Below are 288358 nucleotides of genomic sequence, written 5' to 3'. Positions count from 1 at the left end.
ACTATAAAAACATGCGTCTAAAGAAGAAGTGTGTTAATCACAGCTAATTACAGAATATTGTTGTAATTAATCGATTGACACCACTAGTGAGAAGCTATTGGATGTGATGTAAATAATATATCACTACTGCACAATCTGCAGGAACTGCCTCCATATTCAAGCTGTGTTTTTTTGCATTATTGCAAGAACAGCATTAGGAGCCTCTACAACTCCATACCAAATGTGTAGCTCAACAAATATTGTCATAAAGTCTAAATTTCTTATTTGCAGAACTATTTTTGCAACTATTATAACTGGTTGCTAATTAACACGTTTGATTGTGCGTCCCACTTTTAGTTTAATGGACTGAAAACATTACATTCTGCAGTCGTACCGCGTGTCCTCAGTGTGTAGCTGGTTATGCACACGCAAAGTGGAGTTATATAATGGCTTCAAACTGTTTCAGATGTTTTGACTCATTTCAGCTGTCAGCATGTTCTGCTGTGAGAATTTTTTTCCGCCTTTTAACAGCCAGACTGTTGTAATGTGAATAGAGGAGCCCAAAACCATGCTCAAATAATTATTACAGTTTGAGTAAACTTTAAAAATGTTTTAACCACATAAAAATAGTGGTTTGGCCATAAAAACGTAAGTTGTAATAAGCTGTAATATTTTAGACAGGAATCATTTATTTAGGTAAAAAATAATCAGTTTAGGCAACCAGTTGATGTTTATGTAATCTATGTAATGTAATGTATTAGTAATTAATAATTTATAATAAAAAAGTACTACTAAAGTAGTGAATTCACATTAGTCAAGGGTGAAAGAGTGGAATTTACTGTAGTACTCTATAGTTACTGTACTTATGTATGTTTTTGAGGATCAGGCATTGTCTTCTAATACAGATTTTCCTCCTCTTTGCTGACACATCTTCCTCGTCTTCACATTGCAAAATCAGGCAGATAAAGTAACGAGAGACAACGAATCTCAACATACTGTATCACTTCAAAAAGTCCATCATTAGCGAGCACCCTACTAACATCGGAGGTCAGGCATGCTGATTACATGCTTATTAAAGCCTCCCCAAGACCCAAGCCGTCTTCAAGACTGCCGTGACAAAAAAAGGCACAGCAAGAGAGAAACAAGCCTGAGGCAACACCAGGCCTCCCCTGATCACAGAAAAGAGTCAAGCTTCGCTGCAAGCCGGCGCTGGATGATGGAACAACTCTTAAAGCACCTAGGAAATATTCAGGAAAAATGCAAACTGTGGAACAAGTGCTACAGGCAGAGGAACAGGGCCATAACCTTCAGGGGAGCGAGATGGATTTTGACTTATCATCATCAACTCTGTCTAATAACCTGAACAAGGCTGATGAAATAGCTCCTTCCCTCCTGGTCCACTCAGAGGCCAGTTCTATTTTGGCTTAGCTCCCCAGAATATAGAACAGCCAGCCCTCTTAACACTACTTGCTGAGGATTTTCAGGCATTGCATCAAGGGCAACTCAATGCATCTAGGTTAAAATGCCAGCTAAAGCAGAAGCATCACATAATAAATAAAAAGGGGTTACCTATATTCTATCAGATCTCTTAGATTCAGTTTAATCAGGAACTCACTGTGGGAAAACGCTGAAGCAGCTACTGCTCAGATATTTTTATGCAACTGGCAAACTGGGATTTGGTGAATTTCCAGGTATGGATCACCTCATAAATACTGTGGCCAAACACTGACATGCCAACATATTGAGGGGGCAGCTTGGTAACACCCACACCTGTGAAACATGGTGGCGGTAGTATCAAGGTTTGGGCCTGTTTTTCTGCATCTAGGCCCGGGTGGCTTGCCTTCATTATTGGATCAATGAATTCTAAGTTATATCAGAGAATTCTAAGGGAAAATATCAGTGTAAGAGGTCGGCCTGTGCTTCCAGCTGCCAACAGTGGGCAACAACAAAAACAAAAAAAAATTGTCACCCAAGAGAACTCCAAATCCCAAAGTTCCAAGCAGTGATCAGCGCAAACCAGGCACACCTGTTGTCACAGCTTTGTAGAGGGGAGACCACTACCTGAGGGTAACAAGAGATGAGAAAGAAAATGAAACAGAAAAAAAGAAAGCAAAAGGCTCATAAAGAGCAAGTCTGTCCTAAATTTCTCTTTCTAGTTTGTGCTCTTTCATGTGGCATTTTTTGTTTGATTTTCCCGCCTTTTTTCCTCTTGCTTAAGAGGGTGTAATTCCAGCTGCTGCCTGTCCTTGACAGTGGTGCAGTGGTAGAGTGCTTGCCCGCCCCCCCCTGACAAAGTTGGGTGTTCAAGCCCAGCTCCACTTAATCCCTCTCACATGGTCAAAAGCACTACTACCTCATATCAGCAATAAAAATTAACTTGGGTCCAACAGTGACAGTCAGGACATCTGTCCATAAACTGCATCTCGAGAAAAGGTGGGTCATGCAGCAAGACCTTAAGCACATATGTTGTTCTACCAAAGAAGAATAAAGTTAATGCTTCGGAATGACCAAGTCCTGGCTTTAATCCAATTGAAATGTTGTGAAAGGACCTGAAGTGAGCAGCAGTTAATGTAAGGAAACCCAACAACCAACCTCCCAGAGCTGAGGAATGAGCTAAAATTCCTCTGAACCACTGTGCAGTACTGATCAACAGTTACTGGTTGCAGTTATTGCTGCAAGGGGTCACACGAAATACTAAAAGCAAAGGTTCACATACTTTTGCCACTCACAAACATGTAATAAATAAATGACCAAGTATAATATTTTTGTCTCATTTGTTCACCTGTTTTTTTTTTCTACTTTTAGGAAAATCTAATCATGTTTTAGGTCATATTTATTTATTAATTCTAAAGGTTTTACAAACTTTCAAGCACCTTTATAGAAGGCATTACAATCCACAAAGATTATAATATACAGATGCGTCTCAGTCTGGAAACTCTTGGCGCTCAGTTTGGATTTTAAGGTGTCTTTTGCATCACTCACAATACAACAAAAAACTACTTCATCTGATCCAGAGTGACGGCAGTGTGTGGCTCCAATACCGTCAAAGGCTAGTTACTGATGATGACCTCGTCCGAACATGCAAATCTAATCTGATTGCTTTCCAATAAGTGAGGACAGTAAAGATAGTTGGAGCAAATGTCCTCATGGTAGCACCTCCCTGGCTCGGATGTTCCTTTATGGAAGGACCCTCAATCTTAGCAAAAATGGTCTCTCTTTGTTAAGCCAACAGCACTCAACACTGTTCAATCACTTGACTTGAAAGCCATGAATAGTCTTTAGGTTAGTAGCCCAAGAACTGTCTCAGACTGTGACTCATACCTTCTAGAATGCTCCAACCCCTCCACACAAGCTCTATATTCATATAGGTGGGAGTACTTCACCTCTTGGTGTGAACAGCGGTGTGAATGACCACAGTCATGCTCACTGCCTTTCATTCCTGATTTGCTTACAAGAAGTGCTCCACCAAGGTAAAACTCTGCTAACCCTCGCACTCTTGAAATCGGTGGTGTGGGGTTCACTTGAAGCAGACCCTGCTGCAGTCCTCTGCAAGTATGGAAGCTATCTGCTTCTGTTGCCACTTGTGGGGTTACGTGATTGGTTCAGTTTGTAACATGAGTGCTTCGACTCAACATGTTACCTCCTTTTTTTATTAGAATACTTTAATAAAACCACTGTCACTGGACTGGAGAAAGGTTGCTGTAATAAGCTTAAGTTTGAGTACAGGCACTAACAGCCAAGCATCCCACAAGCGCTGTTCTTCAACACTTAAGTTTTAACTGCTATTTACATGTTTTTTTTTTTAACATTCAAGCAGATTGTTTAATGTTAAAAATACTTACCACCACATGCTTTTGCAGGTTTGATGTGGAAGTTTTGAAAGCTGACAGCTCTGTCCGGCGGGGCACATTTTGCATTGCATGAGGACGTTATTGCCTCGTTATTTCACGCACGAGCATCCGTGCGCTGGCGCATCCGCGCCAATTTATTTAATTTTTAATTCAGACAATTGTTTTTTTTTCCCAAGCATTACATTTTTTACTCAGTAATGGGGAGTTCCCCAGTGTAGTGAAGTAAATTACTTGTGTCAAAATGTTATTGAGTAAAAGTAAAATGACCTATTTTAAAAACTACTTCAAAAATGACAAACTACTCATAAAATCTACTCAATTACAGTAATGTGAGTAAATGTAATTCATTACTTTCCACCTCTGCTCACAGAATTCATATCTAACATTCTACAAACCTATTAATATGAAGTACAGAGAGACACAGCCCACGTAGCTGATGATGACTAAACTGCAGTATGGAGCGCGAAACCAACCGAATCAAAAATATACAATGTAACACACACATGAACATTTAGTCTGCTATCAGACAGTAGAGGGGAGGCCTGTAGGGCTCATCTGGTATCAGTTCAACCCTAGAAAATATTGTAGAGGCTGCAACCGAGAAGAGCGAGGAACTTCTGTTCCACCAAGGCAACTTGCCGTGGTCTTGGACGACGTAACTTAATCTTCCTTTAAACCAGTCATGCGTGCAATCTCTGTTCCTGAAACCTGATGGAATGAGAATGATCTAATATCGGGATCCAGTTTTAATGACAGAGCTTTTGTCTGGTTACAATGTGAATCAGGTCATTTACTTGCAATCAAAGACTGCATGTATGTCTCTTTGTATTTCAGAAGGAAAAACTAAAGTTTAAATGGCTTTGTCCGGTGTGGGCAGTACAGAAACAGGAAAGTTGAATGAAATGCACTACGGCAGATCATTTGTGTGTCACAGGCAGGATGTACAGTACTGTGCAAAAGTATTAGGCACCAAAGCAAATTACACTAATCCATTTATCTCAGCAATATGAGTATTTTTACCTGAAAAAAGCACCACATTTGATATACATACAGTGAAACGTAACAAGAAATTCTCATTTTTAACTAAGTATGTTGTATCCTGTGAGCCGAGATGAAGAACAAAGTGTAGAGATTCTAGATTTCTCCTGGATGCTCCTCAGCCAGCATGTGTATATTATGTTCAGTTCCGTCAGCAGCTCACCTGATTCACCACATTTACCAATTTACCAAATCAGGTGTTGATTAATATGATGAGAACTAGAAATAATTCTATTAAACTCAGATGAGGAGAGATTTTTATGGAAGGAAAACAGGGCTGTAAAAGCTCAGCTTTTTGTAAATTTGCTGTTTGCATTTATTGTATTTTTAGTGTTTTACTGAGCTAATAAACACTTACTTCACAGATAAGAAGCTTTTTCTTTACTGAAATTCCCACAGGTGCCTAAAACATTTGCACAATACTGTATGTGAAGAGGCTCTGGGTCACTCTGGGTGGTTGGTATTATAAGAGGGGCTGCTAGCTGCATCCTAAATCCTATTTTTCAGCTGCTATGCCACAGAAGGCTGTTCCAAAGTGAAGAACCCTTTATATAAACCCAAGAAATGCAGCCGACATTCAGAGTGATTTTGAGGACACGACTAATGTATCCTTCACTAGCCTTGGTTACCCACAATGTAAAAAGGAATAAGAAATACATGATGTTTGCCTGCGAGGTCACAATGCTACTAATAGGCTGGCTTTTGAGGAGGAGACTTTATAGGACATTCCTACCAAGGACTGAACATAACCTGGAATCGGATTCATCCGCTCTGAAAGGAGACCGCATCACACCCGCCCAGTTTAAAATGATTCTTCCGCATGCTCTGTGCAATCATCCATTCTCACCAGAGAGGGCCATTAATCCCCCAAATCCCAAAACTTACGAACATCAGCTTTAAGAATGCGATGTCATTCAAGTTCATATGGTGCAATGAATTAATACTTTCAGAAATATAGCGTACCATGTTTCACTTCCAAAAATGGCATGCAGCTGATATCAGTGGTGTTGTGCTTTTTATATAACTGTGTTGTAAGATATAATATTCTGTTATAATGTATGCAGCCTTTAGGCTGTCTAGCTCTCCTTTCTTGAATTATGCAGATTGTATTGTTACATATGTAACCCTGGGCTTTTGGGTAGGTAATTGTATATACTGTAGGGTCACACTGTGCAAGATTTAATGTGCATAAGTTTATAAAAATGTTTTTAAATGCATTAAGAAATAAATGTAATTTCAGGCACTTTGTAATGAACCAGAGTTTAATTAATATGGTGTGTCTCATTTACATTTAGCCCCAAAGCTGGCAGCTCTCCATAAGACAATAAGTGCCACATTTTTTTTGCTGCATGCATAATTATGGAAATCAAGGGAAATTAATGCAGGTTGTATATAAAACAGAGAATTTCATAACAAAAATGTTATTAAAGTTTAACTTAAACATGAACTCAGTTTGCTGTTCTTTGTGGGACAGGAATAAAACAATTTAATGGTACTTAATACATATACATTGGCTTGCAAAAGTATTCATATTTCACATTTTGTAATTTTATAATCACAAACGTAAACATATTTTATTGAGATTTTAATTGAAAGACAAACAAAAAGTAACGCATATTTAAGAAGTGAAATGAAAATAATTTGTTTTTTAATCAAATAAAAATCTGAAAAGTGTGATGTGCAAAAGTACTCTAAATCTCTTAAATAAAATTCATTGCAATCAACTGCATTTAGATGTCACTTAATTAGTTAATAGAGTCCAGCTGTGTGTAATTTAGTCTCAGTATAAATACAGCTGTTCTGTGAAGGCCTCAGTGGTTTATTAGAGAACACTAGTGAACAAACAGCATCATGAAGACCAAGAAACTCACCAGACAGGTCAGAGATAAAGGTGTGGAGAAGAAGTTAAAAGCAGGCTTAAGTTATAAAAACACATCCCAAGCTTTGAGCATCCCAAGAAGCACTGTACAATCCATCATGCAAAAATGAACTAAAAAATATTCTACAACTGCAAATCTACCAAGTCATGGCCATGATCCATCCAAACTGACACATCGAGCAAGGAGAGCACTGATCAGAGAAGCAGTCAAGAGGCCTATGGTCACTCTGGAGGAGCTGCAAAGTTGTGCACTTCACAGATCTGGCCTTTATTGAAGAGTGGCAAGAAGAAAACCATTGTTAAAAGAAAGACATAAGAAAAGTAATTTGCAGTTTGCCATAAGCCATGTAAGGAACACAGCAAACATGTGGAAGAAGGTGCTGTGTGGTCAGACGAGACCAAAGTTGAACTGAAAATGGGCCTAAATGCAAAACGATATGTGTGGCCGGTGTTGGGAGTAACGGCGTTAAAATTAACGCCGTAACTTTTTTTTCAGTAACGAGTAATCTAACTAATTACTCTGACTGTAACTATAACGCCGTTACCAATTCCGACACCCCGTTACTGCACGTTACTTTAGCAGCTCTATGAATTTTTTTTTTTTTTTTTACTTCACTTTGCCCTGGTTAACCCCTCCTCTTTCCGGTGAACTTGAGCTTCTGGCCGCTGTGCCTGTAGGTTTACGTGGTTTGGCGTGGTGAATTGAGGCACAATTGTGACGATTTGCGTGCTCTAATCAATTCAGTGATTGCCGTGGGCAGCCCAAGTTCCGAATTAAGGACATTAAGCTCTTTTTAGCTGCTCCGGTTTTTGTGGTGCTGCTGCTTTCTCTTTTGGTAAAGCTGTTTGATCCAGCTGTTAAACTGTTATATTAATACCACATTTATATATATATATATATATATATATATATATATATATATATATATATATATATATATATATATATATTAATATTACAAGTCTTAGTAATTTTCTTTGGTTGTGTGGAGAATTTCGTTTTGTTTTTTTAAATTCGTTAGATTATATTTTTGTCAACATTTTGGGTTCATTTTTGTTTGTTATTTTTCTAATAATAATAGTAAATACATAATTGATTTTCTTTTTTTTTTATGGGCGAATAACAAAAGTAACACGATAGTTACTTTTACTGGTAACTAGTTACTTTTATAGTGGAGTAACTCTGTTAGTAACTCCAGTTACTTTCTTGGAGAAGTAACGAGTAACTATAACTAATTACTTTTTCAACGTGCCCAAAACTGTGTGTGGCACAAATATAAGACTGCTTATCACCCTGAACACACCATTCCCACTGTGAAACATGGTGGCGGCAGCACCATGCTGTGGAGAAGTACTGTCAATACAATAGGACTCTCTGAAGCAAATACTGTAAAAATGAATATATTGGCACTATGCCTACACAATGCTAGGTGTGGACTAGAAGATAAACCAAGCCAAGCACATTAAGCTGTGGAGCAGGAGAACTGTGATCTCTGGAATGATGGTGCTCCATCCAACCCCATTTCAGAAAAGGCTATGTTAGGCATGAATGCAATCAAATCCTCACAACAAGGTTCATAAACTTAGTAGGAAGCCTTCTACCCTGTACAGTAAAGACAGTTACTCCAGCAAAAGCAGCATAAACTCTTTTAATTCAAGGATTCAAGGAGATTTTATTGTCATTCGCATCTTATGTGGTACATGAGGTGGAACGAAATTGTGATCTCACGATCCAGTTTACACCCAGGAGCTGTTATTAAATAGATATATAGATAAAAGTACAATAAAGGAATACAATAAAAATAGAATATACAAAATAGTTAAAGATAAATACCCCAAATGAAATAAATAGAAAGAGTAGACAGGTTGCAACAACAAGTCCAGAGTGCAAATGTGCTATAGCAGCATGAAATGAATTAGAGCAGTAGAAAATAAAGTGTCTCAGTGCGGGTAAAGTGACCGTGTTTGTGCAGTAATTGTCCTTGTGTGTCAGTGCAGTGTGTTGTTAAGTGGAGTTTAAGAGTCTTACAGCTTCCGGAATGAAGCTGTTTCTCAGTCTGGTTGTTTTGCACTTGATGCTCCGCAGCCTCCGTCCTGAGGGAAGCGGGACAAAAAGTGCATGTGCTGGGTGGGTGGGATCCTTCCTGATACAGGTGGCCCTCTTCCTGCATCTGGAGGTGTAGATGTCCATGGTGCTGGGGAAGCTGACTCCAACAATCCTCTGTGCAGCCTTCACCACCCTCTGCAGAGCTTTCCTGTCTGCAGCAGAGCAGCTTCCATGCCACACGTTGATGCTGGAGCACACAACGCTCTCCACCACACATCTGTAGAAGGAGGTGAGGACTGCGCTCCCTAGTCCAGCTCGTCTCAGCCTCCTGAGGAAGTAGAGCCGCTGATGTGCCTTCCTGACCAGAGTGGAGGTGTTGTTGCTCCAGGTGAGGTTGCTGCTCAGGTGCACCCCTAAGTACCTGTAGCTGTCAACCACTTCCACCGCAGATCCTCCAATGTGCAGGGGGAGGTGGGCATGCTGGCCTCTTCTGAAGTCCACAATCATCTCCTTCGTCTTCTTTACGTTGATGCAGAGGTTGTTCTCTCTGCACCAACCCTCCAGGTGTTCCACCTCCTGCCTGTAGCTGGACTCATCTCTGTTTGTGATGCATCCAACCACTGCTGTGTCGTCTGCAAACTTCACAATATGACAGCCTGGATGGAGAGGTGAGCAGTCATATGTGAGCAGTGTGAACAGGAGGGGGCTCAGCACACAGCCCTGAGGGGAGCCAGTGCTGAGGATTATAGTGGGGGAGGAGATGTTGTGAATTCTCACAGACTGCGGCCTGTTGGTCAGGAAGTCTAGGACCCAGTTGCACAGCGAAGAGCTCAGTCCTAGTGAGGAGAGTTTATTTATCAGGGTCTGTGGAATCATGGTGTTGAATAACTTTTTATTTCTGAAGAAACGTTGAACATGCAGATGTCCCAATTCTTTTGTCTATATAATGTTGCTTTTCTGCAGTAAAAAAACAAATTACAAATCACAAAAGCATGGTCGTGCCTGTAGACACTATGTTTCATGTTCCGCAGATTTTTCTGCAAAATAACAAAATATAACAGAGGCTTCTTCACTGAAAGATTTGACAGTGTTCTATTCAGTTTAGTGTATCTCACAAAAAGCCTCCACCTCAAGGACGCATAACCACTGAAGGGCTTAGGACACAAAACTGCAAGCAAAACACGCATTTTAAAACTGACAAAAACAACTGGGAACAGAACAGTCCCTTACGTGCTGTCAATGGTTTTTACTGTAGACAGTGCCCTTTAAAATTATTGGAACATTGAGGTCAATCCCATTATTTCTGCTGTAGACTGAAAACATTTGAATTTGATATTAAAATATTAATATGAGATAAAAGATCAACATTTTAGTTTTTATTTCCAGGTATTTACATCTGGATCAGATACACAGTTTACAAGATATCACCTTCTGTCTGAAACTACACATTTTTCTTGGGACCAAAAGTTAAGGATTTGGGACAAAATATTAAGTCTTATTCGCTTTAATTTACGTTTAAGTAAATCTTAATCTGTTCCAATACTTTTGCTCATAAGAAAATATATATATATATATATATATATATAGATTTGCATATCGATGGAGACTTTTGACCATATTCTACATTTAATCTGTCCATGTTTGTTTCCTAATACCATCCGCAGACATCCCATCCAGCAAAAACTCATTTCAGGGGGGTAGTATCAAAATAACAACAACAAAATCCTGAGTTGAACACTACTAAAGCCCTATCAGGATGAGATTAGTTTCTCAGAAGGGTCCTGGGGTAATTTTCTCTTTTATGGAGGTCCTCTGGGATTTTATTTTCGTCTGGAACGTCCATGTACGTGTTTTTTTCAGACGTTCTCTGAGAAAATTACAGCTGAATTATCTACTGTTTTTCACAGAACTCTGTGGTCCTCTGATAATTTTAGTCCTTTTCGGACACACATCTCTGAGTTTTGTCACCTCACCTTTCAGAAAATAGCTATCTGTCCACTGCCACACATTGCAATTACACTTTGGGAGCACGTTTCCCCAGAGATCCATGTTAACACAACAGCGAGTGGAAATGGAGGAGCTACTGAACTCCGTGTCATGTGACCAAGAAAGTAAAAAAAAAACTTCCTGGTCCTCCTGTTTTTTCAATTGCAGTCCGGATGCAGGAGTTTTATCCCTGAGTAGAAGTCAAGTCAAGTCAAGTCATTATCAACCGCTTCATCCATTAAGGGTCGCGGGGGGGTGCTGGAGCCTATCCCAGCCGGCATCGGGCGGAAGGCAGGATACACCCTGGACAGGCCGCCAATCCTGAGTAGAAGTGTGAAATATTTTTTACAAACGTCCCCCTGAAAAACTACAGCAATTCTTTCCGGATAGGGAAAGTTCACTAAAGTCTGTATTTTCTATCATCTCCTCTCCCAGAGGTTCTAAACAGAAAGGTTACTCCTCCTCGAGCCCCTTACAGCCCCTGAGCACTAGAGGTCAGTAGTGAGAACCTCTGTCTCGATTTGGATCGAGTTCTTTCCCCCTCAGAGATCAAAAACTTCAATCCGGTTTTGTGCTTGGCCTGTTTAACTGAAGCTGCTTTAAGCCTGTTTCTGTCCGAGGCTTCGCAGCCATGGCCGCCTGTTCTCCTGGCGCGTTTGAAGTGGCGAGCTGTTTAGATAGTAGCAAGCCTCTGAAGAAAGAGATAACTTGGACAGTAATCCTTATAGCCGTGCCAGAGATGGCAGCTGGAAAGTCAGGTGCCAGCGCAATCCCTGCTATTCCTCTGTAGCCTTTGTGAGTTGTGGTCAGCACACTCGATAGCTAAGGCGGGCGTTTTTCCTTCTTCTTTTTTTGAAAGAATTCCTTTTCCGAGTAGCGTAAAAAAAGAGTCGCATACGATAAAATGAAAGGGCCAGGTGCTCTCTATTATTAGAAGTCCTTATCCCAGTCGCACTTTGTAGCAGTTTAATTTTTTTGGACTGCTTGCTGACTCCACGAACGCTCCTGTTGTACAGCCCAATGTGCACCACTTCAAGAGAACTGCAGAGAAAACGCAGCGTCGCTGCAGGATTCAGCATTTCGGCGGCTCGGCGAGCTCCGCATGATTGAGGAGGCCTTTATATCCGCACATAGAGTACTTTCCTCCAACAGAGATAAAAATTAACAGACCTTTTATCTAAACACGCGTAGATACGTTTATTGTGGACAGCACACAGAGGAGTCCTGCTGACTACCGTTGCAAAATGGCCCAAACACTTGCAGGCACTGATTAGCTTCTCAGCCTGAGGTAACTGTCGCTCGCAGCCTCTGTGGAAAAATAAAAACTGTACAGCTTTCTGATGTTTATTAATATTAGAAAGGTTCATTCGTAGACTGTTCTAACATGTGGCAGAACAATATTACAGAATTCAGCTCAGGTCTTTAGTCTCTGAATTGAAAAAGTGTATGTACTGAATGTATTTGAGCTTAATGTAGCAGAGCTTTTAATGAATGGAAAGAAAAAAAATATCCACAGGCTGTACAGAGCATACAGAGCAACACAGGGAGTAAAAATGTTGGTGTTGAGGGTTTAAAGGGTTGAGAAGCTTTTCAGGGAGCTCCCAGAATGCTCAGCGGCCCCCTTCTTTTTGTTGTTGGCATTGCGTTTGGGGGGGGGTGGGGGTGGGGGTTATGTGTATGTGTTTATTTGTGTTTCTTTTGTTCAATTGTGGTGGTTCCACTGGTGTAGCATTTTTCAGTCTGCTGGTGTTAGTGTGGAGGGTGAATAAGGATCTCCATCAGTGGGCTTTTTTTTTACCTTTACGAAAGATCCACTGCTCATTAGGTGTTTTTTCCTGTTTTTCTTATCTTTTAAAGAAAGCTGCCTAATGGGAGGATGGCCTGGCCTTGTTACTCTGCCTCTGATAAAGCTACGATAGGTATGGACAGGTAAAGATTGACTGTTGTCAGGGTTTAAATCAGTCAGTGGTGCACCTGCCGCCAAAACAGAAACACGCCAGAAATTTACCTGAGCACACCTCTCTTCCAGACCCCCACTCCCTAAATTCTTACAGTATTTTAACGGCACAGGCTCAAGGTGGGAAAATAGACTGTTGATGGGGTGTATGGTAGCAATGAGCATCGCAACGCTCCTTGTGCATGGTGTATGATATGGCCCTTATGGATTGATAGGGTCCTCATAGATCCCTAGATAAAAGACACAAAAAGAGCTCCACGGATATAAATTTCAAATCCATTAAAATGAAGGCACTCTTAGTGTATGTGTCACCATTAGCTAAAAAGAGATGAACCGTCATCTTGATAGACAATTATATAATGATATATAACACTATACTATATTTAGAGAGAGTATCCAGTGCGCCACCAAATACCAGATTAGTTTGTCAGATTTCTTGAATCTTTTGAACCTTCTCATTTAATGTTTTTTTTTCTTCAATTTTTTCCTAAACTTTAAATGAATACTGAAGTCATCCAGATTATGAAGGACCACACAAGGAATCATGTAGTATTTAGGTGGGCTTTTACCTTGTTAAACTTGGTTTCTGAGGCTGGTGAACTCTGATGAACTTATCCTGTACAAAAGAGGAAACTCTTGGTCTTCCTCTCCTGGGGCGCTCCTGATGAGAGCCAGTTTCATCACAATGTTTTTAATGGTCTTTTCAACTGCACTTGAGAATAATTTATTACTTAGCTGAATAGTTCTTGCCATAATAGGGATTAGAACATTATTCAACTAGTAAATCAAATCAAATCAAATCAAATTTATTTGTATAGCGCTTTTTACAACAGGTGTTGGCACAAAGCAGCTTTACAGAAACATGATTACAGGACAAAGAATCAGGCAAAACATTACACATAGAAAATACAGAATACAGAACCCCCAGTGAGCGCGGAGGCAAGGAAAAACTCCCTCAGAGCTGCAGGAGGAGGAAGAAACCTTGGGAGGACCAAGACTCACATTAAAGGGGGGACCATCCTACCACTGGTCAAACGGCTTTTAAATTAAAATTTAAAAAGTCTTTTATACATCCATATAGGTTTTATGTACTCAGGAGTGTAATAGCGCCACTAATGGCTTGGATGTAATCTGTAGTGGAGAGTAAGATGGTCGATGAGCAGCTGATCTGTGGTGGTGGTGGAGAAGAGCTGACTTCAGAAACTTCCATCAGTCTGGCCGGACAGGAGACACGAGAGCCTGAGGGTCCAACATCGGTATCGGGTCAGACAGGTGGGCAGTCAGTAACTCGGAGGAAGGCAGAGAGATGGAATTAGTTTTGACTGGATTTATGCAAAACTGAGAATATTAAAACATTATCAGAGTGTGGCAAATGACTCCGGCAGAACTGAATAAAACAGCCTAACTAAAGGCAGAGAGCCAGAAGGTAACATAGACATGGAGGCACCCTGAAACACCAGCATCCACCCACTCCACCGTCCACAAACCTGAGTGACCGTGTGCAGTGGGAGAACAACAGCACCAGCATCTCAGTTTACCACAATTTCCTCTGTCCATGAACCCCTGAATCTGCAGCCTTATCTAAAGGGAAAAACATTAATTACCAAAAGCTAAACTAAACAAGTAAGTTTTCAGTCTAGACTTAAAGATTGAGACTGTGTCTGAGTCCCGAACATATTCGGGGAGATTATTCCAGAGTTGAGGCGCTTTATAAGAGAAAGCTCTTCCTCCTGCAGAGCTCCTCTGAATTTTTTAAACTCTTGATGAGTTCAGCACAGCTGTTAACTGAAAACCATTCTAGGTGACTCTACCTCATAAAACTGGCTTGTTTATCATATGTTTTTCTTCATAGTTTGGATGCAGTTTTAGTTTTAGTATTAATCTACAATGCAGAAACTTTGGACTGGTACTGTATATCAGCTGAATTTACTGTATTTTGTTTTCTCTTGCCAAGATAGATTTGTCTGCATTGTAAATACAGTTTTTCTATGGTTGAAAGTGATAACTTGGTGGAAAATCTTATTTACTGAATGTTCCTCTGGTTCACATGCAACCAATCAGGTAACACATGTTTGGCGTCTGAGGTTCTTCAATAGTTTAGCACTGGAGCTATGAGCCTGTAGAAGTTCAAACAGCCAAACTGTCAGTAGAAGTCTTATGGTTGGGACATGCATATCGGTTTGGACAGCTGTCTTACACCATACCTCACTATAACTGTCCTTCCTGCTCATCACTGTTCTCTCAGCCTTCTTGCTCTGCATAAGACACTTCATATGTTCCTGCACTCTTCTTCCTCTGACACTCACACAGACACTGCAGACTGATGAGCTTCATTGAGATGGGCATGCTGTCAGAAAAAAAACAGCGCTGTGGTGGGTCTGTGTAAGCAAGTCATGGTGTCTGCTGTTTCGAGGACGAGATTTTTGACATTCGTATGCAGACTTGCTCTGAGTGACTGACAGTATCATTAAAGTTGACGAGCTGCCAAAAACAAGACAACAACCAGGAACCTGTGGAAGAACTTGGTTGTTAGACTGTTAGGTCTCATGCTGGTTGCAGGGGGGTGCTAGGAGTATGGTATGCAGATGGTGCTCCTCTGGAGGCTTGGCTAGGCTTGGTGGTGCTGGAGGATTTGCTGAATCAGAGGTGTGAAAAGGGAAAAAGTGCTACATCCTGTACAGCACACAGTTGGATTTACAATGAAACTCATTATTATATTAGCATTTTATGGTGAAAGCCCACACACAGTAGCATTTTACCTTATTTTATGTGTAGTGCAGGTTTGTATACACAGCTCTGGAATAAAATAAGAGACCACTTAAAAACGATGTGTTTCTTTGATTTTACCAAATTGAAAACCTCTGGAATATAATCAAGTGGAAGATGGATGATCACAAGCCATCAAACCAAGCTGAACTGCTTGAATGTTTGCACCAGGAGTTATCCAAAAAGTTATCCAAAAGCAGTGTGTAAGACTGGTGGAGGAGAACATGCCAACATGCATTAAACTGTGATTAAAAACCAGGGTTATTCCACCAAAAAAAAAAAAAAACGATAAAAGTTTAGAACACATTGACCTTTGGCTTTGAAGAGTTAAGACAACCCTCCTGCGATACATGTGAAGATAGCCACCATAACTTTTTTTTCAATTTACGTTTTTAAACTACCAGCACATTCGGACACTTCGATTCGATACATCAACTAGCAGATGCCTGTGGTGACCAACATTATATTAAGAGTGATAAGGAAGAGAGAGCACTATCTACCCACCCAGAGAGAGCAAGACCAATTGTGCTCTCTCTCGGACTCCGGCTGCTGATGGCAAGCAGAGATTCAAACCAGTGACCTCAAGACTATAGTAAAAGCACCTTAATTTGCTGGACAGCCCAGAGCCTTGAGAAACATATTATTTTCATTTTTCTTCTCTAGGAAAAGTGGAGGATGTTTTTAAACTTGCAAGAAAATTTAATCAACACTCTTTTTATATTATGTATTAACTTTTAAGATTTAAACAAGTTTTTCAATCTCAGGCATTTGCAAAATTTAAAACAACTGCTCTGAAGAGCAGTGAGCTATTCCACTCTACATTGTGTAAAGAACCCACGTCAGCACCTTTTTTAAGAGCGTATACTGTGACTTTTCACAAAATCCTTTAAGCTCCAGTAAATTCTCAGCCATCTGTGCTTCATTAGTACTCAGCTGAACTAGAGGCCGACTCCTATATATTGCACTGCAGTGACTCTGAAGAACGGGCCTGAACCCATTCCCAACTAGTCATTTATTCTTAATAATTCTGTCAGAAACCATCTCTCAGGGTCAGGATGAATGTTGAAGGATACTGCCTTCATGATAAGCCATTTGTTTCAGTCAGGAGGTCTGCTGCCACCGCTATGAAGATTAATGGAGTTCATTGTCTGTTTATGAATCTTAATGAAGGTGCGGAGCCCCTCACTCTGCTCCTGTTCCGCACTGGACCTGTTGGTCACTTCAGGAGAATTGCCGTAGATTCAGGTGAAAGAGCGCTGCTGGCACTGATAACCCCTGTGGGCATGCTGAGGGAATGTGACACTCCTGGAGCTTCACAGTCTCCCAGCCACATGAGCCCAGAGTAATAAAGAGCCAACTGATGCATCGTGCCTACACAAGAACAGACCTTCCAGAACCTTCCATATAAGAGGGGCATTAATCTAAAGCTACAATCAATCAATCATCAATAGTTATTTAAAGTAAAAAAAACTGTTTAAATTGAACTCTAAGCACACAGTATGGACAAAAGTATTGGGAGGAGTATTTGCAAAAAGGCTGCTGCTACTTTTAGATAGTGTTCCTCTTGGTGAGAGATCACTGACTGATTCTGATCATAGTCATAGTTTTGTCTCTACAGCACACTCAAACACATCTTTCCCAGTTGACAGCAATGTTGCAATGAGCTCAGTGTTGACATGCTAACACTGCAGTAGTGATGTTAGATGATGCTGGTGGAAATAATATTAGTTCCGCAGTGGTAATGTAGGACAAGGCAAGCATCTAATGTGCTAATGTTGGTCGGTGCAATGTTAGACAAGGTCAGTAAAAAGGTGTGAAAACTTGATCCATATTTTTTTCACATAAAATAAAAAAGATCCATAAACTTCCAAATAAAAAATAATCAGTTCCATGAATTCAAATCTATTGGATTTAAAACTCAATACAAAATTAGGCCAAAGGATTTATGCATCTGTGTCAGTCCTGACGTTGTCAGTCTGCCTTCTCTGAACTTTGATTCACACATTGATGACTCCAACTCCCAGCATGCACTCACACAGGCCCATCCGGACTCTGCTGATCATGTAAAGGCACAACGTTCACGCTCGCAGAGCTTCTGATTGCCCACACCTGTCTGTGTTTGTATAAATACCCCTTTGTTTTAGTTGCTCATTGACCAGTATTGAATCTAGCTCTTTACTAGATCTTCTAATAACCATTTCTTTTATTTGTATTCCTTTGTTACCAACCTGTTTTTGTGTTTACTGACTACTCTTTTTCCTTCCCCTTTGTATCGATCTATGCATTTGACACACTGGTATGTTGTGTATTATCGCTGTCATTTTGATACTGACCCTGCCTGTCCATAACTACTCCTGTAAATATTTTTTTAAAATTCACAGGAATAAACTAAACAACTTAAGTTTAATACAGTATAATACAATACAGAGTAAGTAGAATAAACTGAATTAAAAATGCATATTCAAATACTAATATTAGATTTTAAGCTCTGTATTTTGTGGTATGGTCAGAGCAGAGCCAGCTGCTGGATGAGAGTAGGGGTTGGGTTGGGTTCACTCTGGGTGATGGTGATAGGGAACAGAATGCAGGGCCTCATCCTCCGGCCTGATGTGCTTTGGAGGAATTTAAGTCCAAAAAAAGGACGGCGGATTAAAACACATGGACGCAGCAGGTGCGCGCACTGAGGAGAGGCAAAGCAGATATGTCAGCACTCAGCACTCTTTCTCTCCCTCTCTTTTTCTCTCTTTCTTTCTCTCTCTTTCTCTCTCTCTCTGTCTCTCTCTCCCGTTTTCTCTCTCTACTGTGTGTGTGTGTGTTTAGATGACAGTCATCTTTAAAGGCATTCTTCGCGCTCCCTCTTACTGGAAGGACTTTGCTGTACACACACACCACCGCCGTTTCAGCACTGATCCAGTATTTGCAGAACACACACAGCTCACCGCAGCGCCGCACGTTTTCATTGGCGCACCCACACACACTCATCCGATGATCCGATGGCCGCCCTTCTTCTCCTTTCCTTAAACCCACCCACGGACACGCACCTCTGACACAACAGCAGTACCGGCAGGGATGCAAATAATCTCATATTATTGACACCGGCATTTTCTGCTTAATCCACAGTGGGCGAATGTAGCAAAACAGGCAGCGCTTCGGTGGCAGGAAGGATATTATATATTATATATATATTTTTTTTTTTTCTTTCGAATATTTGCAAAATGCATCACTTTTTCTGAAGTCTCTACTGCTGTTCTATCTTAGTGTATATTAGGACTGTATCTAGCCCATTCATCAAGCTGCTGCAGCTACATTTAAACCATCTGTGCCTCATTAGAATACTATAATTGTTCTGAAAACATCCAACCGCTTCCGTCTTAAGGCACAAGAGTTTCCCAAACTTTCAATAGAGCATATACTGATTTACTAGTTTAACATTTATAGTATTTATACCCCTTGAATTTTTCACATTTAGTCACCTTACAGCCACAAATGTAAATGTATTTTATTGAGATTTTAAGCCACCCTCCAGCATATTGTGAGGACAGCTGAGAGGATCATCGGCGTCTCTCTCCCCTCCATCACGGACATTTACACCACCCGCAGCATCCGCAAAGCAACCAGCATTGTGAATGACCCCACTCATCCCTCACACGAACTGTTCTCCCTCCTGCCTTCGGGAAGAAGGTACCGCAGCATCCGGTCCAGCACGACCAGATTCTGCAACAGCTTCTACCCCCAAGCCATCAGACTCCTCAACTGCAGAGACTGAACTGATGTTTTTTCTGTACCCCACTTACCCCAGAAAATGGAAAGCACTAAAAAACCCTACTACCTCACTGGACTCTATTGCACACTGCGTAATAGAGGTAATTACTACCTCACTGGTCTTTTTTGCACACTGCATAATTTGCACACATTTATTATTCTTTGTCTGTATTGTGTTGTATTGCCTGTCTGCACTTTTGTACTGTTGTGTTTATGTGCACCATGGTCCCTGGAGGAACGTTGTTTCGTTTCAATGTGTACTCTGTATATAGCTGAAATGACAATAAAAACCACTTTGACTTTGACCTTTTTCTGCCAGTGTTAATTTTCTTATTGAAAACTATGATGAACAATCTTCGTTGAAAACCTATTTTTCATGACAAAAACAAGACGAGAATGAAATAAAAATAAATACTTGAAAACGAAAACTATAAAAAAAAATGAAAATGTCAAAGACTGACGAATGGGGAAATAATTTGTAATAAATAATTTTATTAAGCATTGATCGGAACACAGCCTCTCCACACAGCATCATTGGTCCTTCTTCCTCGAGCTGCGAGACACAATTCAAACAGCCTTCACTGCCTTTTACATTCTATTAAACTAATGCGTTGTGCACAATAGCCGTGTTAATCTACTTTACGTGTAAATTAACGTAAGTTAGGAGAAACAGCACTTTCCGTCGTTTTTCTAACCATCTCTGTTTCTGTAAATCTGTACTGCAGCAGAAGTGCATCATTTCAGAAACTTGGCTGTATTTGTCCCACCACCTTTACACTTGCTTTAAAACATTTTAATGGTAACAAAACGTAAAGGCTATTATTTGAATAAACATTAGCAGTAAATAATCTCAAAATAACAACACAAATCTAAAATAGTAAAACAATAAAAATACGAAACACATATTTTTTGTTCAACTAAAATTCATTAGACTAAAACTAGACAAAAACTAATAACCAAAAGACTAAAATATGACGAAAACTATTATACATTTTAGTCAAAAGTCTGAGATAAAAAACAACTAAATCAAAATTACCTGTCAAAATTAACATTGGTTGCTGCAAGTCTTTTGTGGTTTGTCTCTACCAGTTTTGAGCATCTAGAGACTGAGATTTTTTAATATTCTTCTTTGCAAAACAACTCAAGCTCAGCCAGGTTGGATAGAGAGAGTCTGTGAACAGCAATTTTTCATGGATTGCCACAGAAGCTCAATGAGATTTAGGCCAGTTTTTGACAAATGTTCAGCCAACATATAATTACACTCAGCAACACAAAACACAGCAAACTTGCTCTTGTAGCCTACAACACTGAGACCAGCCAGTTAACTATTATATTACACATACAGTATATGAATCCCAAGAGCAGCAGCAGCCTGTGGAGAATCTCTACACACTGATGGTGAGTGAGAGGCGGGAGGACACGCCCAATATGCAAATTGCTTAACCAACATCAGGTGAGAACCCCTGTAGAATTGCTCTGTAGACCCCGTTTAACTAAAAAGTCAAACAGAGCATGTGCAGTAGTGCAGAGTAGTTGGGCTTGGCCTCAACTAGGGTTCAACTACAAATAGTCAGACCAACTTTTAACAAGAAACTTAATAAAGTTAGTGAAGTCAATAAGTTTGCGATAGAAGTTTTCAATATTTTTTGTTCAGATGACTTAAAATCACATTAAGGAGAAGAATTTTAAGTTTTGTTCAGTGTGATGATGATAACAGGATGTAGTACAGTCCTTCTTGTTACACTGTAACAAAGACACAAACCTTAGTGCGGACTCTAGTCCGGATTTTCAGGTGTGAAAACGCCCTAACATTAGAGGGTTTCACACCTACCTTGTTTGGAATCAGATTGTCAGACATTACTGTGTGGTCCCAACCAAAATAGCAGGTGCAAGACGAGCCATGAACCACGTTCTGAACCAAAGGACCAACATTTTGTCTGACCAAGAGATGTGGTCTTGGTTTGGATCGGCTGAACCATGGTTTGGATCGTTTGGAGTGTTTGGAGCGTTTTCGGCTTGATTTAAGCTGTTCAGAAGAAAGATAAAGGTTACAAGGAACAATAAATGATAAACATGTCAAACTGATACAGACAATACTTTTTTAACTACACATACTGTACAGAAATAGTGTGTAGTAAAACATGGCACACATGTTGTTAACTCATGGAGCGTGTAGTTGTAGAGGTTCCTAATGGTGTCCTGCGTCAATCCACACCATACAGCTCGAATGTTCTCACACATTTCCTGCAGATTTTGTGCCAGTAGTGTTGGCACGTTAATAGCATTCAATCCAATGCATTCAATAGCATCCTACACATTTTCTTTGACCTAGGATCTGTGTCTTCAGGGCACGCTCTTGAGACAGCAGCAGTATGTGGATGAGTATTGTACTGTTGGAATACTGTAAGTGTGTGCGTTAAGAACAGATAGGGCCAATGGTTGCAGGACCTTATTAAAGAGACACTAAAGCCTAAATCATATTTTTTCTTACATTAATAGCTGAAATGTGTTCCTTTGAAGTAATGAAACATACCAAGCCTGATTCATTTTTTTATAAACTTTTCCAAACCTTAAAAAAGACACTTTTATTGTGTTCATTTTTGCCTATGCAGCGCCCTCTCAGGTTTAACTGTGCTATAGGTGAGGTACAAGTGTACTTTGGTACTTGGACACATCACAATATGCAAATCAGTCAATCAATAATACCCCCCCCCCCCCCGCTGATGTCCAACCATCTGCGTCTCAACGCTATTAGAAGCACACTGCTGCTACTGCAGCTCAGCCAATCAGCTCTCCCTCCTGCCCTATCTCTAAACCCATACATCACCCAATGCCCCTCCGAGGGTAGATTCAGCTAAAATCAAGGGGTTTTAGAGCCCCTTTATTGTAACATAATGGGTGGATGTATATATTGTGTGCATAAATATAGTGAGTCATGTTTGTTATATAAGAGTTTTGGTTTCACATAATGATAATTTGATAATACCAGAATTCTGTTTTATTGAGGAGACAGCAGTATTTGAGGTTCATAGTTTGTCGCATTCATGTACCAGACTCTCATTATTCAAGTACACAAGATAAACATAGTTATCTACTATTCTTTTCTTTTAAAATCTGCTAGAAAGCTTCTTGCAAGGTCGTGATGAATTAAGAAAACTGGCTTTATGAAAAGCCTTTTGTATCCAGGTACTATGCTTTTTTATGCAATGATAACTAAACACTGAATACACTCTTTTAAATGTATTCACTAATGTTTTATGTCGCAGTATATAAAAACAGATGTATTCAGACTGCATTTAGAATACATTTTGATATGAAATGTGGGGAAATATGCTTTTGTATTTGATTTGATTTTATTCACAGTTACTCAGACATCTGCTGTGAAGTTTCTGTTATACAATTCCTGTTTCATCGAAAAAGTCTAACAGTTCAATAAAGTTTTAAAAATCTCTCTCCATCTCCCAAATTTTACAAACATCAATGGAAATAAAGATATGTATTTACTTATACAGTACCAGTGAAAAGTTTGGAAACAACTTCTCATTCAACATTTTTTCACCATTATAAAGTAACTGAAACTGAAGTCATCAAGACTATAAAGGAACACACTATAAAGGAATTATGTAGTTACTTAAAAGTGTTAAACAAACCAAAATACTCTGTGACGCATTTAGGTGCTCTTATATGCGGTGCTGTTAACTCGCTTGACATGATTTCTGAGGCTGGTAACTCTGATGAATTTATCCTTTTCAACAGAGCGGTCCTGATGAGTGCCAGTTCCTTCATAACATTTTAAAGGTCTTTTTGACTGCACTTGAGGATACTTTCAAAGTTTTTAAAGTAATTAACCCTTGATAAGTTTAGCACAGCTGTTAACTAAAAGTCATTCCAGGTGACTCTACCTCATAAAGGTGATTGAGAAAATCCAGCCAAGATGTGCAAAGCTCTTTCTTTCCTAATGAGAACCAGTTTCATCATAGGATATACAGCTCTGGAAAAAACTAAAAGACCCTTTCAGTTTCTGAATGAGTTTTTCTGATTATGCTATTTATAGGTATATGTTTCAATGAAATTAACATTGTTGTTTTATTCTATAAACTATGGACCAATTTCTCCAAAATTCCAAATAAATATAGTCATTTAGAGCATTTTTTTTTAATAATCCTGGCTTTTAATCACAGTTTTTATGCATCTTTGCATGTACTCCTCCACCAGTCTTACACACTGCTTTTTGATAACTTGAAGTCACCCCTGGAGCAAAAATTCAAGCAGTTCCGCTTGGTTTGATGGCTTGTAATCATCCATCTTCCTCTTGATTATATTAAAGAGGTTTTCAATTTGATAAAATCAAAGAAACTCATCATTTTTAATTGGTCTTTTCTTATTTATTTTTTCCAGAGCTGTATATGCGCTGTTGACGGCTCGCCTATAGATCACTAAAATAGGGCTCAGTGTGTGACAGAGAAACAAAAAGTAGAGGACAGAGAACTTTTCTTCCTTCTTGTTCTAAAATCTCTCTCTCTCTAAAAAACAAAACACAAACCAAAAAAAAAAAAACTGACCATAAATGCTTAAATGTAAGCGACATTCGTCCGTCGGGAGCTCAGTACGCACCTCCTGTTTTTTTCGCATAACTTATTTCCTCTGAGAGATTGTGTCAGCGATGCTGTGGCAGTTTTGTGGGATTGTTTTGACTGCAAAAAATATAGACCCCCACAAAAAACACCTAAATCGTTTTTTTTTCTGCCTTGATGGGAGGGGAAAAGAAGCACATCTTTAATGTGTTATTGACTTTGACAAACAGCTTTAGCCATGGAAACATCCACGCATCCTCCGCTGTCTATTACATTAGGCTTCGCCAAGAGACAATCTCTAGCGGGAGATTGACAGAAATTTGATTTTTAAACCATTTCTCCCTAAAAGAATGGCACATTTTCATCTGTGGTAATGTAGCAGTTTCTCGCTGTAAACCGTCAGCCTCTGCGCTTTCAGTCGAAAATGAAAGATAACAGCTGAGCCGTAAGGAAATGGAGCGTCTGACTAGCAGAGCAGACAGCTATTAGACCTGGACCTGGTGCAAGAGGTCGCAGTTGAATTGCACTATTGTCGCCTATTTTCGAGGCGTCTAGGATGATGAAATACAGGAAATGTTCTGCCAATGTCTGAGACGTTACATGGAAAGATGCTAAGAAAACCGGTGAGGTGCACTTCAATGGCATAGGTGAGTCCATATTTCAGTTACAGTACCTGAACATCAGTCCGTTCTTTAAGCAGTGAGATAAATGAATGGAAAGGCTTTGAAAAGACAGAACATTCGAGCAGCTTTAGCTTCAATTTCTGTTTCATACCTTTTTTTAGACCTTTGAACTTTACCTGAGCAGGATTAATGAAATCATTTCAGAGAACAAGGAGAAAAATAGAGGTCAACCATGTCCTTCTTGCAGGTTAAATACCTAACTGTAACTGTAGCCACAGTGAAGTAATGTTTCTATGATTTGTCAAGGATCTTTAAGTTGCTTTGATCTGTTCGTCTTATCAAGAAAATATTACTGTGCTAATTTAAATAAGGAGCAGCTAGAAAGGTTTGAATGAAAGCAGTATTTGCTTGGTAGGCTTTGTAAACATGTGGACAGAATCTAAATAGGTTTCTTAAATCTGTTCAGAGTTCAGATTTAAAGGTACAAGTTAACAACTCTGCCTTTTATTTGCTTATATTAACTTTTACAATTTTAACACCAACATGAAATAATGCATGGCCTACAAATAATGCCCCAGCTACAGTATCTCACAAAACTACACCGTCATTGGTAAACCCCTGTATGGTCTTGGCCCTCATGCTGCAGCTCAGTTTTAGGGTGTTGGCAATCTTCTTATAGTCTAGGTCATATTCATGTAGACCAACAAATCTTTTTTTTTCAGATCCTCAGAGAGTTATTTGCCATGAGGTGCCATGTAGAACTTCAAATGACCAGTATGAGAGTGTGAGAGCAATAACACCAAATTTAACACACCTGCTCCCCATTAACAGATTACTTGTTTTAGGGCTTTTTCAAACCTGAAAGTGTGGACCAAGCTTAATGTCTTTGTTACACTCTATACATTAAGTCTGTTAGTTCTGGTTTCACACTGAACATTCTGTTCGCATTTTGAGGAAGATGCATTTCTAGATGCTGTGCTATTTTTTAAATATAAATGTTCATTATTACTGTTTGTAAGTTATATATAGTAATATTTGTTTTTATCACATCCTTGGAAGTGACAGCAGAGCATAAATCTGAGTAGCCACTCCTATCTCAGGCATATATTTCTTATCCTGTGCAAATGGGTCACACATCACACATTTATGACTTACTGTAGTTTTTTATTTTATTATAAATTATTACTTATTTTTACTTTTTAGTAAGTTAGTGATTTAATTTATACAGTACCAGTCAAAATGTTGGACACCTTATTCAGTGTTTTCAAAATAATTAATAGATGCATGGAATACATGGAATTCTGCAGTAAAAAAAGGAAACGTGTTTCTCCTCCACAATCCCCTGACCTTAACCTGATCAACTGACATGGTGATTTAGTATGAGCTGGAGCTCCACAGCGTGAAGGAAACGCAGCAAGTATTGTTCAGCACCTCCAGGAACTCCTTCAAGATGCTGACAAAAACTATTCCAGGTGACATTCCCTTATGAAGACACTGAGATTAAAATACAGAGAGTGTGCAGATCTGTCCTCAAAGATAAATGTAGCTAATGAGGAGAGTTCAAAGTATAAAACATATAATAAAATAAAGCAATATTATGTATGCGGAATTAGAAGGAAAACATGGCAACACCCCTTTCTCTATGCCTTATGTATGAAAATAGATGTTTATTGATAGTGCACCTTTTATAGTGCAAAAAAGATGTATTAACTTACTCTTTGTAAGATATTGTCATTGTTTTCTTCAGTGAAAATCCAAATTCTGCTGTTTTTTGTGCTTTTGTTTGGACTTGTGTTTCTGCTTTGTTTTTCGTTGGCTATTTTAAATCAGTTTTTTTTTTTTTTTGCTTTTTCTCCATAACCTCTGTACTTGTTCCTTATATTCTGGTATTGCATAGACACATCACGGCATTTTTGTAAGAACTGTCATTTTGTTGTTTTATTATTTACTGAGAAATTGTTGTAAAATATAGTTAAGTATTAACTAAAAATAAAAAATATATATTAAAAAGTCAATGAAAAAAATATAATTTTTGAAAGATATGAAAGATTTTCCTGTTTTTTAGAAGCTATAAGGCAGCAATATGTGTTATAGTATTCAGAAAATAATATCAGCCCTCTATAATTTGGTCTAATACTCAAAATGCTCTGCAATTGGTGCAGGATGTAGTTATGGAAGTGCAGCCCTGAGTTATGATTGCTCTAAAGCAGATGTGAGTAAAGGAGGAGTGATCCGTACATCAGAGGCTCTGCAGTAGATTAAAGACAGGCTTTGTGATTGATTTAAAAAGCCACATATTTCTACTTCTTCTTGACTGAGCAGGAGGTAATGACTCACTCGCTTCACTGATGTTTTCAGACGTTTTTTGAATATTTTTCTCCTTTCTCTTCTTCTTCTTTTTATTCTTCTTCTTTTTTTTATACGTGAAGCCCAGAGGAAGTACTGCATCTCCTCATCCTCAGATGAGCTGCCACATATGATTTATGAAGAGTCCTGAGGAATAATAAACACTTGGCGCTGTAATAATGTAATAATTAATGTTGGGTAGCTGGGTTGGAACTGGGGGGCAATGCAGACATACAAATTATCCAGCTGTCGTTTAAGAGTCTCATTATTCGGTTTACCGCCGATCGCTTGGGGTCTCAGCAAGATGGTCCCAATTAAGTAACAATTGAAACTGAAAGTGATTTAAAGGACTAGACCTAGTAACGACAACGAGACGTGAAAATGTGGCTCAAATTAAAAGAGTGTACACACGGTTCATATTTATCACAGCGTAAACATATCCAACCCAACAAAAGCACAGAGGAAAACAACAACTCCCCATTGTTTACATATTTTAAAATAACCTAAAATAACAGAACAAAATCTGAACATCATAACTCGCTTTTGTTCCCTTGTGGGAACATTCTGTTGCATAGCAAAAGAATCCCCTTAAAAAGAACATGTGTCATGCGGGCCAAACCAAGGACAGACAATCGCAGATCGCAGATACTAATCAACCAATTTATTAACAAAGGTTAAGGCTTACTTGCATTATGGATCATAAGAACAGTAAATACTGTAGAAATGTGTTTTTGTTGACTGCACAAGAAAGATAATTTTTAACATCCCTATCACTTTTATTTTATATTTATATATTCCAAGTGTAATACCAATAATGTCCAGTGCAGGTGTATTACTCTGTAGTTGTTTTATTATTTAGTAATGTTGACTAAGAAGCACATATTGTAAGTTTTCATTCAGAATTTAATTTACAGTTTGTTTAGCTGTTATTTAAAATGTAAATATAATGAAAATAAAGTGTCAATACAACTGTAGCTGCATCCCAAACAAGAAAAGACGCAGAGCTTTCAGACCTCAAATAATACAAAGAAAACAAGATCATATTCAAAAAGATTTAAGAGTTCAGAAATCAGTATTGGGTGGAATAACCCTGGTTTTAATCACAGTTTTCATGCATCTTGGCATGGTCTTCTCCACCAGTCTTACACACTGCATTTGATAACTTTATGCCACTCCTGGTGCAAAATTCAAGCAGTTCAGCTTAGCTTGATGGTTTGCGATCATCCATGTTTCTCTTAATTATATTTAAGAGGTTTTCAATTTGGTAAAATCAAAGAAACTCATCATTTTTAAGTGGTTTCTTTTTTTCCAGAATATGTATATGTTTTTTAAACTGCTTTTAAAAAGATTTTAAAAAGTTGTTTTATCTTATCTTTTTAAGTGCAGTCATTTAATTTGGCCAGGGCCCACCAGTTAATACATGTGCAGTAAGAGATTCATGGATGCATTTGCCTATTTTGTTAATCAACTACTAAGTTAACACAAATAAAAAAATAACTCTATGTTTAATTAATATAAAAACGTTGTCACGCCCTCGCTCTGTTCCCCTGCGTTTTCCCCGTTTCCTAGTGTGTGTCTCTGCGGTGAGTTCAGCTCAAGTCTCTGTGCTTTCTTCAGCAGCCCTGATCTCCACGCAATCTACTACAACCCAAGTCTCCAAGTCCGCTCCTGTGTCTGTGCCAGCGGTACCCGCCGCTCCTGTACCTGTGCCAGCGGTGCCCGCCACCGCCAATGTTCCTGTGCCAGCGGTGCCTATCGCTCCAGCTCCGACGCTAGCTGCACCCGCCGCCGCGCCTGCCCAAGCTGCACCCGCTATCGCGCCTGCCCAAGCTGCACCCGCTATCGCGCCTGCCCAAGCTGCACCCGCCGCCGCGCCTGCCCAAGCTGCACCCGCCGCCGCGCCTGCCCAAGTCGTTGCGTCGCCAGCGAGGCCCGTCACCACACCCACGCCAATTCCTGCACCCAGGACTAAGTTTTGCCCTAAGCCCCGTCTACCCAGGTCTGCCCCAAGGCCCCTGGACCTCAGCCCTAGAACTGTGCCCAGGCTGGCCCCACAGACTACTCCACAGACTTTAGCCAGTCCTGGGCATCCCCAAGTTTATTTTGTACCCCTGTCGCTCCCTGTTCTGGTTCCTGTGTCTGTCTGTGTTCCTGTTCCTGTCCACTCAGGGTTCCTCAGCGTAGCTCTATCGGGCAGCATTAGCCGCTAATCGCTAGAAGTCAGTGGCTAATGCTAATGCTTTAGCCTTAGTGCTGATAGAAATTTGGGAATCTGAGTTTACTGTAAATAAAAGTAAGTGCTTTACTCACCCAAATAAACAGTTTTCAGGAGAGAAATCTGTGTAGACAAAGATCCAGCACTCGTATGACTTTGAAAGAAAGTGGTTTTTTTTTTTAAGAATTACCATTTTATTTACTTAGCTTAGCTTTACTCAACTTAGTTAAGCTACCCTCCCCCACCCAGTGGCGAGACCTGCTCAATTAGAAGGAAAACATGACACCCCTGTTCCTTACTAGTGTCTCATAATGGCCTTATTCTCCAGTGCACATTGTGTATGAAAATAGACGTTTATTTATAGTATCTCTTATAATTTGATTATTTTAAGATTTTTTTTTTTACATTATTGGCGGATTAATTCGCTTAATATAAGCAGCTCAGTTTTCATATATTTTATCTAGTTTTTGCCAATGGATTTTTGCACTGTATTACAACAACAAATATTTTAGTTAAATTTTCTAATCTACAAGAATCAATTCAGGATATAACTTTAATTTTAATATCTGTCAATAAAATGAAATACAGTACAAAAAAATTTAAGTTCCTATAAAATCCTAAACCTTTAAGAGGTTGTCCACCCTGTCATTGTCCACCTTTGTGTGCAGCTCACCATAACAGAGTGAACGCATTCATGACAGAAAATAAACAGTGTAAATAATCAGAGATTAAGATGGGGAAATATGATTTATGTGTAGTCTGAAGCCTTGTAAATAAGAATTTAAAATCTAATTTTTTGAAAGTTATAAGGACCCAAAGGCACAGTATTCTGATAATGACCCTATCCTGATAATGACTCCTTTTCACACTGGCTTTTGTTACATATTTAAGTTCATTGAGTTGCTTCCACAAAGGGAAATGATTTTCAAACTTAATGACATCCCTCGAGGCTTTTCTTCACAGGTTAAGAGGAAAACAAAAGCTTACGCTTCGACACAAAAGACAAAACACTGCCAGCTTTCTAAAGCATTTTTTTCATCCATCCATTTAAAATGAATGAACAATTGCTTTTTAGGCTTTTAGTAAGGTCCGGCAATGTTTTATTACACACACAATAGAGGCGTATGAAACGCTCGTTCTCATGGAGAGCATTTTTCCGACTGGAGAAGTGCCCTGATTTATTACAATGGCTGTGTGACTGCACGTTTTCCTCTACACGTTTTGTCTGCAGAGTGAAAACAATGTGGTTTATAAGATGGTAGGATGATAAGGTCTGGCCTGAACAATATGTTCCTCTCTCCTCCATCTGGAAGCTTTTCTTTTCTTTTACAGTAATTTTCACCACGACTGTAATACGGCTATGAGCTGCTGAGCGGCCATGCCGTTAATGTTATTTTCAACCATCACCTCAGACCCTACAAGATTAGCTGTGACCTCAACAGAGAACATTTTCACTGCATTTCAATTCACAGTGGCCAGAATGGAGAATTAGTGATTATAGCAGCATGCAACAGCCTCTAGAATAAAAAAGAAAAAAGTCAAATTATACCTCATAAACCTGTGGAGACTTTTTATGCCTTGGCCACAAATCTACTAGTCATTTTCAGGCTTGATCTGAATCATCTGTTCGTCTTTTACATAATACAAGAGCTGGCTATTGTGATCTGCATGAAAAGAAGCCAATAATGATTCATGCATGATTCAGCAAGATATGTATTATGGCTGAGCAACAAGATTCAATGCATATTTTTTTATGTGTTTTACCACCATGGTGTCATGTGACGTGTGCACATTGGTAAATATTAAAGAATATTTAATATTTATAGCATGAGCACATCTGATGTGTTTCTAAATAGTAGAGAGGATTGTCTAACCCGCCCACCCCTCCACAGACACATAGCTCACTTGGGTTGCCAGGCTAAGCACACTGAACCTATTCAAACAAGATGAGTTCTAAAAAATCTACCATAAAAAAACAACGTTAAAATCCAGCTCATGTGGGTTTTATATAACTTTGTCTATAGCTAGCCAGCTTTATGCACAGTTAGCTGCCTTAGACTTGAAGTAACTACTAATATACTGCTTAGTTTAGCAGATAAATTACAATTCTGCTGCGTGATTTACTTCTCAATTATGACATGCCCTCAGTGAAGACTGACTTCGCTAAAGAAATTAAACAGATTAATAGCTAATGCTAGCTAGTTGCTAGCAATGACCATAAGTAATGTTTACTATTACTCATTTTGGATATAAGAAATCGCTCAACACATAATCACATGTAACATATAACACGTAGCTAAATAAAGTAAACATAGAGTCTAACTTTTGGTTTCTGACGTATATTTACAGCATACTCGTCACTGCAAAGGTAGTAATCAGATACCACACAAATACGATAGGAATCTGATCCCCCACTGTGACTGATTGCAGTTCATGTTAGCATGAGTAGCATGATTGCGTTAGCCAGCATAAACACCCACCAACAATGCCTTGTTATCCCAGCTGCACACACAGCACTGATATAAATAAGAACATTTAATTTTTTTAATAATCAATATGTCTGTCCCTAGAAATCTAGCCTAGTGGTTCTGATAAATGACCTGGCTAAGGTAGCTTAACTGCCTGTTCAGGAGAAGAGTAGCAGCTCACCGTCTTGTTGTCTTTCTGAACTCTTAGTCTTCTCTGTAGAATTTACAGCCAGTATTTACTCTCCTTTTATTCCGTCTTTGTTCATTGACGTTTTAGGCCATGTTATAGCTAAGGTTGCTAGCTTCCATGTCTGTTGTGTTTTTAAACCTTGGGGGTGGCAGTAGTGTGGCAGTAGTGTTGGGGAACAAGCAGCAGGTGGAGACAGAGACCAACGTCCTCACAATTTTCCACAAGGTACTGCAGAGTTCTAGTTAGTAAATACTGGCTAAAGCTCTGCTAAGAAGATATGACAGTGTTTGAACTTTGCATATTTCCTTAATATCTGATAACACATCCTGATCATTTTATTCTTTAGTACTGAAAATATGACCATAATTGATCCTTTAGAGGCCAAGTCAATGAAGGTTGAATCGCTAGTCTTTTTTTTAAAGTCAAGTTGCAGGTCATTACATTTTTGTTTTGAGTTGGACTTGAGTCCATATGTATGCTATTCACTAGATTTTCTAAAATCCACCAAACATAAAAATGTGTTTTAATATGAACTCAAATCACTGGATGTTTAAAAGAAAGTTTTTATTCTACATGGAAACTATTGCATTGTCTCAGTAGCAATACAACTCACAGAGTTTCTACTTAAAGCAGAAGCTGGTCATCATGTCCCTCCATCGCCAGCAGGATGGAGCCTGGACCGGTCTGCTTATGGAGGGAATTTATTCTGGCAGGACCTGAAACAAATCTCCTGAATAGAGTTTGGGGCTGGCGGGAAGCCCTTTCATATGCTCTAATTTCTTCACCCAGGATTAGGATTGTATTTCAAGGGGAAGATTGTGGAGCTAATATCAGCTGCTGCTGACTGGGGATTGGGACCTGTCACCTTGATGACTCAGAGTCAGGATAAATGTTCAAGTAACAGCTGTTATTTTCAGCTTAGTGATAACTTCAGTCATGACATGTAATGGATGCTGCATGGGAAACCTTATTTTTACACAGCTGGTACTGTGCTGCACCAACTGCTGCGTACCCTGTGGAACTTCAGCAATAAATGGAGTTATGAGTTTGGGAAGGTGGACCGTGCCTGAGGCTACTCTTCTTTACAGTCCTAGAGCTTGACTTAATGTGTTTGGAGCCCAGTCCAGTAAAGCCCAGTAATGTTATTCGGCATTCAGCTTGAGAACTAGACACTTCCCAATAGTGCATGTATGATCTCACGGCCAAAATCAGATCAGGAGCCCAGATTTGTACATTATTATCTTATCTCAAGGAAATAAAACTTGTTTTTTTCTCTGATAATTATTTTTGTCTTACTAAGCATTAAATAATGAAATCATAAGTCTTACGTATGAATTGAACTAAAAATAAGGACAAAAAAGTCACCAGTGAGGTTATTCTTGATTCTTGTGTACAAATTTAAGCCTGAAAATAAAGGGATTCCTCTTTGTTTTAGGTCTTACTTCACTCATTTTGAGACTTTATAGTTGCTTATTTTAAGAAATCTTACAAATAAAAACATTCTCATCCAACTAGCAGATTTTCCTTTGCTTAATTTAAGCATTTACCTCTCAATTTACATATATTATATCTAGCTGCTAGGAAAATGTTGGATGTACAAATCCCACATCAGAAAATATTGGGACAGTATGGAAAATGAAATAAATGCTATGTTTCTATGTTTATTTACTTTGACTTTTATTTGATTGCAGACAGCTTTATTGTTATTATTATTTGGTTGTCTGGTTAATTTGTTGAGACCTGTACCACGTTGCAAAAACAAAATAAAGGGTAAAGCTCACAAACTTAAAACTGAGCTGATCCAGAGCTCATATATTCCAAAAAAAAAAACATTGTATTACAAATTAGAGATTCCCTGCCTATCTTTGCTCCTCAAACACAATCTTATTTTTGTGCCAAATCATGATTACATGATCACCTGTTTAAAATTGCATCAATACCTAGTTGATCCAAAGGTTCCAAAAGAACCCAGAACAACATTTTTACAACAAGAATTATTAATTAATCAATAAGAAGAAGAGAGACTGAGCAAAAATGGTCTCCATGGGAGAGTTCCAAGACAAAAACCACTGCTGACTAAAAAAAAAACTATAATGATGATCCCCTGGACTTTGGGTAAATATTCTGTGGACTGATCAGACAATCACAGGTGTGTGTCCTGTTTCATGTAACATAAAACAAACACATAATTACGAAAAAGAACATCATATTGAAAGTCAAACAAGGTGGTGCTCGTATGTTTTGGGGTCTGATCTAGGGCTGCTTTGTTGCTTCAGGACCTGGACAAATTGCTCTAAGTAATGGAACCATTAATTCTGCTCTCTACCAGAAAATCCTGTAGGAGAATGTCTGTCCATCATCAGTTTATGACTTTAAGCTAATGTGTACTTGGGTTCTGCAGCAGGACAATGACCCAAAGCACACCCGCAAGTCCACCTCAGAATGGCTTGGAGTGGTGTGGTAAAACAAAAAAAATGAGATGCAGTGACATCATCTTAAACAGATTATAACTCTGTTCCAAGTTGTCTGAATTAAAACAATTCCTCAGTGCCAGTTATTGTATGCGCTTTACTGCAGTTGTTGCCGCCAAGAGTAAATACTCAAAGGGGCAAATACTTTTTCACTTAGGTATGTATGGATAGATTTTTTCCTTACTAAATAAAATTAAATAAAAATGCTTTTTATATTTAGTCAGGTTATCTTGGTCTTATATTAAAATGTTTATTTATCTGGAAAATATAACCATGATAAAAAGCAAAAACAAAAGAAATCTGTAGGGACAAGTACTTTTTTCTGAGTCCTTCACATTTATGTGTCTGGCAGGATTCTTTGTAGACACTTAATTACCTCAGGGATTCTCCATGGTGCACAGCTTTTGTTCATCTGCACTACAGCCTGAATTAATTTCCAGCAAAATTTCTTTGTACTAATTGTTATTCATCAGTTTACAAGAAAAAGACTGTTGATCCGGAACTGCAGGCCTCATTTTTTGACCAATCTTTTAGGAGAATCATATGGACCTCCTGCACTGTTTTTTTTTTTTCAAAAGCTCAGATGCACTAATGCAAATACTAATGAAATTCTTTACATCCTTCCTGAAAGCTCCATAAAAACTACCAGTAAATATTACCAGTGCGTTTGATGGATGGATAAACAGCCTAGACCCCAGAAGGACTACAAGACAGATATGGAACTGGCTATTTTTGTCCTCAACAGGTAAGCACTGAAGTGAATTTTCAGTAATTTCAAAGTGCTATTATTCATCCTCAGTGGTCCATGGGTTATCAATGCAATGCAGACTAGTGCTGGATAACGCTGTAATGCTAAGGTAAAACTGCTATCTGTCACAACAGAAGTGCATATGGACCACGGCTGTTTACTACATTGAAAGCTACCAGCATGACAGACATACAGTATACAACTTGTGCCCAGTTTTTAAACTAGATTATCTCCTTGTTTATTTGGAATAAAATCACCCCTAAAGTATGAAGACAGGTGTTTAAAAGACCAAAATGATCTGGAGGATTGGCACTGGCATATCTTATCGCATACTATTGGGCAGTTAATATACGTAAACTAATAGCATCGTGTACTGGTTTCAGTCACACTTTGGACTAAGTAACTGGGTCCCAGCATGAGTCACAATTGACACACACTCCTTTAAACCAGCCTCACCTCTGACTCTTCTTTCTTCTCTGCCAGTCTCTCTCTTCCCTTTCTCATTACCCCTGTGTTAACTCTATAGTTAGACAATCCTTATGTATATGGTATCAGTTCTGATCCCACTTTGGATTAAGACCTTTTATTCTCTCTCCCATTAACTCTATATTAACTCAATTTAGCTATGAATGATATACATTGCAATTAAAAAAAGTTCTTGAACTCATCTTGTGCTTGTTCATGTACTGTAGGTTCAGTGTCCTCAACCTGACAACCCGAAGAGGGGCAATAAAGGCAGCACTTTGCAGTAGCCAATTTACACATTTGCTATCACACATGTATATATGTATATATGGACATATGTTTCCTTTAGGGCAGTTTCAGCCTTGTGGGTGGATTGGGACTGGAGCTAAGATCTGCCGCGGAATCTCCAGGAAGGCAGACAGAATCAGTAATCTTCTTAATCAGTAATATTCTGGCGACTGCTACATGTGTGAATGACGCAAACAAGAAGATTACTGATAGAAGTGCCGTTATATTGATATTGGTGTGTCACAAAGCAATACTGAAAGAGATAAAATAAAAAACATTCAATTATACCACATTGTACGTCATTTGTGTTTTTTTTCTCTTTCGCTTTTACAAAGTTCATTCAAAACAAGCTACATTGTGTCAGATTTTAGAGTTTGGCTTGGAGGAAAGCACAGAGGGATGTGGGGTAAGAGCGCCATCTACCCACCCAGAAAGAGTGAGGCCAATTGTGCTTTCTCAGGACTCCGGCAGCTGAGGGCAAGCTGCATGACTGAGGTTCGGACCAGCGATCTCCTGATCATAGTGGCAGTATCTGAGTCCGCTGAACCATTCAGGGTGCTTTTCCATCTCCACTCCAGAATGGTGGAGTGGTGCCATTCTGGCCCCACAATCTTGTCGGCCTGGAACTAGTGAACCTGTGTTCCGAGCCACCAAAGGCTGGGCATTCAAATGTCACTATTGCAAAGTTGTTAACAAACCTTACCGCCATTTTTTTTTTTGTTAAGAGCAGCAGTGGAAACACGGGTTCTTAAAAGACCAGTTCTTAAAAGGTTTGCAGGTCTGCAGGAACCGGCACTGTCTCCGGCACCAGCACTTTTTTCGTGAAAAAGAGGTATCTGAGCCCCAGCAACCCAGAATTTATGCAAAATATAAATATATACAAATTAACTGTCTAAAGCCTCCTGGCATCCTAAATATGAGTTTTTTTCTAATTTAGTAAATCTGGCTGCTCAGGCTGCGATGAATTGGCGCCTGATTGGCTCTGTCCCCCAGCAACCCAGAATGGATTAAATGGTTGATGGTGAGTGAGTGAATGAGTGGCTGCTCAGGGCCCCCCAATACAAAAGCCTAACATGGCTCCATCCTCTTGCTAAGGCAAAGCAACCTGGTGGTCTTGGTCTAGATCAGTTGAACCATAGTCAAGTTTATTTGCAGTGTGAAAGCAGTTTTCTAAGATGATTCACATTTTGGACTAATGATGGGGGGGTTAAAGAGGGAATGACAGTACCAGCATAAAAAGAAGCCATATAAACAATAGTGCAAATTTAGAGGTATAAAAACTTAAGGCTGGTAAGTGCTGCCACTCTGATTGGGAGATCGCTGGTTCGAATCCTGTTCATGTAGTTTGCTATCGACTACCAGAGTCCTGAGACAGCACAATTAGCCTTGCTCTCTTTGGGTGGGTAGATGGTGCTCTCTCCCCCAAAGGGTGATGTCAATCAGCACAAGGCATCTGTGAGCTGATGTATCAGAACCCAGTCGCTGTGCTTTCCTCTGAGCGATCAAAATTCTCGGCAATGCTGCATCAACAGCAGTTCGAAAAGAGGCAGTGGCTGACTTCACATGTATCGGAGGAAGCATGTGCTAGTCTTCCCCCTCCTGGTGGGTTGGGGCATCACTAGTGATAGGGGGAGTCCTAATGAGTGGGTTGGGTAATTGGCCATGCAAATTGGGAAGAAAAAAGTTAGTTATTTAGTTAGTTATTATTAAGTGAGTTATTTAAAGGTCACAGTTGTTGGGGGAGTTAAAGTGGGTATGACAGTGACGTTTATAAAAATTATTTGTATTTATAAACAGAAACAAAAGGAAAAGCTAAAGCTAATCTGTAGCTCTAATCCTGATTCTCTTCATGCTGTGATCCACATGCAGATAAATGGAGGAGATGAATTCTGGCAGGATGCAGAATTTGGCACAACACCTATGACACTTGTGTGTCATATAGGGAGACAGGGTCCACAGGGGTGATGACAATAGGACGTAGGACATTTCTTTAATGTGTTTAGTCACTAAACTGCAGTGTGAAATAAAAAAAACTAACTGGCCTCTGGTGCAGATTTTTTTTAGGTGTGATCATGCCCTAAAATAGCACTTAATACAGTTCCTTGGCATAAAATGTTGGGATATTGGTATATTTCGTTATGTATGAGTCCAAGCCACTCTCTTCCAAAAGTAGTTTGACCTAAAATCCACAGGAGTTTCAACACCATCTTCTATATTCTGGGCTGCTGCAGGTATTGCGTAACTCGGCCAAGCGATTCCAGTTCAGCTCCTGTTTTATGGGAATTTGCACACCCATTCACAGCAAATGGCAGGTCTGAGGCGGGCCGTGGCAAACCCTGCCGCGGTTATTTTCACAGTCTGGTTGTCATCTCTTCGACAAAGCTGGACCTTTTCAGGGATCGCAGCCGAAACAGGAGTGAAAAGTTCAAATATTGGACTTTCCTGTGGGGCTGAGGCTCTGTGACATCTTGCACCATGCCAACATCAACAGGCCTAGCCAGCGGAGGAGGGCATCTCTGTCTCGTCTGCGGTGAGCTACTGGGGTGGCGCTATGTTTGAGAGAGAGAGAGAGAGAGGGAAAGAGAGAGAGAGAGAGAGAGAGAGAGAGAGGGAAAGAGAGAAAGAGAGAGGGCCGCCAAGCCTGCCCATCCACCTTCAGACTGGCTACCTTTCCACCTGCATAATCTTCCATACACACTCACACCACACTTACACCATATACTTAATAACTTCATGCTTCACCTTCTTCCACCACACTCCATTCTGTCATGGCTGACAAAACCGGCATGCAGCCTCGGCTCTCAGGCATGTCTTGCTTTCCATTTTGGTTTATGAATAACCTCTTTTTTTTACGGGTGTTGCAATTCTTTTTTAAGCAAAATGTTACATTAACGAGCAAAAATACAGCCATGGGAATAGATATCTTAAGATCAGGCAGTTTAAAAACAAATATTAAGAGTCTGAAAGGGCCTAAAAAGTAGATCTTATGGTACAGTATATAAAATCTGAAGATTACCGAAAGATTTAGGTTGCAATGTAGTGTCCAGTATCAGAAAGCTAAGTTTGCGTCCTAGGTCATGGGTCTTCCAGCAGGACAAGGACCAAAAACATACTTTAAAAACTTCAAACTTTAGAGATGGATGGAAACAAAGTGCTGGAGAGTTCTGAATTGGCCTGCAATGAGTCTAGAGAGGTCTAGAGTCTAGAGAGCTAAAATTGCTGATGGAAGAAGGCACCCTTTAAATTTGAGAGACCTGGAGCAGTTCTCAGAAGAAGAGTGGTCCAAAATTGCAGTTGAGTGGTGTATTTACAAAATGTGTAATTGCAAAAAAAAAAAATCTGGGAGAAATACAAGGGTGCCAACATTTTCAACCATGACTGTACACAGTTCAAATGGCCAAATGTTTGTGAAAACCTGTCCTAATGAATGCAGTTAAGTTGAGTTAAGTTAAATTAAGTTGCATCCATTGTTGAGAGATTTTCAAATGTACACAGACATCTTATATAATCCCTGTAGAGAATACTGCCAATAGAATAGTAAACTCCAGAGCAGAAAAAAACATGAACCTCTTGGCACCTCATGGCCAAGGAGAATTTTAAGGCCCCAGAATTGAGATGTGGAGCAGTGGAACTGTGTTTTCTAAACCGTTTTTCTAACCGTGCTTCATCCAACATCCTGAACTTACTTGCATTCTTGTTGCTGAATTTAACCATATTCTCACAACAATGTCTCATAATCTAGTAAAACGTCTATTTACGGACAATAGAGATGAAGATAAAACTATTTTTTAGCTATCCTTCATTTCAGAAGACATTTTAAAAGGGGACAAAGTAGCTATTAACAATTTAAAGGTATTGCCAGTTCTCTGCTAGATATGTTTTTTAGCATTTTAGCATTTTAGCCCTATAACACAAAAGTGTAGATCGTTGAATTTGGGGTGGGTACAAAACAATAATCAGAGGAAATTGCAGTTTTATAATGTGCTAAATACTATGTAGTGCTACTGCCATAGCTGCATATGGAATTAAGGCTGCTATTAGCTAAAAAAAGCAACTCTGTCATATTGGAAAGGTCCAGTGGTGTCTGGATCAAGAAATAAAAAAAATTGTTGTCAGAAAAACTGTCAAAACATTTAAAATCATAATAAAAAACTTACTGTTAATTAATTCTACCAGCAAATAGATATTGAGATGTGGATCTCCCTTAACCCTCTAATATTTTTAATTTTGTCATGCTGATTTTATCCATTACTTTATTATTTTTTTATATATTTGGTATATAAAATCTAAAGATTACCAAATGATTTTATGTTGCAACGTAGGGCCCTGTATCAGAAAGCTGAGTTTGCATCCAAGGTCATGAGAACTGGCCAGCAATGGGTCTAGAGAGATCTTACAATTGTTGTTGGGAAAAGGCACCTTTTAAGAAGAAAGAAGAAAGATGAGATAAATGTTCATTGGACTGCATGTAAAAATGTTAAAAGTGTAATAAAATCTTAATGTTAATGCATGATTTTGCTTAGAGTAGAGGAGTAAACTTACTTGATCTGTCAGTTTGAGTGGTGGACCATGGCATATCTTGGTAGGTTTGCAGTTGTAGAATACTTTTTCAATTTTTGCATGACGGATTGAACAGTGAATTGAACTCCTTGGGATGCTTAAAGGGGATATATTGGGATATGTTTTTTTAACTAACCCTGCTTTAAACTTCTCCACAACTTTATCTCTGGCCTGTCCTGTGAGTTCATTGGCTGAATACTTTTGCATATTACACTTTATAGATTTTTTTTTTTCATTCCATTTTACAGTTATGTGCTACTTTGTGTTGGTCTATCACTTAAAATCTCATTAAAATACATTTAATTTTGTAATTGTAATGTGAGAAATTGTGATTTGGGCAACGCTAATTCAGAATAAACTTTTTATCTTGCCTTTTAATGGCCTTAAAAACTGTAAGACTAGCATTGGCATCAGCTTGTAGACTCTGACTCTATTGAAAATCTTAGGTGCAGCTGGAGTTTGTGGACCTTATTTGGCCTGAATCAAATTTGCTTGGATTGCCTAATGTAAATATCAATGCTGCTCATTGGAAATGATGCAATTTAATCCAGTTCTCCATCTGTGTGAAGCAGCCAGATGGCTGGGTGTCATTTTTTACTCAAGCGATTCTCCCACATTCATTGCGAGGGCCGAGGATTTAGCAGAAAGATAAGATCAAGCCTTTTAACTGAGGTGGAATCAGATTGGCTGATTGAGCCAGGCCCTAGCGGGGCTTTGGCACAGGCTCAGGCTCCAGGCTTACTGAGAAGAATCAGAGGCTTGAGCGAATCAGAGCCTTCTTTGCTTCTGATCTCCATGTCTTTGTTTCTCTTTCCTCTTTCTGCATGCCGGGCTATGTTAGCAATGCTTTAGCAGGTGCAGAGAGCTTATGTACGGAAAGCCTTGGCCCCCTACTGGCCAGCACGTGCCATGTTCATTCAGTCTTTCCACACACAGGGGAGGGATCTTACCGAAGTACCAATCGAGCCCTTCAGAGATCTCTCAGCCAAGCGGACTGGCAGACACATTGACATGGGCGGTGCTCTGCAGTGAACCTGCTAACTGCACACGACAGTTCTAAAATAAGAAGTATGGCTTAAAACCGAATCCCTTCACAAGACATCCTGCTTGCTTAAAGTTAAGCCCTGCTCTGCCTTTCAAAATAGAGTTCAGCTTAAAGAGAAACGACAAAACAGAAATGACAGAGCTGCTGTTTGTGTGGTGATGATGTATGAACCATACAAGAGAATAAAGCATCTGCATTAGAATTTCTGTGTGCCTCAAAAAGAGTTTGGCAAATTATGTAATTACGTACTTTTCTAAATATATTAGATACTTTATGAGTATTTAATTAAACATGACAGATTTAGACCCATTATACAACAAGCACTGTATAGTGTTTTTACTTAGCATAGCAGCAAAAAGTGTTTTTTTTGTAATCCTAATTCATTGTACCATATTTTTCGCACTATAAGGGGCACTTACAATCCTTTAATTTTCCCATAAATGTTCAGTGTGCCTTATAATCTAGTGTCTTATGTATGAATTTTACCAGTCAGGTTATAAGGAGCAGTAAACCCACTCCACTAAAGTACAATGTTATACAGGAGCATTAGCATTAGCTGCTAATCGTGCTAGCTATTTTTCTAGCTATTTTGTTGTTCACAGGTGAGTATTATCAGACTGTAGACTGCTGCTAACCCCAGATAGCACTATTGGAGCAGCGTTAGCGTTAGCCGCTAACCTCTTTTGCCATTCAGAGGTGAGTATATCAGTATGTAATCTGCGCATTTGCCGTGATGAAACAAGCTACGTGGGACGAACCGCTAGCTATTATTGCCCTGGCTTACCGGAACACTCAGGGTTCCTCAGTGTAGCGCTGTCCAGCAGCATTAGCCGCTTATCACTAGCAGTTATCACTGCTAATGCTCCAGCCTTAGTGCTAGAGAAATTGGAGAATCTAAGCTTACTGTAAATAAATGGAAGCACTTTACTTACCCAAATAAACAGGAGAAGAGGAGAGAAATCTGTGTTGATTATCATCCAGTGCTTGTTTGACTTATTTTTTTAATTTTATTTATTATTTTCTTTAACTTTAAAAGAAAGTCTTTTTTTAAGAATTTGTTTGCGTAGCTTAGTTTTACTTAACTTAATTAGTGCGCCTTATGTATGAAAAAATGCAAGAAAATAGATCTTCTAGATGTTACTGTTTGAAACCTACTAGGCTTTAGACAAACTTGCTAGATTTTCCATGTAACCCTGACATGAGCACAACTGACTAGTGTTTAACCTCCCTTCCAAAGCCATTCCTTGAGGTAATACTTCATGATTAATTTACATATTTCTATCCATCTCAGTATGTTCACCTCAGTTCATAAAAATGACCTTTTCAGATCATATAAATTAGTCAATAAAACCACCTGCCTTGGATTGTGTAAGTGCCCCATCTTCTGGTGGTTGTTGCCTCCAAAACAACACTGATTGATTAAGACATGGCCTCTAAAGACCTGGCACCAAGACAACAGCAAGTCCTTAAGTCTTATAAGATGTATTACCATTTATCACTATGTATCACCCTTTTATTTATCACTATTTTACCTTTATTGGGGCAGCCTTGTGTCTCTCAGAGCTCTCTCTCCCTATCTGGGTGGATTTTTCATCTGGCTTTCTACCAAAAAATCTAAAACATGGACATCGGGTTGGCAAGCCTTTTCATATCTGTGTCAGATGCATTTGTTAGAAGGGGTGTCCACAAACATTTGGACATGTTGTGCATCTCGATTCCGTATACTACAGTACATCTTAGTGACTTGCTGTTTATGGAGAAATTGCTGGAAAACTTTCCAGCAAACGACCAAAGCAATTATTGTCAGCTTCTCAAATTTAGACTTTCTTAATCTATAATTTGAACTGCTGCCATTCACGTTCACGAATGTTCACAAAAAAATGCTGTGTTCCTCGCCATGCTTAATGTATTCATCCACATGTGTCCAAACACGGGTAGCTTTGGTGGCTTGCTGCTATGTTCCTGGCTTCTATCATGGCTGCTTGGCCTGGAAAGTGGGCATTCCTCCTAGAAGTGGTTGTTTCAAAAGGTTAACTGTCTGGAAACCGCCTGTTTATATATATAAATGAGGATGCCTTTTTTAAGTGGACAGTATGAAGGATTTTGGGACAAAAGGCTGAGAATTGCCCTCATGCACTAACCGGGTCTCTGCAGAAATGGCACATGAAGCTGTCCGCAGGTTAAATCGATTTGTCTGTTAATTCAGTTCCTCAGTGAAGAGAGATCAATCGTCCAATTATGTGCTGTTTAAAGTGTTTATCGTTAGAATGAAAGTTGAATGAAATAAGCAGCTTAAATGGAATGGATGTGTCTTCACCTATACATAAAATAAAACAAAATGCAGGTTTTGCTTTTTAATTACAGATAGTATAAAGCAAATATTTTATTATGTTTGGACAAATTCATTTAATGTGTTAATATACAGTACACTACAAAAAATGTCTCCTTGTTTTTTTCCCCTTATTTTTGACATTTAGGCTCTTCAGGTCCAATGACTGGAAATGGTACAAAATCCAGTGTAAAAACATTTGCAGCAAACTCGCAGGGCCTTTAAGGAAAACAAATGAACTAAAAACTAAAAAAAAAAGTAATTTTAGTATTGCACAAAACAAACAATTAATTGGTTACAGCTGTTAAATTTCAGTGAAAATAAACTGCTCTAAAAATAGATTTTAAAGGTCTCATTCCTTTTTTTTATTCATTTTAAAATCTAAAATCTAGTTGTGGTCTTTAGTATGAATAAATGCCATGTGAGCTGGGTTTTGTGAAAAAAAGTGATCTGTTATAACCTATAACCTATATATATGCAAACATATCGCCTCTGATTGGCTAGCAGCAATGTGACACCAGCGAGACAGACAACAGTTAGAAACGTTTTGAAATAAAGATTTTTTTTTACACTAATAACAGTCTTGCTAAGTGCAGTTCAGCCACTGACCTACTCTTAGAGTCTCTGTAAAATGTGAAATCCACCGGAGGTCCTTTGTAAACCTATAGTTATACACAGAGGAGGGAAATGCAGGTGCAATTAACTAGTGTAAACAGAACTGTTTTAAACATACACCTACCTAGTTCAATTGTTCAATTCACTGTTGGTTTTCCATAGACAAATTCTAACCATTTGTTCATTAGCTCTGAATTACTAGACAAAGCATATAACACTGATGTGATATTTGCACAAATAACACAGGAACGAACTTCCATCCTGTTCCTAGAGCTGTTAGCTCCTGTCTAAAGAGACCAGATGTGAGGCCATGAACTCAAGAGTTGACATAGACACAGTGCTTTCCTGATCGTCTTATTTTTATTAATATTTTCTTTTTCTAGCTACTGCAGACAATGGAGGTTGAGGAGGAGTTGCATATGCAGCATCCATATACAACTCAGAGAGACCTATTGTATTTTACAAAAGAAAACAAGAAAAAGTGGATTTTAGTGAAAAATGTTTACTAATTTAGAACAGATGGTGTTACTGTACTCTCTACTGCTGCACTACACACTTACACACAGCACATTAACTTTCATCATAATAACTAGAAAAAAACAGAGAAATAAAAAGAACTCTGTAACTATTAAAAGTAGAAGTCTTTTCTTAAGAGAAATTACAGATGAAGCCAGAGAGCGGTGAGTACTGTTTCCTATACCTTCAAAAGACTCTTGTAAACTGCAGAAATCTGGTACAGAAAGAGTCAGATCTGTCTGGCTGACCCACATGGCATCAGCTTTAGCCTTTACCTCAGCTTAACATGACTAGACTCAATTTCAGTCTCGGTTTTAGCAGTGAAAAGACTTATTAGAGTTATAAGCAGTAATAAAGTCGTTGATGAGATGAAAAAATAAAAAAAACAGCTTGTTTGAGCCATACAGCACTACAACTGGACAACAGTTCAGGCTCATTATTGCATTTTTCGTTTTGTTTTGTTTACTGTTTTTGTAGTAAATCATAATTAGAATCAACTGTTGACATCAACTATTAAATTAAATTTTTACAGTTACTTAGTTTAGTTTTTTTTCTTTCATTACTAGCCATAAACTGCCCTTCCCAATGTTTTTAGAATGTGATAAAGGCTTGAAATTCTGAAATGGCTCTATTTTAACATTCAAGTCAATTCAATTCAATTTCATTTATATAGCGCTTTTTACAACAGAAGTTTTCACAAAGCAGCTTTACAGAGAAAAACAGGTCTCTTATGAGCAGCACCACAAAGATGTCATGTGTGAGGTACTGAAGTTAACTAGATAATTCCTGAACTACCTTGTGTTCAAACCATCTGCAATGAAAAAGAAATGCTGCTTATTTAATTGCATTTTCCATGTAGTACTCTCCCAACCTTTTCTGATTTGGGGGTTTTAGTTAACTGTCAGCTGTAATGGAGTTCTTTGCTTTGCGATGTTCTTCCATGTCCCCTCCCACACACATGCCATGCAAGAGCCAGAACATGACTGCGGAATGTGGAAATAGAGGAAACCCACCATCATCTTTCACACTCTGTACTTTCAGTAATGGCACTCGTGGCACAGAAACAGTCGTTTAAAAAAATTGACCTATATTTATTAAAATGTCAAGGGGTAAAATCGTGTAGTGGAATTCCATTTAAGTAGGTCATTTTCTCCTCCCATCCGTAGAATTGGCCTTCATGCTGTTTCCTTTGCTGGTCCAGAAACAGAATGAAAGACCAACAAAAAGTGCTCCGAGCTTGTTTTTGAACACCCATTGAGATCCTGTGTGGCTGGAAGGTGTAGTAAGCACTATTAACACATTAGTTGATGAGGGGTTCTGGTTTTGGTTGAGTTCCAAATGTGTCATGAAAGTGGTGTTCCTGCTGACTCTGCGAGGGCCGCTTAGTAAAATTCCACACATTACAGTCGCCAGAGTGGTTGCAATTAAAACCCTCTCTTTCTGCTGTTTGTTTAAAGGGGAATTTCATATTTCGATCTTCATATTTGATATGAAAACAGTCAATCAGATTGGTATGATGGTTTGAAATTTTAGAGAACGTTTCTCTGGAAACCACACCGACATGCCAAAAGTCATGGGATAGCAGTATGTAAATTGATCATGAAATGTTCTCAATTTGTTTTGTCTCAGTTTTTTTTTTCTAGTTTTTGTGTTTCTTAATTACTTGCATTTGCATCCGAAAGAAAAACAGAAGTAATTGTGGATGTAGCAGGTAATCCTTGGGCCAGATAGGGCCCTACATGCCCTGTAGGGTATGTTGTAGAGGCTAAAGGGATGTCCAACAGCCAAAGCCAGAGAAGACGTTGCATGCTCAGGCCCCCCTCATACAAACTGTACTTTGCCATAAAGAAACGTTATTTTAACCATGTGCAGAAGTGGCGTTATCTTCTCTGTTCTTGGAGGCATCAGGGATGGATCAAGAAAATTCAGTAAAGGATGTAATATCAACCCTATTTCAACTTTGTTTTAATTCAGCTTAAAAGTTAAGTTTATTAACAAAAGAAAAAGATACAACAGACAAAACAAACTAAATATTTTTGGATTTTTATTTTTGCAATTGTATAATTACACTTACTCTGTAGATACACAACATGTTAGAGACTCTTAAGCCCTGTTTTTTCTTGTGTTTTTTTTTTTATTTCACTGTCCTGCACTGACTTGTCTTTTCACCCCTATTCTTTGTCTGAAGTAATTCCATTTATGCCTACTCAACCTTGTGCAATGATCCCAGATTAAACCGCCAAATAAATTCCACAGTCTCCGGAAGGCGTTCAAGTAAGCCCTTTCTTTCATTATGTGAACATGATGTGTTAAATTATGTCAAACGGTTCCACTCTGCCCTCTTTCAGAATGCTCTCTCGTGCTCCCGACAGATTTTTATTGCTGTAGCTCTTTTCTCCTAGTGACGTCCACAGAGAAACCCATTCAGACGCTGGCAGGGTGGTCACACCACCGGCAAGATGCACATTGTGACTTTGGCATGCCTTTGGTTCCTATTGTAGTCCCCGTTTTTTGTCCCGAAACAAAGGTGGAGCCGTAGAAAGACATTCATTCCAGTGTTTCACATCCAGCGGCCTGCCCTCTATGATGTCAGCAAGGTCAGCCGCGATGCTAACTGCCTTTAAGTGTGGTCTAATCAGCTCTCTCACGTCCCATACATCCCCCCAAACCCAACGGACGAGCCTCTGGAATGCAAGAACTTCCAGTGTCATCCGGCATGAGCCTTAACTTATCTTACTTTGATGAGGAATGGAACTTTGGAACATTTGGGACTCTTTAGATGCAGAAGTTCCAAAAAAAGTAGGAAAAATGTGTAAATATAGAAATCAATGATTTGAAAATCTCATTGATTATTTTTTTATTTACAATAGAACATAGAACACATATCACTTCATGAAAAACATTAACTCAACCAAAAACTGGAAACATAATTAATTGAAAATTATTTCAAAATGAAATTAAAAACAGATACACAATTGTTCTCTGAATAGATTTTTTTTACTTATTAAGCATTGTAAGTAAGAATATTTAACTTATTTTAGGAATAATAAATAATAATTTTAATCAGTCTTAATTTGAACTCAAAATAAGAACAAAAAGTCACTGGTCAAGTTATTCTAATTATTGTGTCCAAATTAAGACAATTTGTTTTGCTTGATTTAAGTCTTACTTCACTAATTTTGAGACTTTGGGGGTTTTATTTTAAGAAATCTTACTAAGAAGAAATAGCTTATCCCTTTGGCATATATTTTGTCTAGGTTTTCCAATGATTTTATGCAGTTCAATAAGAGCAATCTCAAAACAGCATTTTAAAGAGATGGGGATAGGCAGAGATAGGAAGAAGTTCACAAATATAAAGTTCTCAATATAAATTTGTGAAGATTTTTGATATTTCAGTACTTACAGTACATAACATCATCAAAAAACTCAGAGAATCTGGAGAAAATCCTGTGTGTAAGAGACAAGGCAGATGGTCTGCACTAGATGCTAGTGATCTTTGGACCCTCAGGTGGCAAAGAGGCAGCATTCTGTACTGGAGATCACGACATGGGCTCAGAAACACTTCCTGAAATCACTGTCAATGAAAGAGTTTATTGTGCAAGCAACAAATGTTAAATCTGCATCATGTCTGTTTCGAAGAAAAAGCCTTATGTCAACAGGATCCAGAAACTCTGCCATCTTCTCTTATTTCTCTGCAAAAACTTAAAATTATGTTTTTTATCTGACCACAAAAATGAATGTTTTCTGAAATTGTTTTATAATTTTAAGATTCAGTTTTCACGTCTGATCATCTTTGCACCTGAGAGCCTCTCAACAATGTTTGTTTTATACCCAGTCGTGGGATGCGACTTGAGTATGCCCATACCTGTATAAGCTGTGAGGTGTTATCTTGTTAGTGAGGATGGACACTGGTCAGTGTGCTCATGGCAATACATTAATACAACATGAATAATCAGAGCTGGAGATTGAGGTTTAATAGTGGGAGCAGAATTGACAGTGTGTTTAGCAGTAATATGTAATAGAAGGCATTACCACCCACAGTGGACAGCACAGTGAGTTGTAATGATGGTGACCTGCAGTATCTGTCTAGAACTGTCCATGCAAACAAAAAAAAAAGTCTCTTACAAAAATCAGACCCACATTCAGTGTGGAGTGCCCTACACACACATCCCTCAATCACACAATGCAGTGTTCCTAAGCTTTCATGAGACATGGTGAGCCAAGAACTACTTAAAAACCTTTATTTTGAAAGTGTACAGGAATTCATGACGCAAATAAAAATTAAATACCGCATGAAACACATTCAACAGTAACAGCTGTGTGACCCCAAATCCACAGGATAATCACAACATGGTGCTTAAACTCAACAGAGTTATGAACATTGTTCACTTTTTCATTGTTCTGTTGATCATTTTATGCCCTTTAATTGTGTATATGTGTGTGTTTGTGTCTGGGAGGGAGCTGTTTTGAAGGGATCACAGACAGAAAAGAAAGGAGCTGCTGACATTCAGTTTTAACCCCCAATAAAAACCTTAAGGGTCATGCTGACCTGAGGGGAGACTGAGATTCTCAGGACCCCCCCAGCGCCCCTTTTTAATCAACGATAACAATACTGCTGGAATTTCATCCCCACGCCTCAGCAAAACACCAGTAACAGCTTGGAGGGCCGCCAGGTCCAGGAGTGAGAAAAAATCATTGACTTTTGTACCTATCCGTTTCTCCTGCCGAGAGCTCCACTGTATTTATAGAAGCTCTGCTGTGAGAGACCACACAACTCTATTTCTTCTACAGCAATAAAAATCATATATATATATAGCCCTTATATATATATATATATATATATATATATATATATATATATATATATATATATATATATATATATATATATATATATATATATATATATATACATACAAAGAGATGGCTTTGTTTTATGTTCTACAACTCCTCCTTCACTATAGTGAACATTGGGCCAGTTTAAATAAGGAGTCATACTAATACACTATTAATACTCTTTTTTGTTTTACACACAGCAATACAATAAAGGTATAAGATTAAAGATACAATAAAGATATAAGATTAAATCAGTCAAAGGTACAATTGCAAGAATATTTTTAATGATTGGGACAAACCTCTTTATAATTATTATTATTTTAAATGATTTGCTTGCCATGCACTGCAAAAAAACTAAACACTTAGCACGTGTAATTATCAAATTTGAAGACTATCAATTGTATATTTCTCTCTGATTAGAAGTTTTTGTCTTTCTCATCATTGCAAGTGTATGATTATTCTTTTTTATATAATAATAAATGTCATTTGAATTTGAAGTTATTTGACTCAAAATATTAAAAAAATTATTGTGTCCAAATTTAAGCAAATAAATCTGTGATTTAAGTCTTACTTTACTCATTTTGAGATTTTGCTATAGCTTATTTTGAGAAATCTTACTAAGAAAAATGTGCTCACCCAATATTTTCTGGCTTATATACATTTCAATTTACATGTATTATCAATTACAATTTTATGTTTATGTAATTTTATTTAAGCCACTATAATAGCCCAATAAAAAAATCATTATAATTGGAATCGCTCTGTATTACAGAAAAAGTGCAGTATATGGTGTTTCAGTCATGTTGTAGTTCTGTTTTAAATCTTAATATATTTCTACACATTACATTAATACATTTTACTTCCAATATAATTTACTATTAAACACCAAAATGCATCACAACATGTAGTGTACAGCTGATGTACGCTGGAATTTCTAGTGTATACCATAATGCAGTGTAGTGATGTTGTGTCAGACATCCTTAGAGCGGCACAAACTAAAAATAGTTTCTTCTTTGTTCATTTCCTTGTCAGTTCACTATATAGTATATGCTTTATAGTAAATAGCGAATGAGTAAATGAATAAACCATTACAAACACAGTTGCTAGGAGTTACAGTACTGAATAGCTTACCATACTGTAGTACTGAAAAACTACTGGAATTTCTATAAATTGCACAACACTGCAACATATCAAAAAACAAAGAGCTTGGTTACTTACAGTTCTGTGGGTTAGGCATTAAAGTCATGCCATTTGTATGACACGGCTTAAACACACACAACCAGAAGAAGTCAGTTGGGTCAGTCTCTTCATATCTGTCAAACAGCTGTGGTGTAAAAGGACTGGGATACATTCATATAATCATATATCAACATTTACAAACCCAACTTTGAAATATTTTGAAAGATTTTTTTTTCATAATATATATATATATATATATATATATATATATATATATATATATATATATATATATATATATATATATATATATATATATTCATTCAGTAAACAATTGTGCACAATTTACCATATGACCAAATCTTCTGCTTCCACTTTATCCCTCTATAATTCCAATTTAGGATTGAAAAATGGAACCTTGAATGAATAAATATTTCCAAACATGAAAAAGCCAAATAACAATGTCCATATCATATATATCAGATTTTTAGTCTAACACAAATTCACAACCATAGCCGCTTATGCTCTTTACCTGACAAAAAAAAACGCCTTCATCATTGGAAAACAAATAATTCACAGGATTTTTACACTTATTGCCATCGGGAAGATCATTAAACACTTAAACACAGCCTAAAACCCACAGTTGAGTTGGTGCTCTACTTGACAACAAGCTGCAGGTTAGCAGGCTATAATTGCTAAACTGACAGAAGTAGCGTGAAGCAGCAACATTTACAACAAGGCTCTTTGTAAACGTATAGGAGATTTTAACATGTGTTATATCATTAAAACACTGTTACATCTCTGATAAACTGCAAAGAAATGAAGTAATATTGTAATATTGAGAAATATTACAAAAATGCAGTGCTAACAGAAACTGAGGGGATGTTTACATGACAGGCTAACTTACCTCAGAGAAAGAGTGACAGAGAGCATGTAGCTTAGCTAAACACAAGCTAGCTTTCTGTCTAGTCTGTTTAGTTTTTTGTTTTTATCACATTTTCTCTGGTTTAATTTTATTGTTTTACTTTATTTTATACGTTAAATTTTAATTTTGGTATATTTTTATATCTATAGGCAAAGATGATGTGTCACTTAAAAAATGCAAATTATTTAATCAATAATTCCCCCGGTAATTTCTGCTTCTCACCGCTACCAGAGGCACACTGCTGCCCCTAAACCCACACATCACCCAGTGCCCCTCCCAAACTACCCCTCCTATTTACAGAAACATTTAACTGAGATTCCCAACATCTTTTTTTTTGTCAATTGAACCTAAATATACACAGGCAGTGTCTTCATATGAGGCCAAATGGTCAATGCTTTAAAAAAAATAAAGTATTATGGTGCAGAGAAGCAGAAATGTAATGTACCCATATGAGGACGCAAGGTCTTAGTAAGTTAGGGACTCTGCGTAAATCTGCCATTTGTTTTTTTTTATGCACAAATTTAATAATCAATGCACAAAGAGAAAAGTTCCCAAATTATTTTATAATGTTAATAAGTTTGTTCTGTCTAATGTGTAGTTGCATTTTTGAAAGATCTTTTCACGTAAAATCAATCAATTAATTAATCTCTCAATAAATCAGTCAATACACACGTTTTAAACACATCCATCCTGGTTCACAGAGGAAGACCCAGACACACAGGCAGAAGTTATCAGACCAAGACAAGACCTTCTCAGTTCACCTGGAGAAAAGTATTACCATGTGTTTTCTTGTCGTATTCCTCCTTCTCTTATCTTCTTTTCTTTTTTACACTGACTTATATTAAAAGTCAAGATGGTTTTCCCTTTTCATGTAAAGTAGAATTTTAACAAATCAATCAATCAATCAATCAACCAATCAATAAATCAATCAATACACAATTTCCAGACATATCCAGCATGGTGGACAGAGTAAGACACATGAAAACACAACTTCTAGACACACAGACAAAAGTGACCAGACCGAGATCGGACCTTCTTTCACCTGGAAAAAAGTATTATTTTTCTTTCTGTATACCTCCTTCTCTTCTCTTCTTTTCTTATCTTTATTTTTATTCTTCTTCTCTCTTCTTTTCTTTTCTCCTTTTCTTTTTCCTTTAATTTTCTCTTGTTCTCGTCAGTTTTTCTCTATTCCTCTGCTTTTTCTCTTATCTTCTGCTCTTTTTTCTCTCTCTCTCTTCTTTTTTTCTCCTGTCTTTTCTTTTCTTTAGTTTTTTTTTTTCGACCACGTGTTTCTCCAGGTCCAGGCAGGGCTGACGTCACGGCGGCCGGGGCTAGTCTGTAGTTTATTAAGCGGGAGTGAGGGAGCATTTGGGCAGCAAAGAGCTCTCTCACACACTCACACACACACACACCCTTACACACGCATACACACGCGCATACACGCGCATAACGCAGGCACGCGCACACGCGCAGACACACACGGGGCTCTGTGTCCTGAGTCATTAGTTAGAGAGTTGAGTCTGTTCGCTGTTAAACTTCAGTGTTTTAACAGAGTGAGAGAGAGTTCTGACCCGGGAGAGCTGCAGCTTTCAGTTACACACTTTCTCCCTCAGAGTGGAAGAGTGAGAGAGAGTGAGAGAGAGTGAGAGAGTTAGTTTGAGTGAGAGTTTAAGGAGTTTGTAGCAGCAGATCCTCTGAGGAGGTTGAGAAGCTCCAGGAGACAGATGTCCGGCTCTCCCTCAGAGACGCGCTGAGCTGAGCGGCTGTATCTGCTGTAGTTTGGCGCAGAGAGAAGCTCCAGGGCTGGACTATAAAAGTTTGAGGTCTTTACTCTGAATCTGAAGCTGAGAAGCGCCGGACGCCGTGATGTTCTCGCTGCTGTCACTCAGATCTCTGCTGCTGCTGCTGCTCGCTGTGGGACTTTCAGTAGGTTTGACTTCAGCCTCTCCGGTAAGTCACCGCACTGAGATCAACTGCACGAGCTCCCTCAGATTTAACTGTAGAGGAACCTCCTAATGTGCTTTAGAAGGTGAGGTGTTCCTCAGTTTGAAACTGTATAGGAACCCCTGAATGTGATTTGAGAAACCTTAGGTTAAAGATCCTTGAGGAACTTTTATGAGTTCCTCTATTTGAAACTGTAGATGAACCTCTGACTGTTATTCAGAACATTTGAGGTGTTCTTCAGTTTCAAACTGTAGATGAACCCCTTAAGGTACTTTGAGGAACTTTACATTTAAGAACCTTGAGGAACCTTGAGGGTTTTTTTTATTTAAAAAACTGTTTAAGGTCCATTTAGGAACTATGAGGACATTTTTTGTGAGTACCTCAGTTTAAAACTGTAGAGGAACCCCTTAAGGTGATTTGAGAAACCTTAGGTTAAAGAACCTTGAATAACTTTTATGAGTTCCTCTATTTGAAACTGTAGATGAACCTCTGACTGTTCTTCAGAACATTTTAGGGGTTCCTGAGTGTGATGAGCCCCTGAATGTCCTTCAGAACATATCAGGTGTTCCTCAGTTTAAAAACAGCAGAGCGACCCCTTCATGTCCGTAAAAACATTTTAGAGGTTCCTCAGTTTAAAAATTCAGAGAAACCTCTTAATGTTCTTTAGAACATTTAAGGGTTCCTCAGTTTAAAACTGGAGAGGAACCCCTTAAGGTGCTTTGAGGAAGCTTAGGTTGAAGAACCTTGAGGAACCTTTAAAGGTGCTTTGAGGAACATTAGATTGAAGAACCTTGAGGAACCTTTAAAAGTGCTTTGAGGAACCTTAGATTGAACAACCTTGAGGAACCTTTAAAAGTGCTTTGAGGAACCTTAGATTGAAGAACCTTGAGGAACCTTTAGGGGTTCTTCATTTTAAAACTGTTTAAGATCCTTTTGGGAACTGTAAGAAACTTTTTATTAGTACCTTAATTCGAATCTGTAGAGAAACCCCTTAATGTTCAGAACATTTTAAGGGTTCCTCAGTTTGAAACTGTAGAGGAACCCCTGACTGTTCTCCAGAACATTTGAGGTGTACCTCAGTTTGAAACTGTAGAGGAACCCCTTAAGGTAATTTGATGAACCTTAGGTTGAAAAATCTTGAGAAACTTTTAGAGGATTTTCATTTTGAGCATGTTTAAGGTGATTTTAGGAACCACGAGGAACTTTTATGAGTTCCTCAATTTAAAACTTTATTAGTAATTTAATTAACCACAATATTGTCTTATGGTAATCGTTCTAACTATCTCTTAAAAGAAGGAAACATAAGTTGAGAAACCTTGAGGAACATTTAGGGGTTCTTTAACTTGAAAGTGTAAAGAACCCCTTAAGGTTATTTGAGGAAACTTGGGCTGAGGAAACCTGAAGAACTTTTAGGGATACTTCAATTCAAAACTGGAACTTTTAGGGGTTCTTTACTGTGGAACTGTAAAGCGTGGTAATTAATAATTTAATTAATTGTAATATTGTATTATGTTCACCAGATTGACTATCACTTACATATGGAAAAAAAGGAACCCTTTAAGATGTTTTAAGGACACTAAAGAAACTTTTGTTGGTTTTTCAGTTTGAAACTGGTGGAACCCCTTAATATTGTATCAGGTTCACCAGTTTGACCATTTTTTAAATAAGCAACAGGAGGAACCCCTTAAGGTGCTTTGAGGATCCTAAAGTATTGGTTTCTTGAAGAAATCTTTACTTGTGGACAAACCTCTTAATGTGGTTTGACAAACTTGAGGATCTTTTGGTGGTTCTTCAATGTAAAACTGAAACTTCTTAAGGTGCTTTGTAGAACTCTAGGTTAAGGAACCTTGAGGTACTTTTAGTTTTTTTTAGTTAGAAACTGTGACAGAACCCCAAAGGAATGTTTAGGGGTTCTTCACTTTGAACTTGTGAAGTGTGGTAATTAATATTTTATTTAATTGTAATATTAATGTGTCTTATAATATTGATGTTTACCAGTTTAATTATCTCTTAGTTCTACAACAGGAGGGAAGGTATTGACCTTAATTATATGTTCCTTGAGAAACTTTTAAAAGTTCTTCAGTTTTAAACTGTGGAGGAACACCTGAAGGTGCTTTTAAGGAACATTAGCTTAAAAACCCTTAAGGGACATTTAGGGGTTCTTTATTTGGAACTATAAAGTGTGGTAATTAATAATTTAATTAATTGTAATATTGTCTTGTGCTCACCAATTTGAACATCTCTTAAATATGCAACAGGAGAAAAACCTTAAAGTGTTTTAAGGAAACTTTAAGAAATGTTTAGGAGTTCTTTTTTATTTTAAAATTGTGAAGGAACCCCTTAAGGTGTTTTGAGGAAACTTGAGGAACTTTTATGGGTTCTTTACTTTAAAACTGTGATGGAACCCCTTAAGGTGTTTTGAGGAAACTTGAGGAACTTTTAGGGGTTCTTTACTTTAAAACAGTGAAGGAACCCCTTAATGTGTTTTGATTAAAAATAAGGAACTTTTAGAGTCTCTTTAATTTGGAAATGTGAAGGAACCGCTTAAGGTGTTTTGAGAAAACTTAAAGTACTTTTAGGTGTTTTTTAATTTACAATTGTGGAAGAGCTGACTAAGGGGCTTTGAGGAAACTTGAGCAATGTTTATGGGTTTACCTTAAAGTTCCTCAGTAATTCTATTGTTTTCCTGTTGTCTTCCTGCATTTGCCACATTTATGCTTGGTTTTGCTGTTAAAAGACAATAAAGTTTTAGTGACTTAGTGTTTGTAGTCCTGAGCCTGTAGTCTTGGCTCAGCCTCTCCTCAGATGGCTTTTGGGTAGATTAGCCTCATTAACTTACGATAAAATCTGCCTTATGTAGCCACTATTGCTGGAGCCTCAGTTGAATGAACATGTCACTGTTGGGTTGCCTTCTTGCTAAAGACAGTTCAGTTTGTGTGTGTGTGTGTGTGTGTGTGTGTGTGTGGTTGGGTGGTCCTGAATCATAGCCAAGTGCTATCAGCCAGGCCCTCTGAGCCTTAATATTAATCCAGGCTTTTACTCAACTTTACTCATGTGAAGTTTTAAAGTTGAAAACCTGCCAGTAGGGGTGTGGCCAATCATATCCTACACAATAATGTTGTCATCATTTTTTAAACAATAAAAATGTATTTATTTATTAAACGTGTCTATTTTGTGTTTGTTTTGCTATTCACACTGAAGCTTTAATTTTATTTGTTTTGCATAATTGTTTGTTTTGCAGTTTGTAAAATTATTATTTCATACAAAAAGTATATTTTATTAATAATACATTCTTGAAATTAATCATTGAATATCTCAAAAATACCCTGAAATATTGTGATAATATTTAAAGGCTTTATTTCTCACCCCTACCTGCCAGTAGCGCAAATGTAAAGTTAAAAAGACCTAAGGAACTTTTTTGTGAAGGATCTTTTAAGAATGCATTAATGTACAAACTTTTAATTCTCCTCTGTTTCAGGCTGGTGACACAAATAAAGAAGGTAAGGCATCTTTTTTTAACTATTATTTTAATTGTTTACATGTCAAATTTAGTTGGCTTCCATTGATTTCTGTTACAGACATAGCTTTATCCAAATTAACTGCCAAGGTGTGTTAATCAGTAATTACACAAGGATTTTCTGAAGTTAGTTGCTTTTAGAATAAAACATACATTTATATGTTATTTCCATGTTTAATATGTTTCTCATTCATTATTATTTTCCCACTACACCACATAGACAATGCAAAGTTCTTACTACAGCCATTAGGAAACCCCAAAACCACCCACTGCTTGCATACCCACAGTTAATGTATTAAGATGTTGGATGTGCCCTGTCCCAATTGCATACTAGTTATCATTACTAACTAGTTTTACCAGTAATAAACAGTAAAAAAAAGTAATTTCTAAGATAAAAAAGCAACTTGTCAGGGTCATGCAGAATGGCTACTGGAAACTAAAATATAGGGGTGTTCTAAAACTTTTGTAGTGTAAGTACTATAAATAAATGTTAAAGTGTTAGAGTATACTCAAGGATGAAAGATACTGTACATACTCATGCTGCGTTCCATCCATGCGGTCCAATTAGGCAATTTTAAGTAGAACACCCTGCTTCTTATCTTTAATGCTAGCTATTTGCTTTTTTCTGCATAAGCTAACAAAAAAACTACACTGTAATAAAAAAAGTTTACAGTAAGACACAGTAAGATTAATCAGAGTGTTCCAGTGGGTTAAGCACTGCCATTATGATCGATAGATTGCTGGTTCGAATCCCGTTCATGCAGCTTGCCACCAGCTGCCGGAGCCCTGAAAGAGCACAACTGGCCTTGCTCTCTCTCTGGGTGGGTAGGTGGCGCTCTTTCCTCTCATCACTCCAAAGGGTGATGTTGCTCAGCACAAGGCGTCTGTGAGCTGATGTATTAAAACCGAGTCGCTGTGCTTTCCTCCGAGCACTAGTATAAGGGGGAGTCTTGGGAAGAAAATGGGATAAAAACTGTAAAATTAATTAAAATTAAAATAATTAAATTAAATTCATTAATTACAGAATATTACTGTATAATATGAACATTAATTTACTAACATAATACACATAAATTTGTTACATAATAAATTAAGTCTTACTTGAGTTAGAAATTAACTTGCATCTATAGACTACAACATTATAGCCAGGCAGCCATTACACATTATGTAATGTGCAGCTGCATACCCAAGCAAAGGTAGCCTCAGTTGGCAAGAGTCCACACTGATGGTGAGTTAGGGGTGTTACTGTTATATATACAGATAGCTGATGTATTCATAAGGCATCTCGATTTGCATTACTGTATGAATTTACTTAAAAAAAATAAAGCAATTGGTTACAGTGTAATTATTTCAAACATCCTTCTTCAAGTAACCATCCCAGAGTGGTAAAAATGTCAACATCATCTTAACTCATCTGAAGAGTTTTCTAGTCTTTTAATCAGATTAAAAGAAGCTAAACAGTCTCCTGCAGTTCTGCATGGCATGTTTACAGTAGTTACATGTACTGTAGCCACAGCGCCCCTTTAACTTACAGCAGCATGGAATGGAAACTTGCATCCGCTAGCAGCTCCTGGATGTTGAAGGGTTTAAAAAGTGTAGTGTGAACGGCTTTACTGAAGCAAACACTGTGCCACTGTTTAAAACTGGAAAAAAAGGTTGTGAACAGGCTGTATGATATAATTAGTATGTACACAAATATTTGAAATATAATATATATCTTTTTGGAAAAAGTAAGAGTTGGGTTTGTCCTTAAATTTAAACATGCTTTTAATTTCACCCAGGCTTCTCAGTACAGATAATTGTAAAGATTTTTTTTTTATTTTTGTAACAAGTCAAAAACTGTAAATAGACGTATTATAGGTATATTTCCTTCAAGCAATATAATGTTTTAATGGCTGTAAACAAAATGGCTTTATTTACATTACAGTAGGGATGTACCATATCATATCATATGCAATAATATCGGCAACATTTTTGAATATAGTGAATGATATTATACCCCGAAAAATCCCCAACCCCTAATTATCCCATCAGGGTAATACTTTTTTTTTTTTTACTGTTTTTAGCAACAACAACAACAAAAAAATGTTCTCCCATGATATATCTACTAGAGACAGATTATATCTGTCTAGTATCATTTATTTAACTTTAATCATGGATATATGGAGATGTTTGGAGTGCGTTAAAATTATTGTAAAAGAATATTTTTGTATTTCTCAGTTAAGGGTGTGCGATATTATATTGTATGCAATAATAAAATTGAATTTTTATTTTGTTGCAGTAGTATATTCTTTAAATATTTTTTTTATTCAGTGTTTTGTCATATTGCCAAGAGTATCATTATCCCAAAAATAACATGAAATATTGTGCTATCATTTTAGGGCCATATCACCCTACCCCTACTCTATAGACAGAAATGTGTGTCAGATGCCTTTTCTGGAGTAGACTAGATTATGCACCGAAATTAGATGTTTTGGCCAAAACTGAACAAAATGAAATATAAGGCTGAATACCGAATACCAAACACCAAACTATTTTTTTAAGCATTTTTAAAAATTTATTTAGCTTGTTTTTTAAGATTACATTAATTAAATAGTCTAACTATATTTTTGACTTGCCTTTTCAAAGGGAAATTTCCCATCACAAAAACCAACACATCAAACATACATTTACCTCAGCAGTGATATTATAATAACACATTCACTTTAGAACTGCTGTTCATAGATGTACAGTACCTCACTTACATGTGCCACTCAAATCACGTGTAAGCGACATTTACATAGAGAAAGGCAGTCCAGGATTTTAGTAAACAAACAAAGGCTAAAGCTACGTTAGCTAGCTAGCTAACTTTACCTCAGCTAATGTAATTATCCTAGCCCCTGTATAGCTCATATCTTTCAGCTCAAAAACAGACAGTTAGTAATAAAAATTGTAAGCTTTGTAAATAGTTAGTAGCGTATTGTTTGCACTATAAGATGCACAGGATTATAAGGCAAATTTTAAACTACACTAGTAAGAAACATCCACTAGCACTAGCGGTTAGCAGCTAATTGCTACACTGAGACCCTTAGTATTCCGGTAAGCCAGGGCGATTATAGCTAGTGGTTCTTCCCACATAGCTTGTTTTAACACTGTAAACACATGCTACAGTCCAGTATACTTATCTCTGAAAAAAAATCCTAATATTAAAAGAAACACTGCAATAAGACTTAAAATAAATGTGTCATTACCTTTTTAATAATTTAATTGCCAAATATTAAGTTATTCTATGTAATAGACCAGTTCTACCGAATTGACCAAGTAATCAGACATGAGAGTGATAAACTGGGATGTAGCATTTTTAGATACAGAGCATAGCTATAGAAATAGACACATATAATTGATTTATTGCAATTGCAACTATTAAATGAACAGGTATTGTCTGTCAGCCTGCAACAACTTTTAAGTGATGTTTAAAGCTTAAAAAAACATAAATCAGGGTGCTGGTAACTTGCAGATTCTGAGGCTGGTAACTCTGATGAACTCTCTGCAACAGAGGTTGCTCTTACTTTCCTGGGGTTGTACTGATTAGTGCCTGTTTCATTATTCAACGATTTTGATGTTTTTTGCGACTGCAAGTTCTTGAAATGTTTTATATATTTTTTTTCTTTACTTAGTTGAGTAGTTTGTGCCATAATATGGATTAGAACATACTCAAATGGGGATATTCATTGTATACATGTAACTCTACCTCTTCACAACTTTACAATTGATGCTCTCAAACATATTAAGAGGAAAGAAATTCAAGTAATTAACTCTTGATAAGTTCCAGGTGACTCTACATTATAAAGCTGACTGAGAAAAGTCAGGCAAGATGTGCAAAACTAAATTGTCATCTAAGCAAAAGTCGCTACTTTAAAGAATATACAACATACAACTATATAAAACATATTCTGGTTTGTTTAACACTTTTTTGTTAACTAAATCATTCCAGATGATTTCTTCATAGTTTTAATGACATCATTATTAATCTACAATGCAGAACATAAAAAAAAAAAAGTTTAGAAACTTTTGTCACTAACTGTGTGAATGTGTTTATTTGGTGGAGTATCCCTTTAACATGTGGGTGGTATGAAATATATTGCTCTTGACAGCAACTCTCTTGGCACTTGAGAACTTGCAGAGAATGTACTGCAGCAGCCTTGTAAGTGTTGTGTTGTGTAAGTCCTATAGAATACTGCGTGGGAAAATTCCCAGATATTCCCAGAGAACAGGATTCTGCTGTATGAGAGTTTTCGGGGTTGGCACGACCAGGTTTGGGCAGCCAATAAGTGGACATTTATTCTGCTGAGCCATGACTCATATTCATATTCCAGTAAATAGCCCACTGCAATCAGACACAATCATGGTGTTTGACAGGAATTAGGGTTTCCCTCTGGAAGACTTTCTTGCTGGGTTTTTGACGGCTGGCCTGAAGGCCTGAGACTAAGGAAGCTGCAGTAAATTCTTTTTTTTTCTTTGCTGCTGTGCTACTAAAACCAGACTGTGGTGGGAAGCAAAGCATGCAATTTTCGCCAAACTTACAACGTGTGTCAAACAATAACATCTGCTCTTATTTCGCACATTGCCAAAGGTTCCGCAGGCAAATTACAAGGCACACAGTCTTTGGAGTCTTTGGCTCCAGGAGCTTTTTTTTCCTTCTCTTTCAGATGCTTACCTGTACGCAAGCCATCATTCATGCATCCATGAGGCAGGCCACGTGTTAGAGGAAACCTGCTTTTAAAGAGAACTTGTAAAAGGGCCTTAAACAGTTTCAACACACTGGAGTAAAGGAATGAATATCTCAACTTATTATCATAATTCAACTGCAGTTCAATTGATTAAATGACATTAACAACTATAGAATTAGAAAACATAGACCTAATAGAAAAGTTCTATATGCACCATGGAGGAAGTGTGGGATTGTAATGCTATTCAGAATGAAGATAGAGTAAATGTTACGAGGAACACTACATTAATAAATATTTAGAGTGATTTGGGCTACAGAATTATGTGTACTAGCAATGTCCTGTTGAAATATTACACCAGAGTATCCAAACGCACTCTGGTTCATTTGCACCCATGGCGTGGTAGGTTTGGGCAGATATAAAAACAGTAATCACATATACTGCTTTTATTTGAGCTAAACTACTGCATGCTGTTCAGGTGCAGTTTAACTTCATTAATTACCCAGATAATTGTTGTACCATAATATCCAACAAATCTGTAAGACCAAACAGGTCTTATAAGACATATAAAATATAAGGATTTGTGTCTGAGATTTAAAGTGCAGTTAAATCAGATAGTATAGAAAAATGCACTGAATTAAAATACATTAAGTATACAGTTAGTTATATTTGAGCTAAACTCCTGTTCAAGTGTAGTTTAACCTGATAATAGGCTAAAAATAGGCAGAAAATAGGCTGAAATCCAATATAGAAGGAAAAGGCTGAGACATGGCTGAGAGAGATTAAGAGACCACTTTAGTTTCTAAACCAGTTTCTCTGATTTTGCTATTTTTTGGTATATGTTTGAGTAAAATCAACATTGTTGTTTTATTATCCAAACTAAATAAAAATATTGTAAAAAGAGATAACAAAAATATGCAGAGCTTTCAGACCTCAAATAATGCCAAGAAAACAACAAAGTTCATATTCATAAAGTTTTACAAGTTCAAAAATCAATATTTGGTGGAATAATCCCTGGGTTTTAATCACAGTTTTCATGCAACTTTGCCTGTTCTCCTCCACCAGTCCTACACACTGCTTTTGGATAACTTTATGCCTTTACTCCTGGTGCAAAACATTAAGCAGTTCAACTTGGTTTGATGGTTTGTGATCATCCATCTTCCTCTTGATTATATTTCAGAGGTTTTCAATTTGGTAAAATTAAAGAAACTCATCATTTTTAAGTGGTCTTTTATATTTTTCAGAGCTGTATACAATAAATACATAATTACAACAGCATAATACAAATGATGGTTATGCATTGACAAATAATATAGTAGCTGAAATAGAATGCACTACACCATAAATTAATGAAGTTAGGTGCAAAGTAACTAATGTCTCTCTCTTTCTCTCTCCTTTTCAGATTTTTTGAAGAGCCGTTTGAAGGAGTATGGCCTTGTCACGCCCATCAGCACCGACTCTGAGGGACACTTCCTGTCGCACCTTCTCTCGGCCAATCACAAGCAGCGTGTGAAGCGCGATGTGGCGCTTAGCTCAGATCCCACAGGAGAGAGGCTGTTCTTCAATATCACAGCTTTCGGCAAGGAGTTCCACCTGCGCCTGCGCCCCAACAACAGGCTGGTGGCTCCGGGGGCCATGGTGGAGTGGCACGACGAGGTGGAAGCTCCTGATAACAGCACAGAGAACGCTACACACGCCGAGAGGATCCTGAGGAGAGAGCTGCTGAAGACGGACTGCACTTTCATAGGCGACATCACTGACTTGCCGGGAGCCTCCGTCGCCATCAACAACTGTGACGGCCTGGTGAGTCCTGTTTTCTGTAGTTTTACTTCAGTGTTTTGAGGCCACAGACCTCGAGGTCATGCTGAGTTCTAGCTCCAGCCTCTTGCATAAAAACATAAATCTGAAGTGAGTGAGGAAATACTGACATGACAAAATTATCTTGCGTTTCATCACTTACAGCACTGGGCAGATATTTAAACTCAACTGGGTTAAATGTGTTTTCGAAAATGAAATTTAGTTGTTAATATCCTAAAGAGGAAAGAGGAAATCAATCAAATGAAAAAAAAAAAACTACCTGATTCAGTCACTGAGACATAAACAAGATGGTTTAAAGTAATTTGATATGAATTTGCTCACTGTGGAGAACTACCAACTCTTGATTTCTTTAGTAGCGACAAAAAGCACCATTGGTTGCAATGCTAACAATGTAAGAATGGGTAATTAGTTAAAAACACTTAATCTTGCTCATAAAAATTATTATTTAACATTATTATTTTTTGTCATCTGTCTTTTTGCATGGACAATCCAACCAGACACCAATTAAAGGAGACATATTATACATATTATACCTTTTCTTTTACACAAGTTAGAATAGGTCTATGGGCTATACAACAAAACATGTTCATGAAGGTCTTTGCACAAAATCACTCGGACATAAAAATATCTCACCAGCTCTATTCTTGATAGTTTCATTCCCTTTCACAATGAGCCATTTAAGGGCTCTGTCACTTTTATGTAAATAACTAGTTTCTGGCCATGCTACATGTTTACGCTGAGCGTTTACCACACATTAGTTTTAGCTTGTGCTAAATTGCAAATAATGAACAGGCCAGTTCATGCTTAACTGCAATAGAAGCACAAAACTCTAAATTATTTGAAAGTACTTACTTTAAGTCTCCCTCATTTGCTGACGTACCACAGATAATAGTTACAGATTTCTCCATCAGACGAAGCAGAGTGCTAGTAAAACCAGCAGACCGAAAGGCTGATTCCTTAACTGATCTAGTGGGTTGGGCTTTGGTGGGGATTGACAGGTAAGGGGTGATAACACAAGAACCCCTCACAACTTGCACTTGTAACTTTCAACTTCCCAACTGTGTGTTCATACTCTGGTGTTTCAAGCAGTGGTTCCACAGTGAGTGGAGCCACTTGACTAAAATCACCAGAAAAGAAAGTGATTTTTAGGTGTGTATTGTGTTGCTCACCCATTAATAGGTTAAAATTTCCATTCACATTCTTACAAAACCTTCCTAAACTACAGTAACAAACAGTGCAATGCATTTGTTACTGTTCTTTGTAAAAGCTTCAGTGAGAGAGCTTTTAGAGGCCTGTTCTTTTTATTATATCACCACTGCGGTGAACAGTTTAGACTCTACATCAATCAGTCCTTCATTAAAGTAAATCAGGTGAGCTGCTGCTAGAACATCATTTGTTTTGGCCTGCAAGGCATGGCTGCTTAAGATTTAACTGAATAAATAAACCTTGTGTTCCAGGGGTTAATGATAAGCATTGGGGTTACTCGGGCTAAATAAAAATGAGAAATGACTTGCTGAAAAGCTCCTATAACCATATAACCATAAACATAGTTATTGTTTTTTTTCAGTTATAGGGCCCTCTCTTACACCCTGCACAAGGCACTTTGCAATGCTGTATTAGCAGTGTATTTTCACACATAGCACCTGCATAGTTTAAATAGCTACATGCTTATGAATATATCTACTCTAAATGAGGTGCGTTTTGGTAAATTTCTGCCCTATTGCTTTAGGGGTGCAGGAAAAAATCGATTTCTAACAGTGAACAATTCAGAATCGATTCTCATTTTCAAAAAATCATTTTTTTTTGCGGGTGCAAATACTGTCGCGCGGAGCTTTTTAACTGTACCGCGGAGCTTTTTAACTGTCGTGCGGGGCTTTTTAACTGTACCGCAGAGCTCAGCTACTGTCTTGTGGAACTCTTTAGCTGTCCTGCGGAGCTCTTTAACTGTTAAAGAGCTCGTCAGGACAGTAGCTGAGCTCCGCAGGACAGTATATGAACTCCGCGAGACAGTTAAAAAGCTCCGCGTGACAGTAGCTGAGCTCCGTGATTCAGTTAAAATGCTCCGCGAGAAAATGCTCCGGCTACAGTAGCTGAGCTCCGTGGGACAGTAGCTGAGCTCCGCGAGACAGTAGGTGAGTGTCGCTAGACAGCAGCAACAGAACAGAGAACGTTTTTGCACTACACGCCTGTCAGTGAATCTATCTTGGCAAAGGAAAAAACATAGGTTCATGAATGAGTGAATACACCCTAGACGTTCATTGCTATCTTGGCAACAAAGGTGTGCCGTGCATGTCCAATACGCATACACCCCACTTGTTTTACATAATCAAAAACATAATACAAAATCAAATAACAATGGTTGGTCCCATAAATGACCTGCTCACACACCTTCCCAGTGTGAACGTGCAGGCTTGTTCACTCTGCTGAGAAGCGTTGGACATGGTTAGTTAGCTGCACTGTTAAAATAGCAATGCGCCGTTGAAAAAGTCAGAGCACACCTGGTTCTTAAATGGAGAGGCAGTTGACACTCAGAATGGTTTATTTCAGGGTACACCCAAAACACACCATTTTTTTTGTGCAGGGTAAAAGATCACTTTTGAAGTGGTTTCTTTGAGTAAGCGCTGTGCACTGCTGTGTAATACACTGTATAAAATGTACCTTGTAAAACAAAATAAAACTTGGCACCACAGGGATTAAGCCCAGCCTTGGACTGCATAGTATTTTAGAGAGAGAGTTGGAGATCTTCATTGAAAGGAAAATATAGTCTATGACTAGACATAGTCCCTGTTCGAGAAACTGACCCTTAAATATATTTTTTGCTGATTTAACTTAAAATGTACTTTTGTTATGGCTTTTTGCTCATCAGCTTGATAAAAACAGTAAGTAACGCTTTACAATTAGGGTATATTAATTAGTGGTGGGTGATATGGCCCTAAAATACTATCATGATATTTTTCATGATAACGATACTCTTAGCGACGTGACACTGAATTATTATTGCATACGATATGATAGCACACACCTAACTGAGATATTAAAAAAATACAAGACTTTTATCAGATTTGTAACAGAAGTCAATGATCCAGAATGTCATGATACTAATAGTGCACTCCATATATCTCCATATACACAGGACTAAATTCAGATATAATCTGTCTCTAGTAGATATATAATGGGAAATGAGAACAGTGTAAACTAGTCTTAGTTCATTATTATTTACAACATTCCTTAACATTACATGTATTAATTGTAGTAAATAGTTACTAAAAAATAGTAAATAATTAGTTTAGATATTAATTAACTACATTATTATATTATTTAAGTGTTAAGTGCTGATTTTTCAAACCTACATTGTGAAGTGCTACCAAAGAGCAGTGGCGTGCAGTTAATATAGTGGGTACCCCTTTTGCAATACCCCCCCAACACCCCCCTCCCCCCCCCCAACCGCCGACCTACACATAGATTTATATTATAACTACATATTCTCTGTCTCGACTAAGTTCTATGAGCTTAATCCACATTAACAGCCCAAAAACACAGCTACAAATGACAAAATTAATGCTTAATTTTCCTACAAGTACAGCCGGCCAACAAATATCACTCATTTGTATGCCTACAATGCGCCAGGGCAGCCAAAACATTAAGTACACACAAAAACTCACCAGTCAGACAGCCTATTATTATGAATTAATTTCACATTGAAGGACAGCCTTTAAAAAGGCTTTTTAATATGTTATGACACAATATCTGTCTTATTTACCGTTGCAATTCCATTATAGTTACCTAAATATTGAACTAATCCAGCATGAGCACCGTTTTACACTAAGCAACAGTGCTGAGAAGGGGTTAGACAGCCAAGGCCCCGCCCCCTGAGTGAAAATCATGAATCTGATTGGTTAGATTGTCCTGTGACATTGCTTATATACTCATTACTACACCCTTCAAAAAATCAGGAGAAGGGTCATGCAGACATGTGGCAGAAGCCACTTTAAAAAGCTTTGATTGGTTAAATCAGCTGTCAGCCAGATAAGAGTCCTGTAGCAACTGAAAAACGAAGAGTAATGCTTTGAATGAGTTGCTGTTTTTTATTTTAGTTAATTTATAAAATATATGCTTATAGTTTACAATAGCTATAATATATATATATATATATATATATATATATATATATATATATATATATATATATATATATATATATATATATATATATTTCCTGATTAAATATTATGTAATGATTTACATGCACCTATTGTCAGCCCTTCTCTGAAGGGTTAGAAGTGCCTCACTGCACACCACTGCCAAAGAGTCATTTTAACTTATAAGGTGGAATTTTTTTACAGTCTAAGCCACGTTTTTATAATGGTAGCAGGCTGTAAAATTTATTTCGATAAATGTGGTTTCTCGGTTCAGTGATAAAACTATGTTTGCCCTTCCACTCTTATGACTCAGATATGATGGATTTCCTTTATAATTCGGTTCTGTGTTGGCGGATTTGTCATCCCTTGTATGTTGCAAACTTACAAGAAACTTACAAGAAACCTCCTGCCCTGCCTGTCAGACTCTCTCTCCCACAAAATATGCAGACTGCAGACTTAACTTCCTCTTTACGCAACATATACCCAGCTCGTAAAGTTTTTTTTTCCCTGTGGGGTAGAAGGGTGTTCAGCTCATTCAGGCATGCTCCCAGCTTTAACAGCCTAAACATTACCACTTTACGGTGTGCTTAGCTATATAAGAAACAGACCTGGCAGTATAAAAGCAGGGCAAGAACATCTACACCTCGTTTTCTCTCTGATCATTGGCTTGAATTCTGATTAGAACTTCAGTGCCTGGACTTTTGAGAGTTTGAAGTTTCTCCAATGAAAAAGAAAGAAGTTCTAAACTTTTCTTCTCTGAACTTCTGCATCCCTTCACATATTGCAGCCAGTGGCTATAGCCTGCATAAATTTATTCTGCAAATCTCTAGCAGAGGCTGGTGGCATTTATACGTACATTATACACACGTGAGCGTGAAAGACATATTGAACACTATATAATGTTCTGGTACATTAATGCTAACAATTGCATCCAGGCTGATCTATAATATATGATCATCATCAAAAAATATGGTTTCAGCCAGAAGGAATCAACTGACAGGAATAAAACTTGGTGGGTAGTTTTGCCAGACTGTAATGGAGAGACTATCTTCAGTGAAGAGTCCTCTTTTTGTCTGTGTAGGCACTGTGGTCATACATTGATTTATGACACTTGATTATAAAGGATGCTATTTGATGTGCTATCGACACTGTTCACACCCTAACCACATAATATACAGGAAATTTATGTAGTTTGAGATTCATACATCAGAAAAAAAGAAAAAAATGTTTGAATAAATGTTTGTCTATTTCGGAAGAAGTAACCAAGACTCTTTTACACAAGATTTAGTATAAAATAATAAAAGTGTATCAAAGTAAAAAAGTAGCAAAAATAAAGTAATGTAACTACCAAAAAAAAAACATAAAAATGCAGCATATTTAGTGCATGCATATAAACTAAAAAGTAAAATGCACTAAATGTAAAAAAATATGAAATAGACTTTTTTGTTTTTGTTTTTTTGCAATATTATTGCGTATCATATGATATGGCACACACCAACTTGAAAATCGCATTGCAATCTGATACTTCCCTCTGGTTTCAAATATTATTCCTTTATGATGATACGAATGCTCTGAAGCCGCTAAATCACCTTCAGTCCTTGTAAGGGTGGTCGATATGGCACAAATTTTACACTTTAAAATATCAAAAAGAAAAAATAACACATTTACTAAATAAGTGTATAAAGTTCTTGTACTTAAAATGCTGAGAATAAGCTCCTCGCTACCTGAATAAAGAAGTAGACTGGGTTCATGTTAGTTTACTAAGTAAAAAAGAAGATTGTAAGCAGTGCTCTCTTCCAGGCCTTTGACTCCGTTACAACAAACCATGCACGCCCAGGGCAAGTGTCCAAATTGATAGCAGAGTTGAGTGAACCCCGGGTGGCTCCAGGATGCTGACAAATGAGCTGTAGCCCTCAATCCTCAGGGGCTCCGCTGACACTGGGGCGAAAGCTCTCTTTTCCTCAGCTAAAAAGCAGCCCGGGGTATGTTGCTGAAGTTTGAGGGGGAGTTAGCGAGAGGATAAACTGTGGATTGTCAGAGACTCTGAGAACTCACACAGTCAGGATGCATTAGATTAGAAAAGAAATTATGATTTAGGGGGTTCACTCTGCACTTTTTGGAAGGCAAAAGGAAAAATGTGAGGGAGGCCAGGCTGTGTCGCTTTGTTTTTAGGAGTTTAGGCCACTGTTCTGAGCTAAAGCTAGTTAGTTAGCTAAGCAGATATCGTTTTGGTAAATACTGAAAGAATGGTTAACCAAGATAAGCTAAAGTAAACTGAGCTTTATTGATTTGATTTACATCTGTGAAGCTCTGTAGCTAATAACTACCTTCAGTTCATGTAATGGGTGGTCAATATGGTACAAATTTTACACCACAAAATAACCCACTCTAGGATGTTTGGGCCAAAATTGGCAAAATGCATTAAGATGCATTTTTTCATTCATTTTAAACAGTCGTAATTGTGGTCTCTAGTATGAATGTCATGTGAGCCATTTTTTATTGTGCTCTGGTGTTTCTATTTAGCCCTGCTTTAGACCTCTGAATTATCACCTCTAATTGGCTAACAGTACTGCAGAAGAAAACACCTACCTGCCGTCCCCCCACAGTCAATTTAACAGCTCTAAAACTCAAAGGATAAAATGTTTTCAGAGATACAGCCTTAGTTGTAAAGATATAGCACTGAGTGCTAGGTAAAGTGGCCCCCCCACAGCTGGAAGAAATGTCATGAACGCCGCAAAGCGTTTCTTTTTAGCTAAAATAACGCTACTAAACTCTTACCTTAGACTTGGTGATGCGGTGCTTGACCAGTTTCACAATGTCGAAGCTCCAGAGTCCACTCTATATCATAAAATCTGAATCAAACGGTGCCTGCTTTGACCGGTTTTGTCGAGTTGCACTACCTTGTTAAACCGTGCTTCCCTAGTGTATATTTAAGGGTATCGGTAAAACACGGAATCAACCGGAGATCCGATTTAAACCTATAGTTACTTACACAAGATTAGCTAATGTTAACTTGCTGGTGTAAACAGAGCTGTAAGCTCCTCCTTAGTTAAGGATAGAATGTTGGCTCCGATGCAGCCTGCAGTTTCATGTGCAGCATGCATATCGTCATTGTCCAATGAAAAACACTTATCTCCAAAACAGCAACTTTACAGGAGAGAGAAAAAATTCTTGTAAACTTTCAGTGGAAGTCAATGTAAAAAGAGTTTATTTCAGGTCATTTTGAAGAGTTTCTATTGGTCCATTCATCAAGAAATTTTGGCCCAGTGTAGGGGACTGTTTGTCTGTTCAAAATATGTAGTAAACTTAAAATCACCAAAAATGGAGATAAGTGTTTTTCATAGAACAGCGATGAAATACAACCTATAGTATTTCACAAAGAACAAGAAAAAATGGATTTTAGTGAAAGGAGACCTTTAACGTTTATAAGAATAAGACCAATAAGAATGATTACTAAAAATATAAATACTACTTCTTGTACATATGATGGTGTGTTTATACTAAATGTTTATAAAAAAACACTACAAATATTCTAGTTTAAAGTATCACAATGCATAGTAATATATTGGAGTGTAATCCCTGTATCGTGATGTGTATTGTATTGCCATGGTTTTTGCAGATACACAGTCCTATTCTTTCACCAGACATCTAGGACATAATTCAGTGAAGTGATGTTCAGTATGAATAGCTTTAAATATGAAAAAGAAAGTCTTCAGTCTTCATGACACAGTTTTACTAATTATAGCCACTTTAGCCTTCACCTATAAGATTACATTATTACAGAAAGATTGAAAAAGGAAGCTGGAAAGGCTGTTTGATTGGAATAGCTGATCTTGGATCTGGCTATCCTCACCATAATTGAATTTTTAGATATATTTTGCAGTAGAGTGGTTGGCGGGAAAGGCTGTGGTTTGGGGTAAGTGGAGGTTGGGGTGGTTGTCACTAGTGTAGAATTCTCCTGACCCCAACTTGACTCTTGTAATTCCTGAACACAATGAACTGCATGTCTAATTAAATTAAGAAAAACAACACACTATCTCTCTCCCTCTCTCTCTCTTTTTCTGTCTGTCTCTCTCTCTCTCTCTCTATGCTTGTGATCCAGTAGAGTGTGCTGCCTGTCCAAGAAATACACCGTGATTGACGAAATGAGGGATCATGTGTAGCAGTGTTTCAATAGGACTAGTGGCCTAGAAAAAACAGCTCAGTGCTCGTGTCTGACAGCACAGTTTGCTTTGTCAGGAAGGCAGACAGATGATTGGTGGACCCTGTGGTGTTTGATGCTATTCCTGGATGCTGCTTATTTATTTTTATTTTTTGCAGTATCTTTAAAAAAAGCCCTTATGCCCTTACATGTTGTGTAAAATGTGATGTATTGACTCTTTTCTTTTTTTACTTTGTCACATAAGTGCATACCTGAACAGCAATAATGCAAAAACCTTTTAGTGATGAAAGGAAGCGTCAATGCCAGGCTTTTTGTGCTCCAGACTTCTAAACAGACCTTACAGAGCGTACAAGATATAAGCAGCTTTTTGCGTCAGTGTTATTGTGCGCTTTATTCAGTCAGTCCAGACTGAGGAGACCTTTTATAGAAGCTATTCAGAGACAAGATACCAAAGATCTTCAAAAATGAAAAGAAGAAAAGAAATCAGAAAAAATAACTGCAAGTATAACATCTAAGAACACTTTCATATCTTGCTATGGGCCTAACTTACTACTGGCTACTCAGTATACTTTACTACATGACTAGGGTACATACAATATAAGCAAATTAGCTGTTTTTAGACAACAATTTAGCCACTAGGTGCGGGAAACAGGTTCTTATGTCCATATATCTGCTCTGTCCTGTGGAATATTAGTGTGGGCTCTCCTGCACTGTTCTGTCCACTGTGGGTGGTAAAGCCTTTATGACATACTCCTGGTACACACGTAACACTGTAGATGAACTAATGTTAAATTCCTGGACAAAGTCCCATCTATTTATCACCCACTATCCTCAAATGGCCTCACTCCATCTTCTAATTCACCAATTCACATCGCCTTGTTATGAGCATGCTGGCCGCCAATGTTCAGCCTCACTCACAAGATACCCTCACTACTTATACTGGTGTTTCAATCCCCAAGAAATCCCTCTGAAAATAATGAGATAATGGGGACCTCCTACCGACAGTAGATGCAGATCCCTCCATCAGTCAAAGTCTGGCATTTCTTTGACTAATCTAGTGGGTGGGGCTCTGGTGTGGAGTTAATGGGTAAGGGGTGGTGCCAGGGTGGTTCTATGCACATTTCCTTATTGTGACATCACAATAACGTAGCCATCCCAACAGCTTTAAGGAGCATATATTTCCTGACATCACACTTTTTCTGCTGATTTACAGAAAACGGATGGATGTTTTTTTCATGCTTGGAGTGTTTATAGGGGCAGTCGAGACTCAAGTGGAAATATAAAATAATATGTCCTCTTTAGTGAGAAACTACCTTTATAAAATAAGACTCTTGACTTTACTGAATATATGAAACATAGCTGTATAATTATAAGCTCAAGTTTAACAGAAATAAATATACTAGCTCATGGATAGCTTGCTACTTTAACCCCAGTCCTGATAGATTTAGTAGCTTGTTGCCACTTTTTAATATTTTTTGATCATGGGACCAAATAATTAGGCCGACTGTTGGCTAACAAACACCATTAACCTACCTTATCACAATGATGGTGCTCCGTCCAGTACTTTGGGGATGAGTTTTGAAGTTGGTGGTACGACTGGACGGCAATCATCCAACTTTTTGATCTGACAAAGTTCTGGGGACAGAAACTTAATGGAATTGGGTTAAGGGCTGCTTAGTCACTCGGTTCACACTGAACTTGGTCACCAAAAGTTCCAGAACACAACAAAATATATGTTTTTCCACTAAGATTCAGAATTCATTTTACATTTGAATGTCTTATAATTATTTAAAGGAGATTTTGATCGATACAGAAAGCTAGAAACAGAAGCCGTACCCACAAGAAGCACTGACTAAGCAGAAATAATCGCTTACTAATCGACTAATCTGAAAAATAATCGTCAGATTAGTCAACCACCAATATAATCATAGTCTCAGCTCTAGTCTCAGCATACCATTCTCTGAAATTGTACCTTAACCTAAAAAACCTACCAGTGTCCATATGTGAGTGTTTCACACCCATGTTCAGATCAGACAGTGAGCTCCGAGGGTCTGCCTTTGATGTAAAGTGGCACTCTGTGTTCGAGCTAGGTGTGTGTTTCGCTGTTCTTAATTACAGCTACTGCAGGCCTGGAAGTCTTTACATGTAGCCTTGGAGCTCGGGCCTATGAAGTGGATACTTCCTCTGAGTGCAAGGAGGCCATGGGGGGATGTATAGATGATCGGAGCCCCTGTGGAGGAGGAGCCGAAGGAGGAGGAGGCTTGCTCATGTGAGACAACTTTGTTTGAAGGCCGTGAACATTCCTTTGAGAAAGCGGGGAAAAGGAAGTCTTCAGAATGATGTAACGCTTATGATCCTGATACGCAAGTCTGCAAAATCCCAGAATGCCAGCCAAAGCACTGACGATGCAGTGAATACAGGAAAAATAAGGACATGAAATATGATGCAACTACTTCTGATAGGCTCAGTGAGACTTACAAGTTAAGGCCATCCCCAGCAACAACAAGAGCTCAAATAAAGGTGTGTAAAATTGGTCAGATGTGTCCAATTTCACATTCCTGCCCTTATTTCACCCAGTAATTTGTAAAGAAGAGATTTCAAGACAGCTACAGGCCTTGTTCAATAACAAAAAGGCTTTGACTACCATAACTACCACATCACTTGCACTATGAATGCGTGTGTCATCCAGCATCATTACTACAGTGTTAGTACACTGACTACCAGCCTTGTTGGACACTGCATTTCACATACAACCAAATACGCAATTTTCCTATTTTTACCATTCCATACATTCAGATTCTTAAACTATATTATTATTAATCATACATAATGAATAAATACTATTTTCTTCAAGACTTTATGTGGTGATATTTGATAATCCTTTGATTTTTTGAGTCCAAATGCTGGTCTATATACACCCAAATAAGCATTTTTTTCTCCAAATTCCTGCAGTATTATAATTTAAAATTTAAAAGAGGCAGAAATGATCACAATAAAAGCATTTTTTAAAGGTTAGGAAATGTTTTTAAGCAAGACTTGTTCGGTTTCATTGCTTCTAAGGAACACATTCTAGCTATTAATGGAAAAAATATGGTTTAGGGTTTAGTGGCTCTTTAATAAGACCCCAGTAAGTTGTAAAACTTGAGTTGAAAACTTGTATCTGTTTTCAGTTTTTCAGTTTTTTTGTGAGAAGCGTGAGCAGCTTCTCCCCCAGCTCTGCTGTGCACGCAGCTACTGTAAAACGTGGTTTAGGCAGCACTGGGTACTGCTCTGTTTTATGTGTACGATATGAGCCCTTTCAAAAAGGTTGGGATTGAAATTGCTTCACTTTCTCAAATTCTCTAGTCAGTTATGAATATATTTATAAAGTTGAGCAGTAGACAGTTTCAGAAATTCAGTATAAAAAGTTCATTAAGTTTTTAAGAAATGTTACTAAATATTACATTTCTTTTTTGAAAATGTGTCCAAGAAGGAGTAAACATGCTTAATGATTTGTAGTGTAGCATGCTGCACACTGTGATCAATAATGGTGTCAGTGTATCCACTGATATCTACTCAGCTGTGTTCTCCAAAGTTCTCCATTAGGACACATCAGTAGCTGTAACAGAGTCAGAGAGAGTAAAACTGCTGTCATGTTCTCTCAGTTGTTTTGTGCTGCAGACCCCGTAGCGATGCTTCCACTCTCCGGGTTAATCTGGCTCTTGCTGTAGCCCGCGGCTCGGGCTCTTTCATGCGCTGCGCTGTGCTCCGGGGCCAGGGTGCTGAGGGATGCTGCTCTGTCTGAGCTGATGATCTGAGGCGCTTTGCTGGACTTCCTGGCAGGGCTTCACACAGGCAGCTGGCCCGGCTCCAGGGCCCACGGCCCCACACCACACCTTTTGTCCGCAGCTTAGCGCTGCTAATGACCGGCGGAGGTGCGGCGCTCCTCGGCGCGGACGGCCGGACCCCCGGAGCCATTTTACATGTCCGCGGCTGTCCGTGTCCCTCTGATCCACGTGCTGATGCAGAGCAGGCTTTGAACTCTGCCTTTTCCCGTGCCCAGTTCATGCCTAGCATTCCTCTAGAGGCACACAAAGAGTGTAGTGTTAGAATCCATGCCGTTTGTGGGATCTTCGGGAAAACTTTTGGCAGTGTCTGCAAATCCATTTTTCATAAAAGACAGCTTGCGTTTTTCTGATTATCGTTCAGCGCTTAGCGAACTGCCGTATATTTACATTTGAGCTCAGGTGGAACCTAAAACGGGGAACTCTGGAAGTCACCTTTAACTTCCAGATCACCTTTCACCTTTGACCCATTATGTCAGACTGGTTCCTTGTGCAAAGTTGTAACACAGATGTGGAACTACGCTCCATGTCAGACAAGGAAGCAGGAAGGGATGCATGTCACATCTACAACCCCAGTTTCTAAAAAGTTAGAACTCAGAAAAAGTTAGAACTCATTCTGTGAAAACAGAATGAAATGTTATAATTTCAAATTATATAGACTCATATTTTATAGACAGCAGAATATATAACATTTTATTTTTCCATTTCACGTCCACATCCCTGCAGACACATAACAGTATTAGATGTTATCTTGTGTAAAATCATCTGTCATCTGATGTCATGACCAACATTAAACTTGAAATAAACGTCTTGACGTTGGTGGCCAGCTGGGATTGAAGTCATTTACCGGTAGATCTTGATGGCAGCAACCGTTGGGTTCTTAAAAAACAGTTCTCAAAAAAGTTCGGAACGAGCCATGTCCGCCTTTCTTCATCATCCCCTCTTCTTTTAACAGCGGCCTATAAATGTGAGGGGACCAATCGCTGGAGTTCTGCATGAGAATTATTGTCCCATTCTTGTCTGATGAAGAATTCAAACTGTCTTGGCTCTTCTCTGTCAGATTTTTGGTTCCATCATGCGCTGAATGTTTTCAGTTAGTGGTTTGGTGACAGATCTGGACTGCAGACCGGCCAGTTCAGGCCAGTTCAGCAACAGTAACGAGTAGGTCATTTAGTTTATGCTTCTTGAGAACTTGTCAGAGCCATAAAGGCTGGGCTACTTCTCATGTTAATAAGAGAAGATTATAGGTAGAGCAAGACCAATTTATATTTAATGCAATAATAATAATAATGCACACAAAAAAACTCTTGGTCTTCCTTTCTTTCCCTGGGGCAGTCCTGATGAGAGCCAGTTTCATCATAAGGTTTTTTAATGGTCTTTGCACTTCATTTTGACAGACCTTAATTTCTTAAAGTATTTGTTTTTTAGTTGACCAAGTTGAGTAGTTCTGGTTTGTTTAACACTTTATTATTTACAAAATAATTTCACATTTTTTCTTCATAGTTTGGATGATTTAGTATTAATCTACAGTGCAATACATTTTTTAAATAATAAAAAAACACTAAATTTAAGAAGTGACCAAACTTTTAGACTGGTACTGTATATATTCCTTTCAGCATTAAAAGTTCATTTACACAGCGTCCCACCTTTTTTGCAGTATGGGGTTGTACTTTTAAAATGGTCTATACGTTCCCTTTTACTAACAGTACATTATACTTGTTTTCAAAGTTTTGTGATAGATTTCTAAAGCAAATAAGAGTTTGGCATTTCTTACATAATTTATGTTTCACATCAGATATTACACAAAACTTGGCTGTTTGATTGCTTTTGGGAAAAGTAATAGAAAAGAAATAAACTTTTTATCATGCTGAGCAAGCAAATAAATACATACTTTAGATTCAATAACTTCGTATTGTTATTTTGATTGAGCAAATAAATGTTCTTGACATCTAAAACAAGTTGTTCCTGATTAAAAGTCAGAGCTGAATATACAGTGTCAGAACACAAAGTATGTAAATGGACTCCTGATGGCAGAGTAATGTCCAATTACGCAACTTAAATGAGTTTAAATCTACATTACATTTCCTTTCCAGGGGAAATGTGCACATCTGTACATCTGAACTGTTTTAAATAGAAAAATGAAGAAAAAAAAAAAGCCTGGGGTTAAGACAGGGTGGATGGAGTCAGTGCAGGTTTAATAACTTGAATGTAATGCAGTGTTCGCTAAATAAAGCAGATGTGCCCTTAAGGGTTCCTCCCTGAACAAGCAATAGACTCTAAAAGGTACAGTTTAGTAGTGAACAGGTGAAGTGAAAGCATTGTTCATGTTCATCTACAGTTCTGTAATGACATCTGTTAAAGGGTGGTATGTACACTATTATACTTTATTAGCAATGATAAACAACTGTTATGGCTGATTGCTGTATTCCTACAAAACATCAACACAGATTGCATAATCACTGTTATCTATGAGAGAAAGGAGACTGCGCAAGTGAGTGATAGGGAGCAAGAGACAGTGTGAGAAAGGGAGAGACAACGCAGGGCAGTACAAGACAGCATGAATGAAAATGAGCAAGCGAGAATGTTTGTCCGTGCTTATTGCATTTGGCATGTTTTTTGTGCGTTTCATGTAAAGTATCGAAAATAGGCAACGCTATAGTAGTACCAAGACATTTCAATTGGTACCATTTTGGTATTAAGTTTATACCCATACCCAGTCCTAGTCTTACCCAATCCAAAGAGAAAAAAGGTCTGGACTGTTGCTCAGTGCAAAATCCAAAATTTCTGTTTTCAGATGTGCTGTTTGTCTGGAAATCAAGGGAGCAGAGTATGAAGGGATAGTTGAGAGACACACAGTCTAAGCTGCTTGAGGTCTAGTGTGAAGTTTCCACCAATCAGTGATGGTTTGGAGAGACATGTCATCTGCTGGTGTTGATCCACTGTGTTATATCAAGTCCAACGTCAGTGCAGCGTCTCCCAGGAGATTTTTTAGAGCACTTCATGCTTAATGGAGATAGAAATTGTATTTTTTAACAGTACATCACATTTGCCCATGCTACTGAAAGTACCAATACCTGGTTTAATAATGAATAATGATAAAATATTTCACCTTTTGAATTGAATTACCGTATTTTTCGGACTATAAGGCGCAACGTATTATAAGGCGCACGATGAGTGAACGGTCTATTTTTAGTGTTAGTCCATACACAAGGCGCACTGGATTATAAGGCGCACTAAATGAAACTTTATTTATATCAGTAACAATAACTCTGAGCAATAAATCCTTCACAATATCTGTGAAAAATAACAACATCTCTGAGCAAGAAATCAACAAGCACAGCAAGTACGTATTACTCCGCGACGCTCCGACAGACCATAATATTATGTTGAAGCACAGCAAGTACGTATTACTCCGCGAGGCTTCTGACTATAATAGCGTGTTGTGCCGAATTCGGTGAATAAAACGGTTTTAAAACAGAGATAAAGATTGGATAAGTTTCATTTCTGGATGAAGTGATTTCCAGCGCTGTTTGGATATAACTGTGGATTACAGGAGACTGGATTGATGGATTCTCTTTAGTCTGGACGCGTTTTGAAGGTAGGACCTGTGGCTGAGCGCGGGTGTGTGTTCGGGGGGTGGCGGCAGTGACCGGAGGTTACCCCAGGACAAAAGGAGAGCCTTTTATTACTGGAAACATGCGCTCTGACGCAGCTCTAATTCATGAAACATACATCCTACAGTAAAAGCACAGTTCTGGAATCCGGAGAGCCAGACGGTTCGAATGGTGTATGACATGACCGCATTCGATGAAATATGGACGAACGATAAACGCAAATATGAGAGTTATGAATTATTAAAATCATAACCAAGGCATATTTCGCCCTAAATGTTTATTTTCTGAAAGGATATTCCACTAAATAGGCTAAATAGCTCAAAAGCAAAGATTCTAAGCTTTAAAATGGTATATTGGATGTCTATATTGAACCTGTAACTGTTCATAACTATTCAGAAACACAGCCAGTTATGAAATATTAAATATTTCTGGCCCGCCGGTGGGCCAGCGCGTGTTAAGAGGTTAACTTTACTTAGAAGTGGGCGCTAAAAAGAAACAGTTTGTGCTATTACCCCAGAACGGGTGGAAAGGAAAGTTTACCGGCACCTTGTTCTGGCCACGGAGCTACAGTGGAAACTAGCTACCCTGAACCACAGCCGAGAGGCAGTACGGCAGTCAAAGGTAACCGCGCGCTAGCCCAAGAGGGGGATCTTTTTCTGGCGTGGGTGAGGAATTCTGCACAACAGAGCGCCGTGTACCACATAAAAATCGAGGTCAGTAAACACAAGCAAAATCCATACACAAGGCGCACTGCATTATAAGGCGCAATGACGATTTTTGGGAAAAAATAAGTATTTTAAGTGCGCCTTATAGCCCGAAAAATACGGTACTGAATAAATTAACTATGTTATCAATTATGTTCGATGATATTCAATATATTGATTGTTAACAACGTGCTGTATCCAAGCATATTAATGTAAAATTAAGTGAAAGGGAAAAGTCTGGTGGAAAAAGGTGCAAAAGCAACAGTCAACAGACAACTGCAGTTTAAAAGAAGTTTGAAAGGAACATGTCCACCATAGAAATGTATTTATAATATTTTTTTTAGATGCATCTATGTGAAGAAGGTCTGAACCAGCATGCTTTTCTTTGATAAACCTTTTTTTTACATTCTGTTTCAACACTATGAAGCACTCTATGCATCTAAATCACTGAAATATTCATAAAAAAATAAAATGACTTCGCCTTTTAATCTCCAGCTTGCTCTCCTCTGTATGTTTGTACGCATGCAGGGACTTTATATCAGCAGATAGATAAGAAACACCTTTGCCTTCTGAAGATTTTGAAGAGATTCTAGCAATATATGCAGGCAGGGATTTTACAATAAGCCTTTTTGTGCGACTTTTTGTGCTCTAAAAACAGCTCGCTTTGCTCACTTGTATAAGCAAAAGACGCTTCGTTTTTCAAACATGCAGGTGCTTCTTAAGACATGGAGCTGCTGTGAATTCACATTAGCGAAGAAAAACTGAGTGCTTATCGAAGGAGCTTAGCAAAGTTAGCAAGCTGCAGGTGCTTTATGTACTTATCACCTTAAGAGGTTGGAGAGGTAACAGTTAACAGTTAATATTAACCGCTGGGCTTCTTCCAGAAGATCTCGATTTAGGTCAATTATTCTTCTCTGCTGCAAGTGCCAGGACCGTCTCCCACCATCCACTCCTTACCTGATTCAGTTGTGGATGCTGAAAGGAGTCATTGAGCTGAGCCAATATTTGGTGAAAAATATGCACTCTCCCCAGATGGCTGGTTTTAGAGTTCACAGAACTCTCTGCGTTTACAGGAAAAAAATACTCAACAGAGTTCACGAGGTTTGCGCATTGGTAAGGGTTGCAGGCCAAGGCCAGATACAAGCTGGGAAATCACACTGTTGCATGTTTTTCTTCTTTCAGAAAAGGGCTGTCATTATACTGGAAAACAGTAGTAAACCTAGTATTGCAATTTTTTATTATACATTTTTTCTTCTGTGACATTGCACATTCTGAGATTTTTATTTGTGTTTGTAATATTTCTCCACAATGTATGAGGCAAATTATCCCAAACTCTGACACATATGAGCCAATCACCTCCTCTTTTTGAACGGCTGCTGATGCATCATTGCCGAGGAGCATCACAGCGTGCTTGGAGGACAGCGCAGCAACTCGGTTCTGATACATCAGCTCACAGACGCCTTGTGCTATTTGACATCACCCTTTTAGAGTGATGTGGGGAAAAAGCGCCATCTTATTAAACAAACTTAGCATTACAATTAATTAATTATAACTCTCTAGGCCCGATTATTAATAGCATTAGCTGTGAAAAAATAAATTATCATTGAGGACCACTTATTCTTTTCCACCATATATGGATTTGGAGAAGTAGGTTCTGATCCAAAATCTTCTCGGAGGCATTGTAAACAATGCCACATCATTGTGAAAATCATGTCATGACATTACTAACCATTTAATTAAGCAGAGGTTTTGAAATATTTGATAGAATTCTTCTTGAATACATTTAAGATCCAATAACAAATAAGGTTCTCTTAGATTTGGAACGAAGTGGAGCCAGTTCTTTTCCGCCCATGAAGTGCAACCAAGGCACAAAAGTTGTATTCACTAATAGTTATTGATGTGCTGTGTTGATTCAGCCGAGGAACTTGCCTTTTGCAGAGCTCTGACCCCTCGAGCTGTTTTGGTATACGGTTTTGAGGTCCAGCGAGGGGAGTTGCCCGCGGATATGCAGAGGCAAGCTGCTTCTTACAGTTTGCTTAAGCAGAAAACCAAAGTGCAGAAGGTCTGTCTGTGCCCACCGAGCACTTTTTATTGATATATTTATATGCTTATATTGTTATAATCACAAACTGGACAAGCTTTTGGCTCTCGTTGTTGCTCTGGGAGGCAGGTCAGTCAGGCAGCAAAAGTGCTTCATGCAGTTTTATTATTCAGTTGACCAGAGAAAAAGTTCACTAGCATTTATAGCACTGGCTGAATGGGTACTGGATTTAAAGCAGCAGTCCCTAAGATTTTTCTTTTCTTTTGCATTGTAAGCAGCGATATTCCTGAGGCAAGGAACAAAATATTCGAATTCAAATTAATTAATATTAATCAGTCTTGGTATGACTATCCCTGCAACATCTAATATACCGTTTTTTTCTTTGCACTATAAGACACACTTAAAATCCTTTTTTAAAAAAAAATCGACAGTGTGCTTTTTAACCCTGTGCACCTTATGTATGAATTCTACCAGTCAGGTTGTAAGAAGCAGTAAAGCCACTCTGATGAAGTACAGCATTATACAGGAGTTTTAGTTAAGTTTTTTCAGTGCAGAGGCTGTAGTAGCATTAGCATTACCCACTAACTGCAGTGCTAGCTCTTTCGCTGTTTAGAGGTGAGTATATTGGACTGTTGTCTGCATGTTTACCGTGTTAAAACAAGCTACGTGGGACGAACAGCTTGCTAATAGCGCCCTAGCTTACCAGAACACTCAGGGTTCCTCAGTGCTAACCACGACTAGCGCTGCTGCTATACGCAGTTATTACTGCTGTTAACCATGGCTAAAGCTACTGCTAACCACGACTAGCACTGCTGCTGTATGCAGCTAATACTGCTGCTAACCACAGCTAGCACTGCTGCTGTACGCAGTTAGCACTGCTGCTAACCATGGCTAGTGCTGCTGCTAACCACGACTAGCACTGCTGCAGTACGCAGCTAGCACTGCTGCTGTGTGCAGTTAGCACTGCTGCTAACCATGGCTAGAGCGTCTGCTAATCACGACTAGCACTGCTGCAGTACGGAGCTAGCACTGCTGCTCACCACAGCTAGCACTGCTGCTGTACGCAGCTAGCACTGCTAGCGCTGCTGCTAACTGCAAAATACGGTAATCATTCTAAAAACAGAGCCGAAGCCGAAGCGCAATATAGGCTTAGTAGCAACTTCATTAATGCAATTTTACCTGGTAGACTGTATTTTTTAAACCAGCCATTTTGCAATACTGTTCTCAGTATGTAACATTATTTGTATACATATTCTGTTTAATGAAAAGTTTTTGTAACATCTTTCTGTGTAAATATATTATGTTAAATAACATGGAAAGCTGTGACTTAAAGTCAGGTGTGGCCTCTATACATACAAATTCTTTTCTCTTAAAAAAAAATTGTGGGTGCAGCTTACATTCAGGTGCGCGCAATAGCCTGGAAATTACAATACAATAAATTACACTACTGCTTTCAACAACAAAAAAAAAACTCACAGACTGTTTCTTTAAAAGTCGTTTTTTGTTTCTTACAAGCTGAAAAGAAGTGAATGAGACAGGTTTTATCCTTGTGTTTCCTTTTCTTCTGGAAATTAGAGCGAGTCTCCACACTGTGACTGTTTTCTTTTTGCAATTTTGATTGGATTGTTTTGATTAAATATGTTTTCTGAGTAAAGATTTGCTCTGGTTATTGCTCCGTCTTGGAGGTGGGACCCGTTCCCTGTTTCCAAACAAATCAAGGCAGGAGGCACGTTTGAATTCCACGAATAAATCTGGTAGTAGTGCAAGAGAGGAGCGAGGACATCTTTAAATATGTTAATTGTTCATAAGAGGACCTGTGAAATATTTCATATTCTGTCTTGTTTATTATGACTTTTTTTAGAATACTCTCTCTTGGACTCTCTCTCTCTTGCGCTCTCTCTCTTGGATAGAGGAATTAGCTGGCATCGTTTTTGCCTAAAGTTCCTTTTAAAGGGGGGATGAAAATGGCAGGTAATGATGACGAAGGTTTGCACACATTTCTAAACCAAATACACCTTTAAAAAGTGGAGGGTGAAAGGTGGCAGTGTCTCAGGCTGAATCCACGCTTTTCTTTTTTTTTTCGATGGTGGCAGTCTTTTTTTTATATACAGCACGTTCATACCGGCTTCTTAAGAAGTTCAGACTGGAGGGCTGTCTTAGAAAACTGGACCCCTTCAGCTGAATCCCATATGTTTGTCTTGGCCTGGCGCGGGTGTCTGCTTGGCTAGCCCTGATGCTGGGGATATTAAACTGATGGAACACAGAACGCTTGATCCCTTTTTGAGGAAAGTTGCCGTTTAGGGTGGCTATTTAGGTAATGGCAAGTCTCCGACTGGGCACCTGCTTTTGTCTGCCGCATAAAGCGAGCACGTCATCACTGTGCAGAGCATGTGAGCTGTGAGCTGGCGATGTGGGCGACCACCCTGTGCTTTAAAAACTCCCTGATGAAGGTTTATGACCTATGACGAAAATGACTTTGCTACAAATCGCTAAAAAGATGTGCTAAAAATTTGATGTGGATTCCTGCTCTGCAGTAACACCTCCATGCTTACAGTGGGCCGTATTCTAGACATTTCTGTAGCATGTGTTCTCCTTGGCAGGTATATGGTATGCTAGGCATGTGTGCTGTCCAGACAGCTCTGCGCTCATCACTGTCTTAAAGTTTATGCAGGCTTTGAACGATTACGTATTGCACATTGTGCATTTTTGCGGGTGCTTTTATGCTACTGATGTTCTGGTGATGTGGATGAAACATGGACTACAGTATTTCTGCTGTGCACAGTGGAGCTCAATTTCAATAAACATTTTGCCATTTAGGACATCAGACACTTAAAAACATACAAACTTTACATTCTTACATTAATTTAGACTTTTATTTTATTGCAGATAGTATGAAACCAAGATATTTCCAAGATGTTTGGTTGATCAACTAACATTTTTTGGTCAGTAGAATGGTTTCTGTACATTACAGCTCTGGGTCAGAATGTTCATTCTGTCAAGTTTTCTGGATGTTCTTACAACAGTTTTAATTAATGTTTTACATGTTCTGGTAACACTGCTGCAATATCAGCAGTGTGTCAATGTGTCAATGGTTTAATTTTTTGTTTTGTATAATTTTAGTGTTCATCTAGCTGGAAAGATTATGTAAGAAATGTTTAATATCAATGTAAAGCAAGCCATTAATATGTCACACATTTTCAGAATGTTCCTGGAACATTATTTCTGTAACATTGCAGGCTAACCTTCCTGGAAAACGTTGCTACACTATCTTGAAATGTTCTCTGTTAGCTGGGTAATTGTAAGCTGGTGCATTGTTTAATACACATTGATTCCTGCATTTCAGGCAAATATGTTGAGACAGTAAAGTATTTACCATATTGTAATGTTGCCATTTCTTTTTACAACACTGGTTTGGCATTGTCTTGGTAGAAATGGAAACAGAGATGGAAAAGATGCCATTTTAAAGGCAGTATTAGTTGCTGTATGAACTCAGTTAGAGCTGTACAATATGGAAACAAAAAAAACATTTCTGGCCACTTCATATCCCTTTAATGATGTACTTCAGTTTCTGAATCAGTTTCTCTGATTTTGCTATTTATAGGTATATTTTTGAGTAAATGTAACATTGTTGTTTTATTCTATAAACTACAGACAACGTTTCTCCTACATTCCAAATAAAAATAATGTCATTTAGAGCATTTATTTGTAGAAAATGAGATGAGAATGAGCTTTCAGACCTTAAATAATGCAAAGAAAGCAAGTTCATATTCATAAAGTTTTAACACATCAGAAATCAATATTTGGTGGAATAACTCTGTTTTTTAATCACAGTTTTCTTGCATCTTTGCATGTTCTCCTCCACCAGTCCTACACACTGCTTTTGAATAACGTTATGCCACTCCTGGTGCAAAAATTCAAGCAGTTCATCTTGGTTTGATGGCTTGTGATCATCCATCTTCCTCTTGATTATATTCCAGAGGTTTCCAATTTGGTAAAATCAAAGAAACTCATCATTTTAAGTGCTCTCTTATTTTTTTCCAAAGCTGTATATCATGAAATGTTTCTGATCAAATTTTTGATGTTTCCACTGTGTGATGTTCCCAGAAGCCTTTAAGCCCAGTGAGGTTGACGCCACTTCTAAACATGGTAAACATTAAGTTTCGGTTTTGCACAGTACATTTCACAAAGTGATATTTGTGAAAGGTGAATTTAACTCTGGATTGTAGTGCTTGACACAAGCTTAAGAATTAGGCAGCAAGGTGACTCTTTTAAACTCTTGAGACCTTGTGTCCTCATAAGTGGACATTATGTGTCTGCTTCTCTGCACCATCATACTTATTTTTTTAAAATGTTGACCCTTTGGTCTCATATGACAACATTACACTAAACTAAATGAAAACAAGATGGCAGGAATCCCAGTCAGAAGTTTCTATAGCCAGTCCAGACAAAAACATGGACCAGAAAATTTTGTTTTTACCCAATTTTATGTTCGAAACTAGTTTATTTACTTACTGTAGAAGATTAAAAATTGTTTTTGGACTAATTGAGTCTTTCTGATCTCAAATGGATCTTAAAGTCCGGGTCTCAGGAGGTTAAACTCCAGTCCTGGGTGCAGGACGGTGGTAAAATGGGACCGCTGACCCATAGTGTGTGGGGTTGGAAGGTAAAACCCTTCTTACACAGTAATAATCAGAGCATAACTGTGCTGTTGTAGCCTAGCTCTATTAAACGCAGCTCCTCCAAGAGCACATGACACATTTTTCCGCAGCATGTGCATACAAAAACATGCCTTCTACCCAAGCCTGCTGCATTGGGCTCCAGCATGAGCGTAATCTTGATCTTTGCATATTAGCTTTCTATTTTTGAGCAAGGAGATAGGTAATTATGACAGGTCAGATCATTCCTTACACCTCGCCGAACTCTACCAGACTACCTGGTGAGGCCTTAAGAAAGATCCAGACAGATTAATTATACTGTGTGCTGAATCCACACCATCTAAACGGTGGCTGTGGACACCCTCGGCTCCACGTAGTGACATGAAAGCCCTTAAATTACTGTCTTAGATCCACTGCGGCTGGAGATATGCATCAATAAATAGAATGTTGCTGTCCAAGACAGGTGATTGCTGAGGAACACTGGTGAACAATAGATAAGCAAAAAAAAAAGCAAGCATTGCTCATCAATCACCTTGACTACGGTATTTCTGCACAAATAATAATACGTATCATCGCTGTCTAATGAAAACAAGTATCTTTTCTCTGTAAAGAAGTTTTATCTCTCTTCTGTAAAGTTGGAGATAGATACTTTTCATTGGACAGCGACGATATAGCAGATAGAACAGATGTATAAACTTCCCTATAAATTTGTTTTTTTCTAATACTGTATTTTTCGCATTTAAAATCCTTTAATTTTTCCAAAAATCGTCAGTACGCCTTTTAATCCGATGCACCTTATGTATGAATTCCACCAGTCAGGTTTTAAGGAGCAGTAAAGCCACTCCACTGAAGTGCAGCATTATAAAGGAGTTTTAGTTTAGTTCTGCTGCGCCAGAGCTGGAGTAGCATTAGCATTATCTGCTAACCACTATTTCCCTGTTCAAAGTTGAGTATAATCGGCCTGTAGACTGCTGCTAACCCCAGCCAGCACTGCTGGTGCAGCATTAGCATTACCCGCTAACCACGCTAAGTTCTAGCTCTTTAGCCGTTTAGAGGGAGTATTATCGGCCTATAGCCTGACTAGCACTGCTAGAGTAGCATTAGCATTAGCCGCTAACCACACTAGCTCTTTTGCCATTCAGAAGGGAGTATATCAGACTGTAGTCTGTGTTTTTACCTTGTTAAACAATCTTTGTGGTACCAACCACTAGCTACTATCGCCTTGGCTTACTGGAAAACTCAGAGTTCCGTAGTGTAGCTCTATCGAAGGCATTGGCTGCTAACTGCTAGCGGTTAGCCGCTAATGCTAATGGACCAACCTTATTCGGGAAAATTCTAAGAAAGTCGGCAATCGAAGCTTACTTTAGTAACCCAGACATACAGTTTTCAGAAGAGAAATCTGTATTGATTAACATCCAGTGCTCGTTTGACTTTAAAAGAAAGTCTTATTTTATCACAGTTTTGTCTACTTAGCTTAGCTTTAGTTAACTTAGCTACCTTATAATCCAGTGTGCCTTATGTATAAAAATAGACCAGAAAACATACCTTCATTGACAGTGTGTCTTAAAATCCAGTGCGCTTTATAGTGTAAAAAAATACACAAATTGCAAATAAACCACAGAATAGCATTACTTGTGGATTTTTGTTCTATGGAACAGTTTCTAATAAACACAAGATTCCCCTACACAATTCCAAACATCAGCTAGCTGAAAATTAGGCCCTCCTGCGCTTTAAAAGCTTTAGAATGAGCTGGAGTCCTGTTTGTTTTGATATAAAACATCATTAATGAAGACAGTTTTTTGGGCTTCATTAATGCTGCTGTGGCCGAATGCAATCAAATCAATTAGAGCAGCATTCCAAAATCTAGTGTAAGACCCTTTCCAAAGAGTTGTGACAACAGCAGAAAAAATACATCAAAAGAAGGAGCAGATGCCCACACACTTTTATGTACATATAATATTATATACACATAAAAGTTAACTCATTAGTTTAGTGTTTTATCTGCTGCATCTCAGTTGGGTCAACAGAGTTCAGCCTCGAAAACCTAATTAATGAGCTGCAGCTGAAACTGATTAAGTATTCTAGGTTAAAACTCCCCTTATAGCAAGATGTGACCAGAATGGGCTTGGCTTTTGACACTGGCATGTCAAAAGGCATGTACTAATTATCTTAAATAATCATAGGTGTGTTTTGCGCATTACATGAAATAAACCAATCAGTGTTTTACTTGCCATTCCCTTTAAGAGGCAGGTGCACTCTTATTTTGGCGTGTTTGTATCTTAACAGCACGGCACTTTGCACATCTCAGACGAAGATACTGACCTGCACTTTCACGCTGTGAAGCTGTGAAGGTGCGCCAGCAGGTATTTTACAGGAATTACTGTTGTCAGGGTTTAAATAGAAACAATAGACCACCATGGGCATCAGTGTAGATTTATTCCTACTTTTGACGCTTTTTTAACAGTGCTGTCGCAAGGCCTGAAAATAGACTGTTGACGGAGTGTAAGATAGCAATGAGCATTGCAACTCACCTTGTGCAGGATGTACACTAGGGCTCTTAATCTTCTTACTTAGCAGGCAGTTAGACTGATGTGCTACTCCAGAGCTTCACATAAAAACTCAGTTCTAGGTAAATCTAGCGTTTTGCTTTTTCTTTTTTCTTGGACGTTGTATGTTTTGAATGACGGACCAGACTATTTCAGAGAGTAATCCAAAGACAAGCCAGTGTAAAAAAAACAAAAACAAAAACAAAAAAAACAGCTGTAACCAAGCAAAGTCAGGAACTAAATCCAATGAACTACACAGAGATCAAACAAAGATAAGGCTAAACAGGAAAACCACAAAGTCTGCAAGGTACAAGGCTGGCAATACTTTGCAAAGTGTTTCCTCAGCAGTTTCATCAGGAGTTTTAACAGATTGAATATGTGACTAAACATTAAACAAATTGAGGGGTAGAGACAAAGACTAAACATTTTACAAATATTTAGTTGTAGCCTCATGCAAACTTTGGGGAACTTTGGGGAAGTTGAGTTAACCCAAAAACATCTCTCTTTCACCAAAAACAGTAGTTGTTTTAGACATTTCGGTGCTAAAGTAAGTCAAAATGTCATAAGCAACAATGAAATGTCATTTCCGACAGTATCTCAGGATCAGACATTCTCCGCTCCGTTGGACCACCAACACCGTCTTCAAGAGATAAGCTACACACTATGGAAGCCAGAGAAACACGCTTGAAACACACTCTCGTGTATATATATATATATACCTGTTGGTGCTTCAGCCAATCCATACAGAGCTGTACGGTGCTCGCCTGACACTCGAGGCCCATCGGCTGCTCACGGTTAGCGGAGCGAATCCGGAGCAGACGTGGGTGAAAAAGCCTCACAAAAGCTGAGGATGGAAGGGATTAATTTTCCCAGGAAGCCTTTGACCATATCAAGCTCTCCGCATCTGCACTGATATGTTGCTACAGTACAAAACGCAGTTTAGGTTGAATAGCTAATGCTCTCAGCGAGCGGTGTGAATGTGTTAAGGGGGACTTTTATCTCGTGTCTGCGATGTTATTGAAGGTGTATGAGCTGCGGTGTGGTGGTGTGTAAATGTTTATTTGGTTGAGAGCACCGTTGCGCTTCATAGTCACAGCATGAGTCCTTTTGGCCTAAGGTGGTTTGGTATCATCTCCCTCGCACTCTCTCTTTCTCTCTCTCTCTGTCTGTTTCACTCTGTCTCTCTCTCCCTTTTTCGCTTTTCGATGCGTCATACGTCCTTCTCAATTCTCATATGTTGCCCCTACCATCACAGACCCACGCACAATGCCTACACACATATACACACACACACACACTATGAGTCACCCACATAAGTGCCACCTGCTAAAGTAATGCCTGAATCTTCCTTCACTTGCCAGGCTTGTCTAAAACCACATTGTAATGTATTCTTAAAGAAAGCCTCTGCTTCCTGAGTGCTTCGTCAAGGCCACAGTATACAATGCTTGCTATTATACACCATGTAATTTATTGTCCCCAGTATCTACCTGATCAGCACTGCTCACACACTTTTCTGCATAATCTTAGTTAATCTGGAAGATTAAAATCTATGTCTATATATTAGTGGATGAGTCAGGACTGAAACATCTCCTAGCAAGACAATAGTGCCTTATCACTGCTTAAAGAGGCTATACTGATATTTATCAAGAAGCAAGAAAATTAGATTAGATTAGATTAGATTAGATAGAACTTTATTAATCCCAGAGGGAAAGTCAGTTATTACAGCAGCACAGTTACAATAAGAGCAAAGAACAATAATTAAAAAGTATCACAAGTAATGAATATATAAAATAGAATAGGTAAAATTAAAAAGAATTAAAGATATGAAATATAACACATTATAAAAGCTATAGATATATAATTTACATAATATGCGGAAGTTATTGACATAAATATTATGCAGTAATTGTGCAGTAATGGACTAGTGTAAATATGCACAGTGGCTGTGCTCTGTGATAACATTAATATTAACAGTATAAACATTAATGTACAAATATGTGCAAAATGTGCATAAATATAGTACAAAGCACTGTATAAAAAAGTAGGACAAAGTGACAGTGCAGAATATTAGAGATGTTATAATGTCCAGCTGGTGCAAATTGAGCAAGAACTAGTTAGTCCTTGTTATGTCGGTACAGTAAAGAGCTGTTGTACAGTGTAATGGCTGTCGGTATGAATGATCTCCTGTAGCGATCTTTGCTACAGCGGAGCTGAATAAGTCTATTGCTGAAGGTGCTCCGCTGTGTGACCAGTAGATCGTGAAGAGGATGTGCTGTGTTGTCCAGTATAGCAATAAGCTTTTTAAGTGACCTTCTTTCCACTACCACTTCAAATCCCTCCAGTGAGCAGCCCAGAACTGAGCTGGCCTTCCGGATCAGTTTGTTGAGCTTCCTGGTATTTCCTTGTCTGATACTGCTTCCCCAACAGACTGCCGCAAAGAAAATAGCACCAGCAACAACGGACTGGTAGAAAATCTCCAACATCTTGCTGCACACATTGAAGGATCTGAGCCTTCTCAGAAAGTAGAGTCTGCTCATCCCCTTCCTGTACACAGCCTCCGTGTTGGCCTTCCAGTCCATTTTGTTATCCAGTAGAACACCCAGGTATTTGTAGGAATCCACCTGCTCAACATTCTGACCCATGATGGTAACAGGACTGGCTGTGGACCTCTTCCTCCTGAAGTCCACCACCATCTCCTTGGTTTTGGCCACATTGAGGATCAAGCGGTTCCTTGTACACCACTCAACAAAGCTGTTCACCAGGTCTCTGTATTCTCCTTCCTGTTCATCCTTTATGCACCCAACCACCACGGAGTCATCAGAGAATTTCTGAAGGTGGCAAAGGTCAGACCTGTACTGAAAATCAGTGGTGTACAGGGTGAAGAGGAAGGGGGAAAGCACAGTTCCTTGTGGAGCGCCGATGCTGCTGACCAGACGATCAGACTTGCAGGTTCCAATCCGCACATACTGTGGTCTTGCAGACAGATAGTCTAAGACCCAGGAGATCATGGACTTGTCCACCATCATCTTGACCAGCTTTTCCTTCAACATGATGGGTTGGATTGTGTTGAAGGCGCTTGAGAAGTCAAAAAAGGTGATTCTCACGGATGTGTTGGTCTGATCAAGATGATAGTGAGCCTTCTGCAGTAAGTATATCACAGCATCATCTACTCCAACCTGCTGCTGATAAGCAAACTGCAGGGGGTCCAGGAAAGGGCTGACCTGGGGTCTAAGATGTGTCAGAACAAGCCTTTCCAGGACCTTCATGACGTGTGATGTGAGAGCCACTGGTCTGTAGTCATTAAGAGAGGATGTCTGTGACTTCTTTGGAACAGGAACCAGGCATGATGTTTTCCACAACACTGGAACTTGCTCCACTTTAAGGCTCAGGTTGAAGAGTTGCTGAAGAATCTCACACAGCTGAGGGGCACAGACCTTTAGGACTTTAGGGACAATTCCATCAGGACCAGCAGCTTTGCCTGGCTTCAGCTTTTCCAGCTGCCTCTTCACCTGGTATGCAGTCACTTCTAAAGGTGTAGATGTATGTGTGTCTGCCGACAGTGGCTGTGAGGTGGTGGGGTGTGAAAAGGAGTGTGAAAGCCGTTGAGGTGGAGGGGGTGTAAACAGGGTGCAACTGGTGATGGGTGGGGGTGTGCTAAATCTATTAAAGAAAACATTTAGCTCGTTGGCTGTGTCCAAACTCCCCCCAGCAGCTTGTTGTTGTCTGGAATTGAAGCCTGTGATCTTCTTCATGCCCGTCCAGACTTCCTTGGCATTGTGATGCTGAAGTTGGCCTTCCAGCTTCCTTCTGTATGCCTCCTTGTTCACCCTCAGTCTCACCTTCAATTGCTTTTGCACACTCCTTAGAAGTTCCTTGTCCTTCTGTTTGAAAGCCTGCTTCTTTTTGTTTAAAAGTTCCTTCAGGTCTTTGGTGATCCATGGTTTGTTGTTGGGAAAACAACGAACCCGCCTGACTGGAACAATGGTGTCAGTACAGAAGTTGATGTAGTCAGTGATGCAGCCTGTCACATTGTTAATGTCCTCTCCAGCTGATTCATACAAAACACCCCAGTCTGTGGTCTCAAAGCAGACCTGCAGAGCCTCCTCTGCCTCTGGAGTCCACCTTCTGATAGTCTTTACTGTCACAGGCTGTCTTAAGACCACCGGCCGGTATGTGGGGGTCAGCCGGACCAGGTTGTGATCAGATCTCCCAAGAGGAGGGAGTGCAGATGAGCTGTATGCATCTTTCACATTTGCATACAGAAGATCCAGCACCCGATTCTCCCTTGTTGCACACTTAACAAACTGGTTAAACTTTGGTAAGGTGGTGGAAAGTGTGACATGATTGAAGTCTCCTGAGATGACCATAAGAGCATTAGGATGCCGGGTCTGAAGTCTCGCGATAGACGAGTGAATGACGTCACACGCCACCTCCGCTTTTGCTGCTGGTGGAATGTAAACAATAACAAAGATGGCGGCGGTGAATTCCCTCGGCAGATAGTACGGACGTGAACTGACCGCTAAAAATTCAGCGTTCGGGCAGCAGTGACTCTCCTTCACAGTAAGATGTTGTGGATGGCACCATCTTTCGTTTACAAAGAGAGCTACTCCTCCACCTTTCCTCTTACCGCTCCGTTTAGAGTCTCTGTCCGCCCTCACGATCTGAAAGCCGGGTACCGACACGTTGGAGTCCGGACAGTCAGCACAGAGCCAGGTCTCAGAGAAACACAGTACACTGCACTCCCGGTACTCCCGCTGGGTCGCGATAAGTGCATTCAACTCGTCCACTTTATTTGCAAGAGACCTCACATTTCCCATGATGATGGAGGGGATGAAGGGCTTGTAACGTCTTCTCTTTGCCTTCGTTTTAACACCAGCTCTGCATCCTCTGAAAGGTCTTCTTACTTCATCAGAAATATGAATATCAGCAGAGCGTGGAGCAGATTTACGGAGCTCCAGCAGCTGCACTCGTGAGTAAGTAAAGCGAGCTGCTGTCTCTCTATTGTTCTCCATTCTGAGTTAGAAAACTACTGATATCTAAGAAACTATTTGGCCAGAAAGAAAAAAAAAAAGTAGTAAGAACCGAAAAATAAAGAGTGAAGACTAACCAGCGTAGTAAAAATACAAAAAATGAGTAAAAAAAACTAATATAGGTTAAGATAATGTCTCACAAGACGGAGCTGCTGCAATCGGCTGCCACTAGCACGGCGCCATGCTAGCAGAAGAAAGAGACAGAAGACGAGTTTGTTAAGTTCTGACATTCTGAGATTCTGATTAGCTCAGCATCTGACTTGGACCAGGTAAAAGAAAGGTTCAGATGGGCTCCAAATGGTCCAGCAGAATAAGTGACATATTTTAGCATTCTATAGGTCATGAACACACACTGTGCAGCATGATCTGAGATGTGTCAGGTGTGAGGGGGCAGAAGTAAACACGAGGTAACCGTATGGCCTCCATCCACATGGTTGTGTCGAAAGCTGTGCACCTCAGTCCAGCACAGTTTTGCAGTGCAGATATTTCCAGTTACAGCTGAATTTATGCTTTTAATCCCAGTAAAGGGCTCTTTTTTACCTTTCAAAAAGCCATTTAAATCCGTGATTAAAGGGCCGATTACTGTTGATTTGCTGTTTTCCTCGGGTTTTGAGTTGAGCTTGCCGCTGACTCACCTCTTGTTCGGTCCGGACTCGAGACAGCGTGCGGATGAGGGCGGGGCTGGTGATGTCATGGGCCCTGCATTGTTTAAAATTATGATCTATATCGTCAAAAACAGAGCATTTGCAATGTAAAATTTTTCCAATATCACGCAACCCTAGTCTTTGCTATCGTAACGACGGGAAAAGTACACCTTGCACGGCTAGAAATGCACAAAGAGCATGTTCTAATTCTCTTAATTGATCCTGAGTGTGTTTTAGGTGTAATGTGTAATGAACCTCACATTCCGTTTAAGAGCCAGGTGTGCTCTAACTTTGGCGGATTGCTATTTCAATGGCTCAGCTCCCTGAACGTGTCCAACACTTCTGAGCAGAGTAAACTGACATGAATGCTCATTCATTCTGTTTATTGTTGATTTAAAAGTTTACATAGCTGCTAAGAAGCACGCACTATGAGTTTGTGCACTGCTGCTTGTCCATGTGTGTGTAACAGTCAGTGGTGTACACATGTTGGGAATGCACCTGTTGACAATTCTTGCCAAGATAGCAATGAACATCTGACGGTTGACATCTCTCCTGTGTTTTCTACCCATTGGTGTAAATATATTGAAAAACACCTTCGCTATTTAAACTTGAAAATAGACTGTTGGTGGGTTGTAGCAATCAGCATCACGACATGTCTTGCACAGGGTGGAACAGTTGGTACAGCTCTCTCTGCGTGGAGATGGCACTCTCTGTCCCAACATCACAACATCCCAAGGTCTTATCTGCTAGATGATGCATCACAGCTGCATGGCTATATGTTCCTCAGAGCACACCCAGATCGAAAAGAGATGGTATCTGGCTTCCCATGTTTCTTTGGAGATTGTGTTTGTTTTCACCCTCCCAGTGTGAGTGGGGCATTGGTGTTAAAAGGAGGAGTCCTAGTGAGTGGGTGGGGTAATTGATGATGATGATCAGCCACCATTCCTTCCTGGCATGACCTCACTAAAACTTTTCAAATCTATACCATAGTGCTCCACAGTGTTGTAGAAATTATTTAATGGACAGTGGAAACAGCAGGTTTGAAAAGCTAGATTTCAGAAGACACATTGGATAAAAGGTATACCAGTACTTTTGTCTATATACAGCCAAGGGGTTAGACTGCTTTGCTTGGGGGGCTTTGCCCACCTCAGCCCCCCTAGAACCGGCCTTGCCTGTATAGTGTAAGTGCCTGATTGATGAATTAAAAACTTGGTGCCGTGACCCGGATTGACCACAGTTGCTGAAGTAGTTTGAGTGATCCTATTTGTGTCTGTTTTAAATGAGTGTTGAGTGTTTACACTTACATTTTAGGTGACAAGGCCTCATCGAGATTTGATTCTTATATTTAAGATGCGTAAAGTGTGTGTTTGGGGGTACAACATTCTTGACACAGAACTCTTGTATAGTATTAAATAAGAGTGTGCCATACAATGTCAGAAACAGCAAAACAAAACTAAAATCAACCTGAAAAAACAACTACATACAGCATTGGACATGCTTTACAGCTGTTTTTAACTGGTGTGCTATAAAACTTACAAACTTACAAATAGGGTTGCAACGGTATGAGATTTTCACGGTATGATAACCGTCTCAGAAAATACCGCGGTATCACGGTTATCACGGTATCACAGTTTGTTACATATATAATTAAACTGACCCTAAAGAAATTACAACAAAGGTTTTTTGTTCAATTAACTATTTATTGTAGAAACCTGGAACAACTATATAGATAATGTCTCCTTAAAAAAAATAAGCTGTACACCATTAGGTAAAGGAAACCAGGTTTTCCCACTACTCTTAAGGGCATTAAGGGTGTATATAAAAAAAAAAAAATATATATATATATATATATATATATAAAATAATATATATATACACATACACACACACACACACACACGTGTCACACATTACATGTGCTCTAAAAAGTAAAGATCCTGTATTTAAAATATTCAGTACAATTATTTAAGTTTAAATTATTATATCTGATAAACTGAGCCTGGGTCAGTGACTGATCAACAACTATTGTAAACGTCCATTTTACTGCCAAGTTGGTATATAACCAGATGCTGCAGAAAGAGGGGATTTATTTCTGACATGATCCTCACAATAGAGATTTGTATTTTAAGGCTTTCACAGCGAGTCTGGTTTTAACATATGAAAAACAGGCACGTCAGAATTTAAAAATGAACGCATGTAAATGAATGGCGTTGTCAGGAGCTGGAACAGGGAGAGGACGCAGAGGCGGACGCAAGTGCGAGTTACATTTATTAACATACATAAAAGAAAAACAAGAAACAGATCAGAGAAAACACGGGGATCACGAAACCTGACTGACAACAACGCACAATCACGGACGAAGGTAACCAGTAGAGGGGGACTATTTATACCAACGGACACAGACTAGAAACAGGAAACACCTGGGAAGAGAGGGCGGAGCTACAAAACAGGTAGGCCACAGGGGAGGAGACACAGGATAAACACAAGGAGAGTAAATAAACAGACGAAATACATGAAAACGTGACAGAAGCCACTCCTTAATGCGCAGCTCCCAAGGCGCATAAAACCAAACCCCGGGAGCCGGCAGAAGATAGAGGCCTGAAAAAAAAAAACGGACGGGACCGGGGACAGCGCAAGAGACTGGACTAATGACAGGACAAAAGACTTGACAGGAGATTTGACATGGGAACCGGGTCCAATACATTAACAGGAATAGATATAAACACGGTGACTGGAATGGGCACAATAACATGACTTGACAGGGGTACAGGAATACTAACAGTAACAGGAACTAACACTGGAATGCACATAGGAACAACAAACAACATGGAGGGAAGGCTAGGACTGGCAAAAGTTTTAGCAGTTTGTGGGGCCATCCTAGGCAATGTCCTGGGTAGTTCAAATGGTCTGTGAAATGGTCCATGAGCGCACGCAGCGCACGCACCCGCCGATGCGAAAAAAAACGAGCCGCCGGATTTCGCCGGGCCGAGAGCCGCTGAGCTGCCGTGATCGGCTGGGGCGAGAGCCGCTGAGCTGCCGGGGTCCGCCGGGGCGAGAGCCGCTGAGCTGCCGGGGCGAGAGCCGCTGAGCTGCCGGAGTCCGCCGGGGCGAGAGCCGCTGAGCTGCCGGGGTCCGCCGGGGCGAGAGCTGCTGAGCTGCCGGAGTCTGCCGGGGCGAGAGCCGCTGAGCTGCCGGGGTCCGCCGGGGCGAGAGCCGCTGAGCTGCCGTGGTCCGCCGGGGCGAGAACCGCTGAGCTGCCGCCGTCCGCCGGGGTGAGAGCCGCTGGTACAGGGCCGGCGGGTGCAGGTAGAGCCGGAACGTGCGGTCCTCTTCGCCTCCTCCGGCCACGGTTGGTAGAGGCTTCTAAAGAGGTGCACCCCACCTGCAAGCTGGAGGAGAGAGGGATCCGCCGGATCGCTAACCTGGAACCCAGGAAAGAGTTATTCGCTGCATCCATATTTTGGTCCGTGATTCTGTCAGGAGCTGGAACAGGGAGAGGACGCAGAGGCGGACGCAAGTGCGAGTTACATTTATTAACATACATAAAAGAAAAACAAGAAACAGATCAGAGAAAACACGGGGATCACGAAACCTGACTGACGTCAACAATGCACAATCACGGACGAAGGTAACCAGTAGAGGGGGACTATTTATACCAACGGACACAGACTAGAAACAGGAAACACCTGGGAAGAGAGGGCGGAGCTACAAAACAGGTAGGCCACAGGGGAGGAGACACAGGATAAACACAAGGAGAGTAAATAAACAGACGAAATACATGAAAACGTGACAGGCGTCTTTCACATCCAGTCCGGCCAGGACCTTTACACGGACACGTGAATCCATCGTAGCACGCACTTCACGCCTGTACCCACGTGCCCAAATTTCGGATAACTCAGCGCTTTTGCGGGCGCTTACCACATGGGTTGTGCACGACTACAAAGAGGTTTTATTTAGGTTCAGATTAAAATTTAAACTAAACACATACTTTGCGCTGCGCAGCGGGGTGGTGTTCTCGGAGATGGGAGAACAGGTTTGACATATGTCCACCTTTAGCTGTGACTTTACGGCCACATTGATTACAAATCGGATAACCATCCTCGGGTGCGTTCGGCGGGTATCTGAAATAGTCCCACACTGCTGATTTTAGTTTAGCCTTTCTTTAGGCGGACGGAGATTTGTTTAGTCTGATGCACTTTCTGCTGTTCTCACCGCTGTGTGCTGAGTAGCTGAAGCGGAGCAGAGTTGCGCATGCGCGGGTGAGTTTCTCCGCTGGCTTGCCTTTTACCGGTAATAAGCAAACACACACGGTATGATAACCGTGCATTTTAATACCATGGTATACCGTGTAACCGGTTACCGCTGCAACCCTACTTACAAAGCTACAAAAGCCTACACTAGCTAACTTCACACACCACCAAACTCTAGGCGACACATTGGGCCTGTTGAAATTGTCAATGAACTATAGCTTTTAAAACCTTTTATGCACTTTAATGACAAAAACATTAAGATAAAACATGATTCACTGTGCTGAATCCCCATTAATACACTGTTAAAAGTGCAAATAAAGGAACATTTCTTTTTAAATAAAAGCATATAGAAATAGGTCAGGGAAGAGGGTGCTTATTGGTGGGGTTGATTCGAAAGCAGCAGGCAGGAAGAGAGAGGAGCACATTAGATGGCACTGAGAAGGTTCAGGTTATGATGGAGAGAGAGAGAGAGGTAGAGAGGGAGGCATGGAGAGAGCAAGTCTTCTAACACATTCCAAAGCGCAGCACTGAGAGGCTGGTCTGTGTACATGAGGCCGGTTCTGGGGCCGGAGGCTCTGGCTAAAAGAGCCGTTTTGAGAGAGCAAGGAGGTCAGTACGTACACACCCTTCACGTATGCACACACACACACACACACACACACACACACACTGATGCATACATACCGACTCCCGGTTCACCCATACCGTTTTTATAGTTGCACTCAGTGACACAGTTCCAGAGCAGGGGCATGTGAAGATATACATTAAAAAAGGGGTGTAAAAAATGTCAGAATCGCTGTACACCTCTGAGCAGGCCGCTATTTAGTTAATGACCACTTAGTCAATCACTCTGTGCCTTTACTGTAACTGCCTGCTTCAGGGTCTGTTGACTTGTCAGTATTTTAATGATGATGGTAAGCAAATATAGACTTTCAAACACACATTTTTTTTAATGGTCAGAATATAGACTTTGCATTCCGTCTTTCCTTGCCAGATGTTTATGTGCAAATACAATAGTTTTAATATCTGTATGTATCAAGTAGTTTTGTTTACATCCATTCACGATCGAAATAACACTGTTATACATGCTAACTCACTTTTTTCTTCCTTTTAAATTTGTGAATTTTCTAAACATTATTTTAATAAATATCAAACAATTTTTTTCGGTACATGAGGTGGAACGAAATGGTCCAGTTTACACCCAAAGAGCATTGTTAAAATAGATAAATATGTGATATATATCAAATAAAATAGAATAAAAAATTTAATAAAATGGATATCAATTTTAGTGTTATTAGTCCACAGCACCTTCTTCCAAAATTAAGCATTAATCTTGTCCAAATGTGCTTTAGCATACCTCAAGCTACTCTGTTTGTGGCGTGTGTTCAGAAAAGCCTTCTTCTGCATTACTCTCCCATACAGCCTCTCCCTTGTGCAAAGTGTGCTGAATAGCTGAACGATGCACAGTGACTCCATCTGCAGCAAGATGATGTTGTAGGTTTTTGGAGCTGATCTGTGGGTTGACTATGGCTGTTCTCACCATGCTTCACCTTCTGATTATCTAAGATAAGTCTTAACTAGAACTGTGTCTGTGGTCTTCCATTTCCCTTACTATTTGTTTCACAGTGGAAACTGAAGTTTAAATTTCTCTGAGATCCCTGAGCTTTTTGTATCCTTCCCCTAAACCATGATGTTGAACAATCTTTGTTTTCAGGAGAGTTGTTTTGATGCTCCCATTTTGCCTCTGTTCAGAGAAGATCCAAAGACGAGAAAAACTTGCATTTGGCCACCTTAACCCTTTCTCATAATTGGATTCACCTGTGTATGTAGGTCAAGGGTCAGTTAGCTGTATTCCAATAATTTTGTGTTCCAATAATTAGTGCTAAAGGTATTCAAACCAACGACAAGGGTGCTACAGGGGTTGGACAAAGAAACTGAAACATCAGGTTTTAGACCACAATAATTCTGGTGGAAACAGGAGAGTTAAGGTGCACGTTGAATACTTCTGTGATTTGGGCAGCCGTGGTTTTATGTTTTTTGGACACAATCCGGGTTAGCACCTAAACATCCCTTTCAGACAGCTTCCTCTTACAGCGTCCACAGTTAATCCTGTTGGATGTGGTTCGTCCTCCTTGGTGGTGTGCTGACATTACCCTGGTAACCGTGGCTCTTGATACATCACAAAGACTTGCTGTCTTGGTCACAGATGCTCCAGCAAGACGTGCACCAACAATTTGTCCTCTTTTGAGCTCTGTTATGTCACCCATAATGTTGTGTGCATTGCAATATTTTGATCAGAACTGTGCTCTTACCCTGCTAACTGAACCTTCACACTCTGCTCTTACTGGTGCAATGTGTAATTAATGAAGACTGACCACCAGGCTGGTCTAATTTAGCCGTGAAACCTCCCACACTTAAATGGCAGGTGTTTCAGTTTCATTGTCCAACCCCTGTATATATAATTGCTGATCCAAACAATTAATGATTTATAAAGGAAAATCATGAAAATGATTAGGTGTGCTCAAACTTTTTCATAGCACTATATAGCAATATATCGCCATACTTACAGTATTGCAATATATAGAATTGTAACCCCTTTATTGTGATACTTATCATATTGCCAAGTTCTTGCTAATACACAGTTCTGAACAAATAACTTTGTTTTGCCTTCTATGCTGCAATACAGATCTGCAGAATGTTTTGAATGTAGTTTAAAACACTTCAAAGAGTTTGAAATGGAGTAAACAGAGAAAACATTTTCCTGATAGCTGGTAAAGAAAGTGAGAAATGTGCTTCTCCTCCTGGCTCGTATTATCGAGGTAAAGGAGAAGCAATATTTAAAGCAGCAGCGATGCTCCATCTTCCTCTGATATGAATCCTTGGCTTCCTCCAGTCTGTTAAATGTATTGTTCAGCACCCTGGCGTATTGAATTTAGAGGCTGGTATTGAACCATGCAGTCTGCCACTTGTTGAAGAATCGGACAAGCTTACTGACGCAAGTTCCTGCAAGCGGTTTAGGTAAAGCTGGAGCAGTGACATAGATGACGTGCAGATCACGTGCATCTCCTGTATACAGTTTTGGAAAGACTATGAATTAAGCTCTATGCTTTACACCTGTATAACTATAACAGCCTTTTAATTCAGTGTTGGCATTTAGCTGGATAAAGGTCAGGTGTGATATATATACAGATGCATACAAATTGATGTTTACCGAGGTCGAAAGAAAATACGGATGTGTACAGAGCGTGAATACATAACGTTTCAGTTCACGTGCCAACAAAGAGACACTTCCTATTGGAAGGAGACCTGCAGCATAAGGGAAACACACCTACACAGGTTTTGATAAAATGCAGCTATTACTGGCAGATCATTCAAGAACCTCTGCGCTTTGTACAATGAGGTTAAGCTTCTGATTTAACTCATAGCCATTCCCACACTCCACAGGGAGCTGTGGGTGAATGGCCACTTCAGCTTAGCTGATGAAAAGATGTTCATTACATTACTACACTTTCTCTCTAGCGCTTTTTACTCTCGCATGTACACATCCTTTTGAACATGAACGTGTCGGAATAATTGCCGCCAATAACAAGCCTTATTAATCAAGCTTAATCTCAGCCAGTTGACACTAATGAGTTTGTTCCACCGCACAGGAGAGTGTTGTTTACAAAGCCACCTGAAAGCAAGTGATTTGCAGTCGAACCGTGGCTGGCATTCAGTGGAATAAGGAAAATGATCAGAAAGAATAACAAACATGACAATAACCTGTGTACTCATTAAAGAGCTGAGAAAAACTTCAAAAGCTAGATGCTGTGTTGGGTATTTATATTTTATCTGTGGGTGGGGAAATGTTCACTTGCCTCACTCCAATTATTCAAGACTTCCTTTCAAATGAAGCCTCAGACGTCGCACTTATTATTGGTGATAACAAAAGGAATGTATAAATGAGAATTTTTAACATTTTAATTTCCGTTTTTCATTGAAAGAAGATCAGAGATTCAGCTTTGCAGATTGTTTTTATTGTTTTATAATAAAAAAATAATAAAAAATTGTAAATGTAAAATATGTTTTCATGTTGAACCCAGTGGCAAAAGAATTCCAATTAGGGAAGCAAGGGATATTTTGCAGCTAAAATTATTGGGCGAATGGTGATACCATATTCCACCAAATGTGTGCAATTTGCAATTTGCAGTTTCAGTCAGCTTTAATTATTTTTTACAAGGTTTTTAAGCCAAAGACAGTAGCTTTCAGCAGTATTTATTATGCTTACTATTTATTTAGTACCCTTTAGAAAATACAGAGCTAGCTAAGATAAGAACATTAGCTGAGATAACATTTCTCTGTGTAAATTTCATTCACCAATGACTTGAGTGGCACTGCTGAGGTAAATTCATGATAAGAATTGAGGTAAATGTATTGTGCTATATTGGTATGTTTGCTGGGATTTTAAAATACATTTTCTGTGTTAAAAAACAATTTTTAAACTGTAGTTTTGTAATTGCAATTTCTTAAAAAAGCAAGATTTCAGGCATTCACTCCATGACCTCTCCCCGCTCTCTCACAAAAGGTTTATTTTACCCTAATGCAAGAAAAGGAAGCAAATAAGATAAGCATTAGTTGAGTGATGTTTTTATCCCATTAGAACCGTGAATCATACTAGGTTTTTACGTTTTTTATGTATTGCTAGTGATTTTATTAGTTAGCTAATAACAACCTGCAAGTGTTTAAGTGTTAAGCAGTTTACAATACGAACTGATTGCATCAATGTATTAAATTTATTTATCAATTTAAATTAATTGAATTAATCTATTGACGCCCCCAACTGGGAAACTCAGAGATTATGTAAAAATATGAGTTTCACACTGGTAAATACGTGTTTGTGGTGGCGTTCATGTGCTCTCATCTCGTAAATGCGATATTTATGACACAACTTGAAGGCAGCAAAACTTTGTTTTTCATCTGGAATATTAAATTGTTAAGTGCTTTTTAAATATTTTAACATTGTAGATTTTTAATAACAATGTATTTGGCAAAATAATTATTTCTTTTAAATTTAATTTATTCAATGGTGAAAAATTCCCTGCAAAATTAATGAATTAATAAATGTTATGCATGCTGGAAACATTTATTCCAGAAGTGTTTTAAAAAAAAATAAACCAGAATTGAACAATATTGTTACACCAGACCTCATCCTCTGGTGGAAAGGTTAAAGGTTGCCTTACCAAATCTCTGCACACACACACACACACACACACACACACTCTAATGACTGGCTCTGTTTTGTTCTCTCAAGGCTGGCATGATCCGCACTGATGCGGATGAATACTTTATCGAGCCTCTGGAGCGCGGCACGCAGGAGCATGAGGAAAACGGGCGGGTGCATGTGGTGTACAGAAGATCTGCGCTCCTTCAGTCTCCTTCAGATGTCTCGGTGGACTACCAGCCCTTTGGTACGTGTTGCAGCCTTCTCTTCCGCTTTCTTTCTTTTTTTCCTTTTACATCCGTACAGCAATTGTTAACCCATGCCTGTGGAGGACGGGCCTATTCTGTATCCAGCTCACTGCTTCAGAAACTCGTTCCCTTGCTTGTTTAAGTTCTTATTGCTTCTCGACCTTGGCTTTAAATTGCTTGTCAACTTTGCTTCCCCTCACCCCTTCCCCTTAAACACACTGTTTGCTTTGTATATGTACGGAAGAGTTATATTCAATCCTCTGTACCTAGTTTGTTGCCCCCTCTAAAACCTCTCATTCCTGCTCCGATTTTACCTTTGTGGTGTCACAGTCAAGTGCAATCAAGATGTACAATACCCCCCAAGAATTCCAACTTCCGAGGTCAGATCAATCTGCCGGCCTTTGTTCCGCAGACCCTTTTGCCAAGCAATTTGTTCCTCAGGGACATTGTGCTATTGCTCTCGTTCAATCAGACTAACATTATGTATGCTGTAATCCAGCCTCTTCAGATCGTTTCCTCTCATTCATTTGCCTCTAAAGAGAGAGAGAGTGCTTGTCTGGTTGTTCCAGTTGCCATAGCAATCTGATGGTGTGCCATTGTTCCAGGTAGGAAGCATGCAGGAGTGAGAAATGATTACCCACTCTGTCCCGGTTGCTTGGAAATCACAGTCTGCTCGTGACAGTCTGGAGAAAAGGGTTTTCTCTCCGACCAGCCACTCGATTTAGATCTGCAGTTTTTGGTCAATTAGGCCTGGTGGTGCATATTCACCAACAATAGCCTGCCATACTGATCAGTTAGTCGTCGCCATTTACAGCAGTACAATACATTACATTACATAACTGCAGCTACATTGATTTTTGCACACAAACGTTCAATGTGAAGCATACACATGGACTTTCTTGGACAACTCTGCCGTTTTAGGCCTGCAGAATGTGTCCATTGAGCGAGTTGTCACACTCTGTCTTGGCCTTGGTTTCAGTAGCAGGTTAGTCAGTACAGTAAGTCAGCCACGCTACTGAAAGAGGCTCTCAGAGACACTGCTGGCTGGTGTACCGCCTGGCCCTTCAGTGCTCTTCCCGGCTCTGTTATTTGAACACTTTCCATGAAGGTCAGGCCAGGGCCTCTTCTTGCCCTCCGGTGTGAAAGACGTGCTCTAGTTCCTTAAAGGAAACACGTCATCTGAAACATGCTAACATGGCTAACAATAAATAAAACGGTGGGGCTTAGGAAATGGGACATACAGAGGTGTCAAGTAACTTAGTACAAATTCTTTGTTACCTTACTTAAGTAGAAATGTTGGTTATCTATTCTTTTTCTGGAGTAATTATTTTTACAATTATCTGTACTTTCTACTCCTTACATTAAAAAAATGGCCTCATAGTTACTTCTATTTCATTTCAGCTTGTTTTCTTTATGACTCCTCTTTAAAAAATGAGGATAAATCTCTGCATCCGGATAGAGTGAATTTGATTGTGGTTGGATGGGAAGTATAATCATATTCCATTCCAACATAGACTGACAACATCAGGACTGACATCCATGCAGAGACTCAAGAACTCGAGCTCTCAAAATTTCCCAACTAATCTTCTTTAATATATAATATATATTTACATTGTAATAAAGTACATTCATTTTCAATCGTCATATATGCAGCTAAAACAGGGAGCCTAGTGCATCCCAAATTTATTAACATTAACATTTTTATTATAGCTTTAAAAAAATGTGTTTATGGGTGGGTAGTGCACTATAGAACCCTGTGGTGTGGCCAAAGCTTTTGTCTTTGGTAATTTTTCCGCCTTACATTACTTTTACTTTAATACTTTAAATAGTTCTGAAACCAGGCGGCGGCGGTGGAGAGAGGGCAAGGTGCTGGTATACAGGGATACAGCAGGCGAAGTTGCCTAGTGCATTTTGATTTTAGTTTGACATTTATTATGCAGTTAATCAAGAAAAAGCAAGGCCAAAGTGACACTTTGATTTTTCTTTTCACAATTAGCTTTTTCATTTTTTATTTGACTGTGAAATACCCGTATGGTAATGAAAATGAAATGGCAAAAAGCCTTTTTAATTAAAATTTTAGATTTGTCACATATGACCCATGCTCAAGTAAAAAAATAAATTGCAAAAGAAGTAATTTAAATTTTTTTTTTCGTCATAATCTTTTTTTACACCATGTTTGGAAAAAGAAAGTGCAAAGCGGTATTTACATTTTCATTTTAGTTCTATTTTTGGCAGGATTTACCTTCCATACTTTTGTTTTATTTAACCTGTTAATTTGTTAATTTAAGAAAGATTATAAAATCTCCAGATCTGTATCAGATCAGTATTAGATTGAATCAGCCAATACTAACTATTAAAATACTCAGAGGGTATCTGAGTAAAGAAATAAATAAATAAATAAGTAAAAAATGCATTTATTTTTAATGTAGCTGCTGAGATAAATAGAAGAAAGAAGGTTGCCTGTACCAGTGTTTAAAGGGTGGTGAAACACTACTTTACATTATTAGATCAGGTCCAGTCTCACATGCTTGTTCTGCTGCAGAGCTGCCGAAGAATCGATGTAGAGGAAATAAACAGTCTCTGGAGAGCGGGTGTACTTGGAAGGTGTGGAAAAGTTTGCTCAGTGCCATTCCATACACTCACTGCTTCCTATGGCCCATGCAGCTCCATGTTTATACCCGGAGGTTCACAAGATGGATGTAAAAACAATCAATATCATGTCACCTCGTGAACAGAGCGTCGTGTATCCCTTAACAGTTACATTATTATTAGCGTTATTCACTCAAACGCTAATTTAAACAAGTGCCGCTCAGAGGATTACACAGGAGAGAGTGATAATAATCAGCATTCAATTGAACCCCCCCCCCCCCCTTTAGTCATATTGTACATACATGCCACTCAGTATGATTAAGTGTGTCTAAGTGTTTCTCCCATATAGTTTCTGAATGGACTATAGTGAGTGTACTGTAGCTTAGCTTTAGAGCTATTTTCAGTGTGCAGACCACATGCTGTTTCAGTGCAGTAGGAAGGCATGGAATAAGAGATAAGATAAGATAAGATAATCCTTTATTAATCCCACAATGGGGAAATTTACCATGTTACAGCAGTGCAGAGTAAAGGACAGAGAAACAGGTCAGGAAAAGGTAAATACAAATAATGATAAATCTATATATACAGAAAACCTATTGTTGGAAAATATATAAAGAGTTAAAAAAATTATATATAGTAAAAGAAAAAAATATATATATACATCTAGTGCATAGAGATATGATTATGGTAGGGTGGACCAGTATTATTGCACAAGAGTAACAGTGAATAAATATCAAATAAATAATCGATAAAAACAAAAGTGAGAAAAAAAAAATATTGCACATTAAATAAATTGCACAAATGATGATCACAGTACTCGTAGTGAGATGGATATTGCACACGGTAAGCATTACAGCTACACTGAGTAGTATGTAGGTTTGTATGAAGTCCTGAGATAGTAAACTAGTGTTTACTGGGAGCGCGGTGTGTTGTAAAGTCTGATGGCGTGTGGAACGAAGGACCTGCGGTATCTCTCCTTCACGCAGCGTGGGTGCAGCAGCCGGGTACTGAAGGAGCTGCTCAGTGCTGTCAGAGAGTGATGCATGGGATGGGACAGGTTCTTCAGCATGTTGTTAAGCTTAGTCCTCATCCTCCTGTTTCCCACCACCTCCACTGGGTCCAGAGGACACCCCAGGACAGAGCTGGACTTCCTGATGATTCTGTCCAGTCTCTTCCTGTCAGCGGTGGAGATGCTGCTGCCCCAGCAGACCACTCCATAAAAGACGGAATGAATGAATGTTGTTCTTTAATGCTTGGCTGGTTGTGGCTTTCCATGCTTTGATTTCTATTGATTAATAACGAAACAGAATGTGAAGAAAAGGAGAAAGTAGTTGAGGCACACAAAGATAATAACAAAAAGTTATATTTACTGATATGAACAAATTACAAAATCATTAAACTAAAGTAGATTTGGGTCAATGGTCATTCTTGAAGTGGTTTCTCTTTAGTTACCACCAGTTGACTATATCACTATATAACAATACTGAAGAAAAAAAAACAACACTAGTAGGCCGGAACATTTTCTTGCTTTGGTGACATACAGCTCGGTTTATGTGCGCAAAAATATTATCATATAAGCAGATAAATGCCCACTGGACTGATCAAAACATCAGTGTTACCAGGGTTAGACCCAGGTGTGCAGAAAAACTAAATTTCTTACATCATGTGCCCAGAAAACACAGAGATTTCCTCATTGCTGTCAGAACTCAAAATATACTTTATTTACAAAAGTATAAGACAGAGGGATGGTCAAACAAAGCAAGGTCAATATTAGTAAACAGCTGTTGAAATGATATAGCTTACCAGAAACAAGAAACAGTGCACATGTCATAAACAGTCAGGGCAGTATCAGAGGGCAGGCAGAAGGTCAGAAGAAATACAAAGCAGGGTCAAAAACAAGAGATAAAAAAAAAACAGGCAAGAAACCACGTGCTGTACGAGAATAAACTCTCAATACTCAGCAAAAGACAGGTAAAACTGAACCCCTTAACTAGGGCCTAACACAGCTGATTAGAATTCAGGTGATCTGCATCCTGGAGAAGTCATGTGTAGTGTCATGTGATTAGGATTGGGTGTAATGGCAACGCAGTCCGGAGACTGGAGATCGCAGGCAGAGCTGAGTGTGGAAGACATAGGAGATCTCTCAGTGCAAAGGCATGACAATTACAGAAAGTTGCACAGCGATAAATGAGAAAAATCTAGGCGGTTTAAGGTTTAAAGCATAAGTTATAGCATTAGTACCTGGATCCAAATTTGCCTCAAAAGTTCGGCCCTGCCGCGATTAATCAAAAATTGCCAACGTAAACTAGATGGACTTTTCTCCACAGGCAGCACCTGAAAGGTCAGAATGCTCCACAGGGTAATGGATTACATCAGCACATTGACAGACCCAATTTACCAGAGTACATTGCAGAGCTTGCAGTTAAATTAGTGCCATGCCATGCCTTACCACATCACACATTTCCTACGCTGGCGTTTTGGAGATTGGCAGAACAATTGCACAGAACAACTGAGGAGGTGAAGTTAACATGAGGGATGCCAATTACAACAAGTGGCAGCACACACTGAGCCTCCCACAGAAATTATGGAAATTGAATTTTTAAGATGTAGTAGTCACAAAACTTTTCAGTAGAAAAGTTGAGCAGAAGGTTTGAGCGTTTAGGGCATTTTCACACCTGTAGTTGGTTTCTATGGTCAGGATCAGTTGATGAGTTTGTTTGCTTAGAGGTTTTTCTCCCTCTGTTTGATTTGGTTTCACTCTGGCATAAATCTAAACACACCAAAATGAGCACTAATAAAGCTCACGTGCACAATGTTTCTTCAAATTAGTCAGAACTGTCAGGCGCAGGAGAAAGAAAGTAAATATAACAAGAAGAGTCTGTGTTCCATCACGTATATTTACGCAGTGTGAAGCTGATTTAACACAGAACGCTGAAAATGCAGTTTTTTATGTGACGTGCAGTGCAGATGTACACATAGAGAATTGAGTCACGTATCTGTGAGCAGTGAACGCAGCACAGAATGCTTATGTAAACAACATGGAGCAGCAGAGACAGTGTTTGTTCATAGCTGTGGTAATTAGTGTTATCTAGCTAATATATCAGATTAAACTGAGCCTTATCAGCAGTTTAGCTCAAATAAAAGAAGTATATTTAATAGCTGGGTCGGATCGAGACCGGATCACTGATCCAGAGTTCGTTTGGGACTGGACCGAGACCACCTCCTATAGCATGTCTCGGTCCTGGTGTTTTGATCTGCATCCGAATACGTTTTCACACCTGCTCAATTGAACCGCACTAAGGGTAAAAACAAACCAGAGTCTGTTTTAACTGAACCAAACAGTGCTGGTGTGAAAACGCCCTTAAAGTTGGGGTACACTACCCAACAGTAGCCTCTAAGACCCTTTTTATAAGGCAGCAGGGGAAGCAGTTGTACACCCTCTTGTGGCAAGACCTAGTGTCTAATCCCAGGCCACACCTGTAATCATTTACATATCTACCTGAGACATGATAACTGCATGCCAAGTTTTGCAGCAGTCCAGGTTGAGTTTTTTCTGTTTTATTATTAAGTGTTTTGGCATTTACAGTACGAATTTAGCAAATTCATTTCCATCCTAATTTTCAGTATTTTTTTTTTTTTTTAAGTGAGCCCACACACTTGCATATAAAGTCTGATGATTCTGTTCCTTTAGCCTTTTTATTCAGTGTCATCTCAAAATGTGCATAAAAACACTAATTCAATTCAAATAACAATACATGGTTAAGGCCCATCCACAGATATGTACATGTGTTTAAAAACAAGGTTGTTTTCTTCTTCTTCAGCAGCTTATCTGATACAAGATATGCATGAGCTAGACCTGCAAGAGTCAAACAGCGGAACAGCCAAAACAGACCTAAATTTAACTGAAGCACATTTGTATATAGTTCATCACATTTTAACACATTTTGGTGTTGCTGAAATGATGATGCCATCTCTGAATCATCACAGCACTTCTGTTCAGGCAGTAAAAAGTTTTTTTTTTATTCAAATGTGAGCACAGTATGATCTGTCACAGTGTAATGAAAAACCACACCAAGCATAAGTTAACATTGTGATCTCAATGTTTTTTAGAAGCCCAATTTTACCCATTTGAAGTTCTCAAGAATTACATGAAGAGTGCTTTCAAAAATCTCAGTTTTAGTCACCTAAAAGCCCATCTTCATGTAGGCAGGAGTCCAAAACTCAGAGAAAACGCTATGTTTTAAAAATACAGCGAAGGGAAAAAAATGATGAGTTTCTTTGATTTTACCAAATTGAAAACCTCTGGAATATAATCAAGAGGAAGATGGATGATCACAAGCCATCAAACCAAGCTGAACTGTTTGAATTTTTGCACCAGGAACGGCATAAAATTATCCAAAAGCAGTGTGCAAGACTGGTTCAGGAGAACATGTCATGATGCATGAAAACTGTGATTAAAAACCAGGGTTATTCCACCAAATATTGATTTCTGAACTCTTAAAACTTTATGAATATGAACTTGTTTTCTTTGCATTATTTGAGGTCTGAAAGCTCTGCATCTTTTTTTTTGTTATTTCAGCCATTTCTCATTTTCTGCAAATAAATGCTTTGAATTGCAGTATTTTTATTTGGAATTTGGGAGAAATGATGTTCGTACTTTATTGAATAAAACAACAATGTTCATTTTACTCAAACATAAACCTATAAATAGCAAAATCAGAGAAACTGATTCAGAAACTGTAGTGGTCTCTTATTTTTTTACATAGCTGTATCCTGAGTATGGTTTTAGTCTCTACAGCAATATATACATTTCTAAATCTGGTCTAAGCTTGAAACTGCTGCTAATACCTCATGGACAGGCTTACGGAGGAGAGACAAAGAGAAAAAATTTGGATTCAGTCGGGGACAAGACATTGAATTTGTCAGGGTCAAAAAGTTTAGTTAAGGCAGAGTGCAGAAGGTTCACAGGAACAAGTTCCCGCCTTAGAGAGTTCTGGTCTGGCACAGTCAGGAAAGCACACAGCTGTAGTGGTCAATGGCTTTTGTTTCCAGTCACAAAGGCTTCTAAGAAAGAAAGAGGCAGATTTGCCTGCTGGTTAAAAAAAGCTAAATAAATAAATAATGTGATTTATATTCGTCACACAGCTGTGTAAGCCCGGGCCTGGGCTGCTGAGCTCAGAGGAATTTGGTGAGCTGGCTGGAATGAGAAATATTCAAGGCTGACGACAAGAACGAAAAAAACCCAGAAAACGGTCACTTAAACACATAATCCTTCCAGAATGGACAGGTGAACGGAGTTAGAAGTGGCAGTCCCAAGAAATATTGGTCAGAGAGAGGCGGAGAGGGGAGATAAAACCAACAGTGAATGTAAGGCGGCCTTAAACTGAAAGCTAAGACATTGCTTGACATTAAGCTGCTTATCACTGTTCTGCATTACATCCGTAATGAGTTCCTTTTTTCTGGGCCAAATCCTTAAAGTGGGAAAGGGGTAGTAGCTGATTGCTTAGTCGAGGCAAAAAAAAAAAAAAAAAAAACAATCCACTGCAATTCTACAACTCTGGCCGGGATCTCTGGGGACAGTGAACAGGTTGCATTAGAGGTTGGAGTGGACTTTATCCCAGAATGCTTGAGTGATGCACCAAAGTTTGGGTCAAAACCAAAGAAAATGATGCTTTTGGCTGAGGGATAAATATGAAGGTTTAATAAAAGCTTTTATTAATAATACATTACATAGTCTTAATGTATATTCTGTCTTTCTTTAAAATAAATATTTATTGAAAACTTAACATTTTAAAACAAAAAAATCCTTTAAAATATAATTATAAAATATAAAATATAAATATAAAATATATATAAATATAAAAATATAATTTTGCATTATATTTTTTTGTTCTTTCTTTTAACCCATTCAGTTGAATAAGAAACGAACATGAATTTATTTGTTTCAATTTTGTAATGGATATCAATATTCAGAAATGGTCTGGGCTCTTACTGGTTAATATTTTAGCAGAATTTACCTCAGAAGTGAAATTTATTCATGAATGTAGCCTGGTAGCGCAATTTTACAATACGTTTACCTCATTTTATGTATACATTTACCTCAGCAGTGCCATTTTAGTCATACTTTTTCTTTCATTTACTCTCATTGTGCTACTCAAGTCACATGTAGCTAGCTAACTTGGAATTTACACAGAGAAAGGCAGTTTTTGTATAGTTTTTTTTGTATAACTAATAAACTAATATAGAGCATAATGAGTAATGCTGAAAGCTTTTTTTATTTCAATTCTTCCGAGTAGAGCATAAAAATGAAACTTGAAACTGCCGGAGGGAGTAGAGTGTTTCTTAGAGAACACACAACATGAATTGACATTATTTTTTCAGACATTTTTATGAACATATATCTGTTGTTGGTGTTTTTCAGAGGTTTTTATATTGTTTATATTAATATTGGAACGATATCCTATTGACCAAAATAAATAAATATATTGTAATAGAAAATTTTGTCATACCATCCACCATACCATATTGTTCAAAAATAATTATTCAGTCTTTTCACTTTTCACTCGCTTTTTTTTTTTTTTTGCCATTTTCAGCCGAATATTTTTTCAGTTGCCAACTATTTGATGTATCACTAATTTTAACCTGTTAATCAGATGTGCAATGCAAGCATTGATTTCTTGAACTGACCCTGAAAGGGGATAGTTAAAATATAATTAAAAGGATAACTCAACCAGTCAGGGCTAATGTGGCTAACAATTAACAGGATCTAATGTTGCCATGTTAACTGACAACACTAGCTTTCATTCACAGCTCGTCCTCATTGTCCTTGAACGGTCAGGGCTGGTCTTAACACTACAGGTGTACTGGGATCCACGCGGAGGTCATCGTCCAGGAGCATCTTTTCCCCTCAGGAATGCAGGAGTCTGGAAACTGCTTAGTGACGTCTCAACAAACCGGAACAATCGGCCTTTCTGGCACTTTTGGGAACGACCAAGTAACGGCACACACTTAGGAAGTGAGCCATTGTGATGGCAAGGGACTCGATTGTGAGTAATGGCATCTTCCTTACAGCACTTACAAAGACCCCCCACCCTTCTCCTCATCCTCTTCATCCTCCACATCCTCCTCTTCCAGGAGGCTGTCAAAGGACTCAACATAAATATTTTCCACATTAAGAATAAAAGGCTTTTCAACTGCTTTTTATGCAACTGAATAAAAGAAGGCTGGACACTTTCCCATCCTTCATTTCCATACTGGAACCAGCCATTGCTGCATGCAGATGAATAAATAACAGTAGCACAAGCCAGAAGGAAAAGGAAAGCTTTCTTTATGTGCTGTAAACAAAAAGATGAGAGGCAGGTTTCATTGCACTCCGAAACAGAGTTATGGTGAGGACCCAAAGGGGAAAAACTTCAGAAAACAGCTGAATTTTACGAGTGTCATAAAATCTTTTACAGCCATTACAGTCTCATCAGACTGTTTCCAAGTTTCTACAGAAGAAATTCTTCCAAACAAAAGAAGAAATGGATAGAAGAGTTTGGTATCTGTGAAAATTAATATCCATTGGAGATGCATAGGTACTATTCAGTGTACTGTTAAAAGCGAACTCATAAGAGAAGCCAGGTTTTTATTCAGCTGTTCAGCTGAATAATTAAAATTTTGCAAGAATGGCATGTATACAAGGTAGACAGTTTCCATCAGATCCTTACAAGTGAATAAAACTCTCCATGAAAACGCTTCTGAGAACTACAGGCTGATAAACCTTTAATGTTCAGCTGCTTCTATTTACTGTTTTGTTTAAACTCATGGCTGTATTTTATTGCCATGGTGTTTCAGCAGCAGTCCTCTCATGTTCTTGTACACTAACATGCCAAAGGCCATTGGACAGGAACTAATGATTGTGTTCCAAGATTCAATGGAAACTAAAGACCTGTAAAAACAAGCAAAACTGGCAGCCCCAGAGCATGATGCTACCAACACCATGTGTTACACCTTAGCCCATGTCTGTCTTCTGTTTCTCCCTCATTTGGTCTCTTGTGCTCCTGCCCCTCTGTTTACCTGTCATGTTTCCCAGCCATGTGCTATTGTTGTATTTAGTATCTGTCTCCACCCTAGCTCCGCCCCAGCCCTGCCCTATAGCATTAGTGTTCTCACCTGTGTCCTGTTTGTAACCCCGCCCCCTCGTCATCCAAGCCCAGGTGTTTCTCACTCTCCTCTTGTATTTAAGCCCCTCTGTTTGAATGTTCAGTGTCGAGTCTTTTGTATCCTTTGTATCCTTTGTGCCTTTTGTATCCTCGTATCCTTGCTATCCGTATGTATCCTAGTCTTAGTTTGGTAGTCTGTGTTTCTTAGTCTTTGTTCTAGTTTTTATTCTCCCTGCCTTGTTTTTTTTGTAGTTGTTTGCGTTACCCGTGTTTTGTTTACTGTTTTATTTTATCTTGTTTGTTTAAATAAAATATTTGCACTTACGTCCATCCCTCCGTCTCCCTGTGTAACACCATGCTTATACAGTGTATACAGTGTTCTAGGAGTTGTTTGTGCAAGTTGAGCTGTATATGCTGTTATGCTTTATGAGTTATCTTGTGAGTGAGGCTGGACACTCTCCAGCATGCCCATTGCAAGGTGACATGAATTATTGAGGAGTTCAAGCTAGGTCTGATAGTAGGTAACAGATTCCAGATAAATCAAATTTTGAAAAACATTTTGTGTTTTTAACATTCCTCAATCCATGTTGTCAAAACATTATATTGCTATATTTGTTGATGTAAGGCTTGGATGCATCTGCTCGGCCATGGAAACCCATTAGATTAAGATTTATACCCTCTACTGTTCTTGAGCCGCATGAAGTTCGGGGGTCTTTAGTAAATGACCATGCTCATTTATAGTAATTTTACATTTACAGAGCAAGCTGCTTTTGTTCCCAGTCACTTCCAATTTGTTGTAATAAAACTGACAGTTGACTGTGGATCATTTAGTAATGTAGGAAAGTAGGACATTTCACAAATATGACAGTACCACGCTGGAATTCACTGATCTCCTGAGAGCAATCTATTCTTTCAATAATGTTTGTAGAAGCAGTCTCCATGCCTAGGCGCATGCTTTTATACACCTGTGGCCACGGAAGTGATCTGAACACCTGAATTCAGTTATGGGAATGGGTGAGCAGATTCTTTTGGCAATATAGTGTCATAGAATCAAATTTCATAGAAGACATTACCATTCACAGTGGACAGTGCAGTGGGTGGTTAGATGATCGTGAACGGTGGTACCTGGCTAGAGTTGTCTTTGCAAAATGACAGTTGAATCTGGCAGAAATCATATTCACATTCATCACAGGAAACTCCACATACACATCCTGCAGGTTAGTGCAAAGCATTCTTTAGCTTCCAGAAGTGATGGATACAATAGGACATGTACCTGTTCAATGACTTTTGGCATGTCAGTGTCTGTAGCAAGAGTAAAGGTAGAAGCCAGAGATCAGTTTTTTGCGTTTGTAGAATTTAACTGGACAATGTCTTCTGTCCATCATAACTTCAAAATTGAATGTCTTTCAGGTAGGCTTACAGACTTTGTTCAATATTTGCTTTTTCTGTTGAGTCTTTTGCTATTCAGTAAGCCAAAATCCAGAGTAAATATGCAATGACAGAAACCTAGCTAATGAAATGAAAAGAGTGAAATAATAAATTGGAGCCGCTGCTGCAGTAGTCCGTGCCAAACCCAGCTTGAGACTGACAAATCTGTTGGGAACGCCATGTAGTATTTTCCTGCTCTCAAGCAGAACAAAATGACAGGCCTCTTGTGGGTCCCTTTAACAATGTCTCAAAAGACGGCAGCGAATACAACGCATTGCTTAACATTTAGGCAAAGGGTATGTTTTCACTTTGAGCCCTCACAGCTTGATCTGTGTGGATTAGGAACTCTGTGAAGAGCGCAAGAGCCCAGGAGTCTGGTTTCCATATTGACCTTCTTAGCGCCGTGCACTGTGACCTGACGCTGATCCTCAAGTCAGGGGAAAAAAAAGAGGACTTTCTTCTGTTATCCTATCAAAGCCTCATTTTAGACAAATTATTGATGGTTATAATCCATCCATGGCCTAATGAGTCAGTTTGTCCACGGGGCATTCTCTCTCAAGTTCATTAAAATGTGCACCGCATTGTCGGTTTAGATAAACGGCTGATTTAAGCATGGAAATCGGTGTGAAGTATCTGCCTGTGCTCTCTTGGAGTGTGTTCTGGAGTTCTGGAGTCCTCCAGTTTAAATTCAAACCACTAGTAAGAGTCGCTGTGGCCAAGCTTTCATTTGCTTGTCAGAAAAGCACACAGGGATTCCAAAGTATGCAATGCGCTTCTCTTCCCAACCCAGCTTTGTGCGCAAACGTTCACTTCACCCCGTCAACAAGAGGAAAGTTCCTTGCAACTTCCTTGTCAAGCATTGGCATCACCTGAGGGGAGAGTTTGTGCAATCCTCATAAACTGATCAAGCACAAGTCATAAATCCTCAATTGAGGCAATGTTTTTCCATATTCTCTCGCACACAAAAAAAAACCCAAAGTGTAATAGTTGAGGTCCTGCCTGATGAATTCTTTCCATGAAACCTTGTTATAATTATCCTCTATAGTTCCAGCTCGAAAATAGAGACAACCTTGGGCGCACTCGACATCACTTCAGTGTATCAGAGCTGGTCAGTTAAGCTGTGAGCATTTGTTCCATTGGATCACCCCACAGCCATGCCATCTGGCAGCGAAATAGGAAGTGCTTTATTGCCATCCCACAATACCCTTCTTCTTCACTCTCTGTGCAAGGGCCGCCGGCTTTAGACGCTCTGGCAAAACGAGAGGCATTCCTAGAATTCTTGGCCCATAGGATGATGTCATTGCCACCCTTTTTTCTTATTCTACTCCACAGATTTTAGATTCATTAGCTGAAATTAAAGAAGAAGAATAAGAAGATGCAGCAGGATCTAGTTACCAGTTATCTGTCACTACACTGTAAGGATACCAAGCAGTCACTAAAACTGAAGTGGTACTCTTAAGGTTACCTCTTCAGTACCTTTAGTAGTTAAGGTATTGCAGATGAAGTGGAAATTGTCCATTGAGAAAGTGTAGGTAATGCAACTTTTAGGTACAGAATATAAAGCAAATATGATATGATCTCTGGAAATCGACAAGGTTGGCAGTCATTTTAAGGGATCTGATTTGATTTCAGTCAGAAAGTTCCAATACGGTACATAAACTTTACATATCGGTTGATACCTGATGTCAGTCCTATACCATCCACGAATGCCCTAGATGGATGCTATAGGACTGTTACATACAGTAATATAGTGACTGTAGTTCTTTCTCTTAGCTGGATTACTTGCAACAAAAGATGGTGGAGGAGCTTTTGTTAACACCAGATAACGGTATCCAATCCTAATATCAGATTGGTGGGTGCATCTTTAGTTTATAAAGCATATAGAGTAGTCTCCACAACTTTACCAAGTCTTAGGGCTGGTCAAAATGCTAAAATTTTCACTATTAATGGAAGTTTAATAATTTCAAAATTTGTAAAAACGTATTGTCTATTTGTTTTCTTTTAGGACACTTAATGGACCTCTTAGGCCTGTTTTAAGGATGGTAGTTAAATTAACAATAATTTAAGGGCATTTTGAGACAGGGTACAGTGTAGATTCAATGCGGAAGCATAAATAGACCTGTTATTGTCTAGTCCAGTTTGCAGCATTCAAGTGTGCTTGTATTTTGTTTTTGACCTTTGTAGATAATGTTAGGACACTTTAAGGACCTTCTAGGTCTGTTTTCAGGATGGTAGTGATGGGGGCCTTAAGTGCTGTTTAAAATTGACAACAATTTGAGGGCATTTCGAGACCAGGTACAGTGTAGATTCGATGCAGAGGCATACACTGGCCTTTTACCTGCAAATGTGACATTCAGAATGTGTTTATTTGTAAAAAGTGTGATTGTCTTTTGTCTTTGACCTTTACAGAGTGTTTTAGGACACTTTATGGGCCTTCTAGGCCTGTTTTAAGGATGGGAGTGATGGGGGACTTCAGTGCTGTCTAAGGCTGACAATAATTTGAGGGCATTTCGAGACATTTTTCTGGTTGTGGGCCTTTCTTGATGTCAGTGTAATCATGCTCAGTGTCGCTCATGAAGTGTCCCTGGCTTTCCCAGGGAGCAGGGTTTCCTCTGGACCTTTTTTTTGATGTGAGCGGCTGTGTCATATGCGAGGCATACGCAATTTCACATCCTTCTGGGATATCAGAACCAGATTTCTCTAATGCTGAATATCCGAAAGCATTTTGTTGGGTTTGCGGTGAGGTTTTGTTTGCTTTTTTATCAAGAGCCATCGTTTTTTTTTTTTTGTCTTGCGGTGCACCTGGCTTCTCTTAGACGAAGCTTAATATTAAGACCTCGTTGCATTTCCGTCAGTGTGGCCACATCTGTTTTTGTTTTGTGAGATGGAGAATCTGGAGAACACCAAGCCTCTCGGAGAGAGTGTGTATGTGTGTGTGTGTGGCTCTGTTTGTCTGTCTGTCTGGCTGTGTGTGTGCACACAGCCGCGCTGTGGGAGGGGGTACATCTGCTCGGTTATGGAGGTCTTTCCCCGGGGGACGTCGCAGACTCTGCTCCGGCGTAAGAGAGAGAAAACAGTTGGCACAAGCCTGGTTTTATTCATGCCGCCATCTAGATACAAAGTAGCCCGTCATCCCCAAGACCCCGTGGAACCTTCAGACAGATCCTGAAGATAAGTCTTCCAGAGTAGCCACCATGGGCACATCAATTACGACCCCCCACTGCTTCAACAAGGTCGGCCAGAAGCCTCAAAGAACCCAACTTGATGACTCTACATTATCAATGAAAGCAAGGGTAAAAAATAAAAAGGCCAAGAGTGCAGACTGGCCTTCCCTCTTTCCCCGTTTCCTTCACTTTCATTGGAGGCTGCCTTTCTCTGACTTTGAGAGGATTTAGCTGTCACGTCTCTGACAGCCTGAGTGACATTTGAGAAGGAAGCCAAGTGTCATGTCAGCTCGTGAGGAAAAGCCAAGAGCAAGACTGACAGAGGTCCACTGCCTGTTTGCTTTATATGCCATGATTTATTTATGACACTCCATTTATGATTCAAATAGGAGCCGTCCTCATGTCAAGCAGTGGATGGAGTTGTAGGAGTTGTAGATTACCTGTGAGAGGTGTTGTTAAATGGAGCTGCTTTGTTAAAACTGTTGAATATCCAATGCCAAATTGCTACTTTAAATAATGAGTTTCTGCTTCTTTTGTACAGTTAAGCATTGATGAGCATGTTTGTGTTTTGTTATTTTGCACAAGCTAACACTAACGTGTGGTAAGCGCACAGCATGGCCAGCAAAAGGGGCGTGGCCAGCAACACCGTGAGAGTGATTTTGTGTAAAGAAGTTTATGAACATGTTTTGTTGTATAGCAAATACAACTATTCTAACTTGTGTAAAAAGAGGTATAATAATATATCCCCTTTATAAAGAAGTAAGGGCGCCGAGTGGTCCAGTGGTCTAAAGCGCTGGCACAATGAGCTGGAGGTCGCAGGTTCGAACCCCCGCTAATGCAGCTTTGCCATCAAGCTGCCGGCACTCAGAGAGAGCACAATTAGCCCTGCTCGCACCGGGTGGGTAGATGGTGCTCTCTCCCCACATCACTTCTAGGGTGATGTCTGCAGCACAGGGCGTCTGTGAGCTGATGTGCTGGAGCCAAGTCGCTGGGCTTTCCTCTAAGCACGCTGGCTGCATCAGCAGCAGCTCAAAAAGAAGCAGCGGCTGGCTTCACATGTATCAGAGGAAGCCTGTGTTAGTCTTCACTCTCCTGTTGTGTTGGGGCATTACTAGTGAAAGGGGGAGTAAATGAGTGGGTTGGCTAATTGTAATTGTAATAATAAAATGAGACTTAGTTAAATGATTTTGTAATGGTTAATAATGTCTTAACTAATGTCAATTAATCATTAGTTGACATATGCTTTAGTAAGTACTGTTAATTTATGTACCCTTATTGTAAAGTGTTACCCAGACTTTCAGCACTTTGCTCAGCTCGGGGCCCGAATTAGCATATAGCACAGACTCAGTACAGACATACTGACACACACTCAGTGCATTATATTCATAGAAGTGCACAGTATAACAGATGCTGCCAGTCATTGTAAAAGTCCTTGATATTTTTTGCAGGGCGTAAGTGCTGCTGACAGCAGAACGACTGTGCTGATAGAAGTGATGAAGAATGCCCTCTCTCAGGGCAAGTTGACATTGTCGCTGTGGACAAACATGCAAATACTCTTCCATTAGAAAAAATGACAACTTTTTGCCCTGGCATTTCTAAAGCTTTAGAAAACCTTTTCTGAATTATGCATAAAGAGCCGTGATTGAGCAGTCAGTGTGGGTCAGAGCACTGACAGTAGCATAAAGAAAAAGTTCCTTCTCTAGCAGAAGAGAACTTTCTACAGTGCGGGAAGAAGACTTTAATCAGTTGTAGGCTGCCTATTGAAGCTGTGGCATTTCATGTGAGTTTCCTCATAGGTTTCAGTATAGTGTGTGTAACTGTTTGCCCTGAATGATGTAGTATATTCTTCAAAAAGAGTTTTCTTCAGGGGCTCTTTTATAAAGGCAGTTGATCTTGACTTTAGTTCAATGGAAAACCCACCTACATACCAGAGATAAATCTGTTCTGTGTGGAGGAATTGGCTAAAAATTGATCAACAGTTACCAGAAATCTTTAATTGCAGTTATTGCTGCAATGGATGGCCATACCAGACAGTTCTCATACTTACTCACAAACAAATGTTATATTGGTTCATTGTCTCGTTTGTTTAACTGGCATTTTTCTTTATCTATTTTTTTTTTTACGATTTTAGGAAAATCTGTGATGTTTTAGGTCAGTTTTTAGGTTTTATATGCAAAAATATATAGAACATTCTACTATATCTTGTAACTCCATGTAGTTGAGTGTAGGCCTGTCACAGTTATTTTTGTTGGATAATAAATTGTCCTAGCTAAGATTGTTATAAAATATACTTTAGTTTTAAGACCATTTAGTGCTACAGATACAGTACCTGTCAAAAGTTGGACATACATTCAGGGTCCTATCGTACACCTTGCGCTAGGCACAAGGCAATGCTCTTTGCTATGTTAAACCCCGTCAACAGTCTTTTTTCACACCTTGTGTTAAAATAGCATTTAGAGTTTAGGAATAAATCTACACTGATGGATGTGGTGGTCTGGAAGTGAGGTGTGTTCAGGTAAATTTCTGGCGTGTTGCTATTTTGGCAGCAGAAAACACAGGTGCTCCACTGACTGATTAAAACCCTGACAACATTCAGTCATTAGAGTCCATTCCTGTAGGTGCGCCATTTGCACGACAGAGGGCACACCTAACTTTTAACTCAACAATAAACAGTATAAAGAATAAAATAACATTGCTGTTACCTTAAATGAGCTGCTGGAGTATCTTCACAGCGTGAACACGCAGGTCAGTATACTCTGCTGAGACTCATAAAGCGTTGCACTGTTAAGATACGAACGTGCCAAAGTCAGAGCTCATCTGGCTCTTAAAGAGAATGTGAGGCAAGTGACACACTGATTGATTTATGTCACATTGCGCCAAAAACATACCTATGATTAATTTAAGAGAATTAGTACATGTTTTTAAGTGTTTCGAGGCGAATTTTTTGTGCCCTCTTGATAATAAAGACACACCCACACACCCTAAATCCAGCCGCATGATCCACAATTGAACGGTGCGCTATAGGTTTGCTAAAACAGAGCCCTCAGTGTTTTTCTTTATTTCTTTATTGAATTTATTTTCTAGATTGTTTATTAATATGACAGACATCAAAATCACAGCGTGACGGAAAAGCAGCCAATTCAAAGAGTCAATACAGAAATGTTTATTCCTTTATCTTGTATCTTCCTTATCTTGAGTTCAGATGAGTATCAGCCAAAATGAAGCTAAATGGAGCCTAGAGCTTAAAGTTAAATGTACACTTACAGGGTTTTATTGAAGTAGAATAAAGTGTTAGTCATCATCTCATCCATGCTTTGGTTCAGTTACTCTATAACTCTATAATTAAAACATCTCTGGTTTTAAAGGTAGAAGCCTCTTGCAGCTTTTTCTGCAGCCAGAGTTCTTAAACTGGAATCAAAAGGCGAGCTGGATGGACAACACAAGCTAACTTTTTAAGGTCTTACATGGATTCAGCACGAAGGCCTAGTGAATCAAAGAGAAAAAAACAACGTAAAAGCTTTGAATAAATGTGTGCTCATGAGGAGTATCCCCTCCCCTGTCCTCCACACCTTGCTTCATTTTGGCTGCTGAAGCTTACAGTTTGCCAGCTCAGCTTGTAATATTTACAAGGGCATTCTCTCATGCTTATAAAGTGTTCCAGCAGCTCCTGACACTTTAGAGCCCGGCTCCTGCCTTTATTCCTCGCTGCCACGTGTTCGAAAAAGCTCCACGTAAAGCGCCTCCCGCAGCATCTCTCGGCTCCTCCGCTATGCTGTTAGTTATTAGCACGCTGTTCCGTCTTAGTTGTGGATTCTAGTAGGCAGCGAAAAAGACCCACCTTCAGCCTTCAAAGGGAGGGCTGTTAATCTGGGTTTTATGTGCGGAAAGCCGATCTACCCCCTTTTCCGAAGGTAAATAAAAGCAAGGCGAGCAAAATTAAATCCAGTCACGCAGCTCTCCACCAACCCCCCCCTCCACTTTTGATTCTCCACACTGACCCATATTTTGCTACTTGCCACACTGTAAATAATGGAGCTGGATTAGACAATGCTGAAATGGAATCAATTCTGAAGTAGCTCATCAATAAATAAGTCGAGGAGCTACAGTGGATGGTTTTTTAGAGACTGGTCACTGCCAGCTTGCGTTGGCCTCTTTGTGCGAAAAAGAGGCCAAACGTTTTAGACGGAGAGGCCTAATTTCCTTACCTTAGAGGGGAATTTATATAATTTCTGTATAATTCAGTGCTTACAATACAAACAAGCTCATTCACTCTCACTGAAAATTAATAGACTAAATAGTCATGCATTTGTTCTCTGATGTTTGGGATATTGATAAGATGGCATTTGTAAGATGGCGATTTTAAAATCTACTTTTCTATCCACAGATGCATCTCAAAAAATGAGTTCAAAATGTAAAACTCCCATATTATATAGATGTATTTCCCACAGTGATCTATTTTAAGCGTTTATTTATGTTATTGTTGATTCAATTGGTACTTTTGGCAGTGTTGGCAGTGTGCCAAGTCCTGCTGGAAAATGAAATTTGCACTTCCATAAAAGTTGCTAAAGTGCTGAAAGATTTTGTGGGAAAACACTGCACTGACTTGATATAATAATATAACACAGTGGACCAACACCAGCAGATGAAATGACTCTCCAAACCATCACTGATTATCAGTAAATTTTGCATTTCATTTGTAAACTCTTTCATTTGAAGGAAAAGTGAAGAGACACACAGTCCAAGCTGCTTGAGGTCTAGTGTGAAGTTTCCACAACCAGTGATGGTTTGAAGAGCCACTGTGCAGCTATGAATTATGTTTAGGTACTAGTTACATTTCAAAACAGTTAAAAATGTCAATGCCAAATACAAAAGAAAAAAGAAATATTTAAGTAGATAGACGGGTGGATTTAACAGGCATAAGCAGAAAGAGAGAGAGAGAGAGAGAGAGAGAGAGAAAGAGGAAAGTTGAGAGGGTGAAAGTTGGGTCCAAGGCTTTAATCTATATTTCATAATAAGTGAAATCTAATCTACCTTCTGAACTTCAGAGCAGGAAATGTAATATGTTAACATCTACTAAATACACCATAAACAATAAAAAAAACACGAAATAAAACTGTCATACATCACCAGGCTCTATGAGAATTACGCCAGAACATTGGTGCAAAATCGTCAAAATGAATACTGCGCTAAACGCTGACAGCATCATTAAAAATAAAAAAATCTAAGATAAAAAATCCTCAGATTTAACAATTCCCCCTCTATAATAATCCAGCTAGTGATTACTTTTCATTATGGTTCAATCTGCTGATTTGTCAATGGATAAATGTTTTTTTCAATTAATGATATTTTAATTTATTACATAGTAACAATTTGGTGGCATACATTATGATACCCCATTTTTCATAGCCCTCATAATTTTTGCAAAGAGAAAAGTAAATTTATTGTTGAGAGACAAAGTGCAGAACATTACAGAAGCCCTGCACGAAGATGCATTTCTGGGTTTACCTGGAAAGGTTAATGTGGTGTCCACCCTTGTTGTCGATTGGTATCAGTGATGTTGATTGAGGACCTTGGTTCCAATCATCACCAGTGTAGGGAAATCGGAGCCACAGTCCTCTATGACAAACAATATTACATCTAAACATTCATAATAACTGTTTCTATCCAAAACACTGAATTAAGAGACTTTAGCTGAATTTAGCTGGAGTTGCTGGAATTCCCGTTAACAAAATAGGATGGGAATCAGGCAAAATACTGCTTTTGTGTGGTTAAAACTTGTGCTTTGACTAAACATAACAGTGCCCTGCAATGATAAAGCTAATGCATGCTTTCGCTTCTGATTCTGTTTCTGCTTCTGGTGGCTTGAGACATGTTAGGGCCTATGCATTTATGCAAGCGGCTCAAAAGTCCCTCAGCTTCCAAAATACAATCTCTATAATGTAGTTGGTCGGAGGAATTAGCTGGGATTTATGCCCCACAGGCAAAAATAGAAGATTAACTGGCTGGTGGTGAACACACACACTCGTACACACACACACTTCAGTACTTCATGTTTCTAATGCTGACCGGTTTCTCATGAACGGACGCATTCTGTGTAGCAGAGCCGAAAAAAACCCATTAGCGCCTGTGTGTTGGAGTGCGTCGCTTTGACGTAGCGCTGAAACCCAACTCCTCCAGAGGCGTTCAGCCCGGGCACAGTAGATTTCCACTGGCGACCGTTCGGCCTGAGCGAGTCGCCATTGGTGGTCGTATTTGTTTTTTTACATATTTTAATAAGCGATACTGGCCGGCAGTGTTGCCACGTGTGTGCTATCTTTTCTTCACCATTTCCCCAGTGGAGAAATCCCCAAGGGAACGAGGTGCACAGCCACTGTGGGTCAGGCCGACCAAGCTGGGACACACACACAAACACACACATGCTCCTAAAGGAGTCTGAAAGGAGTCTGAGGGGAAGCCCTGTATTTTTTGAAGTGGAACGATGTTTACCCTTCTGGGATCTGGGCAGCGCAAGAATGTGTGTGTCATGACGGGACACGGGGTAAAGGAATGCGCCTCACAATCCCCACACTGTAGACCCGAGCCAAACCCGGAGCGAGAGACGCTCACTGTTTTCCTTTAGCAGCCACGCTAAGGACCAGCAGAGGTCCATAAACTGGAGTGGGAGACAAGAGAAGTAGACCTAGATCAATGCACTGTAACCCATTATCCTGAAGGTGGTGATGCTATGAATCACTATTTATAGATCATAAGGGTAATGTTTTTTCTGTTTAGTACAGTATAGAACCATTTTATAACGTTCTTTGAATATATTTGGACATGTTGGTCCAATGCCATTTCTCTTTTGTACCCTACCCCTTGTTTTTAAGAGTTACAAGGGAAAGGGGTGAAATCCTCCCACTTAAAAATTGGGACAACCGTTCAAGCTCCCAATACAGATACAGCTAGAGCAGTGGAGCGCTAAATATAACGTTTAGCAACTTAGCTGCTGCTGGTTAAAGCTGATGTCTGTAAGTTTTGGGAGTCAGGGCCCTCTCTGGTGAGAATGGATGATTGCACAGAGCATGCGGAAGAATCATTTCAAACTGGGCGGGTGTGATGCGGTCTCCTCTCAGAGTGGGTGAATCCGATTCCAGGTTATGTTTAGCCAGAGAGAGACACAGAGAGTGCTTAGTAAGAAACCTGACTTCTTCGCTTTTTTGTTTTTACTATGGGTGAATGAGCTCCTGAACTCTGAGTTTTCCCTTCTGAAGTCTCAATTGCTCCACGCCGCTGCTTTTTAGAGGCTGTACAGACGCGTGACATGGCCAGAAGAACTCCCGTAACACCCCAGTTTTTAGAATGAATACATTAGGCTTAGCAGAGATGGTCATTCCAGCACACTGGTACCATTAAACACAATATTTTATGCCTTCTCCACTTAGAAATGCTTCTAATTTTTGTTTAAAAAAGAAAAATAACATGGACTGCCGCTTTAAATAGTTAATTTTCGGGCTTATTATATATCTTCAGAAAAGGAGAAAGTGAATCAGTTTAGTAAGAAGACGTGGGCCAGAACTGATCACCAGTTACCAGAATAGTTTGAAGTTATTGCGTCACAGATAGGGCTGGGTATCGTTTTTTACATTTTTGTTTGGTTCGAACAAACCAAAAATGAGCATTTTATTCATGGCACTTTATTAATCAAAAATAAAACAACAGCATTACTTTAACTGCTTAAACTACAAATATTGTTCCCTAAGCATATTGCTGGATGCATTTCTGGTTTTAAGAGTTCTTTTTAAGAAATATCAGCACTAGATTCAGCAAAATTCATTTATTTATTATTTATATTAGTGGTGCCAATCACTTAAAAAATCAATATAATCATGCTGCATGCTAATTCCATTTCTAGTTCCATTTCAGTCACAATTAAATTTTAATACCTAGCCCTATTCCCTAAATTGGTACATGCACACTCTTTAGTCAGTTTTTTAAATTAAAGACGAAGATGTAGAACAATTTTTTTTGTATATTTTGATATTTGTTGGTGTAGTTGTAAATTCATTGCGAAATATTGGTTTAAATTATCCAACAGACACTGAAATAGCTTTAAAGCATTTATCTACTAACACTGATGAAAATCTTAATAATAATACATTGATAAAATAATAAAAAAGTAAATTGTTAATTGTAAGACATGGGTCTATGACTCTCTTAACAATTCCCTAAAAAACTTGTGTTCAAATAGAATGGTCTGTGTTTTAGAGCTTTATAATAAAAAAAGAGTAACAAAGAGCCATCAGAGTTTGTTTCAGGCGTTCTTGGCTGCTGTCCACTTGCATAAAGCAAAGAGCCGATGAACAAAGTGGTCTGGGATTGACTCAGGCCTTGATATTGTCACTGTAAACAAACATGCAAATCCCCTTCCATTATGAAATGTGACAGCCCCTGGCTTTCTGCAGACATACAAAAGGCTTCAGGATGCTGTCTGAATTATGCATAAAGAGTGGCTGAACTGCCATTCTAACCAAAGCTTCTGGGTCAGGTCATTGAATGTGTCAGAATTCATGTTTGCTGTGTAATGAATGTAACAGAATGTGAAGTTTTACATTTCATTCACTGTTGTTGGACTTTATATAGTGTTTGTGGCACATATGGCAGAATGTTTTACTTAGTATGTTTAATATAATGTTATTACCCTTATTACAGCTGTTAAACATGATGGTGGAAATATCATTATTTGAAACTGTTTTGCTGCTTTACGTCTAGGAAGGCTTACCATTGTTGATGGATCATACTGAAAATTGGGTTCTTACAACTTATAACAGTAATAGAACACATTTAGTGTGAAAATAACTATTTTGTATTGAGCAATTTAAATATTCATTTGTCCACCATCAAGCAAACACTGAGCACAAATTGTGTTTATTATAGGAAAAAAAGGAGAAAGCAACTAATGTCCAAAAAGAACATTGTCTGAAGTTTCCTCAATACCAAGACCGTAATCCAAAAACTTTCAAGACGGGTGAATCCATTTGGTGAAATGGTAGTGTTGAGTTTGTTGAAAACAATTCCAGCTGTTAAACATGGTGGTGGAAGAATCATTATTTAGGATTGTTTTGCTCCCAATGGACTTCTACACAGTATTGAACTGGTTTTTGTATCAAAGACTAAAAATCTTTGAATTTAATCAATAATACGTTTTAAAGAACTAATTTATACCATCTGCATGGCTCTTATGGTTGTTGTGATTCTACAAAGACCCCCCCAAAGAACCCTACGGACTGATTTTACGTCCAAAATCACACCTTGTGTTCTCAGCTTAATTACTCAGGAATCCTTTCACACATAAACATAAGGTTAGAAAGGGCGGAGCTTACTCTTTCTAAAAATATTGATGACATCCCAGTGCGGTAAAACATCTACAAGAAACTCTTTGAGAAAAACACTTAAAAAAGTGAGATCTCCTTTCCCAACCAATATTATTCACTTCTAGTGCTTCAAACATATTTATATGATGTTTCAAACCAAATAATATCAGTAAATGACTCAAAAGTTTCCACAGAAAAAGTGTACTACCTGCTTTACTCAAACTAAAGCTAGGTATGATGTGCACTACTTTATATAGTTTTTATTTTACTTGCACTATTTTTACTAAGTAGTTATTTTGCACTAAACATTTTTATTTATTTTGACTAAAAAGTTTACATTTTTGTATATAGTTCTCTTTGTGTGTCCTGATAAAATTACTGAAAGACATAGGCTGCTCTGAATGTCAGGTTTTTAGTAATCTACATGTATCCTAGAGGTGTGATTATTGATTATCAAGAAAAATAAATTCACCTGATGCTCTCCTTGTATTGTGTCAAAGTAATAATTAATAAGCCACACAATGAACTATATTCTTCTATATCTATATTTATATATCTATATTCTTCTATATTCTATATTCTTATATATCTATATCGATATATCTATATTCTTATATATTCTATATTCTTATATATCTTATGCTTGCAACTCATAAACACTCTAGTCTAACCTTTTGAAAAGATATCTTAGGTGTGAATATAAGTCGATACATTCAAAATTAAGTTAAAAAAAACAGGCACTTGGAAAAATTGTGACCAAAACAGAATCAGTTCCAGGAAAATAGAACAATTCTGCTTCCTTTTACATATTAAATGGTTATATTTTTGAGCAGCTGTATGGCTTCTGGAGTAAAAGAGCTCATAGCATGTAGCTGTCTGATGTAATTACTGTGTTATACCTGTAAGAGGAACTGACAGAAACAAAGAAAAAACACACTAAAACAGCCTAGGGCTCAAAGGGTTAAAGAGTGAATGATATGAGAAGATACACTCTACACCTGGATTTTAAAATAGCAGTTAGAAAAACTACACTGGTTCAGTCTGTTGACTCCAACATGTTAATTTGTTCTCAGTAAGTGTTTCACAAGTGTTTCTGAAAAAAACTCATTCACTTCAATTTTGTTCCTCCAGAGCCTGAACTGGATGTTCCAGGAGTGCTGGACAACATTGCCAAGCAAGTTAACCACACGACCAGGAAACGCAGACATGCTGGGGAAGAGGACTACAACATCGAGGTGCTTCTGGGTGTTGATGACTCTGTTGTGCGCTTTCACGGAAAGGAGCATGTTCAGAACTATCTGCTGACGCTGATGAACATTGTGAGTATTTTTTGTGAGTAACACCTTCAGTATTATACAGATAAAATGTTAGTGATAAATAGTCTTGGTACTAGGGGCCTTGAAGGATAATCCAGGTAAAGTCCGGTACAACTGATTGTGTTGACACGTACAGCTCCAGGTTACCGTGCCTGTGTGAAAGGCGCTCTAGATAAGTAAATATTGAATTACAGGAGATGTTGTGAAGGTTCTATGGGAGTTTGCTTTGGAGTTCAGACTTCAGTACACTGAAGGATCTGCCACACATAAAGAAAAAGAAAAGAATATTTTGGAACTGTAAGTAAAACATGACTAGATGACTGAAAGATGCAGTAGGCTGGACAGCTCAGGGCTTTAAAATTTAAAATGTGAATTTTATATTCAACACAGGAAGCAGCTGGTAACTGGAGCAAGTTGTAAAAGACACAGGCATGTGGGCACTTTGGTTGAATTTTGGAAAACTTTAAATACACTGTAATCAGGTAATGGTTTCAGAGTGCAGTCCAGTGAAAAAGATGCGATGTTGCAAAGCATGTAGGAGCACTTTGTTGTTCTTCAGTTTCTTTGCATATTTTATTATCCTTCTTTTACACTCTTTTCTTTAACAATTAGGACCACCACAGCATAGCATTATTTGGGTGGTGGGTCATTCTCAGCACTGTCTGTGTTAGGATTGAATGTTGTGCTGGTACAAGTAGATCAAACACAGCAGTGCTGCTGGAGTTTTTAAACACCTCAGTGTCACTGCTGGACTGAAAATAGTCCACCAACATTGTCAATTTCACATCGTCCCTTGGGCAGCATTCTGTGAGGAAGACCAACACAAGCTGTGAAGCGACAGATGATCTTCATCTTCATCTCTGGCTGCATCCAGAAACCCCAAAAGTTTCTCCTTTTCCTATTGATCCTTTCCTCGTGAACCAGAAATATATATAGTGACGCCATCTTTTCATGCAGGAGAAGACAAAAGAAACCACTTTAAATTCTCCTAAAGCATCTTTGAGTGGAGGATACACCAGAGTATCCTACCCACGACCACTTTTAAATAGCCAATAAACCCTAAAGCATATTTTTTCTCCATTAATAGCTGAATGTGTTCCTGTAAAGTAATGTGCTTAATGTGGTTAAACCTTTCCTAACCTTTAAAAAAAGAGCTTATATTGTAGTAATTTCTGCCTCTGCAGTGCCCTCTTAGGTTTAACTGTGCTATAGGTGAGGATGATGTATCCGAGTACTTTGGTATGCAAACACATCACAATATGCAAATCAGTCAATCAATAATACCGCACCCCACCCCCCCCATCCCCCCCCCGCTGATGTCCAACCATCTGGGTCTCACCGCTATCAGAGGCACACTGCAGCCAATCAGCTCTCCCTCCTGCCCCGGATCTAAACCCATACATCACCCAGTGCTCCTCCCAAACTACCTCTCCCATTTTTTTAGCCTTTTTCAAATTTGAGTCAGCACAAATTAGGGTGTTTAGTTCCCTTTATGGATTTTGATGTGACATTACTATGGCCATGCCCATGGAGCACAGAAGCATTTTTTTTATGAATAAATTCATTATGATTCCATATATTTATTGAATTTTGTAATACACTGTGTAAAATTAATACAACTTCATAAACCTCAAAACATACATGCCTGTAGAACATATATAATCACTTCTTGTGGACAAATAAAAAATAGATAAACACACAAGGCCTCCGCTTTTATCTGATTGGCAGATACATTTAGAAATGTTTTAATTTCTCTGCAGTGGGCAGGATTTTAAACATTGACAATTAACACAATTTAATTGTTGCAGCAGCTGTGATTGGCTGGGCATTATAACAATTAGTATAAGCTGAAGGTAAGCGTTTTGATTGGCTCAGTTCATCAGTAGTCAACATCCTATTAAAAGAATTTAGTTGTCCCATTTACCCAATGATTATTGCTCATTCTCTCCTCCATTCCAGTAGAGGAGCAGTAGAGAAGTTTCTGGGTACCACTTTAAAAAAGGCTTCCTTTAAAGGGTTTATAAATAGTTTATAAAAAAAGTCTATTAATGGTTGTGAATTAAGTTGTAAATACTGTTTTTTAACATATCTAAATAAATGGAAAGACATAGTAAGATAAGCATCTAGTAAGATTTAACTGAGGTTTAACAGTATAAACAAATTTGAAATCACTTTTTGGTACAAGGCAGGCCACTGTTGCCCCTCCTATTTATGTCTTGTAACTGCTTATTAATGGTTTATAACTTAATTAATAACCATTAATAAACTCCTTTGTAAACTGTTTATAAATCCTTTATAAAGGAGCCTTATTTTAAAGTGGTACCAGTTTCTGAATGCAGCCTCTGACATTGACAGCTAGGTAGGAGTAGACAGTGAGTGGAGAACAGTGTTTAAAAACTCCAGCAGCACTGCTGTGTCTGCTTGTGATCAATACAAGCACAACACACAATCATCATCTCAATCAGTGTCACTGCAGTGCTGAGAATGACCCACCACTTAAATGATACTATGCTGCTCTGTGGTGGTCCTGTGGGGTCAAGAACATTGAAAAACAGGGTAAAAGAAGGATAATATAAAGTATGCAGAGAAGCAGAAACAGGACTACAGTCTAGTCTGTAAGAATAGTACTACAAATGTATTACCTGATCAGTGGAGCTGTCCAGAGCTTTACAACATTGTGTGACTAATGTAACGTCTTTTTCATTGGCCTAGTCTTTTAAAACCATTACCAGATTATTTGTATAGAGTATATTCAAAGTTTTCCACAATTCAGCCAAGGTACCAAGGTGCTTCAGAATCAGAAGAAAGTACAGGATCATTGAGAACTCTCAGGGCAGACTCATATAGAATATTTCCACTAACAAAAGCTGAAGCTGTGAGGTACAATGCTTTCCATCACCCAGTCTGGGAATAGGATGTTGGAGATGGGTCTATAATAAGAAAGTGAAGATGTACCACACCCTGATAGAGAGACGTTGGGACAAGCAGGAATCAAGCAGTAGGAGAAGAAAGGAAATCAGGGAAAGAAAAGTGGGAGCAGGGTCAAGTTGACAAGATGAGGAAAAAATGTCCTAAAATTAAGTCATAGGCTTGTCCACAATTCGACAGAGGTGAACGCACAGAGAAGAGAGTTAGCAGAGAGTGAGAAAATCTCAAAATACCTGCCACTTATCAGAGTAGCTGGGAGTAAATGACAAAGTTTTGTTTGTGATATAAAAATAAAACAGTCACCAAACAGCTCTGACACCAGCGGAACACAGCAAGTCTTTCTCTATGTTGACCATGATTATATTATAGAAAATCAATATGCTGTGTAAAACTCAACCAGTCCAGAACAGCCAAGAGCTCAGACGTGAGTGAGCAATTAGTGTCAACATGAATATTAATTCACCAAATAACATCAGAGCAGAGCAGCTAGATGAAGACATTTCATGCAGTTCATTTTAATCAGATAAAAATGGGATGCAGCTTTGAGAGGACAACAGCTCAACCGCTGCAGCTGTAGATGTATCATTGTGGAATATCACCTCTTTGACCTACAAACAATAAAAGATGCAAAAAAAAACCCACAGTGGGTCAAAAACAATGCCTAGATTTGGAACATAGGAATTTAGACCCAAATTAAGGGTGAATTTTTATTGAAGTTTCTCCAGCACCAAGGGTGGGTGCAGCAGCATTAGCAATAGCTGCTAACTGCAGCACTAGCTCTTTTACCATTCAGAGGCTAGTATATCAAACTGTAGTCTGTGTGTTTATCATGTTAAAACAAGTTATTTGGGACGAATCGTTAGCCAATAGCACCCTGGGTTACCGGGACACTCAGGGTTCCTCAGTGTAGAGCTATTTGGTGGCATTTACGACCCGCTAGTGCTGCGGTTAGCGGCTAATGCTAATGCTGCTGTACCCAGCCTTAGTGCTGGAGAAACTTCACTTAAAGTCATCCTTTTGAGGGGGCTCCAAGTGGTCCAGCGGGCTAAGCGCTGCCACGATGATCAGAAAATCACCGGTTCGAATCCTGTTCATGAAGCCCTGAGAGAGCACAATTGGCCTTGCTTTCTCTGGGTGGGTAGATGGAGCTCTCTCCCCACATCACTCTAAAGGGTGATGTCACTCAGCACAAGGCGTCTGTGAGCTGATGTATCGGAACCGAGTCGCTGCCCTTTCCTCCGAGTGCGCTGTGATGCTACTCTGCAATGCTGCATCAGCAGCAGCTCGAAAAGAAATGGTTGCTGACTTCACATGTTTCGGAGGAGGCATGTGTTAGTCTTCACCCTGTTGGGGCATCACTAGTGATATGAAGAGTCCTAATGAGATAAATAAATAAATTTAAACATTTAAACTCATTCTAGCCTGTTTGGACAAACTGTACAAAATTGCTGGATCTTGGAAAGCTGCAGGAGAGTGGAGATGGACTGTTTAACAAAGGTTACAACTCTTTACCATGTTTTACTACAACTCAATTTCACACCGGAGTTCTCCTTTAAGGCCATGATGTTGAATAATGTGAGCAAGTTCAAATCAATAAGCTATGAGTTCATACTGAATGACACCACTATTTTTATTTTTTTACAATGATAAGTGTTCTAAGGGTTAATACACTCAGCACACACACACACACACACACACACACCACAGATCTACAGTTTCTCCTGTTGAGTTAATTTGGAGTTGCTCCTCTAGTCATTAATTTCAAGTCCAAGATTAAATGGCATCTCACTTGTTTGAATGCCAATGCACGTGAGCTGATAGACGCTAGTCGATACTTTCCTGTTTCCCTTTTCACTAAATTGCCCTTGTTGATAGATTACACATCCGTGTGGTGGGAAATTTCCCAGGTGTAGACACTGTTTGCCAGGAGCTGAGGCACATCTCCAAACCTTTCAGTTCAAACCTCTCAGAAGCGGAAGTTCACAGGCTCCACAGCACCGTTACCATCTGTTGTGAGAAGAACAAATAAATGATGAAAACATCCATTGATCTTTTTTGTTGGGAAAGCAAAGCCTGTTAGTTTTCCCCTGGCTTTGTTCTTTTTGTTAAAATATGACCTTACATTAGATTAGAGGCCCTGAGTCCTGTTTTACTAAATGCCTCCCTGACGGTAATACCATTAGCCTCAGACTTTGAAGGTGCGGTAACTGTTTAAAGTGGATTTACTGCACTGAAAAAAATGACAAACTTACTGGACCAAAATATTAGATGCGGCAGTGGAGAATTTCTGTGCATTACATCAGTATATCTTTCAGTTCATTTTTTAGGTAATAGTTGTATTGCTATAGACTATAATTATGGTTGAGCATTGCAAAGCATTAACTGAATTATTATTATTATTATTATTATTATTAGTAGTAGTAGTAGTAGTAGTAGTAGTAGTAGTATGGTCACTTTTTTCAAAATGTTTCTTCTCCAGTAATTTTTGAGATATTGACACATTTCCAACTTCAGATTGTGCTTCAGGCTTGTATACAGGTTTTCAGTAAGTGCTAAATTATTTGTGCAGGAAGCAAAAAAAAAAGAAAAACTAAAATGGCCAAAATTACCCCATTGAATAACATTGAAAAGTGTCTGACAAAAATGTTAAACACCTCTAGAGGACCGGTACAATGTACATTTTTTGTAAAATTGTCGTACAAGTTTTCCCCAATGGGACGAATGGGAGCTGAATATGTGGTGCACAGAACCTCTTCTCTGCATTGCTTACCAATTTACTGTGTATGTGTGGAGGAGCTGCTGGATAAACCAGCTATTGCTTAAAAGTTTGTACACCCAAATACATCATGTTTTGTGTCACTACACTGCGTAACAAAAGAATGTATATTAGTTAGGTAAATAGGGTAGGCAAAATAAACTAAAGCTTAACAACACATACCTTTATTGTCTTTATAAAATTATTTAAATGTGTGTGCTTTTTTATTTATTTACATTTTTTTCTTTTGTTCATGTGTGTATACGATTTTCTAAATCGAATTAAAAAATACGTTTGACAGAGGTGTTCAGAAATTCTCACTTAAATTTAATGACTTTGTGACACTAATAATGTGGTCACTATCACAACAACATTTACAATTACAATTACATTCATTATTTTTAATTACATACTGTAGATAGCTCCATAATGAATCGCATTTATAGGACATTTGTTATATACTATATATTCTGTATTACAGGCTCAAATCTTATGTAAGATATTGCAAATGAAGGCACAATGCCTTTATTTATCTTGTCTTTTCTTGGGACTATTTTGTCTCTCATTATTCCATATGTTCCACTTTGATGTTTTAGTCCAAATGCCTTTATTCCAGTGGCATGTGTAAACTCCTTATTCTCCTCATAAGACCATTAGGATTTCTGTATATAATAAACAGAATTCTACTGTTGGGGTGGGATGAAGGAAGGCGGGGAGTAAATCGTATATGTCATTCTTTTAAATGTATATTTAATCTGCTCCCTCCGATGCTTTTTGTTTGGTTTGCCCCCTCGCTGTGACGCAAAGGCTTTACATTTACATAGCTTTGAGACACGATGAGGCATGTAAAGATGAGCTGGTGGCGGGGGGTAATTTAATTGGCTTGAAGTATTGATTCAGAAAAGCTGTTCCTGCTCTGGCTGCTCCGTTCTGCCGTTTTGGCTGTTCTGAGAACAGTTTCCTCCAGCAGATGTCTCTGCTGCTCTGTGCGTCCGCAGAGCCCTCTGCTCAAATGACGCAAAGCCGGGATGTTTAATTGGCCGTCTGCTAATGACTGGCTTCTAGCGCGCTACCATGGCCTACCAATCTAGTTTAATGTTTTCTGCCACTTGGCCTACCAGCCTTTATTATTCTAATGACTTCTGAGCAGAAAGTCATGTTGGTGTGACTTGCTCTGAAGTCTGCCACCAACCACCACCCACCAGCGCTGGGAATGAAAAATAAGGATGAAAAATAAGAAAAACGCCACATGTTCCATAGCTTGTTTTTTTTTTTTTTTTCTTTTTTTTTTTTTGGCGTGAAATTCGAGCAGCTCTTCAATTAGCTGGAATGGATTGATCCTGCATGAAAATCAAGTAACTCTTCAATTAGGCCAGGTGCAAAAGTGTGGTCACTCTTTATAATTAGTGAAATTCTGTAATAAATGTCACTATACACTTTTTGAGCAAAAGGATTCACTCATCCATCCAAAGAATTGAATTCAACTGATGTTCACATCACTTCCATAGGAACAGATGTATAAAATCAAGCACCTAGGCATGCAGACTGCTTCCACAAACATCGTGATAGGATGCCACCTGTGGAACAATCCTGTCGAGAAATTTCCTTGCTACTAAATATTCCACAGTCAACTGTCAGTGAATTTCCTTGCTACTAAATATTCCACAGTCAACTGTCAGTGTTATTATAACAAAGTGATTAAAGTGATTGGGAACGACAGCAATTCTACCACAGAGCGGGGTCAGCAGAGGTCAGCAACTTTCTGGAGAGTCAATCACTGTAGACTTCCAAACTTTTTGTGGCCTTGAGATTAGCTCAGAAGTACAGTGCATCGAAAGCTTTATGTATAAGGTTTAGCAGTTGCCAGGAGAATGGTCCTTGTCTGACTGCATTGTACCATGTGTAAAGTTTGGTAGAGGGAGGCCTGCACTCACACTGTGTTTAAACAATCCGTGCCGGGATTCTTCTTGCCGGGGTTGCGCTGAATTCAGCACCCCCCCCCCCCCCATGAAAAGCACCCTCTCTCAGGAGCGTGTACGCACCATTATCTTGATACTTTTTGAACTTACTTACAGTCAGGTTACATACATAGCAACATAGCGCATGCTCCCGAAAGAGGGTGTTTTCCCTGTTGCGGTGCTGAATTCGTCACATCACTAACGTCATCTTGTTCCTTGCTCAGGCACCGAAAGTGTTTACAAAACATGCATACCGTGCCTGAATCAAAGTGAACTGTGCTCTGGCCCACCTTTACAAGCAGTTCGAAACGATCACAAGAGTCAAACGAACCGTGCTTTGGGAGGTAACAGATTGCCTAGTGTGAGTACACCCTTAGATAGATCGCCTTTTCTGGCCTTTTTGTTCAACATCAGTGCCCGACCTCTCAAATGTGCTTCTGAAAGAGTGGTAATAAATTCCCATAAACACAACCCTAAACCTTGTGAAAAGCCCGTCGACATCGTATTGTACTCCATGGATTAGGAAAAAGATGTCACTCAAGTTTATATGCATGCAAAGTAGATGAGCAAATGCTTTTGGCAGCATAGTGTATGTTATTAAAAAGGAGCTGAACTTAACCTGATTGTGCCATCTCTACTAGTTGAATTGAGTTGTATTTTTTAAGTTGTTATGAATTTGTGGTTTGTGTTCTGATTTAAATTCAAAATTTTTATCACAAATTGCAACAGCTTCCCCACTCTGACCAACTTTGCCATGAAAAGTCCCAGTCAACCCCCCTCAAGCCCCTACAACCACCACCACCATCTTTGTTAAGGAACCGTCAATCCCCATATCTTTCCACCTATATTAAATGGAGCTGCTCTTTTATTAATTGCTTACCCACATGAAATATGTATGGCGGCGAGGTAAAGGAGAGTGATGGGGTGGGTTGGGGTGGGCCGGGGGTTGGGGAGGGGAGAGCACTGGCCGTCCTCAGCAGAGTTGATTGAAGCAGAGTCATGGAGGCAATCTGTGTTCATATGCCAGTGAACAATTTAATCATTCGCCCGGGTTCATCTTTACCCAAAAAAAGAGCTCAACCAGGCTGACGCAAACTCGCAAACTTACACCCCCACCACCACCACCATCATCTACTACCACACACAGACACACACACACACACTCACACACTACTCTGTGTCTTTGACAGCCACTCATAAACGAGTACACTCATTTTTAATAGTGCTTGAGGGTTTTTTTTTTCTTTTCATTTTTTTTATTCAAGTTAATTACATCAAAAAAGCCTTTTCAAGTCCTGAAATGTTGACCTCAGATGGAGAGAGCATTTGAGGTTTAAAGATGCTCTCAGGGAAATGATTTTCATAGTCATAGAAATGTACAGGGTAATGTGGTTGGGCTGCATGATATAGGAAAAAAAAATGACATTGCGGTATTTTGTTGTTCAAGTCAAGTTTGAGCTCTATAGGAATGGACTCTGATGATTAACTGTTGTTTAGGTTCATTTCAGTCAGTGGCGCACCTGTGCTTTCCACTGCCAAAATATATAGCAACATGCCAGAAATTTACCTGAACACACCTCACTTCCAGACCACCACGCCAATCAGTGTAGATTTATTCTTAAACTCTGACGCTATTTTAACAGTGAGGGCGCAAGGCATGGAAATAGTCTGTTGACGGGGTGTAAAATAGCAAAGAGCATCGCGACATGCCTTGCGCAGGGTGTACGATAGGGCAGGGTTTCTCAACCCTTTAGGGGGCCGCAGGATCATCCTCAGAGGGAGACAGTAGTCTGTAGTGAGCACTTTAAATCAGGAGTCTCAAACTCGCTGCCCGCGACTTGAAATAAAATTTTCACTATTACTGTCCTCTTTGTGCAGTGGCTTGTTTTTCAGTCCTGCCTCCTTTCGTTATTTTGAAAGCACTGACCTTTGTGCTGAGCATTTTGCCCTGGAGGTAGAACCTTTTACATGTTAAACACAGTGCAAAGACCAGGACATGATATAATGACGCAGTCCTTCACCTGCAGGCTTTATAACAGGTGAGAGAACACATGGCGTATCTGTAGAACGCCTTCAAGGACAAAAGCTACAGTCCTCTTGACCGCCCGTCCTCCGTACAGTGGAGGTGATGTGTGCAGTAATTGTGCACAGATGCAGGTTCACATGCACGGTCACTGCACCCCCTTTACATCTGAGTGGCTTATAGTGATATTAAACCGGATACGCATAGCTGATGTAACCCACACTGCTGGTGTTGCTGTGCTGTTGCACTGTAAATAAATATATACGTCTGAGGCTCGAATGCCAATCAGTTGAAAAGAGGTTAGCAATTAGAGGCTTTTTCCAGTGCCTTGCTTCCCACGCGCTTCACTTAAGCTGCCATTATGCTTTAGCATGTTCAATTTGCCTCCACTTTCACCTGAATGATCTTTGAGGTCAGTTTGCAATTTAACCACTTGGAAGAAAAAAAAATAAAACAACCCCGCAAATAGGCAATTACACTTGTTCCGTACGAGCAGTAATTGACCTTAATAAAGATATCATCTCGATCTGAATGAAAAATCTAAATCTAGAATGCTCTGTCAATTCACTAGGCTTTTATTTTTCAACAATCAAAACACAAACACAACTACAAAAAAAAAAAACACAGAATAATGATATGCATCTTCTCTGTTAATATATTACATACAAAAGTCATGAGAAAATACTATTTTGCACACCCATTCCATCATTAAGAATAAATGAAGTTCAACTTATATAGCGCTTTTTTCTAGAAACCCAAGGACACTTTACAATTTACACGTTTTACACACAAGCACATTACACATCAACACACATCCACACACCAGTGAGAAACGACAGCCAATAGCGCACAGCGTACTCTTAACTGGAAACGACCGCCCACCTGGAGGGCTGTATCAGGCACTACAGCATTTACCCAGTCCAGAGTGCCAATCCAAATCTGGGCACAGTCATACACACATTTACACACACACTTACACACAAACTTACATACATACCACAAACATATACACAAGATCAATTTAGAGTATTCAATTTTCCAGATCAATTTAGAGTATTCCATTTATCCATTACAATGGATACTATGAGCATAACAATTTGAGTGAAACATTGAGTCTTTAAAGTGTTAGCAAACAGGAAGAAAGATTTTACTTAGAATTTAGCATAGAAATATAATGAGTTAAAATTGCCCAACTCTGATCTTAACAAACAAACCACTAACACTATGATCAGGAGATTGCTGGTTTGAATCCCAGTTATCCAGCTTGCCATCAGCTGCCAAAGCCCTGAGGGAGCACAATTGGCCTTGCTCTCTCTGGGTGGGTAGATGGCGCTCTTTTCCCCACATCACTCTAAAGGGTGATGTCGATCAGCACACGGCGTCTGTGAGCTGATGTATCGGGACCGAGTCGCTGCGCTTTCCTCCGAACACGCTGTGATGCTGCTCGGCAATACTGCATCAACAGCAGCTCAAAAAGAGGTGATGGCTGACTTCACATGTATCAGAAGGAGACATGTGCTAGTCTTCACCCTCCTGGTGTGTTGTGGCATCACTAGTGATAGGGGATATGGTGAGAATGTATTTCTCTCCTAGTTAAATTTGGAAAAAATAGGAGCAATCTGTTATTTACTGTGAAGCTTTAATGATATTTTTGCTGCTTATGTTTGCAACTCAATATGCATGCAATAAATATTCAGCACGTTTATGTTATGATATTTATTTTGTAACAATTTTGGCCTTGGTAAGTTATTATTAGAAAATAGATGTTTCTACTGAGTAAAATTGTTATATTTACATGAAACAACGTGTATTGTATTTTGTATTTTATTGTAGTCGTAAAATCTTGAAATTAATAAAATATGTTTTACTTTTTATTTTTTTTTATATACTGCCATATCATTATCGCAAAAAAAATATTCTTAAGTAACATAATATTATTTTGCTCACTCAGATCTTGGTTAAAATAACCTAGTTTTGGTTGACATTTCTGACCAATAAAACGAAAAAAAAAAAAAAAGTCAGACATGTAGACTTATACCTGCATATGGAGATATTATGTACATGAATTATATGTAACAGTGTAATTAAGCATGCAATTACATTGTACACATACTGTATATTAAAATGATCAAATGAATGGTTCAACAGAGTGACAATAACAACTGGAGTTAACCTGTATACCTACGTAAACCAGGGGCCGAATTCTGACTGTTTTTCTGGGAAATTGCACTCAAGGGCATGGAACCAGCATCACATCCTGCATTCATGGAGCTAGCCATGCCTCCCCTCCCAGAGCCACACTGCAGCCCCTTAGCTAGGTGAGAAAGGAAAAAACAGCTGTGCCTTTAAAGAGCCCCCTGTATTACTGGCTCAACACTAGGGTCTTTTCATTAGCTGGATGTTCATTCAGTCTGTAGACACACCTAAAAATACCATCGCTTTACTGCCCGGTCCTCCCCTCCCAGAACCACCGTCATCACCACCAAACCCAACCCTTCTGGCTTCCTTATAGGAGGCTTGAATGAATGACAGAATGCCCCTTAAGACCCAATTTCCTTCCCTTTTCTCTGTCATTCATGCCAGCGCTTCTATCGAGAGACCCTCGCTGGCATGCATTATGAAGAGCAGAGTGGCTTAGCGCTCTCTCGCTCGTCCCTGCTCGCTGTACTGAGCCCGGCAAATAGAACCAGCAGTGCTGTTCCTCTTTATCTACTTATTTACTGCGAGCTTCGATTGTAGGATTGATTCCGTCACCAGACGTGACAGAATGCTAATGCGAGGAGGGTTTTAAAGCAGCCTGACTGAAGCACTGTCAAACTTTGTTTAAGGGTTGATATCTTTGAGCCTGGAAGGAGCTTCTGCTGCTGTTCCTCGCCATATGAGTGTTTTTATCCAAGCAAAATAGAAAAACAAGCCCAGATTCGGTCCTGGGTACAGAATCATTTATTCAGCCCAAGTGATAAAATGCCCATAAACTCTGGATACGAGGTGAAAATAAACTTTAAGAGCTTGAAGGATAATTTTAATGCACACTGAATTGGGGAAAGAAGGGAATTGTTGCTGATTTTAATACTGTATTGCCCCTAATGGCTTTAATAATAACACATTTTTAATTGATTTTAAACTTGTGTCTTACTTGTACAATAGAGATTTTGAGAAATGTCTGTTTTAATTGTATTTTAAAACCATTTATAGTCTTGATTGATATATAAAGCCTCTAGCATTGAACTGTGAGATTGTGTGGAGAACTGTGTTCTCTGCAATGATTGTGCCTCTTCCAATACTTCTAGAATTGGGAGGTGGAGGATTCTTTATCGCTTTCTTCTGTAAAGTATACTTTTCTTTGCAAGAACTTTTTATTCACCTTTTTGTTTAAGTAAGCTACTACCCAGTGCACACTGGCAGGCTTATAGCCAACTCATTCAGGTTCATACAATTAGTAGCAGTAATTCAAACAGTGCTTATGTAAGCCTGGGTCTTCTAAACTTGTGAACTTCCTGCTGGTGCAGTTGCCATCCTCCACAGGTGGCCAGTGGTATACAACAGCACTTGTCTTTCCACATCAATTGAATATGAATAGTAAAATCACAGCATGTAACTCTAGGTCACAGGTCAGGTGGTTCAGTTTTTAACACACAGTCCAAAAAACAATCATTTTCCTGCAGCAGATATCATCTCTTCTACATTACTCGAGCTACAGTGCCTTTTTTAATGTCAGCCCTGTGGACCCCATTATAATTGTGTTTTCAGGTTTTTTAGGGGTGTACTGGCTACACACATACCATGTTATATGAGACAGTATGTCTGGTAACATATGGGAAATGTTTTCTGGTCTGATAAGACAAAAATGTAACACTTTTGTCAACCAAAGCAAACACTGGCTGTGACCAAAATTTACTATTTAGGGCACTTTTGAGTGCAGCGGCCATTTTTCTCTAAGTGTCCAAATCATAAGGGGGAATTCAAGCGTCATTTTTGAGTGCACTATTATCTCCCACAATGCATCGTGATTTAAAGTAAACATAGCTGCCTCCTACACAACCTGAATGCGTCCCAAAATACATCACAAGTCTCGCTACTAAACCACATACAGCCAAACAAACTGAGCAGACAGCGAGCCATCAGGGTTGCCAGATTTTTACAGTGGGATTCAGATAAAACCAAGTCAGTGGGTAAATCGTGTTTAAAATCTGCATAAACGCAGAGAAAGCCACCCAAAAAAACAGCTGATGTTCAGCATATCAACAGTAATACATGGTTTATTCCAGCATGATCTTAAATAAAATACCTTAAATATCTTAAACAGGCTACTTTAAATATCTTAAAAATCATCAACTACAAAAAAAGAAAGAAGTTTGTGCATTGTATGAACATAATAAATGTATGAACATTGTACATAAAAAATAAGCTCGCAAGCAATGAAAAAAGTAAATACTCTTACATATTAACCAACACAAACACTGCTTATTTATTTTATATTAATTTTCATCAGCAGGACTAAAAGCTCTGTCTCTGCAAGGTTAGCTATCTACAACACTGATGAGTTAAACCCGACATTTGGCATAAAACCACCCAATCTGGCAACGTTGCAAGCCAGTGTAGGTTGTTAATTTCCGATGTTTCTCCATGTAGTTAATAAATGTGAGGATTGTATTTGTAAACAGTGGAATATAACAGTCAGCGAGATTACTCCATTAACAGCTCAGAGCTTCACTAACTTCACTAACAGCTTAGCTTGTATGTTTATGGAGTTCTAAACACAGTTCGGACATTCAGGTGTTCGTGTTTAAGCGCCAGAGCGGGCGTGTGTTAATGATGAGGTAGTGTCTGAATCAAGTGGGTGATATGAAAAGTCCCAGTTCAGAAAACAGGTACTCTGCATCACCAAGTTAATTCCATGCCTACTGTGAAACATGGTGGTGGCAGCATCAAGTTACAGGGTGCTTCTCAGTGGCAGGGGCTGGGAGACTGCTAAGAACTGAGAGATGAATAAATGCTGTTAAATACAGAGACATCCTTGAATAAACAGATGGAAAAACAATAGTTTGGGGTACCATTCTGATATTTCCGTGTTCTCAGTAGCTCTCGTATCAGCGCTATTAGCAGTCATACAGGGTAACCAGCATGTAAGCAGCAGTAAACTTCTAGGAAAACTTACTGGACAATTCTGTTTTTAGAATTAATCTATTTGGTTTTGCAGGGATGGTCACAGAAGATTGATGACATTTACACGAATATTTTGTCCCTACCCCTCTCAGGAATACTCAGGAAGTGCAGAGCAGTAAATTTCCTATTAATTAAATGCCAGATACTGGACATATAGGTCTTAACCTTTCAATTCATAATTAAAAGCCCTCAGATCAGTTCCAGCATGTTCCTGAGGGTTCTTGAGGGACATCCTTAATAATTAGATCACTAAGGTACTGTAGAGCAAGGTCATGAAGGAATTTTAAAAGAAATAAAAAAAAATAAATTCTAACTTATTCTAATACCCAATGCAGCTATTTAAGGAGCACATGTGTAATATAAACCCCTCGATTTTGTGCCTTTAATGCAAGCTGGAATTGGAGCTCTTTGGTAAACCATATAAGTAGCGTGACACTAATCCTGGCACGATTAAGCATATATACTTTTCTTATGATCTGTCAATGCAGTCTGTCTTGTAGACGCTGCTTATGTGGATCTTAAAGGGATCTTAAGGCTAAGGTTACTGTCAAAAGTGATTCCAAATGTTTGGCAGAGCTTTGAAGCTTCATGGACAGAGATTCAAAATATGTAAGGGCATCAGCTCTCCGTTCTTCATGTCCAATGACAGGAAATTCAGTTTGATCCTTATTTAACTGCAGGAAATGATGAAACATCCAAGGCTTAATGTTCCCTAGACAGCCAAATAGGGTGTTATTAGAGGTTTGAGGCATTAGGTGTATATATTCAACTGGCAGGAATGAAACATGGTGGTTAGATTTGACATTGTTAAATCAGTCATGTGATGTGCATGCGATGTAAGGAAGAAGATGTGTTACATTGCTGTACCTGACTGACTATATAAGGTCATCCTGTTGTGTTTGCTGTCCATTCTTACTTGTGATATGGTGTTGGTAGCATTCTTTGCGAGATTACACTACTTTGGAGGAGAATCTGCAAGCAATTTAAAAGACACAAAGGATTTCTGACACCTACACAAACCATAGCAATGGATTGGAGCATGCTCCTAATGAGACAGTGGTCAGTGTCTTGGGGGTTGTCCTCTCCAACCTGGATGAGGGCATCAGTGAGCTCCTGAACAGCCGGTGGCGTGACTTGGTGGCGTCGGATGCACTTATACATAAAGTCCCAGAGGTTCTGAGTTGGATTCAGGTCTGGGAAACGTGAGGGCGAGTCAGTGGCATCAATGCCTTTGTCATCCAGGAACTGTCTACATATTCTGGTCACGTAAGGTCGGGTATTGTCTCGCACAAGAAGAAACCTTACACCCACTGCACCAGCGAAAGGTCTGACAATGGCTTTGAGGATGTCATCTCTGTACCTAACATCATTTAGAGTACCATTGGCCATATCCAAGGTCCTGATAGAGGACGTCATGCTCTCAAGCAGAAACATGCACACCAGCAGCCCGCTGGAGGTCAATTTGTAGGGTTCAAGCAGTGCTCTTCCTGTTCCTCCTCCCTCAAAGGAGCAGATACCAGTTCTGCTGCTGGGTTAAAGGCCTTCTTTGGCAATGTCCTGCTCTCCTTGTGTAATTGCCTGTGTCTTGTTATCTTCTCCATGTTCTCGAGACTGTGCTTGGAGACACCGCAAACTTTCTTGTAATAGTCTCCTGTAGGAGATGGACTTCCTGTAGAGGCTGAAGGTGTTGTACTGCCAGGTTCTACCAGTAGTGACAAGAACACTGAGCAGAACTAGAGAAGAATCAGTCAGAAAGGATAAGGAGAGAGTATTTGTCTTTGGCCACCACCTACATAACCCATTCCTTTTTGAGGGTTTATAACCAGCATTATTTCATGTTCTGCATTTTAGATTAATACTAACATCATCACTAAGTAAAACATGGAATTATTCAGTAAACGAAAAAAAAATTGTTTCATATTTTTAATTATTCATAGTAGCACCTCTTGTCTAGATAACTGGCTTTCAGTTAACAGCTGTGCTGAACTTGTCAATAGTTAATTACTTGAATTTCTTGTCTCTTAATGTGTTTGAGAGCATCAGTTGTAAAGTTGTGAAGAGGTAGAGTTGGTATACAATGAATAGCTCTATTTGTGTCAAGAACTACTCAACTAAGTAAAGAAAAAAATACTTGAAGAAATGAAGGTCAGTCAATCTAAAACTTTTCAAGAAATTTAAAAGTATCCTTAAGTGCCGTTGCAAAGACCATCTGAAATGTTATGATGAAACTGGCTCTCATCAGGACCATCCCAGGAAAGAAAGACCGAGAGTTACCTCTGTTGCACAGGCGTGAATTAATCAGAGTTACCAGCCTTAGAAAGGTTTAAAATTGGTCCGCAATGTTTAAAGTGGACGGGTCAAGATTCCTCTTCTTTAGGAGTGGGCTGATAGCAGCTGTTTTAAGACTTTGTGGGTAAAGTGACTGATTAGCGATGCCAAGAACATCCCTTAAGAGTAATTGAAATACTAGTTTAAAACAATTGGTAGGCTGTGGAGCGGTAGAGCTGTGGGCAGGCAATAATCATTAGCTCTGCTCTTCCTGCTGGAAAGAATCTCATTACCAAAGACATCAGCAAACCCTTCACATTAGTCATTTAAGAGTTTCAACGGGGCTTGAAGAGAATGACTAACCAGTCTATCAATTGTGGAGAAAAAAGGTTATCTTTGTGACTGTCAATCTTTTCACAATCATGGGTTGTCTGTTGAGCAGTCTATTGAGAACTGTGATGGTGGACAGAACTGATACTGTACGTCCATGCCTATTTAACAAGAAAATGCAAAAAGGCCTGCTACATACTTTTCAAAGGCATGGCAGTGAAAGAAGAGGAATATCTGGAGAATCTGGAGTAAAAAAGATTGACAGGGACAAAAGTGCTCTGTTGCACACCTTAAGATGTTTTTTGTAGAAAGAATGGGACAGAATAACACAGGAAATGCTTTATATCTTGTTTACCTTGGTGCCAAGCATCCTTTAAGCGCTGTGAGAAGAAACAGCAACTTTACAAAGTAGAAAATGTACCGTTTCAATGTATCATTCTTTTTTTTTTTGGAATTTGTTGCAGGCCAAAAATGCAGCAATAGATGTTAAACAGACAAAATTTAGAATAATAATAACACAGGGATTGTATGGTCGCAGAAAACATGGAACCACCAACCACCAAGCGGAAAAAAGAGGAATATGTGGAGAATTTGAAAATAAAAAAAACGACAAAACTGCACTGATGCACACCTTAAGATGTTTTTGCAGAAAGAATGGGACATAATAACACAGGACATATAACTTAGTTGAATGATAACTTGGTTGAATTAATCTAATAGTATTGGCAGTATACACTCTAGGTAGTATACAGTAGTATACAGTCTAGCATCACCTAGGCTACCAGTGCAATACCTTAGCAACATGCAAGCAACCACTTAGAAACACTTTAGCTACCACCTAGTTTACCTTAACAACCAACACCAACACCTTAGCATCCAATTTGTTTTATATTATCAACCCCCTAGGAACACCTTAGCAAACAACAGTATCATAGCAACACCTTAGATGCCACCTAGCAACACTTTAGCAACCAACACCAGTTTCCCAGCAACACCTTAGCAACCAATTTGCAATACTGCCAACCACCTAGGTACACCTTAGCAACCAACACCAATGCAACACCAACATCTTAGCAATCTCCAAGCAAGACCTTAACAAACAACACCTTAGAAGCCACCTAAAAAACCTTCACAACCAATTTGCAACTTTAGCAGCCATCTAGCAACACCTAAGCAACCAACGGCAATCTCATAGCAACATATAAGCAACCACTTAGCAACCACATTACAAATACCATATTATCATAGCAACCACATTGCACCAATACCACACCAACACCTTAGCAACCACTTTACAAAAACCATAATAATCCCTTTGCAACAACTTAGCAACTAACACCAACGCCATAGCAACATCTTAGCAACCACCTATTAACACCTTCTCAACCAGCACGAATTCCATAGCAACACCTTAGCAACCACTTTACAATATGTAAACAACTACTTTGCGATATATCAGCAACTACCCAGCAATACTTTATCAACCACCAAGCATTAACTTAGGAACCAACACCAGTGCAATAGAAACCACCTAGCAACACCTTAGCAACTGAGACCACTACCATAGCAACAACTTAGCAACACCTTAGCAATACCTAAGCAACCAACCCAAACCACAACAGTACTGCTGGGCTGCAATCACACTCACACACGTTTGTGCATGAACCGCAGTCTGTATTTTATTACGATTTTTTTTTAGAATCTCAGCGTGAGCTGAGTGAGATAGGTTTAAGCAGGGGAAATGCATGCAGAGATTTGGGGCTTTGGGTACCTAAGACAGGGATTAACAACCACTAGACCAGCGTGTTCAGCTGGTGAACCGTTTTCTACTAAAAACCCATGTCTGAAATATGAGCAATCCCTCTGTGACATGTTTCACAAAGTGGAGAAGTGGTGAAGCAGTGGAGCGGAGCTTTAAGGGCGGTGTTAAGGGCGGGAGGTTGACACCATATCGCACTTCACACTAAACGAATAGATGTAGAAAACTGTCAGTTTGCAGCCTAGCAATTTCAAGGATAGAACGCATGCGAGTGGAGAGATCGTTATCTTAGAGCCGATTTCTCTTATATCACCAATTTTGAGTAATACTGTCATAACAATCTGACCTGTATCTGTCATCTGTCATATTTCAGTTTTTACACCGTGTTTTTGATTAGCTGCCTCATGAGAGATGTGAAACATCATGATAGTGGTGCATATCAACCAGAGTTGCACTCTTTTAATCTTGATCTGTGAGGAAAACGATGAAAATATACAGCACCAGTCACACCTCTTCTCGTTCAAAGTGTTTTCTTCTTACATTCTAAACTGAAAAGTGTAAATAAACCATAATATCCCGCTTTCAAGATTTTTTCAGGGTACAGTCCTAGTCAGAAGTTTGGATTCAACTTCTCCTTCAAAGTTTTCAGTTTTTCTTTTCTTTTTTTACATTGTAAATGAATGCAGAAGTCAACCAGACTATGAAGAAACACATAAGGGATCATGTAGTAACTTGGAAAGTGAAAAACAACTCAGAAAAATCTGTGAAGCATTTAGGTGCTTTTATCTGGGGTGCTGTTAACTTGCAATTTCTGAGGCTGGTGACACTGATTGACACTGATGACTGAACTTATTCTGTGCAACAGAGGTAACTCTTGTTCTACCCCTCTTTTCTGAGCCGGTCCTGATGAGAGCCATTTTCTTCATAACGTTTTTGATCTTTGTTCTGACTGCACTTGAGGTTGATTTTAAAGATCTGGCATTTTTAGATTGATTAGCCTATTTTACTTAGTTAAGCAGTTCTTGCCATAATATGGATTAGATCATTACTCAAATAGAGATATTAACTGTATACCTGTAACTCTACCTCTTCACAACTTTACAACTGATGCTCTCAAACATATTAAGAGTCAAGAAATTCAAGTAATTAACTCTTGACCAGTTCAGCACAGCTGTTAACTGAAAGCCTGAATTCCAGATGGTCCACCTCATGAAGCTGACTGTGAATATGCAAAGATAAAGAGGTGCGTTTACCTTAAATATAAAACATATTCTGGTTTGTTTTAAAACCTTTTTGTTGAATAAATAATTTAATGTGTTTTTCTCATAGTTTGGATGATTTTAGTATTAATCTACAATGGAAAACATTTTAAAATAATGAAAAAACAAAAAACAAAAAAACACAGAATATAAGGTGTGTCCAAACTTTTGACTGGTACTTTTCAACAAAAAAATGTAAAACAGTCTGCTGCAAACTTTTCAAAGGCATGGCCGTGGAAGAAGAGGAATATGTGGAGAATTTAGAAATTTAGAATTTCCAAATTTCAATTTGGAAATTGAAAAAAAAAATGCACTTTTCACGCATGAATAAGTTTTGGGGAAAAAAGAACATATATAAGTTAGCCGTTTTTTTTTTTTTGGGGTGTGATGGTGAACATTTTTCTGGAGAACATTTTTTTTTAATTAGTGTGATTGCAGTAGCCAGTAATAGTTTTGTTCTTCTTTTTCTTAACTATAAATTGTACCTCCTGCTTTGCTCTGCGATTCCCCACTGCCGTGTCCTCTCAGGTTCAGTTGTCCTATAGGCAAGGATGATGTGTCACTCACAATATACAGATCGATCAATCAACAAGATGTCCATTACAATATTTCCACATTGTATACACACAAAATATGGAACTATGCACACAAATCTAAAAACATGAAGCTCATGTGTCAACATTGTGGCTCCAAACTGCTAAACTCTAAGCACAATTTCATATGTTCTCACTCAAATATCATTCTAAATCACAGCTTTGCAAATCGCTAAACACAAATTTCATCATTTAGTACAGCTTGCTCACCTAAGAATCCCTGACCTTCAAATACATAAATAATAAATACATTTTTGTTACCTCTTTGTATGTGAACTGATTTTCCTCGTCATGTTTCTAATTGTACTTACATACGTGAAAATTACAGTTTTGCAACCTTACTACATATAGTAAAAATGGCTTACAATTGTGTTGCATATACAAGTAGTACTGTAATGCTATAGGGGGGGGGGGGGGGGGTCCTACACAGCACCAAATAAATATAAAGACAACAGAAAGCCAACGTATTCCCATGGACTTGTATGCATTTGAATTTGTACAGTGACCTCAAGAAGTCAAAAACAAAACCAAATACTTCTGATAATAGTGCTCTGAATTTATCTTGTCAGTGTTTATTTGATGCTCTGCAAGAGATAAGTATTTAAATAGCTGTGTGTGTTGTTTTTGTGGAAGGAATCAGTTTTGCTTGAGATTTGTGGAGTTTGTGTTTAGAGTTTTGAGAAACTGAGCCATTTTTTTTTATTTTTAATAATTATTTTTTTTAAATAATTATTTTAGTTTAACTGAGTGCTGCTTTAATAGATGAAATTAATGCTAGTATTGCTGTATATATTGCATTTTTATTTTATGCCCACTTGGAAAGGGGAAACGCTGTATGTGTGTGTGTGTGTGTGTGTGTGTGTGTGTGTGTGTGTTTGTAAGAGAGAGAGAAAAAAAGAGAGAGCGAGAGAGCGAGAGAGAGAGAGAGAGTGGGTGAAAGTGAGTGAGAGAGAGAGACAGAGAGTGCCTAAAAGTATTTAGCACAGCAACAGTTTGGAGGAAAATAAAGCAGATAAAAGTAGAGGATGACTCAATAGTCTCTGTTCTTTGTGGCCAAATAAATCAGCTATGATAAACCGTTCTACAGCGTACGCAGCCATGAACACACTCACAACATGAGGAATATGCTGCTGCCAGTGTGAACCCACTGCACCCTCAGTGTGTGCATGCAGTATAGTCTATACTGAACTCCTGGAGTAACAACACAGCGTTACGTTTTCGATATATCAGTGATCCAGATCTTTTCCACCTGATTCCAATCCTTTGAAAAATACATGATCGGTTTGGAAGATTCTCAGTCACGTGATCGGTTTGGAGACATCCCTAAAATTTGCTGTGAAAGCATGGAAAAGTCATGAAAAAGCCATTAACATGTATTGCTTAAAAACTGTATGAGAACTCTGAGAACTGTATCCATACGGACATGACGTACATGTTTGACGTCATCAAGCCAATTCAATGCAACACTTTTACTGTGTATCTTTCATGCTTTTCACACCTTGACACCTTTAAAAGCATCTGTTGTCTACTGTTCACACATTGTGTGTGTCATTCTTTTAGCGCTTGAGCTTGTTTTTAAAACACATTTTTTTCTGTAGGTGAATGAGATCTACCATGATGAGTCACTGGGTGCGCACATCAACGTAGTGCTCGTCAGGATGATCATGCTCGGCTATGCAAAGGTAAGACACACTACTAAAAAGTTTTAAGGAAAAAATTGCTTTATATATTTTCACCCCAGATATATGATTATACAGTATTGTTTATATCGATATTGAGTATGCTGCATTCCAATTACTTCAGACAGGTAATCTAATATCGCTAATATGCTGGAAGATATACAGCACTAAGTGACAAACGTTCCTGTGTAAAATTGAAACTTTTAGCTTTGTCTTATGGGATAAAAAAAAATTATATGTATCATATATTGCCATTAAAAAAAAAAGATATATTTTTTTATACATATCGCCTAGCCCTACTCAGAGTGATTTAAAACGATTTAAAACGAGAGATCTAAGTATAGACTTTTTTTTAGATATTTATCTTTTATGTGGCTTGACTTCTTTCCATTTAGGCACATTTAAACATTTAAAAAAGCCTTAATTGGAAAAAAGGGCAGCATTTAAATAAAACATATAGAACCAAAGGGGGCGCACTGATGCCTTACCTTCATTGTTTTTATGCAAAGCCAAACAGAGACCAAGCCTCGAGTAGAGACTCATCTCCATCTAATTCGATGCCTCTCTGTAGTGAACTTAGGTCATGCAGACTGATGTGTGTTTGAGTGACGCAGAGTAAACAGAGATTTAGAAGCACGGTCTGTTCTTTTTCTGCCCTCAGTCCATTAGCCTCATCGAGAGGGGCAACCCGTCACGCAGTCTGGAGAACGTGTGTAAATGGGCGTTCGTGCAGCAGAAGGAAGACCCTGAGCACTCGGAGCATCACGACCACGCCATCTTCCTCACCCGCCAGGGCTTCGGCCCCACCGGCATGCAGGGTAATAACCCCTATTACCTCACCGCACATTCCATAGTAGTTATTATTAGCTTTCTCAATAGCAATAGTTGACAATGAGTTAACTGTTCTTTAACCCCCCGGGGGGCCTACACAATAGGAGTGGGCAACAAGATGATAATTTACTACTTGTTGTAGAACACTGAACAACTGTAAAAAATGACAAAATGATAAAAATGACACAAATTATAGAGCGGCTGTTAATAATAACAACCAGTGTACAGTACCTAGTTGAACTGGGCGTCAGTATTATGAGGTTTTAATTATACTAATATGCCAAATGTCATGGGTGGAGATCATTTCTGCTCTACTCAGTTGCTTCTTGTCTGTTTGCACGGTTAGTTCTAGCCAGACACGGCCGGTCACCATCATTACCACCCACTGTTCCGGTCTGGACACACTTGTACACTGTGGATCAATGAATGTTGACCAATTCTGGTAACATTTGGCATCCAGTATTAGGCCTCACTTAAACTCTGGACAGTGCTTAACCTCACTCACAAGATAACACCTCACAACTCCTAGAGATGGGGCCTTTTTTTATGCAGTCTCAATATCTCTTAAAAAATATTCTGTAATGTAGAAGTTTTTCATCTTCATAATTACTCTTTTTATTGGGTATCCACTGCAAATTATTTATACAATATTCATTTATTATGCTTGAGGATGAGTAAAAATATACACCAATCATTATTTTTTCCTTTCATGCAATGCATTAAAAAACATTTTACCTTGTTTTATTAAAGATCTTACTTTATACAAATATTAGACAAATGTCTCTTTTAAATTTCCTTCACTCACACTGAAATAACTAGACCAGTTTCAATTTCATTCTGGAAATATTATCAAAACAACAGGATAATAATTATGAATAATTATTTAAAAAACAGTAAACATAGTATATATGCTAATTCTCCTGGTATGAAAATGGCTACTGTTCCTCCTGCCAATACCCAGTTCCAACTCTCTATAATGACTGCTTTCTTAAGTGACAGAATAAAAATTGCAGTATTTCAGAGCTTTCAGAGATAATACTGCTTGCTGGCAGTGTTTGTCATTTATATTATTGACTTTAAAACTACAGCAGTTCTAAATTACAGACGTGTCACTCTTTTTGGGTGTCACCCATTTTCATACATTGTTATTTTTCAAATAGGCCCATCAGTTAGAGGAACTGAAGTCAAAATATGCTGTGTGAAAAAGCCTCTGGCTCTGGTTGACAGAGAGAGTGTAGGCTATTCAGTAAGTAAGTAAGTAAGTAAAACCTAATTTATACTACTGGGTCGTACCTACGCTGTAGCCTTTGTGTCGCTGCATACCCTACGCCGTAGCCTGATGTAAGCAAATGTAAGTACGCAACACGGACAGTGTAGGCTATGGCTTAGGTTTGACGCAGAAGTATAAATTGGCCTTAAGTGTGTAAATAAGTAAGTGGGGAGGGAGGGATGTACAGATGCATGCTTCCCTCTGCTGACAATCTTTATAGAGATGCGGATTTCATTTTCCAGCAGGACTTGGCACACTGCCCACACTGTCAAAAGTACCAATTGGTCTTATATAATATTCTCATTTTCTGATACAATTGCAGTGCATTAAAAGACATAATAAGGTATTGTTTAAAAGATTACCTTACTTTTTTGGATTTATTAGCATTATTTTAGTTTTAGCAAGAAACATTTGAGAAAGGTGTAATTTAAATTCACACACATTAACTAGACCCATTTCATTTAATTCTGGAAATACTATCAAAACATTGACATGAGACAAACTTGAGCGCCTGCAATTGTGAATGCACTACAATTCAATACATTCCATTATATTCTGATACTGTAAGCAAGCCAATATACTTGTTTTCATCAAATTTTTCAAACTGCAGTCTGCATATTTATTAAATCAAAGTAAATAGAAAGTTTACCTTTTATCCTATCAGAACAGTGGGATATATATATATATATATATAATGACAGAGTACTGGATGTTTAGAAGAGTCAATGATTAAAGAAGTCAAATTTTCTTCATGAAAGAGGCCAATCTGAAGTACCAGTTATTTTGTGCTCTTGGGCAGTTACCCAATGGGCGACCATCCAAGGCTTTACTCCTGAGTTGAGTTTCCAGCTGCCCCAGAATCTATAAGGACTGAAACATAAAACTTGTCTGAACCCACAGCAAGCTAAACTTTAACAATCATTTGCTTAGGAGATACAGTGACTTGAGTAGTTAGAATCACACAGATATGACCAGCCTGGCCACAGTACAAACACTGATATCTAGTGCTCAGAATTTGAACACAACATACTATAAAAAACACTATACTATAAAATTTACGATATTTTCTCAAAAGAAGGGTTAGGTGCTCTTAGCTGCAGGTGTTTGCTCATCATCCCTTGCATTCTTTCATCATCAGACCTTTTTTGAGGTCCCATCATAACCCAATCATCACATTTAAGGTTGAGTATGGCAATGCAAGAACCTCTGCTTAGTATCTGCAATTCCACATGATATGGAAAAGAAGCACAGTTCAGTTGAACAGGGTGGTGAAAGCACCATTGCGTAACATCAGAAATGGAAAAAATGTTGCTGTTCTTCTGAAGCAGCAAGCCTCCACTCACCAGCTACGGAGTCCAGAGAGGAAAGAGTGCACTTACAGGGTTTGTGTGTGGTTAAACAGAAGTGCACAGATTTCGCTCCAGATCTCTGCTACTGTCCGTCACTGTCCTTGAATTTCTGCTTATCTTGCCTCAGCACAAGGCAGCTTCCTGGAAACCTACCTTTTAAAAGCTGAACCATTTCAGTTAAAATTTCACAGCAAGCATAAACAATTACCCCGCCTTCAAATCCACGTTCCCTAAGTGGCGACCAAATGGTCAACATTTGGTACCTGGCTTTGATGATATTGCAGTCATCAGGAGTGGTCTGCTACACTGCCCTTAGGACAATCAAACAGTAATGCGTGTGCGGCGCAGCCACCTACAATAATTGGTTTATTACAGGCCCATTGGTCCGACACAGATCATTGTTTCATCTTTGGGTGGTACATTGAACGTGTAATCTAACAAGAACAAAATGCTCACAGTGTGACACGACTCGCAATGTACTCATCATCGAGTCAATAAAGGGCTAAGCTTCTGATATTTATTTCTGCATCCCAGCAGCGACGGGCCAAATTGAACACTGTTCCCATCTCGCCAGCCGAGAAAGTCTGGTTATTTTCCGCAAACAGATGTGTGATTTTGTAAATGTCAATCGTTGTTCCGAACGGATCCGCCGAGGACGGTTTCCTTTTTTCTCATCAAAAGAGACGCGGCGAAGAATTCATCTCTATTCCGAGCACAACAGGTTGATAAAGGTATTGTTTAAAGTTTTCAAACACTGTCTGTAAGGATAAAGCAGTCGTTCCCTGCAAACTGTAGTCCTTCTCTCGAGACACCTGAGAGATATGCTCAGGGCTTAGAGCATAGAGCAGCAAGCAGATCAATTTAAGCATCTCAGCATCCATCTGACAAATTGGCACTCGAATGCAGATATGGTGCTGGAACAAGGCTGTCTGCCACTTTCATTCGAAAACATAGCCATTGTTTCATTTTCACAGCTCTCCCGTACTGGGGAGCTACGCTGTGCAAGGTGAATTATTCTGTACCATTCTCCAACACCCACTGGTTTAACGGAAAAAAATCACTTTATCAGTACGAGGCAATATTTGATCAAGCCACATGTCAAACAGTGATACTTTCTCTAAAGGAATAGTTTGCCAAAAGATCCAATTTACAAGATTTTCTTTACCTCAGTTGTAGATTAAGAGGAATTTGCTTCTTCAGTTTTTGGCTATAACAACAAGATGATCATAGCTAAAAAAAAAAAAAAAATGTAACCAAAACATTGTTTTTGATAGTCTTTTTCAAGAATGAGAATTCTTTGTAAAGATAAAGTGACAGTCATTCAACCCTGTGAACAACCTTGTTTTCACATCAGATTAAACATTTTTGTACTTGTACTTTTTACATTGTGCATTAATTATATTACTAAATCAGATGTCAATCAAGAGAATGCCTGAGGCTAAATGGCTGGGGATACTGCCTGTTCCTAAATGCACCAAAAGTCTCAATTAATCTCATTCAACAGAGTTCATACTTTATACTATCAGGATTACAATTTTCAACTCCAACTAAAAAGCTCAGCTCATTACATTCTATTTCAACAAGAAAATAAGAAAAGAAAATGAGGGTGAAACTAAAACGGACTGACCAATTGTTCACTGTTAAACTCAACATTAACATTAATTCATTCAGCATTTATTCAGATTATTATCAGTGAGGACTGTTGCCCCCGTTAGCATCATGCTAATTACATTTCTAAATCACACTAAAAACACACTTGTCTCAAACCACGTTTAGTTTTTTAACGCCACGATATGGGCCACAAGTGTAGATGATAAAAATCCCCTTTTTTCTGCAGTAAAATTAGTTTTTTTACATTCTGAATACTTTGAGGGCTTTGGAGACTCCTACAGGACGCTTAGAGAAGCTGCCTGTTCACTCTCTATTAAAAAGAGACATAAAACTTAAAAAAAAAAAACGTAGTTCATTACAGTTCAGGAAAGCTCCATTTGGCTTTAGCTAGACTCTCTATCTAAACTTGCTAACTAGCTTATATCAGTCTTGTAGCTTATTTAATTTAACACTAATAACATTTAACTAATTTTGTTTCAATTTAGCTACAAGACTTTTCCCTTTAGCCTCAATTATTGACCAAAATGAGCTTGCTTCTTCTTGCAATTTTGGTCTGGGGCTAACAAGCTACATAGCTTGGACAATTTTGGCTTGGTAATTTATTGTTAGCTAACTAGCTAGGTTACCTAAAAAGTTATTTAAATTTTTTAAATTATAACAGTGTTAAGTTCAGCACCAGAAACCACATAATTAAATGTATTAGTGATTTCTTGGGGTTTGTGTGACACTTTTTTAATAATTAGTTTATCTTTATAGTCTTTATTAATTTGGATTTATTCCAAAAATATTGAATTTTCTGTTACAGGTTAACCAGTTCCTATCTCTGCTTAATTAGTTAGTTGGCTCCTTCACTGGATAATTACCAGCAGTGAAGCTAATTGTTTTAACTTAAAATAGCTAGCTAGATAACTAACTAAACGAGCTAATTCTAGATAGCTATGTTAGTGTTGCAGCTCTAGTGTAAAACTAGCTGGTTAGCTAGATATCTAGGTTAACTGGCTACCTAGCTAAAGGAGCAAAATTTGGAAAGCAAAGTAAATAACCTGTAGGGTAACATTTGGTTATATTTTATTTCTTTTTGACAAACAATTGCTTTTTAATGTAGCTAGATATAAGATGCCCCCTTACCTCAACTGCAGAGCAAGAAACAAATCCGTTTCTTCAGTTTTCTGATGAAGCCACACAGCTTACAGGCAAGCTAGTTAGCTAATATTGCTAGCTAGCTAACCTAATTTAGCTATCTTGCAGAATAGTTTAGTTTTTACCTATTTTTTAAAAACAATGGAACTTATCTAAGCAGATGTATATGAGATTATTAAACAACTGAATGTGGTTAAGACAAGTGTGTAATAATTTAGGAATGTAGTTAGCATGGTGCTAACTGGTGTCGAAATTACATGTTAGTTAGCTAGCTAGCTTTAGCTAGATAATCTATCTAAATTAGCTAACTTACCAAGTTAACTAGTAAGCTTGCTTATGTCAGTCTTGTAGCTTATTTAATTTAATACTACATATATTTAATTAGTTTTTCCATATTTAAACAGATAACAGTGTTGAGTACAGCACCAGAAACCACAATTAAATGTATTTGAGATTTCTAGTGGTCTTAGGTAAGTGTGTGATAATTTGTTTTAATAAGTTTGGAAGATGCTATTTTTTTGTGTAAATTCTAGTTCTCTAATAAAGCTAATTATATTAGCTACTTGTTAGTTAGTAATGCAAAGCTACAAAGGCTAACTTTAAACTCCAAAGTAGACCAATTTTAGGGCACATTTGACTAAATATATATTTTTCTATACAGATGCATTTGAAAAAAATATTTTTTAACTAAAATACTCCCACGCAACTGACCTTCAACATTGAAATGTGGTTGAAATATGGTTGAAGTAATGTTTGTTGTTGTTTCAACATTGAAACAACATTTTATGTTAAATGGTTGTGCAAGTGTTGACATTTTAACATCGAATTAACATAATGTACTTAACCTTCTGCCATTTGAATTAGCATTTTACATTGCATCACCATACAATTAAAAAAAAAAACGATTGGATGGAGTGATGAAAAAGTAGCTTTACTTCCATTTGCAATATTTGCTTTTTAATTTGGGGGTATGATCATGTTCTATTTGTTTTAATGTTGTGTTTTTGAAGATCAAATGTTGAATCAGATTGGAAGTGATGGGTAAGATTCTCAGACTCTTCTGCTTAATTAGTTTAGTTGGCTCCTTCACTGGAGAATTACTAGCAGTGGTGCGCACAAGACTGAGGAAGGTGAAATGAAAAAATGTCATCAGGACCTCAGCCATAAAAGCGTATTGGATATATGGATTAGATTCATTATGAAAATTCTTTTTTTGTCATATTTTTCTTCCCTTCTGCCGTTTGAAATAGAGGTCATCGTGTGTAATCAACTTGGACATGGAAATCTGTTCCCTTCACAGCCCTGTTACTCTTAAACTAAGCTGTATTTCAGGGATAATGGGGCTACAAAGTCTAAAAAGATGAAAATTTATTTTAAAACACAGACTTCATTATTGCACAATCATTCGTCTAGTTATTTAGCATGGGGAATTCATTATATCAGTTCAGGCTTCACCATTATAGTCAAATACCATTAGTGAAAAATCAGATTAATTAAAGGATGGAAATTAAGCATGTTAGCTAAATGGCTGTTGAACAAAACATGGTTTGATGTTGGCGAAGTCTGTGTTTCCTAAAAAGAAAATAATAATAATAAAATAGAGCTCTGTTTTCATAATTAACCTCAGCCTGTATTGATGCAGACAGATCTGCTAATTTAGCCAGAGAGTTGTCATTATCAGATAAAATATGACAGTCTGACCCCAAATGCTCTCAGCCCACGTCTGTGGAGCTGTGCCAGCTGGCATCATGAGTTTGTAGCCTTGAGTTTGCCATTGTTACGTAATAAATAAGCCTGTCTCTTCCCTCTGATCCCAGGATATGCCCCCGTTACTGGGATGTGCCACCCGGTGCGGAGTTGCACCCTTAACCACGAAGACGGCTTCTCCTCCGCCTTTGTAGTGGCCCACGAGACCGGACATGTGTAAGTTTTCAAACGCCTTACAAAGCGTGATGTTTCTCAAAGCGCTCTCTGCAGTGCTGGCCGTGGGGGTTTTCAGGCTTAATGTGAAAAAAGGAAGGATGTTTTAAAATCAGTTAAAGGGCACATGTCCCATGGAACATTGAGTTTCCCTTTCCTTTTTTCTAAAGGGAATTCAGTTTTCTGAACTACAGATTTCTTTGTTTTTTGCTTTTTTTTTTAACATACTTACACTTTTCAGATTAATAAACACATTTTAATATCAGGAAAAGATAACCTGACTAAATATAATAATGTTATGTCACAGCATCTCAATCAGACTTTGACTAGGCCACTTCCAAGACCTTCATTTAGTGTTTTTTGAGCCATTTAGAGGTGGACTTGTTTGTGTGCTTAATGTAACAGGTCACACAGCTTCCAAAATGTTCCACTTCTATCTGTCTCATCAGTCCACAGAATATTTTCCCAGGATCCTGGGGATCACCAAGATGTTTGTTGGTAAATGTGAGATGGGCCATTGTGTTCTTTTTGATTAGCAGTGTTTTCGCCTTGGAACTCTCTCATGGATACCATTTTCACCCAGTCTCTTTCTTATTATTGGATCAAGACCACTGACCTCAACTGAGGTGGGTGTGGCTTGCAGTTCTTTAGATGTTGTTCTGGGTTCTTTTGTGACCACCTGGATGAGATGTCCATGCCCTTTTTAGGTTGAGGGGCTGACTTTTTTACATAGGTCCAGGCTTGTTTGCCTTTGTTTCACGTTAACAAATGAAAGTATAATTTAAAAACTATAATTTAAATTGTTACTCATCGCTTACTCAGGTTATATTTGTCTGATATTAAAGTTTGTTTGAAGATCTAAAAAATGTAAGTATGACAAAAAGTATGACAAAAAAAGAAAAAAAAAACTAAAGAAATCTGTAAGAGGGGAAAACATTTTCACAGCACTATATGTAAGTGTTTACAATATATGAGAGAAAGGATAAGTCTAATGAGGAAAATTCGATAGAAAGGGGACTGTAGTACCATGTTCTAGCCAGGATATAGTATAAAATTTGATAATAAGTGTACAAATGTGGCAAGACATGAAAATTGGTGAGCTTGAGCTGTTATGCAAAGAAGAATGGGAAAATATATCAGTCTCTAGATGCGCAAAGCTGGTAGAGACAAACCTCAAAAGACTTGCAGCTGAAATTGCAGTGAAAGGTGTCTCTACTAAGTTTGTGGTTGTAAGGTGACAAAATGGAAAAGGTTTAAGGAGTATAAATACTTTGGTAAACTTGATAAATACTTTATCATGTCTGCCTGAGGCATGATAACTGCATGTTGTGTTCTGCAGCAGTCTGGGGTGCATTATTCCTATATGCATATTTTTTGGCCAATAAATGTACGTTTGAATAAAATGTTCCTCTCTGATTTGTGCAAGCTGTTGTAAGATTTCAACACCCCGACATCCTTTTATTTTCTTATAATCTCTTAGGTGTCAAGACTCGTAGCCATGTGCAGCTGTTAATATTAGCAGTTTACAATATTTACTTGCTCAGTACTTGACGTTATCTGAGCTGACCTCACTGGTACCCTACTGTACGAATCATGTAGAAACACATTAGTTTTTGTCTTTGAGTTTCTGCTGTGGGCGGAAGTCTATTCAGTGGGAGAAATTGCTAAACTGGAAGTGTGTAGTTGAATCATAGTTGAAATAAGCGGAAATAAATTGGTTCAGAAGAGCGTATAGGCTCTTTGCTCTTTGACGTAACAGAGGGATGACCTTTCTATCTTCTAAAAGATTCTTCTTCCAGTGGTTTGGGCTCTGGGCTACTCTCAGAAATAGAAAACCAACTGGATCATAGCTTTTTGCTGTTCTGAAACTCATCTGATTTGAGGGTAAGGACACCCCACAGCTAAAACCATACAAAATTGTACCATACATGACCTTGCGCTGTACTCACTATTACCATTAACATCTTCTCTCAAACATTTCACATTTGCTGCCCCTTAGCATAGACTGTTTCTGTAAATCCTTACGTGCCCCCTCGCCGCAGTAAGGCTTGTTAATAAAGCCTTATTAAGATGCATCTGTAGTTCGATCGCATGTGCCAGATCTATTTTGTAGATCGGCGTGAAATCTCCTTTTTCCGCAGCAGGGCTTAGAGCTCATGGCTATTGAACATTTAGCGAGGGTTCACAAAGCACACACTACCCACACAGATTAGTCACCGACTCAGCCTTATCATTTGCAGCATATTCTGCATGCCTCCTCAGATCTCTACTGCTTCTAAATGTTATATCTTTCTTTCTATTCCTCTTTTTTTGCTTCTTTCACTGCATACCAGAGAGAGAAGCTGAATGGTAAGATTGATCATTAGTCATCAGTCATTTTACTGAACATTTTCTCAGGCCACCTGCCTTTATCACTGCTTCCCCCAGGCTGGTAATAGCAAGCACATGTATTATTAATTACATGTATATATACCACCCCAAATCAGAAAAAATTGAACAGTATTGAAAATGCGAATTAAAAATAAAAAATGCAGCGTTTTTTACGTTTACTTTGACTTTCATTTCATTGCAGACAACATGAACCCAAGCTATCTCATGCTTAATCTAGTCACCTTAATTCTATTTGTTAATAGGTCGAAAACAAAATGAGACGAGAACATTTTAGGCTCCTCAATTAATCAGCATTATAAAATATAGAAATATAAGTGGCTATACCAATCTACTTCATTTGTATATGTGTACTAAAACATAATTCCTTTTTTTTACAGAAAAAATACACCTTAAAATGTCATTTAGCACAGTTGTCCGTCTACCTCTTCGAGGAATCAAACAAACAAGTATAAAAAAAAACGAATTAGTAAAACTTGCAATGTACTGTTTTGGCATAATTGTACAGATGTCCTTTGTAACATATTGTAATGATATTCCATCAGATTCCATCAGATGATAAAGGCTTTCATTATTTCGAAATAAGATCAAGTTACTGCAGTCATGTGACTCATTGTAACAAATAAGACCCCTGGAGACCCTTCAGCACACACACACAAAATCAGTGTATTTCAACATTGTTTGATAAAATGTATTTTTCCTGACATTAAAGTATATTTAAGAACAAAACTGAATGTCATTCAGTACAACACAGGAAACATAATATTTCAGTCACTTTGTATACAAATAGGTTAATAATGGAGTATTTACAGTTTCTTCTGTGCTTTTAAATCTTATGTAAGAGATACTAAACATATACATTTGAAATGGCTGTTTGTTCCTAATGTGTGTATTTTTTCAATGTTTAGTCGTTGCACTGAATGACATTTTTGTGCCCTTGTTGTTTGTCAGCAATATCAAATAAACACAATATCAAATAAAAAACACAATATACAATTGATCCATTTTATGTTTTTGGATTATCCAATTTTTCTTTCACTTAAATATACCTCCAATCCTGCAATTCTGGCCTGCAAAGTTTGGATTGTAAATCATTTCCCACTTTGTAATGTTCCCATTCCTTCTCAAATCACTTAAGACATTTTGACACCAAGGATACCAAGTGTTTCAGGTGTTATTTTGTTCCAGTTTGTCCTTTAAACACATTTCAAGGTGTGCAACAGTAAGGGGTCACCATAAAAAAACAAAAAACAAAGAAAAAATCCCCTCATTCTACACCGTGGACAGGCCGTTCCAGTACCCCTCACTCCACAGCCATGCCTTTGTAATGTGTGCAGCATGTGGTTTTGCATTGAACTTGCATGAACATCCCTGAAAAAGGTGTGATCTTGACGGAAGCATATGTTGCTCCAAAATCTCAATGTACTTTTATTATGTACTTATTATAATCACATTGTTAAAATAATAATCATTATTAGATGCCTTTTGTTATTTTTTTACTTCATTACTAACCATACATTTTCTCCGTCCCATAATTTTTTTAAATGTGTTGCAGGCCTAAAATGTGAGAAAGGATGTTTTAATAAATTAATGCTGATAAAAATATGAAATATCTTGGGCTCAAACTGTGTGTAATCAAAAAAAGTGAAACAAAAGTAAATGTTAAACACTGTACCCATTTTCTATTGGCGCTTTCCATGAGGTCTCAAGTTTGTGACTGACTTGGGGTTGTAGTTATTATAAAGCGGCAGTTTGCACATTTTGAGACCTGTGAGAAGGTGTAACTGCACAGAGCGTGTGGGATCTCTTTCAATGCAGTTTAATATGAATACATTACTGTGTAAAATTCTGTATTTTTGAGCATATTGTTATGCTCATTTGGTTATATAATGTTTAAAATGCTATCAAAATGAAAAGATCAACAAACATACCAGACCGCCCTGATTTTAAAATATTTGACATTGCAAAAGTGGTGGTTTTATCAGGAAACTGATACTATTCTCCTATCAACTCAGAAATACTACTGCTATATATTTACAAAAAGAACAAAAAAAATATTGGCATTGCTGCTTTAAGTATATTAAATATATTAATATTCAAGAACAAAACAGCAAACGGACAGAAGGTCAAATGTCAATCCACCATTCAGTTCCATTGTGCGTCTTTTGCTAGCTCAATTGTTTCAGCCTTAACTGACAGTTGGACACATTATTTCTATTACTTTCTATTACAAAATTGCTACAACTGCCAAGCCATGTATTTAATTTTTGTGGACAGTGTGAAATTGAGAGCGTTTAGATATTATTTCTACTGTCAGAAGATAAACCAGTCTCTTTTTAGGCAATCATTTGCAGTGACAAAGCGCCATTCATTTCACTGAATTCTTTTCAAAAGAGACAAAGAAATCTTTTTTTTTTATTCTGTATACAAAGCGCAGTCTGTATAATGTTCCAAATGTTCTGCGTTATGTTATTAATATATATTTTCCTTTTGCAAACCATTTTGAGACTTTGACAATATCTTATGTAACTTGTATATTTGACGCCTATTCTGCTGGCAGAGTTATGAAACGTGTATATGAACTTTTGCAGTTTTCAAAAGCTTGATTGAAATCAATGATCTGAGAAGGATACTTGTGGATATACATAAGTTTCAAACATCTAGTTTATTATTCCATCCACCGGCAGCAATACAGCACCACTGTGCTTTATAGTTCATATAAAGTTCTTGGGGCTGAATGGTTGGATGCCTTACTTTTATTCCTTCAAACATCTCTGTATGTCTGACTTTTTTCAGAACAACCGCAGATTTTAAGACCTTAAGCTCAAACAACTATTGTCTTCAGCTACAGGTAATTTGGATCAGATAATCAGGAACAGGCCAAGATCCACCAAGACACAGACCTGCCTTGAACTGAAAGCTACTGGAGAACTAGTGCCACATAAACATAGGAATGAAAAACCTTCTGGAGGAGGGTTTAGGGTCAGATTATGCATATAGACATTTAAAGGAATAAAGGTGAGTTAATCAACAAGAATTCCATGCCAGCTGTTAAGCTTGGTGGAGGAAGCATTCTGATCCGAGGCTATGCAAAAAAAATCAAGCAGCACTGTCTCAGCTGTGTACATTTGTTCATTACCTTTCCACAGGTGTTCCCTGTCTCGTTTCCCACCTTGTGTATGTATTTATAGTCCTGTGTTTCCTGTTTCCTTTATTGGTTCTTGTACATTTTTCAGTCTGTTAAGGTTGCATGTTCTTTGTTCTCTGTTTTAGTAAGTTCTAGCTCCTATGTTCTCTCCTATGCTCGCATTTGCATCCGCTCTCCACGTCCTCTCCTTGCTGCACCTGACAAAAGAGGTCAAAAACATCTAGTTAGGCTGCAACTTGCTAAAAAGGCATTTACCTAAATATCATATATCATCATGAATGTGAAATGTTTAGTTATGTTTGTTCTCTTATGTAATTAAATTATTTTTGTTATATTAAAGATGTTGTAAGCACACGCTATAGTGATAATCCTGTGCTAATGTATACAATAGACCATGAATTAAACATGAATAGAAAAGCCAGAGGTCTGATATCTCTCTCTTTTTGTTCTCTCTAGGCTGGGCATGGAGCATGATGGACAGGGCAATCGCTGTGGTGATGAGACCGCCATGGGGAGTGTCATGGCCCCTCTGGTGCAGGCAGCCTTCCACCGTTATCACTGGTCCATGTGCAGTGGACAAGAACTGAAGAGATACATTCAGTAAGTCAAAAACTGTCACTCTACACTATTTTATCTTTAACCCTTTCAGACCCTTTTGTATGCCCACATTCTAAGGCTTATTCAGTAATTATGTTTAAGCTGTTTCTGCATTTTTTTTTTTTTCCGTATTTACATTTTTTTGGTCAAACATTAGTTTGGAGATTGAAGAAGCACAAAATATATTGGGCAGATATAAATAAGATATTTAATGGAACATAAGAAAAAATGAACGTTTGTCTTTTGTCTAAGGCCCAAAAATTTAAGGCAACGTGTTTTTTATTTAATTTGCCTTTTGTCATTGCACATCCTGGGTGTGACTATTGCACATTCTCACATCATACCTATTTTCTATGTTGCATAATGTTGAATGCATGATGCATTTAGAAAAGCATGGGAGCAAGCACACCCAGTCTATCATGATAATTAGACAGTTCCTAGCTGTCTTATTGGATGTTTCCTTAATGGATTTGAAATTAAGCAGTCAATATGTTACTGAAAAACTAATTTCATCTTTAATCTTTTCTTTAATATACTCTTGGGATGCTTTCACATAGTCTTTTAAGTACCATATTTTTCGCACTAAAAGGTGCACTGGATTATAAGGCGTATTTTAAGAGGCACTACAAGGAACTTCTAATTCAGCACGTCTCTTCGCTGGGTGGTGGGGGGTAGCTTGCTAAGTTAAAACTTAGCTACGTAAACAAAACTGTAATAATAAAAAAAAAAGAAAACTGCTTATTTGGGTGAGTAAAGCGCTTCTGTTTACTTACAGTAAGCTTAGATTTCATAGCATTAAGGCTGCAGCATTAATATTAGTGGCTAATGCCGCCTGACAGAGCTACACTGAGGAATCCTGAGTGCTCCGGTAACCAGGACGATATTAGCTAACAGTCCCATGTAGCTTATTTTAACATGGTAAACACGCAGACTACAGTCCAATAAACTCACCTCTGGACGACAAAAGACCTAGCGCTGTTAGCGGCTAATGCTAATGCTATTCCAGCAGTGCTAGCCGGGGCTAGCAGCAGGCCACAGGCAGATTATACTCACCTCTGAAAGGGGAAATAGTGGTTAGTGGCTAATGCTCATTGATATTTAAGTCTGAGCAGAAAGCATACTGATCAAAATGCAGATACACTGATCATGAAGTGCTACTTCAGTGGATGGCTTGGGAACACCCACAGCTGTATAAGTTGTGAGGTGTTTTCTTGTGAGGACTAATAGTGGGTGCCAGACGGATTATACAGTATATTTGTGCTGGCATTTTAACATTATTTGGTCCACAGTGTTTAAATGGTGTGGTTAACTCTCTCATTTACTTTTCTGTATAAGCTGAAACTCACTTTCATGTATTGATGTAATCGTTTTTTTTTTTTGTTTTTTGTTTTTTACTTTGATAAAATATTAATGGTTTAATGTAGTTCTTGGTGTTTCACTTGAGATTTGAAACACTCAGTTTCAGGTAAATTTCAAAGGCCAAAGTTTTGCCAGACTGCTTCAGGACAAGATTAAAAAGCTCTGTGTCGTAAGTTTAACAAATGTTCACTGCTGTGTGCAAGCTTTATTGCAGGAAAGTCAATTTTATGACATCACCACCAGTAATCAGACCTTCATTCATTAGTATTCTAAGCTTAGCAACAAGCAAACCTTTCTACATTTGTTGCATCATTTGTCTCTCCAATGTTTTATGGCAAAACACATCCAGTGCAAAAACAGAATCCCAAGGAATCACAGAAAAATAAATTGGCGTTATGTTTGTTTTGTCTCTTTTGAAAGATAAATCTTTTTGTTCGGTTTAATTTCGTGTTTTTCATAACTCGTCATTTCAGATCTCGCATGCAAATCACACCTCTTTATACAGCTGTGCTCACTTGCTAGTCAACAGCGGTCCCTGGTGTGTCTGGAGCTCAGCTTTGTTTGGTTTCATCCCAGGTTCAGTCAGTTTTAATGGGATTGATCTCCACACAGCTCACCCCTGCTTTGACCTTTGGCAGGAGAACAACATGGGGTCAGATAGGAAGCTATATTTAGGCTCTCTAGTTGAACAGGTTGGCCAAACGAGGTGATCTAATAGGCTCTGAGCATTGTATGATATGATTGACTGTATGACTTCGGTATATGATTCATTATATATATATGATCTTAATCTTAATGTTTGCTGAGATCAGTATTACCCATTGTGTTTACTTGCCAAAAAGAGCCCATTAATGTAGTTAAATAAGCTGTTATTTTGATTTGTTTTCATTTTATTTAGCTTTTTAAAGTATTTTGGTATTTTAAACACATTTTGTAGTCCAATTCCAATGTCTACATTTTTTTTTTTATTCTTTCACATTTTTTTCCCAATTTCCCATTCAGCTGCTACTCAGCTGCATATCCCCCATCACTAGTGATGCCACAACACAAGGAGGGTAAAGACTAGCACATGCAGCATTAACGATTAGCATCACAGCGCACTCGGAGGAAAGCACAGCGACTCGGTTCTGATACATCATCTCACAGATGCCTTATGCTGAGCAACATTACCTTTTGGAGTGATGTACGGACAGAGCACCATCTACCCGCCCAGAGAGAGCAAGGCCATTTGTGCTCTCTCAGGGATCCAGCAGCTGATGGCAAGCTGCATGACCAGGATTGAACCAGTGATCTCCCAATCACAGTGGCAGCGCTTTAGACTAGTGGACCATTCTGCTCCCCTGAATATTAAAACTTTAGATTTTTATGATTAAATTGGTAGGTGTTTCTAATAAATTGGCAGCAGCGTGTATACACTGTGTACATCCCACATCCAAACTGACTGAACAAACTTTTTAAATTTGGCCGTATTGATTGCTGATGTTTATGAGCTGCATTTGTTTTAAGTCTCACATTGCAGACAGTAGGGCACTGTTATATAAACAGCTATTTGTGGGATGATCAATGGTGGGTGCTTGTAAAGTAATCAATTTGGCAAACTAGGTCACTTGTGTCTTTTTTTATAATAAAGTTCAAGCAGTTGTTAATGACTTCTAAAGCAGGGTACTTCCAGTATCAACGTGAGGGTCAGAACTTAAAAGTGTCACCTTCCCTTACACCTAAAAAGTATGCCCTAAAAGTTGTAGTGCCCTTAGTGTTTGAATATTGACCTTACATCAACAGCAGCAATCAATATGCTGCAAAGCCACGCATTCATTAACGCTAGAAAAAACAAATACAAGGACATAGTGTAATGTCGGATGAAGTTCTACAACACAGGATGCCACAGACGCAAACTTGTGGGTATATTTGATATAAAAGGTTGTCCTGTTCCGCATTCTTTCCATGTGTCCGAGAGGGGTCTCATTGGCATTGGTGTAGGCCAACTGTTGGCAGTGTTGGATAGAAGAAAGTACGCACCAGTGACAAGAAGAACCTGGGAGGCCTACACAAACCACAGAGATGGAGAACTGACAGATCGTACGACCTGTGCAAAGTCACTCAACAACCACAATTGAGGACATTCAGTGAGCAGTGATTTGCTTTGTGACTCAACCTGTTAGTGCCAGCACCATTGGCAGACTGCTGCACAATGCAGGACTACATGCACAAAGACCAATACAATGACTACCCTTCACATTGCGTCAACAGAGCAGAAGTTGCAAAATCACTCTCTGAGAATTGTAGACTTTCATCTTCGATGATATGCCTCATTTTGTCTTATTGGAGACGACCAATGTCCAGAAGGTCTGGTGTCAAAGTGTCAAAGTATTGTCAGTGGCCTTTGTATTATACCTTTGGTCTTCATTACAGACCCACAGTAATGTTAAAAAGGTTCTAAGTTTTCTGAATTTACTATACACTTTGATGCACTATTTCAACAGGACAATGCTCTTCCACATACAAGGGTTGGACAACGAAACTGAAACACCTGGTTTTAGACCACTATAATTTATTGTCCCGACAGACAGTTCTGGTGAAAACAGGAGAGTTGAGGTGCACATTGAATTCTGCTGTGATTTGGGCAGCCGTGGTTTTATGTTTTTGGCATACAATCCGGGTTAGCACCCGAACATCCCTTTCAGACAGCTTCCTCTTGCATCCACAGTTAATCCACAGTAATGCTCTTACTGGTGCAATGAGCAATTAATGAAGATTGGCCACCAGGTTGCTCCAATTTAGCTATGAAACCTCCCACACTAAAATACAGGTGTTTCAGTTCCATTGTCCAACCATGCTGCAAAATCTGCAGGAACTGCCTGAGAATATTTAGGCTGTATGGGATGGATTATTAGAGGACACCATTAGAAACTCTGCTCATATCAATCTAAATTTTATTCATTGTTCCTGGTAACCTTCATCTACCTTCTGAATAGCTTTGTAATCCGACACTTTCCTCTTGGAGGAATCTTGGAGGACCACCGACAAACCCAAGAAAAGTTTTCTGCAGCTGTTTTAAAGCTTAGAAACCAAATCAATCTGTCTTCAGCAGCATGGTCTCAGAGGATGTTAAGGATTGATGAGTTTTAATGTTGGAATTGTAGCTGCTGCTGGGACCAGATGCAGACGAGGTTAATTGTGCAATGCCGTTAACTCGCTGATTAGACTAGACAGTGCCAGCTGCCAGCGGATAGAAAATTCTTCACATAGAGTTGTGGCCCCAAGTTTGCATACTTTCCATCACCTACTTGAATGTCATGGCAATATTGGGCTTTTAGGGATTTGAGTGTGAAACAATCCTTTGTAAAAGAAAAATGCAAGAGGTTCTAAGCAAAAAGTATTTTTTTCAATAGCTTGTTCCTTTGAAGTAAAAAAAAATACCATACCAGTCCTGCTAAATTGTTTTATAAACCTACTCTTCTAACCTATAAAAATGCTTTTATTGTGGTCATTTCTGCCTCTGCAGTGCCCTCACAGGTTCAGCTGTGCTATAGGCAACTATGATATTTCTGTACTTCGATAGATGGACCCTCACAATATGAAAATTAGTCCATCAATAATAATGCCCCCTGGTGACATCCAACCATCTGCGTCTCACCACTAGCAGAGGCACACTGCTCCGCCCAATCACCTCTTCATCCTGCCCTGCCCCTAAACCCATACATCACCCATTGCCCCCCACAAAGCTACCTCTCCCATTCTTTTTAGCATTTTTCAAATTTAGGCTTTTACCCTTTACGAATATACTTTCACCCACTTCCCCCTACTGAAACCAATTTTAGGCCTTGATATAGTGGCTCCATTTGTCAGGATTAGAGCTTAGATTGAGTCAAAAAATCTAGAAACATCTATACTGATGGTGCCCATGCCATGGTTACAACAAAACTAAGACTCATACTTAAAAAGCCGGTGCTTCTTTCATTAAAATTGCCTGGATTGACCCTGATCCCTATCCACTCGTCATGAAATTGTCTTTTTGAAGTAAAATAACTTGCTAACGTAAAGTAAAGTACAGCATGTATTCTTCTGTACAATATCCTGCAGCTGTTGTTGTGGGAGAATGAATGTTCTTTAGTTCATGTCCACTTCCTGTATTCTTCTAAGCCTCCCTCTTTTCTTTTTTTAAGATGTTGTCCCAGGTCACTACACACTTGTAATACAGAACCTGGCGTTTCTGTTTTGAGGTTGACCCTCAGTGTTGTGCTAGACTCAAACTTGTGGAAAACCGTGTCTTCTATTATGGGAAAATGTCAGATTGCACAGAATCTTTTATGGTAGAAGTTGATTGATTGTTCATACCACGTCAATAGCATTCCACACATTTTCAATCGCTGACTGGTTTGGCAATGTGTCATGATGTACAATGCAATTGTATATTGCATTCTTTAGTGCCACATCATCTTTGGTACTCAATACAGGCACTTTGACAACCCAATGTTACGTTAATAAGGTAATAACCCGTGGCCCTACTTTTTCTAAAAGAAAAGAAACATTTCTCTGCGATGTTCCAACCGGGCAATGCTCGTCCACATTCTGCTGTCAATGCAACATCTCAGATCAGTTCCAGTCCTCTTCTATTCCAGTATTCTTCTGTCAGAACAACAGAGAACTCGCCAAGAGATAACTCTGTCTTATCATTAGTCATTGTTTGATTTAAACTTCCACTTTTGGTTAAAACCAAAACAAAAGAAATTAAATAACTGTGTTATTGCTTTTAGAATCAATGGACTCTTATATGTGATACTTTAATACAATTAGCTGTTTGAAGAATATTCAAGGAAGTCTTTAAAAAGATGAATCAAGCAAACGATATTGTACCAGTTTAAGAGACTGATGTTCAGGCAGAAAAAAGTAAATAATGCAGGTGTGACAGCACACCATACTGCAAATCAAACCCCTTTCTCATTAATGAATCAGATGTTCTTTGAAGATCCTACAAAATCTGCTTTAGAACTTTTCACAGGATTCGGATATACTTGGATTGGTTTTGGAATTTGGCAGCAAGGTTGCTATCTACTGCTTTTGATCTCTGCCTCTGAAAGTCTTTGAAAGTTTGGTGGAAAGATTTATTTTTCACAGAGGTAATTAAACTTTAGGGACCTGCCGTTTTGTTTTATTTGTCAGGGTTTCCACTGTGGCCATTCGCTTTATTTACGGCAATTAGGCTGGGCTGTTTTACTGTGTTCTAGCGCCCATCAATAGTATTTTATTGCTTCCAAAACAATCTTTGTGTTCTGTAGTTGTAGAGCTCTGAATATGGGTAGTCTAAGGCCCAGTCCCATTTCTCATGTGTACCCCAAACTCTTGTTTTCTGCTGTCACACTTGTGACAAGTGGTTAAAAATCTTCAAATTTTCAGGAACACGATATTTCATAAAAATAAAGGAGCAGTAAAGTTCAACAGCCTCACTGCTGGACTTTAATTCATAGCTTCTTTATCTACTTAGTGAGAAGTGCTACTTGCAATTTTTCAAGCTTGTTTTTAACAAAGAAAGAAAAACTGCTTTAAACTTTAAAAAGGAAAATACCACAAGTGTGAGTTTCTTTGGTCACTTGTGAGGCTTGCAAGATTATTGTTAGGTTTTGAGTTTGGACTATAGATGGGGAGTGGGTTAGGTTAGATTCAGAGTTTTGTACTATAGATGGGGTGTGAGTTAGGTTAGGTTTAGAGTTTGAACTATAGATGGGGTGTGAGTTAGGTTAGGTTTAGCGGTAGGACTATAGTTGGGGAGTGGGTTAGAGATAGGTTGGGTTAGGTTTAGAGTTTGGACTATAGATGGGGTGTGAGTTAGGTTAGGTTTAGAGTTTGGACTATAGTTGGGGAGTGGGTTAGAGTTAAGTCAGGTAAGGTTTAGGATTTAGGGCTATAGTTGGGGAGTGGGTTAGAGCTAGGTTGGGTTAGGATTAGAGGTAGGACTATAGTTGGGGAGTGGTTAGAGTTAAGTCAGGTTAGGTTTAGGAGTTAGGGCTATAGTTGGGGAGTGGGTTAGAGCTAGGTTGGGTTAGGATTAGAGGTAGGACTATAGTTGGGGAGTGGGTTAGAGTTAAGTCAGGTTAGGTTTAGGAGTTAGGGCTATAGTTGGGGAGTGGGTTAGAGCTAGGTTGGGTAAGGTTTAGAGTTTGGACTATAGTTGGGGAGTGGGTTAGAGTTAAGTCAGGTTAGGTTTAGAGTTAGGGCTTATGTTTATGTTGTGTGTTAGAGTTAGGTTAGGTTTAGAGTAGGGGCTAGGTTGTGGTTAAGGGTTGAGTAATGGTTAGAGTGAAGGTTAAATTGGGGTCAGATTATTAATTGCATTTAACTAAGAAAATGCAACTGTGAAAAAAATTGTGGACAATTAAGAAGGACAATAAAAGAAACCTGGCAATATACCAAAGCATTATGAAATTTGCAGTTTATATATCTAGATTCTGCTGCTATTGGTGTAATAGCCATTTGTTGAAGGCCATATCCAGAACCATGATATATCATCCTCTCTGCAGTGGCCTTCAGCAGGTAGTTTTAATAAACCTTGCAAATTGGGGTAATCTTTTTCATTGAGGCTCCCAGGCATTCACTGATTCGCTGGGTGGTTCTGGGAGGACTTTTCTGAATAACACTCAAGGATTTTAAATAAATGAATCTATTGCTGTGCACTGAAGGTTAATTCCCTATTGGAAAAAAAGATGATGGGAGGAAAATTACCCATAGATTTCTCACCAAGTTCTTTCTCCCACAGTGGTGAATGAAGTGGGTGTAAAATAATGTATACCTATTTTCACTCAAGTTTGAAGGGTCTGGACTCTCTACCTCAATACAGTAATTTATACAGCTGTTTGGGGTCAGATATGATTTTTTTTTTCTGTGAGTGCCAATCAAATGTATGTATATTTTTAGAACCGGAATGTGTAATTCAATCGTCTTTAATAAAAAAAAAAAAAAAGATCAAAAGGCTTTTGTTAATAAGATTTTAAGAGAGTTAGAATTAGGGCTAGGTAATGATTAAGGATGTGTTATGGTTGGAGTTATTTAAGGTTAGGATTAGAATTATGGGCTAGGGTTAGTTAAAGTGAATAATGATTTTGTATAAATGATTTTGAATAAAAGATTTTGCTGCTGTTATTTTACTCTCTTTTCCAGCCCTTTGCAGCTCAGCTGAAGAGCCATTAGTCTCAGCCAGGTTTAAAAGTTCACAGTATTTTTCTTTCCTCACCTCTAATCAGCACAGTGAGAATTTCATCTTAACAGATCTTCAGAAACTATTGATTTGGATCATTGATCTTTAGCCGTTTCAGTGATGCTGTGTATTGAAAAATCATAAGCTCTTCATTGATATTAATAAAAAAAAATGTTTCATAAAACCCAGAGCGGTTGCACTCTGACATTAAAGGATTCAGTCAGTCAATAATTCCTACACCACTTGCATGCCACTGGACATTTCAACTTACATTTGTTTACGGAATATTATTTATCATTTTTTATTTCGTCATTTGTATTATTTTTTTTTCTTTATGCGTACCAAACATAAATGAGCATTGAGCAATTATATGCATGAATCTATTATCATGTAGAATTTAATTCACTTTTGCTGAAGTCACATTTATAAACTTGCTAAATTTTACATTGTCAATGACTGATTTCTTTGTAAAGACATACTGGATTAAACCACAGTTAGTTCCGAACCTGCAATGTGATTGACTAAGAGGCGTTCTATGAGTGCCATTATCAGCTGGTAAGGAAGCTGAGGTGAGCTGTTAATTTGTGAGGAAACCCACCAACCAACATCCCAGAGTTAAAGCTGCTTTGAATGGAGGAATGAGCTAAAATTGCAGGAGGAATGTGCAGGACTGACCTACAGTTACCAAAAACATTTAGTTGCAGTTATTTTTGCAAAGGGAGATCACACCAGATACTAAAAACAACGGTTTACATACGTTTGCCACTCACAAATATGTAATATTGCATAATTTTTCTAAATAAATGAATGAAAAAATATAGATAAATATTCTCTTTATCTACTTTTAGGACTTTTGTGAAATTCTAATTGTTGTTTTAGGTTATACTTATGTATTATGAAATATAGAAAATATAGAAATATAGAAATACGAACTATGGCTTGCAGTAATTGTTCTTTTTATTGTTCCCTACAGTTCTTATGACTGTCTGCTGGACGATCCTTTCAAGCACGACTGGCCGCAACTCCCTGAGCTGCCCGGCATCAATTACTCCATGGACGAGCAGTGTCGTTTCGATTTCGGTGTTGGATATAAAATCTGCACATCAGTAAGTCTAGCTATAGGCAGTTTTCTTCTTTTGATACACTCAAGCTATTAAACTTGATGGATCTCTTTTATAAAGTCACTCAAAGCTAGTTACATTTGGCTGTATGAAGACTCTATGAAGGGTGTCTAAGGTTGCCTTTAGAAAGCTTTCTAGTGGGACCTAATATCAAATGCTTTTGAAGAGCGAAATAATCTACGTCAAGCACATTCTCCTGACAAGCCCAAAGCATACATAATTCATCAGTTTTCAAAACGCATTGAAGGCAACATTCAGCTTTTGATTCATATTGCCATGACCCCAAAGCCTGTGTATATTGCTGCAGAAGTTTGTAAAGTTCACACCAGAACTGTGAATATATCAGTATTTAACTGTTTAACAAAAAAAACGTAAGAGACATTAGTGCACAGTCGTCATGGTATATTCATTCTACACTCATTCAGCCATGAACCTGAAAAAATGTATGAAAACAAGATATTTCTTACATTGTCTGGTCAACATTTGTTAATACACATCCATTTACATTCCATCAAACAATAGAAAAGCATTTAACACTCAAAATATGTTTGGTCACCAAGGATACTGCATCCCATTCATCCTGCAAACAAACAGTACCAGTCATTTTATTCATTTTCTAGGCATGAAAACAGTTAAGAGACACATATAGAATTACATATTTAACTAAAAAGAAAAGTGTTTGTCCTTCACAATCCCCTGATCTAAACCTGATCAACTGAGATGATGATTTGAAGTGATCTGGGATGAGCTGGAGCTTCACAGAGTGAAGGAAAAGCAACAACTACTGTTCAGCACCTCCAAAAACTCCTTCAAGATGCTGAGAAAACTATTCCAGGTGACTCTTCCTCATGAAGACACTGAGATTAAAATACCAAGAGTGTGCAGATCTGTCCTCAAAGATAAATATGTTTTTGCTTTAATGTTTTAATGCTTTAATATCTTCATTACTACATTAACAATGTAAAACAATTCATAAGAAGAAAGAAAACACATTGAATGAGAAGAGGTGTGTCCAAAAGTTTAAGTTTGTTTACTTGGAGTGGTTTCCTCCTCTGTTTGGTTTGGTTTTACACAGGCATAAAAACCTAAACGCACCAAAATGTGTGCCAATAAACCACGCAAGCACATTGTCTTCTCTGATTGGTCAGAGCTGTCTGATGCAGAAACAAGAAAGTAAATATAGCGAGAAGATTCTGTGTTTCAGCACATATGTCTGTGCAGTGTGAAGCTGATTTAACACAAAACACTGAAAATGTGCTGCTGCTATTAAACGTAAGAATTGTTTTCAATGGTGCATGCAGTGAACGCTGCACATACCGTGTTCTTAGTGTGTAAACAGCATGGAGCAGCAGAGATATTCAGTTTGTTTTTAGCAGTAGATTATTAGCTTATATATCAGTCAATAAATATATCGTCAATTAAACAGAAGTATATTTGATAGCTGGGTCTGATCGAGACCAGATCACATTCTTTCCATAAAAAAAAAATCTGCGCATATGGTGGTGGTGGGGCCAAAGTTGTGGCCAAACTTTGTGGTGTAATTAATTGCATAAAAAAATAACAACATGTTACTGCTTCCAAATTAGTCATGTACATTATAGCGTTAACAGCCCTAATATACACCTTTCACGTCATTATTTAGAATATTTTGTTATTATTTTATTATTTTTTTATTATGAGTCATAAATTGCCCGTTTCCTAACTTTTGTCTGAAATGCATGAATATTTATTGTAAATCAATAAATTATATAAAATATGAATGAGCACGATGCGTAAACAAAACAATATATCTTAGGTCTATACTGTCTACATTCAAATATAAGTTAAAGTAAATGTAAGCAAAACTTTTAATTTTCATTTTCCCTATTGTCACTTTTTTCTGATTTGGATTTGTTATTTACAAAACAACATGGGCAAGGCGTGTGTCCCAATGCTCATTTTTAACTTACATACCGAACACTATCTTTATTTTTATTTAAATTGCGACAAAGCTTACAAAAAGATCTACACTGATGGGTGTGGTAGTCTGGAATTCAGGTGTGTTCAGGTAAATTTTCTGGCATATTGCTATCTTGGCAGCAGAAAACACAGATGCCCCACTGACAATAAAAACCTAGCCAACAGTCAAACAGAAGACGTTCATTGCTATCTTGGCAACACAGGTGTGCTTGTGCTCTTTGCTTGCATGAAGCAGTGCAAGGTGTACTGTTGTTATGATAGCAGCGACACACTGACATGCCTTAAATCAAGCTGCGTGGTGTGTGGTTGATGGCTCACCTATAGACAGCAAAAAAGGCCTACAAATTATAGGATCATATTTAAAAAATCGATTTTGAAGCCCATGTTGATCATTAAGGTATCGATTAAGGTTTTTTTTTTTTTTACTGTAAATACTTATACTTACATATGCACAGAAAAATGAAGTGGCATGCAAAAGTTTGGGTCATTAAATCTTTTAATATCTAAGTAACTTTTATGTAACTTTTCTCCTCTTTTAAGTAAAAAATGAAAAATTCTTTGTATTTTTAAGCAACATTAGTGTATTTTTTTTTATTTGGATCATTCACCCTGGTCCTGTGGAGTCCTGACCACTGAGGACAGGGAGAAAGGAGAATAATAATGAGTAAATAAAAACAGTTTCTATGTATATATTTATATACTGGTGTATAAAGTAGACCTAATGATCCATGTTCTATGTGAATGAATGTGAGTGGGTGCGCACTCAAACACTCGTACAGAAAATGTCATGCTGTGTCCAGTAGTGACGTCAGCAGGCCACAGCAGCATTGAGCTCCATTTATAGAGCATAGCAGAATACGTCATCATCACACATACAGGATATATTTTTATTTTTCACACAGTTTTCAGACAGTGTTTGTGTACCAGACACAGATAGGCACTTTATTTCCTCAGTTTTTCATTTGATACATTAGAGATTTCACTTGAACAGACAGATTCTGCTGATGCACACCGAAATTTAATTAAAACATCACCTAAAATCACTGAATCCAAATCCATTTTTATATGTTAACACTGCACTTCACCAGACCCCAGCGCATCTTCTCCCAGTGCGTCACCGCATGTCTAACATAAACACCTGCTCTAAACCTCAGCACCTTCACACCTGCTCGCTGGTTTGGCAGCCTGACGGAGCAGATGGCAGGTAGTTGGCTTTCTTTCACCAAAGTCAGAAACACAAGTAAACAAGAAGAGCCTGCTGTGAACACTGCCATACTGCCCCTCGCTCCACAGACCCCCAGAGATTTTTATTTTATCACTAATTGATAAATTTTTTTGCTAAATATTAAATTACACATTTTACTAAATTAGCATTTGTTCAAACCTAAGCATGTAGTTTTATAAATATAATAAAAATGAACAATAAGAATCTACTAATGTATGACTTGAATGTGAACGTAACAAATGATTACATCATCATTATCACCGTTTGCTGAATGAAACACATTAAGACGAAAAACAAAAAAAAAACTAAATTAAATAGAATACAGTTTTATGCAAATATAGTTTGGGCTTATTAATTGTTTATTTAAATTACGCATTGTATTGATCTTCAAAGTAAAAGTAAGCAAATTCTCTACAGTAAGTAATCAGAAAAGAAACAGTAATGGAAAAAAGTATGTATATAGTTATATGTAATTTGGATACAATTTGTAGTCTGTTCTAATTTTTTTATTTGACATTTAAAAACGAAAATAAAGTATATTTCACGTTACATTACTTTTAAAAACTACTAATGTAAGGTCAAAATAAGCAAATATCAGTAATAGTGTTTTGTGTAGTGCACAAGTGTGAATTATGCAAAAAAATCCAAACTGCACTTTTTAATTTTCAATATTGTCAGTTTTTGTTTTGTTTTTGCAGTTAAATTGATCAAACACACAGTAACTGTGTGTCTCACTATATTATATTTATTTAACTTGAGCTGCTTATAGTTATGTATACTGTATTGTGATTGTATACTGAAATAAATACATTCCTTTTAAATGAATACTTTTAATCATAATAATTAAATAATTGTTTTAATGCATTTTTCAAACCGAGATAATGGACATTGTACCTCTTTACATATATAAGGTGCCAGAGTAAATCTCAGTTGATAAACATTTGCTTCTGTCAGAATCCTGTAAAAAACTCTGTGTTTAATATGAAAGCTGAATGTAAGGTTAAAGGAGGCTGCTTGCTTTCATAAAAATATATATAAAAAAAAAATTAAATGAAATGTAAAAGAAATAATAGCTTGTAAATGGTGTTGTCTGTTTACAAGTAAAAAAAACTGTTATGAGATCTATGAGAGCTAAAATTATAATCGTAATCAAAAATCTCCTATATATTACTTTATTGCACAGCCCTATATATGTATATTCTAGTTCTATACATAGTTCTTTTAATTATATGCAGTTGAGTCATCACTTCACGTGTCTGATGCCTGTGGTGTGCTTAATGACAAAGTGGTGCTAGTGTCATCTTCTCATCATCTTCACAGTTTTTTAGTGGTAATGATCAGAGTCGAGACATGAAATGTCTGTTTCTCGGGGCAAAGACCCGCCTGTCAGTGCCAAGCCGAGGCGGGGTGGGGGGCAAAGTCAAGAGGGGGAATCAATTAAATCCACTTTGATCAAATTCACCCTTTGACTGGTTTCTTACAGAAAAGGACTGTGTGAAGGATATCTCTTCATGTCTCTCTCTCTCTATTTCTCTTTGTGTCTCAATCTCTCTCTCTCTCTCTCTCTCTTTTCCTCTCTCTTTGTCTCTGTGTGCCTCTCTCTTTCGATTTATTTCTTGAACTCCACCCATGGGAACTATTGCATAATTTCTCTTTCCAGTTCCGAACATTTGATCCTTGCAAGCAGCTGTGGTGCAGTCACCCAGACAACCCGTACTTCTGCAAGACCAAAAAGGGACCTCCGCTGGACGGCACCGAGTGTGCGCCCGGGAAGGTAAAACCAGCCATCTCAATGTCACATAGCGCTTTGTTGTTTCCTCACTTTTATCCCCAGCTCAACTCTGCAGCGCTGCACGGTACATTTGCTGAATCCCACTTTGCCCATCTGCAGCTGTCACAGAGTCACAGTCAAACACAAAAAACATTTGTGTTTTTGGACAGTAGTTTAAAGTATCTTGGTAGTTACATTGTGTAACGATTGGTGGACTAATATTAATAATATAAATAATTTTACGTCCCCCAAAATTATTACCTTACAGGAAAAGGAAAAACAAACAAAAAACAAAAAAGCGCCAACTCCTCCAATACTAATTGTTCTGCATTTAAAGGGTACTTGATGATTTAAAGTGATTCTGACTCTGATTCTCTCTGATTCTTCCAGTGGTGCTACAAGGGCCACTGCATGTGGAAGAATGCCAATCAGGTGAAGCAGGATGGAGCGTGGGGAGCCTGGACGAAGTACGGCTCATGCTCACGGTCCTGTGGAACAGGTGTGCGCTTCAGGACACGGCAGTGCAACAGCCCAGCGTAGGTGTTTAATTGTTTTGGTTTTTTTTTCAGCATCTGTAACTTTTGCCGCCTTCCTCAGCCACATTTTGTCCCCTTTAAAACAGCAAATTACATTTATGGCATTTAGCTTGGCATTTTGGCATATATTTATGGCATTTTTCGCACTATAAGCTGCACTGTATTATAACGCGCATTTTAAGAGACACTATAAGGAACTTCTAATTCAGCAGGTCTCGCCGCTGGGTGGTGGTGGTGGAGGGTTAGCTAACTAAGTTAAGTAAAGCTAAGCTAAGTAAAAAACTGTAATATTAACAGACTCTTTCTTTTAAAGTCAAACGAGCACTGGATGTTAATCTACACAGATTTCTCTTCTGAAAACTGTTTATGTGGGGGAGTAAAGCGCTTCCCTTTATTTACGGTAAACTTAAATTCCCAAGATTTCACCAGCACTCAGGTTGGAGCATTAGCATTAGTGACTAGCTTGACTGGTAAAATTTGATTTTTGGGATAATTTAAAGAATTCTAAGTGCGCCTTATAGCGCGAAAAACATGGAACTCATCAAACATGGGACATCTTGATATGAAGTACTTATCTCACTGTCCAATCACATTAAAACAAATCAATTTACTATAAGATAAAATCTATTAAATATGAATCAAAAGCAAGTATGGCAATATGTTAGTCCAATTTGATTTTCTGGTTGAAAGCACAAATATGTTGTGGGAAAAAGCTCCTCCTCATCCTCTCTGTGTTTGCCTTCAGGCAATGAAGAGACATTACAGTATTACAGAGGTGGGATAATGTAGTGTTAGTAGTTTTCCCCAAGGTGTAGCATGATATAGTCCCCAGACTAGGAATTGAACCCCAGCCTCCCACAAAAACTCACCATGTAAGACATGACATTTCTTTTTCTCCTGTGTGAAACAGTCCATCTAACGGTGGTCAGGACTGCCCAGGGGTGAACTATGATTTCCAGCTGTGCAACACAGATGACTGCCCCAAGCATTTTGAGGACTTCAGGGCTCAGCAGTGTCAGCATCGCAACTCGCACTTCGAGTACCAGAGCATCAAACACCACTGGCTTCCCTATGAACACCCAGAAGGTGAGTGTGTGATGTGTGATGAGATTTAACCCCTTCAGTTACTGACATATTATCACTATAAATTATGTAATCTTAACTCTTTTGGACAGTATAGGTAGTACCATGGCATGATGCTTTAAGTTAAAATATATTGAGAAGTTTCACAGAGCGTTCATTTAGGGTGTAAAGTTTTTTTTTTTTTTTATGGTTTATTATGGCAGTAATATAGTTACGAGAGTGAAGAAACCACAGTGAAAACCCTAGTTAGCTTAAATAAAATATTGTTTAAAGAGTTTAAATGTGTGTTATTCAGGCTCTAATATAAATTATGCAATATGTTGTCTATATATAAGTAATAATAAGTATTCACTCACCCATCCACACACATTATTGAATTCAGGTGTTCCATAGCTCAGTGAAATCCAGCGTGGCAACGTAATAGGATGCCACCTGCCACTACTAAATATACCACTGCAACTATCAGTGCTATTACTGCAAAGTGGGAACAACAGAATCTCTGCTACAAATTAATAGGCCAAGGAAAATGATAGTGTGCAGATGTTGTCATCTTTCTGCAGTTAGTCGCTACCAGAGACTCCATTCCCATTCATTCAATGAAAATGAAGCCAAAATCTTCCGCCATGTTGGCGATCCTGAAACCCGAGTCTGTGCAGTAGAGACCAGAGGATTGAGAAAGACTGTGGAGAGACAGCCTACTCATTTAAATAACCCTGCCCCTGAGGGCTGCTTCCACAGAGCTTACACAGTCTATGGTCCCGCCCATACAGTCATTGGTCCCACTCCAGCTAGGTGTAAGCAGAGGTTACACTAGCTGTTGCATTTAAATAATGGAGGTAGAATGACAGTATTGTGGCGTCTGTGTGTGTGTGTGTGCCAGCTTGTAGTGTGCCTGTGGGGGCGGGTCATGGTAATCCGGGGCCAGCGGGGCATTATGGGGGTATGTTTTGGGTGGGTTAAAGGGACCTACCATCTCTGTGCTGGATAGCTGGGTTGGTGGCCTCAGGGCTGTTTGTGCTGTGTTGGCAGTTGGGTTTCGCTCTCCTAGCCTTGTTAAAGGCTATAAGTGAGCGGCAAGCCTGTTTATAAAGAGCTGTTGAGTACTTGCAATGAGTCTCACGAGTCCTCCTTCCTCTTCCACGCCACAGTATATTGAAAAAAAACGTGATTGAAATTTGTCTGTTTTGACATTGAAACCTATGGGGATGGGTGGGGTTACATCTTTCTGCAACCAAACAGCAGGGGGCGCCCGACCTGTGGTGGCTTCACTTTTGAGAGACGATGCTCTGTCCAGCTATACACAGTCTATGGTCGCTACAGACTTCCAAACTTCATGGAACCTTCAGATTAGCTCAGGAACAGTGAATAAAGACCTTATTGAATAGATTTCCATATCCAAGCAACTACAGCTAAGTGCAATAAAAAAATGTCAGAGGCGGTGGTGTAAAGCACGCCATCACTGGACTATAGAACACTGGAGGCATGTTCTCTGGGGTGATGAATCATGCATCTACATCTTAGATCCCAAAACATAAGTCTGGGTTTTGCAGTTTCAAGCAGAACAGCACTTGTATGACTGCATTGTGGCAAGTATAAAGTTAGGTGGAGGGGGGATTATGACGTGAGGTTGTTTTTCAGTATAAGGAACTCTCCCAACTTTGTGGGAACAGTTTATGGATGGTCCCTTACTGTTCCAACATGATCGCGCATCGTAAACGATTAAAAAGTCCCATACACACACTCCTAAACCTTATGGAAAGCCTTCTCAGAAAACGTGAAGCTGTTATAGCTGGAAAGGGTGAGTTCACAGCATATCAAACCCTATAGATTAAGAATGGGATGCTACTCAATTCATATGCATGCGAAGGCAGCCGACTGAATACATTTAGCAATATAATGTATAAGTGGTTGATAACTATTATGAAACTCTCATTCCGCATTCAAGATATGAAATAAACAAGTTATGACCAAGGCAGTGCAGATGCCCCCTACATAAGAGGTGTTTACGTAGAATTTTAAGCTTTTCCTTTTCATTGGTTGTGCCCTGTTTGGTACAACATGCGCACCTGCCATCAGAGGGTTAGCACCTGCCTTCAATTTAGGGCAGCCTGTAAATACAGTGATGGAAGTAAATGGAAAGTGCTGAAGTTTCAGCTGCTGCTGGGTGGCCTTTGAGCAGAAAGCAGGAGGGCCGCTGTAGGAATATAAACCTGCGAGAGCGGAAAACGTTTAATAACTCACCTGAACACTCGAGCTGCAGAAAATGCTGGAACCAACAGAGACGGTGGGAAATGTATTCTTCAGCTGATTAATGCCCTATAAAATATACTGTTTTACACAGTTAAAGAAAATAAAGTAGCAAATGCATATTTTTATTTTTTTTCTAGTATTGTTTTTAAACTGTTCTCATAAAATTACAGTAGAATACTGGCAGCAGGGTTTCCAGCTTTTTTACACTACTTTTTACAGTTTCTATACTGTTTTCTAAATTACAGTTTTTTTTACTGTTCATTAAAAATTGTTAATACTGTGAATTTGTAAAATATAGTAAAATACTGGCAGCAGAGTTTTCAGCTTTTTATTATAATTTTTACATTCTTTTTTTTTCAATTTCAGTTGTAATAAAATACAGTTTTGGCAGCAAGGTGTCCAGCTATTAAATGTAATTCTTATACTTTGTGAAATGTGTTCTAAATTCTAAATTTTTTTTATGTTAAAATACTGTGAATTCTGAAAGAGGATCTGTAAAATACTCTGCAGCAGGGGCATTTTTTGTCATACAGGCAAACTGTTATTTTATTATACAATTTGTACTGAAAATATGCTGCACAACTTATTATTTATTTTACCTGAACTGTAAACTGAATACAAAATTGACAGTTAAAAAACATCAAAAATAGTGAAAAAACAAAGTGTTTTTTAATTTAATGTTTATCTTGAGATTTGCTAATGCTATCACAGCGTAGCATCTTTCTGTGGATAATTTAATCTTATCTGCTAACCTGCAAGCTACTTGAAAATAAATCAAAATGGAAACAAAATTGATATGTGAATGAATAGATTGTTTGTAAGAAATGAATCTAGAGATGGACCTATCAATGTTTTTGGCACTGAATGCAACACTGATCGAGGGCAGGGCCACCTGCCACAGTAACATTTCCAGGCAAACCTGGTAATGCAACATAATGCAAGGTTGTCAAGATAAAATGTGCTTTACCTTTTAGAATCAACTACATTTAAAACACTGTGGAGCTCTATCTGAGAGAGTCTGTGAACCTCAGCAGATACAGAACTGCACTGTGGGGTTCGTTCTGGCTGCTACTGACTTTTGGTGGTGTTTAATGGCCTCTGAAAATGTTTTCTTTTATATGTGGTTAGAGCTGTTAGTTCTGCTGTGCTGCTGTGTTAATAATGCTGAAAAATGAGCACACTCTCGAGAGGGATATCCAGTTAATGGGTTTAACAGTATTTTCTTTGCTTACTTCACAAGATGTGATATTGGTTTCTGTTGTATAAGCCGCCCACATTCAAATTCAAGAAAAAAATATTGAATTTTCAGAGTAAGATTATTCGATTTTTTTGCCAGGCATATACAGTAGGTCCTTTTAGCTTTACTACTATTTCCATTATTAAACACATCCAAACATAAGTATTAGAAAACATAATACTGTGAATTGAAAATAAAATATAGTAAAATAGTGGTAGCAGGGTTTCCAGCATTTTAAATGTAAGTTTAACAGTTTCTATAATGTATACTGAATTACAGTTTTTACCACTTATTAAAAGACATTTAAATACTGTGATTTTTTTAAATATAGTAAAATACTGGCTGCAGGGTTTCTAGTTGTTTACCATTATGTTTTCTGAATTGTAGTTATTACCATTGTTATACATGCAGTAAAAAAATGCTGTAAAATTTTGACAACAAGGTTTCCAGCTGTTAACTGTAATTCTTGTAGTTTCTGTACAGTTCTGCTGTGTTGATGTGCTTACACTGCTGAAAGATGAGCACACTCTTGAGAGGGATATCCAGTTAATAAGTTTAAAAGTTTTTTTTCTTGCTTACTTCACAAGACGTCTCAAATTCAAGTTAAATAATACACATTCATAGTATATAGCTCTGGAAAAAATAAGACACCACTGAAACAATTTCTCTGATTTTGCTATTATAGGTATATGTTTAAGAAAAAATAACATTTTGTTTTATTCTATAAACTACAGACATTTCTCCCAAATTCCAAATAAAATAATGTCATTTAGAACATTTATTTGCAGAAAATGAGAAATGGCTGAAATAAAACAGATGCAGAGCTTTCAGACCTTAAATAATGCAAAGAAAACAAGTTCATATTTATAAAGCTTTAGGAGTTCAAAAATCAATATTTGGTGGAATAACCCTGGATTTTAATCACAGTTTTCATGCATTTTGGCATGTTCTCCTCCACCAGTCTTACACACTGCTTTTGGTAAACTTTTTGCCACTCCTTGTGCAAAAATTCAAGCAGTTCAGCTTGGTTTGATGACTTGTGATCATCCATCTTCCTCTTGATTATATTACAGAGGTTTTCAATTTGGTAAAATCAAAGGAACTCACCATTTTAAGTGGTCTCTTATTTTTTTCCAGAGCTTATATCACATATACAGTAAGTCTTTCTAGCATTACTACTCTTTTTTATTATGATACGCATCCAAACATAAGTGCACACAAAATACATTCTCACACACTCTAGCAGGGTAGAGAAATGGCTAGCTGCTACAAGGTGAAGGAACGTGCTCCTGAAAGCAGCGTGGTCAAGTGGAGCTCAGGCTCCGTGCAGTTCTTAATAATATCATCCCCCACTCCCTTCCTCCCCTCTGTTTCATCGTTCCTTTAATCTGCTGGCTTTTGTTTGCTTCCCTTCACATCTCTTTTAGCTGAATGTAACACATGCCGAGGTTCTAGAAGCCGGGTCTTGAACGGCGCCTCCCACGTAATACTGACGGATTGCTCCTGGGTGAACATACAAAAAAAATGTCCTCTTACCCTCAGCCTGTGCCTCTCTAGCCCAGCACTGCCTTAATGCAGGTGGCCCTTTTGTCCAGTGCTATTTACCCAGCAGGATTGTGAGCACTGGTCAGTGGGGATAAAGGAGCTTGTTGCTCAGATTGTGAAAAGGCCATGATGCTTTACCTAACAGCATTTTTATATTTGTACACGACTGTACACAGCTTTTATACATGATTATTTTACATTATTGTGCTTATTATCACCATTTATTGGAATGCAGTTTTTACAAAGCAGACCTCTAGAGATATTAATAATAATAAATAATATGGAAAATTACAAATATAAAAAAAATAGAAACATTATTTGATAAAAATGGTGATCAATGAAAATTTAATGAGAGCCAGTTTCATTAGATATCATATTACATAGCAAATATCATGATTTTAAAATATATAGTGTAAACATTTAATTGGTTCCATACTTGCAGGTAGAGTAAGAGATTTGTCGCTGTCCAATGAAAAACACTTATCTCCAAAACAGCAACTTTACAGGAGAGAGAAAAAAACCTTGTAAACTTTCAATGGAAGTCAATGTAAAAAATAGTTTATTTCAGGTCATTTTAAAGATTTTCTATTGGTCCGTTCATCAATAAATTTTGACACAGTGTAAGGGACAGTTTGTCTGTTCAAATTATGTAGTAAACTAAAAATATACAAAAATGAAGATAAGTGTTTTTAATTGGACAGCAACGAAATATAGTCACAAGTGGTGATGCACGGGGTCCAAGCGTTTATACTCTAATTGGGCCTACACAATACTACACTAGTTTTGTGTGCTACTAGTGTTTTACAGTGAGAAGATTGAATAAAAAAAAATGCAGCTAAAGATTTTGAAAAAAAGATGAACTCATCTGAATCTAAAGGAATCACATAACAAAAAATAAAATATACCCGCAAACATTTCACTCTCTGTATCGTACTCTACTGGTAAGTGTTGTGATTCACATGCTTTTATTGTCAATACTGACCTTATGCAAACATAAAGCAGTAATATAAACCTGCTGAAACACCATACACCAGCTCACAGATCAATACGTTCACCTTTCTTTCAGCTATCAGGAAACCGACCTCCGATATGAACTGTTATCTGTTCTGATCTGATGCTGAAACTTTTTATACTGTTGTACTTTTGTTGGAAAAATACATGCATAACTATTTATTTGGATGGTCTATTATATATGCTCCAACTAACATTCAACTAACAGTCATCTGAATGTCTAGTAATTGCAACTTAACTCTAAGTTGAATGTAATTGTAAAGAATTTACTTTCACCTTACAGTTCAGTTGCATTAAATAGACATACAGTTGAATGTTAATTAAACATCTATGATGGACCATCAAAATAAAGTAATACCAAATGCATTATTATGCCCTTAGTGCAAATGATGCACATGGTGCAAACATGGACACATTAATCCTATGAACGGAAGGCACTTTTTAGTCCAGCAAGCATATAGTATTAAGTAGTGGTTTCAATTGATTAAAAAAAGATTCACGACAGTATTATGCGATTAATCATGAAATTCTTGTACTTGTATTTTTAGAGGAAGGACAAAGTGTAATGTGGTCGTGTGGCTAAAACACTAAAACTACTATTAAAAATATGATTTTTCTATTTAGATTAAGCAGGTTAAAGAGAAAACATTAACAAACAAGCTCTGGATGTTAATATACACAGATTTCTCTCCTATAAATCATTTATTTGGGTGAATAAAGTGCTTACGTTTATTTACAGTAAGCTTAGATTCCCAAATTTCTCCAGCACTAAGGCTGTAGCATTAGAATTAGCGGCTAACCGCTAGCCGACTAATTGCTAGCCGTCTAACAGTGCTACACTGAGGAACCCTGAGTGCTTTGGTAAGTCAGGGTGATATTAGCTAGCGGTTTAACATGGTAAACACGAAGACTACAGTCCAGAATACTCACCTCTAAACAACGAAAGAGCTTGCACGGTAAGCAGCTAATGCTACTCCAGCAGTGCTAGCTGGGGTTAGCAGCAGACTACAGGCAGATAATACTCACCTCTGAATGGCTAATGAGCTAGCGCTTAACGCACTTATCGGCTAATACTAATGCTATTCGAGTCTTGGTGCTGGAGAGCTAAACTGGAACTGGAAAGCTTTACAGCTTTACTGCTCCTTATAACTAGACTGGTAAAGTATATACATAATGCACACTGGATTGAAAGGCGCACTGATGATTTTTGGCAAAATAAAAGACATTTAAGTGTGCCTTATTAAAAAAAAAAAAGCAAAAATATACAGTAAATCTAGCTTCTGAACTTAATAGTAGAGATGCCATGTACATTACTAAATAAAACCTCTAACTTATAAGAGAAAGTTGGGGCTAAACTGTATCATCTGTAATAAAGGCAACTAGTGGGTATTAGTTGGAAACTTAAAAAATGAAACACTTGATCATAATTATTTGAGCTGATTATTATTAGCAGTTATTTTGGTTAGTAATCATGGTTGCTAGACCTGTTGGATTGAGAAACATGCATACCATACCGATGGAATGAAGTGAATCGTTAATTTTATGTATCCTTGTATCCATACTGTAGCTGCTATTAATAATACATGCATAAGTAACCGTTTTACTGTAAGCCCTGTTTAAATTTGATATGCTTACCTAAGGGACGTCTATAATAACATGTTTGGATGAAGGGGATTGGTGTGGTCCTGCTCTTGTAATAATTTGTTTCATGAGTTTTTGTAGACGTCTGAGTACTTGGCAGTTGAGGCACGGACCATGAACATAGTTCGCTATGCTTCTGGATTCTTGTCGAGCCAGTATCGGATGGTAGTGGTTGCTGTGTTCTGCTCACGCAACTTATAATGTGATTTATTGTGTGTGATTGTGCTTAGGTAAGTGTGTTGTTGCCATAGTTAAAGGAAGTGAGCTTAGATTAAGGAGGGATCCTGTTTGTTCATAGGTTATTTTTTTGGTAGGTCTGTTACTTGGCAGTTGAGGCAATGGACCATGAACATAGTGTTAGGCTGTGCTTCTGGATTCTTGTCGAGCCAGTATCAGATTGTGGTGGTTTTGCTATTGTTAGTTGAGTGAGTAGTAGATCCTGGCTGAGCCCTATGCATAACCCCAGCTGTTAGGTGCAGGATTTGTCGATTTCCTGTATTATATTACTTACAAATGTACTCCCCAGTAAAAAGAATTCAGACAGCAATAAAATAACCACAGGACAACATTTACAGTTTATAAAGTTACATCTAAATGGTCATAGACACACTGACACTTGTTCTTCTTTTGGAATGTTTTCTTTCTGTAAATCGGAAAGTATTTAATATGTACAAGGGACTCTCAGATGCTTTTGTGCAGCCAAAAACCTTTTCTGTCAACGTGAGGCGACATCTGTCTGGAAAATCATGAAGATGTGAATCACGGGGACTAAATGATCAGAACACGGCTGCGTTCGGTCTGAGACAGCAGGCAGTTCAGACAGTAATTTTCTCAGAGGACGAAGCAAAATAACACGAAACATGGCCGAGAAAAACTAAGAAAGAGAATTACCTCAGGGCTCCAGTGTAAAGATAATAACATACAAGTAGAGCCATACACTGACAGAAAGCAGATAAGCACAGTGTTGATTTTAAGTGACAGTTATGTTTGATATAAATAAATAATTCTAGTTAACAACTTATTGTTTACTTGAACTTTACTAGAAGTATAAACCTAATTAGATGTCTTGCTTTCTAGATGTCAAAACTTAGGAGCTCCAAGCTGACGACGGTCACATCTTAAACTGAAATAAGCAAACTTTAGTCACTGCTGTCATCAAAATTTAAAACTGTATCTCAATATCCTATTTTTGGGTGTTTACATGCTTCAACCTTATAGATGAAACATTTGCAATTAGCTTTTAACCTCTTTATTAATGTTCAGTTCTGATCCAGTAGATATATTTAAAAAAATAAAGGTGATAGAACAGAATCCTTACGCAATTCCATAGAAGCACCACATTTGGTTTCAGAATGGAAATCATGAATTGGTTTCCTAAAATGGTAATAATGTTAATTATATTGTAATCCTACACTTAAGTTCCTTAATAATTTATACAATACTAACTTAAACTTGCCTGTTAAGCTAAGAACATTCTGAGCCATTTGTAGATACATCTGTTACATAGGTTGTAACATCTATGTTTGTTACATTCTATGACTCTAAAGAACCATTACTTGGTCTAAAGGTTCTTTACTGTTTTATCCCATCTCTATTACAAACATGCTTTGTGTGACCAAAAGTGCTTCAAATACATACTGTCTGTACCACCTCTTTTTCATTTTTATAACTGTAGATCTCCCCCATCACAACATGCTACTAGCACTGATATGGTAAAGGCTAGAATGGGCTTCCATTCAAATAGAGCTTGGGACTACCATCCACAGATGGCTGTGTCATTACCGATGACAGAACTGGCACGCTTCCAACGATGGAGCCGTATGAAATAGTGTAATTATGACTGGTTAATGTGGTGTTGGTTAAGAGTCTCAGTGGGTGCAAAACCACTGATTTCAAATTTGACACTTTTACACCAATCTACAACGCATGTTGCTATCTTACACCTCACCAACTGTCTGTTTTTATGCCTTGTGCCTGCGTCATTTAAATAGCAAAGGCGCTTGTGAATAAATCTACACTGATGGGTGTGGTAGTCTGGAGGTGAGGTGTGTTCAGGTGCATTTCTGGCATATTGCTATCTTGGGAACAGAAAACACAGATGAGCACTGCACTGTTAAAAATACCAATCCACCAAATTCAGAGTGCACCCGGCTCTTAAAGTGATTGGTTTATTTCACGTTACACCCAAAACACAACTATGATTGATTAAGAAAATTAGTTCATGCATTTTGCGCGCCCTAGGTGTACTTTTCCTGCTGTTACGATAGCAAAGACACACTGACACGCCGTAAATCAAGCTGCATGTTGTGCGGTTGACAGCTCGTCTATTGTTCACTAAAATAGGGCCCAAGGGGTTAATCTGAGTTCATTTGATGTTAAATTTATGTTTTTTTTTTTGTCAAACTTCAAGCAACTCCTCCTCCTCTTGTCTTTCAGACAAGAAGAGATGTCATCTCTACTGCCAGTCCAAGGAGACGGGTGACGTGGCGTACATGAAGCAGCTGGTGCACGACGGAACGCGCTGCTCCTACAAGGATCCCTACAGCATCTGCGTGCGGGGAGAGTGTGTGGTAAGCTGCTGACAGCCACTATCCTCCCAAACCCTACAGCGGTGCAGCTTCACAGCAACAGCCAAAAGTCCCCTGACAGCACCTGCCTAAAAAGCTGACAGCATCTGAAACAGCCTGTCACGAAGAGAAATAAAAAAAGGCCTCCGCGATACAGCCTGAAAGGAAGACGGTGGTATTGATATCAATATATTAATATTACCGCGCTCACTCGCCGCAGCGGAAATGGATACGGGGGAAAAATGAGCGCTGTACAGAAACTGATAGCGTTATTTGAATAATGGACTGTTTCTGTACTGGTTGATGGAAGCACACACACTTTTTTCCCGCAACCTTGTCGTTTTTTTTCTCATTTTTCGTAGACAGCGAATGAAATAATCATGTTTTTGTGGGATAAAACTACGAAATAGCGATTTGTGGAAGTGCTAATGCTCTGTAAAAGTTCGGAAAATGCACAAAAGCTTGCAAAAAGCTCTCTGAAAGGCCCAGAATACATGCCCCCCTCAAAATTACAGCAGACTACATCATTTTTATGTGTTTTTAAGGTTTTTAACTAGAACATTTTGTCTTTTTTTTTCCTTGAAACAGCAGAATAATCACAACTAACTACAGAGCTGCAGTGTCTCGACAGCAGCGTCTACTGGGATTAATAATATAGCTGCCTGAGACAAAAGTGACGAGTAGCTTCAAGACAAGTGTCTTGGCCGATGTCTCATTTATGCCTGCCCTTTCTCCCTCTCGCTCTCTTTCTCCTTCTTTCCCTCCCTCCTCGCTCTCTCTTTCTCTCTTTTTTAGAAAGTGGGCTGTGACCGAGAGATTGGCTCCAACAAGGTGGAAGATAAGTGTGGCGTGTGTGGAGGGGACAACTCCCACTGCAGAACAGTGAAAGGAACCTTCACGAGAACCCCCAAGAAAGCCGGTATGACCCTTATCACTTACATTTCTCAAGGACCACCCATGGGCAATCATTCTGTAGCTCCATCTCCTCCCCGTTGGCAAAACAGTCCCGCCACTGTGAGTTTCTTTCAGTGTTTTGGAGTCATGCCTTACGTTTCAGGGTCAAGCTCACATGTCTGCTCATGCCACAGATCTTCTCATACAATTTGGAGGACTTGGCAAATGAAACAGGCTGGCCTTTTGGTGCTCCTGTGAGTCATCCAAGGTTGAGGATCCTTAGAGATCTCACATGAACCCTTCTGTTAGGTTTGTTTCATTGTACTGTTCCATTTTAATTAAATAAATTAGATTTTAGTTATGTGGGTTAATACACAAACAGCTTCATAGCAGGTATTCTAATTTTTTAATGTCAATAAATGAGAAATTGTGGCAAATATGTAATACTTTTTCCCTGCAAAACAAGATTGAATGCACAAACGTTTATATAATTTTTTATATAACAATGTAATAACTATAAAAAGTTTCTCTTATAATTGTGTAGGTATACCTTAATAATCCAGGCAACAGCAATAACTCTTAGACAGAAGGACTTTGGGCATCACAATTTCAGGGACTAGTTTCAAAAGTCAAAAAGTTAAAAAACAAAAAGGGATAAACACACTTTAACCAGCACAAGCACAGGTGTAGAATGATAACCAGGTGTTAAACTAATTAACAGAGCTAGGGCAGACAAAGTAAACACAGTCCAGGCTGAGATGTAAACCAAAAAGCCAACCAAGGAGACTAAACACGGGATATAATGCTGAGTGTGCAACAGAGAGGTTGGCAATACTTTGCAAAGCGCAATGGTAAACAAACAGTCATGTACACACATATACACACACAGACTAGATTACAAACAGCTGTGGGCCAGTCTAAAACTCGGGTGACTTGAGTTCTTTGCCGTTACAAAAGTTAAAATATAAAATACGAGATGCCGTACCGGATTATAAGGCGCATTTTCAATGAACGTCTTCTTTCTGGTTTATTTTTGTACATAAGGTGCACCAGATTATAAGACGCATTAAGCAACACTAGTAAGGATGGATACATTGAAGTGAGCAAGTGTCACCATGTTTCCCTTCTAATGGGGAAGCTGGGGGAAGTGCCTAAGTAAACAAAACTGTAATTCTTGAAAAAAAGTTTTTTTAATAGTCAAACGAGCACTGAATGTTAATCTATACAAATTTTCTCCTGAAAACTGTAAAGCACTTCCATTTATTTACAGTAATCTTTGATTTCCAATATTTTGTCTAAGGGTGAGTTTTCAGCGAAGTATATCCATCACTAAGGCTGGGTGTAGCAACAATAGCATTATCCGCTAACACAACACCGATAGCGCTAGACTGAGGAACCCTGAGAGCTATCAGCTAGCGCTTTGTCCCACGTAGCTTAATTTAACATGGCAAACCCACAGACTACATTCCGATGTACTCGTCTCTGAACGGTGAAAGACCTAGTGCTACGGTTAGCGGCTAATGCTAATACTGCTGCACCCAGTCTTAGTGCTGAAGAAACTTTACTAAAAAGATCACCCTTATAACGCTGTACTTCAGCAGAGTGGCTTTACTGCTTCTTAATACCTGACTGGTAGAATTCATAAATTCATACATAAGGAGCACCGGATTATAAGGCGCACTGACGATTATTGGGAAAATAAAAGGATTTTAAGTGCGCCTTATAATACGAAAAATACAGTAGCAAAATAAAGAACCTTATTTTTTGTTATACTTGTTCTTATCAATGTTGTCAGCTCTATGGCTGATGTTCCCTTTCAGCACAAATGAACCCTTTCATTTACCTAAATCAACCAATAAAGTAGCGACTGGCTAATGAGTGCCCAAGATTCAGAAACCGCAGGCCACCTTCAGGGGTCTGTTTTGTAAAGTCTTTACCTCGCCAATTGAGAGCTGTGTCCCTGTCAAATAAGAGACCTACACAATACTAAGCAGGTGGTTTAAATGTTATATATGGCTGATTGTTCCTGGGTCACATGTCTTGGGAATTATTTAACGGTGAATGGAAACACGTATAGGGAATAAGAAGCCTACTTTAGCCTTGTGGGATTGAGCATGTCCATGGTATGTGCTTTTTTAACATTCTGGAAAGCTCTGATCGTGATGCGGAGGTGTGTGGAGTGCCCACTAACTCCAGCCTGTCAGTCAAAGTGCCACTACTTGAGAGTAAAGCTGTGGAAAGGGAGGACTGACATTGGCATTCTCATTACAGCAAAGTCAAGAGCTTTCTGTGCCAAGTGTGATGGCCGTGTCACTTTGAGCTGCAGGCTGCTTCTCTGGAGTATCAGAGGAACTGTATTTTCATTAGCTTGTGGAATTTGCTGTCTTCATAGTTTATTCGTAATGGTCAGCGCATCAAACATAAAAAAAATGTTCAAAGCTCCATAGTGGCTAAACGGCCCCTGAGCATTTACAGTTTTCAGTATATCCCTGTATTTAAAGATCTCTTTGTCAGTACTGCCTGAAATTAATGACTATGTTAGCGATTATTATTTTCAATTAATTGATTAATCGCAATTATTTTTTGCCATGCCCTTTATTTGTGTTTCTTATTGGTGAGGCTCCAGATCCAATGCATGTTTTAATGCATCTTGTAGGCTTAACATTTAGAACACTAAACAGATTGTGCAGAACATTTTGATAGCTGGCTGATGTACCGATTTAAAATTACAAAGCAAATTCTAGGATTCACATTCACATGGACCAGATGTTTTTATTTACAGAAAACTCTACGTAAATGTCTTTAATTTAGATGTAAATATTAACAGACAATATTACTTTGAATGTGACCATGTTATCAATCTCTTCTATTCTAGGCAAGTTTTTTTTGCTGAGAATTTGCTGAGAGGAAAATCTATAAGTATTTAATGTTTTTATTTTAATTCATGTAAATTGCTATGTATTGTTTATATATTATTCATTAATTAATATTTACTTCTTTTTCTTTTAGTATTTCCCTATGTATTGTGCTCTTGAATGGCCTTTTTTGCCAAACTGAGAAAAAATTTAGGGCTACATGGCCAATCAAACAGAGACTGTTCAGAAGCACACTCCAAACAGAGGGCTATGAGAATCACTGGTACCAGCAACTAAAGAAACACAAACTTTTTCATTTTTTCTTGTTTAAAATTAAGTTTAATCACCATAGTTAAATGCTTAGTTCCAATGTTTTATGGTCATTTTCGTCAGTAGTTTGTTTCAGTAACTAGCTGAAACGACCACCAAAAAAAAAATAATAATGAAATTAAAATAAAGCTAATTTTAGCTCCCCATCACAAAAAAAAATAAAATAAAGCTAATTTCAGCTCCCCATCACAAAGAAATTAAGGATTGGACAAAAATAATTGCTTCACAACCTGCCCCCTTTCTGAGGACAAATGATAAACAGATGTAAACCAGCAGCAGCTAGGTTGCTAAACTTTAGGGCTCCACTGCTATAGCTATATCTGTATCGGAGGCTCAAAGGATTGTTCCCCTGGGGTACAAAAGAGAAATGGGATTGGGCCTGAGTATTGGCTCAGCACACCCCTAATTATCATTACTGATCCAATATGTTTACGTATGATGTTTAACTTGTATCTGTACACACTCATGCGTGTTTAGAGGTGTGTATAATCATAATGGTATGAATTTCTCTTCTTCTAGACCTTGCATTGCCCTCTACAGATTCTTGCATTTTTTTCTGCATTTTCTAGTAATTGAGGCTCTTGGCCATAATGCAACGGCACGGGCTATGACCAAAATAGGTCCCACATTCCTAGAGTGATTTTAAGGCTCTACAATCTAAAGTGCAACAGTCCACTACTGATTCTTAGTGAACATCAAAGGTCACTACATAAGCTGAATGTGGGCCAAAGTGCATCGCAAGTCTCTCTTTCATTGCCAGTGGACACTGTGGGAAAGAAGAACACTAAAAAAGAGACTTAAAATCCAAGATCCTATTATGCTGTTTCCAACGCTGCGGAACTTAAAATAAAGGAGCTTTAAATTATTATTATTATTATTTTCTTTTTATAATTTTATTTCTGATTTTTCCCCCTTTTTCTCCCAATTTGGATATCCAATTGTCCCACCCCTTTTTGCGTCCCCATCACCGGTGACGCCCTCGACCCTTGGAGGATGCGGACGAGCACACGCCTCCTCCAACACGTGCAAAGCTTTTTTCAAGCTGCTGCGGATTAATCATTGCCTGAGCGGCCAGCGCTCTCGGAGGAAAGCACAGCGGCTAGGTTCCGATTCATCCGCTCACAGACGCCTCGTGCCGCCCAGCGCCACCTTGAGTGTGATGGGGAGAGAGCGCCATCTACCCACCCCAGGGGGAGCAGAGCCAATTTTGCTCCCCCTAAGCGCCGGCAGCTGATGGCAAAGCTGCATGAGCGGGGGTTCGAACCTGCGACCTCCCGCTCATAGTGGCAGCGCATTAGACCGCTGGACCACTCGGCGCCCCTTAAATAATTCTTTGAGTGATGGTACACTGATATAGCTTATGAAACTAATTTTGAAAAATAAATTTTCTCAGACATCCTGAAGGCTGAATTGCCTACGTTTTTACGCTGAACTCTGTGGTCCTCCGGTAATTTTAATCCTGTCCGGATACACATCTCTGAGTTTCGTCTCCTCACGTTTAATAAAATAGCTATTTGTACCCGGTACCCATACCCAGTGGCCACATGTCTTGTTTTTGTTGCAGGACTAGGTGCAATTTTTCAGCAGGTTAATGCTCACCCACATAAAGCAAAGTGTTTCCTGGGAACGTCTCCAACAGATTGCAATTTTTACTTGGTCTGTTCGATCTGTAGATTTATTGGGATTTAAATATTTATGGGACCAGCTGGGATGCCAGCTTTGGCAATTTACGAGTGTCAGGATTTACAGAACCGGCTGCAACATCTGTGGGTGAATGTGCTGCAGGATGCCAAATGGAACCAGAAGCTTTCGTTCAATTCCAACAAGAGTATTGTGTATGATATCCTGGTGATCCATTTAGTTTAGCTTGAAAGCTTCAAGAGATTTGTCTCTTGACAAAGTAGTAGACAGGCGTTATTAAGCATAATATATAAATAACTGGCCAAAAATGTAGTAATGGTAGTAATTAAATCAAACTTTGTGTGTTATGTTCATATATGATTCCAATATTAGAGTGATTTTTTTGAAGAGAATAAGTTTATTTTGGAAAACTGTACAATTAAAAGAAGTTGCTGGTACTCTATTGGACCACCTCTACCCTCGATACAATATGAGTTTTGGTTGGGTCATCCTATGGCACATTTGCCTACAGATCACACCAAGGTCTCAACTCCACAGTTCCAAGGACTAGTTTGTTACAAAAAAAGGAAAAAAAAACTGTTCTGATCAGAAACAAAAGGGATAAACTACTTTAATACAGATCCCCAATGTATTATACTATTTAATATAGCTAAGGCAGACAAAATCCAACACAGTCCAGGCTAATGCACAAACTAAATTATTTGGGAAAATTAATAGTGCAATTAATAGAAGGTGCTGGTACCCTGTTGGGCTGCCTCTACCCTAGTTACAAGATGAGACGCCTCTATACTCGAACATGACTGCCATCAGATCCCAAACAGAATTTAACATTTGTTAAAAGCTCATTTATGGCTGATATCAAGTTGCGTCAGTTCTAAATATGACTGATAAAGTCTGAATTATATTATAACAGCAATAGTCTGCACTCATTCTTCTTCGACGTCCTCTAATTAAAACCCTCATTCAATTTACAATAGCATGACTAAACTTTATTCAGCATTTCAAGGTCCTAGCTGGTAACTCATCTATTCATATGTGACGTGAATATGTAATTTCCATAAGTTTTATTGTACTGGAGAGTAGCAGCTTTGTGACAGCATGAGTGGTACTTAACCATCACCCATAGCGGAAATGATTTGCATATTCATCAAAATGGGACAAACTGTGAAATGCAGGGCTAAAAGGAATAATGAATACAAATTGAGATAATTTTCCTGATGATGTTTTATAGCATTACCAGCACCACTTATGTCATCCTAATGTTTTAATATAGTCTGGTTTGGCACATGTAACCACATCACGCAGCCTGTTAATTATATAAGTATAATAAAGTTTCCGACCACAGCATGTATTGTTTCTTGCTGGACTGACAACCTAAACTTGACATTTACATCCTATATAGCTGGTATCTTTTTACACAGAACCATTGCAGATATCCCAGACTGCAGATCTCCTCAACAGCAACTACAGCAATCATACGTTCTTACAAGTGTTCAGCTGCTTACATAGTATGGTGCTAATAAATAAATAAATAAATAAATAAATAAATAAATGATAGCACATGGTGTATCCTTGCTATTTCCCTTTATTTATCTGTAAACCAAACTGACAGATGCAACATTAACATTAAGTATGTAGATTATATTATATAAATAAAAATTAGCTATATCAATTGAAAAATAAAAACTTAAGCAATACATGCAGGTGTTCATTTATTTTAGTATAGACCTCTGATAGGTCTACTGAGCACAAAAACTGACCAATTAGGATGTAAATCAAACCAATAGGCCGAGCAAAAACTGACCAATCAGGATGTAAATCTCACCAGCAGAGAACACTGATAGGTCTACTGAGCACAAAAACTGAACAATTAGGATGTAAAGCTCACCAGATCAGTGTTAATAATTTAGCAGTAAGTCTCGAGACTTACCGTATTGTGTTGCTTTCTTTGTGTAGTGCTTCACGGAGCAGTTATTTCCAGACAAACACTTTCTCGTTCCTAGCATTGAGCTGTAGAGTAGTGGAAAGAACTGTGTTCTCTGGAATGATGGTGCTCCATCCACTCAGTGGCGTGCACAGACATATTGGGGGGCAAGTGCTCAGGGGGAAAAAGGGCACTTTTTTATTTTTTTAATAATTTTTTTGATGTGTTTTGATGTTACCTGGCTGGTGGGACACGGGGGAGAAGAATCTGTTTCCGTGTTGTGCTGAAGACTCACTGAACTGAACTGCTGCTGCAGCGCATCTAGTGTGCCTTGCGCGTGACCGCGCGGGGTCACGTGACAGAGGAAGAGAGAGGTTGGGTGTGTGCGAGCTGATTTCAGGGCATTCTGTTTTCACTCATTTTTAATCGCCTCAGGTTTTCAAAAGATCATTTCAAACCACCCTCAGTAAAGTCTTAATAATAATAATAAAAAAATAAATAAAAAAAAAACGAAGTTTCAAAAGGGCATTTTGGTTGATAAAGGGCAGAGTTGTCTATGTCTGCACGCCTCTGCATCCACTAGTTTAGTAGGAGTTGGGGATAAGGTTGTAATGTGGTGATCATTTGATGTCCTAAGCGTACTAACTCTCTTGTCTCTGAATGCAATTAAATCCTCACAGTAGTGCTCCACAATCTAATTGAAAGCATTTTCTGCATAGTAAAGATAGATACTAACAAAAGCAGGATAAACTCTTTTTGAAGACCATGGATTTGTATTGAAAGAAACAATGACTTTGCAGGTGTCCCAATACTTTTCAATTACAGCGTCTACTTTTTATAAACAGACAAATAAAAACCTGACAAATATCTGGGGCCCTGTTTTAACAGTCAGTAGGTGAGCCATCAACCATTCACTGTACAGCTTTATTTAGGGAGTGTCAGTGTGTGTTAGCTTTCATCAGGGTGTCTTTTGGTATCATAATGCCAGGAAAAGTACGCCTTGTGTGGCCTGAAACACGCAAAAGGCATGTACTAATACTCTTAAGTAATTATGGGTGTGTTTTGGGCGTAATATGAAATAAACCAATCAGTGTGTCACTTGCCTCACATTCCCTTTAAAAGCCAGGTATGCTCTGACTTTGGGGAATTGCTATTTCAGTGGTGCAGCATTTCTGCGCACCTCAGCAGAGGAAACTGACCTGCTTGTTCATGCTGAGAAGGTGTGCGAGCAGGTCCTTTACAGGAACAGCAATAGTATTTTATTTAGTATTCTGTTTATGGTTGATGTAAAAGTTGGATTTGTGCCCTGCTATTTGTCCGTGTATGAATTTGTTGCCAAGATAGTGATAAACGTCTGATGGTTGACGTCTGTCTAGGATGCTTTTAGTCAGTGGCGTTCCCCTGTTTTCCGTTGCTTATACGCCAGAAATTTCCCTTAACACGCCTAATTTACAGACCACCACATCCATAGGTGTAGATATATTCCCAAGCGCTGTTGCTATTTAAGTGATGCAGGTGCAAAGCGTGAAAATAGACTGTTGACGGGGTGTAAGATAGCAATGAGCATCACAGTGCACCTTGCGTAAGGTATAAGATAGGTCCCTGTTCTCTTCATATTCTCTTCCCACAGTTCCCATATCAGGGTTTTCTCTTATTTGTTTTGCATTAGGAAAATGTTCTATACATTTGTGCCACATTTGTTGATATCAGGATTAATGAAGAGCAAATTAAATACAGTTAAATGTAAATTAAATGTCAGTATAAGTGAGTACATAACTCAGTGTGTAATTGTTTATGCAATTATTTCAATAATATAACAAAACAACAGTAATGTCTCCAGGCTAAGATTTTATTATTCTTATAAAAAAAACAAAAAAGCTGTTCCCAAGCATATAACTCGAATTAGACACATCTAAAACTGTTGTACCTTTTCAGATATTCAATACTGACTTGTATAATATGTGGCCTTTAAAAAAAGTCAATTATTTATCTGACCCCTGCCTTAGTAATATTATAGCAATGCTTCTAGTGTTAAAAAGCTGCGGCTGACAGTAATGACTATTTCATTGTGAAATTAAAGAAAAGGGGAAAAACTAATGAACTCTTTCTAACAAACAGGAATGCTGAAACTCTGCCTCAGGCTTCTGTGAACATATGAGGGTGTAAAAGTTAAGAACTGGCTTGTTTTTAAAGCACTTTCTATCTTCAAACAGCAAAGTGGCTGCAACCCCTCAAGTGTTGGTCTCCCACAGTTTGTCCTTGTTGTGGCCTAAAGACATTTCTTTACACTGTTGTTATTATTATAATAATGCATTTTTCTTGATGATAAGCTTGTTAGGGTGACAATGCATGTCCTTATATGCTCTCAGTGTTCTGGGTTGACCGATGTTGTTCAATAGCATATTTTTGATATAGCTAAAATCCTTACTGTATTAATAAGAATATTCGCTAATTTATTCCACTTTAAAGGTAGGCAAAAGTGGTAGCTGATTAAAATGACTACAATAACTAAATGGCTAAAAGCAATGTCATCTAGAGAACTTCTTGCTTTTCAGGGGCCACAGTGCAAATATACAAATTACAATACCAGTGAAAAGTTTGGAGACATTCCCAGTAATACTTGTTCTTTATTTGTATTATTTACTACATTGTAGATTAATACTAAATACCTAAAAACTGAAAAAAATGAAGGAACACATATGCAGTTAGGTAGTACATAAAAAAATGTTTGGTCTTTACAAACACCTGGCAACGAGTAAAGAAAAAGCAGAACTTAAGCTAAAACTAAGAGCTAACACTAAAACTGAAGAACTAAAGCTAAAACTGAAGAGTTAAAATAAAAACCGAAGACTTGAAGCTCAAACTGAAGAGTTAAAGCTAAGTTAAAGCTGAAACTGAAGAGCTTAAGCTAAAACTGAAGCGTTAAAGCTAAAACTATAGTTAAAGCTAAAACTGAAGAGTTAAAGCTAAGTTAAAGCTGAAACTGAAGAGTTAAAGCTAAGTTAAAGCTGAAACTGAAGAGCTTAAGCTAAAACTGAAGAGTTAAAGCTAAAACTAGAGGTAAAGCTAAAACTGAAGAGTTAAAGCTAAAACTATAGTTAAAGCTAAAACTGCAGAACTAAAGCTAACAAGGAAGAATTAAAGCTAAAACTGAAGAGTTAAAGCTAAAACTGATGAGCTAAAGCTAAAACTGAGGAAAATAAATAAAAACAATAGGACAAAAAATCTTATTTTTATCAGTTTTCATGATAAACACATTGAAAAAGCTGTAATGACGTCGTGGCTAGCTCAAACTGTATTGCCCACCAGCAGTAAGAGAGGGAGCTTTATATGCTGCAGACTGTACTGGATGTAGAGTGAATGTTCACACCAAACTACTTCTAACACTGGGAAAAAATGATTGCAGCAAAGTGCTGGAACACATGTAAGGAGTTTAAATTAATATATGATCTTTATCATTTATCGTGTTTCACAAAACAGAATATCTAAACACTGTTATTGCACATTGCAATTTTTAAAATACATACATATCAGAAGGAAGCATTTTACAAGCCCACCCTCCTTCTTCTACCTCAAACTTAAACTTTATTCTACATTGTTCTGTTTTTAGATCAGTGCTGTTCAGAACAGTATGCATGCAGTACGCAGACAGGTTTTACAATGGCTCCGGAAGTGCTGTCAAGCCCTGCACACACATTATGGGGTCTGCTACTTATCTGAAGCTTCAACTCCATTCAAATAATAAGGCTCCATTAAAAATAGCCTTCTGAAAGGCTTCTCTTTAAGCCTTATTAATTAATACTATACCAGCCATGCATGTCCACAATTTACATCAGCTCTGTGACCTTATGCCCAATTACAAGACAGAACCTATTTATTCATGGATACGCCTCCATAAGAGTCATTATCAGAATAGGGTGCATTTTGGCCATCATATAAAAAAACATCTATTCTTTTGACTATTCATCAAATTTACAAGACAGAAATCTACACAGACATAAGTAATTAAGCATATTTCCAGTTTAATCACTTTATACTGTATTTTCACTTTTTATTTCCTGGCATGCATGCATGCATTCACTGTGTCCTGGCAAGCTGCAAGACAGATTGGACCGTTTTAGCGAAAATAAGCATTTGAGAAAAATATGGTTGAACTACAGTTGCAAACATCTTAAACTGTTAATAATAAGCTTGTTTAATTTCCAAGATACAGACATTTTGCAATATTATTTTAATTCCCTTAATATGTTCCCACAACAGAGTGGAAAGCTTTATATTTACCTCAGCAAGACAACATAAGAAATATGAATATATTAAGTGATATTGATATTTTTAGTTGCTGAACATGTTAAAGTGTCTTCAGTCCCTTGAGAATAAAACTCATGTCACTCATGCCAAAGGTTATCCCAGGATGAAAAAGTGCACAGAGAATTCTTGGACACAAAAATAGATTTATTTAATTTTTTATGTGTTATTTTACCACTAAAAATAATTAACAGAGTAACTTAACCACCAGGCAACACATCAAAGAAACACTGTACAAAAAATGTAAAACAAAATTCATTTGACTATTCATATATGTAAGACAGAATACACAAAAATCTTCTATTCCCAACTTAATCTCTTTAACTTTTCACTTGTTATTTGCTGCTGTGCATGCATCCATTCTGTCATAGCCACTTTACCTAAAAAAAACTTACAATTACGCGGTTAATGATATAGATACATTTTGATTTTGCAAGGTTATTTTAATTTGCTTCATATTTTACCACAGCAGCAAATACAGCTTTACATTTACCTCAGCTAGATATAGAGATAATATATGAAATATCAATATATTTAATGAAATTAATATTAACAGTGGCTGAACATGTAGAAAATTTCTTCAGTCTCTTGAGAATTAAACACATGTCACTCATGCCAAAGGTTATCCCAGGATAACAGAGTGCACAGAGAATTCTTGCACACATAAAAATAGCTTTATTTTATTTTATTATTAATGTGTTATTTTATCACTTAAAGGAATTAACCAGACGACGTAACCACGAGGCAACACATCAAAGAAAACTGTACAAAAAATGTAAGAGTTACATACAATTAAATGGTTAATGATATAGGTAAATTTGAATGATTTTGCAAGATTATTTTTATTTCCTTTGATAGTGTACCACAACAGCATGGACAACTTTACAGTTACCTCAGCTAGATATGGAGATAATCTGAGAAATGTTAATATAAGTGAAATTAATATTATTATATAGAGTGTCTTCCTTGCCTTGAAATTAAAACTGTCATTCATGTCAAAATTTACTTTCTTAAAGGGGCATGGTTATCCCCGGATGACACAAAAAATAATTGGACACATACAAATAGTTTTATTTTATTTTTTAAATGTGTTAACAAAGAATTATTCAGAACTTAATCAGGAAACACATGAAAGAAAACTGTATGAAAAAGTTACAGTTTAAATAAACTTTACAGTAAAGGGTTAATATTCATCTATATTTGTTAGTTCAGAGAAAATCTTGATGAATGTATTGTTGCACAGTGTTTGTATGACATTTAAACAACTATCCTGTGGAAACAAGAGGCACATTATACTGATATTGAACCACATTCATGCCAGCTGCTCTCAAGCTCCACCACAACGATTCCAGGGTCTTCCTACTATTATTATGCAGTTATTGGCTCTAAAGTCTAAGTCATGGCCCAAGTATTGACATTAATAACTCCTGAAGAACTCCTGCACAGATGGCTGGACTGTTACGCCAATGGAAATGGATTTTTTTTCATGAGTATGCTGCCCTCATGTTGCCCTATGGCCTCCGACACGAATGTAAAAGAAAAATGAATAAAACCTGTGGGGTTATTTCCTTCTTGGCACTTTTCCTGACTTAATGTGAGTTTCTAACTTATTTTAACTGGATGGAGACTGTATAACTAGCCTGTCACTGAATATGCCAAACTCTCTCATTAGCATTGACCTTGAATTGTTCAGTTGTTATAACAGCTAGACGTAAATTGCATGGTCCTGTTTGTGACGCCAAGCTTCTGTCAAGCAATTAGGCAGATATACAGCATGTGACAGCATGTTTCAGTTTGTGTAAGAGGTCATGAAAATGCACGACTGCTCATTTGTGAATAATTTGTCTTGTCGTTGTCTCATTAACTGCTCGCAGTGGACAGCACCAATAAGTGATGTTCTACTGCAGGACTGAACGTGGCATGAGTGAAGATTGATGCTGTAACATTTCTCTAACACTGTTCTGTGTTGACATGAATTACTCACTTTTTTAACAGGGAAACAGTTAAGCAAGAGATGCCAAAAAGAAATCCCTGTGTTGGAAAACACAACCTGCAAGTATTCTGTGTTACCTAATCCTACATTCTTCTCTCCCTTTTTGTAATGCTTTCTTTGCCATTGACTTGTGAGCCTTTCATGTAGAAAAAGGTTAAAAAAATAAATAAATAAAAAATGACCTATGACCTATCAACCCATGGCCACTAATGAGGTTAATGCAATATCACAGTATATAAGACCAACATTTCACATTCTGTACACTGCTGAACTTTCCACATTCGTATTCCTTCACATAACTGCCACATAAAATTAGTCTAAAAATGGCCAAAACATGTACTTTCAATGTTCAATCGAATAAGAAAAGACTGAATAATTTAATCAAACAGCCACTCCAGCCCAGCCAAGACCAGCTGTTTGTATTCCTCCTTTTAAGTTAACTGTAAAAAATACTAGAGTAATAATCAGCACAATCCCTGCTGAATCCAGCTGTAGACCAGCTTTTGCTGGTAGTTGCTTGTACTTGCAGATGTTCTATGTTGGTCTATGATAATCAGCTAAACCAACAAGTCAGACAAAACATACCCCATACTAGTAAACCTAGTGGTTGACCAACTCCTGACCAGCCAATTGTATGTTTCAGTTGATTTTTGGTCTTGGTGGTAATGCTGATGGACCAACCCAAACCCAGCACTATTCTGGTTATGAGCTAAGAAGTTCAACCGGCTTAAACAGCTTGAGCTGGCCAGGCTGTTTTTTCAGCAGAGATGGTTTAGAGACAATACTTCTTCTATGACTTCACTTTAAAGCTCATTTTATGGCACCTTTATTTACTAGAGCTTATTGATCCATCCAGCACAAAACATGTTAAAGGTGTTTAAAAAATGACCTACGGCCTCAACCCCAGTTAAGCGAGGTTAGTGCAATATCACTGTATATAAGACCAACATTACACATTCTCTGCACTGCTGACCTTTCCACATTTGTATTCTTACACATAACTGCCGTTTTATGACCCAGTCATTGCCACATTTTCCTCCACTCCTGTCCCAGCCTCTCAGTAGTCCACTTCTGCCACCTCACCTGAACCCTCTTGAGATGAGCCAGATCTCCTGGCAGTAGGCAGAGTCTGGAGTCTAGAGGTTTGCATTAACTAGTCAAATAAAGCCCCATGTGGCAGTCAGTACCTCACTGGTCTTCAGCCAGATTCTCAGGCTCACTTTTTTTGACCATTATCCCACCTTAAGATAGACCCCCTGCTACTAGTGGCTTCAAAGTGAGTGCTCCAAGTCAATGGCAAAAGAGTGCAGGACAAAAAACTGTATAACAGTCACTTCTTATCCCCCAAAGGGAAGACGAGGGGAGCCTTCTCGCTGCCCAAAGGAGCGAAGCACGTGCATCTGAATAAAACAGACGACTCTAGAAATGTTCTTGGTAAGTGGTGCGATGCTTTGCAGAGGCGTGGACATCCGCAGTGCAGTAGAACCGGAGGCAACTTTAGCACCTTTCTATAGAGCTTTAGATTTTTCTGAAGTGTTGAAATGTGGCTCAAGGTTCTGCCATTAAGCTTCCATCATGCGTTTGTCAATAATAATAAGTTCCCAAAGTTTCCAAAAGCTCTTTTTAGATCTACATATTGTCCTAGCTCTGTCTTAGTGATGCACCTATTGCTTAGCAACTAATCATTTACCATCAATGTTCAACCGAATAAGACTGAACATTTTAATCAGATATTGTATTGCGATGTTTGCCCTAATTTTAGCAGCAATGGCACTTTACTGGATTCCAAAGAATTAACAGAGCCAAAAAGACAATTAGAGTTAGCTAAAAACAGACAGGAGGGCTCCCTATTGCCACAGGGAAATGTAAAGACTGAGCTTACACAGGGACTTGAGTCTATCATCAACATTAAGTGAGTAATCCAGCTCAAAACATTTAGCTAGCATCACAGCTAAACCACTCCTCTTCTAGACTACTCCTTTCAAACTAAACTAAAATGGATAATCACATCTGAATTGTGGTCAGGCAAATCTGTATTTTAGATTTCTTTTGGATGCTTGGATGCTGTCCATTCTATGATGGCAGCACAAAAAAAGTACATTGAGATCCTACAATGACAAATGGCGCCCTGAAGATGACATCTTTTTCAGGGACACCCATGAATTTTTTTTAACAAGACAGTCTCAAACCACATGCTACACAGATTACATTGGTAAATTTAATGAAAACCTGCAAAAAACAGTGTTCAGTATACAATGTATGGCCTTAGACCAATTGTTTTATATTGTTCGGATTTGGTTTCTTCCCAAAATCTTCATTTCGATGTATCTCTATACTAATCATTTATCACTCTAGGCTGACTTATATTCAGTCCAAGCAGGGTAAATGCAAAAGTGTCGATGTTTTTATTAAAGTAAAGGTGGAATCTGAAAGCAGAACCTTCAGTCACCTTTTCAGTTAACTTTCTCTCCTATAGGATTTCTACAGTCAAGCTCTCTGCACAACAGCTGTAAAAGTAACTCTTCAGCTTTGACTCTTTCTCAGCTTTCTTAGACCCAAACAGTGGAAAAAAAAGGCTCAGTGCCTTCTAACACCAGGATGTCCACCTCTGCAAAGAACAACCAGATATTAGCCTTCTTTTACTCACAAATTGCTTCTGCTCTCTTCCTCCTTCCCCCGTTGCTGTTTTGCTCTGGTGCAAAGGTTACCTTAAGATGTTCCTCATCCCCCCTGGGACTAGACACGTGGTCATCCAAGAACATGAGGCCTCCCCTCACATTCTTGGTAAGTGTCCTCACAGGCCCTTTGGCCTGGAAATCAAAAGCATGCTAACCTTTACACATTCCCGCTAAGAGTTTAAATCAATCCATTTCCATCAATCTTGCGGCAACAAAAAAACCCTGGTGGATCCATTCTCATTCAATTTTTCATCATTGTGTGTTCTCACATCATGCTTTCCTTTCATTTCTCATTTCATGATGGAATAATGCAATTTAAGTCATACCTGGCTCACACTACAGGATAATCAGGGTTGATTTTGAGGCTGATTTGCTCTTCCCAACAGTCACAATAAATCTCCCAATTTCAGGCTGATCGTAATTGAGGACCTTATCAGAATTTCCTTTAGTGTGTGCTGTCTGTTATCAATCATTAGTTCTCCAATCTTTTTCCAGAGAAGTTAGGGCTGCCTTAATTGTGAAATGTAAATATGAAACCTGAACTACAGCTCTAAAAAAAATAAGAGACTACCTAAAAATGATGAGTTTCTTTAACCAAATTAAAAACCTCTGGAATATAATCAAGAGAAGGGTGGATAATCACAAGCCATCAAACCAAACTGAACTGCTTGAACCAGGAGTGGCATGAAGTTATCCAAAAGCAGTGTGTAAGACTGGCGGAGGAGAACATGCCAAAATGCCTAAAAACTGTGATTAAAAACCAGGAAAACCATTTCACCCAATATTGATTTCTGGTCTCATTATTTGAGGTCTGAAAGCTCTGCGTCTTTTTGCTGAAAGAAAATATTCTTTTTGGGAATTTGGGAGAAATGTTGTCTGTAGTTTATAGAATAAAACAACAATGTTCATTTTACTCAAACATATACATATAAATTGCAAAATCAGAGAAACTGATTCAGAAACTGAAGTGGTCTCTTAATTCTTTTTTTTTTCAGAGCTGTATGTTTAATATTTATTAGGCTGTAGGGTGAGGTGGATACTGATTCTCTGGTAGGAAATGTGACTCTGACCTTATATAGATGTATATGCAATTGTATACTGTATATAATTCACCCCAGAACAGGTATTATTTGGGTGGTGGGTCAATTTAAGCACTGCAGTGACACTGGTGTGGTGGTTGTGTGATAGTCGTGTATGTTGTGCTGGTATAAGTGAATCAGACACAGCAGTGCTCCTGGATTCCACTCTATTAGGCAGTCCTACTTAGCTGCTTCACCATGTAGACGTAAAGTCAGAAGCAAATGATCCACATTCCTTAATCAGTGGTCACAGGATGCTGGTCACAGGATGCTACCAACAGGACATTGTTGTTGCACTATTTTCAGTCCAGCAGTGACACTGAGGGCCCTATTTTAGTGATCTATAGATGAGCCGTCAACCATGTACCACTTAGCTTGATTCAGAGCCTGTCAGTGTGTTTCTGGTATCATGAGAACACAAAAAATACGCCTGGCACGGCTCAAAACATGCCAAAGACATATACTAGTTCTCTTCATTAATCATGGGCGTGTTTTGGGCGTAGCGTGAAGCAGACCAATCAGTGTGTCACTTGCCTCACATTTCCTTTAAGAGCCAGATGAGCTCTGACTTTGTCGCGTTGGTATTAATTATTTTTTTTATCCCATTTTTTTCCCCTAATTTACGAGGCCAGTTACCCAACCATCTCATTAGCACTCGCCCTATCACTAGTGATGCCCCAACACCAGGAGGGTGAAGACTAGCACATGCCTCCTCCGATACATATAAAGACAGCCACCATCTCTTTTTGAACTTCTGCTGATGCATCATTGCCGAGTAGCAACACAGTGTGCTCGAAGGAAAGTGCAGTGACTTGGTTCCGATACATCAGCTCACAGACGCAGCCTTGTGCTTATCGACATCACCCTTTGGAGTGATGTGGAGAAAGAGTGCCATCTACCCACCCAGAGAGAGCAAGGCCAATTGTGCTCTCTCGGGGCTTCGGCAGTTAATGGCAAGCTGCATGAAGAGGATTCGAACGTGGAATCTCACGTTCGAAGTGGCAGTGCTTAGCCCCCGGACCATGTTAAAATCTTTATTTGTTTTGTATTGTGTTTATTTAGTATTTTGTTATTTGCTGATGTAAAGTTGGGTTTGTGCACTGCTGCATTTTCCTTTCCATAGTCAAGATAGCAATACACTAGAAATGTACCTGCACACACCTCACTTCCAGACCACCTCAACCATCAGCATAGATTTATTCACAAGCTCTGTTGCTGTTTAAACAATGCAGGCCCTGAGGTGTTTAAAAACTTCAGCAGCACTGCTGTGCCTGATTCATCATTCCAGCAGAACACTCACGTCTAACACTCCAATACACAGCCAGTGTCACTCCAATGTGCATAATCTTAAAGAGTGTGTTGTTTCAGTCAAGAAAGATTATGTAGTGTAATGAGGGGGTGATGACTAGTAATGTCTTTTTTTACGTTTTCTATATTGACATCAATTTTTAAAATCCTGTAGTATAAGCCAAGCATTATATAAAGTCTGCTTAATATTGGTCAGTAAAGAAATTTGATTTATCTATGCTCATGTGGATGAATTCCCACCATTCAAAAACATTGTATTCCAAATGTACACATGCACCTCATGTCCCTCTCAAGCTGAGGTGTTTTGTCTCCTTCCTATTCTCAATCATGGTCTCATTTTAGCTTTTCTAAAGCAGTAATTGAAAAGATCAGTGAGATAAATAGCTAAAGACAAATGTGCTGATGAGACTGTTTCAGATTGTGCACCTTAGAGCATTCAAAGTCCACGAGGTTTGCATATTCATGAGCCAGCACACCATTCCAAACCTTTCCTCAAATAGAGAGGGAATTATACTACGCTGATTGAATTTTTAATGAATCCTAAACTTATTTTAATTAAGGAATTAAATAAAGAAGGATTTTCTTTTGCACAACTTTTGCCACAGTTCCCAATCCCTGAAGAGGTCACACAAGGGTTCCTCGCTGATAGTGCTTACTTGACCAGCATTAAAGGATCTGCAATTTGCAGTCCATTTCACTTTATCACCGTTAGCTTTAGCGATGAATAATTAATGAGGTTTCTCTTTGCATTGCAAAATATTCTTCATTCTTCAACAGCGTCCCATTCAGTATTCACGCGGAGTCATAATCGAGTTAATATTTAATGAAATTTGATTCCTGCAAGTGTGTGGCTCGATACTGCATTTAGCCTGGAAGCAGCTTGGGATGTATTTGTACAAGCCCAAATCAGAAAAAGTTGAAGCAGTAAGGAGAAATGTTAATTAAAAACAAAAGGCAGTGTTTCATACATTATGTGCGCATATATTGACTTATATTTAATTATAAACAGTTTAAACTCCAGATATTTCGTGTTTTGTCTGCTCTGCATTTTATGTGGGGTAATCTATTCATGCATTTCAGACCTGCAACACATTCTATAAAAATTGAGCTGGAAGTAATTTAGGGCTAGTAATGAGGTAAAAATACTAAATGATGTGATAAAGCAGGTTGTTGTAATCATGATTTGGTACATGCTGTATTATTTAACTATTCAAGAAATTGGGATACATTTCAGTACATTCAAGGTAAGGGCACAAGCCTTAGTTGTAATTAGTTTAAAGTTTTAAAGCTCTTTAAAGCATCATTTCAAGAGTTTATCGAAAATATTTACTTATAGTACCATTAAAAGTTTGTACACACCTTTAATTCTGTGCATTTTTTTTATTTAAAAAAATATCTGCAGTGTAGATTAATACTGAAGTCATCCAGACTATGAAGAAAAAGTATATGAAATTATTTAATTTAAAAAAAAAAGGGTTAAAAAAGCAGAATATGTTAAATTTTTTAGATTGTTCAATGTAGCACCTCTTGCTTAGATGACAGTTTTGCACATCTTGGCTGGATTTTCTCAGTCAGTTTTATGAGGTAGAGTATACTGGAATGGCTTTCAGGTAACAGCTGTGCTGAACTTATCAAGAGTTAATTACTTAAATTTCTTGTGAAGAGGTAGAGTTACAGGTGTACAGTGAATAGCTCTATTTGAGTAATGTTCTAATCCATATTATGTTAAAGACTACTCAACTAAAGAAGTAAAGATAAAAACATACTTAAAGAAATGAAGGTCAGTCAGTCAGAAATGTCAGGAACTTAGAAAGTAAAGTATCCTGTGCAGAAAGTGCAGTCGCAAAGACCATCATAAACGTTATGATGAAACTGGCACTCATTAGGAACACCCCAGGAAAGGAAGACCAAGAGTTACTTCTGTTGCACAGGATAAGTCCATCAGAGTAACCAGCCTCAGAAACTGCAAGTTACCAGCCCAGATAAGAGTGTTTAACACTTTTAACATGTTTAGTACATGATTGCTTATGTGTCCCTTTATAATCTGGATGACTAAACTCTTGACTGGCGCTGTATCTCTAAAATTCCAAATATCCAAAAAATGCTTTGATTTTTGAACAAACCTATTGCACCCATGTTGCTTGTTTGTAAAACAACAGCACATTTTATTTAGTGTGATTCTATTTTGATATCCAGACTCGCTTTAGAGTACTAGACTAACACATAGTACTAAGAGCACCATTCTAGTTCTCTTGCTCTTTCCATTGCAGTGACATTTACTGGCTGAAAGCAATGGTGATTCACTTGACGTCTTTCTCCAGCAGTAATCTCCATTGACATTCAGTCAGATGCTCGACTCTGCTGTACTCTGCCCAGAGTGCATCATTACTTCCCAGTGTCACTGAATAACTGCAACGCCATCTTCACCCTTCACGTCACTGCTGGGCTCTCCAGTAGTGGCATTAACAAACTACCATATCTGCGCATTTATAAAGCCTTCCCAAGATTCACCATAGAGTGATGATAAACCTACTACTATCGTTCATCACTCTGTGTGTGGGAGGTGAAGGAGAATGGTACTTTTTATAAATTGTACAGCTTGAAGGTTTTTAACTGGTCCTTGGTTGCAGCTGTGAAGAACCAAGCCACAGGACATTACCTCCTAAATGGTAAAGGGGAGGAGATCAGGTCTCACAGCTTCATCGACCTTGGAGTGGAGTGGGACTACATCATTGAAGATGGCATGGAGACTCTCCACACAGAGGGGCCTTTACACGACGCAGTTATAGTTTTGGTAAGTGTTTACAATCAATATAATCAATGTAAGTGAATGTTAGATATGATTATTATTCCATTTATTTACGCATTAAAACCTTTCGTTATTGAACTTTTCCTTGGTTTTACAAACCAATTCAACTTGTGCCGTTGGCATTTGTCATTTTTAGCATAGGGTTTAGTATCCTAAAGCATTTAGAATGCTAATGTTTCGTAACATTTTTAAAATTAGAAGCATTTCCTGAAATCGTTTGCAGCTGACCTAATACTTAATTTTATTCTGTATCTTGAAGACTAAAAAGACTTTTGGAAAACAGTCACAAAACTGGTGTTTATTATTCTTAAAGTCGTTCTTAAACAAATCCATGTGTGGAGGCAGTGTAGTGAGCGGCAAGATTAATGGCTTGTTGTCGCACATCAAAATCCAGAAGGCCTGGTGTAGGGCACATCACTTTTAGCACCCTATTTTGGTGATCTGGACGAGCAGTCAACTGAGCACCAGCTTGATTTAGGGCATGTCAGTGTGTCTTTGCTATCAGAACGATGGGAAAAGTAAGCCTTGCACAGTTCAAAACACAAAGAAGGCATGTACAAGCTCTTAATTAATTAATCACGGGTATGTTTTGGGCATAACATGCTATAATCCAATCAACGTTTCTCTAGCCTCACACTACCTGTGTGCAGAGGCGCAGCTACCTGTACATGTCCAACACTTCTCAGCAGAGAAAAACTAACCTGCTCATTTATACTCGTTCATTGTTTGTTGTTGATGTAAAAGTTTACATTGAGGATGCATTGAGTCAACATTTCGCTGCAAAGATAGCAATGAACGTCTGACTGTTGACGTCTGTCTAGGCTGTATTTAGTCAGTGGCACACCTGTGTTTTTGTTGCCAAGATAGCAATATGCCAGAAATGTACCTGAACACACTTCACTTCCAGATCACCATATCTATCAGTGTAGATATGTTCACACGTGCCATTGCTCTTTAAATGATGCAGGTGCAAAACATGAAAATAGACTGTTGGCAGGGGGTAGGATAGCAATGAGCATCGCGACATAGCTTGCACAGGGTGTAAGACAGGTTCCTCACTTTGACAGCACATCGTTACATTAATGATGCCCTTCACCCTGTTTCAAAAGCAGCAGCTAGGTTGCTAAACTTTAGCGCTCCACAGCTGTAAGCGCTATGCTATATCTGTATCAGGTTCTTGAAGGAGGAGGATTTTATCCCTTCCCATGTAACTCTGTTCTAAGGGGAAGGGTTACACTATAAAACAAGAGGATTGGGCCATATTCTATAATTCTTTCACTTTATACTAAAGTAAATAGCTGCCATTTACCAAGAGAAACAAAACATAAAGTGCCCGCTTGGTTGTTTGTCTGTTTGTTTAATTATTTGATGTTCTCCATGTTAATTAATTAACCTACTGCCTTTATTAATATGTATGCCCATGTGTCTTGGGGCACTGTAGTCGTGTGCATATGCAGGCTTCACACATTTGAGGCGATCTGTTCAACATGTAATAGTGACGACTTGCAGGACCTTTCGTAAGAGCAGCTACCCTCAGCAACATGCATCACAGCGGCTTTGTTCAAAAGAAATGTGCCCAAAGACCTTCTGTCTTTTCTATCTCCTCAAAGAAAGGGTCCGTCGCACGGCATTGTTTGAAGTTACCGTTCTGTCAAAGGAGTGTTGCTAGGCAACAAGTGTTATCACCTCTGATTTTCTTGATCGGGTCACACCTTATTCCCACACATCCGTGGTGAAGATGGTGTAAGGCCTCTTTCCTCTCCCTCCCCCATCAAACAGAGGAGATGGAGCCTGGGTGCTTCTTCATATCTCCAAACAAAAATGTTATGTTATGTTTGTGTTTTTCCATCACGCTGTCGGGAGTGTAAAGTTGTCGTTTGCAGCTTCCAGAATCAATCATGAAGCTGCCACTCAAAATTACAATACTTTCAGAGTGGCGTCATGAATAATGAGTAACTTGGGTAGAAGAGTGATGACAGTCTGGAGGTCTGAGGAAATGAACTGGACAGAGTGTTAAAAAATAGTTGCACCCAGAAGGAATCAATCAACAGGAATGAATCTTGGTGGGTAGTTGTGCCAGACTTGTCCTGGAGTGACTCAGAATGACTGTAGGTCATCTTCAGCTTTTTACTTGGTGGAGAAGATCAATGAATCCATGTGTGGAGGCACTGTGGTCAGCAACCATATCAATGGTGTTCAAAAGGCCTGGTGTCATATACTTATTTTTATCACTGCATTTACTTTTTTGCTTTTACCCTTTGAGTCCTAGGCTGTTTTGGTGTGTTTTTCCTCTGTTTTTGTTTTCAGTTCCTCTTTCAGGTCTTATAACACAGTAATTATACCAGACAAACTCATGCCCTGATCTCTTTTACTCCAGAAGCCATACGGCTGCACAAAAATATAATCATTTAAAATGTAAAAGGAAGCAGAATTGTTATATTTTCCTGAAACTGATCATGTTTTGTTCATAATTTTACCAAGCGCCTGTTTTTTTTTTTACTTATTTTTGAATGTATAGACTTTAAATATATTCACACCAAAGATATCTTTTCAAAAATGGTTAGAGTAGAGTGTGTATGAGTCAAACGCATAAGAATATTGATAATAGTTAATTATATGGCTTATTAATTATAACATTGACAAAATACATGGAGAGCGTCAGGCGGAGTTATTTTTCTTACTTTTTAGTGTAAATAAATAATGTTTAGTGCAAAATAACTACTTAGTAAAAATGTGCAAGTAAAATAAAAACTATATAAAGTAGTGCGCAGCATACCTAGCTTTAGTTTGAGTGCAGGTAGTTTCACACTTTTTCTGTGGAAACTTTTGAGTCATTTACTGATATTATTTGGTTTGAAACATCATATAAATATGTTTGAAGCACTAAAGGTAAATAATATTGGTTGGCGAAGGAGATCTCACATTTAGGTGTTTTTCTCAATGGGTTTCTTGTAGATGCTTTACTACACTGGGATATTTTTAGAAAGAGTAAGTTCCGCCCTTTCTAACCATATATGGATTATGTTTATTTGTGAAGGGACTCCTGAGTAATTAAGCTGAGAACACAAGGTGTGATTTTGGATGAAGAAGAAGCCACTCACTGCATATGTAAATATGGGCGATTTCCACAAACCGGAATCAGAAGTCGGGAGATGATTTGAACGCCTTTTTTTTTGTAAGGCTTGAAGCCCCACCCTTTGTCTTCTTGCATCACAGGTTCGCTGGTTCCAGACCACCAAGATTATAGGACAAAAATGGCACCGACTTTCCGGCCGAAAACCTGTGGTTTTGTGGTGGAAAAGCGCAGAAGCGTTCAGGAACTTGGCATCTAGTGGAAAAGTGCCCATAGTGTGAGGTGCATTTTGGTGCGATATCAGATCATCTTTGATCTTCATTACATGCACTTTGACAGCCCAGATTTATATGTTAATAAGCTTAATTTTAACAGGACAGTGCTCATCCACAAAGTGCTATTTATCTAAAGAGTTTGCATTGACGGTAAAGACACTATGATAGTGTTGGCTAATCTCTTGACCATTTTTGCCCAGTCTCTTATTCTTGATTGATTAAATTATTAACACTGACCTTAACTGAGGCAAGTGAGACCTGCAGTTCTTTAGATGTTGTTCTGGGTCCTTTTGTGACCTCCTGGATGAGTTGTCCATGCCCTTTTGGACTAAATGTGGGTAGGCTTGTCACTCCTGGAAAGGTTTACCACGGTTCTATGTTTTCTCTATTTGTGGATAATAGCTCTCATTGTGGTCCCAAAGCTTTAGAAATGACTTGATAACCTTTTTAAATCTGATAGATAATCAATTACTTTGTTTTCTCATCTGTTCTTGAATTTCATCAGATCCTGACATAATGTGTTTCTTTTTGAGATCTATTATTTGCTTCATGTGGTCAGACAGGTTCTATTTAAATTATTTCTTGATTCTACAGGTCTGGCATTAATCAGGTCTGGTTTTGGTTAGACTCAGCTTTTCAAAAAATATATAATATCAATTACTTATTGGGGGGCTAATTACTTTTTCACACATTGGCAGGTTTATTTGGATATCATTTTTTTCCCTTAATAAATGAATTTATCATTTAAAAATGCTTTTTATATTTACTCAAGTAATATTTGTCTGATATTAATATTTGTTTGATAGATTGAAAACATGTATGAGCAAAAACCAAAGAAATCTGTAAGTGCACAAATATTTTCACATTTACCCTTTTTAAAGTATTTATTGTTATTGCTAACCTTTATCTTGCAATCCACCACTCCCTGTTGAGCGCAACTATTTTTGCGACCATTTCTTTGACAATTATTGTAGAAATAAATAAATAATATCTCTCAGATTCATAGCTCCCGGCATAAGATGGCTTGCGGGAGCTATTATTTTTTTATTAGTTTTTATTAGAAAAATAATTTTGTTGGGCTGGAAAACATTGGTACTGAAAAAAAGAGATTACTTGCTTTAATGGGTTTACACAGACACACCACCTTCTGGGTAATTTGCTGGCAGAGATACAGAAACCTTTCTTTTATATTTCTTTAATTAATTTACTGTATTTTTGTCTTCTCTTGGTAACGAACACATTCACACACATGCAGTCTCCATGTCCAGCTTATATCTGAAGTTTAGGTGGTTTCTGCTGTATTTACAGAATGAAATTCCGTGGCGTGAATAGTGTAGACGCTGTTTGGCATAGAAGCAGTTTCTGGTCTAAACTTAGCTTCCATAATTAACTCCCACAAATCTCCTACTGAGTACGCTTCTCTGTTTGGCGTCTATGCCGTGTTTTCAAAGCGGGTAGAATCTGAGCCAACATCATTTTCCTGTTGTTTTTGCCAGGCTATACCAGATTTATTAAATTTAGTACATTAATAAACTGTAATATGTAATAAGTAACTAATAACCAAATCTCTACACAGATTAAAAGCATTAAACACAGTATTCAATCCCTAAATTAAGCCTAAAAGAAAAACTCAACAAAACTAAATGTTATATGTCACGTTAGGTACCTAATAAAAATGTAAAAATACAATTTTACTCCAGTATATTGTATCACCAGTCATGCTTATCTTCTATAAAATTGGTCAGGTGTTTTATTATATATATTTTTGTTATATAGATGCCTGTCAGTAGTATATCCCCCATCACTGGTGACAACCACATGCCTCCTCCGATACATGTAAAGTCAGTCACTGCCACTTTTTTAGCTGCTGCTGATGCAGCATTGCCAAGTAGCATCACAGCACACTCGGAGGAAAGCACAGCGACTCGGTTCCGATAAATCAGCTCACAGATGTCTTATGCTGATCGACATCACGCTTTAGAGTGATGAGGGGAGAGAGCTTCATCTACCCACCCAGAGAGAGCAAAGCCAATTGTGCTCTCTCACGGCTCTGGCAGCTGATGGCAAGCTGTATGACCGGGATGTGAACCAGCGATCTCCTGATCATAGTGGCCGCGATTTAGACTGCTGGACCACTCAACAGTTTTATTAATCATCTCAGTGTTAAACAGGAAGCCAAAATGACCAAATTTCTGAAAGCTATGGTATTAAAAATTAATTTCTGAAAAATGAAGAATAGTTTTTTTTTTTATTCCCACCATTTCTAGTGAGCCTAGAGTCTTGCAGTTCTTTTTTGGTAAAATTCCACTCCTTCTATTTTCTGTTTTGTGAGATTGTTGAACTGCCTTGCATGCTCGGCTCTTTTAAAGGTCAGTACACAGATTTCTGATGGTGTTTATGTTGGGGGACTGTGGAGGCCATGGTGAAACCTTTAGTTTGGGTCACTTCGGGTAATTCAATGGGAATTTTAAAATCTTCCTCAGCTTTTTTCAGATGGTGTGATGTTTACTTCCAGAATTTGTTGGTATTTTAATCAAAGGTTTGGTGTGCCTTTTCAACAATTCTACAAGACATGCTCTCAGGGAGTTTTCCAAACCACAGTTTGGAAACCACTGTTTCATGACATTCTAGAACTTTTTAAATAAAAAAACAGCATTTTTATACTGAGGAAACTTCTTATACACTTATCTGGCAAGGCAAAAATAATGCACTGATCCTGCTGTGGGTTGGCCAAACATTTGGGTGCTGCTGTAAATACTTAGCCTGTGTAGTCTGTCTTTAGAATCTGAGCACTGATGAAAGAAGCATTTCAGAAGCAGCTAAAAAGGCTATTATTTCATAAGAAGCTTTATTTAAAAAAATAAAAGATTTTCCATTTACTGATTTGAGGATATGGTTTATTGTGATAGGATTTCAGTATCACAATAAATTATGTCACAATTTGCCCTTTTCACATTTCCAGTCTACCACCTCCTTCAGAAACTGAACCAAGTAATTACAGCTCTGGTCTGAGCATAACAAATCCCACAGCTTGCTATGTGTGTACATAATATTTTCAGAAATAAACATTAATAGCTCTCTTTGATGCTGTTAAGCATACAGACTGGAGCTTGTTAGTTTGTATGCATGTTGTGTGTAGTTAGTTTGCTGCTCTGTGCTCAGAACTGCGCTATGTAACTTTAGTGATGCAGGTAAGCCTTAGGGCTCTAGTTTAGCAATCTATAAGTGAGTTGTTAACCGTGCAGCTTGATTTAGGGCATGTGAGTGTTTTTTCTATCTTTTTCAGGAAAAGTGTTCGGCTTAAAATTATAGGTGTCTTTTGGAGTTAACATGAAATAAATCAATCAGCATGTTACTTGTCTCAAATTCCCTTTAAGAGCCAGGTGTGCTCTGACCTCTGACGATAATTTTAATGGTGCAGTGTTTCTCAGCAAAGGAAACTGACCTATATATATATATATATATATATATATATATATATATATATATATATATATATATATATATATATATATATATATATATATTCACAAGTGCCGTTGCAATTTAAATGATTCAGGCGCAAGGCATGAAAAACATTGTGAAAAGAAAGTATACTTAAGAGCATTAAAAGTGTGTTCAAATTAGGTAAGGAATACTAAAAGTGCATTTTCAATTTAATATATTTGAGTGTTTTATGAAAACACTCATTAAGTATACTTTCTTTGTATTTCAATAAAATGTATTTTCAAGTAAAAACGTATAGAACATATATGTAGTTGCATTAAATACTGCTTAAAGTGCACTTTAGTGTAGTTTTTTTTCCTGGGTCATTAAGGTGTACACAATATGTACATCAATAGGCAAAGCAAAGTAGTACATTTACAATATACTTGAAATGTATTAAAAATTATATTTAAAAAAACATACTTAAGTTTGCAGAAGTTGTATGAAAAAAGTACCCAAAAGCACAATTTAATGCTTTTGTGTTCAAATGTAGCTTAATTACAACTGAAATACACTTAAATTGCGATAAGTTGTTCCAATAAAGTACATTTAGTCTTTATTTAAGTACATATTTAAATTTAAAGTATGTACTTTTCCATGTTAAGTATTCTTTTAAAAAATATTTAAAAATACTTAATTCACTTTTCTTTTACAAGAGAATAGACTGTTCATGGGTTGTAAGGTAGCAATGAGTATTGTGATCTTATATAGATCCCATGTAGCTCTCGTAAATAGTGTACAACCCATATGGGGCCCATTTGTAACGTTTCCTGGTCTCATCACGGACCCTGGTGGGCATCTATATGTGAGGCAAAAGTTGTGCTAGCCATATGGGCCCCACATGCGCATGTTATCTATGAATTGCATAAAATCCAGTAATATCACTCTACTGCCTCTGTCCACATACTTCATTTAGTTCCAGTGCTGGTTCTGTTACTCACAGCTTGTCCAGAAATAATGTCCATAAGCGCGATTGCCACTTCTTTACTGTAGGGGGAGCTGAGTAGGAAGAAATATCAATGCAAATTCAAGCAGTCTTCCTCCTTAGTTAATGATTTCTACAAATTTAACTCACGGTGTCTGAAGAACATGTTTACTCTTTCATGACTAATATGTTTAGAATAGATAAGCATGTTTTCAGACATGTTCCTGTGTGTGCTATCAGCCAAGCATGCAAATTTCAAACAAACGTCTGTTGAATTCAGTGGTCTAAAACAAGCAACCCTAAACTAAATCAGCTATACATCTGCTTCCCCTTCAGTTCCAAGCTCAGCCTACTTTACATTTAAAATGAATTGTGGCTGTTTTTATGAGCAGAAGATTTAAATAAGATAAGAAGTCTAAGCCTCTGTGTTCACGTCTGCATCTGTTGCTTGTTGAGGCTAAATTAGATTTACATTTATGGCATATGGATAAAGCTCTTATCCAGACCTACTAGCATTCAAAATGTGTTGCACAGTAGTGAACCCTAGTTTGCAATGGGGAAGGTTTTTTTGTTACATAATACAATATAACAACTAAATCACTGACTGCTATTATATACACGTAATAATCTGATAACTGCAGAAAATTAGATTTTGTCAGTAGGTGTGTTGCAATGCTCATTGCTATCCTACACCCTATAAACAGTCTTTTTTTCATGCCTGGGCCATATGAATAGCAACAGCACTTGTGTGTACATCTACACAGATGGGCATGATGGTCTGTCATATTGGTATCTTGGCAACGGAAAACACAGGAGCGCCACTGACTAATTTGAACCCTGACAACAGTCTAATAGTCGGATGTTCATTGCTATCTTGGCAATGCAGGTGCGCCATGCATGCTCAATGCACATACACCCCCGCTCTTTATACACACAAGGACATTCAGCATTGCACAAAGACAACTTTTATTTCAACAATAAACACAGTACCTAATTCATTAACATTGCTGTTCCCATAAATGATCTAATCAGCACACCTTTACAACATAAATGCACAGCCCAAACTCCTTTGCTCAGAAGTGCAGAAATGTTGCACTGTTAAAATACTAATCCACCAAAGTCGGAGCACACGTGGCTCTTAAAGGGAATGTCAAGTGACACTCTAATTGGTTTATTTCACGTTATGCCTTAAACACACCCATGCTTAAGTAAACAAATTAATACATTCCTTTTTTGGGCTTCAAGTCATGCAAAGTGTACTTTTCCTGTCGTTACGATAGCAAAAACACACCCCAAATCAGCCTGTGCTGTGCATGGTGGACAACTTGCCTATAGATTGATAAAATGTGGCCTTTGGATCTTTTTTATATTTATTTATCTATTTATTTCTAATAGTAAGCAACACTGCCCTTCTTACAGCTTTTCCTGCTGCAAAGACAGACACAAGCTTTTTTTTTATTTTTTTTTTATTGAGCATCTGCCATATTAAGCATACATACTTGCTGTGAAATCTGATTACTGAGCAAAAACCCAGCTCTCTGTCAGAGTTCTTAATTAGATTTCCTGTCCTTAATCCAATAATAATAAGTAATTGAAGTATGCTGTTTACATGACCAGCTGAATAATCAGATTTTAGCTACACTGGCTACATGCATGTTGCAAGATTTTTTTTTTTGGTCTTTGTATCTGTAAGAAAACTGCAGAAATCAGCCTATGATAAGATGAAACTGTTAAATACATGTTAACACATTTACTGTTCAGTTATTTTTTTAATTAACATCATTTTGTTGATGTTACTGGCTTAATGTTTTATGTTTTATAATGTATTCTATAGTGTCTTTAATTTAGGGTGTTTTTACACTCGAATACACTGGTTTGTTTTCACACATGAGAACATTTTGTCTGTTCCATGGATCAATTGCGCCATTCTGTACGTAAATTGAGCGGTTAGGAACAGAGCTTTTGGTGTGCATTTTGTTCCACTGTGAAGTTCCACCAGCCAGCAGCAGCTGTTTGCTTCTGAGAAGGTTATTATCCATGCAGGGCAGCACGAGACGAGTGTTTATGCTGTTAGTTTACAGAAGTGAGAGTACCCTTGCTCTAGTCCTGTTAAAACTCCCACGTGAACTCAGGCACAGATAGCTTCTACACTTAATGTGGTCCACACTCGAGAGTACTTGAGGCGAACCCCAGTTTTTTTTGGAGGACCAGGGATCTGGAAAAAAAAACCTGGTGTGAAAAAGCCCTTAATGATGGTGTGCTCTAAGGACAACGGGATTTTCTTTTGGTTCCCAGTTGAATCTAGGTGCCTTAATGCTGAGTAGTAATGTCCATTAATGGCACATTAAGCACAGCAGAGAAAACTGTACTAGAATGGTAAAGTTTTAAAAAAGGATTAGATCTGGATTAGAAGTAAGGTAACCTGGTCCACACTAAATACTGTATCCCTTATTCTGCTCTGCTTCTGGTTCACTGGATCAAATGGACAAACCTTTGTTGACAGGGATCAGTTATTAAGTGACCTCCTGGATGAGTTGTCCATGCCCTTCTGGAGTAATTTTAGTAGGCGAGTCACTTCTAGGTCACTGTTGTTAGTTGTTTGTTGTTATTATTTGTGAATAAAAGCTTTTTCTGTGGTCTGCGGAAGTCCTAAAGCCTTGGATATGAATTTGTTAACTTCTCTAGTCTGATAGATGGCAATGACTTTGTGTTGCTTTTTAAGATGTTTTATTTTGCTTCATGTTGTCAGGTTGGTTTTTTTTTTTTAGAGATTTTGTTTTTTATTCTAAAGGTCTGGCAGTAATCAGGCCTTGTTGTGGCTAGTGAAATTTAACTTAGCTTTCACAACCTCTAGAATTCATTATTAATTCAGTATACTGCATAGTTGATATGTGATTGTGATATAATACAGGGGTTGGACAATGAAACTGAAACACCTGGATTTAGACCACAATAATTTATTGTCCCGAAAAAAAGTTCTGGTGGAAACAGGAGAGTTAAGGCGCACATTGGATTCTGCCGTGATTTGGGCAGCCGTGGTTTTATGTTTTTTGGATACAATCCGGGTTAGCACCCGAACATCCCTTTCAGACAGCTTCCTCTTGCGTCCACAGTTAATCCTGTTGGATGTGGTTGGTCCTTCTTGGTGGTATGCTGACATTACCCTGGATACTGTGGCTCTTGATACATCACAAAGACGTGCTGTCTTGGTCACAGATGCGCCAGCAAGACGTGCACCAACAATTTGTCCTCTTTTGAACTCTGGTATGTCACCCATAATGTTGCGTGCAATATTTAGAGCAAAACTGTGCTCTTACCCTGCTAATTGAACCTTCACACTCTGCTCTTACTGGTGCAATGTGCAATTAATGAAGCTTGGCCACCAGGCTGCTCCAATTTAGCCATGAAACCTCCCACACTAAAATGAAAGGTGTTTAAATTTCATTTTTCAGCCACTGTATATTAGTTATTTTAAGATAGTTTGGGGATTTTGGAATTCTTTTACTGTTTTTTTGTTATTTCTGGTTTAAATTTGATAAATTAGTGCTCAAATCCTTGCACCTTTATTGGCCACAGAGCACTAGTAATTAGTCCCACCTCTTTTATCACTGATCAATTCCACCTTTCCAGCTGTGCAGCAGTAACAATATTTGGGTGCATTTTAATTAGAACATGTAGAGGTTAATTAGACCTAGAGCTATGAATAGAATTCCTTTTATGAACTGCTTCCTTGTATCAGAGCTCAGGAAAAAGACATATTTTGTTACGTATCATGTGTTGCAGTGCTGCATTTTCTATTTTCTTTTCTACTATCTGTTTCCAAAATCTGTCCTCTCTCCAAATTGAGTTGCGGGTTGCAGGAAGGAGAGAAGAGTAAACAGCTTAACGTATCAGCTTGCATGGGAGGAATCACGCAGTTGCCAGGGTCAGGCAGGGTCAGCCGCAGAGCCAGTCCTCTTGGAAGATGCTGCTGTGGCGTTTGTGTTGAGGAAGTAGCGCAAGTGTTGTGACAGATGTGTTTATTTCCCAGAGAAAATGAGGCGGCGGGGGAGAGAGTATCTACTGCCACGGCAGATTCACTTTGAGTGAGGAATAGGGGGCAAGGTCAGGTTATCTATTAAAGCAGATGGAGACAAGTCAAGGCTAGACAAGCTGGAAGGTGAATGAATGTAGTAAGTGAGTGTGTTTTTCCTGTGACGTATGCCTGAGCTGCAACAGCACTGTGTTCTGGTTATAATTGTTGGATTAGACTAACATGTTTAGTACCTGTGGGTAGGCATAAGTAAATCTAGGCCATTATCCTAACTATTATTATTACTTTATTAGGTAGGGCTGTGTATTGGTAAGAACTTGTCGATACGATACATATATCAATATACATTTGTTACAGTCCAGTATATCACAGAATATATTCCGATACTGTAAGCAAGATGATATATTGCTTAAATCAATTGTTTAAATTGAATTTTAGAATCTTATGCTCTTATTGTTTAAAATCGCATTTATAAAATCTGAGTCAAATTTTAAAAAAAAATGCTGTTTATGCGATCAGACAGCAGGATCTAATAACACAATGATTACTACAATGCTATATAGTGGGCAGGGTTTGATCAGACCACAAAATCAACCACAATCTGACATCAGTAATTTACATGTAAATGAATACTGTGCATTGTAAAATCAATCCAGTATTGCAAAAAAAAAATATTGTTATACAGTGCTAGTATATATCCGTTTAGATTTTCTATATTTCTGCGTAAATTTTTTTTCTGCAGATTTTCATAAAAGTCCTTAAAGTAGTACATATTTGTCAGTGGCAAATGCATGTGAACCTTTGCTTTCACTTTTGCTTTCTGGTGTGACCCACTTTTACAGCAATAACTGTGAATAAAAGTTTTTAACCCATTCCTCCATACAGAACAACTTTAACTCTGGGATGTTTTCTGCGTGTTCTCACATTAACTGTTCACATTAGGTCTCCCACACCATTTCCATTAGATTAAGGACTTGGACATTCCAAAACATTAACTTTTAACTTTTAACAAATATTTTTCTTTAGGGTCGTTGTCTTGCTGCGTGACCCACCTTCTCTTGAGATTTAGTTCAATAAATGATGCCCGGACTTTTAGAATTTTCTGATATAATTTAGCATTCATGGTTCCATGAATGAAGGCAAGCCCAAAACATGATACTACCACCACCACCATGTTTCACAGATGGGACAAGACTCTAATGCTAGAATGCAGTGTTTTCCTTTCTCCAAACATAACGAGACATAACGCTTTTCATTTAACTCTAAAAGTTCTATTTTGGTCTGTGCACATAGAACACCTGAGCATGTACTGTAGTGTAAGTGCTTTATAATTAGGATCTCTTTGAGGTGCCTGTAAGGGCTGATCTTTTGTGGTCATAGTCCACATGCCTTGTAGATAATGGTAACCATAGATACACATGCATAAATGTGGGGTTTCTGGCATTTGTGCAAAAATGATTTGCCACTATCTTTCTGCGAACAGCACACGTCGTGCACATCTCATTAAATCTGATTTTCCATTAGTCTGTAATTGCCAAGCCAGGAGAAAAATCCAAAAGGCTCTACAAATAAAAAAATCTCACAGGCTGCGATGCCAATTACAGATGACACTAGCGGTGTGTATAGACACTGTTTTTGGAATAGACTGGAATAGCCCTCCTCCGCAAAAAGCTCTGCAATGCTGTAGCAGTGACTGTATCAGAGTACAGAAGAAAAATGATAGCTTCTTTGTTAATGATACTATTCTTTGCAAACGTATGCAATCTTGCATAAGCTGTTGTTACATCTAGGACGGCCCTGTTCACACCTGTGTGGCATTAACATGTGTCTTGGATGTCAGGTCATAAATGGCTAGCACTTAGCTATTCACAAGTGTGAATGGGTACAATAGGTTTCTTAGAAGTGATCGCTTAAACCATACTTAGAGCCCTAATTTATCGATCTATAGGACGTGTTTTTTGTGTCTTTGGTACTGTAAGGGCACAAAAAATACAGCTTGTGCAGCTTAAACTGCTCAAATGGCATGAACTAATTCTCTTAGTTAATCATGGTATGTTTTGGGCGTAATGTAAAATAAACCAATCAGTGTGCCAGTTGTCCTTCTCTTTGTAAGAGCCAGGTGCTCTCTGACTTTGATGACGTTGATATCTTAACAGCGTGGCACTTTGCACCTACAGCAGAGGATACTGATCTGAGCGTTCACGCTATTAAGATTCAGCAGCAGCTCATTTACGAGAACAGCAATTTCAGTTATTTTTTTCTTTATTCTTTTTTATTGTTTATTTAAAAGCTGAATTTGCACGCTGACGCTTCGGCCTGGCTAAGATAGAATTAGGCCGATGACTGTTGTCAGGGTTTTAATCAGTCAGTGGCGCCCCTGTATTTTCCACCGCCAAGATAGAAAGAGGCCAGAAATTTACCTGAACACACCTCACTTCCAGGCAACCACACCCATCAGTGTAGATATATTCCTAAACTCTGATGCCATTTTAAAAGCACAGGTGCAAAGCATGAAAATAGACTATTTATGGGGTGTAAGATAGCAACAAGCATCACAACACGCTTTGCACAGGGTGTATGATAGGGCCCTTAGAGTTTGTTGAGGACACAAACTTTATATGTTTGAATAAAATGATGATGATAAAGTGATGCAAGTGATTTACAATATTAGGGTGAAAGAATAAGTTACAGCACAAGTGCTCAGAGATGTTGCAGTTGGGCCTGTAGATCCTGCACACTGGTAGGTTGCCGAACAGCTTGTCCATCAATGCTCCATTGATGATAAATCTCGTGACTGAAAAAACGTTGCAGTCTGACAGTGATATTCCTGGGAAGCCCTTGGCTGACAGAATGTGTGCCTTTCTACATTATTTAATCCCATTTTCTCCACAATTTACAAAGCCAATTACCCAACCCACTTATTAAGACTCCCCCATCACTAGTGATGCCCCAACACAAGTAGGATGAAGACTAGCACATGCTTCCTCCATTACATGTGAAGTCATCCACCCACTCTTAATTAACATAAATAAATCCACAGATATTTCTGTGCTTCCACTGTGAAAAGACAGCTCAAAGCATTGTGTTTGAAAAAATGTGAAGCTGTACATGAAACTCTTTTTAGAGCTTCTTAGATAGAAACAGACACAAAAGAACATCTGATCAAATCTGACAGATCAAAGCACAATTAGATCATCACCCCAGAGTCCAGATCTCAGCATCATTCAATGTGTCGAACAGTGATTTCTTTTTCTTTTTTTCACGTCTGATGAGAAATAAGACACATAAAGCCAAAATAAGCTTCAGTCGCTGAATGCAAGTTAATCTGCAATGTGTGAAATTGGAATGAATGTGCATCCACAGGCTCCTGGAGCCATACTTTTTTTCCTTGCTGGGCTCTTTATAAATGCGATTATACAAGAGTCTGAGTCACCTTAGCATAAGATATAGTGCATAAATCTGTGTGTGCTCATTCATACATAACACAGAATATAGTACATACTACCCGATTAATCCTGAGATCTTCATTTCCTATTTGTTTTTGTCTTTCTCTGTAAGATTATACCGAAGGACAACGAGACGAGATCCACTCTGATGTACAAATACATTATACATGAAGACTCGGTTCCAATCAACAACAACAATGTGATTCAGGAGGACACGTACGAGTGGGCTCTTAAGAGCTGGTCCCAGTGCTCTCGGCCTTGTGATGGAGGTAAGGTTTGCTCACATATTGTTTTGCCTTTTTTTTCACCTTACTTCCACCCACTACAGTAGTGCAATCATTGTCACTCAAATACTGAATGCTTGACTGTACTTAAATACTAAAATAATTTACCTCTTTGTTGAGTCAGCAGGAATTTGAGAACTTGTTTATTTTATTTTACACTTTAAACTAATGAAAATAACTGTTGAACCCAGAAGTTTGACAGGAGTGAAACTTGGTGGGTAGTCATTTCAGAATGTTATACAGTGCGTCAACTTCAGTGATGAGTCCCACTTTTGTCTTGGTGGAGACAACCAAAGGCCTGATCTTACACTTACACTTCACTTCTTGTTAAAAAAAAGTTGTTTAACTAGCAACGTCGCTTGTGAATACATCTACACCATTGGGCGTGGTTGCCTTAAAATGAGGTGTGTTCAGGTACATTTCTGACAACCTAGACAAAAGTCAACAGTCAGGCGTTCATTGCTATCCTGGCAGTGAATTGTCAACACAGGCACATCATCCTTAACGCACATCCACCGCCTTTTCTTACACACACATGGACACGCAGCAGTGCACAAACCCATAGCACATGCCTGTTGACAGCTTTGCAAACCTTTACATTAACTTAACAATAAACATAATACAAACAGTGTAAAGGAGCAGGTCACTTTCCTCTTCTGAGTAGCGATGTACACATCCAGGTAGCTGCGCTCCTGAAATAGCAATGCACCACCTGGCACGTTAAGGGAATGTGAGGCAAGTTACACCCAAAACACACCCATGGTTAATTAAGAGAATTAATTAATGGCTTTTGCGTGTTTCAACCCGTGCAAGGCGTCCTTTTCCTGTCGTTACGATAGCAAAGGCACCCTGACACACCCTAAATCAAGCTGCACAGTGCGCAGTTGATGGCTCGTCTATAGATCACTAAAATCCCATTTTTGGAGAAACATTACATGAATAAGGTCCTTATTACTCTACGCTATTCCAACAGGACAATGCTCATCCACATACTGCTGCCACCTTAAAGGTTTGGCATCTAAACAGAGATGCGAAACCTTTTATCATTTGTCATTTATTGTTCCTTATGAATAACATTGCGATCTGACACATTTTTTTCTGGGTGCAACTATTTTTGCGACACTTTCTTCAATGATGAGTGCATTATGCACTGTGACTGTATGTCCAAAAGTTTATGGACACCCCTTCTAATAGATGCATTGTACCAATTGCTCACACAGATGACACGGGTAGAAGCATGTCTATCAGCAATCCATCTGCAATTTTATTTATTTTATTTTGTCTGAATTGCCTTTTTAAAACTGTGCAACTGCATTCTGATTATATCAGAGGTATTGACACAGATGAGCAGATGAGAGGATGAACGTAATTGCTACGTAATTGCTACATTTTATTATAATGAAAAAAGATAAATAAAGCAAAAAAACAAAACAAACATAGGAAACACAATAATTATAATTAATAATGAACAAAGCAAGAACAAAGATTAAGCAATCAAGAAACACTGAAACAAAGGTGCTTTTATACATGAGAAGTGTGCGGAACACCTGGGGAAGGTAACGAGGGGGCGTGGTTACAAACAACACTAATGGCTAGGGCGGGGCTAGGGAAGAGACAGGGACATACTACTGGATCCAAAAGAGGATAAAACACAAGACAGACCCAGGCTAAGATGTGACAGGTATAATATTTTGAAAATGGTTAAAATAGCAGTAATATAATTTTTTTCGCAATTCTAAAATCTTATAAAAAAAAAGATTGAAAAAAATTTTCTTGGCTAATTTTTAATGTTAAAATATGTATTAAAAATTCTGCTAAATGTCGCTAGTACCTAATTTAACATGTGTGATGGTCTTTTAACACTTTCCTCAGCCAAGACGTGTTCAATGTCAGAAAACTTGCTAATATATGCAGACATACTGCCAACCTACTCAAACACAGGCTGGCAGCATGCAGGTCCACATATATGAAGGCTTATGTTTTTTATTCATAGTCCATCAGAACAGTGCCGATCCAATTAATCTCTATGCTTAGGTGAAATTCATGCATGTGAAAAATGGTAAAATCCTGTGAGGAACAGATGCTTCCCTGAGACTCCGCTATACAGCGATGTTTTTTAATTCATTTTTAAAGTTCAACACAGTTCACACTGTCCCTTAAACCTCATCAACCAGTCTGTGCAACCTCACGGATGACCTGAATTAGATTTGGAAGGTTGAAAAGTTTTGAGGATTCAGAAGTGTGTGAGCATTCACAGAAAACTTACAGGAAAGATTTGGATTGATGTCTCGTCTTAGTTTAGCCATATTAGCCTTGTATCTACCATACAAATCTAAAAAAAAAAAAAATTGGATATTAGTAGGTATTGCTCGATTTCATGGGTCTGGATTAAGTGCATTTTCCTTGAACCAGGATACCAATACACCAAATACGGCTGCCGTAAAAAAGGGGATAGCAAGATGGTGCACCGGAGCTACTGTGATGTCAGCAAGAAGCCCAAACCCATCCGCAGGATGTGCAACTTACAGGACTGCACGCAGCCACAGTGAGTAAATGTTACTGATTTTACAACAACAGGTTTACAACAGTTGGGGTGGTGGTTAGCATGTTTGGGTTGATATTGGGGTCTCGGGTTCAAGTCCCTCTCTGGGTGGAGTTTCCATATTGTCTCTTTGTCTGCATGGGTTTCCTTCCAATGTCAAAAAAACATGCAGATCAGGTTAATTGGTTACTCTAAATAACCTTGCTGTCTGTGTGCATAATTAAATGAATATGTGTAAATACATTTATGTATGTGTGTAAATGTGTCACTCTGCTCTGGGTCAATGTGGTTGTTTCCGGTTTAGAGCAAGATGTGGAAGATGGGCTGCTGCTTCTTGATTATAGTTGATTATAAAGCATTTTTGGGTCCTTGAAAGGTTCTATATAAGTATAATCATGTCAACCACTTTTTTTGTTTTTCTTCCTATTCACCAGTCACAATAATAGACTAGTAAATGTCTTTTTTTAGTCAATACATAGGGCCTTATCTTAAACTCTGCACAAGTTCCTTCACAGTGCTCATTGCTATCTTACACCCCGCCAACAGTCTATTTTTATGCCTTGCGCCTGCGTTGTTTAAATGGCGACGGAGTGTGCAAATATATCTACCTATATCTAACTTCGCAAAGTGAAGTGTGTTTAGGTAAATATCTGCCGTATTGCTATCTTGACAACAGAAAAACACAAATGTGCCACTGCCTGATTTAAAACTTGTCCACAGTCAGATGTTTATTGCTATCTTTGAAATGCAGACGCACTGTGCATACACTGCCACTCATTACACACCCATACAAAAACACAAACAAGGACTTTTACTTAGACAGTAAACAGAATACTAAATAAAATAACATTTCCGTTTCCGTAAATGACCCGCTCGCACTTATTCACAGCGTGAACAAGCAAGTCAGTTTTCTCTGCTGTTAAAATACCAATCCGCCAAAGACCGAGCGCACCTGGCTCTTAAAGGAAATAGCAAGTGACACACAAGTGATTGGTTGAATGATTAATTAAGAGAATCAGTTCATGGCTTTTGCACATTTTGAGCCACACAAGGTATACATGACAGCAAAGACACTCTGATACGCCCTGAATCCAGCTGCACTATGCGTTGTTGACGGCTCACTTATAGATTGCTAAAATAGTGCCCATAGTGTCATAGGATTGAAAGAGAGCAAAGGCCAAGGTGTCCTACTGAGTGGATTGGGCGGTTGGTATTTGTAAATTTGAGACGAAAATTGGGTTAAAAAATAAAGAGCTGCCACTATGATCAGGAGATCGTTCGAATCCCAGGAATGTAGCTTGCCATCGGCTACCAGAGCCCTGAGAGAGCACATCTGGCCTTGCTCTCTCTGGGTGGGTAGATGGCGCTCTCTCTCCACATCACTCCAAAGGGTGATGTCGATTAGCACAAGGCGTCTGTGAGCTGATGTATCAGAACCGAGTCGCTACGCTTTCCTCCGAGTGCGCTGTGATGCTACTCGGTAATACTGCATCAGCAGCAGCTCAAAAACTTCACCTGTATCAGAGGAGGCATGTGCTAGTCTTTACCGTCCTTGTGCTGTGTGTTGCCACATCACTAGTGATAGAGTCCTAATGAGTGGGTTGGGTAATTGGCCTTGTAAATAAAATAAAAGGAGGAGGGATGTACAATATCTGGAATTGTAAGAACTGGTGCTAAAGTAGAAATTATGACCACCCAGATGACTAAAATATATAAGAAATATGATTATTTTTTCTGGGGGTTATAAATATAAAAAATGCATAAAATATAAGATAAGATAAAATAGCATAAAATCACGAAGGAAATTGCAGTGTCACAGTACTGTACATATTGCACACATAATCAAACATACATTAAAAGAATAAATACAACAAAAGTTAAAGAGCTCTTAATGCACAAAATAAGAAAAATGAAAATAAAAATAAGCATGGCTGATGAGGGTATTTTAAATGTATTCAGAAGCAGCATATGTATTATTGCAGTTGGAAAATAGATAAATGTTAATACTAGGAGCAACAGTAACATGGGAGTGAAATTTAATCAAAAACAGCAGGTCAGATAAAAAGAATAACAGTAAAATAATAGTAAAATGAGTGCCTTAATATTTTGTGTTGTAAGCTATCTATTGCAGATACATGCACCCCCAGTACCATCATTATTGTATATGTATAAACTGTTTATATGGAACTACATGTTATACTTTGTTTTCTGTATAATGTTTCATACCAGTTTCATCATCCAATTAGAACACTCTAGTACATACACTTATTCTTTACTTATATTTTAATGTAATGAAAAATAAAGCTTTCACTTGACTTCACTCTGAGGACATAGTATGAAGAGTTCAGAGCTGACTCGGGGCAACGCTGGTTCCTCATGCTCCTCGTGCGCCTTGCCCCTCACAACAAGGCAAAGGTCTGTTGGCGCGTATGTGTATGAACGTGTGCCGAGCCAGCCTTGAGGTTTCTGTGCCTGAACTGTGGCTGCTCTGTGTGAAGTGTTGACAGATCTTGCGCTGGGAGCTCAGTGGGAAATTTGCTTTGCTTTTACCCCTGCGACTCAGACAAATATCCCCACTAGATACTGCGCGTTTCCTCTTGTCTGTACGATTCCATGCTTGACAGAGCGAGTTCCAGGAGGGATCGTTTGGGATTTCGTCAGCTTGGTGCTGTAGAAGAATCGTCTATAATAACAGCTTGTTCTATACATAGCTATGGGTCAGATATTACTCACAGGATTGTGAGGTTGCCACATATTGCAAATGCCTCTCAGTATTAAAATAGACAAATGATAAATAAAACACATTTATATACACTACCGGTTTTACAGCACCCCTATGTTTTATTTGTGCAGTAGCAGTGCTGTATGGCCCAGACAAACTGCTTTCTCAATCTTAGCAATGACTTTATTACTATACTTTCCCTGTCAGACCTCTAGTTCTTTTCTTCACTGCTGAAACTCTACTGAGACTTTTCACACCTGTAGTTTGGTTTCTATGGTCCGAATCATTTGAAGAATGTGTTTACTTAGAGTTTTTTTTTTGTTTGTTTGGTTTTGGTTTTACACAGGCATAAACCTAAACGCACCAAAATGCGCACTAATAAACCATGCAAGCACATTGTCTCCTCTGATTGGTCAGAGCTGTCTGGCTCAGGAGCAAATAAGTAACTATTGGGAAAAGATTCTGTGTTCCAGTGTGAATATCTGTGCAGTTAAAGCTGCTTCAACACAGAAAGCTGATGCAAATTTGATTCTGCATTGTAAAAACACAGTGTTTGGATGTGCAGCACAGATGTATTCATAGTAAACATTTTGACAGTGAACGCTGCACACGCAGCGTGTATAAACAGCATGGAGCAGCGGAGTTCATAGCTGTGGTAATTAGCGATATCTGGCTAACATATCAAATCGCCTTGAACAGCTGAGCTCAAATAAAAGGAGTATATTTAATAGCATAGCTGGGTTGGATCAAGACCGGATCACGTTCTCACCGCAAGCCAACCGCTCTAGAGTTCATTTGGGACTGGACCAAGACCACCTCCACTAGCTGCTCTCAGTCCGGTTGTTTTGATCTGCTTTCGAGTGCAATTACTGATTTCACACCTGCTCAATCGAACCACACTAAAGGTACAAACAAAGCAGAGTCTGTTATAACCAGACCAAATAGTTCTGGTGTGAAAATGCCCTTAGTCTAGAGCTGGGCGATTAATCGATTTTATCGATTAATTCGAATTTACAGTTAAGGACGATGTGTTTTTATGAAAATACAAAAAAAGTTTTTCTCTGAGTATTAATTTTCACCACCGACGCTCCCCTGTGGGGTCTCGTAGTTCAGAGTGAGCTAAGCCCCTCCCTACCACACGCACCCAAAGCCCCTCCCTCCAGCTCACGCGCTTGTTTCTGGTTGCGCTTCAACCAAAAAGGGGAAATTTAAGTAAAAATAAAGTCATTAAAAACTTGTTTTTAACCATTTCTTTGTCATCTGTAGTTTTACTATGGGGAAAAAACGATTAAAATCGAAAATCTGTTTGTTTGTTTTTTTTAATAAATTGTAGATTTTTTTTTTTGCCATATCGCCAAGTTCTACCTTAGTCCAGTGTGAAGCTGACCTAAATTTGCTCATTGCTCTCTGGCTTCATCTGTAATGTCTCTCTAAAGAAAAGACTTATACTTTTTAATAGTTACAGTTACTGTGTTTCTGTGTTATTTTCTAGTTATAATGATAAAAGTGTGAATGTGCTGTATGTTAGTGTGTAAATGCTGCAGTAGCGAGTGTAGTAACACTACCTGGTCCAATACTTTACTACATACAAAGTCTTTGTAAACTTGACATTTTTATCCATTTTTGGATTAAAAAAATGTATTTAAATCCATTTTCAAAGCTCAGTTTATTTATATTGCTACTCAGCAGCTCTAAGCTTTTAACCAATGAATTATTTGCTAAAAAATAACCTCTTTCTTAACCAATATATGATTTTTTCTGTTTTTTGTTTATTTGTTTTCCTTAAAAGCCCTGACAGTTTACTGCTACATTTTGTACACTGTATTTTGATTGAGCAGATTAAAGGGCAAAAATGAAGGGAATAAATGGGGGTGTTCTAAAACCTTTGACTGGTTGTTCCAGGTAATGTACTCATTCCAGCTTTTAAAAATGCTGTTTTTTTATCTTCATACTCTAAATTTACCCTGGCTTGACACTTTACACTATATGTTAAATTGTTTGTGGATAACCCGTCTAATAAATGCTTTTTACCTACTTTAAGTTGCACCCTTTGCTTACACAGATGTGCAAATGTACATACATAGTCTACTCCCTATAAAAAATGGGATTCCTTGAAGCTGATAAGCAAGAACCTACTGGCACCACTCCTAATGCAAAACATGGTCTAGAGGGGTATTATGCTCCCCAGCATTGAGCAGTGGAACAGTGCACCTGTGTTCTCTGCTATGATGAATGAAGGATCTAATATTTTGGGATAAGCTAAGTAGATGAGTTGAGAATAGATGAGGGTGATGAGCATCCAACATGCTGACCTACTAATGCCAGGTTCACTCTACACGACTTCTTGAGTCGTCAGTGATTGTGCTGTTCACACTCTACACGACTGGTTGTGCTGTAATCATGAGTCATTCAGTTGTTGAGATTTTTACACTACATGACTAATTGGTGACACAGGGTCACAAAATACATTAAATCTCACTGTGGGAAATCGCAAACTCACCTGGCTATTCTCCAGAAACACGTTTCTTAACGTGAACACACCCGAACTAAACACACAAGAACTAGTGATACCATGCCTGAGAATCTCTATAGAGGAGAATACACACTTGCAGTGAGTTCAATATAAATGGGTTTATATGAAGCAACTGAGTAAATTCAGAGTTTTACATTGGAATGTGTACTATCCTCAACACAGAACCATATTAAATGTTTTTACTGCATGTTTATGTATCTATCTATCTATCTATCTTCCTATCTATCTGTCTATCTATCTATCTATCTATCTATCTATCTATCTATCTATCTATCTATCTATCTATCTATCTATCTATCTATCTATCTATCTTCCTATCTATCTGTCTATCTATCTATCTATCTATCTATCTATCTATCTGTCTATCTATCTGTCTGTCTGTCTGTCTGTCTGTCTGTCCGTCCGTCCGTCCGTCTGTCTATCTATCTATCTATTTATCTATCTATCTTTTCATCTTATAAGCCTTTTAAACATGCTCTACTACCTGTATCTCTAGGATCAGCTCGCCAACCAATCAGCTCACAGTAGCAGTGATGCTAGTGCTTTACAGTTTAAATACTACTGTTTTCTGTAGACAAACTGAAATATACAGGCACACTTTCTTTGCTTTTTTAGTAAAATACATTATTCTACTTTCTAAAATTAAAGAAATATTCAGAACAAGTAGTTCATAATTATTTTTAATTTAAAGTTTTTAGCTTTTAGCTCCATTCACCACCATTCATAGAGCACTCACTTGCGAGCTCCCTCTTTAGTTTAACAGTCCTTTCATGATATAACAGAGGGGATAGAAAGTGGTCAGACCATCCATAAACGGCTCCCCGTAATGCAGAGGGTGTGTTTTGGCTTCCATTGGCAGTATGTAACTGCTGCTCCTGACTCCCAGTCGCTGACTGGGTCAGATATCTAGCATGCCAACTGAACAAGTTTTGTTTAGTGTGAACCTGGCATAATGCTGTTGTTGCTGAGTGCAATCAACCCAATCCTCAAAGCAATGCTTCGGCATGGTGTAGAAAGTCTTCATTGGGCAGAAGACACAGTTAGTCCAACTAAAGCATTAAAGGGGATTCCATATTATTGGCCTCCTCTCTGTGCGGGTGGTGGTCTTGTGATATTGTGTAGCTGTCACTTGGCTCACACCTTGGTAACCTCAAATTAAAGCTGAAACTTCCAGTTGACACTGCTGATGAGACTCAGAATCTAACATGCTGTGTGATGTCGCCTTCGGTGTACTGACATTGGACGTGTTGCTCGAGCTATATGGCTCTGAGATGCTTAGTTTTCATCTCAGCTTCCCGAGTTTGTTGGAAGTGTGAAAATGTTTTCTTTTCTAGCCTATAAACACATAGAACAAGACGTGTCTTAGCCTTTGCCCTGGAAGACTGGAGACACTGGCACGCATTAAGCAGTGCAATTCGTTGTTTCCACTTCGGAAATGTTGTTATCTTATCTGAGTGTTTGCAGGCGGCTGAGAAGAACTGCGGTAATCACTTGAACATTATACATGTTAAGCAGCTTGGACTGATTTAAAGTCAAATCCCATCTTACTGAGGCATTTTCTGGAGTGTAATGGCTAAACTTCATCTTGATGCATTTTGATGAAAGCTTTTTTTTATGCAGCTTTTTTTGTCAAAGGTTATTAAAGCAGGTCTCCTGAGTGGAGGAACTGTCTAAGCAACAATGCCAAAGTGACTCATGGGCCTCTATTCCACTGTAGGTCTATATCATTATTTGCTATACTTGCTATACTACAGCTCTGAAAAAAAGACCACTGTGACCACTTAAAAATGATAAGTTTCTTTGATTTTACCAAATTAATAACCTCTGGAATATAATCAAGATGATCACAAGCCATCAAAGTAACCAAGCTGAACTGCTTGAATTTTTGCTTCAGGAGTGGCATAAAGTTTTCTTACAAAAGCAGTGTGTAAGACTGGTGAAGGAGAACATGCCCAGCTGCATGAAACTGTGATTAAAAACCAGGGTTATTCCACCAAATATTGATTTCTGAACTCTTAAAACTTTATGAATATGAACTTGTTTTCTTTGCATTATTCGAGGTCTGAAAGCTCTGCATCTTTTTTGTTATTTCAGCCATTTCTCATTTTCTGCAAATAAATGCTCTAAAAGACTATATTTTAATTTGGAATTTGGGAGAAATGTTCGTAGTTTATAGAATAAAACAACAATGTTCATTTTACTCAAACATATACCTATAAATAGCAAAATCAGAGAAACTGATTCAGAAACTGAAGTGGTCTCTTAATTTTTTACAGAGCTGAATACTGACCAATATATAGCGTCTACTGTTTTATGTACTGTAAATACTAAGACCCTGGATCTTGCGGCATGAAGTAAACAAATGTGGAGCCAATCAGCAGATCCCTACACTACTTCAGCCTCACTCTTTCTGGTTGAACAAAACTGGCAGTTTGTGTTCTCCTACAAGCGTGTTGAGCTGTCCAGTGATATTAGAAACAGTATGTTGACATTTAATAGGACTTTCTAGAAGCATATGCTCGCCTTTACTCTTCCAGCTTTGCAGCTATATCTGACAGAGGGTCCCTCAGTTTTCGTAAACCCAGTTTCTCCACAATTTAATCATGTCCAATTCCACCCACATGCTATTATTCAAAGCACTCTTGAACTTAATCTACTGGCTCATATTAAACTCGGTATTATTAATTACAAGGTAACCTTTTAAAGTTCGGGATGTAATACATTATGACTGAAAAAAAGCTGAGTGGGAATGAACCCTGGTTCTCCCATATGTTAAAGGTGAACAACACTTTTAATTTAATTTAGCCATTACACAGCGGTTCAAAGGAATATAGCCTACGCATTTAACCCAACCATGGCAGCGAACAACACTCACCCTGTGTCTTGTGAGGCAGTGGACTAATTAAACTCCTAAAGTGATGTGAAAAAGTTTCTTGAGCAATGGCATAGAACAGCAGTTTATATATATATATATATACATTTTTTTAATTTTAGCCTATTTTTTCTCCACAATTTACACAGCCAATTACCCAACCCACTCATTAGTGCCCCCCTCCCCCCATCACAATTGATGCCCCAAATCCAGGAGGGTGAAGACTATCACATGCCTCCTTCAATACAAATAAAATCAGCCACCGCTTCTTTTCTAACTGCTGCTGATGCAGCATTGCCGAGTAGCATCACAGCACACTCGGGGGAAAGCACAGCGACTCTGTGCCGATACATCAGCTCACAGATGCCCTGTGCTGATCGACATCAGCCTTTGGAGTGATGAGGGGAAAGAGCTCCATCTACCCACCCAAAGAGAACAAGGCTAATTGTGCTCTCTTAGAGCTCAGGTAGCCAATTACAAGCTACATAAACAGGATTTGATTCGACAATCTTCTGATCATAGTGGCAGCGCCTTAGTCTGGCTAGACTATTAGAGCAAGGGTTTTTAACCGGTGCTCCAAAAGTGTTCAGTATTTGTGCTTCTAAGGGTTCAATTTTGCTTCGTATTTTCTGTTATTAATTTAAAAATAAAATATTATATTTAAAGTCTTGTATAGTACAGTCACGTGACTGAGAAAGCTAGAAAATAGACTAGCAAGCTAGTTACAGCAATAAAAAAAACCCTAAGGCTGGACCATCTCATTATATAAATAAATCTGCCACTTTAACCAAGACAGATTTTCTAGGTTGGAGGCACTCAAGACCAAATGCTGAAACAAGCTTAAATTTGAGTCAGACCTCCATGCTCAACTTTCTGTGCTTGAACCTGACATCCAGCATTTAGTAGGTGGTAAACATAATAACATATCTTAATAGGTGAGCCAATAAACATGCTGTATATACTGTATTTTTTTGTTTGTTTGTTTTGTAACTATGTAATAAATCAAAATTAGTTAATTATTGTGAGGTGTTTCTTTAGATTTTTGTGTAGGTTGTGGATAAGTTTGTGGAGGGTTGGCTCCACAAAAGTAGGCTGCTGGTTGCGAATGTTTAAACCTGGCATAGAAGAACCTATTTTGATTTAATAAGAAAGATTTGACAATGTATTTGGTTGTAAAGTACCTTTTAAAATGGTTAAGAACTTACACGTCAACTTCTTTAAATTTTTTAATGGTTCTGTTTTTAAGAACTTAGGTTCTTAGGTGTTTGGCTCAAGTGCACCTGAACCATGAATGTGAAGGGAGGTGAAACCTCAGTTCTTTCACTTGCCCCACCCAACTTCCTGCTGGTCCATGGAATTGAACTGGTGACCTAGGTACTTTAATCCCGCTTCTTAGAGCTTGATTATACCTAGTAACTTCATGCATCTTGGATAAGTCCAATTCACATAAAAATGCAGTTTAATGTGCCAATGCACCCAATAACCATTTTAAACAGATAAAAATTTGATCACTTAATCACTGATCACTTCCGGAGGTGGTCAAAGGGCGTTTTCACACCAGTAGTTTGTTTCCCTGGTCTGTATCAGTTGATGAGTTTGTTCATTTGGAGCGTTTTCTCCCTCTGTTTGGTTTGGTTTGGTTTCACACAGGTATAAACCTAAACGCACCAAAATGTGCACCAATAAAACGCACGAGCACATTGTCTCCTCTGATTGGTCAGAGCTGTCTGGCGCAGACGCAAAAAAGTAAATAAAGTGAGAAGATTCTGTGTTTCAGCGTGTAGATCTGTGCAGTCTGATTATGCTTTAATACAATGCTGAAAATATTTTGCTAGTGTTTTCAATGGGATGTGCATTGCAGATGTATGCATAGTAAACAGAGGCATGCGGCTGCGAGCAGTGAACACAGCACTTACCACACGCGTAAACAGCATGGAGCAGCAGAGACAGCATTTGTTCATTTGTGCTGTGGTAAATAGCATTTTCTGGCTAATATATCAGATTAAAATGCTCCTTATCAGCAGTTCAGCTCAAATAAAGGAGTATATTTGATGGTTGAGTCGGATCGAAAACTGATAATGTGCTCATCACAAGCAAACCATTCCAGAGTTTATTTGAGGCTACCTCCTCTAGCAGGTCCTGGTCAGGTTGTTTCTTACCGAACTGAAGGCACAAACGAACAAGAGTCTGTTTTAACCGGACCAAATAATTCTGGTGTGAAAAATACCCGAAGATGCACCAGTAATAATTTTTTGTAATTTATCCCAAGCCGAAATTTAATTTAAGTCTAACTGGAGATGCATTTGGCTACCATGTGTAAATGCATGTGGTTCCAGGTGTGAAAAGGTTCTTTGATATTAGGTACTGGTTCAAATGTAATACATTGTCGCGTTCATAAATGAATACCTCTAGTCTGGTTTACTATTTTCATAATATGTGGTGCTGCCAACCCCCTCGTTTGCATGTGCCCCTACAGACTTAGTGATTGCCTTCCCACAAAAGATCCCTTGTGAATGAGGCTAATCTTTTTCAACTTAAAAAAAAAGTAACAAATAAAAAGCTCTACATCTTCATTTACTTTTAATGAATAATTAATAATCATTTTGCATTAAAAGACAAGGCAAATTATGTTGGGTAATTTTGATCTGTTCAGATCAAAGCATCATGGAAAACATCATAACAATTTAAAGAAGGATTTGAGAACTCATTAATACACAACTATTTTTTACGAGTATTAATGGCTTAGAAGGCAATACAGTCAATCGGGTGAAGTTGTTTTTTAATGATTTATATAGAAAATGAAAGTTATCAGCTTAGTGTATCCATGCAGTTCATATAAAATTCACTGATAAAAAGCTTTTTTATGTTGTTTGTGTATTGATATTGTGTTTTGATATTGGACCAGACAGTTTGTCTTCTTTCATTTGCTTTATAATATTCCTTTTTGCACCCAAGCAAAAACAGCATGCTGTTTATGAATATGCATTAACACAGTAACATATCAAGTTTGATATGTTTTGACTGGAGAGATCACAGGAAATATATGTTACAAATATACAGCAAAGGCTAGAAAAGTTATGTCTTACTGCATAATTTATACAGCTCTGGAACAAAATAAGAGAGCATTTAAAAACCTTAAAAACCTGGAATATAATCAAGAGGAAGATGGATGATCATAAGCCATCAAACCAAACTGAACTGCTTGAATTTTTGCACCAGGATTAAAGGCATACATTTAAGCAGTGTGTAAGCCTGGTGGAGGAGAACATGCCAAGATGCATAAAAACTGTGATTAAAACCAGGGTTATTCCACCAAATATTGATTTCTGAACTCTTAAAACTTTATGAATATGAACTTGTTTTCTTTGCATTATTTGAGGTCTGAAAGCTCTGCATCTTTTTTGTTATTTCAGCCATTTCTTATTTTCTGCAAATAAATGCTCTAAATGACCTTTTTTTTTATTTGGAATTTAAAATTGTTTGTAGTTTATTCAATAAAACAACAATGTTCATTTTACTCAAACATAAACCTATAAATAGCAAAATCAGATAAACTGATTCAGAAACTGAAATGGTCTCTTCATTTTTTTCCAGAGCTATATTTATTTACTTACTGACAAAAAAAAGTAACACACTAAAAGAGCATAAATGTAAGTGATAATGATATTGGAGGAAAAGGATGCGTTTGTTGGGAAAAACTGTATAATTTAAAAGATCCCTGGATACGAGATGAGATACGGTTGGGCTTGTATGGAGGCATGCAGGGGCCGTATGGCATCCTGCAGCACATTTACACACAGATGTTGTTGCAGCTGAGCCTGTAAATCTTGAACACTCTTAGATTGCCAGCTGGTATCATAAAAGCTTGATTGGTGATAATTCTGGCCATCAGACAGGCCAAGTAAGGCATTCGTGGGAGGCCTGTGTTCTTTTTATTCTGGGTTTGTAAGCATTGTCCTGCTGAATAAAGCCTCATTGCTGGGGTTAGTAGACTGACTGTCGTATGCGATGGCTGGATTTATTTTGTGTGCTTTTTTCATGCAAATAAACGGTTTTCAGAAGAGAAATCTGTGTAGATTAAAGTCGAACGCTCGTTTGACTGAAAGAAAATGTTTTTTTAAGAAATAAAGTTTTGTTTACTTCTGTACACCTTACATTCAGCTTAAAATACCCTATATTAACTGGAAAATATATACATTTAAGCTTTTATTTTAATAATAACAACCTGATATTGGTGGCTGATAATGTCTGTAATAATGCATATTATAGTATTACTGAACTTATTTATTTGTGGACCGCGTCTTTGGAGACATGGCGTTTCTTCACTGTGTCTCTATGAGATCCAGCGGCTCCCAGTGGTGTTTAATGACATCGCATTTGGTTTGTATTTGGTTTGTAAGCGCTGCATCGTTGCTAGGTTACCTCTATGTGGTGGAGTAATACATGGAGAATTTTGGGTACAGTGCATTACCGGCTGATAATGTCACTTATAAAATGCCTCTCAGCCAGTTACATTGCAGGGTCGGAACTAACTATGGTATAAAACACATTATAGCGCTCCCTCTCCTACAGTATTGCTTAATAATTATAACCATTTTGATTGGACGACTTTTCTGTGGCATCATTTGAAGAACCTATATATTTGTAGCAACTTCATTTTAAAGAATGCAGAGCTGCATAAAGTGCCAACTTTGTCTATGTCTATGTCTGTTTTTAGGCATTTTTAACATGATGGTATTAACAACGGGGTGCAATGATTAGCGCTCCTATGAAAACAAAGCTGTGCATGATGAAAAAATTCCCTACAGAGCTCATGTTGCACCAATATTCAATCATGGCTTGAAATAGAGAGAAAGTTTTTTTTCCACACTCTAGTTATTTTAGTGAAAGTATTTTTAGCAGCATTTCTTAGTTGTCTTGTTCGGAGTGTCGTAAAAAGAAAAACATGAACAAATCCTATTTATTTTCCTCTCCTGCTGTTATGCATCATAGAAGTCTGTTGTAGAAGAAGTGATTTCTTTTTCTTTTAGTATGAGTTTATTTATACCCTATCATCTGCAGTCGATACTGTTGATACTATGCTTTAGAACAGTATCACTGTGCTTTTGTCTGATTCCTCTGCCTGAGACAGCTTTCACTTACTTTTCATTCAAGCAAATGCAAAGCTGACCTCCATCCATTATTCCATGAGTTCTCTAGAGCACTTTAGGAAGCAGTGGCCTTCTCTTTGATGTAGTGATTACACTGAAGTGTATTTCCTTCATTATCCCAACAGTAATGGGAATATCTATTACAGTTCTTGTGTTCCATCCATGCAAATTGTATTTCTTATTTTCTGCCGTCCCTAATGGATCTATCTCCTGCACTGTACTCCAGAATACTGAGTGCCTTTAATAGTGCGGCACAGGGCAGACCTGAATATCAACAGTATGAGTGAATGTAGCTGAACAAATCTCAGTCTGATTCTATTAAGCTTCATTAGGGATATTAACAGTAATAGTCTTTTCGAAAGGACAATGCTCATCCAAATGCTGCTGTCTTCTCAAGAGCGTGTGTGGAAGACACAGATTGTATGCCATTGCCAGTCAAGACGGAATCAGACATATCCCTGATTAAAAACTCCTACCACAAAATCTGCAGGAAATGTGTGAGAATATTGGATTGGAATATAGATTATCGCAGAAGACCATTAGGAACCTCTACAGCTCCATGCTAAGACATTATCATGTTGTGTTACACACAACTTCTATATGTGTAGCTGTCAGGGTTGACCCAGGCAGAGAGACGAGGAGGCGGACGTATGTGCAGGTATGGCGAGAAATTTATTAAATAAGTAAATAAAACAAATAAACAAAGAACAGCGAAACAAACCAAAACAAACTAGGGAGACTAGAGAACATAAATAAAACAAACAAGAGATAATAAGAATAACTAAACAGGGAGTATATAAATATATAAGGAAAAAGACTAATAAAACTAGATAAACAAAACAGAACTGTACAAAACAAGAATTACACAAGAAGATAAACAAAGAACAAGGGACTCGGGCTAAGGCTATGAAAACACAGAGAACAGAGAAACGCAGAGGGACAGACAACGGGGGACAGTGCAAAGACCGACGGAGGACAAGGTGGCAGAGGAGGGCTATTTAACACACAAGGGAAGTGGAAACACCTGGGGCTAGGGGGCGGAGCTACAAATTGACACAGGTGGAAAAGTACTGGAACAGAACACAGGGGCACAGGTCACGTGGAACATACACAGGCACGAGGACAGACAGGACATGACAGTAGCTTAATAAATCTATTCGAGAGTTGCCCATACCAATCCAATTTTTTAGTAATCTGTTGTTTCTTGTAACCTTTATCCTCCTTCCAAATAAAATAATCTAATTTAACACGTTCTACTCCTGCATGCAATTTTTTAGCAATCTTTTTTTTAACAACAAGTGTATCTCCCCACATCTCTGTATTAACCATCAAAAAATGATTTTACTTTAAATGTTAAGCCCTAATGCAGTCTCAGTCGATTCTCCAGCTGAACACATTTCATCCAACAGCTGGGGAGGATGGCTAACAACTCCTCAGACGGCTCATGCGAGCTCCCCTCTGGTCCCCGGTGCTGAAGAAAGAAGGTAATAGCAGCAACGCTCTGTGTCAGAGGTTGTTAAGCTGCCTAACATGAGAGAGCTTTTAATGAGACGCTAACACATGGCCTGATGTTGGACTCTGGGGTAGCCTGCTTCTTTTTGGCTGTGTGCTGCTGTATACCGGGAGCCGTGCCAAGGGCTTTCGGTTTGACTGCAGACGTTCAGACAGCTGCTTCCTTAATGAGGAGCTGGTGAGAAGAAAAAACACCCAGAAGATCTATAGTGTCTCATTCGTATTCTGTTTCTCTCTATTAGTGGTGTCAATCAATTAAAAATATATAATCACATTAATTACAACAATATTCTGTGAATAATCATGATAAACCAGGGGTAAAATGCTTGTATTCACCTTGTAGTCTGGGGAGAGAGAAAAAAGAAATACAGCTCTGAATCAGTTTCTCTGATTTTGTATTTATTCTATAAACTACAGACAACATTTCTTCCAAATTACAAATAAAAATATTGTAATTTAGAGCATTTATTTGCAGAAAATTAGAAATAATGAAATAACAAAACAGATGCAGAGCTTTCAGAACTCAAATAATGCAAAGAAAACAAGTTCATATTCATAAAGTTTTAAGTGTTCAGTAATCAATTTCTGGTGGAATAACCCTGTTTTTAATGTTTTCCTCCACCAGTTTTACACACTGCTTTTGGATAACTTTACTCCTGGTGCAAAAATTCAAGCAGTTCAGTTTGGTTTGATGGCTTGTGATCATCCATCTTCCTCTAGATTATATTTCAGAGGTTTTCAATTTGGTAAAATCAAAGGAACTCACCATTTTTAAGTGGTCTCTTAATTTTTTCCCAGAGCTGTATGTCTCTTCTTATTTAGGTAAGAAAAACCCTTCCGTTTATTTACATCCTGCTTACATTTCTACGTTTGTTTAGAAGTTGTCAAAATTATGCAAAATTATGCCCAGAAAGATTAAGGTGGCATACTGTTTAATGATCGAGGTGAAAGACAATTAGCGATCAGTGATCGCCCCCAAAACATTGATTGGTCACTTTTTAAAAATGAATTTGATTATATTTTCACGAAAGACATTTAACGTAATAGTATGTGCTCTACAGTTATTCTGAAGTGTTACCTTGAGGTATTATCTTGTGATCAAGGATGGACACTTGCAACTTATGCCCTGGATGCACCTTAATGTACCTAAACTCACTAATTACAAAAGATGTGTGCATAGTACTGAACAAATCCAACTACTGTGTTTTTCGCACTATAAGGCGCAATGGATTATAAGGCGCACTATAAATTAACGCCTGGTCTATTTTAATACATAAGGTGCAATATATGTGACACTAGTAAGGCACAGGGGTGTCGCAGTGTTTTCCTTCTAATTTAGCAGGACTCGCCGCTGCGTAAGCTGAGCTAAGTTAAGTAAACAAAACTGTAATTCTTAAAAAACATTTCAGACAAGTCACACAAGCGCTAAATGTTAATCTACCCAGATTTCTCTCCTTGAAACAGTTTATTTGATTTCCAGATTTGTTAGCGGCTAACTGTTAACAGTAATGCTAACGCTGCTCCAGCAGTGCTAGCCAGGGTTAGCAGCAGGCTACAGGCATATAATACTCACCTTTGAACAGCCAAAGAGCTAGTGCTTAGCGTGGTTAGGAACTAATGCTAATGCTGCTCCAGCAGTGCTTGCCAGGGATGGCAACAATCTACAGGCTGATAATACTCACCTGTGGTCGGCCAAATAACTAACGCGGTTAGTAGCTAATACTAATACTGCTGAAGAACTAAACTTAAACTCGTGTTTTATGCTGTATTTCAGCAGAGTGGTTTTACTGCTCCTTACAACCAGACTGGTAAAATTCATACATAAGGCGCAACGGATTTTGGGGAAAATTAAACGATTTTAATTGCCCCTTATAGTGCCGAAAATACAATAATGATGTTCAATTTGCCCAAAAGTATGAAAACCTGTGAAATTCCAGAGCAGTAGCCTGATTTAAAGAGCAGCTATAATGTAAATCATTAGAAAACCACATGACATCAAATACGCACTTCCAGAAGCGCGTGTAGATAGATGACCAAGAAGAAGAGCTACCCGCAGCTGTCTGTTCGTGTTTGATCTCATCTTGATTGCTGCAGCTCGCATCTTCAGTTAAGCCCTTCGGAAAATGAGGTTGACAGTCAGCAGGGGGTCCTGAGCCCCACCAGCTGCGGGCCTCAGAACCGTGATGCAAATCAAATGAGTTGATATTTCACACAGCCCTGTTTTCCAGAACAGCATGTTCAGGTGCTGACAGCATGGCTCTAGCATGTTTTAAATTATGTAGAAAATGTAAATTTCATCAGTTAATCAGAATTAACTGTAATTTAATTCTGCGATAAGCAGCAGTCCTGCGAGTGCACTCTCTAACTGATATAATTTCCTCCCTGCAGTGTGGAGAAGGCTCAGCGCAATTTCCAGCATACATATATAAAATATAAAATCCAATTTTGTGATAAAAATCTATAGTTAATCCATATATTACTAAAAGATGGAGAATGCCTCTGCACTGTATTATGACCTCAGTTGTCAATCACAAGTTCTTTATATAGAAAAGTGCATTTATTTACTGAAAAAGTGCATTACAGCATGAGTTTGGGTTTTTCTATATACCAAGCAGTATTATTTTAATATTAATTTATTAGAGGACAAATCCACTGTGGAAGCAGAGTTGTTTCATTTCTAAATTCAACATACTAAAAAACAAAAAAACAAAACGTTTATGTATATGTCATATTTTCTTATGACACCTTGTATTATTTATTTATTTACTTAATTTGATGTAATCAAATACAGCTCTGGAAAAAAAAAATAAGAGACCGCTTCAGTTTCTGTATCAATTTCTCATTTTATTTTGTTTGAGTATATGTTTGAGTTAAACGAACATTGTTGTTTTATTTTATAAACTACAGACAACATTTCTCCCAAATTCCAAATAAAAATATTGTCATTTAGAGCATTTATTTGCAGAAAATGAGAAATGGCTGAAATTACAAAAAAGATGCAGAGCTTTCAGACCTCAAATAATGCAAAGAAAACACGTTCATATTCATAAAGTTTTAAGAGTTTTCATGCATCTTGGCATGTTCTCCTCCAGTCTTACACACTGCTTTTGGATAACTTTATGCCTTTACTCCTGGTGCAAGAATTCAAGCAGTTCAGTTTGCTTTGATGGCTTGTGATCATCCATCTTCCTCTTGATTATATTGCAGAGGTTTTCAATTTGGTAAAATCAAAGAAACTCATTATTTTTAAGTGGACTCTTGTGTTTATCCAGAGCTGAATAATTGGAAAAGGTTTGCCCAGACTTTTGCATTTGACTATATAGAATAGTAAAGTAAGTGAAAAATAAAATAACAAAGTCTCTACAGGAAGCACACTTATATATGCCATTTTTTTTCCACCAATATTAGAGCACAAAAGCAATAAAACATATTTTTGATTATGTTTTTTGGACCATATGGCACATTTTATTTGTTTTTGCATTAATTTCTATGAGTTCGGTATCTTTAAACTTCAGTAAATGGGGCACACATTATGTCTCCTTTAATATTAACATCATAATTAAAGGAGACGCCATTGTTTGCAGTATTTTAGTCATTAGGTGGTTGGTGTGAAGAGCTGAAAGGAAGCCACAGAACACTTAACATAACATAGCATTTATCACTCATGTTCAGTCCTGGCAGCAGGGAATACCTGAGAATAGCAGCTTATAGGTAATTGATCTTATCAAAAGAATCTCAAGATATATCACGATTCTACTTCTGAAGCTCCCGTAAGAGATGGTGATTATTCACAGTAAACACGTAGATACAGTACATGATCTGCTTTTTATAGCACAAAGAGCAAAGACTCTCGTATCTAATTAACTCACATCGATCCTGTTTGTTCAAAACATATAGATTTCTCTTAGACTTTAACCTAAAGAACAGATTTAAATAAATATGATATGTAAATATCTTTGAATTGCTTATTCCTCCCACTTACATCTGCCCTCCACATTCCCTGGGTTCCGCTTATAGAGGCGGAGGTTATGATATGAATTATATATTTAACGTCATATATAAATGCCTCTGGGCATAGAAAATATAGAAAAGGCTTTGGACATATTTCAGGCCAATTTTTTCAATAGGACAATTTTAAATAGCAAAAATAAGAGTATCTTTTGCAGTTGTTTAAAATGTTGAAATTGTTAAAAATACACTACCAGTTTATGTAGTAACTTAAAAGTGTTAAACAAACCACAATTCTCTGTGACGCATTTAGGTTTAATCTCTTCATGGGGGCTGGTAACTCAGATGAACTTATCCTGTGCAGAAGGGGTAACTATTGGTCTTCCTTCCCTGGGAGGTTCCTGATGAGTGCCAGTTTTATCATAACATGTTTGATGGTCTTTGTAACTGCACTTGAGGATACATTGAAAGTTCTTGCCATTCCATGTGACTGAAGCTGTCATCTAAGCAAGAGATGAAAATATGAAAGATATTCTGGTTTGTTTTACACTTAATTTTGTTTACAATCTATTTTTGTTTAAAATCTATATCTTCATAGTTTGGATGATTTCAGTAATAATCTACAATGCAGGACATTTACAGATAATGAAAAAACACTCAATTTAAGGTGTGTCCAAACTTGTATTGGATAAACATATACATATAAGTGATCATCCCTACAAATCGTCTGTTTCCTTAAAATGTCTTGTGGTGCGACCATGATTTTTTTTTTTCTCAGTAGTTCTCAGTAATGTAACGTGTTTAAAGAAATTGTTTATGAAATTATTTGTAAATTTGTAAATATGATCTCAATCACCTAACCTGTACTGAACAGACTTATTTTTCCTGTAAATACCATCAAATTAAACATGCCATATCAGCGATTCCCATGTTTGTTTAGAATGTAGTACAGTTACTGCCATTATGGGTGCTGCCACATAATATTTTGACATAAAAAAAAAACAAAAAAAATATTTTTATAACGTTTTTGAGAAGTTCAAACAAATACATATGTATGAGAGGTACTGCATTCACACACACACACACACACACACACACACACACACACACATATATAAATATCAGAGGCGATTGCTATAAGACTGCAAGGGAAGCTCAGCTTCCCCTAAAATGTCAAAAAATAAGTGATCAAAAATATACTGTTGTGTGTACATGTCATTGACTAAGTATGCATTACAACGCGCTCAGCTTCTTATCACTGATAACGACACGGTTTTCCTCTCACTCATTCCCACAGCTTTACAGTGCTTTAAACAGTCAGCGTCCACAGAGTTCAATATTGAAGCAAAGAGTGCAGCAAAACAAGACGAGTCATTGGATAAATTCTGGATTTTGTCCCGCCCATCGGACGCTCAGCGAAATGAGACAGCAAAATAAGCGATTTAGCAATCTTTTAGTGTAAACATCCGTGCTGGGAGCATTTAATTTTCACTCTGTTCTGAATTGAACTGGAGAATTTCCTAATCCTCTTTTTCCGCATTTTCTTTGTTAAAAACGACTTGCGACAAATCAAGCTTCTATTTCTGGTGTTTTTTTGTAGCTGCTTGTGTTTGGAGACTGACTTATATTACTCTTTCTAACTTTTATCGCAGTTTCTGTCCAGCGGGTGCTGCTGAGCCCCTTCACCGTCACAAAGCACTCACGGGCGGACACACTTTACACTAGCCTCGCGCCAGTCCCTAGCTAGGTAGAAAGCTGCACATAATGTCAGACAGTTTTAATGTTGGACCGGATTTTGGCAAAGCCATTTGATAGTCTTTCTTATGAAAGACTGAAACAGCAGGGCAGACCAACTGCTCAGATTTTTTTTTTTGCAAAAGGTGGGGAAAAGTAACAGGTCTTTTCAGCTGTCCTGGTATGATAAATTGAGCTGGCTGACTGGAGGTGCTGTAACAAATAAAATGTACTGTTGGCCGTTCTTCTTGATGAAACTATCTCAGGGAGGGTAGAACATTTTAAGATGTTGGCCGAAATTGAGCTTCCCCTAATACTAATATATATATATATATCAAATTTCTTCTCTCACATATATTCCACCATCAGCTGTGAGTGATATTATTGTAAAGTGAAAGCGTTTAGGAACCACAGCAAGTATCCAACACTCTGCTGAGTCAATAACTGCCTAGTTTCAGACCCGTTGTTAGAGCTTCAAATGGGGGAGCGACTTTATAATAATGGTTTGTATTTAGAATCGAATTTCATTAAAACTCCTGTAGGCTGTATAATTAAAATGCAAGTGTATAGTTATTGCGATCATTTCTTCTAAATATTTCTATAAGCTTAAATTAATCAGAACAATCACAGAACAATTCCATACAGTAGCTGTTTTTTTTTTTTTAGAAAATATACTTATAAAATAAAATAAAATATCATTGAAAGGTTACTTAATAACAAAAATAGAATAGCATTGAAACGTTTACTTCAGTTTATTTTAGTAATTCAGTTCAAAATGTGAAACTCATTGTATTGATGTATTACACACAGAGTGATCTATTTTAAGGGTTTATTTATTTTTTTGTTGATGATTATATGATGATTATATTGCATTTAGTTCCTTGATTATATGGATTATAAGTCCTGCTGGAAAATGAAATCTGCATCTCCATAAAAGTTGTCAGCAGAGGGAGGCATCCAAACCATCACTGATTGGTGGAAACTTCACACTAGACCTCAAGCAGTTTGGACTGTGTGTCTCTCCACTCTTCCTCCAGACTCTGCTTCCTTGATTTACAAATGAAATGTAAAATTTACTGACGATCAGTGATGGTTTGGAGAGACATGTCATCTGCTGGTGTTGATCCACTGTGTTTTATCAAGTCCAAAGTCAGTGCAGTGTTTTCCCACAAAATCTTACAGCTTTTCATGCTTCCCTCTGCTGACAACTTTTATGTAGATGTGGATTTCATTTTCCAGCAGAAGTTGGCACACTGCCCACACTTCCAAAATTACCAATTGGTCTTATATAATATTCTAATTTTCTGAGATACTGATGTTTTTGGTTTTAATTGGCTGTTAGCCATAAGCATCATCAATAAAATAAAAATACACTTGTAATAGATCACTCTGTGTTTAATACATATATATAATATGTGGGTTTTACATTTTGAACTGAATTACTGAGTATATTTTCAATGGTATTCACATTTTTTGAGATGCACTAGTAAAAGACAAAGTTCAAAGTTTTATCCGGTCATTCAGCCCAGTGGGAGACAGTGAAATGTTAAGTGAAACATCTTAAATGTGCTCGAAAAGGATTCCTGTATAGCAGACATGAAAATATCAGTCTATTTTTACCTGGAGTGCTCTGTGCTCTGAGGGGATCATGGAGTACTCTATACTGTGCTTATGTCCTGCATAATCATATGTGGTGTAATATAGAGTGTATTGTACAGTGAAAGCCTGATCTCATTATTCAGTAAATACACTAGTAAAGCTCTGAGAGATATCCACACATAAAAACAGTGAAGTAGATAAGTATAGGACACGGCAGAGCTATAGGAGTGTGACATTTTCTCTGTGCTTTCCAGGAAAATGGTATTGTGGTGAGCCGTGAGAATTTCACTGATACCTACAGACAGATCTGGGAGTATAGAATATATTGTAATAAACATTTTTCCTTTTTTATTTTAAGTACCATGGTGTATGAGGTAAACACTGCCTGTTTTTGTTTACATTACCCGTCAAAAGTTTGGACACACCTTAAATTCAGTGGTAAACAAAAAAAAAGTGGTAAACAAAGTAGCACCTCTTGCTTAGAAGACACAGTCAGCTTAATGAGGTAGAGTCACAGTTGTAAAGTTGTGAAGAGGTAGAGTTACAGGTATACAGTATATAGTTCTATTTGAGTATTGTTCTAATGCATACTACCACAAGAACTACTCAACTAAATAAAGAAAAAAAAATACATTAATAAATGAAGGTCAGTCAATTCAAAACATTTTAAGAACTTTGAAAGTACCCTCAAGTGCCGTCGCAAAGACCATTTCTGGAGTTTCTGGAGGTGCTGGAGGTTTCCTTCACGTTGTGAAGCTCCAGTTCATCCCAAATCACCTCAAATCACCATCTCAGTTCATCAGATTTAGATCAGGGGATTGTAGAGGAGAAACCCTTTTTTACAGTTTACTATGTAATTCCATATGTGTTTCTTAATTGTATCCATGTCTTTAATATGAATCTACAATGCAGAAAATCAATTAACTATAGAAAAAAAAATAATGAAAATGACTGGCACGGTATATTACATTCCCACGAATCAGATGTGTATTCAATCTAGGATTCCATATGATTAAAATCATTAAACTGCACAGAAATGTACACTAGTCCAGAATACAGGATGTTCCTCTTGCATTTAGTTCCTTGAACATTCTTACGAGATTGGTTGTGATGCATTTGGCTAGCTTTGATTTTTTCCAGGCCTAAAATAATTAGATTTGATTAACATTATTCAAAAACTTCAGTTTGGCAAAACAAACATATCCAAAGTGACCTAAATCTGATTTAAAAAGTTCATAATTGACATGTTAATAAAGTCTTGACAAAATCAGAACTGTGTAACATTAGGGCAAAAAAATCTGATTCGATTCACTTAAGTTTGGTAATGTGGACACAACCAAAGTGACTTAAATCTAATTTGAAAAGTTTTTTTTAAGATAATGTCTATATAGCCCAAAAAACTATATCTATCTTAAATTAAGACAAAAAACCCTGATGATATGAACACAGAACACGTGATTCAAATATTGCTTTCAAAATATTAGAATTGCCATATCAAGACAGACTTAAAAAAAATGGCCTCAAATAATACAAAACAACAACAACACTCTAGCCTGGTAATATGAACATAGCCATTCTGCCCTGACCAAACAAATCAGCATACATTTGCATAGCCACCAATTTTCACCTGTTCAAAAAGCAATCCAAACAGAAATCATTTACATATGCCTGTGATAAAAGCACAATAATGAAAGTGGCTTGTTTTTTTACCCCTTACCATAGTTTTGACAGTGGTCTGAAACATAAAACACAGCTCCAAACATTTGTGAGTAAACCCCAGGTTTATTATATTTAATCAAATCAAATTTAAAAATTAAAAATAAGAAATGTGTAGTGCCTCTTTTTCCTTTTCCATTAAGATTCTCAGTGTTGCTCTGGGCTAACGACCATTTGAATTCAGGTGTGAAAATAGTAATTGCACTCGAGTGCGGACCAGAACGTCCACACAGAGACCACTTTAGAGGAGGAACTCAACCAAATTCTGGAGTTATTCATTTGTGGTGAGAATGTTATCTGGTCTCTGTCCGAACAAACTATCAGCTATGCTCCACAAGTTTGAGCTAAACTGTAGTCAGCAGGTGCAGTAACATATATTGTCTCTACTGTTGATCCATTATAAACTGCACAGAAATATACACTAGTCCAGAATACAGGATGTTCCTCTTGCATTTAGTTCCTTGAACATTCTTACCTGATTGGTTGCGATGCATTTGGCTAGCTTTTGTTTTTCCAGTGCGAAAACAAACCAAAACCAAAGGGGACAGTCTACTAGGGGTGGCCAATATGCCCCTAAAATAATATTGCGATATTTCATGATATTTACATGATAACGGTACTCTTGGTGATATAATAATACAAAAAATAAAATAAAAATAATAATAATAATGAAATGTATTTATATAGCACCTTTCATACATAAAAATGCAGCTCAAAGTGCTTCACAATAAAATTAAATAAAACAGCAAAATGTAAAAGTAATATAAAACAAATAAAGGTTAAAAAGTAACAATTTCATAAAATAGTAGTAAATGAAAGACATTTATATTAAAATAAAATATAGAATAAAATAGATTTTTAAAAAATTATAAAATAAAAATAAGAACAAAATGTATTAAGTAAAAATATATAATTATAATATAAAATATAATTATATATAATTTAAATATAAGCAGAACAGAAGCTAGTAGAAAGCTAAGCTAAACAGGAAAGTATGACAGATATGACAAAACACTGAATTAAAAAAAATATTAAGAATAAACTTCTGCAACAAAATGAAAATTGAATTTTATTAATTCATACAATATGATATGGCACACCCCTAACTGAGATATTAAAAATACAAGACTTTAATCAGAGTAAATGATCCAGAGTGTCATGATACTAATAATGCACTCCAAATATCTCTGTATATATAGGATTACAGTAAAATAAATATTGGTGTTCTTATTACGTACGATACAATATGGCACACACAGTTTATAATGCTTTTTATTCTGATAGTTGTTTGAAAATGGCACTTTTGCTTTCCTGGTGGTGCCTGAGCTGACATTTTCTTTTATTTGTAACTGAAGCACTTCACTTAAAGATAAGAGATGATAGATTTCGCAATTATGTTCTTCTTGAAAGAATTGCTCTAATATAAAAGGAACTGATTGCAATCACTGGTCTTGGCTTTTATGTGGAACACATAACACTTAACAGATGTTTAATCTTATCTGCAGCTTTAAGCACCGGCACTAGACGTGTTGAACTTAAGGACATTCTGTTGCAGGTGGATAGAGTGAGTTGTCAATGTATTTTTTATTTTACTTTTTATTTTTTATTAAACAGTATTACTACAATTTACAGTTCAGTAGACACTGCTGTGAATCTTTTTTATGTGCTCATTTGTAGGGCTGGGCAGTAAACCAAAAAAATTACTGAAACCAGAGAGCTTATTGTTAGTGTAGTCTTGGACACGTTGGTTAATTCTGTTTTGAAATATGAAGAAAATTTGTCTAAACATGGCTGAAAAAAAGCACTTTTTGGCGTTTGGTTGGATAAGGGGAAATATTAAATCATTTTCACTGCACAAGTAATAGTTTTTTCAGCAACTAAGCAAGAAAAATCCTGTGTTCATGAATTATAATTGAAGTAAATAGTCCAATTATCTCATATCACCAACATTTACTCAATAACACAGCTTTAATTTGCTCTTTTCTCCCAAACTTCATGCTATTTTTATGCAAACCATTACTGCCATTACACAATAGGCACTACTATTCCTATCTAAATCTAGTCTGACTGGCTGACCCCGCGCCCGTCGGAGCAGCCGTGGCCTAAAGGTTAGATAATCAGGAAGCTAAAGGTGGTTTGGTGAGAATTAAGAGGCGGTAGGAGGACAGAAGCTACAGCGCTTTCTCTTCTCTCAACATTCACGACTCTTGAGGTGCCCTTGAGCGTGGCAGCTAACTACCAATTAGTGGCCCTGTTCAGTAGTGTGAGTGTAAGTGTGTGTTCACGTCAGCAGATTGGGTTGAATGTGCAGGCTGAATTCACTAGGCTGTGCTGCTGTGCATTGGTGATAAAATGTGTATCTTAATTCGAATGTACGTATTCACACTCCATTTATTCACTGCTGTCACCTCCAAAATAACTACAATTTCATGATATTTAGTCTTATAACACCTTGAAAACTTAAAACACAGTGAAATTTGTGTTTGCACAAATATGTATGTTGGCTCTAGGCCACGCTGCACAATAACTTTTGAACATTGAGCGTCTACATACTTAGAATTAAAAATTAGAAAATAGGAAGAAATATTTACCCATATTTAGGACAATCCCATTTCTCTTTTGTACCCCTACTTGTTTTCGAGTGTAACCCTTCCCTTTGAAACAGAGTTAAAGTTAGAGGAAAAGGAGAAATTCTCCCTCTAAGAATTGGAACAACCTTTCCAGCACCTGTAGGTGACCCTGCGGGGCTGATGTAATGATAGCAGTGGAGCGCTAAAGTTCAGCAACTTAGCTGCTGTGGGTTAACTAGTTAGGGCTGGTAAATTTTAGGGCTTTGTATGTCTTTAGAAAGGGGGCAGGTGGTGCATCAGTTACTTATTATTATCAAATCTTTAATTCATCTGTAATGGGCAGCTGAAATTAGCTTTTACTAGTTTTTTTGTTATATATATTATTAAATGCTGCAGCCTCAGCTGCACTATTTAAGGTGGAATGGGAAAGTTAGTTAGCTAGCTACTGCGATGAACTACTAGTGATATTTTATTTTTTGAAGAAAAATGAATGAAGGAAACAGCCATAAAACACTGTAACTACACTTTATACACTATGATAATATAGCTATAGTAAAGTATTGTTTAGTATTGTTTTTTAAGAGAAAATACTCAGAGTTGTGGGGTTTCTTTGGTCGCTTTTGCTGCACCATCATGCCAGTGAGTTTTGTAGCCCTCTGTTTTAAGTGTGCCTTTGACAAATCTGTTTGCCAGCCTAACAAGAATCAGGACTAAGTGGTAGGGCCAAGGGGTAAAATGGGATTGGACCGTAGCTTCAAACTGGATTAATATAATTTTTTAGGGCTCGTTTAATAGAATTTAAAATGCTCTGGAATCTTTTCTGACACTTTTCTGACAGCTTTAGTCTTGGGGAGAATAGCGAGCTTATGTTCCAATAAAACTATTGCTTAACTATATAAGATATCGCAATATCAGTATTGATCCCATCTCTAATTATTACAGTATTGCATAACTATTACAACCCCACATCCCCATGTACTAATGTAATCCCATTCAAATATGGCTTTTGACAAGAAAATTGACCTATATCTCACAAAATGCACTGTTCCTTAAAGCAATCTGCTGTAATAAAGAGGATTGATGGTCTAAGTACTGTGGAATTTCCATTGTAAAGCAGTTTATTAGTTTAATACTAAAATACTCTGTAATTATGGTGTGGAAATGTATAAAAGACTCAAGACTCCTCCAGTTGGTTCCTCATTGAAGCGCTAGCTTTTGTCTCGGCACATGCTCTCGTTTTCACAGCTGTGCGAAACTGTGACAGTAGAAATTAAACCGTGACATCCCTGAAATATACAGCCGAGATCAGAGGAGCAAGCAGTAGATCTCCTTTTCTCATCTCTCAATCGATGTGTGGATCACACCCTACTTCTGCTCCATAACCGCAGCATTCCTGGACAGATTTATGAATGCAGTAGTTAGAGGAAGGGCACTCCTCAAAGCACTGCTTAGCAATGCAAATGCAAAGCGTTTTTTTTCTGGGGTTCAGGGTCAACTTCCAGCTGCTGGAGATATGGATGAGCTGCCTTTGTCATGGTTGGTGGATTGCAGCATACAGGCTTATCGTAATCTTCTATATGATGAGAGCTTGTTTGTAGAGCACTGTGATAATAATGACTTTCCATTCCAGCACAGGTGCTTCAATTAACCTTCATTGTCATAGCAGAGGTGCTGTGCCCTAATGCTGCATTTGTAGTTGGACGTTTTTGGTTGTATATACACACATAATCTTCAGTGGTCAGTCATGCCAACTTACCTTCTAAGACCCAGACTTGGTTTGGTGCGCATTTTAATTTTTTATAGCTTTCATAGCTATTTAGGATGAGTAAGACCTAAAAAGTGTAAAAACTAAACTTTGTCTTTGTACAGGAAGTCGTTTTTGCAAACAAACAAAGCCCTTATATGGGGATAGTAGTTTATTTTAACATTTTTTTTAATAATCCTTGCCATTTAGGATCAGAAGAACTCTTACAGTAAGTAAATAATCTAGTTTCAAACGTAATCTAGTTTTTAAGCAATTTAAACATTTTAGACACGGTTCCAAGCAAACATCAGGAGCATTTAATTTGTGGTAAGAACTTTATCCGACCTCGATTCGACCCAACTGTCAAATATACTCCTCAGACTTGAGCTAAACAGCTGTTCGGGTGCAGTTTAACCTGATTTATTACTGTAGCCATGAACAAATGCTGGCTCTGCTGTTGCTCCACGCAAAACTGTTTTCACACTGACTAGAATACAACTCTGAAAAAAATATTAAAAGACCCCTCAGTTTCTGAATCAGTTTCTCTGATTTTGCTATTTATTGGTATATGTTTGAGTAAAATGAACATTGTTGTTTTATTCTATAAACTACAGACAACATTTCTCCCAAATTCCAAGTAAAATAATGAGAATAAAAATGTTGTAATTTAGAGCATTTACAGTATTTGCAGAAAATGAGAAATGCCCAAAATAACAAAAAAGATGCAGAGCTTTCAGAAGAAAACAAGTTTATATTTATAAAGTTTTAGGAGTTCACAAATCAATATTTGGTGGAATAATCCTGGTTTTTAATCACAGTTTCCATGCATCTTTGCATGTTCTCCTCCACCAGTCTTTCACACTGCTTTTGGATAACTTTATGCCGCTCCTGGTTCAAAATTCAAGCAGTTCAGTTTGGTTTGATGGCTTGTGATCATCCATCTTCCTCTTGATTATATTCCAGAGGTTTTTAATTTGGTAAAATCAAAGAAACTCATCATTTCTTAGTGGTCTCTTCATTGTTTTCCATAGCTGTATGCACAACGCTCGCAGCTCACGTCCACTAAACCCTACTTATTGGGCGGACATCCCATTAAAACACTGTGTTTGAAAGTGCAGCAAAAAAAAATCACATTTATTGTCAAAGCAGCTTCACACTGCACAGATATATGCGCTGAAACAAAAACTGTTCCAGACCAGCTGTATTTACTATTTATTTCCGCCTCAAGGGGAAACCCCTTAAAACTGACTCCCCCTATCACTAGTAATGTCCCAACACACCAGGAGGGTGAAGACTAACACATGCTTCCTCCGATACATGTGAATTCAGCCACTGCTTCTTTTCGAGCTGCTGCTGATGCAGCATTGCCGAGCAGCACTACAGTACGCTCGGAGGAAAGCGCAGCAACTGGTTCCGATACATCAGCTCACAGACACCCTGAAACCACCATCTACCCACCCAGAGGGAACAGGGCCAATTTTGCTCCCTCTGAGCGCCGGCAGCTTGATGGGCTTGATGGCAAAGCTGCATGAGCTGGGGTTCGAACCTGCGACCTCCTGCTCATAGTGCGCTTTAGACCGCTGGACCACTCGGCGCCCTTAATGTGTAGTTTTTAATATTGCAGTCTACTTTTAAGAAGTTATTGAACATTAAAATGAACATTAAATTAATAACAAACCTTGCCATAGCTATACTGTAGTTCATTTATATACAGTAAAAAGTTCACATAAAATAAAACAACCAAATCTTAACAAATTGTAAACAAATTACTACTTTAACATTTTACTTACAGACCAATAAACAACACATTTTGACCACTGGATTTATCCACATTGTTAGAATAAAAAGAACAGTTCCATTCTAACAGCTGTTAAACTGAACTTGGAGACCTTTATATATATATAGACTTTATTTATGAATCTTACCCATATCTGTAGATTACATATGATGATAAGCCTTTGTACACTGATTGGTATAAAAGCCTGCAGATTGTGAGAGCCTGTCGAGAGCAGGCAGCTGTCGTGTATTTCCCCGTATTTAAAAAAAATAAAAGATGTACTTGAAGCACTTCAGCTGAAAGGTCTCAAAGGAGACGTCTGAGGAGAGTCGGACAGATCTACAGATTAGTGCTGCTAATTTAAAGCAGATCAGGAACAGACAGGCTCTTCTCATGTGAATCGTGAGGAACATATGAAGGGAATATATTACAGGTGCTGCTGGCATGTTTTGATTGGTGTTCTGATGCTGTCAGGTGCAGAAACGTTGAAGTTGGAGGAGCTTATTCTGCTTTCGTAACCTGTGCTTCATTCAGACTGTTTTTTTTTTTATTTTATTTAGTGTGTTAAACTTTCTTCACACCTTTAGTGGATGGAGCTTCACAGGTACTTAAAGGTGTGAAGCTGATGTGATGGTACAATAATTCAGTAGCATTATCTTATTGTGATAAATAATAACCTTATTAAAGGTATTATATTTCAAGTGTTAATATAATAAGCTGGTCATTTGTTCGGTGCGTGACACTAAGTCAGTTTTAATTGGAGAGTAGTGCAGATATTACCCTCAGTGTCTTTTCTTTTCTGTAGTGGAATATTAACATAACACAGCAGATGGCAGACCTGCCAACATGTACGCATTTTGCATAGTGGACACGCAATTTGACCTCCTAGTACGATTGTATGGCTCCATATTCTGTAGTAGGGGTGGGCGATATTGCTCTAAAATAATATCACAATGTTTCAATAATAATAAAACTCTTGTCGACAAAACACTGAATTAAAAACATTATTTCAAGAATACACTACTGCAACAAAATAAAAATAAATTTTAATTATTGGATACGATATGATATGGCACATCCCTATACAAGAATTTGATCAGATTTGTAACAGAATTCAATTATCCAGAATGTCATAATACTAATAATGCACTTCAAATATCTCCATATATCCAGAGTTAAAGTAAAATAAATTATACAAAACCTAGTCTCTTGTAGATATACAGCTCTGGAAAAAACTAAGAGACCACTTAAGATTCTGAATCAGTTTTTCTGATTTAGCTATTTATAGGTTTATGTTTGAGTAAAATGAACATTGTTGTTTTAGTTTATAAGCTACAGACAACATTTCTCCCAAATTCCAATAAAATATTGTCATTTAGAGCATTTATTTGCAGAAAATGAGAAATGCCCAAAATAACAAAAAAGATGCAGAGCTTTCAGAAGAAAACAAGTTTATATTTATAAAGTTTTAGGAGTTCACAAATCAATATTTGGTGGAATAATCCTGGTTTTTAATCACAGTTTCCATGCATCTTTGCATGTTCTCCTCCACCAGTCTTTCACACTGCTTTTGGATAACTTTATGCCGCTCCTGGTTCAAAATTCAAGCAGTTCAGCTTGGTTTAATAGCTTGTGATCATCCATCTTCCTCTTGATTATATTCCAGAGGTTTTTAATTTGGTAAAATCAAAGAAACTCATCATTTCTTAGTGGTCTCTTCATTGTTTTCCATAGCTGTATGCACAACGCTCGCAGCTCACGTCCACTAAACCCTACTTATTGGGCGGACATCCCATTAAAACACTGTGTTTGAAAGTGCAGCAAAAAAAAATCACATTTATTGTTAAAGCAGCTTCACACTGCACAGATATATGCGCTGAAACAAAAGCTGTTCCAGACCAGCTGTATTTACTATTTATTTCCGCCTCAAGGGGAAACCCCTTAAAACATAAATAGGAGGACATTTCGGTTACAGCCATAGACATATATTTTAATGTGTAGTTTTTTTTATATATATATAATTTTATTTCAAATTTTTCCCATTTTCTCCCCAATTTACACGGCCAATTACCCAACCCACTCATTAGGACTCCCCCTATCACTAGTAATGTCCCAACACACCAGGAGGGTGAAGACTAGCACATGCTTCCTCCGATACATGTGAATTCAGTGATACATCAGCTCACAGACACCCTGAAACCACCATCTACCCACCCAGAGGGAACAGGGCCAATTTTGCTCCCTCTGAGCGCCGGCAGCTTGATGGGCTTGATGGCAAAGCTGCATGAGCTGGGGTTCGAACCTGCGACCTCCTGCTCATAGTGCGCTTTAGACCGCTGGACCACTCGGCGCCCTTAATGTGTAGTTTTTAATATTGCAGTCTACTTTTAAGAAGTTATTGAACAATAACTTATTTGCAGAAAATGAGAATTGGCTAAAATAACAAAAAAGATGCAGAGCTTTCAGACCTCAAATAATGCAAAGAAAACAAGTTCATATTCATAAAGTTTTAAGAGTTCAAAAATCAATATTTGTTGGAATAACCCTGATTTTAAATCACAGTTCTCATGCATCTTGGCATGTTCTCCTCCACCAGCCTTACACACTGCTTTTGGGCAACTTTATACCACTCCTGGTACGAAAATTCATTTCAGCTTGGTTTGATGGCTTGTGATCATCCATCTTCCTCTTGATTATATTTCAGAGGTTTTAATTTGGTAAAATCAAAGAACTTCACAATTTTTAAGTGGTCTCTTATTTTTGTCTAGAGCTGTATAATAGAAAATGAGAACATTCTGAATAAAAAAAAGTAGTACCCTGATGTGATGATTATAAATCTTTGTTTTACTTTATCAATGAAGCTCTTTGGATCTGACACATTTTTTATTAAAGATTGTGTGTCAACATTTTTAACAGAATCATTTTAGACCTACTTTATTATATTAATTTTGATTATAGTTTTAGTTGATTTTTGGTTTTATTGTCTATGTCTGCACTGATGTTTTAAAAATCGAATGGTCACGAAAATGTGCCTTGAAAGCATGGAAACGTCATGAAAATATGATGGACATTTATGGGTTAAAAAGTGTATGATAAAATAATCTTTACAGTCATTACAATATTCTAGTTTTTAAGCATCAAAACTACCATAAAATATTATAATACAGTAAAAAAAGAACCACACTACACAATTATTACTGCCTCTCTCTTAAAAATACAGGGAACTACTAGCATTTAAAAATAAATAAATCATGATTGTTGTGATTACTGCAGTTAATACAATTTTTTTTTAAGTGACTCCACTTAATATAAATATAATTTAATTTTGCCAATGTAAGGCTAATTCCTTGTATGGTTTACAAACACAGGGACTGCTGGATATTTGCGCTGGTGATTTTATTTTTATGCAACTATTATCCATTAAGACATGCAGGCTAGTAAAGTACAATACTTTTATGATCAAATGCATTTTGTAAAAAAAAAAAAAAGGGAAGGATATTTGTACTCATAAAATTCTTTTAAGGTTGGCAGGTCTGCAACTGTGATCATAATTTCCAGTAATGGAAGAATGAACGTTCTGTACTTCTGCAGATGGATTTAGAACAGCCTGCGTGAAACCATGTGCTGCGTTATTGCAAAACTGAGAAATATGACTTTTTAATGCTTTCTAGGCTTCATCACTTTATGAAAGCAGATAGCCACTAAAACACTGAAGCTTTTAGAACTTTTTTCCATTTGTTCCATTTCCATTTTTCCACTTTACTGGAATCCATTAGTCCATTTTCTCCACCGATTCCACTGGCCTGTAACAATATGTGCATTAAATCTGTTCATTGAATCCCAGCTGTGTGCTGTCCCAAAGCTCTGAAAGCAAAGCTAGAGCACACCGCTGGTCATGTAAACACAGCCATACTGTCTGTTCTCAATCAGATGTTATCCATGTGACTGTTGCTTCCACGCATGTTGAGGTGATTGACACTGTATGTTACAGGCAGCAGTGTGAATTTCTGCACTGCCAGACTGATAAATTATTCATTAAGCTCATGAAAGCCATCTTTTTCAGAGCTTGCTGCTTTTCATACGATTTATTTTTAGTTGAACATACATTAGATAACATGTACAGCTGATACTGATGATCACAGAAATGCAAATTATAAAAGTATTTAAAAAAAAAAAACATCAATGGGTTCGAAAAAAAAAGCATGTGATGTGATTAAAGTATAAACTTTCAGCTTTAATTCAAGGGGTTTTAAAGCAAAATTGCATTAACCATTTAGTAAATACAGCCATTTTCAGGCACTTTTTTCCATTTTACAGGATCAAAAATATATGGACAAACTAATAATTATAAAGAGTACTGTTAATACGTGGATACAAATTAAATTTTATGTGAGTAGGGCGTAAAAATGAACTTGAACTTGCCATTTTATCGTCTGTCCCTGTCGGCTCTCTACCACACTCCTGGCCACCATTGTATACAGCAGTGCTCTGATAATCAAAGCTTCTCAAAGACCTCCTACAATGTTCTGTATGAATAAATGTGACATTTTCCCATGAATAATTTTGGTTGCCAGATATTCAGTGCATCCCTAATACCTTGACTGCAGTCATCATTATGCTTGACAGAACCCTTTCCCTTCTTTTCCACACGTAACTTACAGGATCAAACAAAATTGGATAAAGTAACAGTTATAAAGAGCATTGATAATATGTGGATACAAACGTAATTTTATGTGAGTAGGGTATAAAAATGAACTTACACCTGCCATTTTATCGTCTCTCTCTGTCGGCTCTCTCCCACATTCCTGGCCACCATTGTATACAGCAGTGCTGAAGTGCCAGAATTCACTCGCATATAACAGCAGAATGGTTCAATCACTTGCTTTTCATGCAGAATGTCAGAGTTCAATCTCTTATCACGGGCACTTACTGCTGCTCTAATAGTAAATGTGATCATATTCCCATCGGTTTTATTACAGTTCTTCAGCATGTACGTATGTGAACAGTACCACAAAAAAAAATTATGTTTGTCATCAACGGAAAAATAATTCCCAAGTTTACCAAGACATTTTGCAGAAAAACTAAAGAGCAAGAAAAACTTGCAGAAGAATTAAAGACACTAGAGTGTTGGATAGTTATATGTTTATACTTCTCTACATCCAACCACAATCAGATTTACTCTACCTGGATGGAGATGTGTATCTGCATAGGGTTTTTATTGAATGATGAGGAGCCGGAATGAAAAAACAAGCTGAAATTAAATGGGAGTAGCGAGGATATTTGTAAAATATAAGGAGTAGAAATTTCAGACATTTGTGTTCATGGCATGTTCTTTGTTTAACAAAAAACAAGTTGCAAATGCTTAATTATGAATAAGAAGAGGTTATTCCTCAATACAGTCAATTGATAGTTTGTCCTCAGCATCGAGGCATCTGTGTCAATGAGAAAAACATAATAAAGATTTATCTGTTTTGTTTTCTAACAGGTGGATAGCTGAGGAGTGGGAGCACTGCACTAAAACCTGTGGAAGCCTTGGTTTCCAGATCCGCACCGTTCGCTGCGTCCAGTTCCTCCATGAGGGCACCAATCGCTCCATTCACAGCAAGTACTGCAGCGGAGACAAACCTGAGGTCAGGCGGCCCTGCAACCGAGTGCCCTGCCCCGCTCAGTGGAGGACTGGAGCCTGGTCTGAGGTGGGTTTTTCATCACACCACAACTTAACCCAGTCATTCCCAATCCCAGTCCTTGGGGACCCCACACTGCACGCAGTTTAGGTTAGATATAATTGAATTACAGGTAATATTATGGTGTATGAATTGGACACTCCTGGTCACTGTGAATAGTTAAGTGAATAAAAGGTAAGCTTACTCCAAATCCTTTAAACATTAATTTAAAGTAGCTATGGGCTCCTCTAAGCAGCTGCTTAGCATTCTGAAAAGTAAAATATTACAATAACAACTGCCCTCAAACAGAATAAAGCTATAAGAAGAACAGAGCTGTTTCAGGATTCGCTATCTCAGTTTGCAGACTATGAGAGAGGTCTACTGTTCTACTGTGCAGCATCACTTCTACCATTCATGGAAAATACAGAAAACCATAGTAGGAAAAAAAAAATCCTCTCCAAACATTAAGTACAGGAATGACTTTTACATCAACAATTAACAGCATAAAATATAAAATAGCATTGCAGAACACACAGGTCAGTGTTCTCTGCTGAGAAGCACAGAGGCACTGCGCCGTTAAAATAGCAATCCGAGTTCAGCTGGTTCTTAACGGGAATGAGAGGCAAGTGACACGCTGATCGGTTTATTTCATGTTTCGACCAAAACATACCCATGATTAATTAAGAGAATTTTCGATTTTTTGCTTGTTTCAAGTCACGTAAGGCGTACTTTTCTCACCCTTACCATATTAAACACACACTGAAAAGCCTTAAATCAAGCTGCGCCCGTCAGCCCTTCTACAGATTGTTAAAATAGGGCCTTCAGTGTTCATTTTTAAATTGTAGTTTTGAAGGTGTTAATGTTTTCTTTAAATAGTAGAACAAAATACATACATGCTATGTAATCCATTTAGTGGTGAAAAAATGGCAAATTTAATCAAAAAGCCTTCTGCCAATATTTCATTTTGTTCAAAAAATGTCATTTCAGTGCATCCCTAGTATTTGCCATATGTCACTGTCTGTGCGCACATGTGTGTGTTTAGATGTGTTTACCTTCTAAGACCCTGCATCCTCACATTACATTTTTGCTTCTCTGCAGCATGACACTTTATTTTTTAAAACCTTCACCCTTTGGCCTCATATGGAGGCACTGCTCATACCACCCTGTCTGTCCAAAAAAAAGTTTACACTCTAATATTTGGTTGGACCACCTTTAGCTTTTTGATTGCTGCACACATGCCATTGTTTCTATAAGCTTCTGCAGTGTCACAAGATTTATTTTAATTCAGTGTTGCATTAATTTTTCACCAAGATCTTGCAGCAGCATTGATGATGGTAGAGTCTGACCACTGCACAAAGTCTTCTCCATCCAGCACATCCCAAATATTCTCAATGAGGTTAAGGTCTGGACTCTGTGGTGAACAATCTATGTGTGAAAATGATGATCTCATGCACCCTGAATCACTCTTTCACAATTCCAGCCCCATGAATCCTGATATTGTCATCTTGGAATATACCCGTGCCATCAGGGAAGAAAAAATCGATTGATGGAATAACCTGGTCTATATTCAGTATATTCAGGTAGTCAGCTGACCTCATTCTTTCAGCACATACTGTTGCTGAACCTAGACCTGCAGACCAACTGCAGCATCAACCCCACATCATTTACGTACTTAAATCCAGGTGGAGATTTATTTTTGACCAGGCAGTCAAAAAAATCTAGTGCAATGTCTCAATATGATTTGAAAACAAATTGGCAGGAATCCCAGTTAAAAGTTTCTACAACCATCATATTTTATGACTGAAACAAGTTAATTTACTTTCTGTGGAAACTAAAGTTTAGTTTCTGGACTAATTGGATGCTTCTGATCATAAAAAATGACAAAGGATAATTTTAAATGTTAATATTAACTACTGTCCCCATATGAGGACACAGAGGACAAAGACAAAGTTGAGTATTTATACATTTTCGGTCTTTCTAATCCCAAATTGCTATCTGAAATTAAAAACAGAATATTAAAGGTGGGGGTCACAACCCAGTTGTGCTTTCAAGCACAAATATGGTAAATTCGGTTGTCTTGTCTTGTCAAACGTTGTTGTTGTTATTCTGAAGCTGTTTATAGAGTATGAATCTGTATTAACTTAACCTTTTTTTCTGTAGAATTCTTGTGTGTACCATTCACAGTGCTGTGAGTGTGCAGTGATTAGAGATTTCTCTAAGGCGTGCGCACCAGTTGCTCCTTCTTTTTTCTGTTTGAACACAATTTAAAGCCAGACGAGGTGTGCTGCACTGCTAGCGATAAAACCGAGCTTTTCTGTGGTAGTTTCTGTTTTTATTCAGGTGGATAAAAACTTTGGAGTGAAAGTCACTGTCATAATGTATTCCTCACATGGATTTCACATGCCCTTGTCTGGAAGTAAGGTGACTAGTTCAAACACAGCCAAAATACTGGCACTGCAGATATAGCAACAGATTTTTAACAATCCATCTGGAAATGCAACTCACTGCTGCAGGTTGTGGATAAAGTCAGTTTATAGAGCTGAGGATCAGGCTTTAGATGACTTGTTGCTTGAAATGATAATAAGCCACTGCTCACAACATTCCCTACCTCTCTAAACCTTTCCATTACTCCTCTCTGTAATTCTTAGGCCCTGTTCACACCTGACATTGCATCCTGTGTGATCTGATCATAGGTAGTCAGGTGTGATTGCGATATTATGCGTTTTGAGGATGCATTGAATTCAATTAATAGCACTTCTTTTTAGTTTTTTTTTCATAGTGGATATTTAAAAGAAAATAAAATAATTAATGTAAAATGCAACATCTGCAGAGGTGCACTTGCACCCACTGTAAAATTTGATGGAGGATTGAGGATGATTTAGGGATGCTTTAGCAAGACTGGAATTTGGGCAGTTTGGTTTTTGCGAATGACACATGAATCAAGCTTATCCTGGAAGGAAACTTGCTTCCCTCTGCTCTGGCAATGTTCCCCAACTCTAAGGACTGTTTTTTTTCCAGCAGGACAATGCCCAATTCCAAACAGCTAAATTAATGAAGAACCACCAGATTAAGACTCTGTCATGGCCAGCCAAATCTCCAGCCCTGAACCCCATTGAAAACCTATGGATTATAATCAAGAGAAAGATAGATGATCACAAGCCATCAAACAAATCTGAACTGCTTAAATTTTTGCACCAGGAGTGGCATAAGGTCACCCAAAAGCAGTGTGTAAGACTGGTGGAGAGAATGCCGAAACACATGAAAGCTGTGATAAAAAAATATGGGTTATTCTATTATTAATTCTGAACTCTTCCTTTAGTACTTTTAGTTTCTAAAGGAATGTGAACTTGGTTTTTTTTTCTTTACATTATTTGAGGTCTAAAAGCTCTGCATCTTTTTCTTTAATTTAACCATTTCTCATTTTTGGCAAATGAATGCTCTAAATGACAATATTTTTATTTGGAATTCGTGAAAATTTAATCAGTAGTTAGAATAGAATAAAATCACAATGTTCATTTTACTCAAAAAATACCAATACATAGTTAAATCAGAGAAAGTTGGCAATTTTTTTTTTTTTCCCAGAGCTGTATTTGTTATGAGCTTGACAGTATCGTATTGTCAATTGTGAGAAAACTGTGTGATCACATTGTGTTCATTTCTGTAATTTTTAAAAAGAAGCGATTTTAGCTGTTGGCAATTTGACCAAATAAACCTCAATGAAGTTAACAAGCTGAAAGCAAAGACACATGGCTTCAGGAACACTCATACATTCAGCCACTGATTATTGCGTATAATTAGGGCAGGTAAACATGTAGAATTCAGAAAAATTGGTGCAGTTTTCCTTTAAGTGCTCTTGTGCGCTCAGGTGTTTCAACAGGTCATGCCAAACGAACTAAATGAACTGATTAGGCTCCCTTTTAGATAAACTAATTGGTTCAGTGATGTTTTGGCAGGGACGAGTACCTGCGGCGTGTATCCGTCAGTTGAAAAGCAGGCAAATATAGAGTGGATGCCTTTGAAAGTGCTTTAACAAATGAATAAGGTGCTGATGACTGTCAAGAAGCCAAGACAATTTTCTAAAACTGCCTTAAGGGGAAAAGACTACAAAAAATTCAGGGTTTCTATGAGTATTTAATTTCCGTTCAGCTGTGCTAAAAGCTATGGAACATCATTCACTGTGTACAGAAGGCCCTGTTTCCCAGACGGAATGTGATTCAATCCCAGCTGACATTTCCAAAGACTTCACAAATGGTAGCAGTCAGTTCAGGCAGCTGGGATATTTAAGCTTTAATTTAATAATTTAAGCTTCCACTATAATTGGAAAGATTTGCGAGAGCATTCTTTTCACAACAGCAAAGGTGAAGCATGCATTTAGCACAAATAACCCAAAAAAAGACTACACTTACAGTGGCAATAAAATTCTGTATTCACAATTACACAGATACATCAGTGCATAACCACCCAGATAAAGGCTTGCATTGCTTTACCATATTGATTTTGACCACAAGCTAAATTACTGTGCTTGTGCTAATGACACTGTATTTTTTGTACTATAAGGTTCACTTAAAATCCTTTAATTTTCCCAAAAATTATCAGTGCACCTTATATATGAATTATACCAGTCAGGTATTAAGGAGCAGTAAAGCCACTCTGCTGAAGTACAGCGTTATACAATAGTTTCAGTTTAGTTCTCCAGCACAGGGGCTGGAGTTAGCCGCTAATGCTAATGCTCCAGCCTTTGTGCTGGAGAAATTTGGGAATCTAAGCTTACTACAAATAAACGGAAGCTCTTTACTCACCCATATAAACAGGAGTTTTCAGGAGAGAAATCTGTGTAGATTAACATCCAGCACTCGTTTAACTTAAAAAGAAAGTCTTTCTTTATTACAGTTTTGTTTACTTAGCTTACCTTTACTTTAACTTAGTTAGCTACCCCCCACCACCACCACACAGCAGCGAGACCTGCTGAATTAGAAGTTCCTTATAGTGTCTCTTATAATGCGCCTTACAATCCAGTAATCTATTTTTATCCTTATGTATGAAAATAGACCAGAAAATAGATATTTGTTTATTGTGTGCTTTATTATCCGGTGTGCCTTATAGGGTTGCAAATACAGTGATTAGTTTAATTCCCAGTAAAACTGAAGACATTTGCTTAGCAGATGTAGCAGCTTGTCTGCTGTAGAGTTTAGATTCTCTGCCCGAGTCCGACCCGATGCCTAACCTAAACCTAAGCAAAGAATTCCCACCACTTTCCTCTGACCCTGTCTGGTCGGGCTCAAGAAAACAGTCTTGAGTCTGATGTAGGCTTATGTTTTTAATGCTATTTTTATTTTATATAAAGCTATGACATGATAATCACAATATAGCGAAGTAACAAGTCAAACTGTGATTGTTTAAAAAAAAGGCAGAACGTTATAAAACAGCCCTTCTACGCGAATAAAATTAAAATCTCCACAAAAGCTTGATCAATCGCCTGGTTCTGTTAAACTGGGTAGAATATAAATGATTAACATTTCTGACATTAATTCATTTTTTTGTTTCCAATAGTCAGCTTACCAATAATAGCTTTTCTTCCCCCATACAGACAGAGTGACATGTGAGTGGGATTTTATAATATCCAACACAAGCAAAGGCAAACTTTATGTTTAAGTATTTTTTATTATTACTTATATAATAAAAGGCTCTGCTGAATAAGCTCAGAAGTTTCACTCTGGTCACAGTGTGTTTCCCACATTCACATTCTTTAGTTAAACAAACCAAAATACTGTGAAGCATTTAGGTTTAAGCTCGTATCTGGGGTGCTGTTAACTTGTGGTTTCTGAGGCTGGTAACTCTAAAGAACTTCAGTCTTCCTTTCTAGGGACGTTCCTGATGAGAGCCAATTTCACCAATTATTACTTGTGTAAAAAGTCTCTGCTGGAGAAGAAGCTCTAAAATTTCACACCAGTCACTTGTGTGTCACACACTTATGAGCAATTCAGAGCAGAGTACATTCTTTAGTTTATCTTGTTCTGTTGGGTTTGTTGACTAAAGTGACTCTTCCTTATTAAAGGTGGCATACCACTTTTCCTCAAGTTAACACATTCTGTTAAGACTGCGACATTCATTCTCGAAATTTGGATTCAGATTGACTGACCTTCAATTCTTAAAGTATTTTTTTTTCTTTACTTAGTTGAGTAGTTTTTGCCATAATATTAATTAGAACATTACTCAAATAAAGCTATTCACTGTATACCTGTAACTCTACCTCTTCACAACTTTAAGAGCATCAGTTGTAAACACATTTAGAGGCAAGAAATTCAAGTAATTAACTCTTGACAAGTTCAGCACACCTGTTAACTTTTGTTTACTTAACAATTTAATGTATTTTGCTTAATCGTTTGGATGACTTTAATCTAATTAATCTACAATGCAGATATTTTTCGTTTAAATAATGAAAAAACACTAAATTTAGGTGTGTCCAAACTAACTTTTGACTTGTACTGTATATTGCGTAGCACTGTAAGTTTATCATAAACTCTGTATTATAAAAGCAGGAGTACAAAATAAACATAAGACATTATAGAGGTCCAAGGACTGAGCTTTGAGGAACCCCGTGAGTTTCAACAGATGAAAAGTATGAAGTATGTTCAGCAGTGGTGGGACTGCTGGTCTGTTTCTGTAGCCCTGATTTGAGTTTCTCCTGTTCTCTCTCTCAGTGCTCTGTGACCTGTGGAGAGGGAGTGGTGCGGCGGCTGGTCACGTGTCGCATCGGAGATCAATGCGGCGGAGAGAAACCAGAATCACAGAGGCCTTGCCGGCCAGGACCCTGCCACGGTAAGCTGCACAGGACACATCTCTACAAAAGTCCTCTCAAAGCCCTGAGCACTCGCTCAGGCCTGACACTTCCCCCCGTGTGCTTAGAGTCAGTCAATACCTGCTATAAAGAAAGAAGAAATTCACAAAAAAGAGAGATTTCAGCAGCCCTGTTGGATAAACAAACTGGATCTGTGCAACTGTTCCAGTGAGAGCAGCATGAATATTTTACCCTTGATCTGATTCAAGTGATATAATGCTATTGGGCTGCGGGTGCCCAAACAGTGTTTTGAGACAGATTGATAGTATTTTTGTTCCATGAAAGAGGAAACTCCAGTGGTTAAAAAACAGGACTATGTTTTTGCCTGCTGGCAGTTTTGTTATTTTTCACTGCTGTGTGGTTTCGTTGAGCCGAGCAATAAGGATGCACATTTGTTATTAAGCCCATAAACAGAAAAAACCTATTTAAAGAAGTGTCTCTTCTTTAAAAACATTTAATTAGGTCACAAAAAAAATGCCCAACGGTCATAAATGCAACATTACATGTATAATTCACATTGTAGTACAATTTTCTGAGAAACACAAAAACACTTTTTATTAAGACTATCCTTATAAAAAGCTTTTGAGTAGAGTAGTTTTGAGTATGTTTGGTTATTAATAGGTCTTAAATCATAAATTAAAAAAATAATAAGTGCAATTAAGATCCCGGCAATTAAATACTAAAGCTCAAAATACTAAGTTCACATTCATCCATACTGGTAAACCTCAAAACTCAAAGTCTTCTTTTTCATCAGTCAGTCTAAAGCCTGTCACCTGCAAAAAGAATAGAAAGTCAACAAAAAATGTATCAAATTAACCAAAAGAATTCTAAAATAAAAGGTAATCACAATTAATAACACTTTTTTTTTCTTAAGACTAAGCGTTTGATAATGCAAATTTAAATGTGAATAAAATAATCAGTGTTAGAACACTTAGATTAGTATTACTGGTGCCATTCCCTTGAAATAACTGTGTTAATTAAAATAACCATATTAATCACAACAATATTCGATAACTAAATCATGGATTAAATCATGATTTTTTTATGCTATATTTTAACTGTATTTTTGGAAATGGGACAGTAATATTCTCATTTTTCTCTTGTCAACACACTGGCACTGTGCTGAAGACTATATATACTGTATATATACAGCTCTGGAAAAAAATAAGAGACCACTTCAGTTTCTGAATCAGTTTCTCTGATTTTGCTTTTTATAAGTATATGTTTGAGTAAAATGAACATTGTTGTTTTATTCTGTAAACTACGGACAATATTTCCCCCACATTCCAAATATAAATATTGTCATTTAGAGCATTTATTTGCAGAAAATGAGAAATAATGAAATAACAAAACAGATGCAGAGCTCTCAGAACTCAAATAATGCAAAGAAGACAAGTTCATATTCTTAAAGTTTTAAGAGTTTAGAAATCAATGTTTGGAGGAATAACCCTGTTTCTGGATCACAGTTTTCATGCAATTAGGCATGTTCTCCTCCACCAGTCTTCCACACTGCTTTTGGATAACTTTATGCCACTTCCTGGTGCAAAAATTCAAGCAGTTCAGTTTGGTTTGATGGTTTGTGATCATCCATCTTCCTCTTGATTATATTTCAATCCGATATATTTTCAATTTTTACATTTGAATACCCATTAATAAATGCGTAAGTAAATCTGGTATGTCCCATGGTTTACACAAACATGCAGTGTTTGGTATCTGCACTGGTGATTTTATTTTGTGTTTGTTATTTTCATTTACAAAGCACAGATCAGTACAATGTAAGACTTTTACCAACACATTTGTGACTAACGCATAGCAATTAATTATCATTATCATTAAAATAATAAAAAAAATTGTAGATAATTAGATATTGTATTGGCTGCGGGGAGTCAGGGGGGTGGGAATAGGGGTTGTGAGTTTTGTACTCATAAAATTCCTTCAAGGTTGGCAGGTTTGCAGAATTTCTAATATTATCCAACAGCTCTGTATCTGGACAGAACTCAAATGATTAGAATAAATGTTCTGAGCCTTAAGCCATTATAGGTCTTAAAATTGAGAGGTTAACCCTATGGTCATCGTGTAATTATGGAAAAATGACAGTTCCATAAGAATCTGTCACTGTAAATTATTTTTTCACAAATGGACCATGATATCTGCCTTCTTAACTATCCTCTCAGAATTCATGATTAAAACATATGGCTGATTTCGACTCTATTGAGAGATATCTTCCTCTTTGGTGATCTGCACTGCCTTTGATGATTGCTAGCAGGGGTCTTTCAGTTCCCATTTGCTTTACCCACACTGCGCTGAAGCTCGTCTCAGAAGAGTGAAAACAGAACACCCAGTCCATATTAAGTGACGCTCTTAAGAACCCCTGCACTCTGCTCTGAGCAAAAAGACGTCCTTGGAGAGCTGTAAGCGTGTTGCTGCTCTTCATCTGTAAAAGACAGGAGAAGCAGGTGTTGCAGACGGCAACAAATGGCTCCTAATCCCACCTGTTACAGTGGAAATGGACTTACTGTAATGATTAAATAATTGATAGGCCTCCAGGGCCTTTTTATCACAGGCTTGTGAATTGAAGAACTCGTCTAGAGCGTGATGTCAGCTACAGTTGGAGTGATTGATGAATTATGAGCTCAGCAGCTCCATTAGAAAAATGGGGGTTTGTTCGGCAATTACTGAGACTGAGTGTTCATGTAGATCCTGCAGCAAATCCATTAAAAAGAGTGTCCTCAAGAACTCATGGATTTGAATGGTATCATTTAATTCTTGATAATGTGGGTGTACGGCAACTCAAAGTCACCTTCACATGCCATAAAAGGTAATGATTAAAAAATAGCCTAAAGACTCCATAAGGCTCTTTAACACTCATGCATGGAAGTGTTCTAAACTAATTGGGTTAATGATATCTGCTCATTCGTTCTTTCTCTGAATTCAAGTAATAAAAAAGTGTTTATCCTGCTTTTGTTGTTCTCTACAGTTTTGAAGCAATGCTCTAAGATAGGGCTGTACGATACGTAAAGTACAGTACAGTATTTTATCGTCTTGAATAAAAGCATACTGAAATTGCATTACCTATAAGCAGCAACAGAAGGTGCTGCTAATTTTTTTTTTTTTTTTTTTTTTTTTTGCCCGCCACCACCCCCCCTCTTCGGAGGACCAATTTTACTTTATTGTTTATTAAAAGTTTATACAAAGTTTTAGGTAGTGTGAGCATTGTGACAAGAAGACAAGAAAAAAAAAAAAAAAAAGAAAGAAAAAAATAAAGAAAAAAAAATGGAATCAAAAATAAAAACTAAATTAAGAAAAAAGTGGGGAGTAGTGGGGGGAAAAAAAAAGGGGGGGAGGATGAGGAAGAGAGAAAAAAAATGTAGTAATAATAATAATAATAATAATAATAATAATAATTATTATTATTATTATTATTATTGAAGCAAACAAAACAATTTGTAAACCATAAGAGAAACAGGAGAGGGAAAGAGAGAGAAGAAAAAAAAATCTAAATATTTACAGAAAAGAAAGAATAGAGAAATAGGTAATGAAGATATATACACATACATATATATATATTTTTCCCTTGTTTGATGTTATGTGGGATTAGATAGAGAGAAGAGAGAATAGTTAGAGAGAGAGAGAGAGAGAGAGAGAGATAGTAGAGAGATAGTATCTGCCCTGTGTGTGTGATTGTGTGTGTGAGAGGGTACAGGAACATTCGGGTATAGGTTTTAGATTTACGGGATGGTTATTGTTCAAAATGGCTGTGTTAGTGGTGTATGAGTGATCTGTGTGTGTTAGTGGTGTATGAGTGATCTGTGTGTGAGAGCTGATGAAGTCACTGATGTAAAAGGTTGTTTAGTGCTGTCCATGTGTTCATGTGTTCTTGAGTTCTGTTTTTAGTAGATGCTGATATTTGTTCCAGAAGGTGCTGCTCATGCTGTAGATTGTGCTCATGTGACAGAGTACACACCAAACTCATTCTTAGTCTTAAAAAAATAAGTTCAGCTGAGCCAAAATGCTGAATTTAGGATCTTTATGTATTTCATTTTATAATCAGATTGGGATAACCGCGTTACTGCCCATCTCATTGTAAACTCCTGATTTGAGGATTTTATTTATCATCGGATTTGTTTATCATCAAGAGCATTAGTGAGGTTAAGATGTTAGATGATCACCACCTCACCTCATCTCCAACTGCCCAAATTATCCCTGAAATATTGGATGGAGCTCCATCGTTCCAGAGAAACAGTTCCAGAGTTTAATACTGGAGGGGTTTTAAATCTGTGTATCGTTTGTTCAGTTGAAATTCAATTGAGAATTAAAATCAGAAAATAAAAAACAAAACAAAACAAAAACAATTCCATTTTTGAATACAATGCCAAAAATAAATAACTGCTTGTATTTTCTGTTTTTTATTTGATGATCCAAACAAAAATGGGAAATAAAAAAATCGGATCAGAAGCAGAACTTGATTTAGATTTTTCACCAGCGTCTAATTCGGATTATCGTTCCACCTTAAATGCTTACGGCAGTAACACACAGACAGTCATCCTACATCAGTAAAAGGTTTATTCCCTTTATTCATGACCGGATTTTACTGTATGTTACTTGGTCACAAAACCCAAACTAAAATGCAGCAGAAACCCCGCGAAGTAGAGTTTAGATTCTCTTCCCGAACCCGACACCTGACCCAAACTCGAGCTGGGTCGGGCCGAGATTTTCTATTAGTGTCCTTGGACTCGGGTCGGGCTCAATAAAATGGTATGTGGCATTGGTGTCTGTAGTTGAATGCCTTAAATTGAATTGGACATTAGAAGGGGTGTTCACAAACATTTGGACACAGTGATTAAGCCTGGTTGCAGACTATTTAAATTAGTTCTTAAGCAAAATGACATAAATTGTATTAATTTTAAGATCTTGAGAACATTGCCCCCCTCCTTTTCAACCATTAGAGAGCTGTCAGTCAACTTTTGTTATTTGTTATGGGCATGCATGACAAATAACAACCCCCCATACCCACCCATATACAATTCCCAAAATGCATCAGCCTGTTTCACTTGACCAGACTTGACCAGATTTGTGTGTGTAGACGCACTGTGAGTAAATAGGGATTTAGCTTTAGCCATTCTAGTGTTAATGTAAAATCCAAACTTTAACATGTTCCTCACAATATTATATTTCTCTCACAGATGAACCGTGTGGAGGAGACAAGTCCATATTCTGTCAGATGGAGGTCCTGGCTCGATACTGCTCCATCCCAGGCTACAGCAAGCTGTGCTGCGAGTCGTGCAGCAAAAGGAGCCTCACTTTCCTCCCCGAGGCCGCTGAGACCGAGGAGGAGGTGCGCTTTGGCTCCGCCTCACAGCTCCTGGAGACTCTGTCAGCCTCTGTTAAAGGCACGCTCAAGTTCCCTCCCCAGAGCCCTCGCGGATCAGGCCCAGTGATCCGCAACGCCAAGCAGACCCCCTCCACCGCTGCACCACAGAGACCAAACGCTGACAGTAAGACTCCTAAACGCCCAACGGTGGCCACCAAACCCAGCGGCAGGAGCCTGCCTGCCATGGCGGTCCACGGACAGTCCGGACAGTCGGCCAACGCAACGTCATCATCGCAAACGGATCAGTCCCGAGACAGCAGGTGGCCCAAGGCCGTGTCTGAGGTGGAAAGATGAAGGAGAACTTGAATCCGTGTTGGTGTTCTTTCTGTTTTTTAGGGTTGTTTTTTTTTTTTTCTCCTACGGACTGTTTTTTTGTTTTGTAGATATAATATATTAGCTTTATCCCTTGTCTTACTTCAGATCTTGCTTATGAGAGGAGATTTTTGAAAGAGAGTGAGAGAGTAAGTAAAGTGCTGGTTCACTTTCTGGTTCCTGGGTCCTCCCAACAGAGCGGCCATTCTGGAGTCATTCGCTAGTCAGCTCACGCATTACACGCTGGCTTGGGAGAATGCGCCAAGATAGCTTGATCTTTTGAAAGCAGTCAGAGAGGTTCCTTTATCAAGAGCTTGGTTTATGGAGGTTTTGCACATTAGCTATGCTAAAGAGACATCAGTGGTACTTGTTAGGTTACGCTTCTAGTTCTATAGAATTCCAGAATGCAGCATTTTGGCTCCTAACGTTTTGTCTGTTTAAAAGATAAAAGATATTTATGATTTTCTTTTCTGTAAATACTGTGTGTGTAAAAGTCAGTATTATTTTTTACTAAAACATGGTGCAGATTTTTACTATTCAAGTACATTTTTCTTTTCTTTCTTTTTTTTAAACATTAATACAACAACAGCAGAAGTATATGAAGATAAGTTCTCAGTTCTCCTGGCAGAACCAGACAGAACAGACCAGCCAGTGTGAAAACCTTAGAAAGGCCATTCTCTGAATACCTCTGTTCATCAAGGGATCCTTTTTACTCTTAATCACAAGCCTTTGTCTCCGGAACTGCAAATCAAGGAATGGTGGGAGCTGATGTCGACATCAGTTCCTCTTAATTTCCCTGCTTGTTATCCTGTACTGTATTCTCTTATTTGTAGGTAAAGCTTTAATTCACCAGAAAAGAGCTTAATGCCAGGGCGACTTTGTCAAAAAAAAACGGTTGGGCCGCTATGTCGGCGTCCATCACATGCACAGCTCGGTGCTTGGGACGTGCATGGCTGTATTTTGAAGGCAGTGACCTGGAAGTAACATGGACTTTTTGCTGCGCTTTTGCCTGCAAAAATCTCTGAAGGAAGGTATTTATTTTTAAAGTAGAGGGTTTAAACGTCTGTTTCAACCACAATGCATCTGACTGCAATAGCAAGGAACTTCTTCCTCAATATACACTCATTGACAAAGAAAAATCTGAAATAACGCACCAATAAGTTACAAGAGTTACATGGAAGTGATTTTAATATTAGAACAAAATAATATGTTTATTGCATTCTAGAATCCTGTTGGATTCTCAGCTCGTTCCATAAATGCTCGATTGGCTTTGAATCTGATGAACAGGCAGGGCAAGGAAGTGTTGGAATTAAGAGACAACTTCATTTTCTGAATCAGTTCCTCTGATTTTGCTATTTTTAGATATATGTTTGAGTAAAATTAACATAACTGTTTTATTCTATACAAACTACAGACAACATTTATCCCAAATTCTAAATAAAAATGTTACCATTTAGAGCATTTATTTGCAGAAAATGAGAAATGGCTGAAATAACAAAAAGATGCAGAGCTTTCAGACCTCAAATAATGCAAAGAAAACACGTTTTCATATTCATAAAGTTTTAAAAGTTCAGAAATCAATATTTGGTGGAATAACCCTGGTTTTGATTACAGTTTTAATGCATCTTGGCATCATGTTTTTTACTTCACCAGTCTTACACACTGCTTTTGGATAACTTTATGCCTGCACCCCTGGTGCAAAAATTCAAGCAGTTCAGTTTGGTTTGGTGGCTTGTGATCATCCATCTTCCTCTTGATTATATTCCAGAGGTTTTCAATTTGGCCAAATCAAAGAAACTAATACTTTTTAAGTGGTGTTGTCATTGGAGTTGTAGATCATAGATTACACTAGCAGTGTGTCGCCACAATTTAGGACTGAAGCAAGCACTTCACCACAGGTCCACCAAAATCAAACAAAATGTCACCAGATCCCGAAGAAATCCAAGATTCATTAGTAAAGACGACACACTTTACTTGACAGTTCCAGTCGAGAGTATCGTAGGAGTAACATGTCTAGCAGTCAAGGATTTCTCACCAAGAGGTACACTACCCAAATTAGTAGCCTCTGAGAGCCTTTATCATCATAGAGCAACGGAAAAACACTTTTTTAATGCCCTCTTGTGGCAAGACCCAGTGTTTTGCAACAATCTGGAGTTATTTTATTTTTTTTGTCAATGAGTCTACATGTAATCCATTCACACACACACACACGCTCTCTTGTGTGCTACTGTATAGCTGTTGTATATAGGATTCCGGACTTTAGAGTATTTATTATAGAGTTCCTAGGCTGCTTTATATCATTATATAGCATCCCAGCATTCCTTAGGTATAGAGTTATAGTTAAAACAAGATAAAAGCATTGGAGAGGCCAACAAATCCAAAACAACTAAAAATAACCAAAAACGAAATCCAATTCGCTCATCATCTGCAGACTGATGCTTGAAGAAGTTCTTTCACTGAAGCTCCCCAGCTGGTTTACAAGATTTAAAAAGTTTTAAACGTTAGAAAAAGTTAGACATAGCCTCAGCTAACATTTTATATGTATTAGATGTCATATTATATATCCCAAATTGGGTTATTGTTGTTGTTACATTGAGAAAGCTGCTGTCCGAGCACGGCGGTTCCAGTAGAGCTGAGAGAGATAGATTTAGCTGTAGTTTAGAGACCCAACAAAGCTGTCAATCACAGCTGTTCTATTGTTTAACGAAAGATATTTCTTTGATTAAAAAGAAATATATAAATAAAAACCCAACGAAACTGTTCTTACAGTTCATTTGTAGCTCTTATTCATAAAATGTACAAAAAAGGAAAAAAGAAAGTTGAAGATTTCCAAATGGAGATTATTCCCATTGGCAAATACAGACAAACATGAAAAATGTTGGTTTTTGTAGATAATCTTTTTTTTTTTTAAAGCCTTTTAATGAACTTTTCATTTGAAACATTCTTTGTCGCAGTGTCATTGATTTGCTGCCTATGACGGCTTGGCTGCTAATGTTATATGCAAAGCTTTTAAAGTCCCAAGAGGAAGTTAGTCATTTTTAGTATTTTTAGACATTCGTTTTGTTTTAATTTTGTTTTTTAATGTAGTTTCTTTTCTTCAATGACAATCCCTGAGCTGCAGACAGATCCTCTGTATAGAAAAACGTGACGTATCTAATCTATTCCCAGTGCTGCCTGCGCATTTAAGTATTATTTCTCTGTCCGGCTGCCAGTTCTAACAGCTAGCAGCCGTTCCTCTGTTCTCTGTTTCTTTCTACTTCCCTTCGTTAGCTGTAACTGAAGTGTACACTACTGATGCTGTTTGTTGTAATGGGGAGCACATAGCAATAAAGAACATACTAAACATCCATCCGTCACTCTGAGAGCTCTTCTTCACTTCGAGGATGCTTTTGCTTTGCCGTTTATATCACCTGAACCCGAGAGGCTGATTAATTGGAGGGTATCTGTGTGAAGCTCAGCTCTGGCAGGGTGGGCGATGTGAAATATGAGGCTGGAGATAAGCAGATCTTCCATTCCAAGATAACTGGGATTAATAAATGGTTTAAAACTTACTGGCAAGACCTTGGAGAGATTTTTTTTAGCTTCTCTCCAGGTACAGCCAGGTAAACTCAAACTCAGACTTAGACCAAATATTAGACTCTTTATTTTAATCCTGGTTAAAAATGTTCTGTTTTATTGAAAGCATTAGTATTGCTGGATAAAATATTATAATAAATGGTATCAGTCTGCTGAGGCAACATCTCATAAATAAATTCTAAAAAACAAGAGTCTGGTCTGGAAGGTTTTGGAGGGAGTTTTCTTTGCATGGCCACATAAAATATGGGGCTGAAGATCTTTCATTAGAGGATAACTGGGATTAATAAATTGTTTAAAAATTACTCTTAGAAAGATCACTTTTAGCTTCTGTCCACATACAGCCAGGTAAACTTTTCAGACCAAATATTAGACTCTTTTCTTTCATTCCTGGTTAGAAATGTTCTTTTTAATTGAAAGCATTAGTATTGCTAAATGGGAACTGGATAAAATATTATAATAAATGGTATCAGTCTGCTGATGCAACATCTAGTAAATACATTCTAAAAAACAAGAGTCTGGTCTGGAAGGTTTTGGAGGTTTTTTTTTTTTGCACTGCGACCTAAAATATGAGGCTGAAGCTTTTTTTATTACAGGATAACTGGGATTTTATAAATAGTTTTAAAAATGACTGGCAAGACCTTGTAAAGATCACTTTTAGCCAGATAAACTCTTAGATAGACTCTTTTCTTTAAATCCTGGTTAAACATCACTTAACCTTAAAGCAGCAGTCCTTTCGTTTTTTTTATTTATTTATTGAAAGCAGTAGTATTGCTAAATAGGAACTGGTTAAAATATTGTAATAAATAGTCAGTCTGCTGATGCCACATCTAATAAATACAACAAAATAAAACATATAAATAAAACAAAAGTGGTCTGGAGGGTTTTGGAGGGAGTTTTCATTGCAATACAAAGTGAAAAATGGGGGAGGAGAAAGAGATAGCAGATCTTTCATTACAGGATAACAGGTTTATATATATATTATATATGGTTTAAAAATCACTGGCAAAACCTTGGAAAGATCTTTTTTTAGCTTCTGTCCCCAAACAGCCAGGTAAACTTCTCAGACCAAATATTAGACTCTTTTCTTCTTTTAATCTTGGTTACAAATGTTCTTTTTTCATTGAAAGCTTCAGTATTACTGAAAGGGAACTGGATGAAATATTATAATAAATGGTATCAGTCTGCTGATGCAGGTCTGGAGGGTTTGGAGGGAGTTTTCATTGCAATGTGAAATATGGGGGAGGAGAAGGAGAGCAGATATTTCATTTCAGGATAACTGGGATTTTATAGTGAAAAATGGGGGAGGAAAAAATAGATAGATCTTTCATTACAGGATAATTGGGATATTATAAATGGTTTAAAAATGACTGGCAAGACCTTAGAAAGATCACTTTTAGCTTCTGTCCACATACAGCCAGGTAAACATCTAAGACCAAATATTAGACTCTTTTCTTTTATTCCTGGTTAGAAATGTTCTGTTTAATTAAAAGCAGTAGTATTGCTGAATGGAAACTGGTTAAAATATTGTATTAAATGGTATCAGTCTGCTGATGCAAAAATGGTCTGGAGGGTTTGAAGGGAGTTTTCATTGCAATGTGAAATATGGGGGAGGAGAAGGAGAGCAGATATTTCATTTCAGGATAACTGGGATTTTATAAATGGTTTAAAATGACTTGCAAAACCTTAGAAAGATCACTTTTAGCTTCTGTACACATACAGCTAGGTAAAAGTCTTCAAGCAAATATTAGACTCTTTCTCTTAATCCTGGTTAAACATCACTTAACCTGGTTAAAGCAGCAGTCCTTAAGATTTTTTCTTTTTAATTAAAAGCAGTAGTATTACTAAATGGGAACTGGATAAAATATTGTGATAAATGGTAATCAATTCTAAAAACAAAAGGTCTGGTTGGTTTTGTAGGGAGTTATTGTTGCGTTGCGACTTAAAATTTGGGTTTGGACATGGAGATAGCAGATCTTTCGTTACAGGGTAACTGGGATTTTATAAATGGTTTAAAAATGATTGGCAAGACCTTGGAAAGATCACTTTTAGCTTCCGTCCACATACAGCCAGGTAAACTTCTCAGACCAAATATTAGACTCTTTTTTTATCCTGGTTAGACATCACTTATTTATGTTTTTTTTTTATATAGAAAGCAGTAATATTGCTAAATGGGAACTGGAAAAAAGTATTGCAATAAATGCTGTAAGTCTGCTAATGTAACATTCCCTGCATTATCTAATATAGTAATTCTAAAAACAGAGCTCTGGTTTTGTATGGTGTTTTTGCATGAAGGATCCAGCATTGTGTGCAGACTATTTAAGTAACTGCAGTAAAGGGGGCTTCACCACAACACAAAAAAAATGTTCTGCTTGCTCGCTGCAATTACACACTCTCATAAGAAAGATATCTAAATTCCTAAAAAACAGATTTTTTTTACATTGAATTGACAAAAACAATATTGGGACACACTATTATCATTAAATCTAAGTGTTGCATTCAGTCCCGTTGCTTCCGAATGCTGATGATAGAGCATGACTCCAGATTCAACTGAGCAAAACAGAGTCCAACCAAAGGTTGACTACATCGTAAATATATCACACCTCCTATTTTTAATCTATACCAAACTAGAAAATCTAAAGTACTTTAAAAGGTTCATTAACATTACTAACATTGGTTAAACT

General features: G+C 38.1%; 1 protein-coding gene across 1 annotated transcript; it reads left to right on the top strand.

Annotated features, from left to right (window-relative positions):
* Positions 1–52870: 52870 nt before the first annotated feature.
* Positions 52871–285450, top strand: adamts3 (ADAM metallopeptidase with thrombospondin type 1 motif, 3). The gene is made up of 22 exons (XM_022664827.2): positions 52871–53608; positions 57081–57102; positions 63228–63628; positions 104543–104699; positions 130507–130694; positions 153329–153412; positions 154071–154227; positions 161428–161533; positions 167523–167666; positions 177188–177320; positions 182180–182293; positions 182681–182826; positions 183737–183912; positions 194030–194163; positions 194956–195079; positions 210806–210886; positions 215798–215961; positions 231327–231483; positions 233911–234043; positions 269403–269610; positions 276282–276399; positions 281602–285450. The coding sequence occupies exons 1-22, from the start codon at positions 53525–53527 to the stop codon at positions 282081–282083; spliced, it is 3513 nt and encodes a 1170-aa protein (XP_022520548.2). The 5' UTR covers positions 52871–53524; the 3' UTR covers positions 282084–285450.
* Positions 285451–288358: the final 2908 nt, after the last annotated feature.

The sequence above is a fragment of the Astyanax mexicanus genome, chromosome 22 (genome assembly GCF_023375975.1).
Source record: "Astyanax mexicanus isolate ESR-SI-001 chromosome 22, AstMex3_surface, whole genome shotgun sequence".
Classification (NCBI taxonomy): domain Eukaryota; kingdom Metazoa; phylum Chordata; class Actinopteri; order Characiformes; family Acestrorhamphidae; genus Astyanax; species Astyanax mexicanus.
The sequence above is the reverse complement of the archived record's forward strand: the minus strand, read 5'-3'. Positions and strand labels throughout refer to the sequence as shown.

Coding starts and splice junctions, on each gene's coding strand:
- adamts3 (XM_022664827.2), top strand. CDS start 53,525: ATGTTCTCGCTGCTGTCACTCAGATCTCTGCTGCTGCTGCTGCTCGCT. Junction 182,294..182,680: donor CCGAGTGTGCGCCCGGGAAG/GTAAAACCAGCC, acceptor TGATTCTTCCAG/TGGTGCTACAAGGGCCACTG. Junction 194,164..194,955: donor GCGTGCGGGGAGAGTGTGTG/GTAAGCTGCTGA, acceptor TCTCTTTTTTAG/AAAGTGGGCTGTGACCGAGA.